At 41.1% G+C, this 243,195-nt stretch overlaps 2 protein-coding genes and 1 long non-coding RNA gene across 5 annotated transcripts; 2 read left to right on the top strand and 1 right to left on the bottom strand.

Annotated features, from left to right (window-relative positions):
* Positions 1-35,523: 35,523 nt before the first annotated feature.
* On the top strand, positions 35,524-164,061 carry APBB1IP (amyloid beta precursor protein binding family B member 1 interacting protein). 3 transcript variants are annotated; one of them, XM_055274928.2, is made up of 15 exons: positions 35,524-35,822; positions 36,020-36,221; positions 90,091-90,162; positions 94,199-94,286; positions 98,740-99,032; positions 101,109-101,186; positions 109,864-110,023; positions 111,658-111,779; positions 129,311-129,397; positions 132,224-132,367; positions 137,723-137,833; positions 156,363-156,461; positions 156,987-157,101; positions 158,567-158,670; positions 163,215-164,061. In XM_055274928.2, the coding sequence occupies exons 3-15, from the start codon at positions 90,091-90,093 to the stop codon at positions 163,740-163,742; spliced, it is 2,001 nt and encodes a 666-aa protein (XP_055130903.1). In that variant the 5' UTR covers positions 35,524-35,822; positions 36,020-36,221; the 3' UTR covers positions 163,743-164,061. The 3 variants fall into 3 exon arrangements, with proteins under 3 accessions (XP_055130903.1, XP_063493363.1, XP_063493362.1); XM_063637292.1 differs by lacking the exons at positions 35,524-35,822; positions 36,020-36,221 and adding an exon at positions 77,775-78,207; XM_063637293.1 differs by lacking the exons at positions 35,524-35,822; positions 101,109-101,186 and having other exon boundaries at positions 36,083-36,221.
* Positions 164,062-175,133: 11,072 nt separating this feature from the next.
* Positions 175,134-176,432, bottom strand: LOC129480747 (uncharacterized). The gene is made up of 2 exons (XR_008657114.2): positions 176,284-176,432; positions 175,134-175,291 (listed from the first exon to the last, which is right to left on the bottom strand). It is a non-coding gene; the product is annotated as an uncharacterized lncRNA (long non-coding RNA).
* Positions 176,433-176,961: 529 nt separating this feature from the next.
* LOC129480092 (amyloid beta A4 precursor protein-binding family B member 1-interacting protein-like) lies at positions 176,962-203,771 on the top strand. Its single transcript, XM_063637103.1, has 4 exons — positions 176,962-177,472; positions 199,211-199,413; positions 200,675-200,778; positions 203,299-203,771. Exons 3-4 carry the CDS (start codon positions 200,772-200,774, stop codon positions 203,769-203,771), a joined length of 480 nt encoding a protein of 159 aa, XP_063493173.1. The 5' UTR covers positions 176,962-177,472; positions 199,211-199,413; positions 200,675-200,771.
* Positions 203,772-243,195: the final 39,424 nt, after the last annotated feature.

Genomic DNA, 243,195 nt, shown 5'->3' on the forward strand with positions numbered 1-243,195 from the left:
ACTGGCTCACAGTAGCTTTACATCTCATTTCCTGCCATCATGTGATGTGACCTTAGTGTCCACAAGGACAGTCCAGACTAAATCCTGATCCCTCAGTTCCTTGATCTCCTTACCTCTAATGATCATTATCTCAACTCCTCCTCTCCTGCCCATCCCGTATGAGGTGTGCAATTCAGGCTGCACCCACCTGTGTGGCAAACTGAGTGTTCTGCGCCAATTGACCAGACATCATTCCAACTTCCGATGATCCAGACATCATTCTGATTGGTCAGCACCTATTTTCATGGTCATTAAATATTTTTAATATTACCCCTACCCATGAACATAACCTAAAACGTGTTCAACTTTTTCCACTATTCTTCAGTCTCACTGAAACCAATCCATTGACTGCTCTGGTTTCTCCAAATTGTTGGCCTCTTTCCTTCCTTTTTATACTAAATCAGTTTAGAGCTAATGGTCTTTCATTTCAGTAAGATGTTCAACAAAAAAAAAAAGCTTTAACTCTGTTGCCCCAGTGTCTTTGTGTAGTCCCATTTAGGGTTTGTAAGATGCTGCTTTCTCCACAGCTCAGGAAAGCCTTGCTAGAGAGAGTCCCATGCCGAGGTTTATTGATAGTCTCCATTAATTCATGATCCCCATCCTCAAATGGTCCCTCAGTGTGTCCTCAAAATTCCTCACGTTTCCTAGTCAAATTGCTCCCTGGCTCTTTGCAGTCTCCCAATGTGCTTCTCAAAATCTCAAATTCCTTCCTCCTGTCCTCCCTCAATGAGTAAATAAACTAGCCTTTTAATGAATCTTATGAAAAAATGAGTTAAAATAATACATGCGCGTTATAACAGGGGAACATCCGAGATATATAAAGAAAAGAAGACATAATGTCTCTGATATTATCCAGCTATAGGCCCATTGCTCTGAGGAAACCAATGTTAAGAAGCAGGTGGGAGTTTCTTGGCAAATTCCTTCAAACTCGTATGAACAAATGCAAATATATGGAGACATATATGGGGCCTGTATCTGTTCTGACAACAGTGGGATCATATTATAGATATTTCTCAGCAGTTTGCTTTTCTTAGTTAACCATAATAATGGACATTCCCCACCTTTGCCAATGCTTATCATATATATGTACATATATGATATATATCATGTCTATATCAAATATATTGTGATATATAGATGCATGTTAATATATCAATTATATCTTAATACATATAAATATATTATACAGATAAACCACCTCTGTTTAGCCTGTGCAAAACTCCAGGATAATTTAGCTCCATAGCTACTCAAAACTCCCTCTATCACAAAGAATTTCCAAACTGCATACCTAAGCAAGGCAGAACAGATCATGATTAACTCAAACACTTAAATATGTTGATGTCTAGAGAACTCAAAGAACTAGACCTTGTAGGATCTAGAACCAGAAATACCATTTGACCCAGAAATCCCATTATGGAGTATATTTCCAAAGGATTATAAATCATTCTGCTATAAAGACACATACACACGTATATTTATTGCAGCACTATTTACAATAGCAAAGACTTGGAACCAACCCAAATGCCCATAAATGATAGACTGGATAAAGAAAATGTGGCACATATACACCATGGAATACTATGCAGCCATAAAAAGAATGAATTCATGTCCTTTGCAGGGACATGGATAAAGCTGGAAGATATCATCCTCAGCAAACTAACACAGGAACAGAAAAACAAACACCGCATGTTCTTACTCATAAGTGGGAGTGGAACAATGAGAACACATGGACATAGGCAGGGGAACATCACACACCCACACACTGGGGCCTGTCGGGGGTTGAGGGGCAAGGGGAGAGAAAGCGTTAGGACAAATACCTAATGCATACAGTGCTTAAAACCTAGATGACGGATTGATCAGTGCAGCAAACCACCATGGCACATGTATACCTATGTAACAAACCTGCAAGTTCTGCACATGTATCCCAGAACTTTAAACAAAAAATTAAAAAATAAAAAATAAAATAAATAAATACATAAATAAAAACTAGATCTTGTAAAATATTGAAGTTAGAGTCAGGGCACTTCCACCCCGGAACAGTTTCTGCTGCACTAGCAAGTTCACATGACATGGATCCCTATTAGTATCTTTTTGTGAAGGGATTTGTCTTTGGCATGTTAACATTATTCTAATTCAGCCATTCACTAATTGATAGACAGCTTAATCATTTTCAGTTTTCTTGCCATGACAAGCAAAGCTGTAATAAATATCCTGGAACATATGGTTTTTCATAATGCTGCTGTTATTTTCACAGGAAAGATTTCCAAACTGAAATTCCTGTGCCAAAGACAATAGATTTTTTTTTTTTTTTTATTTCATAGAGATGTTTAGGTTACATTCAGCAAGGATGCAGCAATTCACTGCTGTCAGAAGCCGGGTAAGGGAACACCTGCTTCTCCACACTCCTGACAGCACAAAATGGGATCTCTCCCCACTTCCCTTTTTTTCATTTTTTCTTCTGTCAATTTGATGATTAAAAATGTATTTTCTAGAGAAATAGGAATGCTTTTATATTGTTGATGGGAACGTAAATTAGTTCAGCCATTGTGAAAGACAGTGTGGTGATTCCTCAAGGATCTAGAACCAAAAATACCATTTGACCCAGCAATCCTATTACTGGGTATATACCCAAAGGAATATAAATAATTTTATTGTAAAGACACATGCACACGTATGTTTATTGCAGCACTATTTACATTAGCAGAGACATGGAATCAACCCAAATACCCATCAATGATAGACTGAATAAAGAAAATGTGGCACATTTACACCATGGAATACTATGCAGCCATAAAAAGGAATGAGACCATGTCATTTGCAGGGACATGGATGAAGCTGGAAGCCATCATCCCCAGCTAACTAACACAGGAACAGAAAACCAAACACTGCATGTTCTCACTCATAAGTGGGAGTTGAAAAATTAGAACATATGGGCACAGGGAGGGGAACAACACACACCAGCGCCAGTCAGGGTGTGGGGGGTGAGGGGAGGGAGAGAAATAGGACAAATAGCTCATGTATGTGGGGCTTAACACTTAGATGAGGGATTGACAGGTGCAGCAAACCACCATGGAACACGTATATCTATGTAACAAACCTGCATGTTCTGCACTTCTATCCCAGAACTTAAAGTAAAAAAAAAAAAGAAAAAAAGTATTCTCCTGGTTTAATTTTACTTACTTGACTTCTTGACTTCTAGTAAGTTTGAGTATCTTTTTATGTGCTTATTGGATATTTAAATTTTATCTCCTATGAATCACTTTTGTCCTTTTTCTTATGTGTTTTCTCTTACTGATTTAGAGAAATTATTTCTATTGTGAATATTAATAGTTTTGTCTGTCATATCTGTTGAAAATATATTTCCCATTTCTTAGCATTTTTATTTACTTTTTGTTCATTTGTTTGCCATGAATTTTTAAAAGTACTTATGTAACAAGACAAATATATATTTCTCATTACTGAGTTTACTGATTTGTTTGGGAGCATTTCACCATTCAAAATTTGCTCTCCAAATTTTTATTCTAATCATTTGTTGTTTTCTGATATTAAATATCTGTTATTTTTGTATATGGTATAAGAAAGGGCTCTAGCTTTGAGTTTCTTATCATTTATCTCCGCAGATATATATATATATAATGTTATATTAATTTGATATATATTTAAATATATACATCTACCTATATTCATCTATCTGTCTATCTATCTATCTATCTATCTATCATCTATCTATCATCTATATATCTGTCTATCTATAGAGAGAGTGAAAATGCCATCTATCTGAGTCTGTTTTCTATTGCTGTAACAGAAGACCACAGACTGGTTTTCTAGGAACATTTATTTCATCATGTTTCTGGAGACTGGGAAGTTCAAGGGCATGGCTCAGGTACCTGGTGAGGACTTTCTTGCTGCATCATAGCAGAGCAGAGAGCATCACATGGCAAGAGGGCAGAAGCAAGAGAGTCAGAGAGTGCTCGCTTTTATACAAAAGCCACTCCTGCAATAACGAACCCACTCCTGTGACAGCAGCATTAATCTATACATGAGGGCAAGGGGATTGAGTTTCCAACACAGGAATCTTTGGGAGACACATTCAAACTATAACACCATTTTTGCCACGGGTTAAAGTATCATATATATTTGGATCTGTTTCTGGATTCTTCAGGCTGTTCCACTAACTACTTTATTTCTGTCACCAATTAAAATCTTAGGCAATCTTTAATAGCTGATAAGCCAGGTTTTTACTTACTAGTATTCTTTATTTTTTCATTATGTTCTTAGATAATTTTGGATATCTATGCTTCAATACTAATTTTTAAATTATTTTTATCCAGTTTATTACCAAAGAGTTAACATTCTAATTGGAATTTTAGTAATTTTGAAGTATTGACCTATTTATGATACCATGTCTTCCCATCTAGCCCCTGGTTCACTTGTTCCTTATTATTTATCAAGAAGATATTACAGTTTTTTTTAATAAAGGTCTTGTGCCTTTTTTGTTAACTTTTTGGATACAGCTATGAAAAAAAATGTATTCTATTTTCAAGTCTATTTGTAGCTGTTTATTACCAGAAGGAAAAAACTACTGGGCTTTGTGTAGTTATCTTACATCCAGCTGCCTCACCAAATAATGTTATTAATTCTAGATGTTTCTTAAGTTTACTACTTATACTATTTGTATGTATAATTTTGCCTCTTTCACGTTCATACTAACTGTTGAGTTATTGTTTTTATGTATTTTATATTTATTATTATATTAGCTATAATGATTACTGTGTTATAACTTCAAGAACAATATTGACTAGTTGCACTAGGAGTAGAGAGGGCATGTCTGTCTTATTCTTAAATTTAAAATGGCTTCAGCATTTCACAATTTAGTATCATTTGTCAATTGGATTTTGTGATTTTATTTTATTATGTTTAAACAATGTATTTCCATTCCTACATTACTAAAAATTTATAAAATTTATGCTAGGAATGACAGCTGTGTTTTATTAAATGAATGTATGAGATTTGGAGCTAAAAACATGTACTTGTCTTTTCCTGCATTGATATATGGAATTATGTTACTAGGTCTTCTAACAGTAAACCATCCTTGCATTGCTCGGACTATTTCTTCTGAGCATGAAACAGTCTTTTTTCAATATACAGCTAGATTTGATTTTCAATATTTTATTATTTTATATCTAGATTTAAAATAGAAATGCATTTGTAATTCTTGTATCTTTAATACTATCTTTTCAGAGTTTGATATTGAAGTTATTCTAAGATAAACTATATTAGAGACATCTCCATGATTTCTATGGATTAGAGTGGATTAACATAGGAATAGCCTATTTTTTAGAAGTTTGAGTTAATTCAATTATAACAGCATCTGAGTCTGAACCTTTTTGCTAAATATAGAAATCAGCATTTCCAGTATCATCTATGGCAAATAACCTCTTAAGGTTTTCTGCACCCTCATGGATTAATTTTAAGAGTTAATATATTGGTAATCCATTTTCTTTTGATTTCTGGAAGTGTTTTATGGAATTATTTATTAGATTCTTATGTGCTTACTTAATTTCTTCGAAATCTCATTTCAAATATTATTCATTTTTATCTCTTTTTTTTTCCTTAATCAGGATTGTCAAGGTTTTATTTTTATTTGTTTGAGGGTTCTGGTTGCTTTTTAAAAAAGTAAAAGCCTGTTGTCCCAGCTACTTAGGAGGCTGAGGCAGGAGGATCACTTGAGCCCAGAAGTTAGAGTCTGTAGTGTGTTATAATCACACCTGTGAGTAGCCAGCCTGTGCAACATAGCAAGACTCTGTCTCTAAAAAATAAATACTTCACTAAAAGTAAATTAAGAAAAAAGTATTTGTCATAATTTACATTTTCTAAAAAATATTTATTTTTATTAATTTCAACTATCCTTATCCATCATCCTACTTTCTTTTGGTTCATTTTCCTGATGTTTTAAAATTTCTTAATGTTGGGCTGTTGTGCCAGCTGAATATGTGGAAGGCAGAAGCCTGGAGGCCAAGCTTAGCTGCCCTCCATGCTCCCTTTACATCTTCCCTCTGTGTGCCTGTCCACAGTGAGTCATGCAAGAGAAGACAGACTGAAGAGAGCAGAGGACCCAGGCCTGTAGGAATAGAGTCTAGAAGGGATCCCAGGATCAGCTAGTCATCATCAAAGGTCCCTGCAAGTTAAACATTCTAATTGATGTTTATAGTAATGGCTCACTAGCAACCCCTTCCCCTGACAACTAGTAAAAAGTAAACAAAATATTTTTAAAGCCTCTTACAGACATAGAAGGCACAGAAAAGGTACAAAAGTAACAAGCATTTGAGAATGCAAGATTGCAGAAAGAAGGGAGGCATAGAATTCCATATTCAAGCAATTATTCCTCTTGAGGGATTTGCTGATTAACAAACTTCAATTAGGTCAGAAGCTGAGGAACTGACACTCTTACTGAGGTGGGAGACCAAATTAGAGTTGAGAACCCAGCAAACAAGAGAGATTTAAGGGGATATTTTGGATTTTTAAGTGGGACCCCCCAAGATTCCTAAAGGACTGCATCCAGGAGTGGGTTAGAAATAAATCAGAACTCAGAGGACTTTGACATCATCTAAAGGCTCAAATGATATCTACGGCTTTTTTTTTTTTTTTTGGCAGTGCCCATCATTGAATCAATTACCTCTCATACCATAAATAAGACCACATGCCCCCCAAAATTATGAGCATTAAACAGACCCACAGGAAATTGCAGATATTGGGGGCATCAGACACAGGTTTTAAAATAATTATGATTAATATGTTCAAGAAATGAGATGGCATGATGAAGAAACTCAGTAGAGACCTGGAAACTGATCTTTAAGAAAAACAAGAGAAAGGAAGGAAAAATATAAAAGTCAGTCTTAACAGTTTTTGCAGTACCTCTTATTTGCAGACCATGGGATTTATATTATTGCACTCTTGGTGTGACTTATCATATGTATCTAATAGTCTTTATGAATTGAGTTGTGAATTTCTATACCCTCTATTAAAATGGACCTAATTTTTTAAATGAACTATAGAACTGGAATTATGAACAAAATCAATTGGGTTTAACAGTAGATTACAGAGCTGAAAGGATGAATGAAGAGGTAGATCAGAAGATCAAAGCATAGGAAGGTAAAAAAGAATTTAAAACTACAGAAAAGAGCCAGAGACACATTTAGCACAGTAAAAACTTTTAATATACATGCAATCTGGAATCCAGAATGAGAGGAGTGAGGGAGAGGAACAAGATTAATTTCTGATGAACTAAAAGCTCAGAATTTGGCTGGGCATGGTGGCTCACAGCTATAATCCCAGCACTTTGGGAGGCTGAAGTGGGCAGATCACTTGAGGTCAGGAGTTTGAGACCAGCTTGGCCAAAATTGTGAAACCCTGTCTTTACTAAAAATACAGAAATTAGCTGGGTGTGGTGGTGTGTGCCTGTAATCCCAGCTACTTGGGAGGCTGAGGCAGGAGAATCACCTGAACCCAGGAGGTAGAGCCTGCAGTGAGCCAAGACCACATCACTGCCCTCCAGCCTGGGCGACAGAGTGAGACACCATTTAAAAAAAAAATTAAATTTTTTAAAAAATAATAAAAGCTCAGAATTCGTTCTGAAATTGACAAAAGACATGAAACCACAGATACACTTCCTCACTCATCTCTCACTGGGGGCATTAGCTCACCCAACATCCTCTTTCCCATTCTCAGGTGGGCTTGCCCTGAGGTCAGCTGTGTTCTGCCCTTTTGTCTCCACCCTGAGGAAACAGGTCTGCCTTTGTAATGATCAAGCTCCATGGTCCTCAGCCTCGGAGGTTCTCAATACTCTCTGAGAATCATTTGGGGCACTTTCCAAAAATACAGATCCCCAAACTCCTTCTCCAGCCCTGAGATTATGATTCAACTGGTCGGGAGGTGGGGCTCTGAGTATCTGGTATTTTTTAAAGATCCCAAGATCATTCTAACATGTAGCCAGCAGCTGCTCAGCCTGGTACCAGGTGAGTCCAACTCCATGGGAAACATTAGAAAGATGTTTTCTCCCCAAGTCAAGCTGAATTCTACAATTCAAATTTGCTAATTACAGAGCTGCTGTTTTTATCTCCATCTGTCTGATTCCTACTATTCTTCATTCAGCTTAGAATTCAAGAGAGAAAGAAAGGGGTGTTATTTATTAACAGTGAAAAACTCAACAATTCACTGGTTAAAGATCCTAATTATAATTCATTTAATATGAAGAATTAGTTCAATCTGACATTTTAGTCCTTAGTCTGTATCAGTGCACGTCTATTCTGGTTAAAATTGTAATTCGTGGCTAGGCACAGTGGTTCATGCCTGTAATCCCAGCACTTTGGGAGTCCAAGGCAGGCAGATCGCTTGAGGTCAGGTGTTCGAGACCAGCCTAGTCAACATGGTGAAACCTCGTCTGTACTAAAACAGATACCAAAATTAGCCAAGGGTGGTAGTGGGCACCTGTAATCCCAGCTATTCCAGAGGCTGAAGCAGGAGAATTGCTTGAACCCAGGAGATGGAAGTTGCAGTGAGCTGAGATCCCACCACTGCACTCCAGTCTGGGTGACAGAGTGAGACCCCATCCCCCCGCAAAAATACAATAAAATAAATATGAATAAAAAAATTGTAATTTGTATTTGTCAAGAATGTGTAAAAATTATGAGGTCTCTGTGAAAGTGGTACATAAAAAGACCAAGGGTGTCCCCATCGTGGTCCCTATGAACTTTGTGTTCCTCTCAAAAAGACCAAGTGTGTCCCCACCCATGGTGGTCCCTATGAATTTTGTGTTCCTCTCCATTAAGTTTTACCTGCTTTTCCTGCTTTTCCTGCGTTACCTGCTTTTCCTGTAGTCAACTACAGTAGATTAGTGGCTCTATCTGGCTGTAAAAGTATGTGAAAGATTTAGGGGGTGACCCTAGGAGACAGAAGCAAGAAGCACCACTGTATAACCACTCAACTAGGACCTGTTATCACCTCCACAAAATGATAAACGTGTAATGAGGATGAATGCCTCAGAATGCAGACAGATGAGCTAAACAGCAAACAAGGGCAATGAAGAATGAGTGATAACTGAAGTGGCCCCTGGGTAAAGAGACAGGGAGACTTACTTGGCCCTGGCCCAGGCATCACTAGAAAGACAAAGTAAAAGCGATAAAGAGGGTGAAAGGCTGGAGACATGCTGGTCAAAGGGCACAAAACGTCAGACGGGAGTGCTATTGTACAACATGATGACTATAGCTAACGACAATGTAAATTAGCCAGGTGTGGTGGCACACACCTGTGGTCCTGGCTACTAGGGAGGCTGAGGTGGGAGGATAGCTTGAGCCCAGGAGTCTGAGGCTGCAGTGAGCCATGAGTGTGCCACTGTACTCCAGCCTGGGTGGCAGAGCAAGATCCTGTCTCAAAAAAGAAAAACAAAATGTAGTGTATACTTGAAAATCACTAACAGTAAATTTTAAGTGATCTCACCACACATAAAAATAAGCATGTGAGGTAAGACGTATGATAATTAGCTCAATTTAGCCATTTAGTAATGTAAACATATTTCAAAACATCATGTTGTACATCATAAACATGTACAACTTTTATGAATTTAAAATTTATTATTATTATTATTATTATTATTATTATTATTATTATATTATTATTTGAGACTCACTCCATCACCCAGGCTGGAGTGCAGTGGCACAATCTCGGCTCACTGTAACCTCTATCTCCTGGGTTCAAGTGATTCCCACCTTCCGGGTTCAAATAATTCTCCTGCCTCCACCTCCTGAATAGCTGGGATTACAGGTGCCCGGCAGCACGCCCGGCTATTTTTGTATTTTTAGTAGAGACAGGGTTTCACCATGTTGGCCAGGCTGGTCTCAAATCCCTGAACTCAACTGATGTCTCTGCCTCAGCCTCCCAAAGTGCTGGGATTACAGGCATGAGCCACCACGGCCGGCCTGTTTAAATTTTTTTTTAAAAAGAAAGAAATAGATGGAAATTATGTATTGCCTCTACTAAAGTTTAAATTAAAACCCTACTACACATTTTTTAAACTATAAATTTCTTTCTTAGCAGTCAGTGAAAGTAAACTGGCTCAAAGTTATACCACAGGGGACTCTGTAGTGGCCATACATGCTTGTTATCACCAGGATGTCACTGCAGAAGGAGCTGCTGAAACTCCACTCTTTGTGGCTCCCCATTAGCTCTCATCTCTGGATTGTTGTGACCACTGAGCAAGAGCAACCAGGATTCCCAGGAGAAAGTGAAAGATTGGCGTAAAGGAAGTGTTAAAGAATTAAGGATAGAAAATATTGTTTTGTAAATAAACAGATGTTCCCTCTGCAAAGAGTAGACTGTATGTTGGGTTGTCATTATTTAGCAAGTATGTGGGTACCTACTAAGTGTTTTATATAGATGTGTTATCTCAGCTACTCTTTGTAGTTACCATATACTAAAAGTGTAAATAGGTCAGGTACGGTGGCTTACACCTATAATCCCAGCACTTTGGGAGACTGAGCAAGGAGGATCACTTGAGCCCAGGAGTTTGAGCAAGCCTGAGCAACAAGGTGAGACTCCATCTCTACAAAAAAATTTAAAGATTGGCTGGGCATGGTGGTGTATATCTGTGGTCCCAGCTACTTGGAAGGGGGAAGTGGGAAGATCGCTTGAGCCCAGGAGGTGGAGGCTGCAGTGAGCTATATTTGCACCACTACATTCCAGTGCAGTGCTCTGGGTGACAGAGCAAGACCTATTCTCAGAAAATAAAATAATGTGCAAATAACAATATAACACTCTAATGTAGGTTACACCTTGTTCTATTTAGTGACTTTCCTTTCAGTTTTCATGATAAATTACTTCAACTGAATGTTACAGTAACAAATGTTGTTGAGTTCTGCTTAGATGAAAAGCATCACATACCAAGAGGCTATAATATCACATTTATTTCATCATTTACCCACATTTAACAAGAATGGCTCTTTAAAGATAATGACTTTTTAGCTACAAACTAGAATCATTAAGTTCACTTGCCAAAGAAGAGAGAACATTTACTTTCAAGATGTCAATCAAGATACTTTAGCACAGATCTAAACATATAGATGCAATGAATAACAAGGCAAGTACGTGAGACTCGCAGCTTCACTGTGCAAAGACTCTGTTAACTTGCATGTGTAGGAGCTGCTTTTCCTTGCTTCATGGTTGCTTCCAGTACAATTCAAAAGAAACACACTCTGCCACCCAAACACCTTGGCAAGTGACATAGATCTTTCCTGAAGATTTCTTGTGGACATCCAGGGAAAGATAACACAGCAGGGCTGTCCCAGTAAATCTGGGGACCCAGTATCTTAGCTTGTAAGATTCAAAAGTCAAGATCCAGATGTCAGATACAAGTTATCTGCAAGTATATATAATCAAGATTAGAAAATAGAGAAGTCAAATTCTTGTCCCTTAAGCTTAAAAAATGAAGGTCCCTGGGTATATTAGATAGCAATCGTGTTGTGTGTAACAGAGATCTTAAAATTAGAGATTTAATCACATAAGGGTTGATTCCCTCACATAAAAACAATCTACAAGTAGCTAATCCAGGGCTAATGAGGCTATTCCACAGAGCCTTCAAATGCCCAGGCATCTTCCACTTTGCTGCTCTGATGTCCAAAGCTTCTAAACTCAAGGTCATCTCATGGTCCAAGAGGGCAATAATTGGGCTTGCATTCCAACCAGCGGGAAGGAGGATATGAAAAAAGGCACAATTCAAGGGCACTTCCTGAAAGTTCCAAATAGTACTTTCACTTATCTCTCTTTGCGCCAAAATTTATTCACGTGGTTGCAAGTAGCTACAAGGGAGGCTGGGATATAGACCTGCTAGCTGGACACATTATACAAGATTCTGTGTTAAAGAAGAAGACAGTGGATTTGAAATATATGCAGTTGAGCAGAATTCATTTTTCCCACCTATACTTTCAGCCTCCAATCAAAGCTTGGGATGGGAGGAGAGACTTTGAGAGAAGAGGAGCGGAAAGGGAAGTTGGCATGGATTTCCCAGCCTTTTGGCCAAATCTGCAGGGATCAGAATTCTGAGTCAGGTGGATTCATGCCCTGATGCTCATCTGGACGCACTTGGAGGATGCCAGTATCCCCCCCACCCTCACAGCTGGTAAATATAGTTGCATGGCAAACTGAAGCCAGTGGGCTGGAAAATGCCATTCACAGTCCCTGAGCCCCAATATAACGTGGAAAGCCCCAGCATGACGTGTTTCTCCTGTGTGTCCAGAATAATGAAGACACTAAGAGCTGAAATCAAGGCACTTAGAGGTGCTAAGACCAAGGAGGTTTGCTGGGATTAACTTCATAAGATTCAAATGAAAGAGAATTATATCACCATGAAAGATAGTCTGAAAAACTTTGATAAAGATTCCTTTTGAAAGAATAACAGAAATAACTTAGAATCAGTTGAGATTTTTAAAAAATGAAAGCTGAAATCATGAACTGTTGACAGAAACAAGGATTTTACTAAATATAATCTCATTGACTAATTGCATATGTGGCTCCAGGAGAGAACAACAATATGGTTTCACTGAGAACAAATTACAATTAAAAAGTGGAGAAATATTTTTATATGGGTCTAGCTAAAAAGTTAAATTTTTAGTAATGAATTATTTTATGCTTTTACCTGAAGTTGTAGGATATAAAACTGAATAAAGCAAACCAAATTAGAAGTAGCTGCCGAGGTAGGTTTTGTGGGATCTGCTTGGTCATTCAATTACACCAACACCTTCTAATATCATTCATGGTTAACATTGAAAATATCTACTACCACATATTTTTCTGTGCTTGAAATTCATTTACTCATATGGAGTTTTCCACTTTGACCAGATTCCTTCTTTAATCTTGGCAAAGATGGGAGGGTGGGAGGAAGGAGAGAAGGTAGGTAGAGAGGAGAGGAAAGCAGAGAAATAGACTAAAAGTTAGAGGGTAGAAGGGAATTCTAGACTAATGTAAACTAGAGAAAAGTTTCTGATTTAAAGTGTATTTCTGGGCCAGTTGTGGTGGCTCACACCTGTAATTCCAGCACTTTGAGAAGACGAGGTGGGTGGATCACCTGAGGTCAGGAGTTAGAGACCAGCCTAACACGGTAAAACCCCATCTCTACTGAAAATACAAAATTAGCTGGGCGTGGTGGCAGGCACTTTTAATCCCAGCTACCTGGGAGACTGAGGCGGGAGAATCTCTTGAACCCAGGAGATGGAGGTTGTAGTGAGCCAAGATCGCACCATTGCACTCCAGCCTGGGCAACGCAGCGAGACTCCATCTCTAAATAAATGAATAATGTGTATTTCTGGCTGGGCACAATGGCTGATGCCTGTAATCCAGCACTTTGGGAAGCTGAAACAGGAGGATTACTCGAGCTCAGGAGTTCAAAACCAGCCTGGGCAACATGGCAAGACCCCATCTCTGTAGCATAAATAAATAAAATGTGTTTCTACCTGGTGTGGTGGCTCATGCCTGTAATCTCAGTGCTCTGGGAGGCTGACGTGGGAGGATCATTTTAGGCCAAGGGTTGGAGACCAGCCTGGGCAACATAGCGAGATCCCAGCTCCACAAAACATTAGAATAATTAGCTGGGCATGGTAGCATATACCTGCAGTCCCAGCTACTAAAGAGGCTGAGGTGGGAGGATCGTTTGAATCTGGGAGTTCAAGGTTACAATGAGCTATAATGGGGCCACTGCACTCCAGCCTGGGCGACAGAGCAAGACTCTGTCTCAAAATAACAATAATAATAATAAAATAAAATGTATTTATTTGCTATGTTCATTGGAAGAATATTGCATAGTGTCTGAAGATTGCTGCATGAGCAGAAATAGACTGCAGAGCCTTTGAGGTCCCCAGAATGGGACAATGATGTGCTCATCGAGGCCTTCTCTAAGCATGTTGGCCTCACCGCCTGGTCATGGGAACAATTCACAAGTGAAGGCACCACTAGTGTGTGAAGATCACATTCGCCTAAAGTTACTCACATCTGTTCCTGTTTACAGCTGTCAAAGCAATCTTGAATATGCTGCCATCTGCACACCAACCTTGTGATGAGGGCAGGAAGGCATTATGATTGGTGTCATTTTACAGTCCAGGTGCTGGTAAGATCATAGAGTGATCTTCTGACCTCTTTCTCCTTATGTTTTACAGTCTGATCTGGGTGTTCAAATTGACTACTTCACACTACCTCTCTTAGAAAAGGAAGAACCAATTTAGAACAATGTGCTTGGAGAAATGAAGACTCCTTACGTTCCCTCAGCTCTCCACCTCCCACACAACCCCTAACCCCTACTACAGCTATGCCCCGGTTTCTTCAGGGAGCTCACCCAACAGGAGCAAGAGGACTTCTTTAAGCTGAGACCGCAAAGGTCAGAGACACCACTCAGCAAAGAGCCAGGAGGTGTGCCTTCTAAGCAGCAAAGAGGTTCTCAATATTCAAGAAAAGACCAGGTGTGGGGGCTCATGCCTGTAATCCAAGCACTCTGGGAGGCCAAGGTGGGAGGATTGCTTGAGGTCAGGAGTTGGAGGCTGCAGTGAGCTGTGATGGCACCCCTGCACTCCAGCCTGGGTGACAGAGCAAGACTCTGTCATTACATAAATAAATACTCAGGAACAGAGAAGAAAATGCCAACGGCTTGAATTTTGTTTGCTATGGGGAGAGACAGCTACGAGATGAGGTTGGAGAGGTGGGGTTGGCATCAGATCTTGTAAGTCTGGCAAGGAGTCCAAGTTTTATTCTAAGTGCAAGGGCAAGTTTAAATTTAATGTAAGCAAGGAATGACAAATCTGACTTGTTCAGGGAGGCAGGGCATACAGTGGTTAATAGTCCAAGCTCCAGAATCAGATGACCTAGATTTAAATATCATTTCTACCATTTATTACATGGGTGAGCATAGGAATATTATTTAAAATCCACATGTCAGTTTTCTCATTTATAAAAGAAAGATGGCAACAATAATAGCCCAGCATAAGGCTCTTTTAAAATGATTTATTTGCCAAGCATGGTGACTTACTCCTCTCATCGCAGCACTTTGGGAGGCTGAGGTGGGAAGATGGCTTGAGCCCAAGAGTTTGAGATCTGCCTGGGCAACATAGTGGGACCTTGTCTCTACAAAAGCATTGGTGAATGTTACTTGTCTATATTTTTAAAAACTAATGCATCCTACTGTGTGGAAAATGGATCGGGAGTGAGAGGGTAAGGAACAAGACCAGCTGAGAAGTTATTGAAGTGGCCCAAGGAATAGTTCATGGGGCTTGGTCTAAGTAAGTGAGGATAGAGACAAAAGGGTATGTAATAAAGACATGCTAATTAATTAGATGAGGAAGAATAAATAATCAATGATGGTTCATGGGTTTTGGACTGAAGAAATGCCTTTTACTGAGATGAGAAAAACTGGGAGTAGAATTGGCTTAAGAAAAAAATCAAAAGTTCTGTTTTATCCATGTCATACCTCTTAAATACTCAAGTGGAAAGGTCAAGAAGGCAATTAGACAAAGCCAAGTAAATGTAACTGTAGCTGGCTAGACTTCTTGTGGCAGAGAACAGGACTAGGCTCACCATGTGAAACTGGGTGAGGATAGAAACTGTCAGGAAAAATTACAAAAGACTTTGAAATGGATAAAAAAGATTAGTGGGTGTCCTGTCTAGCTTTACCATCCTGGTTATCTCCAGAGGCTTTGCAACTCTCAAAGACAGTAAATTCTGAAAAACTGGTAATAGTGCAAATGATTCTTGCTCACAAAAGTGCAATTGACTTGTGTCTGGTGAAATGTAACGGATTATGGTATTGGAGATAGACCAGTTTTTTCAATCTGTTTGTAAATTCATTTCAACATTTCTTTATGCATATAAACATGTGCTTCTTTGAAACAACTGTAACATCTTACCGATTCCCTCATTAGTTAATGAATTAAATAAAATATTTGACAAGCATGGATTTTATATTTGTATGAGAATTGTAGTTTATAATTTTAAAAACTTATCTGTTAAGGACATTTTCCAAAGAAAAGAAGATGAAGGGGAAAAAAGTGCTTCAACCAAACACTACTTAGAGCTGTGGCCTGTATGTAACTTAATAACTCAAGGAGGAAGAAGGCATCAGAAATATCATAGAGCCTGGACCTATAACTAGTTAGCCTCTGGCTTTGAACCTTAGACCTCTTCATGGAAGGGGTTGTAAGTAGCATCTCTCTTCCCCACCTGAATTCTGAATATATTGAACAAAAGACAAGTGAATGATTATTGGAAGCAAAAACATCACCTTCTTAATCATAAAAGCTAGACTAGAGGCAGGGTGTGTATCTTTGTATGAGAGCCAGCTGGGCTTTCTATCACTGAACTCTAGAATTAGACCAACTCACCCAAGACACAGCAGTGCTAAACCAGGAAAATCCTCTCAACAAATGATGCTTGGACAACAGAATAAATGCATGAAAATAGATTGAATCTCAACCCCTACCTCACACCACTCATAAAAATGAATTCAGGATTGATCTTAGGCATAAATTTAAACTATAGCTAAAACTATAAAACTTCTAGAAGAAAGCAAAAGAAAATCTTTGTGATCCTGGAGCCAGCAAAGATTTTATAGGTAGGACACACACACAAAACAATCATAAAAGAAAAAAATGGATAAATTGAACTTCATCAGAATTAAAAACATGATCAAAGGGGAAAAACCTTCAGTAAATTGCACACTTAAAAAAGATGCATTTCTCAGTATGTAAATTAAGAAACTAAAAATTTTCTATTAAGAAAAAGATATATTGTAAAAATAAAAAAAATCATAATTCACAAAGTTAATGTTCATAGAAGGAAAATAAATAATAATCAACAATATTTACTGTTATATGCACAGCCAAACTATTATATCATAAATTTACAATAGAAATCTGCTAATATCTTCTTCTACAAGCCTCTCATTAAAATAGAAATTTATTTCATTTTATTTGTTTATTTATTTATTTATTTATTTATTCAGATGGAGCCTCGTTCTGTTATCCAGGCTGGAGTGCAGTGGTGAAATCTCAGCTCACTGCAACCTCCACCTTCTGAGGTAATTCTCCTGCCTCAGCCTCCCCAGTAGCTGGGATTACAAGCATGTGCCACTAAGTCCAGCTAATTTTTGTATTTTCAGTAGAGATGGGGTTTTGCCCTGTTGGCCAAGTGGGTCTCGAACTCCTGACCTCAGGTGATCCACCCACCTCAGCCTCCCAAAGTACTGGGATTATAGGCGTGAGCCACCACGTCTGGCTGAAATAGAGATTTATTTTAAAATGCAGGAATTTTCTCAAACTAGTTTTCTTTCATTTCTAAGAAAGATAAGTAAAATAGTTTAAGGTAATGAAAAATCATAATTTTTTTATTATACTTTAAGTTTTAGGGTACATGTGCACAACACGCAGGTTTGTTACATATGTATACATGTGCCATGTTGGTGTGCTGCACCCATTAACTCATTATTTACATTAGGTATGCCTCCTAATGTTATCCCTCCCCCTTTCACAGTTTTATTGAGGTCCAATTGACATTTAATAAAATGCATATATGAAAAGTGTCCAGTTTGGTCAGTTTTGACATATGTACACACCCCTGGAAACCATCACAAAAAACAAGATAATGAACATGTTCATTACTTCTAAGCCCTCTTGTGACCCTCTGTCATCCTTTCTTTTTCCTTCATCCCTCCCCTTCCCAGTGCTTTCTGTTACTATAGATTAGTTTAAATTTTCAAGAATTTTATATAAATGTGATCACACATTTATGTCACACATGTGTGATTTATATAAAATCACACTTGATCCTCTTACTAACTGGCTTTTTTCATGCAACCTAATTATTTTGAGATTCATCCATGTTGTATCAGAAGTTTACTTCTTATTATTGCAGAGTAGCATTTCACCATATGAATATCACACACTCTGTTCATCCATTTACCTATTGATGTGCACTTGGGTTGATTCCAATTCAGGGCTATTACAAATGCTGCCATGAACATTCATGTACAAGTCTTTGTGTGAACGTGTGTTTTTCTTTCTCTTGGATAGATACCTGGAAGTGGAATGGCCAGGTTGTATACTGGGTGCATGTTTAACTTTTTAATAAACTACTAAAATGTGTTCTGAAGTTGCACCATTTCCATTCCCACCAGCCTGGATGAGAGTTCCAGTTCCTCCATACCCTTTTCCAACACTTGGTGTGATCAATCTTTTTTTAATTAGACAGGGTCTCGCTGTGTTTGCTATGTTGCCCAGGCTGGTCTCAAACTCCTGGGCTCAAGGAATCCTCCCACCTCAGCCTCCTGAGCAGGTGGGACCACAGGTACACATCACCACACCTGACTTGATCAATGTTTTTTATTGTAGCCATTCAAGTGGATATGTAGTATTGTCTAATATGGTTTTAGTTGATGTTGAAGTCTTGATATCAATAATTATTTTAAGATATTGGGCTGGGTGAAATGGCTTGCACCTGTAATCCCAGCACTTTGGGAGGTTGAAGTAGCAAGATCACTTGAGGCCAGGAGTTTGAGACCAGCCTGGGCAACATAGGGAAAATTCCATCTCTACAAAAAATAAAATAATAAAATAAAACAAAATAAAATAAGCCAGACCTGGTGGTCAGGAGGCTGAGGCAGGAATATTGCTTGAACCCAGGAGTTTGAGGCTGCTGTGAGCTATGATGGTGCCACCACACTCTACCCTGGGTAACAGAGCAAGACTCTATCTCTAAAAAAGAAAAAATTATAAATAATTTTTTTTAAGATATTGGCTAGGACATCAGTATTTTTAATAGTTACCCTGGTGGTCCTAATGTGCACCCAGAGTTAAGAACCACACTGGATGAAACGAATGGGCCATTTTAATAGAGGAGGCATTTTAAGTAAAGATGTTATAGCCTGCCTTTTCACACATTTTACAACCCTAAACCACCTTTTACCAAATTTGGTCTTTCATACAAAAGCTGACTGGTGGTAGCTGCCATTTGCCACCACTGTGTGAAAGGAAATGAGAGTGAGAGAAGAAGTTCTTCAGGCCTTGCTAGGATTAATTCTAAGCAAGCAGGAATCGAATAGTAAAAATCCAGTTATCTCAAAATATCCAAAGAACTCTTACAAACTCATCAATAACACAATAAAGCCAAGTAAAATTGGGCAAAAGATCTGCAGATAGTAATTAAGCATATGAAGAGATGCTCAACATCATTTGTCATTAGGAAAATGCAGATTAAAGCAACAACGAGATACAACTACACACCCATTAGAATGGCTTAAATCTGAAAAAGCCACAGCAGCAATTGCTGGTGAGAGTGCAGAGAAACTCTGTTGGTGGGGATGCAAAATGGTACAGCCACTTGGGAAGACAGTTTGGCAGTTTTTTACAAAACTAACCATAGTCTTCTTACGTGATCCATGTAGAAAGTAAAATTTCCTCTTCAAAGTTTCCCTTCTTGTTAAAGAATAAATCATAAGTCTTAAAAATACTAGTTTCGGCGGGGTGCGGTGGCTCACGCCTGTAATCCCAGCACTTTGGGAGGCCAAGGCGGGTGGATCAGGAGGTCAGGAGATCGAGACCATGGTGAAACCCCGTCTCTACTAAAAATACAAAAAAAATTAGCCTGGCGTGATGGTGGTAGTGGTAAAATAAAAAAATACAAAAAAAATTAGCCTGGTGTGGTGGTCCCAGCTACTCGGGAGGCTGAGGCAGGAGAATGGCATGAACACGGGAGGTGGAGCTTGTAGTGAGCCGAGATTGTGCCACTGCACTCCAGCCTGGGCTACAGAGCAAGACTCCACCTCAAAAAATAAAAATAAAATAAAATACTAGTTTCTTTTAAAAACTAACTTCCTTCAATCCTCCTTGCTCTGTGCTAATAATTCCTTGTTAAGCCCTAGCCTGTGTAGCTGTTAAATATTCTGACAGGCATGTAGTACATTCTATGTCCTTGTACCTTAACCAAGATATTTGTGCTGGACATGCTCACAGGCATGTTCCAGCTTGCAGCCTATGCCCCTTCCTTTTTTGGCATAAGCAACGTCCTCTTTTCCTTTGTCTTTCCATTACTTTCACCTATTTAGAAAAGTTTTAAACTGTTAGCCAATTGGGTTTTAGTTTAGATTGTGAGGTCTGGCTCCAGCCAATGGAGACAGGACACAGTAGCAGGGACAAACTGCATAAGGGATAGAAACTGCTTCCTTCCTTTGTTCAGGTGTGCTCTAGCCATTGTTACGTCTGCAATGAGCACCCTTTCTGCAGAAAGTAAAATTGGCCTTGCTGAGAGAATTAAATTTATGTTAGAGTGCTATATATTTGCAGCACCAGGGAACAAGCATTCTGTTTTTAAATAAACATTTTACATAGAACAATCCAGCAATTGCACTCCTAGGAATTTACCCAGCTGATTTGAAAACTTATGTCCACACAAAATCCTGCGTGTGAATGCTTATAGCAGTTTTATTCATAATGACCAAAAACTGGGAGTAACCAAGATGTATTTCTGTTAGGGAAGCAGGAGCCTAGGATGACGCCTTTTCTTTTCTTTTTTTTCTTTCTTTTTTTTTTTTAGAAAGAGTCGCCCAGGCTGGAGTGCAATGGTGCACGATCTTGGCTTACTGCAACCTCCACCTCCTGGGTTCAAGTGAGTCTCCTGCCTCAGCCTCCTGAGTAGCTGGGATTATAGGCGCACACCACCACACCAGGCTAATTTTTGTATTTTTAGTAGAGATGAGGTTTCACCATGTTGTTCAGGCTGGTCTCGAACTCCTGACCTCGTGATCCACCCGCCTCAGCCTCCCAAAGGGCTGGGATTACAGGTGTGAGCCACAGTGCCCGGCCGACACCATTTTTAAATCACCTCCATCTTAAAACTAGCAGGGTGACACCATTTTAAAATCTCCTTCATCTTAAAACTAGCAAGGCACATGGCTTACCAGTCACTTACAAAGTTAAGGAGGTAGCTTGGTAATGCCTGCAAGAACAAACTCCTACAGCAACAGAAAGTCCAGAAGTTTCAATAGCCATAACAAGATATGCCTTCAAGATAACTATAGTTATGCTTTGATGTACTTACACACTAAACTGTCAAGATAGTTTTCTTTAAATCAATCAAATAATAAATTCTATCATGCCATCAGCCCACCCACACACAGGCACAGCTTAGTTTAGTCTTGTCATAGACAAGACCTCTACATAAGAAAAATCTCAAATAAAGATTGTGCATTCCTCTGTTTGCTTTTTGAGGACATCCTACTCTGTATCTGAGCAGCTTTCAATAAAACAACTTTTTTCACTACATTCTGCAACTTGCCTTGAATTCCTTTTTGTGCGAGATCCAAGAACTCTCTCTTGGAGTCTAGCTCAAGACCCCTTTTCTGGCTTCCTATAGATGAATGGATAAACAAACTGCAATATATTTATATAATCAAATATTATTCAGTAGTAAAAAGGAATGAGCTATCAATCGACACAAAGACATGAATAAATCCTCAATGCACGTTGCTAAGTGAATTAAGCCGGTCTGAAATGGTTACATGCTGTATGATTCCAACTCCATGACATTCTGGAAAAGGCAAAACTAAAGATGTGGTAAACAAAAGGGTAAAATATGCTATTAAAAGATAAATGTTGGCCAGGCACGGTGACTCACGCCACTTTGGGATCCCGGCACTTTGTAATCCCAGCATTTTGGGAGGCAGAGGCAGGCAGATGACTTGAGGTCAGCAGTTCAAGACCAGCCTGGCCAACATGGCAAAGCCTCATCTCTACTGAAAATACACAAATTAGCCAGGTGTGGTGACGTGCTTGTAATCCCAGCTACGCGGGAGGTTAAGGCATGAGAATAGCTTGAACTTGAGAGGTGGAGGTTGCTGTGAACCGAGATCATGCTACTGAACTCCAGCCTGGGTGACTGAGCAAGACTCTTTCTCAAAAAATAAATAAATAAATAAATAAATAAATAAATAAATAAATAAAATAATAATAATAATAAAGATAAGTATTCACCTGTCTTCTGGATAAATGTGGGCTTGCTTGTTTTTACATGACTTACCACCCCACCCATCTGACTTTTTGAAATCATATTTTTCTGAATGTTTGCCATTATTTCAATGTTTGCCACTATTTCAATAAAGTCATAGCTGTTCTTGAACGAAAAATGTTAATAAAGTAATATCTGCCCTAAAAACTGATTATCCAACCTTTGCTGACTTGCATTTATTATTAAAAGACAAATCTGCATTTATCATCAAAGACAAATTGTTTTTGCTAATTGATTATTAGCAAATGTGTTAGTTAATACCCAGTGGGTAATATATCTCGTGACCTGACTTCCAGGGCCAGAGCTGATCAGAACAGGAAAAAGATACCTAATCCAGTCAGATGCTTACTCTTAGGAATTTGGAAGTGGAACACAGGGACTTGCTTCAGTCCCAGTTGGTGTTTGAGGTGAGACATGAGGTCAAGCTGGACTGGGTGGCTGAATGGGTGCCCAGTGCTCATCATCCCCCTTGCAAGGGTGCTAGCTACTGACTATTCATAGCTGAGATCCTCCCCAGAAATTACCCTTGACCAAAGGGATTCACTTTGTCTAAAGATATGTCCCTCTCCCCAGGGACAGCCAGCATCCAATGGCTGGTCAACGCGAGCAGTTCAAAGGTCTGGCCTAGAACTCCCTGTAGAATTGACTGGGGCCCTCCGTTGCTGCTGCACTGTAGTTTAATTTCTCCCAGTATCCAATCCTTCCTCCTGCCCTACTTTACATATATTGTTCCTGAAAGCTCTCCTAGGGAACTTTCTGCACCATCTCCATCTCCACAAGTCTGGAGTCCAGGAAACCTGATCCAGGGCAGTGGCTGTGGTAGACCAGAGAAAGCTGATCTGCAGAAAGAGGATAAAAAGGTTGGGCAGAGAATATTAGAGAATATTAGATATCAATCATGTGAGCACACAAAGAAAGAGAGATGGAGAGGCTCCCTGGGGGTCCTGGAGTTCTTGGTCTCATCCTTCGAGACCTGGCTATCCTTCCTGCTGTTCCATGAGCTATCAGAGCTTCTCTCCAATAACTTCCTTTTTTGCTTGAGCCCGTTTGAATGGATTTTGATCCTGGCAAATCAAACAATCCCCATGTGTTTTGTACTTTTAATCAATTATACTAGGTAGTCATGATAACTGGTTTACAGACACATGCTCTGGGAAGAGGCAGTGTATGCATATACAGTTGACCCTTGAACAACATGGCTTTGAACTGCATGGGTCCATTTATACATGAATTTTCTTTTCTTTTCTTTTCCTTTTTTTTTGAGACAGAGTCTCGCTCTGTCACCCAGGCTGGAGTGCAGTGGCACGATCTCGGCTCACTGCAAGCTCCGCCTCCCGGGTTCACGCCATTCTTCTGCCTCAGCCTCCCGAGGAGCTGGGACTACAGGCGCCCGCCACCACACCCGGCTACTTTTTGTATTTTTAGTAGAGACAGGGTTTCACTATGTTGGCCAGAATGGTCTCCATCTCTTGACCTCATGATCCGCTGGTCTCAGCCTCCCAAAGTGTTGGGATTACAGGCGTGAGCCACCACGCCTGGCCTTATACATGAATTTTCTTCTGCCTCTGCCACCTCTGAAACAGCAAGACCTCTTCCTCCTCCTCCTCAGCCTGTTCAATGTGAAGATGATGAGGATGAAGACCTTTATGATGGTCCACTTCCACTTAATGAACCTAATAAAGGTTGGATAATCAGCTTCTAGGGCAGATATTATTTTATTAACAACTTTTTCAAGAGCAGCTATGACTTTATTGAAATGGTGGCAAACATTCAGAAAAATATAATTTCAAAAAGTCAGAATATTTATGCATATAGGGATGGGTGGAGTGGGTAAGTCACATAAACATATTTTCTCTTCCTTCTGATTTTCTTAACATTTTCCTTCTCCTAGCTTACTTTATTGTAAGAATACAGTATATCATACATATAACATACAAAATATGTGTTAATTAACTCTTTATGTTATTGGTAAGGCTTCTGATCAACAGTAGGCTATTAGCAGTGGAGATTTTGGGGAGTCAAGAGTTATACGTGGAATTTTCAACTGCACAGAGATCGGTTCACCTAACCCCTGCCTTGTTCAAGCATCAAATGTATATCTCAGAGTTTCACAAATTTCATGCTTATTTAGTACCCTGACTAACACTGGGCCCCCTCCCATGGGCATAGCCTCTGTGCAGTGTCAATGCAAAGAAACCAGCAGCCAATTTAATTTTAGACCAAGTCCATATTTCTTAAAACCCCCTTCCTCCCTTTCTTCTCAACTCCACCCTTCTCATATCCTGCAGTTTCCCTCAAACCCTTTTCTCCTTGCCTTGTTCTTAGCTTCCCACCAAAGATTCTCTCCTAAGCCTTCTTGAACTCTCTCATGTCTTCTTCCCTCCTCTCCTTCTGGTGCTGGTCTTCATCCTTTCCTTTCTGGTTCTCCTCCCGCTGAGTACCACTGGAGTGTGGGAGAGAAAGGCGTTGGCTTCAAACAAAGGCCAGGGACCAGTAGCAGGTAAAGAGGCAGGTAGAGGGAGGATCTTGTTAACAGGCAAGAGAAAATATATTCACTACATGTAAAACATATAATTAGTAAAAATATACTAATTATATATACCTGTTATGGTTAAAATAGAAATCATGAGCAGAGTTATTTTTCATTGCCAGTTTATAATATTTAAAAAGTTAAAGCATTGAAACTTGACTGTGACAGAAAAAATGAGAAGCACAGATACCCAAGATGGTGTCTTGGGTGTTTGCTGTTGTGAAGAAACCAACACTTAGAGCAGGGGTCCCCAAGCCCCAGGGCACGGACTGGTACCTCTCCGTGGCCTCTTAAGAACTAGTCCGCACAGGAAGAGCTGAGTAGTGGATAAGCCAGTGAAGCTTCATTTGTATTTACAGCTGCCCCCCATCACTCACTGTATTAGTCCATTTTCATACTGCCATTAAGAAATACCCGAGACCGGGTAATTTATAAAGAAAAAGAGGTTTAATGGACTCACAGTTCCACATGGCTGGGGAAGCCTCGTAATCATGGCAGAAGGTGAAGGAAGAGCAAAGGCACATCTCACATGGTGGCAGGAAAGAGAGCGTCTGCAGGGGAACTGCCCTTTATAAAACCATCAGATCTTGGAACCAACCCAAATGTCCAACAACGATAGACTGGATTAAGAAAATGTGGCACATATACACCATGGAATACTATGCAGCCATAAAAACTGATGAGTTCATGTCCTTTGTAGGGACATGGATGAAACTGGAAATCATCATTCTCAGTAAACTATCACAAGGACAAAAATCCAAACACCACATGTTCTCACTCATAGGTGGGAATTGAACAATGAGAACACATGGACACAGGAAGGGGAACATCACACTCCGGGGACTGTTGTGGGGTGGGGGCAGAGGGGAGAGATAGCATGAGGGGATATACCTAATGCTAAATGATGAGTTAATGGGTGCGGCACACCAACATGGCACATGGATACATATGTAACACACCTGCACATTGTGCACATGTACCCTAAAACTTAAAGTATAATAATAAAATAAAATAAAAAAGAATGACTTTGAAGGCCAAAGGGAAGTTATTTGCTGCTTAGAAACAAATTCTATTATTAAAGTCTGTATTCTATCAATAGTCATTTGTGTGGCTGTGTGGGAGTGTTTGTGTGAAACAGACAATATGTCCATCTGAGAAACAGTAAGCTGACTGAACAGTCATGAGATTATTTGCTCATATACTGCCTGGCAAATTTTAACTGTCCTTTAAGGATACAGTTTTTAATTTTGTTCTTTTTGTGTCTAATGATAGCTATATTACACTTTGGAGAGCCTAAAGTCTAGAATATTCAAAGAAATAAATTAGGGTTATTATCTCAATCATTAATTCATAAACGTGTTTCTCTTATAAGCACATCACTGGCCTTATTCTTCTTTAAGGAAAAGAACTAGTCAGTTAAATCCCAAATAATTTTTAGAATATATTAAATTTGGATGAGAACTACAATAGAAAATAGGGGTATTTAATGTATAGTTGTTAGTGTTATTCATCACTTTTAAGAATATATTTTTCTTGAAAAAGCAATAAAATTATCTAAGAATGAATGTAACTAGCTGTATTTTATTCACTTTATGTTTTCAGTGTCCAAAATGGATTTGACCAACTACAATTACGTTAGACTGTTCTCCACTTCTAAATAAAGTTCTGATGTTGGAAAAGAAAAAAAAAAAAACCATCAGATCTCATGAGACTTATTCACTATCATGAGAACAGCACAGGAAAGATCCACCTGCATGATTCAATTACCTTCTACCAGGTCCCTCCCACAACATGTGGGGATTATGGGAGCTACAATTCAAGATGAGATTTGGATGGGGACACAGCCAAGCCATATCACTTGCATTATTGCCTGAGTTCCACCTCCTGTCAGATCAGCAGCAGCATTAGATTCTCATACAAGCGCGAACCCTGTTGTGAACTGTGCATGCGAGGGATCTAGGTTGTGAGCTCCTTATGAGAATCTAATGTCTGATGATCTGTCACTGTCTCCCATCACCCCCAGATGGGACTGTCTAGTTGCAGGAAAACAAGCCCAGAGCTCCCACTGATTCTACATTATGCTGAGTTGTATAATTATTTCATTATATATTACAATGTAATAATAATAAAAATAAAATGCGCAATCAATGTAATGCATTTGAATCATCCTGAAACCATCCCCCCCACCAATCTGTGGAAAAATTGTCTTCCACGAACCCAGTCCCTGGCGCCATGAACTTAGTCCCTGGGGGACCATTGACTTAGAGGCTTAAGACAGCCATTTATCATCATCTTTCAGGGATATGAGGCTCAGTAGGGTGGTTCTCCCTTGGTCTCTCATGCAGTTGTATTTAGAGAAGAGCTGCCACTGGAATCATCTGAAGTTTTCCTGGGTCTGGGTGGTGAAAATGGTGTCTTCACTTCACATCTGATGCCTCCATGCCCCACCATGTGGCTTCATTGCCAACATAGTAGCCAGGACTTCATGACTGCTCAAGGCCAGAAGAGGCAGGATTTAAGTGCTATGTTCACCATCACTTCTACTCTATTCTATGTGTTGAAGTACATTCAAGGGAGAGGGAGAGAAATGGATCCTACCTCTTAATGGGGAAGGAAGATGTGGCCATGGCTCTCTTTGGAAAATACAGTCTACTACAGATGGCATAAAAGTTAGATTTTTAAAAATAAGCTAGATATTTAAATATCCCCTACAATTGAGGGCAAGTGAAATAAAATAAATGGACAAAGCTTTATAAAATGCTAAACTAAAGAAAAAGTATCTGTAAAAAAAAAAAGAAAGAAAGGAAAAGGAAAAGGTAGCAGGATTCTGACTTCAAGTCAACCCAGGTCCCCTTACAGAAGGTGAAAATACTTCGGCCAGGAAGAGATTGGCCACAATGTTGGATTTGATGGTCTTGTCAATAGAGTGAGGTAGTGAGACACAGTCAAAATCCAACTCAATGTAAACTGAGTTTCTTTACAGTTCCATAACACACATCTTTCAGCCACTAACCATCTTCTTCCGAGATACCTGAGGAATTCTGCTCTTATTTTCTTGAGACAGAGTCTTGTTCTGTCACCCAGGCTGGAGTGCAGTGGCACGATCTCAGCTCACTGCAGTCTCCGCCTCCCCAGCTCAAGGGATTCTCCTGCCTCAGCCTCTTGAGTAGCTGGGATTACAGGCATGTGCCACCACGCCTGGCTAATTTTTGTATTTTTAGTAGAGACGTGGTTTCACCATGTTGGCAAGGCTGGTCTCAAACTCCTGACCTCAAGTGATCTGGCTGTCTCAGCCTCCCAAAGTGCTGGGATTACAGACGTGAGCCACTGCTTCTGACTGAAGTCTGTTTTCATTGGTCACTCTCCAAAGAGAAAGCCACCTGGGGGTTGTCCCCCCACACCATCGTCTTCACGATGGGCTGTTCTTCTGCGTTCATGGCCCCATGGGTCATTCTCTTCCCCACCTCCCAAACTCTTTCTTGCCACTCCTGTATCTTGAAGCTATTTCTGGAGTGTTCCGCTAACCTCAGGCTTTAACTGTGCCCTGAGGACACCATTTCCACTGCAGCTTTCTCAAAAGAAAGTGGTTTATTCTCTTAAATTCCAGCCACCTTAAGTTCCAAAGGTGAGTTTTTTGTTCTCCATGCTCCTCACTGCTACTTACAAATCATAAATGACTAATCTTTTTATTAAAAACAAAACTAAAAGCAAACAAAAAAAGCTTTCTCTTTTGAGGTTCATGCCACTTGACTAAACAATCCAGTCCTGCTTTCTCATTTCAAAACCCTGACACGTGACTCCCTGCCACCCTTTAAGTTGACCTTAAGTCCTGTCATCATTCTGTTTGCTTGGGACAGTCATGAATTATAACTGTTTCTTTTTTTTTTTCTTTAGATTATTGTCTCTGTCTTTTTTTATTATTTATTATTTATTTATTTATATATATTTTTATTATACTTTAAGTTTTTTTTTTTTTAGAAAGGGTCTTGCTCTGTCACCTCGGATGACTGCAGTGGCGTGATCACAGCTCACTGTAGACTCAAACTTCCAGGCTCAAGCCATCCTCCCACCTCAGCCTCCTGAGTAGCTGGGACTGCAGGCACACACACCACACCCAGCTAATTTCTTATTTTTTGTAGCTGTGTTGTCCAGGCTGGTCTCAAACTCCTGGACTCAAGCGATCCTCCTGCCTTGAACTCCCAAAGTGCTGGGATTATAGGTGTGAGCCACTGCACGTGGCCTACAACTGTTTCTTAGCTTCCTATCCAGTTGGCAATTTGGTACTCTCAAAAGTGTCCCAGTCTTGAGACAATAATTGATGTGGCCACCCCAATCCTGAGTGATTTAAACAATTAGCTGGGATGATGCACATAGCCCCTTAGCCTCTCATTTCCTTGGCCATCTCAGCTACACAGGCCCATGGTCACCCCTGGACTATGTCAGCACCCATTATTTCACTACCTCCAGAAGCAAGTTCACCCTGCCTACCTTCTGACCACAGTAACCCATCCTTCCATCTGGTTTGTTTGGCCACTCCCATGGCGGCCACACTTTCTCCAAACCTAGCCCTGCAGGAGAGAGGCACAACCGAGCAGATGGCTTCCACCATAATTCATGATCGCCAGTTTCAAATGGACCGTCAGTCTGCCTGGAAATCCCATTACATGTTTCTGATCACCTCTCTCTCCCATTCTCTTCAATGACCTTATCAAACTTTCTCCAGCTCCCCAAATCCATGCCTGGCCTAACTCATAGTTCACTCTCAGCAGATGACCCTGCTTCTTGCAAGGAAAACAGAGGTTTTAGATTAGAATTTCCTTATCTTATAGCCATATGAAAGAAGATCCTTATCTACTCTAAACTCACCCTTCTGCCTTTCCAGTAAAATGGAGGAGGTCTCTTTTCTCTTATCTGGGGGCCCATTCATTTACCTACATTTGGACTCAACCCACTTCCTCCATCTTGAAAACTTTTCACCATCAATTATTTCAACTCTCTTGTTAATGTCAACTCCTCACTATCATCTCAATTCTTCCTATTTGAAAATCATTAAAAAAAATACATAAAAGACTGGGTACAGTGCGGCTCAGCCCTATAATCCCAGCACTTTGGGATGCTGAGGTGGGAGGATTGCTTGAGCCCAGGAATTAGAGGCTGCAGTGAGCTATGATCACACCACTGCACTCCAGCCTGGGCAACAGAGCAAGATCCTCTCTCTAAAAATAAAGTAAAATAAAATAAAATAAGTAAATAAATAAAATCTTCCTCAGTTTCGTATCCCCCAACCACTGCCTCCCTGTCCCCTTCCCCCTTTTTATAGGTGATATGGTTTGGCTGTGTCCCCACCCAAATCTCACTTGAATTGTAATAATCCGCACATGTCAAGGTCAGGGCCAGGTGGAGATAACTAAATAATGGCAACCATTTCTTCCATACTGTTCTCGTGATAGTGAATAAGTGTCATGAGATCTGATGGTTTGATAAATGGGAGTTCCTCTGCACGTGCTCTCTTGCTTGCTGCCATGTAAGACGTGACTTTGTTCCTCATTCCCCTTCCACCATGATTGTGAGGCCTCCCCTGCCATGCTGAACTGTGAGTCAATTAAACTTCTTTTCTTTATAAATTACCCAGTCTCAGGTATGTCTTTATTAGCAGTGTGAGAACAGATCAATACAATAGGCAAACTATTTACAAGTGTTGCTTTGCTCACCATCTTCATTTCTTCACACTCTATTCACTCCTCAACCCACTTTGGCCTCCAGCCCCAACATGCTATTACAATCGGTTTCTGAGGTCACTAACACTGCTAAAGCCAATTGCCATGTTGCAGTCTTGTCTGACTTGTCCTTGCAACATCTCTGGATATCACTGACCACATCCTCCCACACTGTGGCTTCCACAGCACTTTCCCCTGGTTTTCCATCCACCCCTTTAAAGCTCTTCCTCTGTGTTCTTTGTGGGCTCTGTGTCCTTTGCTTTGGATGGTGGAGTTCCTTAAGGCATAACCTGAGGCCTCTGTTTCATCCCACACCATAGTCTCTCTACGCAATCTCATAAATCACCACCTCTATGATGATTACTCAAAATATATATCTCTAACTCTGAACCACACTTCTCTGGGCAAAGGATTCTTATATACAATTCTCTACTTGAAGTCTCCCCTTGGATGTCCTAAAGATTTGTCAAATTCAACTTGCAAACAATAAAACTCACTATCTTCCCCTGCCCAAATACTCCTCTTCCAGAGTTCGCCATCTTGATGATGGGACTGTCAGCCACCATCATACAAACCTGATTCTTAGGAGTCATCCTTGCCTCCCCTACTCTTCTCCCTCTGCCTATATCCAGTCCTCAAAATCTCTGGCCAACTACCTTCTAAATGTCTCTCAGTTTCATCCATTTCTTCGCATTTCCTCTGCTGCCGATCTAGTCAAAACCATTATACAGCTGACCCTTGAACAACATGGGTTTGAACTGCACGGGTCCATTTATACTTGGATTTCCTTCTGCTTCTGCCACTCCTGAAACAACAAGATCAACCCCTCCTCTTCCTCCTCCTACTCAAGTTGAGTAACGCGAAGAAGATGAGGATGAAGACCTTTATGATGACCCACTTCCACTTAATAAATAGTAAATATGAGTTCAGTCACAGTGGTTCATGCCTGTAATCCCAGCACTTTGGGAGGCTGAGGCAGGAAGATCGCTTGAGGCCAGGAATTTGAGACAAGCCTGGGAAACATAGCAAGACCCCATCTTACAAAAAAATACTTAAAACAAAATTAGCTGGACATGATGGTGCATGCCTGTAGCCCCAGCTGCTCAGGAGGCTGAAGCAGCAGGATCCCTTGAGCCCTGGAGTTTGAGGTTACAAGGAGCTATGATCTCACCACTGCACTCTAGTCCAGGAACAGAGTGAGACTGACTCTGAAAATAAATAAAAAATAAATACATAGAAAATGTATTTTCTCTTATGATTTTGTTAAGAACAGTCTCTCTAGCTTACTTTATTGTAAAAATACAGTATTTAATACATATAACATAATATGTGTTGATCGACTGTGTTATCAGTACGTCTTCTGGTCAACAGTAGGCAATTAGTAGTTAAGCTTTGTGGGAGTCAAAAGTTATACATGGATTTTCAACTGTGCAGAACTTTGGTACGCCTAAAACCTGGCATTGCTCTATTACGGTAGGTAGCTAGTCAGGCATGAGCAGGGCAGGAGAGGGCTCCCCTCACTCCCTACCAGGAATGTAAGTGACTATCAGGTGATGGTCAGGCGACTGTTAATGGTGTCTCTAAAATAATAATTGATCACAGCCAGCACCAAGGAAAGGCAGTCTCCCAATAGATAGAAACACCTGAAACTGGTGATCAACAGCTTCTGGATAGGATCTCAGGAGTTGGGCGAGTGGGCTCAAGCATGTGCACTAAGAGGTAAAATGGTGGAGTTTAACTGGCAAATGACCTTCCAGGGACATTTGGTAAGGGAAGAATGCCTAAAGTGAGCATGCGTACAACTCCAGTAAACACACTGCACATGCTCACCTCCCAAGTGCTGGCAGGCCACTGCTCATGTGGACAGCCCACTCCATGGGAAGAATCAGGAGGAGGAAGACAAGATCCCGAAGTATGTCAATGTGTAAAGCCCCAAGTCAAAAGTCAAACAGCGCACTTCTCTCAAGTCACCCGCTTGGCCCTCTTCCAAGTGGACTTTACTTTTTTTTGTCACTGCCCTAAAGTTTTCTAATAAACTTTCGCTCCTGCTCTAAAGCTTGCCTCAGTCTCTTCTTCTGCCTTATGCCCCTCAGTTGAATTCTTTCTTCTGAAGAGGCAAGAATTTAGTTCGCTACAGACCCACACGGTTTCGCCAAAGCTAACATAATTTGGTGCCGTGTCTCGGATATATTCTGCTGCTGGCAGTTCAAAGGCCAATTGTATTTTCTTTCCCAACTTAGCTCAGAAGTCTTCCTGCATCCATTCTTTTCTTCATCTGATCAGTTCCCCAAATTATAGCCAGGGTGATTTTCCTAAAGCATAAATCCCATCATTTGCCACCTTAAAATATTATTTAATATATTCTCATTGCTCTTAGGATGAGAAAATAATTCTTGACATAGTCCACATGACCCTACATGGTTTGCCCCTACCGACCTTACCTCTAACCAGACCTTCCATAACTCCAATCATACCAGTTTCCATTCAGTTTCTAATCCCTCTGCCACTCCCTTACTCCCACCCCATTTCCCAGCCCACCCATCAGCAAATGCTATTGGTTCTACTTTGCTAGGTGGTTGTTTGTTTGTTTGTTTAAATAGTCTTGCTCTGTTGCCCAGGCTGGAGTACAGTGGCATCTTCATAGCTCACTGCAGATTTGAACTCCTGGACTCAAGCAATCCTCCTGCCTCAGTCTCCCAAGCAACTGGAACCACAGGCATAAGCCACCATGCCCAGCTAATTTTTCCCCCCATTTTTGTAGACATAAGGTCTTGCTACATTGCCCAGGCTAGTCTTGAACTCATGGCCTCAAGTGATCCTCCCACCTTGGCCTCCTAAAGCACTGATATTACAGGCATGAGCAACTGTGCCAAGCTTTGGTTTTATTTTGAAAACTATATCTTGATTCCAAACTCTTCTCACCATCTCTACTGTTAGAATACTAATAAAGCTATTATCATTTTTCATCTGGACTATGACCACAGCCTGCTGAGCAATCTCTCTTCTCCTGCTTCAATCAATTGATTTTCCAAACAATCACCAACTGGCAGGATGGCTTATCGCTTAAGTCAAATCATGCACTCAGTTGCTAAATACATTCCAATAGTCCCCCATTGCAATTAGAATAAAACCTGAAGTCCTCAACGCTGGCTACAAGGTCCTGCTTGTTCTGGTTCCTGCTTACCTCTCTGTCGCCATCCACCATCACTGCCCTACCCTTTCAGAACATTCCAGGCACACTGGCCTGCCTTCTTTTGAACTTCCTATGTTCCTATCTCAACCCCTCTTCTTGTTCCTTCTCTTGGAATCCTTTCCCAAGTTTCTGAATGGCTGCCCCTTTTCATTACTTTGTAAAGAGGTAATCCTTGACCACTTTCCCTGCCCCAAGAAAATCACTCTCATTGTTTGATTTTACATTCTATGTAGCACTTACAACTCTACTCAGAACCTTCCACTGGCTTTCCATCTCACTCACATAAAATTCTCTTCCACAGCTCCCAAATAACACACAATCTGGGCACCATTTCCTTTTGATCCCATCTCCCATCTGTCCCTCCCATCTCACTCTGCTCAGCCATACGAACTTCCTTGGTGTTTTTCCAATATCTTAAGTGCTGTCTTAACTCAGCGTCTTTGAATGTGCTGTTCCTTTTGCCTGGAATATTCCCATCTAAAAACCCAATGTGGATTAATCTCTCATGCATTTAGATCCAGCTCAAGTGTCACTTATCAGACAGAAATACCAGTTTCAGGTGTTTCTGTCTATTGGGAAACTACCTTTCCCTGGTGCTATATTAATTAGGATAAATAAATAAATGAAAAATATATTTTCTCTTCCTTATGATTTTATTAATAACAGTTTCTTTTCTCTGGCTTACTTTATTATAAAAATACAGTATTTAATACATATAATATGTGTTAATCGACTATGTTATCAATAAGGCTAATAATTGGCTATGGCCAATTATTATTTTAGACAGACAGATAACAACTGCTTGATCATCACCTGATGGTCACCTGACATTCCTGGTCGGAGGTGGCGGGAGCCCTCTCCTGCCCTGCTCATGCCTGACTAGCTACCTACTGTAACAGAACAATGCCAGGTTTCAGGAGTACCAAACTGCTGCACATTTGAAAATCCATGTATATCTTTTGACTCCCCCAAAACTTAACCATGAATAGCCTACTGTTGACCAGAAGACTTACTGATAATATAAACAGTCAATTAACACATATTATGCTATAGGTGTTTAGATAAATACTGTATTTTTACAAATAAAGAAAGCTAGAGAACAGAAACTGTTAAGAAAATCATAAGGAGGAGAAAATATATTTTCTATTTATTTATTTATCATTTATTTACCCTAATTAATATAGCAACCCCATCCCCATGCCCATCACTCTCTATCCCTCACCTTTTAACTTCCCTCAAAAATACTTAACATACCTTAACATGCTAAATATTAATTTGTTTATTGTCTGCTTTCTACCAACCAGAATGCACCATGCATGAGAGCAGAAATTGTTTCCTCTATTTTCGTTGTTCTTAGAAGTGTAGGTGCTTAGGAATAGTTTCTCATTAAATAAATGACAGAACTATTTGAAATTTCCTAATTAACACATGCATATAATTTCTGTCTTTATGTTTCCACCACCTTCCCCGACATATAAGCCTTTGAAGACACAGCTGTAGAGGAGAAGGGGAGGGTTCTTCAACCGCATTTACAAATCATAACTGATTTTAACTTCCGTATTTTCAGACCTCCCCAGCGACTTTCTCTCAGGAAACTCCACTACCAACTGACAGGTGCTATTTCCAGCCAGTCCTTTGCTATTGCAAATAGTGAGTCCATGAATGCCCTGTGCCGTGTGCATTACTTATTTTCATCAGCAGATCTTCGTAATACACTCCTGGAGTGGGATGACGGGGTCAAAAGGCGAATCCATACATAAGTTAAATAGATGTCGCTCAATTCTCTTCCACGGGGTTCAGACCATTTTGGATTTCTACGAGCAATGCATGACAGTGCCATTCCTCTACACCCCGGCCAGCCAACTGAGCGTGGTTAAACGTGGGGAGGGAGGAGGATGAGGTTACCAACCTAATGGTTGAGAAAGGGCCTCCGCCCAGCGCGCCCTTCCTCCAACCCCACCGGAGAGACAGCTGAACTCCGGGACAGGACGCGCGTGTTGCCAGTCCAGCCCTGCACCGCGTTCCCTGAGGGCGGGCTGCAGGCGGCCGGGAAGCCTTGCACAACTGGCCCAAAAGAGGAAGCCCACCCAGAAAGTGCTGAAGTAAACGCTTAGGCAGACCGTTGCAACATAAATCGGCCTCTCAGTCTTTGGCGGAACCATCACTTGGCCCCAAGTCCCTTAGTCCCTCTTGCGTCGAGGCTGCAAAATGGTTCCATTCGCCAGGAGACGCTCCTGAAAGAAGGGCGCGCACGGCACAGGTAGGGGAGGGATAACAGAGGAAGGCGCAAAGTTTTCCCAGAATTAAAAAAAAAAAAAAAATCCCTTCAAGGTGGTTGTGTAGTAGGGGTGGGATGGGGGAGAGAAAATCAGGCGCAGACTCGATGAGCTGGAGAAAGCAGCCCCTAACTCGGAGTCCTTTACGCATATGTTTGTCTGTCCCACTGTCTCTAACCAGGGGCCCTCCTTGCACCTCGGAGCAAAGCAGCTCGGATAGCGCCACACGTCTGCGCGCTGCGTGGGAAGGGCAGGGCTGACAGCACTTCCTCCCCGGGGCAGCGACCCGGAGCCCGGGTGCGGCCCTCTGCAACTCGCGTCGCTTTCCCGGCCGGAGCCTCGCCGCCTTGCCGCGCCGCGCCGCGCCCCGCAGAGCAGTCGAGGTAAGTGGCGCTCCCAGTCCCGGGAGCCCTGGGAGCGCCAACGCGGGCCCCTCGGGGCTGTCAGGAACCCGTTTGTCAAGCCCATCGGGTCCGACGCCGGGCGCAGCTCCGGGCTCTGGCCTCGTGAACGCGCGGCCCCCAGCGTGGCCCTCGAGCGCAGCAGGTCCCCAGGGTGCGCTCCGCTGATCTCCACTCTGGACCCGGCTCGCGAGGGTGGGGGTGTGAGGGTTTGGGGTTCGGGTTTGCCTTTTCCCGAGCTATTGCATCAGATTTGACAGATTTCCTGCCCAGGAAATTGCTGCAAGGTCAAACGGGGAACTGCTATGAACCCTTGCACGTCCAGCAGGTCAGCAGGTCAGCAGGTCAGCAGGTCCGGGAGCCCCAGTCTACCCGAATCTGGAGGGATTCTTGAGGGGCCAAGATTAGATGTAGATTAAATGCCAGCCGTGTGAGAATTTGAGTGTGGCTCGCAGTCTGATGCATCTTAGAGTGTTTCCTTCCTCTAAAACTTTTGGATAACTCTTTCTTCTTTTTAAAAATAACTTTTTCCCCCGAATTATTCTCATTTTCATTTTAAAATACCATAGATTTGGACACCAGGCACAAGTTTCGTAATTTGGCTTGAAATGAATGTCCAGAGGGCCTTTTATAGAATGGAGGAAACTAACTGGGGTGTCCTAATGTCTTCCAGAACCTCTGCGCAAGTGTTCTACCAAAGACCTAGCCCGGTGTACCTCTTACTTTCCTTCTAGGTATTTCTTAGCATTCATACCCTTGTGGAACGTGAAATATGTTTCCTAGAGCCACTCAGGGCATAGCGGTTCAAAAGAACTTTTAATGTGATCCTTGACGAGACGGAGTACTAGAGGAAAGTAACAAAAGAAAAGAGCCCGTGAGTTTATTATGCCCCCAGATGTTTTTTTCTGGTGGCGTAACGTGGTTTAAACAAAGGTGCCGGTACTAGCTACTATTCATTTTAAAATCTGGGTCTCCAGGTAGAAATTTCAGAAAGGAAAACTTTGCCCTTTTTCATAAACCTAGAGCAGCGATTTTCCCTCTGACCTCACTGGAATAATGGATGGCACATGGGCCAGGACGATGATGCTGGCTGGCGAAATTAGCAAGGATCTGCTGAGAAATACTTTACAACGTCTTCTAGTGGTATTTCCTGTCTGCTCAACGTGTGTTGTGAAAGGTCTAAGAAATTTAACTTCATCCTTAAACTATTAATAATGTGTGACCTTAAACTATTAATAATTACTTAAACTATTAATCCTTAAACTATTAATAATTACTAATATTTGGGGTTTTTCTCAGCACTTGGGAGACCTGGGTTCTGGCTCTTATATCTGCCCCATCTAGATAAGGATGATATTAACTTGCACAACTTCTCCCTGGACTTCAGATAACATCAGTAAAGTGAGATGGTTGGGCTACATTATGTCTGTTCTTAAAATAGGAATTGAGGAGTTGCTGTAATTCTTTGAATTGGTCCCAACTGGAAGACTGGCAACATTAGAATTGCTGATCACGAATTTTTTTAAAATGGAGAAAATAATCATAATCATGATAACAGATTTTCTTACATTCTGAAATGTCAATATCTTTGAGGTTTTTTGTTTCTGAGAAGTTCCTGTAAAAGCGCAGTCAATATCTGGCATATATGTAAAAAGGCAAATTTCCATCTTATTTGAAAACTGAGATAAGAAAGAGCCCAAACTTGAACAGGTCAATATTATATTTTGAAATCCTTTAATTGCTATTTCTCAAGTAATATAACTTTGTAATATGAATTACTTTATGGCGTTGCTTTAAATCTTAAACACAATACTTACTAGGTTTTATAGTATTTATTACATTTTTTGTAGTTTTATATCCTAAGAATGTTCACCAGTTATCCATTATTGATTTGCCTTTTTTCACTTATCGATGAAAGTTTTAAATAGTTCCATATTATTATTAGAATGAGCTACTTATAAAGTTCATTGCCATAGATGTCTGTTTGATATGTCACTTTGAACTTCCTTTAAGCCATCTTACTTCCAAAGAGCATTACTATTTTCATTTTCTTCTAATTCTCTTCAGTTTTATTTTAATTATTTTTATGCCTAAAACATTTTAGTGAGTCCACAAATCTTACAATAAATTGTCTGCTTTCCATAGCCTATTGGACCACAATCTTTACGATTTTATAAGACCCCATGAGTTTATTTTATGGAGACTCAAGTGATCTTAGGAATTCTTACCTCAAAATAGAACAATTTTTATTAACACAACTGGTATTTTCTCAGTATGAAAATGTATGCGTGTGTTTTATGTCACTTTTGTCATCCAAGAGGCAAGTCACTTAAAGCTTAAGCATTTATTATAAATTCATATACATAATAAATGCCAGATTTTAAGGTGTAAAATTTCTACACTGGTTTCCTGGGGATTTTAAAATACATATTACACTTTTAATTATCGTGAGAAACATGACTTTTAGAGAAAACTGCTAGATATCTGGAACAGTAATCATTAGATTTCTCTTGAAAAGAGAGAACTAGCCGCATGAAGGAATGCCATTACACCTATACCCAGTTAAAGAGACTAGATTGTACCTGCAGCTTGGAAGGGCAGACCCTGAGGACAGCTTTTGGGGGACTAGAGGATGTGACCTGCCACCACTGCATCATCATTTCCTATCCAATTTGTGATCCCAAAATGAGGACTCCAAAGATGTTGGCTAAATGTGCGGAATATATTAATCTCACTGCGTGGTACCATGGAAATGTCACAAGCCCCTGAGATCCCATTGGCTCCACTGGTCCCGAACCTCAGGCATGAACAAGCAGAGAGGTAACACCACTCCAAGGCATCACACGTTCTCATTATTCCACATATTCTGGAGCTTGATTCCATGACTCAGTTTTAAAACATTTCCTGAGCGTTGACCATGAACTTGAATAATTAAGAATCATAAGAGCTATTTTCCTTCTTCTCTGTCAACTCAGTTTTCTCTTTGATCAACATATAGTAATAGTAAATGAAAATTATTATAATGTTTACTTCTAAATACTACCAGGCCCTGTACTAACTAATTTAGATGTGTCATCTTGTTAATCGTCACATCAAGATGAAAGCACAGAGAGGGTAAGAAACTTACGCAGGAAGTAAGAAACAGAGCTGTTGTTTGAACTGGGCCATCTGATAGTAGCACCCATGAAAAAACCTGGGGCCTTTCACAATGAGTTTATAGTCTAGAAGAGATGTAACTAGATGTAAGAGGAGATGTAGAATTTCGTGTGGAACCAGAGTTAAGTGCTGTGGGACTACGTATCAGGGTCCCTGGTCTCCCCCAACCAGGGGCAGGGGAGAAGGATGAATAGAAGGAAACCAAGCAAAGAACTTGTCGTGTTATCATGGGAAGACAAGTTAATATAATCAACTTTGAAGTTATTATCTTTACGTGTGCCTTGAAAAAAGAATCTGCTCTGTTAGCAATCGTGTGTTTTCATTTTTGTGTGTATTTTATTCTAATCCCACATGACAGCCAGCTAGGTTGATTAAATCAACAAGCAGTGAGTTTAATATTTTTTCTAATTCTGTTGGGGATCTTTTTGATTTAGTCTCACGTCACAGACTCATCAGTGAGACGGTTGTGGGCTGGGATGGGGGATAAACGCTAAATCACACAGCAATTGTGTTTCTGCAAACCGACTGGAAGGTTTGCATCCGGAGAGCTACATCACATCAAACTGGAGAGAAACAAAAAATGATATTAGAGCAAGTGAATCATGACTAGATTCATTTCTTCCTTCACGTTTTATTATGAAATGTTTCGTATCTACAAAAGATGATGTATATATATGTAAATCACAACAAATAATAATAAAGCCAACATCTGGGTACCTATCACCCAGCTTAAGAAGTAGAATATTTACCAAAGCATTTCCTGGTCTCCTTCCGATAACATTTCCCCATTTCCCAGCTAGAGGTAATCGTTATTCTGAATGTGTTAATTTTTAAAAAGCTTTTAGGAAGCATGTACATACATTTGTAAAGGATCGTGTCAAACTGGGGATTAGAGAACACTGGCATGGCAGACTGGAGTCAGGTTCTCCACCGACTCTGAGTGGTCACAAGTAGCATGTGCTGTTCAGTAAAGACAGCTTACTTTAATTGAATAGCATAAAAACAACATGTATTAGAAATAGTTAATAGTAAGTACCACAGAAATTGTGCTATCTTAGACATTGATAAAGTGACCAAGAATCATCAGTAAAGAACTATGAGTTTTAAGTGGAATAAAGAATATGTGACCGGGCACGGTGGCTCACACCGGTAACCCCAGCACTTTGGGAGGCTGAGGCAGGAGGATCACTTGAAGTCAGGAGTTCAAGACCAGCCTGACCAACATGGTGAAACCCTGTCTCTACTAAAAATACAAAAAGATTAGCCTGGCATGGTGGTGCATGCCTGTAATCCCAGCCACTCAGGAGGCTGAGGCAGGAGAATCGCTTGAACCTGGGAGGTGGAGGTTGCAGTGAGCTGAGATCATGCCATTGCACTCCAGCTTGGGCAACAAGAACGAAACTCCATTTAAAAAAAAAAAAAAAAGTAACTTACATGAGGAAAATAAATAATGGAGGCAAAAGAAAAAAAGAATATGTAACTTAGGAAGTGATCTCCACTTTATTTATTTATTTATTTATTTATTTATTCATTCATTCATTTTTGAGACGGTGCAGGCTGGAGTGCAGCAGCACGATTAAGGCTCACTGCAGCCTCAATCTCCTGGGCTCAGGCAATCCTCCTGCCTCAGCCTCTCGTGTAGCTGGGATTGCAGGTGTGCGTCACCATACCCAGCTAATTAAAAAAAAAATTTTTGTAGAGACAGGGTCTCATTTTGTTGCCCAGGCTGGTCTCGACCTCCTGGGCTCAAATGACCCTTCCACCTCAGGCTCTCAAAGTCTTGGGATCACAGACATGAGCCACTGTGCCCGGCCAGATCTCCAGTTTAAATACAATTCAATCATTTTCAGTCAAAAATGTTTGCTAAGCACTATTATAGATGCAAGGAATGTCAGTGAACAAAAGAGACAAAGATCTCTGCATTCGTGGAGTTTATTCTGGTGGGCAGATACAGATGCTAATCAATAAGCATAATAAATAAGTAAATAATATAGGTATTAGTAAGTGAAAATCAAGGTGAAGTTGCAATATGCGATAAGGTGGTCAGGCTGGGCCCTTTCGTTTGCAGGAGACAATGGAGTTAACCAAGTGGCTATCTGGGGGATCAGTGTTCCAAGCACAGGGAACAGTAGAGACTGTAGGGCAGGGGCATGTCTGTGGATTTGAGAAGCAACAAGAAGGCCCATGTAGTTAGCGGTAAATGAGCAAGGGAGAGAGAAATAGATGTGGCTGGAGAAGTATGAGAAGGGCGGGGAGATAGCAGATCACGTGGGGTTCCAGAGGCCATTATAAAACTTTGACTTTCACACCGAGCAAAATGCAGGGGCCATTGCAGGATTCTGAGAAGGCGAATAACATGATCTGACTTAAGGCTCACTCTGACTGCTTGAGAATAAACCTGGGGGAGCAGAGGTGAAAGCAAGGAACCCATGACAAAGCGTTGGATTCTGCGTAGATTTTGAAGGTAGAGCCAAGAAGATTCCCGACAGAAGGAATGTGGGGTGTTTGAGAAGGAGGAGTCAAGGATGACTTCAAAGTCTGTGGCCTAAACAACTGGAAGGATGAAATTGTCATCAACTAAAGTGGGCAAGTTGGAGGGCAGATGATTAGAAGTTCAATTTTGGATGTAGATATGAAGTATCATTTGGGAATACTGATGTGCTTATTATACGTAAGGCTAAAAGCAGGGTAACCATTTGGGAAGATCCTGTTATGCTCCTATTTTGCAAATTAGAAATGACAGTTAAGGGAGTTTAGGAAATTTGCCCAAGGCTACACAGTTTAAGAAATGGGACATAGGCTGCATGGTGGCTCACGCCTGTAATCCCAACACTTTGGGAGGCCGAGGTGGGTGGATCATGAGGTCAAGAGATCGAGACCTTCCTGGCCAACATGGTGAAACCCTGAACCCTGTCTCTACTAAAAATACAAAAATTAGCTGGGTGTGGTAATGCACGCCTGTAGTACCAGCTATAAGGGAGGCTGAGGCAGGAAAATCGCTTGAATCCAGGAGGCGGAGATTTCAGTGAGCGGAGATCATGCCACTGCACTCCAGCCTGGTAACAGAGTGAGATTCTGTCAAAAAGAAAGAAAAAGAAAGAAGGAAAGGAAGGAAGGAAGGAAGGAAGGAAGGAAGGAAGGAAGGAAGGAAGGAAGGAGAAAGAAAGAGAGAGAAAAGGGGACCTAAAACAAAGTCTTTGCAATCCTAAAACCTTTAATTAAACTTTCAAAACTTTGAGAAGAAGTTGATCTGAAATCTTTATTAGGTAGCTAAAATAAGAATATAGTTAGCTAATCAGCAATGTTCTACCTCCATAATAATCAAAACAATGGAAATTATTTTTGAGAAGTGGAAAGCAAGAAATGAATACTTAAAAGCCCTATCCATAAATTCTTTTTTTAATTGTTTTTAATAGAGATAGGGTCTTGCTATGTTGCCCAGGCTGGTCTCAAACTCCTGGGCTCAAGTGATCCTCCCGCTTCGGCCTCCCAAAGGGATGGGATTACAGGCATAGGCCACCATGCCTGGCCATATAAATTCTTAACCCATGATGTAGACTTTATGCAATACAAAGCTTCCATGACTGTGCAGTTTAAAAACAAGATTCTGCAGAAGGGAGGACACAGACCTTTCCCACAAAGAAGTTTTTTGTGCCCGGAGGTTTAAAATGTTTAGAATTTCAAAATCCAAACCAGATTTGGAAGATAGGAATGTTTGCCCCTTCCACAACTGGATTTCAAATGGATTCAAGTGTTAGAGCAGGGCTAAAAATTCTCTAGAAGCTGTTGAAGAATGTTGGACAACACTGTTAAGATACTTGGAAAGCTGAAAGTGGTTAGGAAGTAACTACTAACAGTGATCGAGATAACTGACATTTCATTTGTCTTAGTTATTAACTGCTATCAAGCCAGTGTAATAACGAAATAGTAATATTCAGTAGAATGCTGCTAAAAGGTATTCATTACCACCTAGTAGAACTGTGTTTTCCACGGGGCAGAAGTTCAGTCTTTCAAGTGTGTTTTTAGGATTTCACCTCAAAAAGAAAAGAACAAATTAGTTATGTGGGGGCAGAAGCGGGGAATCCCACAAAATCTTTTTCAGGTGATTTCACATCATATTATAGTGTATTATCACAATTAGGTTACTGATTAAGTAAATTTACCTAAGGCCACTGTTTTTATAGCATTAACAAATTCATGCATCTCTGCTGATCACGTAACATTCACAAGTGACAGGGCAATGAACTCATTAGGTTTTGGATGCAGTATTGTTTTCGTTTTAAGATAATGGCTTCCTTCTGATTAAATTTCATAAACGGTATGGCTTAGCAAACCAAGACTATTTCTTCATGTGTTTACTCATTCTGTGGCATTATATTTCCCCTGTTGTAAGCAACACACAGAAATGAAGCTGCTTGGGCCATGAATGTGGGTAAGTGCTATGCAGTATGGTGAAAAGATGGCCGTGAGACCGCTGCAGAATGCCCAAGCTAAAATGAAAAGTACTCACTGTTCGTCAAGGCTGGGTTTATAGAGTGGGCTACAGTACTGAAACATACACTTCAGCTGAATCAGACTCTGCTCAATGTAATATAATTGGAACTTTTTTCCAGTTTCACCACACATCTATTGATGGCCAACCCCATGCCAGTGCAGGAGGCATGTGTAGCTAAAATAGGATAAGATATGGCCCCCTGCCCAGCGTGGTGGGTCACACCTATAGTCCCAGCTACTTGGGAGGCTGAGGTAGGAGGACTGCTTGAGGCTGCAGTGAACTATGATCACGCCACTGCACTCCAGCTTGGGTGACAGAGCAAAACCTGTAGATAATAGATAGATAGATAGATAGATAGATAGATAGATAGATAGATAGAAATAGATAGATATGGTCCCTACCCTCAGGAAGCTTCCAGTCTAGTGGGAAAGACAGGCATGTAAAAAAAATACATTACAGTGCAGAATATGCAATGTTCGATACAGAAATAATATGGTGCAGATAGTGATTATAGGGCAGATATTATGTGGGGATGATCAAGAGGTGCTTTGAAGGAAAAAGGTATAGAAATGCCTTTCTAGGAGGGGTGCGGTGGCTCACGCCTATAATCCCGGCACTTTGGGAGGCTGAGGAGGGCAGATCACGAGGTCAGGAGATCGAGACCACCCTGGCTAATACAGTGAAACCCTATCTCTACTAAAAAGATCCAAAAAAATTAGCCGGGTGTGGTGGCGGGCGCCTGTGGTCCCAGCTACTCGGAGGCTGAGGCAGGACAGTGGCATGAACCCAAGAAGTGGAGCTTGCAGTGAGCCGAGATCGCGCCACTGCACTCCAGCCAGGGTGACAGAGTGAGACTCTGTCTCAAAAAAAAAAGAAAGAAAGAAAGAAATGACTTTCTGTACCTGTGGCCAAATGGAAGAAAGATACGCCAGGCACCAGATGTGTAAAACACTTTAGCAGGGCTGAAGCATAAAATGCAGTGGGAAAGGAAATGGGGAGAATCTAATGTAACACAGAATGAGTAATATTCAGATTACATTAATATGATGTGGTCCCTGCAACCCGACATATTTGAGTCAAATACTGAGGCACTTGCAATAACAGAACTGTAGCACTCTGGAGCAGAGCTGTCCAGTAGAAATACAATGCAAATTACATGTTAAACTTTAAATTTCCTTGGTACCACATTAGAAACAGTAAAAAGAACCATGACTTTTCTTTTTTTTGAGGGAGGGCCTCACTCTGTCACCCAAGCAAGAGCGCAGTGGCGTGATCACAGCCACTCCCATCTCATTTTTTGACTTTTTTGAGAAACGAGGCACTATGTTGCCCTGGTTGGTCTTGAACTCTTGGGCTCAAGCAATCCTTCCACCTCGGCCTCCCAAAGTGCTGGGATTATAGGTGTAAGCCACTGCACCCAACTGTGATGTTAATTTTAATCACTTATTTTATTAAGTGATATATCCAAAAATGGTAATAGCACTCTGGATCAAATGATTATTTTTGGATATTTCATTTAATAAAATAAATTATTAAAATGTGAATTGTTTGAAGTTATATTAAATTTAATGTTTGAAATTATATTTAACAGTAAAAAATCAAGTGACATAAATTTTTACTAAAAATTTTAAAAATAATATACTACTTAATTTTGATATAATTGAAATTATATTACATTTAAGTAATAGTAAGATTATTTCTTTTTTTAAATTTTTGTAGAGATGAGGGTCTCACCATGTTGCCCAGGCTGGTCTCAAATTTCTGGCCTCAAGTGATTCTCCCACTTCAGCCTCCCAAAGCACTGGGATTACAGGCATCCTGCCAGTAATAGTAAAATCATTAATGAGCTATTTTATTCCATTTTTTAATACTAAGTCTTGCAAATCCAGTGTGTTTTCACACTTACTGCACATCTCATTTCAGACTAGCCACAGTTAAAGTGCTAAATGGCCTCATGTGGCTAGTGGCTGAATTGGGCAGTGCTGATTGAGATAAATTCACAAATATTACATCCTGTACTATGTGTTGACTATGCAACTGAAAGGAGGATATTAGGTGAATTCTAAAGTATTCAGAATTTTTTTAGGGTAAAGGAAGTAAACAGCCTTTGCAATTACTTTGGGGCCTGTCCCTACAATCTGATTTTAATTCATCTTTAAACCTACACCCAGAATGCATTATTTGCCCTCTAGTAACAAAACAACCTCAAATAGTCATTTGCTTGCTTTCCTTTTTATCCTCTTTCTCCCCCAACTCTCCACCACCTTATATATTATGGATTCTGCCTAAAAGTAAGAAGGACTGAAAAAGAACTGGAAACAAATGGTGAAGCAGCATGCCCTAAACCCACATCCGGCAAAATGTGATCTGTTGCCCTCGGCAACCATGGTGGTCAACTCTTCTGTTTTCCTTTTTTTGCTTCCACCTGCTAGTTCACAAGCATAACACACTCTCGTCGACAGCCACTCTCTTTGTGGCGGTTCACAGCTCCAAAAATACGCCTGTCTTTCAGGGGAGGGCGGTAGTGCTAAGATTTGGAAAATGGGTTGGAGATGCGTAGGATATGACTCAAAAAAGACTCAAGGAGATTCCAGTGCAGTTCTTTCCTTGTTAAGAATGGTTACGGATCTCTGTTCTAGAAACTATACTTACAGATGTCCTTCCAGTGGCTTAGTCTTTTAAAAGTGGGCCTGACCTACAAAGAAAAGTGGCAGTTTAACTCAGTCTCCAGGTGCATGAAAATGCAACAGACAGAAGTAACCATCCCCTTGTGGACTTGGGTGTGTGTTTATGTTTGTGTGTGTGTATCTGTGTGTGTGTGAAAGAGAGAGAGAATAAATGACTGACACTTTTTTTTTCCACTGCTAGTTTTAGAGGGAAAACTCAATAATAAAAATGATGATGATGAGCAGAATGATAGAAATAATAGCTGATACTAAGCACTTCATATGCACCAGACATTATAATGAGTACATTACAGGCACTAACTACCTCATCTCTATGAAGCAGGAACTGTTGTTTTGTTTTGTGTGTGTGTCTGTGTGAACCTTTAGTTTCTTTCTAAATTCCAGTTGAATAGAAATATTGGCATTTGTTTCAAGGGGATATCATCTTGATTGACTAAAAGTGTTCCAGGTATCAAATCATTACTGCCAATGTGATTCCATATTCTCCAATATAGTTGTCAATTTTTCTCATCAGAACTCACTCAAAGGTGCTTGAAGGCCAGGCACTGTGGTTTATGCCTGTAAATGCAACCCTTTGGGAGGCTGAGGCAGGAGGATCCCTTGATCCCATGAGTTGGAGACCAGCTTGGGCAATATAATGAGACCCTGTCTCTACAAAAAAAATAAAAAAGCCAGACATGGTGGCATTCTCCTGTGGTCTCAGCTACTTGGGAGGCTGAAGCAGGAGGATTAATTGAGCCCAGGAAGTCGAGCTGCAGTGAGCCATGATCATGCCACTGTACTCCAACCTGGGTGACAGAGCAAGACCCTGTCTTAAAAAAAAAAGTGCTTGAGTATCAGCAACATCCTGTCAGAAACGGTATTATGGAAAGTAAAATTATGGAGAATGGTTTACACCATCTCAGAGAAAGGTATAAGAGGGCAAAGGGGGTTTGTTAAACTCTGGGCAGTTTTGCAGTGGATCAAATACGGGCATTGGAATTGGCATTATATTTATTGGAAGCCTTAAAAATACTCAGCCATTAAATGAGTCTGTACATGCAAAGCACTTAGAATAATGCCTGGCATGTAGTATGCACTCAAAAATCAAATATCTTGTTTCAAACATTTAGAACAAAACAAAATTAAATCCCCCCTAGAAGTTACCCTTGAAAACAACTCAAGTATTATCTCCTTGTATTTTGACATTTGAAATAGGCCTTTGTTATTCACATGCATGAAACATTGTAGATTAAACACAATTTCACAGCCATCATATTTTAGTCAAATAGTTCATAGGTAGACTATTTCTATTCTTTTCTTTATTCTTCTCCTTGTCTTTGTTAAGCTGTTTTGGACAATACTCTTTGTGGAACACTCCACCATGGCTGTGGGAAACTAGTAAATGTAAAGTTGTTCCCTGACCCCTGCCCTCCTAGAACTCAGATTCTTTTTTTTTTTTTTTTTTGAGACCGAGTCTCACTTTCTCCCAAGCTGGAATACAATGGCTCAATCTAAGCTCACTGCAACCTCTGCCTCCTGGGTTCAAGCAATTCTCCTGCCTCAGCCTCCCGAGCAGCTTGGACTACAGGTGTGCGCCACCACAGCTGGTTAATTTTTGTATTTTTAGTAGAGACAAGGTATCACTATATTGGTCAGGCTGGTCTCGAACTCCTGACCTCAGGTGATCCACCTGCCTCGTCCTTCCAAAGTGTTGGGATTATAGGCGTGAGCCACTGTGCCCGGCCTAGAACTCAGATTCTGTTTCAAGCAATGAGATGCAGGTGTGTGAAAAGTGTTAACTATTATAGATTGGCAAAATATACAGGAAGATGAGAGATAGTAATTATTTCAAAGGAAAGAGAAATTGTAAGAAATGAAAGGAGTGTTTTATTTTAAATAATCTTTATCATATGCAATTAAGGTGACATGGAAAGCATGAAGGAAAGAAACCAGGTTGGGAGCCATATTAGAGTTGCCTTCGTTTTACTTTAGTTTTTGATAGAGATGGGTTCTCACTATGTTTCCCAGGCTGGTCTCAAATTCCTGGGCTCAAGTAATCCTCTCGCCTCAGTTTCCCAAAGTACTGAGATTACAGACCTGAACCACTGTGCCCAGCCTAGAGTTGCTTCCTAATTAAGAATGTATTAATAGTGGATTGAAGCATTTCTCTCAATCCTCAGGAGGAGCTCTGTGCTTTACTTAAGATCTGATGTAACTCAGAGGCACCTTGGATTTTGTAAAGTTGATGCATTCTGTTTTTGCCATTTGGACATCCAGAATCACATCTGTGGCCAAATTCAGCCACTATTGAGATCCTATTCTATTTTTCTTCTCTTATCTTGTATCTGTAAATTACCTTAAACTCTTTTTCAGGAGATGTGGAATAAATAACTAATAAACACTGTAAGAAAGTCATTTATCTATCCTGCCTCTAAGTTTTCTCAATTATAAAGTGAAATGCTTGGATTAAGTTAAACTGAGCTTGCTTTCCTAGTTTTAATGTTTTAAGGTTATATGCATGAAGACAGGATTGTCCAGGAATGAAGGCAATCTTTAGTCAATCCTCAAAATCAGTAGACATGGAGACTTCCTATGTAAGAGTATAAATAACAATCACTTGGCTTAAAACCATTGAATGAAGTCAGGATATTAGATATAAATTATCAACACTTCCTCTCAAAACAAGGCATTTATCTGGTTTTAAGGATGGTTAGAACATGTAAATGTACAAATAAATAAAAGCCCTTTTGTGCTGCATATGGTGGCATAGATGAAGACTTATGGGACATCAAATTTACCAATGATTCATTTCAATGACAGACATTTTTTAAATAATCAGCAATTTTTAAGGTTTTGTTGATTATATCAAACATATTCTTAGACAAAAAAAGTATGTTTATTCCTTCCATAAAAACAAATAAAACCTTTAAAAAGGTGTTCCAGTCTTGTACGATTATCTAAGGTAGGAATTGTTTCCGTTGTACAGACAAGGAAACTAAGCCGAGAGAAAGGTTAAATGACTTGCCCAAGGTCATCCAGCACTAAGTATATTTACAAGTACATGGTGTGTGTCACACACTTGAATGAAAATGCAAGATGCCATGCCTGAACTCACTGTGTGATGTGAAAGACGGGCATGCAAATTATATTAGATGTGGACATGTAGACACCATCACAAACATATTACCAAGGAAGCCACCAATTTCCACCTCTTAATAATCACAATTCATGTTTTCAGAAGACAATGTAGTTATCTAACTAATTTCTCTAGGCCTGATTTTCATAACCTATAAAATTAGAATCGTGTCACTATCTCATAGAATTGTTTTTTTTTTTGTTTTTTTTTTTTTTTTTTTTGAGACGGAGTCTCGCTCTGTCGCCCAGGCTAGAGTGCAGTGGCGCGATCTCGGCTCACTGCAAGCTCTGCCTCCCGGGTTCACGCCATTCTCCTGCCTCAGCCTCTCTGAGTAGCTGGGACTACAGGCGCCCGCCACCGCGCCCGGCTAATTTTTTGTATTTTTAGTAGAGACGGGGTTTCACCGTGGTCTCGATCTCCTGACCTCGTGATCCGCCCGCCTCGGCCTCCCAAAGTGCTGGGATTACAAGCGTGAGCCACCGCGCCCGGCCTCATAGAATTGTTTTGAGAATTAAATGAGATACTATAGATGTCTGACCTGTAGTAGTTGTTCCATATTTATAGCTCCTACTATTCTTCTTTTAATTTTTATATATTTACGAGGTACAAGTGTAGATTTCTTACATGCATGTGTTTCATACTGGTGCAGTCTGGACTTTTAGTGAACACGTCACCTAAATAGTGAACATTGTACCCAATCAGTAATTTTTCAACCCTCCATATTTTGTAGCCTCCAATGTCTATTTTTCCACTCTGTATGGCCATGTATACTCATTGTTTAGCTTCCACTTATAAGTGAGAACATGCAGTATTTGATTTTCTGTTTCTGAGTATAACTCCTACTATTCTTATTTAATTAAGATATACAATCTTAATTTAAATATTTTACATTATTCTTATTATGCATTAATACAAGCTAGCATATATTTCATTGTAGGTGCCAGTGGTGGTGCTGTGCCAGTACTAAGAGAGTTGAGGTATAAATATTGCTCCTGTAATGTGGCTGAAGAGATTAAAAAATGTCTATAAAGAGATAAACAAGTCATAAAGCAGGTCATGAACTGTCAAAGTCATGATTCTGACGCTGCCAGAATGGAGCTATAGGTCTTGAGTTGGCTTTGTATAGTGGGTAGGACTTGTCTGAGTGGAGAAATGGCACAGAGGTAATGGCAATGGTGTGTTTAGAGGAGGAGAAAAACTCCTTTCATTGTAAGCCAAGGTTTAATGAGAAGATGGAGATGAACTTGGAGTGGTGCGCTGGGCATGGATTGTGGATGAGCCCATCCTATGAGATATTTGCTCTGAGCTGGGAGACATGAGGACAACCTGCATACACAGTGACAGTGAGGGTGGGACAGGGCTTTCCTGCCAGGTCCCTGCTCCTCGACTAGAAGCACTGGCCTTCCTCCTCCATCCACTCCTTCATCTCCTGCTTGCCTTTCTCTGATGACGTGGACTTGCCAGATTTGGTGTTTGTCCCCTCTGGACCTAGAATGCTCATATATCCTACTGACCTGGCCATGGAGACCACTAGTGTTCCTCTGGGCTATAGCACAGACTCTAGCCCTCCTGAAAAAGGCCTCAAGGGACAGTTGCCCCTGGCAGATACTGGCCAATAAGCACAGGAAAAAAATGCTCAACATCACTAGTCATAAAGGAAATGCCAATCAATACCACAATGAGTACAACCACTATGGAGAACAATTTGAAGTTTCCTTGAAAAACTGCAAATAGATCTACCATATGATCCAGCAATCCCACTGCTGGGTATATACCCAAAAGGAAGGAAATCAGTATATCAAAGAGATATCTGCACTTCTGTGTTTGTTGCAGCACTGTTCACAAGATTTGGAAACAACCCAAATTCCATCAACAGGTGAATGGGTAAAGAAAATATGGTACCTATCCACAATGGAGTACTATTCAGCCATGAAAAAGAATGTTATCTTGTCATTTGCCACATGGATGGAACTGGAGGTCATTATAAGTAAAAAATCCAGGCACAGAATGACAAACATGGCATGTTCTCACTTATTTATGGGATCTAAAAATAGAAACAGGCCCAGTGCAGTAGCTCACGCCTATAATATCAGCACTTTGGGAGGCCGAGGCAGGTGAATCACTTGAGGTCATGAATTCAAGACCAGCCTGGCCAACATGGCAAAAGCCCACCTCTACTAAAAATACGAAAATTAGCTGGGCATGATGGTGGGTGCCTGTAATCCCAGCTACTTGGGAGACTGAGGCAGGAGAATTGCTTGAACCCAGGAGGCAGAGGTTGCAGGATTGCAGGACTTTATTCTGGCTGCTCAGGAACCTGATGGGACAAGGAGCTGAGATCGTGCCACTGCACTCCAGCCTGGATGACAGAGTGAGACTCTGTCTCAAAAAAAGTAAATAAAAATAAAAACAATTGAACTCATGGAGATAGAGAGTAGAAGGATGGTTACCAGAGGCTGGGAAGGGTAGTTGGGGTGGGGGAGATGCGGGGTAGTTAATGGGTCCAAAAAAACCAGAAAGAATGAATAAGACCTAGTATTTGCTAGCACAACAGCGTGACTATAGTCAATACTAATTTAATTGTACATTTAAAAATAACTCAGAGAATATAATTAGATTGTTTGTAACACAAAGGATAAATGCTGGAGGGGATGGATACCTCATTCTCCATGATGCAATTATTATGCATTGCACGCCTGTATCCCATACGTATATACACCTATGTACCCACCAAAATTAAAAATTAAAAACAGAGTGAGATACCACCTCACATCCATTAGCATGGCTATAATCCAAAAGAGAGACAATAACAGGTATTGATGAGGATGTGGAGAAATCGGGAGGGCTTTGAATGGCTCTCCACAGTTTGGCAACACATGATGAAGCAACGAGAGAACGATTTCATTTTTGATGGCTGTCTCTGCTCAGAGGCTGTCTCTGCTGCAGGACTTTATTCTGGCTGTTCAGGAAATGGGTGGGACAGGATGCTGAATGGAGTTTGGTAGTTCCGATTTTTTGCCAAGAAGCAAATGAGAGGGATGCCAGGAAAAACAGTATATGATATTGCTTGGCTAATTTAAATATAAATATGGGCCACGGAGTTAAGTACTGTGAGTGTATCATTAAGAAGGAAAAAGTCGGGGCTGAGCGCAGTGGCTCACGCCTGTAATCCCAGCACTTTGGGAGGCTGAGGCGGGCAGATCACGAGGTCAGGAGTTTGAGACCAGTCTGGCCAACATGGTGAAGCCCTGTCTCTACTAAAATACAAAAAAATTAGCCAGGTGTGGTGGCGGGCACTTGTAATCTGAGCTACTCGGAAGGCTGAGGCAGGAGAATTGCTTGAACCCGGGAGGCGGAGGTAGCAGTGAGTTGAGATTGCATCACTGCACTCCAGCCTGGGTGACAGAGAAAAAAAAAAAAGGAGAAAAACGTCTTTGGGGATGCTCACGTTAACTTAGTAAAATGACATGGTTACTGTTATGTGAAACACATATAAAATACATACACTTCCTGAAGCTGAATTTTACACTATGTCTGCTGATTTAGCTGTTTAGAGTTTTGGGGGATTTTTTTTTTTTTGTGGATTTTTAAGGCAAAGATTCCATGCCAGATTAATCAATAATCTTTCTATGGATGGACTCAATCCAAACCGGGTTTACTGGAGTCTGGTTCTTTGAAGGAGCAATCATAAAATGGCTCTAAATTCATTTGGATTGGTCTTGGGTTGTAGTACTATCATACTTACTATAATTTCTTTTTATTTTATCATGGAGACATACAAACATTTGCACAAATGACTCAGTAAATATTGTTTATCAAATGGCAGAGGCGGCAGAGACTGTTCGTTATCAAACCACAGAAAGAGAAAGAGCTTTTTTTCCCTCCCTTTAGGTATTAAAAACAAAAGCCCTCTGCTCTCGATAGCATCTATTAAAAAATAATAACTCATATCATACACAAAAACCTAACTCAAAATGGATCATAGATCTGAATGTAACAGCTAAAATTATTAACATTATAAAACCCTTAGGAGAAAACATATGAATAGATCTTCGTGAACTTGGGTGAAGCAATGTTTTCTTAGATAGAATACCAAATGCAAAACAAATTGGACTGCGTTCAAACTTAAAACTTTTGTGCTACACACAGTGCCATCAAGAAAGTATAAAGACAATACACAAAATGGGAAAAAAGCATATGAAATCATATATCTGACAAGAACGGGCATCCAGAATATTTAAAGAACTCTTACAATATAATAATAAAAAAAGACATATAATCTATTTATAAGTGGGAAAAAAATCTGAGCCGATATTTCTCCAAAGAAGATACAGACATGACCAATGAGCCCACGAAGAGATGCTCAACATCATTAGTCATAAAGGAAATGCCAGTCACAACCACAGTGAGATACAACTTCACACCCATTAGCATGGTTGTAATGAAAAAGAGAGGCAATAACAGGTATTGATGAGGATGTGGAGAAACTGGAACCTTCATATACTGCTGGTGGAATGTAAAATAGGCCACAGCTTTGGAAAACAATGTGTCAGTTCTTCAAAAGTTAAATACAGAGTTACCATATGCCCCAGCAGTTGCAGTCTTAGGAGTGCCAAGAGAAATTGAAACATACATCCACACAAAAATGTGCATGCAAGTGTTCATACCAGCATAATTTGTATTAGCTGAAAAAATGGAAACAACCCAAATGTCAATCAACTAATAAAAAGAAATGAAGTGTCAGCACATATTACATTTTGGATTGAACTTTGAACACATTATGTTAAGTGAAAGAAGCCAGACACAAAAGACCACATTAATGTATCATCCCATTGATAGGAAATGTCCAGAATAGGCAGCTTTATATAGAGAGAAAGTAGAATAATGGTTGCTTAGGGATGGGGAGAGGAGGAGTGAATGGATATGGGGTTTCTTTTGTAGGAGAAGAAAATGTTCTAAAATTAGATTGTGGTGACGGTTGCACAACCCGGTGAATATACCAAAACCATTGAATTATACGCTTTAAATAGGTGGAATGTTTCATTTCACCTGCGTGCAAGGAGCTGCTCTATCCACGGGAAAATGAGAGAATGCATTAGGTGCAATTTGTGCTCTGGGTTCAGTACATTAATTGAAAGCCTTTGGTATGCCTAGGAATTATAGGGAAAATAGCAGTGATAGCAGCAGAGTAGGTTTTAGGAGAGAACAAGATGGATGTCTGAAAGATGAGGTTGGAGGGGTTGATGCGGGTTGGAGTATGGAAAAATTTAAAAGCTGCCTTATGGAGTTTATATTAAATCCTATGGACAGTAGAGAGCCACTGAAAAGTTTTGCTACTTGAAAGAATATGACAGAACTGGGTTTTAAGAAGAAAACTCTGGTGGCATTATAGAAGCTGATTTAAGAAAGAGAGACTGTGGCGAGCATCTGTAGTCCCAGCTACTCAGGAGGCTGAGGTGGGAGAATGGCTTGTGTCCAGGAGGTTGAGACTGCGGTGAGCCGTGATCATGCCACTGCACTCCAGCCTAGGTGACAGAGCAAAACCCTGTCTAAAAAAAAAAAAAAAAAAAAAAAAAAAGAGAGAGACTGTTTGAGCCTGTGTAGGCATATGAAAAATAATTACAAAAGAAAAGAAAAGAAGGAGAGATTGGAGATAGGAAGATGAAAAGTAAGCTGGGGGCAGAATCCTGGTAAGATGTGGAAGACCTGTACTAGGGTGGTAGCTGGGGAAAGAGTGGGACAAGTTCAAGGGCATTAGAAAGGCTAAACTGACCAGACAAACTGATCATATTTGGGACTTCCAGAATAGGTGATGCTTCTGAGAAGATTGGCTTAGTGAAGGTCATCGGGCCATAGGTCAAGATAAATGTAGGCTCGTTTTTTGGGTGTTTGTTTTTTTAGCAAGAGAGGGATACTATCTGAAAAGAGGAGTCCTTGTGTCCAAGTGGATCCTTTTAGACACTTGCAGCACAGGAGCTAGGCTGTGCTTGGTCATTGCAGGTGTTCGTAGCCATCGAGTCAGCCCACCTGTGTTTCTTCTCCGAGCTTTGTCTTCCCTTTCTCTGGTCTGCTTTTTCAAATTCTAATGTACGCTTCTTTTTCAGTTCCCCAATTTCTGGTAACTATCGCATTTGAATTTTTCTTTTTTAAGAGACAGGGTCTAACTCTGCTGCTAGGCTGGTCTTGAACTCTTGGCCTCAAGCAATCCTCCTGCCTCCGCCATCCAAAGTGCTAGGATTACAGGTATCAGCCACTGTGCCTGGCCTCACATTTGATTTTGGTATCCTTTGCCCAGACATCCAGTCACAGCCTCACTTCACTGCACTGTTCAACTCCTAACCCAGTATCTGATTTTCATCCAGGGCTTCTCTGTGCTGACTTTGTCCCCAGTTCCCAAGATAACAACTGGCTTAGATCTCCCTATACCAAAACCTATACTGGCAAGCCAGGGGACCTGGGAACAGGCTGAAGAGGAGGCTGGAAGGGGGCCATGTTGCATTTAAACCACTGGTAGGGCTGCCTGGTGGAAATGCTCTGTATGCAATGCAAAGTATAATTGCAGGGCTTAAAAATGAGGAAAGAGAGGCAGACACAGATAAGTATGAGTTTTCTGCTTCCCTCTGAAGCAGTATCTATAGAGATTAGATAACAGGAATAAGTATAATACCAAACAAAGATCAGGGAAGATTTATCCCAAAGATACTCTGGATCATCGCTACAATGACTAAATTATTTGCTCTGAAAGGGTAAACTTGTTGCCACCATTCCTTCAGAAATCACTTAAAGCTGGGTCTTTATTGGTATTTATGAAGTCTGGATATTTTTATGGCCTGACTAATACCTTTGTCAAGCCCTTGGACAGCAGAGAAGATGTATGGAGCCGAAAGTGCAAGGACTTAATGAATGATTTCTTGAAAGTATTACTGAAACTGTCTGGGTGTGGTGTCTCATGCCTGTAATCCCAGCACTTTGGGAGGCCAAGGCCGGCGGATCACTTGAGGTCAGGAGTCTGAGACTAGCTGGACCAACACGGTGAAACCCCATCTCTATTGAAAATACAAAAATTAGCCGGGCATGGTGGCATGCACCCTTAGTCCCAGCTACTTGGAAGGCTGAGACGGGAAAGTCGCTTGAACCTAGGAGGCGGAGGTTGCAGTGAGCCGAGATCTTGCTGTTGCACTCCAGCCTGGGTGACCGAGCAAGACTCTGTCGAAAGGAAGGAAGGAAGGTAGGAAGGAAGGAAGGGAGGGAGGGAGGGAGGGAGGGAGGGAGGGAGGGAGGGATTACTGAAACCTTTTCTGGAAAGATCCATGAACACCTGACCAAAAAATTAACAAAGCTCATTTTCCAGTGTCACTTTTTTCTCTCAGTGTCTACATCATAACAAACCTAAGTTGTATCTTAATACATTATTTGCCTTTTATATCAGAGCATCATTGGACCATTGTAAGGCAGTAGTAATAACTTATTAATGATAAAATACGTACCAAACAAAGACTATAATATGCTATCGTCAAAAAATTAAGGCCATATTTCACTTCATGTTTTAGATTCTGGTAGGATTTTAAAGCACCAAATTCTTTGATATTTTTGAATATATTTTCACTAATTCTATTATTATCTACTTTATTCTTATTTACTATTCTAATTATTGTCTGCTTTCATTACTTTTTTCTCCAAAATTTCCTCTGAATTTGACTTTAGTTAAATTGTGTATAAGTGTGTATTTTCTTTACTGTGGTTATTTTCTAGATAGTTTGATATTGTCCTTTTGAAATTTTCTTCTTTGTTTCCTCAGCTGTTAAGGAAAATGTTTTCTACTTAACGAGTTTTTTTAAAAAATTGTTTTAGCCCTTATTTTTCATTTTCATTACTATTGTATCTTGGTCAAAGAATGTGGCTATTTCTCCTTTGAGAAATTTATTTAGATTTTCTGGCACATAACTAGTTTTCAATAAATAATTTATAAGCTAAGCCTAATTTTTACTCAAATTCCCTATAATATATTTATATCTTTCCCCTATTAATCAGTCAAATATAGAAATTAAATTTATTACCATTGCTAAGGTCATAATTTTGTAAGCCAAATTTTTACTATTATTTTCTATTGATTTAGTCTTAAAAATAATTTGTATAAACAAAATAATGTATTTTTGCTTGGAAAATTTAACGATGACTCAGTTCTGAACCAAGACAAATAATGCTAAATTCTTAATTACAGTTGTTGCCTCCAGAGAAATAAAGAAAATAATTAGCTGATGACAAGAAAAACACTCTCTGTAAAGTTAACTGAGCATAGTAACAAATAAATAAACAAGACACCCTTCTTAGAAATAATTATCATAAAATTTGCTAGTCAGAAACAATACATGAAGGATACACTGTAGTTTGCATCTTCTTTTCCCTAAGAATTTTTAGAGTCATTTAGAATTTTAGAATGTAGTTGAGAAAGACAAAGAATTTGTTGCAATGCACTTTTCCATCTCAAATTGTCCTCCTCACATTGACTCCCCAGCAATGTTTAGGAGAATAAAGCCACAATAGGATGGAGTGGAGAAATCTTTCCCCTTTTTTATGAGCTGCCCTCACAGTAGGATGTTATATTTTTGCATGCATATGTTCATTGTTCACAATAGCACTATTCACAATAGCCCAAATGCCCATCAATGATAGACTGACAAAAGAAAATATGGTACATATATACCATGGAATACTATGCAGCCATAAAAAGGAATGAGATCATGTCCTTTGCAGGGACATGGATGGAGCTGGAAGACATTATCCTCAGCAAACTAATGCAGGAACAGAAAACTACACACTGCATGTTCTCACTTATAAGTGGGAGCTGAATGATGAGAACACATGGACACATTGGGGGAACAACACACGCCTGTCAGAGGGTTGGATGGGGAGCGGTGAGAGCATCAGGCAGAATAGCTAATGGATGCTGGGGTAAAAGCTCACTGCTGCCAGTACTCACTCCTCAGTCTAAGATGGTAGGGACAGAACTGCCCCCAGAAGATTGTGATTTTCCACATTGGTTTTCACTTCATGTTGCTCATTTCCACCTCCTAGGTCTCATGTCAATGTGTCTGCTTGACTAATCACAGGTAGAACCCTAACTGCAAGGGAGCCTGGGAAACATCATTTCTAGATTTCCAGCTTCTATATTATAGGAACACATCATAAAAGGCACTTGGAGAGGGTGTTCAGAGGGCCAGTCAAAAGTATCTACCACAAAAGTATTATAAAATGAAGGAAGGGAGGGAAAGAAAGAAGGAAAGAAGGAAGGAAGGGAAGGAGGGAGGGAAGGAAGGAAGGAAAGAAAAACTTTTTTTCTTATATGACTTATAATTTTGCTTTTATTCATAGATTCATAATTCAACAAGAATTTCTTTTGCATATGGCAATGAGGATAGGGATCTGACTTTGTTTCTTCTAAATATATAGCTGATTATTTCAATACCACTCATTAAATACTCTGTTAATTTTCTAGGGATTACTAACTGCCAGCTTTTTCATACATCAAATTTAAATTCTGAAATCTTTGTTTTTCCATTGGTTTATTTGTGTAAATGCTGAAGTGCCAAATATGTTTATTTTTCTTTAAAATACATTTTTATTACTTAGGAATAATCTTTTTTTTTAGGAATAAGCTTTTATTCTCAGATAAAATTGAGAGTCAACTTCTTGACTTTCTTTTCTTTTTTATAAATTCATTTGGGGATCTAATTGAAGTTGCAAAAAGTTTCATATTCATTTAGGAAGAGTTACCATTTAATATGGTAAAGATGTCTCTCCCTACATTAATTCCCGTAACATGGTAGTTCCCTTCATTTTTCGTCTTCTTTTATCCATATAGTTTTATTATTTTTTCTATCTTGAACTGACAAATTGTTTATTATTTATTTCTATGTTTTTCATAGTTTTTGTTGCTGTTGTAAATCTGATCTTTTGCCATATCATTTTCTAATATTTATTGGTGTATATATAGGAACACTACTGATGTGTATATATTTACTTCACATCAGCCACCTTATTAATTCTACTTTTCACTACATAAAAAATTATCTTGAATTGTTTATGTAGACAATTGTATCACCTCCATATTTTGTTAACTTTGTCTTTTCTCCAGGGTCTGCAGGCCAAATCCACGTGGCTGCTTCTGTAGATAAAGTTTTATTGGCACTAGCCATCCTTGTTTGTTTACGTAGTGTCTACAACAGCAGACTTGTGTGGTTCTGACAAAGACCATCTGACTTGCAAAACCTGAAATATTTACTATCTTGTCCCTCATAAAAAAAAGTTTCCCAAGTCCTGCCATTGACTGTTTATAAATTTTCTGGACCTCTTATTGTTTAGAACAACCAAAACAGAACTAAATGGTAGCAATAATGGCGGGACCCCTTTGACTTGTGTTTTACATAGGAATATTTTTGGTGTTTTACAGTTAGAATGATGGTTGCTATTGGTTTCTGGTAGATAACCTCTATCAAGTTAAGGAAAATACTAACCATTTCAACCTTACTAAGAGATTTTTATCAGGAATGGGTACTGGATTTTAGGAACTTCCTACTCGCCATGCATTGAGATGATCATATAGTATGTCATTTAATATTTTAACTTAGTGAATTATTCTGATACATTTCCTACTGGCGAATTGTTCTTGTATTCTTGGTTATTATGTACTATCCTTTTAATGTATTTATGGGATCAATTTTTGAAAACTTTGTTTGGGATTTTTTCATCTATATTTGTAAGTAATAGTGATTTGTTGTTTTCCTATTTTAGGAATGCTTTTTTTAGTGGCAACTCATTCTTGTTGCTGTCATCTTAAATCTCTCTGAAGACAGCAATTGGAATTTCTTAAAAGCCTCTCTTCTATTTCTTTCATCCACTCAGTTTCCTCTGGGGTCAATAGCTTCGTTTTTAATCTTGATGCTTCATGCTCTTGTTACTCCTCAAATATTTGATGACCCCGATTGTCGATTCACAATTTTAATGAAAGGGTTAGAATGACATAGAAGGTGGTATGGATTTACTTGGAAACTAGAGCAAGCCTCCTTCTGGACTGAGAGGCTGACTGTAGCATTCTGTAGATGAGCATGGGCGTTTATAGACAGATCTACCCTTTGGGTTGGATGAAGATCAGACAGTAAACTTCAGCCATCGTTGAGCATTGTTTGCTGAAGCCAGCAAAAATATGTACTGAAAACGGAGCACCCAAGAGTGCTTAGTAAAATTCACTGGAAGGCCAGGCATGGTGGCTCATGCCTGAAATCTCAGCCCTTTGAGAGGCAGAGGTGGGAGGATCATTTGATGCCAGGAGTTCAAGACTAGCCTGGGCAAGATAGTGAGATCTCATCTCTACCAAAAAATTCAAAAAATTAGCTGGGGATAGTGGCACACACCTGTAGTCCTAGCTGCTCGGGAGGCTAAGGTGAGAGAATTACTTGAACCCAGGAGTTTGAAGCTGTAGTGAGCTATGACTGTGCCACTGCACTCCAGCCTGAGTGACAGAGTGAGACCCCATGTCTAAAATTAAACAAAAAATGTAAAAATTCACTGGAATGTGGAAATTTCTTTTCCCATTCCCTTCTGATTGATTGATTGGATGCTTGGCTGGTTGGATGGGAATCTGCCTGACTGTTATGGTGTCCCAAGCTTTCTGGGCACTGCTCTACTTGTTTTCTGGCTCAAGACCCACCTTTGGAACCAATGAGGTATTTTTTCCACATTATTTAGGGCAAGGGTTCTTGCTGATTGTAGACTGGGGGCTATTATGGCAGCCCATTGTTGACAGATAAGTCAAATGGGCCCATAGCATTTTAAAAAAATTTTTACTTTAAGTTCTGGGATACATGTACAGAACATGCAGGTTTGTTACATGTGTATGCATGTGCCATGGTGGTTTGCTGCACCTATCAACCCGTCATCTAGGTTTTAAGCCCCGCATGCATTATGTATTTGTCCTAATGTTCCCCGCCACTTGCCCCCAACCCCTGACAGGCCCTGGTGTGTGATATTCCCTTCTCTGTGTCCATGTGTTCTCGTTGTTCAACTCCCACTTATGAGTGAGAACAGGACCATAACATTTCAAATAGTGACTCCTCTGGTTGGTTGTCCCTGGATTCCCATCCTTGCTGACCTGGAGCTTGGGCGTCCATCTTGGCTCTGTCTTCAGCAGCCCTCCTCTAGACCCATACTGGACTCCACATTTTTTGCTTTAGTTACTCAGTATCTACTGTCCCTTCTCTGTAGCATCTTCCAGAAGTTTCTCAACATTTTGATCTACTGGTACCATCCTTCCATGCTTTCCAGACTTTTATAAAGTCATTTCATTGGAATTTTAGGAGAGAGTATATAGTCACCCCCACTATTTGGAACTAGAAGTTTTCAGTACATTTTAAATGTTATTAATACCCACCTATATGCAAACACCGCTATGTACCAGTTGCTGTGCCCAGGCCTAACTGTGCTCATTTAGTCCTCATGACAAATTTATTTTATTTTTTGAGACAAGGTCTCACTCGGTTCCCCAGGCTCGAGTGCAGTGGCACAGTCATGGTCCATTGTAGCCTCAGATTCCCAGGCTCAAGTGATCCTCCCACCTCAACCTGCTAAGTAGCTGGGACCACAGGAACACCATACCATGCCCAACTAATTATTATCACTTGTATGTGTGTGTGGAGACAGGTTCTCGCCATGTTGCCCAGGCTGGTCTCAAACTCCTGGCCTCAAGAGATCCTCCCACCTTAGGTTCCCAAAGTTCTGGGATTACAGGCGTAAGCCACCATGCCCAGCCCACAACAATTTTATGAATTTTCCCAGCCCTGTTTTACAGGTGAAGAAACTGAGGCTCAACCAAATTAAGTAAGTTACTCAATATCATGCAGTAGTTAGCATTGAACCTGAGTTTGACTCATTCAGTTACCACATTCACAGCTAATAAGTTTTCTGATGACAGAGCAGGGCTCCAACAGGTACCATCTGAAGGACAAACAGGGATAAATCCAAATTCCTTATTCTCTGTTTTTATTTTATTGATATACGAATTAAATAGAGAATTCACTTTTGTGGTCTAAGCAAAACCAACAGAGAACTCTGGGGCATTCTGTGTTTGCAAAGACATTATTTCCATTTTAGACATGTGCTTTCTCACACAGCTGTAAGAGAGAAATGAAAAATACAGTAGCTGCAGACCAGGCGTGATTCCCATGTAGACTGTGCAGAGAAAACTATGATTAAATTAAAAGGCTCTCATTTTCCCTATATGAAAAAAATACACATAGGAAAGTGTGTGTCAGTATCCATCACAAAGAAATTGAAGAAATTCATGTAGAGCATAAAATGTGATCAGATGTCCACTGAATTGACAGGCACCCTTCATTGCTTCATAAATGTGCTCAGACCTTAACTAGTTTGCTGTTTGTGACCCTCTGTAGACAGGTAAATGTCTAGCTAGTTGACATATTCAAGGACACAAATTTCTATTTTTTTCATGACAAACATCTCATCATTATGGCAAAAGAAAATAAATTAGTAATAATGCTGACATTTTATATATTATGTGTCATAATGATACAATAATTACTAATTATAATTAATAATAAATTAATGATATTTCACCTTCTGATGGGTAGATACAATGCTCAAATTATCCATAGAAAAGACATTCACATTTTTAAAGAAAAAATTATAATTATGTCATTATTAATTTTTAATGTTCATCACTTAGTAATTATCATTTTTAGGTGACTAAAGACTGACATTTTGGGCATGTTTAAGCACTGAAGATTGACATAAACATGTCATTCACCAGATATGTGTCCTTTTGTCATATATATCTTCTCAGAGCCTTCATTTCTTCACTTGCACAATGAGGATAATATATTTTGCAGAGAAGTGGAAAGGATGAGAGGCATAACCTATAAAGCATAACATAGTGCCAGATGCAGGTGCCCTGGAAATGGTAGGTATTAGGACAATTTGTTACACTTATCAATTTCTGCTCAACAAACCACCCCAAACTAGAGGTGTAAAGCAGACCATTTTATTATGGCTGCAGGTTCTGTGGGTCAGGAGTTCTGACAGTCCACAGCAGGGCTAGCTTGTCTTAGCTCCATGATGTCTGTGACCTCAGCTGGGAAGACTTGAGCAGCTGGGGGTGACCCAAAAAGTAGGAAACTGGGCTCATCTGGAGGGTTTTTCACTCTCTTGCCTGGCCCCTGGGCTGAGCTAGGACTGGCAGTGATGAGATCCCCTTCTACAGCCCCTCTGGGTATCCTGGGCTTCTACTATTGAGGTAGCTGGGCTTCCAGAAGGAATGTCTGGCGAGTGAATATTCTGAGAGCCCCAGATAGATGGCTTTTGTTGGGGACACTTCCAGCGTCACGTGGTGGCATCCACCACAGCCATCACAAGGCTGGTCAAGTTCAAGGGGATGGGACACAGACCCCACTTCTTAATGGGAGAAGTGTCAAAGAATAGGAGGCCATCACCATCATTATCATTACACTGTGAATATGTTGCTTGAATATGAGTAAAGAAAGAAAGTTTTTCGTCATCCAACAGGAATTAAGTGAATATTTGCTTCAAGAAGTTATCCAGTTGGCTGGATGCAGTGGCTCACACCTATAATCCCAGCACTTTGGGTGGCCGAGGTGGGAAGATCACTTGAGGCCAAGAGGTCAAGACCAGCCTATGCAACATAGCAAGAACTCGGCCCCACAAAAAATTTAAAGATTAGCCAGGCATGGTGGTACATACCTGTAGTCCCAGCTACTCAGGAGGCTGAAATGGGAGGATTGCTTGAGGCCAGGGGTTGGAACCCAGCTTGGGCAACATAGTGAGACCTCGTCCCTACAAAAAATTTAAAAATTAGCCAGGCATGGTGGCGCATACCTGTAGCCCCAGCTACTCAGGATACTGAAGTGGGAAGATTGCTTGAGCCCAGGAGTTTGAGGCTGCATTGAGTTATGATCACACCACTGCATTCCAGCCTGGATGACAGAGCAAGACCCTGTGGAAAAAAACAAACACATTTATGTAGTTGCCCAGGGCAGGAACATTAATAGTGAGAATGAGTTTGATTCCCCAATACATAGCTTAACACCAGATTTTTTCTCATTCTGTACCTCTGAGCAATAAAAAGATGTGATCATTTATAATGCTTTTTTTAATATGGAGATGGGGTTTCACCATGTTGGCCAGGCTGGTCTCGAACTCCTGGCCTCAAGCGACCCACCTGCCTCGGCCTCCCAAAGTGCTGGGATTACAGGCGTGAGCCACCGTGCCCAGCCTTCTAATGCATTTTTAACTTTGAGAATAGAAGTATGAGGGATGTCTTTTTTTCCTCATGCTTGACATGAAGCAAAAGCAAGTTTTGCCTTCACTAAAGTATTTGGTTCTCATAGTCCCTTTACATTCTTACTTGCCTTTGTCTTTAAATTAAAAAAAAAAAAAGTTGTCACCTACCTGTAGAGCAGTGGTTCTCAAACTTTAATATGCAATAGAATCACATGGAAAGATTGCTAAACACAGATTATCGGGCCCCACCCCAAGAGTTCTGATTCCATAATTGTGTTCAAGACCAGCCTGGGCACCATAGTGAGACTTTGTCTTTACAAAACATTTTTAAAACTATCCCAACATGATGGTGCACGCCTATAGTCCAGTTACTGGGGAGGCTGAAGTGAGTGGATCACTGGAGCCCGGGAGCTCAAGACTGCTGTGAGCTGTGATCATGCCACTGCACTCCAGCCTGGACAACACAGCAAGACTCTGTCTCTAATAATAATACTTTTGAGGTGGGGCCCAAGAATTTTTATTTCCAGTAAGAAGTGTCTGGGTGATGCTGGTCTGAAGATTCACATTTTGAGAACCACTGTTTTGGAGAAAATGTAGAACCAGACCCAAAGCTTAGCTTTGATCTCACCAAATTACTCAACTATGCAAACCTGCAAGAGCTTTTAAGTGTCTGGTAATCGCGTATGAGATTTATGTACTAACTATAAGAACAACAGCAACAATGATAGAAACTACAACCGCTATCACCACTTACTGAGTGTTTAACACACATCAGACATTTGGCAAGCACTTTGCACCCATTATTTTATGGAATCCTTACAAAGCCCACTGAAATATTCCCATTTTACAGATGAAGAAACTAAGGCCATATTATGGCTAAGTTTCCCATCATCCACAGTAAATGAAAAGCTGAACCCATGTCTTTCAGAATCCAAAATCCTTGCTCATGCTCTTAATAGCTAATTTCTCCCCATCCTCTCAGGTGGTCAAGAGCAGCTCCTCATCCCAAGAGAAATAATAGTCTCTCTTCTTTGGCTCCTTATTATTTTATTTGTTCCTTTTATAAAATTATTGTTACATAGTACAGTGCTAAGTTATTTTTATGTCTGTCACCCTCTTTAGACTTTGAACTTTATTCATTCATTTAACAAATATTCAAGGTATGAATTCTAGCAATGACCTAACAGAGAGTTTGCATTCCATAAATGCTTCTTGAGCTAATGAATGAATGAAATCAGAAGGGAAAAATCATGGCAGAAAACCTTGACCCATCACTGGGTAGATGAGTTTCTATGAAAATGAACAAGTGATTGTTACGTGTATATGTTTGTGGGTTCCCTGTTTCTCTAGGTCACACCAGTGTAAGGTACAATTGGGAAACATTATTATTAGGTTGGTGCAAAAGTAATTGCGGTTTACATATTTAAGAGTAATGGCCAAAACCACAATTACTTTTGCACCAACCTAATATAACAGTAACTAAGTAATAGCCACTGGTCCAGCCATCCTTGGTGGAGTCTCTGCAACCCCAGCTCATCGGCTTTTTCTGGCTTGTTCCTGCTCCTGTTCACAGAGTTCTGGATGTGTCTCACAGGAACCCTCCGATGTCACTGCCCTGTGCAAAGGATTTCATCATTCCTGTTGCACCTTCTGTGGCTCCCAGTGGCAGGACAGTCGTGTCCCCACAGGCTTATGCACTGCTCCTGGGGTTACCTGGATTTGACCCCTCCTGAGGTGGCAGTGTCTGCCTTCCTGTGATCTCTGTGCAACTGCTGCGGGCTGAGATGTTACTCTAGGCACTTCCAACATAAACCACAAAACAGAGACCTATGCTTTTGACTTCCGTTAGGGTCTCAAAAGATAGTCCTTTTCTTCTTTTTTTTTTTTTCACTTTATAAACTTTTTAAATTTTTAACTTTTTGACTCTTGAAATAAGACTTAGCTGAAAAACACATACATTGTACAGCTGTACAAAAATATTTTTTATATCCTTATTCTATTTATATAAGTGTTTTCTTCTTTTCTTTTTTTTTTTTTTTTTTTTTTTTTGAGACAGAGTCTTGCTCTGTTGCTCAGGCTGGAGTGCAGTGGAGCGATCTTGGCTCACTGCAACCTCCGCCTCCCAGCTCAAGCCATTCTCCCAAACTCAACCTCCTGAATAGTTGAGATGACAGGCGTGCACCACCACACCTGGCTATTTTTAGTAGAGACTGGGTTTCACCATGTTGGCCAGGCTGGTCTCAAACTCCCAACCTCATGTGATCTGTCTGCCTGGCCTCCCAAAGTGCTGGGATTACAGGTGTGAACTACCGCGCCCAGCCAATATAAGCGTTTTCTATTTTTTAATTCTTTTTTTAACTTCTTGTTTTTATTTTTCAACTTTTATTTTAGATTCATTGGGTACATGTGCAAGTTTGTTACCTGGGTATATTGTGTGATGCCAAGGTTTGTGGTACAGATGATCCCATCACCCAGGTACTGAGTATAGTCCTGAGCATTAAACCCAACAGTCAGTTTTTCAACCTTTCCTCTCCTCCCTCCTTCCCCACTCTAGTGGTCCCCAGAGTCTATTGTTCCCATCTTTATATCCATGAGTACCTGATGTTCAGCTCCTACTTATAGGTGAGAACATGCAGTATTTGATTTTCTGTTCCTGTATTAATCCACCTAGGACTTTTCTTTTTTTAAATCCTTATCCCTTTTATTTCAACTCATGATCTCCCCTTCCTCACTAACTACAACCAACAACAACCTCAACCAACTACAACACAGGAGCCAGGTGGTTTCTCTGGTGGGGAAAGGATGGGGCAAGTTGCGAGGACCCTGGTCAGAAGACTGTTGGATCTAATAGTCCCTGACTCACAATGTTCCACTTAATGATTTTCCACTATATAATGGTGCAAAAGCAACACACATTTAGTAGAAACTGTATTTCAAAGACCCATATAACCATTCTGTTTTACACTTTCAATAAAGTATCCAGTGAATTACATAAGATGTTCGACACTTCATTATAAAATAGGCTTGGACTGGGCACAGTGGCTCACGCCTGTAATCCCAGCACTTTGGGAGGCCAAGGCAGGTGGATCACCTGAGGTCAGGAGTTTGAGACCACCCTGACCAATATGGTGAAACCCCATCTCTACCAAAAATACAAAAAAATTAGCCGGGTGTGGAGGCAGGTGCCTGTAATCCCAGCTACTTGGGAGGCTGAGGCAGGAGAATCTCTTGAACCCAGGAAGCAGAGGTTGCAGTGAGCCGAGATCGTGCCACTGCACTCCAGCCTAGGTGACAGAGCGAGACTCTGTCTCAAAATAAGTAAATAAATAAATATGTTCGTTAGATGATTTTGCCCAACTACAGGCTAGTGTAAGTTCTGAATACATTTAAGGTAGGCTATACTAAGCTACAGTGTGCGGTAGGTTAGGTGTATTGAATGCATTTTCGACTTAGGGATATTTTCAATTTACGATGGGTTTTTCCAGACATAGTCCCATTGTAAGTTGAGGAGTGTCCATAATATGCCACGCAATAGTCACCGTCCTGCTTCTCTCCAAAGCCACGGTCAGAGTCACCAACCTCAGCCTGTGTCCTTGCCCATCATCTCTCACCAACCTCAGCCTGCGTCCTTGTCCATCATCTGTCCAGGCATCTGGGGTAGCTCTATGATTACTGCAGTTCTAATGGCTTCATGATAGCAAGAGCAACACTTACTGAACTTTCAGTTCTAAGCCAGAGCCTCCTCTAAGCACTTCACATGCATTAACTTATCGAATTCTCACCTTGACCTCATGAAATAGCTTATCATCACACCTTTTCTAAAGATAAAAAAAAAAAAACTAAAGCACTGAGAGGTTAAATAATTTGCCCAAGATTACACAGCCAATAAGTGTCAGGGCTGGGTTTTGAACTCTGTCCTTGCCTCTGGACAGGGGTTTTGTCTGCACCATGTGGCTCAGTGATCCTCTAGACCGAAGCCCACCTAGATGGCCCCACATATCACAAGAGATAAGTGCACAAAATGGAGACCCCCACACTGCACACGGGGCTAATTCTGCAAGATAACTGTGGAGAGAAATCTTAACTATTACTTTTTGTTTTATGTTAACGAATGAATCATTCTGAATATGAGAGGTAAAGACTCAGTTCCTTTCTTGCTTCCAGATAAGAGAGTGAAAAATATTGTCAGTAGCATCTTTTAGGAGGAAGGGAGAATATTTACTAAGAAATGCAGGGAAAGAATTAAAACTGGATTGTCACTGAAAAATCATATATGGTAGCTCAGATTCTTCTGATATAAAGTTTTTTCTATGGTATGGATCACCCAATGTATTGTAGACATACAGAGTCACAGAAATGACCATAAATCCTTCCTTCCAAACAGAGAGAAATAAACGGCACCTTGGGACCTGCACTGTTTGAGCTTTTTTTTTGAGACGGAGTCTTGCTCTGTCACAAGGCTGGAGTGCAGTGGCGCCATCTCGGCTCACTGCAACCTCCGCCTCCCGGGTTCAAGCGATTCCCCTGCCTCAGCCTCCCAAGTAGCTGGGATGACAGGCATGTGCCACCATGCCTGGCTTATTTTTTATATTTTAGTAGAGACGGGGTTTCACCATGTTGGCCAAGACAGTCTCCATCTCCTGACCTCATGATCCGCCCTTCTCGGCCTCCCAAAGTGTTGGGATTACAGGTGTGAGCCACCGCGCCCGGCCTGTTTGAGCTTATTCATGCAAACTTTAGCAGACTTGACTGGGATCTTTACTAACAGCTCCAATCCTCTGGGTTTTTCAGTGACAGGTGCAGAACATTGACCGAGATAGGCAGGGGCTGTGGGCGGGGGAGGGGGGAAGAAAAACAGAAAATCCCCCACCCCACAGAAAAGCAAGAGTTGGTTGATAGTTCCGGTTTTATCCTTGAGCCACAATGCATATAATTTTTCTGCACATGAAAACATCTGGCTCAGATCATCATATCTTGAAAAGAAGAGCAAGCTGCACATTTTCAACAATAGAACTGATTAAATTATAGTGCAGTGCATCCACAGGAAAGAGGCTTGGAGCCATGAAAGTGGTTTTGGAATAATGCCCAATAATAGAAAGGAACGCATTTTACAATTGCTATGGTCTGTATGGACCCACCTTCTCCTCATGTCTTTATCTCTATTTCCCACCCACTTCTGAAGGAGTTCCGTTTGACTTCTACCCTCAACACTCCTGCACTGATAACCAGGGAGGTTATCTGTGCAGTTAAAGCCAAAGGTCATTTTTTCATTTTCATCTTGAGAACATTCAGTATCTTCATCTTGTTTGTTTCATTCATTCATTCACATTTTCTTTTGGACGTGGGGGATGATGCATTAAATGTTGAAAAATATCTTGGCCAGGCACAGGCAAGATCACACCTATAATCTCAGCACTCCGGGAGGCCAAGGCCGGCAGATCACCTGAGGTCAGGAGTTCGAGACCAGCCTGGCCAATATAGTGAAACCTCGTCTCTACTAAAAATATGAAAATTAGCCAGGCATGGTGCCACGCGTCTGTAGTCCCAGCTACTCAGGAGGGTGAGGCAGGAGAATCACTTGAACCCTGGAGGCAGAGGTTGCAGTGAGCTGATATCGCGCCACTGCACTCCAGCCTGGGCGACAGAGGGAGACTCCATCTCAAAAAAAAAAAAAAAAAGAAAGAAAGAAAAAGAAAGATCTGAAGAGATAACAGCATACAGTTATTCATAGAGGTACATATCATTTCTTCTTAGGATTACAAATGAAGTGTGTCTTCACTTCTTTACATTGACAATACAAAGATTCTAAGGCATATGGAACATGCTAGGACCCTCAACTCTTTGTTACGCAAGCCCTTAGTCTTGTTCCTTACAACTTTTAGAGCTCACAACACGATTTTTAGGTTTATCAAAGAATGTCATGAATGTTTCTATATTTTTTGTTGGTTTATTTCTCATTATTGAATTATATATTGCTGGAAGTTTAACAACTTCTCTTGAATTCCAACAGGAAGCATTTGCTAGGTAGGCATTTGGTACCTGATGGATAATCTTTCATGATGGATAAATCTGCCACATCAATCTCTCTTGACTTTGAAAATTACAATCTGGGGCCGGGCACGGTGGCTCACGCCTGTAATCCCAGCACTTTGGGAGGCCGAGGCAGGCGGATCACGAGGTCAGGAGATCGAGACCACCCTGGCCAACACAGTGAAACCCCGTCTCTACTAAAAATACAAAAAATTAGCCGGGCGTGGTGGCGGGCGCCTGTAGTCCCAGGTACTCGGGAGGCTGAGGCAGGAGAATGGCTTGAACCCGGGAGGCGGAGCTTGCAGTGAGCCGAGATTGTGCCACTGCACTCCAGCCTGGGCGACAGAGCGAGACTCTGTCTCAAAAAAAAAAACAAAAAAACAAAAACAAAAAAAATTACAATCTGGGTGCTTTGGGAATTTCTGCTGTCTTAATTGGCTGGCCTGGCCTGTGAACAGCCGTCTTCTCTAAATGGTATAATAACTTTGCATTTCAGCACTGTCTCATTGTGAGTCTTTTTGAAAGCTTTTAAAATGATGTTGTGTGATCCAAATTTAAATTAATAGTTAAGCAGTGTGTTCTACCACCAATGCAAATAACTCAACTGAATGACAATTGGATTCTGCTTCACTCAGTTTGCACATAAATGGTTGAGGAAAACTACATCATAGGTGACCCCCGTTGGTGGTAGCCAAATTTCATAGTCTACTCTGTGAACCATCATGATTTCAGAAGCACTAAAATATAGAAACATACGTTCTTGGCTGGGCACAGCGGCCCATGCCTGTAATTCCAACACTTGGGAGGCCGAGGTGGGCGGATCACTTGAGGCCAGGAGTTTGAGACTAGCCTGGCCAACATGGTGAAACCCCATCTCTACTAAAAATACAAAAATTACCCGGTGTGGGGGTGCATGTCTGTAATCCGAGCTACTTGGGAGGCTGAGGCATGAGAATTGCTTGAACGCCGGAGGCAGAGGTTACAGTGAGCTGAGATTGCACCACTGCACTCCAGCCTGGGAGACAGAGCCACCCTCTCTCAAAAAAAAAAAATAAATAAATAAAATAAAATAAAATAAAAAGTATGTTCTTGAATAGAAGAAATACATTGTCACTATTTCTCCTTTTGGTTTCAGTGATTTTTTTAATGTTCTGCAGCAATTTATGGATTTATTTTGCAATTAGAAATAACTCACAAAACGACTACCAGTTCTAGTGTAGGCTGTGGTAGATTGAGCCTTTCAGAGAGTGTATAAAGTGGTAGTTTCAGCTCTCCAGTGGCTGTATCCTGCCTTCTAAGCAAAGCCTGGAATTTGTGTTCTGCCTAGGGCTGATGCCCAAACCTTAGTGGACATGCCTGGTTGTCATTACTCCAGTAATAAGCAAGTTCATTACTTCATTGCTTGGAATCTTCTGCGCTCCTGGAAGTTAAAAAGCCATTTGACACCGATATTCTCATGCTAAGTAAAGGAATTTTACTAATCGCCCAGGAAAATCTTCCTTGCACTAGAAAACGTTCATCTTCCAGTTGATGTTAAATGTTCTTTCCAAAAAAAAATAACTGAGGTAAAGCATTTGTTAATTAGCCAGAACTAAGCATTCAACAACGTATACATACTTCAAAACATCCTGTATCACATGATAAATACATATAACTGTATCTGTTGGTTTAAAGAAATAAGTTTTTTAAAGAGTAAAAAATAAATTGTCTTCCTTGCTGAAGCAAAATGAAAAATTGAGTCTAAAATATTTTAAGTTCCCCCACTTCCTGCTTCTCCATTTTCAGCTTGGAGTTGGAAGGAGAGAAAAGATTAATTTTTCTAAATCATTGCTCAAAATCTTGTGATTACCAGAAAAATTCCACTTCAGCCTGTTTATTAAGCAAGACATCTAGACCCAGGCATCTGTTTGCATCTCCTTTTTAACCAAGCTAAAGGCAGGTCTCAAGGCCATGGCCAGATCTGGACCTTGGCTTAACATTATCTGTTCTAGAGGGGGAAATGCCATCATGTCTATGAAGACATAACCCAGTTTTAGAAGTTTCTAGAAGCAGTGATGTGACAGACATCCCCCTCCTTTGAGATGAGAACGTGGCTCTGTGAAAGCAGGTTTCTGTTTGACTCTTGCTGATGTGTCCGTGTCTTCCCTTGTTTTTTCTTTTTCTTTTTCTTTTTGAGATAGAGTCTCACTCTGTCGTCCAGGCTGGAGTGCAGTGGTACAATCTCGGTTCACCGCAATCTTTGCCTCCTGGGTTCAAGCGATTCTCCTGCTTCAGCCTCCCGAGCTGAAGGCAACTGCCACCACACCCAGCTGATTTTATAGGCACCTGCCACCACACCCAGCTGATTTTTATATTGTTAGTAGAGACGGAGTTTTGCCATGTTGGCCAGGCTGGTCTTGAACTCCTGACCTCATGTGATCTGCCTACCTGGGCCTCCCAAAGTGCTGAGATTATAGGCCCGAGCCACTGTGCCTGGCCTTCCCTTGCTTTTTCTTTGTGTGGATTTGAGTACATGTCAGATGTGCTGTGTGTGCCTAAGTGTATGTTCTACCTGTGTTTTTCCTTCACACAATCCCAGGCCCTGATATGTTGTCTATATGGCTTATTTTCTGGAGCAGACAGGAACAGTGTAATGAAAGAGATCAGTCTTGGGTTTAAATCCCATCCGGCCACAGATGTCCTGTGTGATCTTGAGCGTGTCATTCGAACTCCTGACCAGGAGCTCCTCATCTGAGAAAATAGTGATATTATCTACCCCTTCATGGTTTCTATGAGATTTAGACCAGATAATATATCAGCAGTACACAGGAGAAATAATATTTTTTTTCCTTTGCATAGTCTTTCCCTGCCCCTGCTTTTCATTCTGCTCTTCTCCCTTCTTCCCCTTCCCTGTTTTTTGTTCATTTGTTTTGTTTTGTTTTTTAACCCAGGTCGAGTCAATTTCAAAGGCTGGTTCTGCTTCTTTTATTCTCCAGCTTTTCGTTTTGAAAAGTTTCAAACCTTACACCAGTGCAGTGGTTCATGCCTATAATCCCAGCACTTTGGAAGGCAAAGGCCAGAGGATCGCTTGAGGCCAAGAGTTCAAGACCATCTTGGGCAAGATCCTGTCTTTATATTTTTTTTTTTTTTTGAGAGAGTCTCCCTCTGTGGCCCAGGTTAGGGTGCAATGCCACGATCGCAGCTCAGTGCAAACTCTGCCTCCCGGGTTCAAGCTACTCTCCTGCCTCAGCCTCCCGAGAAGCTGGGATTACAGATGCCTGCCACCACACTTGGCTAATTTTTGTATTTTTAGTAGAGACAGCATTTCACAATGTTGGCCAGGCTGGTCTCAAACTAAAAATTTTTTTAACTAGCTGGGCATGGTGGTGTGCACCTGTAGTCCCAGCTACTTGGGAGGCTGAAGCAGGAGGATCGCTTCAGCTCAGGAGTTCAAGGCTGCAGTGAGCTATGATTGCACCACTGCACTCCAGTCTGTGTGACAGAGCAAGACTCTGTCACTACAAAAAAAAAAAAAAAAAAAAAAAAAGAAAAGAAAGGAAAAGAGAAAGTTTTTAAAAGTTTTAAAACTTAAAGAAATCGTGTAATGGACATGCATGTACACTTCACCGAGATTCACTCATTGTTTACATTCTGCTACATTCCTGCTTTATTTTTTTTCACCATTTATCTCTTAAGAACAAAGACGTTCTGTCTCTGTTACACAACGCATGTATCACAGTACAGTAAATGTACGGTAAATGTGATCACGCTCAGTAAATGTATATGACTTAATACTATATTCTGATATATAGTCCATATTCAACTTTTCCAATTACCCAAAAATGTCCACTTTTCTGTTTTTATTTTTATTTATTTATTCTTTCTGAGATGGAGTCTTGCTCTGTCACCCAGGCTGGAGTGCAATGGCACGATCTCAGCTCACTGCAACATCTGCCTCCCAGGTTCAAGCGATTCTCCTGCCTCAGCCTCCCGAGTAGCTGGGATTACAGGCATGTGCCACCATGCCCGGCTAATTTTTGTATTTTTAGTAGAGGCGGGGTTTCACCATATTGGCCAGGCTGGTCTCGAACTCCTGACCTCAGCTGATCCACCCACCTCGGCCTCCCAAAGTTCTGGGATTACAGGTGTGAGCCACTGCACCCAGCCCTACTTTTCTTAAGAGTCCAGACCAGTTACTTTGTTCATTTTGCAGAATATTCCTCAGTTTGGATTTAGCTGATCAATTCCTCTTGATTTTGGTAGCAGTATTACAGAGGTGAGGCTGTGTCCTCAGGGGATCACATCAGTGGGGCACACGATGTCCCACGGTCCCATTATTGATAATTCTAAGTTTGATCATTTGGTTAAAGCCAAGTCCACCAGATTTTCTCAATTAAAAGTATTTCTTTGATAAGTGTTAAGCAATAGTTTTCATATAGTTTTACTTCTGAGTCTTGTTGTGCATTTTGGGGTCACATTCTCATTTTTTCACCTACCCTGGAGTTTGACTTTGCAGAGTGGAATGATACTTCAAGTGAATACCATGTTCTCCAACCATCTTTCACCTAATGGTTTATTGATTCATTGTTTATTCTTGCCACCCACCACGGTGGTTGTAGAATTGTGTCTTTTTAAAAAATTCTATCATTGTCTCTTCTACTGCTCTCCCTTAAGCTGTTAACCTACTCGGCAATACTTTTGAAGATTTTTCATGACGAGGGTAGGCACTATGCTTAGCAACAAAACACAAAGGCGAATAAGACGGCCTCAACGCCTGCCCCTGTGGAGCTTGAGTGAATATATTAGAAACACGCTATAGTATGTTTCTAGTTTTTTTGAGTCAAGGTCTCACTCTGTCACCTGAGCTTGAATGCAGTGTTAGATCACAGTTCACTGCAACCTCAAACTCCTGGTCTCAAGTGATCCTTCTGCCTCAGCCTCCCAAGTAGCTAGGTGCATGCCACCACATCCAGCTAACTTTTTAAAATTTTCTGCAGAGACTGGATCATGCTGTGTCGCCCAGGCTGGTAGTTTTTTAAATTTATTCATTTATTTAACAAATATTCACTCACAGTCTATCATGTATTTACATTATTCTATTTACTGAGAATCCAACAGTGAACAAAAACAGTCAAATCCCTGCCCTCAGGGGGCTTACACTCTAGTTGATGAGCGGGAAGAGAGTATAATTAGAGAAAGCAGAGGTAGTACAGAGAGTTGATTTTGAAACAGGTCAGGGCTCAGTAATGAGGAGACATTAAAGCAAAGACCTAAAGGCAGTGAGAGAGCCGCTGTTTGGGTGAGTGGGGAACAGGTGTTCCAGACAGAGAGAAAAGCATGAGCGAATGCACGCTCACAGGGTTCGAGTTACAGCTGGGAGGCTCGTGTGAGCAGAGCACAAACAGAGATAAAATCCAAGGGGTCAGTGAGTGGGACGGGAGGGTGGAGGCGATTCAGAAGGTAGCTGAATGTGTGAATTAGAAAGAGGCGTTTGGGGCCAGGCATGGTGTCTCATGCCTGTAATCCCAGCACTTTTGAGGTCAGGAGTTCAAGACCAGCCTAGCCAACATGGTGAAACTCCGTCACTACTAAAGATACAAAAATTAGCTGGGCATGGTGGCACATGCCTGTAATCCAGCTACTCAGGAGGCTGAGGCAGGAGAATCACTTGAACCTGGGAGGTGGAGGTTGCAGTGAGCCAAGATCACTTCACTGCACTCCAGCTTGGGCAACAGAGCGAGACTCCGTCTCAAAAAAAAAAAGGAAAAGAAAAAGGCGCTTGGGCTGGAGATGTGCTTTGGGGGTTGGCAGCATATGTATGGTATTTAAAGCCCTAAGAGCACCTAGGGAGTGAGTGTAGACCAAGGCCAAAGAGAAATGAGGTCAGGAAGGATGAGGAGGAACCCACAGAAAAAGCTGGAAGGAGAAGCTGGTAAGGTAGATAGGGATAGAGCCAGAATCTCCGGGGCCTGAATCTTACACAATTTGGAGAGGTTCCCTTTTAAAAAGAAGGGATATTTTTCTACTTGGGATGGGAGATGAAGTCTCCCTTTAAAAAATACAAAATTGTCAATGAAAAATTAAGGGCAAGAGGGAATATTTATTTAGAGCCAAAAAGGAAATCACAATGAATTGCCAATTTTTAAAAATTGACATATATAACAAACCTGCACATGTACCCCTGAACCTAAAATAATTTTTTAAATAAAATAAAGAAAAAAATTTAAAATCATGGCTGGGGTAGGAGACAGCAACAATTTAAAAAATGTGTTTGTTATTAATCACTAGAGATCACTGAACCCAGAAGGACTTAACTGTGATACTTTACTGTGAAACTTTACTGGAAAAAATAGTTTTCACTGCCTAAAATGAAACTCTTTATTTTACAGCATTATTAAAATATGCAGACATTTGAAAAAAAACAATAAAAATAAAAATTGACACATAACTATATATATCTAAAAAGCAATATTGCAATCTTTATGATGATTAAATAACTTGCTGATGTATTTTTTCCTACACTTTTGGTTGCGTATTCTTTTACCTTCTCCTCCTATAGGGAATAAATTTAAAATACAATTTTCTGTATAGATGATTTAGTGTTTCCTCCAGCATGGCTGATCAAAATTAATTTTTAGGTTTGAGAGTTGAGAAGAAGTTGACTTTCGCTTGACAGCTCTAGATGGTAATGCCTCCTCTGTAACTTCCTCTGTGGTTTCTAGCTCTGGTGGTACTTCTTGCAGGGAACAAGGCCTCAGAGAAGTGCAGCCTTTGTTCTTACTAACATGGCACCCCGTGGCATCCAATGGCCCAGGCGACAACTGGACTGCTTGGCCAGGACCATCAGTTCCCACTAGCCTCCCAAATCCTGGCCTGGGGCTGGGGGTGACATAAGGTAGCCAGGAAGCTTGGATCAAGGTGACCCTGGGCAAGGAGCAGAGCAGAGCGTTTCCTTCAGACCTTGGATTGGGACATGAGATCTAATGTCCATGAAATGCATCATGGGAGGGCTTTTGTTGGACTCCAGGTAAAGTGGAGATAGTGCTGGCAGTCGCCTGGCCCCACTCGAAGACCTAGGAACCCCTACCCAGGTGACTCCCAGCAACAGAACAGTGTTGTGTTGTGTGCTGCTGCTGGGGTGCCAGAGGAGACATGCGGCATCAGAAGCGTCCTGCATGTGAGAAGCCCTGAAATGTAAGCTTCTTTATTGGCTTCAAGGTACATTGGCCTCTGTGAGGAGGAAAACCAAGAAAGAAAACTGTCAGGGCAGCCAAGTAAAGAAAATATTTCCAGGAGGGGGTGATCAATAATATTAAAGGCTGTATAAGATGCTGACTGGGCACTAACCACTGGATTTCACAACAGAGAGATCATTGGTAATCTCTTTTTTCAAAATAACTTTAATACTGGAATGCTTCAGCTGCTTCTTTTTTTTTTTTTTTTTTTGGTAAACATGGGATTTTGCCATGTTGCCCAGGCTGGTCTCGAACTCCTGGGCTCAGGTGATCTGCATACCTCGACCTCCCAAAGTGCTGGGATTACAGGCATGAGCCACCGCACCCCACAGATTGTTGGTAATCTTGACACACAGTTTGGTGACATAGTGCAAACAAAAGTCTAGTTGAGGTAGATTCATGAGAAAATAGAGACATGTAGGGGACAGTGAATAGACCCAACTATTCACAGGACTTTTGTTTCTAAAAAGAAATGTTCATGATTTTTATTTATTAATACAACATGATAAATAGAATATTTTCTATTTGTGTCTCTTCAAAAAATTCTAAATTGCGTTGTCCCTCTGGTTTTAGGTCACAGTGGGTCCTAAATACAAAAGCAGTTCCCCATTCCTTATATAGACACTCAAAGCAGAAAAAAAAAAAAAGGAACTTAAAATAATCTAGAGACTTGGCACTCTCTTTCCAACCCATGGGCATCCAAGTGAAACTAGTCTACAACTTGTCTCCCAGAGCTGGAGGCCAGACAAACAGATGGAAGTGGGGATGTTGGGTTCATATGTGCTGACCTCTGTTGCCCTGTGTCAAGTGTTCTTGCACTTGAGTCCTGGGGAACATTTTTGGGTCTTATTCAGTTCTCTCACTTTTTTGTGACTGAAGCTTGACTTAGCAGAGTGCCCCCACCTTGTCCCACCCACTTATTTCCAAATTGCTCTGATTTTATGCAAAACATAAATTTTTCATTGACTTTATGCTTTGCATAAAATCACAGCAACTTGGAAATAAGCACATTTAAAAATCGTGTCTTTTATTTTTTGTTTTTGTTTTTTAATTTTAGAGACAGGGTCACACTTTGTCACTCAGGCTAGAGTACAGTGGTGCTGTCATAGCTCACTGTAGCCATGAGCTCTTGGGCTTAAGGGATTCTCCCGCTTCAGCCTCCTGAGTAGCTGAGACCACAGGTGCACACCACTGTGCCCGGCTAATTTTTTTGGCAGAGGGGATAGAGATGGGGTCTTGCTATGCTGCCCAGGCTGGTCTTGAACTCCTGGCCTCAAGTGATCCTCCCACCTCTGCCTCCCAAAGTGCTGGAATTTCAGGTGTGACCCACCGTACCTGGCCTAAATCATATTTTTTAAAATGTGGTAGCCCATCTCATTACGTGTTTGTGTGTGTGTGTGTGTGTCTTTACTGCAAAATTCTAAGACTTTTCAAAGCACTCTCTTAGTATTTTTTTAAATTACTGAAATAAATCATTTCATTTAATGATGATTTTTTATTTAAAATGTTATTTACAGGTAACATTTGCCATGACAATATTGCTTACGAAAGGACCCTGTTGTCTTGGTTGTTCCTTGTATGTGACCCTACATGTGTATATACACATGTCCTTATGAATTTTGTTTGTGACTCACTGCATGTTAGTCTGAATTGATCATATGACCACAGTCATTGTCCTTTTGATTCAATAACTACTTGCTAGCCTATAAAGATTTTCACCGATCTCAGGGGTACAGTGCAAAGTTGGTTAAGTTGGCCCAAGAGGTTTCTTCACCTTAGTTCTCTGTTGAGTGAATTATTTGATATAATCTGTAACTTTAGAGATGCTTCTGTTTCCTGTTTTATGCTACACAGAAGCCTCGGCTTCCCCTTTCTCCTCCCCCAAACATTGCAAGAACCTTTAACCATATGCTGTGTTATTCTGTGAACCACTTCCTCTTGACAAAACGCTTTCATTGCATTTTGAAAAAATACAACCCTGAAGGAATCAGGTAAAATTCAATATTCTAAGTTATTTTCAATCACACTGTACACAGGTGACTTCACAGTTTCCACCAGCATTTGCGAGCATCTGAATTCTGCAGTGCGTATTTCATCCTAAGTGCAATCCCATTCATAAGCTTTTTAAAATTTTTTTCTCCTCTTTTGTATCTGTAGTTGTAATATGTCTACTGATTTATTTCCTAGAAAAAAAATGTTGCCAGATGGTTTCTAATTAAAAAATAATAAAAATATCAAAGTAAATTGATACTTGGAGAGCCTCAGATTTTTGAAACTTATTTCTCATCAATTCCAGTTCTATTTTAGTTTTGGCCATCTAGTAATAAACTCAAAACACTCTAGAGTAAAAAAACAACAGTCCCTGTAACTCCAGCACTTTGGGAGGCTGAGGAGGGCTGATTGTTTGAGACCAGGCTGGCCAACATGGTGAAACCCTTTCTCAAGTGAAAAAAAAAAAAAATTAGCTGGTCGTAGTGGCGGGTGCCTGTAATCCCAGCTACTCGGGAGGCTGAGGCAGGAGAAACTCTTGAACTGGGAGGCGGAGGTTGCAGTGAGCCGAGATCACACCATTGCACTCCAGCCTGGGCAACAAGAGCAAAACTCCATCTCAAAAAAAAAAAAAAGAAAAGAAAAGAAAAAAAAAGCAGTCAATACTGGGATACAAACATTTTTCTTTAACTGTCTTTAACATAGAAAGATGTACAGTATGCAAATAAATTCATTGAAGAGAAGAAATACAGCTGAGGAAAACCCACATAGAAAAATCTTCCGGAAATTTGTTTAAGCCTCCAGCCATGTCTGGGATCAATAAATATTTGGTGACTAACTTACGTTGTGTAAACTCGATCGAGTTACTTATCTCTGGATGCCTCAGTTTTCTCATCTAAGACGAACATAAAAGTGTTTTCATTTCACCTAAGGTGTGAGGATGGATTTAATCAGTCAATGCACATAACGCACCAGGACAATCCCTGGCACGGAGTGAGAATAACTAATAGTTATTCGCTATTATTTTTATTATTATCAGGCAGGTAGAGAGCAAGGGGAGATTTCCCTCTCTCTCAACCCCAGCCATGCACAGAAGCAATTGAGTGAGGAGTTTTCTTCTTGGTAGACAGGTAGCAACTTCTCTGGTTAATACTGAAGGCTAATTCTAACCTTCCTGAACTTCATTGACTGTGACTCATTTTAATAATCGGAAAGTCATTTTTATACCTCCTCTGTTGTTTCTTTATTTATTATTATTTATTTTGAGCCAGGGTCTTGCTCTGTTGCTCAGGCTGGAGTGCAATAGTGCAATCATGAGTCACTGCAGCCTTGAACTCCTGGGCTCAAAGAATCTTCCTGCCTCTGCCTCCTGAATAGCAGGGACTACAGGCACATGCCACTATGACTGGCTAATTTTTTTATTTTTTGTAGAGACAGGGTCTTGCTCACAAATATTCTGTTTTGTCTTTTCTTTTCATTCTCAGTGCTCTGAAATTTTCATTCTGTTATTGGTATTAGTATCTTAATCCAAGTAAAGACTAAGCATAACTAAAAGTACAACTGAAAAGGTGAAATTTGCAACCATTCAAATTGGCTTAGACAACCCGTGAGTTTGTAATATCTCAATACGGTGCTATAAGAAAGCAGGGTTTTGACAGATAAGCTCCTTATAAAAATGTAAATAATATGAGTTTCTTCATCGTATTGACACTTGCTGCCACCGAAAACATCAACTCTGTAAACCCAAAACTTGATAATCACAAGAAGAGAAAAACCTTAACAACTTTTTTATTTCATGCAGAAGTTGTTAGGACCACTTGTTTGTTTTGTTTTGTTTTCTTTTGAGTTAGAGTCTTGCTCTGTCACCCAGGCTGGAGTGCAGCACAACCTCAGCTCACTGCAAGCTCCGCCTCCCGGGTTCAAGCAATTCTTGTGCCTCAGACTCCCAAGTAGCTGGGATTATAGATGCGCACCACCATGCCCAGCTTATTTTTTGGTATTTTTAGTAGAAACAGGGTTTCACCATGCTGGCCAGGCTGGTCTCAAACTCCCGACCTCAAGTGATCCACCTGCCTCGGCCTCACAAAGTGCTGGCATTACAGGTGTGAGACACTGCACCAGGCCTTTTTTCAACTTATATGGAAAATAGTGTATCCTTTTATTTGTTTTCTGTTTTATTAAAAAATTCCTGTTATAAACAATTGTATTATTACATATTTCACTTAATATATAAAATAGTATACTTTTATGACTTAATCTTTTAGTTTTAAGTGCATCAAATAATCCCTTAATTTAATACCATTATGCTCAAAATTCAGTTTCTAGCACGAAATTGTAACATATTATTGTTATAACAAAGGGGTACACATGAAATTATATGATGTGAATTAAGAAATAATTAAGATAGAAAACATAACGTGTTTTTATTTACTAAATAATGATTAACCTATTACTTGAAATGTTAACTGGCTTTCGATTGAATTAGAAAAGAAGAAAAGTCATTAATACTGTCACTCAAGTTGCCTCAAGTTGCATGTAGTTATCAGAATTTTTCTCAAAGCAACTAAAATTTTTGGTTTGAAAACTGATTCAGGCCTAAATAGATGTGAACCCCAGTGAAACTTTTGTTTACCAACAAAACACATCTGTGTAAGTATCAGTATTTACTCACCTGGAAATAGCATTGGAAAAAGAGAAACAGTGTTATAGTGAATGAGGTTCCACAAACCTGTACCTATAGCAGCAGCTTAGAAACAGGCTGTTTAATTGCTCTGATAGTTCTCAGAAACATGTTATTTGGCAACCTCTAAGGACTGCCCGGCCCTGGAATGTGACATTTTTGAGTGTGTCACACCAGGAGCCATGTAGAACGTATAGCCAGTCAAGTGAGAGAGAACTTTCTATGAGGCTTGAGATCTGGACTCTAGCCCAGTTCTTCTCATTAGTCTGGGAAGTTATTTAATCTCTCTGGGTTTCCAGCGAAGCATTTCTGAACACAAACATCAACAAGATCTGATTCTTTCTTAATAACAACTCCCAGTTTTCTAAGACATTCTAACACGATAACAAAAAGAATGTGATTCAATGTGGCAAATGCTGATTGCAAATTCATGCCAAGTATTGTCGGCTATTTTGTTTAGATGTCGCAACAAGCCTATGAATTAGGCATTATTGTTTTCCTTATTTTATAGACAAGGAAACTGAAGTCCAGGGAGATTAAATACCATGTCAAGTTGGTTGCTAAGGCCAGGATTTACTGACATGTTTACCAAGTGCAATAGACAGCAAATCTCTGCTGGGAATGAAGACACCATTGAAGTGTTAGCCTGACAGCCGGATTTTGAATGATCAGTAGGATTTTATAAAGGAGATATGCACAGAGGAGGATATTATTTAAAGGGAATAGCATATACAAAGACAAAAAGAGTTCTAAAAAGCCTGTTCAGAAAACATCAATGGTCCTGAGGCCAGGCCTGGTGGCTCAAGCCTGTAATCCAGCATTTTGGGAGGCGGAGGTGCGAGGATCACTTGAGCCCAGGAGTCTGAGACCTGCCTGGGCAACCTAGCGAGACCCTGTCTCTGCTAAAAATAAAATAAAATAATGTAAAAAAAGCATAAATAAATAAAAAAATAAAAGGCCCCGAATGGGGCAAATTAGGAAGGACTTTGAAAGACATGCTGAGTGCCTGAACATTCTCCACTTCATCATAATCAGCCAGGGAAGGCTTTTAAACAGGAGAGTGACATGTTCACATTTGTATTTGCAATTTGCAGCAGTGGTGGTGGTGAATATTGTTGGGGAGTCCGGAAGGCTGGAGGCCAGGTGAGCTGGTGAGGTGTCAACTGTGGCTTGACAGAGAGAATGAAGGCAAGGAGAATCCTTCTACAGAAAAGAGCCAACAGATTCCCCGACCGACTAGATGGAAAAATGGGAGGAGTAAGGGACTATGCCAAGGGTTCTAAGTCAGACTGATATGTGACTAATGGCCTTTTATCAAGTTAAGGCGCATGGGAAGAGAATGCATGAGGGGTAGTAGTGAGTCGGAGCTGCTTAGAGGGAAATGCCTGGGGGATGTTGAGCTGGCTGTTTTTAGGCAAGCTACTCTTACCCATGCAATAAAGGCCGCCCTCATCCAGGTCCAAAATTCCAGATTCCATGGCTGGAATTGCTGATCTTCACAGCATCCCAAACTGCATGCAAACTGAGTTAAATGTGTGAGATTAACTCTGCCGCCAATACAAACATATGTCCCGTAAACCATATGCATCACAGTACCTAGGATAAATGTTTAAAAGACATATTTTTGAAATGTATCCAGGTGGAAAAGAGAAACAATTTAAGGATAAAAAAACTGAAGCCTAGAAGTATTAAGCATCAGGGAAAATTTCCTTGTCGTTCAAGGAATCTAAGGGAAAGTGTTAGCCTGGACAAGCGGCTGCAACCACCTCACCCCTCATTTATCCAATAATAACAATAATGATCACAGAATCTAGCTGATTTTGTAGTATTTCCATTTCTTTTTCATCAACAACTTGTGGTTCTTCCCAAGACATAAAATGAACTTATAAGTGACATACTCACAAAAAGATTCTAACTCCACCCAGTCACGATGTGAGCATGGCTTGTTTGCAATGCATTGCTTCACTATAACTCCACCCCAGCTCTTTCTGGCTGCTAACCCAAATAACACTTTTAGCTGTCAGGGCTGGGTGTTTCTCTCTCTCTCTCTCTCTCTCTTTTAATCTTTATTTTGACCTTCAGAAAATACCACATGTACATATAGGCACAGCCCTATTTTCTTACGCTTGTGTGTGTGTACACTGTTTACATGTGTATAACTCTTGTCTGTCCATTCCAAAAATAAGGTTTTCTTGCAGGGAGGTCAATTATGTAATATGACTGCATTTACAGATTAATAATTTTTGTTAACAAACCACCCTTAAGTCAAATGTCTTTTTATTTTCACCATGGGTGCAACTATGATCCATTCACTAGCAAGTTTACTTATGACTGTAGGTTTCAGCACAATTTTGATGTTGGCTCCACTTAATAAGTCACTAACAGACTCTGGGGGAAAGGAATGAAAGGGCAGGGGAAAGGGCAGGGGGAAAGATTTCCACCAGATGAATGCAGGGAGAGGTCACGAGAACGCGCTGTTGTGTTGAGTTATTTCCATCTTAGGTGGATGATTCACTGTGGCACGTCATTAACCTGTTATATAGCAGTGGTGTGCACAGCCTGAGAAATGAAAGCCTTTGGGTTCAGTGGGTTTTTCTGACTCACTGATGTCACATTTCAAGACTTTATTTTAGTGCTTTTCCAAATTTAAGGGTTCAGGAGAATGAATCAATGGCAAGATTCTTGTTACTCAAATCATCTTTGGTTCCTATAAGCTTATTGTAATGCTAGTTGGCAGTTTTGAGGTCAGCAAACAAATCCATATTTATTCTTATAAAATGGATTACTCTCATAAAAAAACCTGAAATGTGTTAACACCAATAATTACTCTTAACTTTTTCTGTTAATAATAATTCATCTGAAGGATTCCTTTATTTTCTCACATTATTGTACTCAGATAGAAAGAAATTCACATGAGCAGTTCTGGAATTTTATTGTTTATTCCATTAATTTCCCCTTATTAAAATAATAACTTAAAAACCCATGACAAGATTTTTAATACCATATTAGTTGTTTTGGGAGACAGTTTATGAAACCATGGAGATAATGTCTACTTAAATACTTTCTGCCGTTTTGCAGGAATTTTTTTTTTTTTTTTTTTTTTTTGGAGAGAGTCTCGCTGTGTCACCCAGGCTGGACTTTGGTGGCACCATCATAGCTCACTGCAGCCTCGACCTCCTGGGCTCAAGCCATCATCCCGTCTCAGCCTCCCGAGTAGCTGGGACTACAGGCACGTGCCCCCACACCTGGCTAATTCTTTAATTTTTTGTGCAGAAATCTCTCTGTGTTGCTCAGGCTGGTTTCAAACTCCTAGCCTCAAGCAATCCCCTCCCCTCGGCCTCCCAAAGTGCTGGGATAACAGGTGTGAGTCACCATGCCCAGCCCTGTAGGACATTTAAAGCAAGGAGGATATGATTCAGATACTTTGTAAGCAACTGTGTGGAGATAAAACCCCATGGAAATGATTCCTCATGCTGACTTCCCTCCTGAACCAGGGGCGGGGCCCACCTGCAGCCATCTTCCTCTCTTCCAGCTGCCATAAACACTTTTTTAATCCCAACAATACACACAAAATAGGACAAGTATCTTCCATCATCCTTCACTGATGCTGTGTTTGATTCCTCTCTGACTTTCCCTGCACACATAGACCTAGACCTTCGGTGTCTTTCTCACCTGTTGCTTCTATACCTGGGTGCTCACCTGCCTGCTTTGCGTAGTCTGACCCTCAGCATTCACTGAGTGGCTTCCTTGGATTCAAACACACACCTTCTTGTCCCATGTGTATGTACACCTGATTCTTTGGGATGTGTCTGCCACTAAGAAATGTGCTAGTTCGATGGAATCTAGACCTCTGTTAACTAAAGACCCCTTCTTGTCCCCTCCCAACACCTCCTGGCCAACACAGTTTTACAACTTCCCGTGCTCCTGCAAGACACCTCCTATGCTGGATGCCAGATAGGGCACTAGAGAAAATTAATACATCACATAGCAATTCAAGCATCTGTCCTCCAAAATAAAACATGCAAAACTTAAACCTTGAAATGATGGTGGAATATGCTCAGTGATCTGTAGCTCAGGGTAGCTTTTGTGTTTCTCAAGAGGGAGAGACTAGAAGGAGGGCAAAAGAAAAGTCACTGCAGGGAGCAGAACATTCAGATGGAAAATGTTCTCAGTCCTGTTCGGCGAGGGTGATAAGGTTATGTAGGAGAAGAAAATAATTTTTTTCTTCTTAAAATAGGGAGAAGGGGAAATATATGATGGAAAAATTAAGCAAGAAGATTTCATTATGTCAGATTTCCTAAATGATAAACCCAAGATAATTGTTGAAGATAATTTGGGAAGATTAAGTGCTAGCTTTGCAGGGTGGATATTTGGAGGATATGCACTGATTCACCCAAAATGATTTTACAGCCTCATCTGTTCTGATTGCTCAGCGTCAATGCTATCCTGGGTGCCAAATGTTGCTAATATCAACTCTGGCTTATAGAATAGCTCTTGCAACAGAGTTAGTGCCAGATAAGTATTACTGTTATCATCATCATCATTTACATCACTTCACTTTTAAGAATTGTGATATTTTAAAAATCATTTGGCTGGGCATGGTGGCTCACGCCTGTAATACCAACACTTTGGGAGGCCCAGGTGGGTGGATCACTTGAAGTCAGGAGTTCAAGAACAGCCTGGCCAACATCATGAAGCCCCATCTCTACTAAAAATACAAAAATTAGCCAGGCATGGTGGCAGGCGCCCATAATACCAGCCACTCAGGAGGCTGAGGCAGGAGAATTGCTTGAACCCAGGAGGCAGAGTTTGCAGTGAGCTGAGATCAGGCCATTGCACTCCAGCCTGGGAGACAGAGTGAGACTCCGTCTCAAAAGAATAAGAAGAGGAAGAAGAAGAAGATCACTGGAGTCATTTTTAAGAAAGCAAAGTTAGTGTGACAAAGTTTGTTTCATAGACATTTAATAAAGAGACTAAGACACCCTGATTAGCTAAAGCTATTAAAAATAAAAATATGTGACTGCTAAAGTATTAAAGTCACTTAAAGGGTGAACTACAAGTTTTCAAGATAATTTATTCAAGGAAAGATAGATTTGCCTCAACTTGGCCTATTTCAGCCAGTAGTTTATTTTAAATACACACACATGAAGAGATAATAGTATTATGGTTATGATTTAGAAAGTATCTTTATGGGCCAGGCGTGGTGGCTCACACCTGTAATCCCAGCATTTTGGGAGGCCGAGGTGGGCGGATCACCTGAAGTCAGGAGTTTCAGACCACCCTGGCCAACATGGCGAAACCCCATCTCTACTAAAAATATAAAAATTATCCAGGTGTGGTGGGGCATGCCTGTAATTCCAGCTACTCAGGAGGCTGAGGCACGAGAGTTGCTTTAACCCGGGAGGCGGAAGTTGCAGTGATGTGAGATCGCACCACTGCACTCCAGCCTGGGTGACAAGAGCAAAACTCCATCTCAAAAAATAAAGAAAAGAAAAAAAGAAATAAAGTATCTTTATCTTTTAGCACTGCATTCTGAAATATTTATGGAAAAATAATATTTGCTTTAAAATATCTATTGTAGGAAGATATAAATGGGAAAAGATCAGTCCAGTTGAAAATTATTAAAGCTGGACAATGCGTACATGAAAATCATTATTCTCTCTGCTTTTGTATATATTTTTAATTTCCATATAAAAAGAGTGAGATACAAATGCATGCATGTACAAATTCAAGTAAATATTGTGATTTGGCTTAAATAATACATACTGATTCCCTAACACCCACTAGACTTCTTAGTATAAGCTATAATTGGCATTAATCTTACAGTGTTTTAGAGCATTTTAAAATATCCTTAGAGGCTGAGCAAGGTGGCTCAATCTTGTAATCCCAGCACTTTGGGAAGTCGAGGTGAGTGAATCACCTGAGGTCAGGAGTTTGAGACCAGCCTGGCCAACATGATGAAACCTCGTCTCTACTAAAAATACAAAAATTAGCCGGGTGTGGTGAGGGGTGCCTGTCATCCCAGCTACTCCGGAGGCTGAGGAAGGAGAATTGCTTTAACCTGAGAGACGGAGGCTGCAGTGAGCTGAGATCGTGCCACTGCACTCCAGCCTGGGGGACAGAGCAACACTCCATCTAAAAAAAGAAAAAAAGAAGAAAAGAAAAGAAAGAGAGAAATGCCCTTAGAAATGGTCTGCAGCAAATTCCTCATGTTACAGATGAAACAATTGATTACCTTTGCCAAACTACATAATGCTTGTTAAGTGGCCAAAGGCCTAGTAATGTCTCCTAACTTCCCAATTTAGCCTTGCCAAAAATGTCAGGAAACAGAGCAGCCAGTTGCAACTCACAGTGCATCCCACCCTATTTTGTTGCAAACTTTTCCTCTTCTTGGGCAATTACTTCACTTGGTTTCGGCAAAGAAAGGTTAAAATGTAAAAAAATGTTTTCTTTCTATCTCTTTTTGCTTGACAGGGAGGCCATTTAAGTTCTAAAGGTTTGTCCACCAGTACTTCTAAATAAATGTACTAAAAACTATTATTTCAGAAATATCTTTTGAAAGCAGGGAATTATTGGGTAAATATGCTTAATCACTCCTCACATCATTTTTGTGTAAGGTTTATTTTTTTTTTTTGAGATGGAGTCTCACTCTGTCACCCAGGCTGGAATGCAGTGGCGCAATCTCGGCTCACTGCAACCTTCGCCTCCTGGGTTCAAGCAATTCTCCTGCCTCAGCCTCCCGAGTAGCTGGGACTACAGGCACGTGCCACCACACCCAGGTAATTTTTGTATTTTTAGTAGAGACCATATTGGCCAGGCTGGTCTTAAACTCCTGACCTCAGGTGATCCACCTGTCTCAGCCTCCCCTAGTGCTGGGATTACAGGCGTGATCCAGCCTGTTTCTTTGGCCCCAAGAAGACTAGTTCAGCCTGGAAAAATTCAACTGTGGCTCTGAGGCATTTCCCAAGGTTTGGCACAATCTTGGATCAAGCAGATTTTGGACAGAAGCCAGGCATGAAATTTCAGGCTAACATGAGCCTTCCTCTCAATATGGTCCTCTCCCAACTTAGCTGCCCATGGATGGGGCTCCTGGGGGAAAGGGAGGGATGCAAAGAGTATCCTAGGATCAGGCTTTTATGAGACTGCTAATATGTCAATTTCTTCCTTTTTCAGATGGGTGAGTCAAGTGAAGACATAGACCAAATGTTCAGCACTTTGCTGGGAGAGATGGATCTTCTGACTCAGGTAAACTTCCCTTTTTAACTGGCAAATTAGAAAACAAACATACAGTTGCAGAATTTCATTATAATATGACAAGGGAGCTGTCTTTTATAAAACCCTGATACTGGGGGAACCAGCCCACGATATTTCAATGTAGGTTCTTTTCTATTTTCCTTAAGTGTCGGCGGGTCTGAGAAATAAAGGGAAGAGTACAAAAGAGAGAAATTTTAAAGATGGGTGTCCAGGGGAGACATCACATGTTGGCAGGTTCTGTGATGCCCCCTGAGCCATAAAACCAGCAAGTTTTTATTAGCAATTTTCAAAGAGGAGGGAGTATACAAATAGGGTGTGGGTCACAGAGATCACATGCTTTAAGGACAAAAGATCACAAGGCAAATGGGCAGGGCAAGGTCACAAGGTCAGGGAGAAACTAGAATTATTAATGAAGTTCCAAGCCCTGCTGTGCATGCATTGTCATTGATAAACATCTTAACAGGGTTCAAGAGCAGTGAACCAGTCTGACCAGAATTCGCCAAGCTGTAATTTCCTAATCCTAGCAAGCCTGGGGGCGCTGCAGGAGACTAGGGCATGTTTCATCCCTATCTACGTCTGCATAAGGCAGACACTCCCAGGGCAGCCATTTGAGAGGCCCACCCTGGGAATGCATTCTTTTCCCAGGGCTATTAATTATTAATATTCCTTACTGGGGAAAGAATTCAGCAATATTTCTCTTACCCGTTTTCAGTAATAAGAGAAATATGGCTCTGTCCTGCCAGGCTCCCAGGCAGTCAGACCTAATGGTTATCTCCCTTGTTCCCTGAACATCACTGTTATCCTGTTCTTTTTTCAAGGTGCCCAGATTTCATATTGTTTAAACACACATGATTTACGAATAATTTGTGCAGTTAACACAATCATCACAGGGTCCTAAGGCGACATACATCCTTAGCTTATGAAGATGATGGGATTAAGAGATTAAAGACAGGCATAGGAAATCACAAGAGTATTGATTGGGGAAGTGATAAATGTCCATGAAATCTTCACAATTTATATTCAGAGATTGCAGTAAAGACAAGCATAAGAAATTATGAAAGTATTAATTTGGGGAACTAATAAATGTCCATGAAATCTTCACGATTTATGTTCTTCTGCCATGGCTTCAGCCGGTCCCTTCATTCGGGGTCCCTGACTTCCCGCAACACCCTGAAGATTGGCAACATTATATAGTTCTGATGTAATTATGACAATGACGGGTTAAAAAAAAGCTTGTTCCTGACTATATTCTTTTGAATTCATTTAATTTAATACATTGATCAGACATACATCAAGCTCGTAGTATCCAAATATTTACCAATAGAGAAATTTACCCCCAAGTTTACTATCCTACAACCACCAGCACTGAGCCATTTCCCTGTGGTTACCCTTATAAAGACTTACTAAGAAAATATTATCTTTGTTTGATTTTGGGGTTTTCTTGAGAGACACAGTCTCACTCTGTTGCTTAGGCTGGAGTGCAGTGGCACAATCACGGTTCACTGCAGCCTCAACCTCTTGGGCTCAAGTGATCCTCTGGCCTCAGCTCCCAAGTAGCAGGGACAACAGGTGCACGCCACCACACCCAGCTAATTTTTTTTCTTTTGTAGAGACGAGATCTCACTATGTTGCCCAGGCTGGATATCATCTTTAGTAAAGACTTTTTACTAACCCTTGAGGAAATGCTACATTTTAAAGAACTAAGTGGGAGTTATGGTGACCTCGTGATTAAACTGTAAGAACTCAGTACCCTCAAAGGAATGTGAAAACTACTCAACCATAGACTGAGAAAAAAGCCCCTGGCATCAAGATTAGATTGACTCAGAGGTCACTGAGCCCCACTGTCAGCACCACTACAGCCTGGTAGCTGTAGGGCCAGGGGCCCTAAGTGGCAGGGGCCACTAAGCCAGGTTACAGTCAGGTGGGCTTTAGAATGTCTTACAGTGTGCTCATAAATGAGCCTTTGACTAATAAGGTAATAAGCTCATCACTTTTCTGCATAAAATACCAAAAGAAGAATAAGCCAATATTCCTAAATAAGATAGAGATCTTCAAAAGCTTTCTAAAAAAATAAATGAATAGTCTGTGTTTTGAAAGACTATTTATTTTAGGAAAAATAAACCAATTCTAGACCGGGCACAGTGGCTCACACCTGTAATGCCAGCACTTTGGGAGGCTGGGGTGGGTGGATCACAGGTCAGGAGTTCGAGACCAGGCTGGCCAATATGGTGAAACCCCATCTTTACTAAAAATACTAAAATTAGCCAAGCGTGGTGGTGGGTGCTTGTAATCCCAGCTACTCAGGAGGCTGAGGCAGGAGAATCATTTGAACCCAGGAGGCAGAGATTACGGTGAGCTGAGATTGTGCCATTGCACTCCAGCCTGGGCAACAGAGTGAGACTCCGTCTCAATAAAAACAAAAATAAAAAATAAACCAATTCTAGTTAGCATCTACTTTATATTCCCAATAAGATTCAGAAAAGTTTAGATTTTATGAAAGAAGGGATAAGATACAAGATAGTTGGCTTAGAGGAAGGGGTGCTGGTTAAAAGGTGTTAGGATGGCAACCATATTTCTTTCTTTCTTTTTTTTTTTTTTTGGTTTTTTTTTTGAGATTCAGTCTCACTCTGTCACCAGGCTGGAGTGCAGTGGCAAGATCTCGGCTCACTGCAAGCTCCGCCTCCCAGGTTCAAGCGATTCTCCTGCCTCAGCCTCCCGTGTAGTGGGGATTACAGGTGTGCGCCACCACACCCAGCTAATTTTTGTATTTATTTATTTATTTTTTTTTTTTTTTTGAGATGGAGTCTCGCTCTGTCGCCCAGGCTGGAGTGCAGTGGCGCAATCTCGGCTCACTGCAAGCTCCACCTCCCGGGTTCAAGCCATTCTCCTGCCTCAGCCTCCTGAGTAGCCGGGACTACAGGCGCCCGCCACCACGCCCGGCTAATTTTTTGCGTTTTTAGTAGAGATGGGGTTTCTCTGTGTTAGCCAGAATGGTCTCGATCTCCTGACCTTGTGATCCGCCTGCCTCGGCCTCCCAAAGTGCTGGGATTACAGGCGTGAGCCAATGGCAACCACATTTCTTAAGATGAGGACTGTGTTTTCTCTTCCCATGGTGGAGGAGAGTTTAAGTGAACGTGTGTAGTCTCTCTGTACCCATTCCCTCATTCCTGCAGCCAGTGGGGGAAGTGTTCTAATGGGTCAGAGTCTGGGAGTTTTGCAGGACCACGTTTAAGTATTGTTACTGTAAGGCAAGAACAGGAAAGAGGCTGGGCACGATGGCTCACACCTGTAATTCCAGCACTTTAGGAGGCTGAGACAGGAGGCTCACTTGAGCCCAGGAGTTCAAGACCAGCCTAGGCAACATAGTAAGACCCCCGTCTCATTTTTATTAAAAAAAAAAAAAAAAAGGAATAGGAAAGAGGCCCCTTTTAGTCTCTTGGACCTGCCTTCACCCAAAGCCCGTTTGGTTTTTGCTATTTCTTTGTTGTGGCCAAGTGAATATAGTCATAGGTTTTAGGTTTGCTTGGCCAAACAGCCCTGCCAACAGGTAGGCTCTCAAGATTTTAGGCTAAGGAAAACTTTTACTACGACAGACTGCATCCTCAGACAGCTTTTCTCCTCCAAGTAACTGGATATTTCTTTCTTTGATGTCATGACTTAAGTCATTACAGAATTTTATGTATATTTTTTATATATTTATATTTTTATATGTATATATATATAGTGTGTGTGTGTGTTCAGCATTACAAGAAATTATTTCTTCTTTATAAAAATTAACTACCTCATTCTCATTGCTCTCAATTGACATATTCTGTTTCAAGATCTTCCTTCTAGAATAATTTTTAAGCTGTAATTGTCTATAGGGGAAAAATTACATAAAACATTTTCAAGTTACAATATGGTTTTCAGAGAACATACTAAGGGAGAAAATGTGTAAATAATACATGGTTTTTGACTTGCTGAGTAAAGTGTGCTACAGAAATGTTTGTATCATGAATAACTTTGATGGGGGGATCTTTTTTCACAGAGTTTAGGAGTTGACACTCTCCCTCCTCCTGACCCTAATCCACCCAGAGCTGAATTTAACTACAGTGTGGGGTTTAAAGATTTAAATGGTAAGCATAACAATTTCTTTTCTTAAGTAATTCAAAATCATAATGATGATTCAAATCAGTATGAAACTATAATTTGAAAACTAAATTAAAGGAACCTAAACATCATGATGAAATATCATTGTTAAAATCATGGATTTCAGACTGGGTTTTACTGTGTCTGGATTGAATTGAGAGAGTCAAGAAGATATTTTTGCCAATAATGAAAGGGAACACCATTCTGCATTTGTGAGAAGTCTCAAAATGATCTTGTTTTTTAAAGTAAGGGGAGTTTCTTCTTATTACTAAGCCCATAGAGTAACAAGGAGTAGCATATAAAAATATTAATAAGGAAATGTCCCTTCAGTGGTAGAAATCAACTATTTCATAATGATTAATAAATATGAATCGATACTTCATAATATTTTATTTAAAATATTTTTTAATTTATATATAATATATACTTATGTGTAATTTAGTCTACTTGACATTTTTTCATTTTTCCTGAACTTGTCACTTTATTTTATTACCAAAAATCTCTCAGCCATGCATGGTGGCTCACACCTGTGACCCCAGCACTTTAGGAGGCCAAGGCAAGAGGATTGCTTGAGCTCAGGAGTTTGAAACCAGCCTGGACAACATGGCAAGACCCCATCTCTACAAAAAATAAAAAAAAAAATTAGGCAAGCATAGTGGCATGTGCCTGTGGTCTCAGCTACTTGGGAGGCTGAGGCAGGAGGATCAAGGCTGCAGTGAGCTGTGTTTCTGCCACTGTACTCCACCCTGGGCAACAGAGTGAGATTCTATCTCAAGAAAATAAAAAACAAAACAAAACAAAAACTCTCTATTTAAGTGGAGACATCTTTAGGCCACATGCTGTTCATATTATAATAAGTCTTGAGGCCAGGTGCGGTGGCTCATGCCTGTAATTCCAACACTTTGGGAGGCCAAGGCGGGCGGATCACAAGGTCAGGAGACTGAGACCATCCTGGCTAGCACGGTGAAACCCCGTTTCTACTAAAAATACAAGAAATTAGCCAGGCGTGGTGGTGGGTACCTGTAGTCCCAGCTACTTGGGAGGCTGAGGCAGGAGAATGGCGTGAACCCGGCAGGCAGAACTTGCAGTGAGCTGAGATCGCGCCACTGCACTCCAGCCTGGGTGGCAGAGCGAGATGCCATCTCAAAAAAAATAAAAATAAAAATAAAAAATAAATCTTGAAGTAATCACTTTCAAATTAGTGAGAACTCCCTGCAACTCTGGAAAAAGATTTCCCAAAGACTTGCAGTGACTACCAAAAATGTGAAAAGCAAAATAGGAGAGAAGTTCAATTACAGAAATCCAGAATTCCAAGTTTATTTCTGTCCTTCTCTGGATGTTTTTCTTTTTTTTTTTTTCAGGCAAAGTCTCTCCCTGTCACCCAGGCTGGAGTGCGGTGGTGGGATCTCCGCTCACTGCAACCTCTGCCCCCTGGGTTCAAGCGATTCTCCTGCCTCAGCCTCCCGAGTAGCTGGGACTACAGGCATGTGCCACCATGACCAGCTAATTTTTATATTTTTAGTAGAGACAGGGTTTCACCATGTTGGCTAGGCTGGTCTCGAACTCCAGACCTCAGGTGATCCAACTGTTTCAGCCTCCCAAAGTGCTGGAATTACAGGTGTGAGCCGTGGCGCCCAATCAGGATTTCTTTGTTTCTATCATTTCCAGTAGTTTTGTAGTAAACCATTAGGTGCCAGTGACTGTTTCTTGATAAATTATAATATACCTCTTTTGATTTTCTTTTTCCTACACTCTTTTTATTTGCCGCATAAATTTATTATTCCTGCCAGTCATTTCCATCAAGATGGTAACATTCATGAAGCTTTTTACAAAAGCAGGCCAGGCATGGTGGCTCTTGCCTATAATCCCAGCACTTTGGGAGGCCGACGCTGGTGGATCGCTTGAGGTCAGGATTTCAAGACCAGCCTGGCCAACTTGATGAAACCCCATCTCTACTAAAAATACAAGAATTAGCCGGTCAAGGTGGCGGGCACCTGTAATCTCAGCTACTCGGGAGGCTGAGGGACGAAAATTGCTGGAACCCAGAAGGCAGAGGTTGCAGTGAGCCAAGATCGTGCCACTGCACTTCAGCCTGGACAACAGAGCAAGACTCTGTCAAAAAAAATAAAATAAAATAAGATAAATAAATAAATAAATGCTATACACTTTTGTAAAATTATGATTGCAATAGATAACATACACTTGCACATATGAACAATGCAAATTTAGCCTCACCAATTCATAGCAGCCGCATGCTTTATAATCAGTTCAATTAAAATTAAAATTTAATCAATATTTCAATTTAATTGTAGTCATCTCAACTAACACTTTCTAAGCACTAACTCAGTGCCTGGTATCACAGTACTGACAATGATAGGAGCAATGATACCCAGCAAGATATAAACATAGTGATGTTACACTACAGTAATAAGACACTCTTCTCATTAAGGAAACAAGATGTACATATGTGGCCTAATTTGGATACAGGACAAGACAATTAAAAACTACTGCTATGTATGGAAAATTAAATTTGTATGGAATTAGATTAAGAATAGATTTGTTCTGTCTTCACTTTAAAACACTGCTAAAACGAGTTCAAAATATTTTGCCGAGGCTGGGTGCGAGCATGTAATCATGCTTTTAATTCCATCACTTTGGGAGGCCAAGGCAGGGGAATCACTTAATCCCAGGAGCTTGAGACAAATCTGGGCAACATAATGAGACCACTGTCTCTACAAAAATTAAAAAATTAGCCAGGCATGCTTGTATGTGCCTGTAGTCCCAGCTACTCGGGAGGCTGAGGTGGGAGGATTGCTTGAACTCGTGAGGTCAAGGCTACAGTGAGCTATGATCCTACCACGGCACTCCAGCCTGGGCAACAGAGGTTGCAATGAGCCGAGATCGTGCTGCTGCACTCCAGCCTGGGTGACAAAGCGAGACTCTGTCTCAAAAAAAAAAAAGAAAAATTATATATAAAAATGGCTTACAGTAAAATAAACCCTTTTTACACATTTAGGAAACCCAAACTTTAGTCCAAGTACTGTAAACTAGCACTATTAGCATTACTGTGATATGCTGTGCGACATTTATGATGATGATGTCTAACAAACAAAGCTTTGTTGTTACTGAGTAGGCTTTATTCCAGCTGCTCCCATTTCCTCAGTCTGGTTCATCCTATCTATAGCAGCTAGAATTCTCCTCATGGATCACTTCCTTCCTGTCCATCCTTTGTTCATTATATTCACTATATAATGTATGCCTGATCATCAAAGTACTCCACCAAGACTACTCACCAACACCACCCCAACTACACCACATGATCTAATCAACGTTCAGGATCACACATCTGCTCTACCGTAGTAATCTCACAACTGGAAGAAATCCTAAGGCCATCTCTCCTCCCTCCCTCTCACTCTGAAAATGTATCTCTTTCCTTTCTTTTAAAAGTTAACTCCCAGCTTACTGTCTTCATTAAGTTTCTACCATTTAATCCTATAATTTTTTAACTCCCTGCCACCTATGGTGCTTTAATTTCTGCTATTTATCATTAATTGCTCTTGGCTGGGCACAGTGGCTCATGCCTGTAATCCCAGCACTTTGGTAGGCTGAGATAGAAAGATTGCTTGCATCCAGGAATTTGAGACCAGTCTGGGCAACATGACAAAACCCTGTCTCTACACAAAATACAAAAATTAGCTGGACCTGGTGGCATGCCCCTGTAGTCCCAGCTGCTTGGGAGGCTGAGTTGGGAGGATTGCTTGAGCCTGGGAGGCAGAGATTGCAGTGAGCCAAGATCACACTACGGCACTCCAGCCTGGGCAATAGAGTGAGACTCTGTCTCAAAAAAAAGAAAGAAAAAAGAAAAGAAAAAATTGCTCTGTCTCTGAATATGAAGTTTTCTACAGTTAGGTGGTGAGCCTATAGAAGCTCCATCTTCACCCCAAGGTCACAGGCACATTAAACCCCCGTTGGTTGAAATCCAGTTTCTTCTAAATAGCAGCAGTACTCTCTTTGCCCTCCAAATGCTTAGGGAAAACTCCCCTTCCATCCATTTCCAATGCTACCCTCTCTGATACTTTTTTAAAACTCTAAGATGTTACACTATAGGATTTCCTACTTAGGCATCTATTCATGTGCTTGGATTTGACTTTATAGCTGGTATGTCAGATGCCCCAGTGTAGAAAACACATTTCCCCCAATTTTTTTTCTTGGTGTTAGAAACTCACTCGGATTAACCATGTGACAAATGCAGCAGCAGTTCTTTTAGGAATTCCTATGCTTGTGCTGTTGAATTAAAATATTCTCAATCTTCTCATTGTATCATAACCAATCAAAATAATGACTCCTTTCTACTCAAATATCATGCTTAAAAATTATCTTCTTTCAGTTTTTCCAGATGCAAACAGTTTTTCATACCATTAATGTAATTTTCCCTACTAGAGTCCTTAAATGCACTGGAAGACCAAGATTTAGATGCTCTCATGGCAGATCTGGTAGCAGACATAAGTGAGGCTGAGCAGAGGACAATCCAGGCACAGAAAGAGTCCTCGCAGAATCAACATCATTCAGCATCTCTACAGGCATCAAATTTCAGCGGTGCAGCCTCTCTTGGTTATGGAACAAATGTTGCTGCCACTGGTATCAGCCAATATAAGGATGACTTACCACCTCCACCAGCGGATCCTGTGTTAGACCTTCCACTGCCACCACCACCTCCTGAACCTCTCTCTCAGGTAAGTGTGTGGGACCAGAGATGGCAGGGCCATCAACCTGTGCTACCTATCACTGATGTTCTTTGAAGTGATCATTACATTCCTAAGTTTGTACATCCAAAGATCTGAGGTACTAAAAAACAAAGATACAGAGCATGCTCATTGCAAAGCTAGACCTCTCCGTAAGCAAGCCACATGGGTGTGTATCAAGAATGTATTAGGGCCATGTTTAGGATTTACTATAATTTGCTTAAAAAATATTTGTATGCAAACACTCTTTGATAAAACTCAATCTTTTGGGGAAATGTTTTATTAACATCATATTGAAATGTGGAACTGATTATATATTTCCATGTCCCTGTTCTTAGCTCAGTACATAGAGAATAGAAGGCATTCATTATGTATTTTCTGAGTAGATTGAAACTGAATTTTGTTGAACTTGGCAGCCCTGTTCAGTAGGACAGGTACATCCACGCATCTCTTGTAATGTCATAGTTGGGGAGGGTGTTACATAGCAGGCAGGTGATGGGTGCTTGATACTGATAAATTTCTGAATATTGAAAAACAGACAACTGGAAAGTTTAAATGATCATTATTTGGGATATTAACTCATAGTATGTCTCTCATAAAAGTAGAAAGAGCACTTTTAAGGATTTTCTTTTTAGAGTAAGCCAAATATTTTAGAGGAGAGTCCAGTTCAATTTCCTGTGGCTTCCACGGTTGTCACACTGTGTCATGATGTTTGGTACTCACAAATAAGACCCTAGGGACCCTGAAAGGTCATACAACAAAATATTGAATATAAATCAAATATTAAATTATACTCTATCACACACAGTGCTCTATTGTGTATTTATTTTAGAAAATTTATGTGAAAATGGAGATCAATATAGAACAGAGACTCTTAATGTAGGGTCCATGAAGATTTCAAGGGGGCTATGCACCCCCGAAAGTAAACAAAGTAGAAAGTTGAATGGACTTGTGAAGCTTTATGGGCTTTCTTAAAGGGGCTTGTGGCTCAAAAAACAATTTGAGAACCACTGCTATAAAAAGATACATGCCTATAATTCAAGTAATTAGAATGTAACCAGAACAGCTCATTTCCTCATCATTATAAATAGAAGAGAGACTTAACTTGCAAAAATCAAAGAGCTTTGGGCTCATAAAATACTTCACTCACTTTTCAGCCTGTTCATATGAGCTTGTCAGTGCTTTTGTTTTTTGGTGAATTGTAAATTTAAATTTCAGTCTCTCTGGCCGGGCGTGGTGGCTCACGCCTGTAATCCCAGTACTTTGGGAGTCCGAGGCGGACAGATCATGAGGTCAGGAGATGGAGACCATCCAGGCTAACACGGTGAAACCCCATTTCTACTAAAAATACAAAAAAATTAGCCGGGCATGGTGGCGGGCACCTGTAGTCCCAGCTACTTGGGAGGCTGAGGCAGGAGAATGGTGTGAACCCGGGAGGCTGAGCTTGCAGTGAGCCGAGATCGCGCCGCTGCACTCCAGCCTGGGCGACAGAGCGAGACTCCATCTCAAAAAAAAAAAAAAAAAAAAATTCAGTCTCTCTTAACCTTTGGGGGCATTAAGAATCTCTTTAAGAATCTAATAAAAAATTAGAAATCCCCATAAAGACATCCTGATCCAAAAGTATGCATATAATTTCAGGGAGCGTTCAAATCCCGGAGATGTGTCAGTCTATAGATTCCTTGGGTCGGATCCCAGTTTGTGAGCCAAGCAGATTTTTGTGGTCTAAATATACGAGCCACTGTTAAAGTCATCATTTCATCTTTTAAGTTACCATCCCCAAGCTATAAGGAGTGACTGCCTTCTATATCTTTGAGTTGAAGAATTTTGTTACAGTCATTTAAATTCTGAAAATTGAATGTTTCAGGTGATGGATACCCCATTTATCCAGATGTAATTATTACACTTTGTATGTCTTTAAAAAGTAATTAATAAATTCTGAAAATCAAGCATGTGAAATTTCGTATCTTTTGTTAATATAAAGTAGCTGAGACACTAGCAATGACAGAAGTGATTACTCACTGGTATTACTTAATGGACTGTATTGAAGAATATCTTGCCCTTTTCCAGGAAGAGGAAGAAGCCCAAGCCAAGGCTGATAAAATTAAGCTGGCGCTGGAAAAACTGAAGGAGGCCAAGGTTAAGAAGGTGAATCTTGAATCCCTTTTGCATGGGGGTAGTTAAATTAAGGACCTGTGATTATGCTTAATGATAAAAAACAAAATGAAGCCAGGCACTGTGGCTCACACCTGTAATCCCAGCACTTTGGGAGGCCAAGGTGGGTGGATCATGAGGTCAGGAGATCGAGACCATCCTGGCTAACATGGCAAAACCCCGTCTCTATTAAAAATACAAAAAATTAGCTGGGAGTGGTGGCGGGCGCCTGTAGTCCCAGCTACTCGGGAGGCTGAGGAAGGAGAATTGCTTGAACCCAGGAGGCGGAAGTTGCAGTGAGCTGAGATTGAGCCACTGCACTCCAGCCTGGGAGACAGAGTGAGATTCCATCTCAAAAAAAAAAAAAAAAGAAAAGAAAAAATAAAATGTTGAGTGATACTTTCCAAATAGTTGTAATTTTCAAAAACTTTTAAGGACAAAGATAAGAGTATACAATTGTTCTTTCTATAACATCAGTTAGCTCACTTGTGATTGATAAATAAGGGACTTGTGTTAATATAAATGTAGAGGTTTCCTTGGCTTGTACATGATTTTTTTTGCTGGCTTATACATGAATTTTCCTGGGAGCTGGAATGGTGGGAGTAGAATTATACCTTCAACAAGAAAGGAAAGGGCCTTTGGCTTAGCTGCTGTACAGGCAGGGGCCCTTTCAGCTCTATCTTAAGAAATTTTTAAACAAGTTTGCACATCCAGGGCTCCCTTCCTTTGAGCTGCCCTCTCCAGGACTTTGCAAAGTTCTTCATTGATAGCAGGTGGTGCCACCTTTGGGGACTGCCTAACTGGGTCAGAGCTCAGCTTCTGTCAGCCTGGCCTCCGCTTTTCCTCAATTGCTCTTGTGCACTTTTCCTATGCCCTGGGGCAGCCGTCAGCCCTGCTGCTGACCTAGATGTCCAAGTTATCTCCCAGGGCACCAAATGCTGTTTTTACTGGTGGTCTGGTTTCAAAATAGTTTTTGAGTAATCTGCCCTTAACCCTACTTTCCTAATAAGCCTGTAACTTGATCATGCAATTTTTCACAGAGTATAGGTTTTTGAAGAATACATGTATTGTAACAACAGATACAGCTGTATTTAACCTCACTATATATCTAATATATCTAACGATAATAAAGTGTTAATAATAGTTAGGCTGGGCGCGGTGGCTCACGCCTGTAATCCCAACACTTTGGGAGGCCGAGGCGCGCAGATCACCCGAGGTCAGGAGTTCGAGACCAACCTAGCCAACATGGCGAAACCCCGTCTCTACTAAAAGTACAAAAATTAGCTGGACGCAGTGGTGTGCACCTGTAATCCCAGCTACTCGGGAAGCTGAGGCAGGATAATCATTTGAGCCCAGAAGGCAAAGGTTGCCGTGAGCCAAGATTGCACCACTGCACTCCAGCCTAGACTCCAGAGCGAGACTCTATCTCAAAAAAACAAAAAATTAAAAAAAAAATAGTTAATTTGGTAAAGTAAGGGAAAAATGAAACAGTCTTCATCGTGTTTTGTTTTGAGACAGGGTCTTGCTCTATCACCCAGGCTGATCATGGCTCACTGCAGCCTTAAACTCCTGGGGTCAAGCAATCCTCTTCCCTCAGCTTCCTGAGTAGCTGGAACCACAGGCATGTACCACCATGCCCAGCTAATTTATTTTTATTTTTTGTAGAGTTGAGGCCTCCCTATGTTGCCTAGGCTGGTCTCGGACTTCCAGGCTCAAGCGAGCCACCCATCTCAGCCTCACAAAGTGCTGAGATTACAGGTGTGAGCCACGATGCCTGGCTCTTCATCTGATTTCAACTACTGAAGCAAATAACATCTCTGAGACTCATTCAGAATTTTCTGCTGAGAGTTGTGTGAATCGTCCTTTTCACATAGGGCTTTACGCTTTCTATTCCCATGACACCTATCACAGTTCTCTGAATGAAGGTGTTCAATACCTGCCGATGGATGGATATTCAGGAAGTAGTTCTTGGCTACCCCTGGAGCCAGACTTTCAAGGTTCATCTAGGGGAGTCTTCCCAGATTAGTCTGGTTCCACTCATTCCAAACGTGCCCAAATTTTCTTACCATTCTTCTCCCCCATTTTCTGCAACTGATTAATTCCACAGTCAATCACTGGAACTCCACATCCTCATCTGCCTTGCCCTTTTCTCAAACCTTGGTTAAATCCAACTTTCCTCCTGCTCAGTCCTGGGCGCTCAGTGAGCTACCCTGGTGCAATCACTCTCTCACCTACAAAACCATTTTTTTAAGAGACGAGGGTCTCACTATGTTGCCCAGGTTGGTCTCAAACTCCTGGCATCAAGTGATCCTCCCACCTGGGCCTCCCAAAGTGCTGGGAGTATAAGCATGAACCACCACACCTAGCCTCAGCTAATGATTTTGTTGCCCATTTTGCATGGAAAATAGATGCAGTCAAAATAAAAGTTGTGCAAGCTCCCACCAAGACATCTACCTATCTACCTGCGTGCATCTCTACCCATATATCCCATATTCTTTCCTTAACAATGGATAAATCATTATGTTTCTGCCGAGGGCCAGCCTCTTCTCTTGGGCTGCAGTCTCTCTTTCTGTCCTCCTCTGCTCAAAAGTCTCTGATGTCTGACCATCTCACACATGAAGCCAGAATGAATCCTCCCAGTGGCCTCCAGTCCCTACATGACATGGCAACCAGTCACCTCCCTGGCCTCATCTCCCAGCATTCACTCCTTCATTCACCCCATTCTAGCTGCCTGGTCTCCTGGCTGCCCCTTAAGCACTCCAGGCCTGCCCTTGCCTTGGGACCTTGCCACTTTGCAAGTCCTCTGCCTCTTCCCTGGATTCTGTGTAGGTTCGCTGTGTGCCTCCTTTAAGTCTTTTTTTTTTTTTTTTTTTTTTGAGACGGAGTCTCGCTCTGTTGCCCAGGCTGGAGTGCAGTGGCGCAATCTCGGCTCACTGCAAGCTCCGCCTCCCGGGTTCACACCATTCTCCTACCTCAGCCTCCTGAGTAGCTGGGACTACAGGTATGTGCCACCATGGCCCACTATTTTTTTAAATTATTTGTAGAGAAAGGATCTGGCTATGTTGCCCAGGTTGGTCTCAAACTCCTGGCTTCAAGCAATCCTCCCACTTCAGCCTGTCAAAGTGCTGGGAATACAGGCATGTAATAATAGTTAAAATAGTTAATTTGGTAAATTAAGGGAAAGATGAAATAGGCGTGTAATTCCAGCACTTTGGGAGGCTGAGGTGGGAGGATTGCTTGGCCTGGCCTACTTTACTTATTTGTCCTATGTATTGCCCGTATCCCCTCCCCACCACCCACAGGATCTCCCCCAGGGATCTTTGTCTCTTTTCCCCACCAATGCATCCCCATCTCTTAGAATAGGTGCCAGGATCACACAGAGGTGAAAAAGTCAAGTGCGGTCCCTGCTTGTGGAGAGCTAGAGTCTAATTAGACTCTAGCTCTGAAGAAAATAAACCAGGAAGAAGTGATAGAGAGTACCCAGGCAACCCTACCAGATGGATTTGGTGCTGAGGAGGCCTCTTTGAGCAGGCAGCCCTGGAGGGAAGGCTGCTGGCCAGAAGCAGTTGGATGCACGTGGGTGTGGTGCTAGGGGGCATTCCAGGCAGAGGGAACAGAGAGTGAAATATGCTGCAGCAAGAATGAGCTCAAGGAGGTGGGGAAAAAAGGAAGGAACTGAGGACAGAGAGGCAGCCAGGGGACACAGGGTCTCATAGGCCCAAGGAGAAGTTTGGGTTGTATTATAAGTGCAATGGGAAATCATTTGAGTGTTTTAAACAGGGGAGTGTAAGATGAATATATGGTTTTTAAAGGTCATAACGGGCCAGGCACAGAGGCTCATACCTCTAATCTCAGCACTTTGGGAGGCTGAGGCAGGAGGATTGCTTGAGGTCAGGAGTTGCCCAGCCTGGGCAACATAGCAAGACCCAATCTCCACAAAAATAAAAATTGTTTTTAATTAGCCGGGCATGGCAGTTCACACATGTAGTCCCAGCTACAGGAGGCTGAGGCGGGAAGATCCGTTGAGCCCAGGAGTTCAACGCTGCAGTGAGCTGTGATCATACCACTGCACTCCAGCCTGGGTGGCAGAGCAAGATCTTGTCTCTAAAATAAATAAATGTGGGTCATACTGGCTACTTTGTAAAAAATGGATTGTAGGGGCAAGGTATGAGAGCAGGATTGTAGCACAAAATCTCACACATGGATAAACGTGTAGAATTGATCACACATGGGTGGCAGCTGCGGATGAGCTGTGCGGAGTCATTGATTTTACCTCTCACGATAAAAAGACAAAAGAAAATGGTAAAAGTAAACTTCCTAATTAGACTATTTCAAACCCCTGGATTATGTATAAAATATATTATTTATATATTTTCAGAAGGGGAAATGAAAAGTAAGTTGTTTCTTAGATTAAAAGAACAACCAGCAGATTCCATTCATTCGCTTCAGCTGGAGACTAAGAGAACAGGAGGAGAGGGCAGGTATTTCCTGCCATATATCAGAAAGTGAGAAAGTGTTGCCATGATTTAGTTTCGATGAATTATAATGGTACACACAAAGCACAAGCTGCCTTGATTCAACAAAGAAGATGGAAAACAGAAGCCCCTCTGATCAGTGAGGAAGGAAAGAAAATTACGAAGACAAGTTACGTATTTGCTCTGATTTCAGACACTCCAAATATATTTGTTCTGTGGTGCAGAATATTAAGAAAATAACAGACACACTCATGCATTAAAAGAATAACTGCGGCCAGGCACGGTGGCTCACGCCTGTAATCCCAGCACTTTGGGAGGCCAAGGCGGGTGGATCACGAGGTCAGGAGATCGAGACCATCCTGGCTAACACAGTGAAACCCCGTCTCTACTAAAAATACAAAAAAATTAGCCGGGCGAGATGGCGGGCGCCTGTAGTCCCAGCTACTCGGGAGGCTAAGGCAGGAGAATGGCGTGAACCCCGGGGGGCGGAGCCTGCAGTGAGCCGAGATCGCGCCACTGCACTCCAGCCTGGGCGACAGCGAGACTCGGTCTCAAAAAAAAAAAAAAAAAAAACAAAACAAAAAAAACAAACAAACAAACAAAAAAAAGAATAACTGCAATGTACTCATGCATAATCTACAACATGTTTTTAAAGGATGGAAATCAAATCTATCTGTCATACTTTGCCCTCAAGTATTCTGTGGGCTGTTGACATCATTTTGAATTACAAATGATTTATACAGCTTGTGCTACAAAGATTTTGGAACTAGAAACAGAATCAGACTCATGCCTTACTTTTATTGTTTTTTTAAAAATGCCCTGTGACACCAGAGAACAATTCCATTTGTAAATTTTATTATAGAACCAAAAAAAAAAAAAAAACAAAACTGTAAATGATTTAGGTCTAAGATATTTTTGTATTTAGCATCTTGCAAAAGAAGAAATTATAAAAGCTATAAAATCTTTAATGGATTATTTAAGTTTTTTCACCCTTGAATCACTTTGCCCCATAGTGTAAATATGAAAGTATTTAGCTTGCTAAATCACATAACTCTAATTTAGCTTACTAAATCACATAACTGTAATTTAATGTTATATGTTGGTATAGAGCTACTCTTTAGCTTGCAAACGTGAGGGAAGCTGTGAAGAATAGTAAATATAATTTCTTCTTGCTAAACATCACAAGGCTTCTCTTGGTTATGTGTGTGTGTGTGTGTGTGTGTGTTTTCTAAATTCTATAATTGTGGACATTCATAAGTACATGTGGATTAACTCTAGTTCCCAATTTCTGCAAAAAAACACCTTTAATTGTTGCCAAATTATGTGATTTAGTATTTTTTCCCTCTATATATGTTTTTATAGAACATAAAAAACAGCAACATATGTTTTATTTTCTTAAGAATTCCTAAGCAGGATTGAGATGTAGTCAAACCTCATTAATCTTTCCATCAGGGACATTAAATTTTCTAAGTCTTAACATTGGTAGTATGTCTTAGCACATGTAGCTACTTTACAGCAGTAATTCTCAGCAGAGAGCAGCAAGCACATCTTCCACAGAAAATAAATCCTAGTAAAGACTGCTATTTGAAGAATTTCTGTATTTCCATGCAACCCTCCGTGACTCATTTCTAAGGTCAGATGAATGGATCTTTGACACCGTGTTAGTTGGGGCTACCATTTTATAATCAAAAGACAAATACAGGGAAAAAGCAACTATCCAACTGCAGATGTCTGGGCTAGAGATTTTCAAGGGAAAAAAAAAAAAGTGTTCTTTAGGAAACCCTGGGATAAGGCTCTGATTTAAATGGTCCCTGGAGGAAGAAAGCATTTTGACTGCCCCATGTCTACATTTTGATCTTGGGGGTGTATGTGAATGTTAGAAATAGAAGGTATTACATGAGTGCTTCAACTTGTGGTTGCTGCCTGCAACTCACCCAAATGTTTACCACCACACACACCCTTCCGTTGCTATCAGTAACTCTGCAGAACCATCTACAGGAACTACACTCTTCAACCTGTTAACTATAGAGTGTTAGGAAGGAATGAAGCTACAGCCATACAACCCTGGTCGTGCTCTGTCTCATCTGATCTCAGAAGCTAAACAGGGTCAGGTCTGGTTAGTACTTGGATGGGAGGCAGGAATGGGACAGAACCTGGCTGCTCAGAACCTAATCCAAACTTGTGCAGAGAAAGAAATGTTACCAAATTTATGGTTTCTCTCTCCTTTTTCAGTCCATCTAATCACTTTTTTAATAACGATGAGTCTTATTGGTGAATAACCAGGACCAACCGTTAAGCTCATATGCTACAAATACACAGGTATCAAAGAAAATCCAAAGCCTAGCTGCGTAACTTCAATAATTAATTCTGTTACATTACATGAAAATTACGGTCTCTCTAACGAATAAGATCTTTTTTGTTGTTGTTGTTTTCTTTTCTTTTTTTTTTTTTTGAGGCAGAGTCTCACTCCACCCCCCACACTGGAGTGCAGTACTGCAATCTCGGCTCACTGCAACCTCTGCCTCCCAGTTTCAAGTGGTTCTCCTGCCTCAGCCTCCTGAGCAGCTGGGATTACAGGCACATGCCACCACGCCTGGCTAACTTCGGTATTTTTAGTAGAGACGGGGTTTCATCATGTTGGTCAGGCTGGTCTTGAACTCCTGACCTCGTGATCTGTCCACCTCGGCCTCCCAAAATGCTGGGATAACAGGCGTGAGCCACCATGCCGGCTGAATCAGATGCTTTAATAACTTTGACAAGTTGCCTAGAAAAAGTCAAGGATATTCTGTGTTTTTACTGAAGATAAGTAAATGCAGCTTCCTCCAAACCTACAGGTTTGGAATGAGATTACTACCAATTTTATTGTGAATTTAATTCAATAGAATATTTTGAAAATGGAATAAGAAGTAAATTAGGGGCTGGATACAGTGGCTTATGCCTGTAATCCTCGCACTTTAGGAGGGTGAGGCAGGAGAATTGCTTGAGGCCAGGAGTTTGAAACCAACATGGGCAACATAGTGAGACTTTGCCTCTACAAAAAAATGAACAAAAATTAGCTGGGTGTGGTGGTGCACACCTGTGATCCCAACCACTCAGGAGGCTGAGGTGGGAGGATCAGTTGAGCCCAGGAGGTCGAGGCTACAGTAATCCAAGATGAGACCACTGCACTCCAGCCTAGGCAACAGAGCAAGATCCTGTCACACACACACACACACAAAAACGAAAATTAGATTCATCATGTGCCTGCAAAACAGCTTATTTCTCAGTCTACATTCATTTCACTTAATCCAACTCTGATCTCAAATGTGCCCTGCTGTAACTATCTGTCTTTCAGTGGGGCCCCCTCAGTGATACCATGTTGACATACGCTCTGTGGACATTTAGAGAACTGTAGATTAACCAGCTTGGTCTTATTTGGTGTCTTCAGACTCTTGGGTTGCATGAAATGGGACTCAACTCCAGCTAAGCAAAAGAGAAGAGTTTATTATAAAGAAACAGGTGGCCAGGTGTGGTGGCTCACACCTGTAATCCCCACACTTTGGGAGGACGAGGTGGGTGGATCACTTGAAGTCAGGAGTTCAAGACCAGCCTGGCTAACATGATGAAATTCCATCTCCACTGAAAAAAAAAAGAAAAAAATTAGCTGGGCATGGTAGCAGGCACCTGTAATCCCAACCTCTAGGAAGGCTGAGACAAGAGAATCACTCAAACCCAGGAAGCAAAGGTTGCAGTGAGCTGAGATCACACCACTGCACTCCAGCCTGGCCGACAGAGCAAGAATCCATCTCAAAATAATAATAATAACAATAAAGATACAGGCATAGCTTTTAATCTAGAAAAGTTTCTGGGCTCCAGGATGGAATGAGAACAAGGGAAAGATTATTGGGAAAGAAAGAAGCTAACACTTTTTTGGTTCTGTTTGTTTTCTGTCTCTCCCACCAGACTGCCCTGTCTCTGAAGGCTAGACAAGGACTTTGTTTATTATCTGTTTTCTCTTTTTGTGAATTGGTTTCTCCACCTCTGTAATCCTAGCACCTAAAACAAGTGCTTGGCATGCAAGTGAGTTTAGATGGAGCGAGTTCACCAAACACATTCTTACAGAAATTTGCAGAAACAATAGCAACTTTGAAACCCTCATCTTAGTAGCCTTCTCCAGTTGCTGAAATTTACTGGCTGCCCAATGGTTCTATCCTCAGCTCGTCGTCAAGGTGCACATGAACGATAACAGCACAAAGTCACTGATGGTGGATGAGCGGCAGCTGGCCCGAGATGTTCTGGACAACCTTTTCGAGAAAACTCATTGTGACTGCAATGTAGACTGGTGTCTTTATGAAATCTACCCGGAACTACAAATTGGTAAGTCCCATCCCCAGCAATGGACTGTACTCCAAAAACCTTGTGGGTTTGCTGTATAACGGTCTTGGGTTTATTCTTTTTTTCTCTTTAATTTTATATAAAAAATAGACACAGGGTCTCACTATGCTGCCCAGGCTGATCTCAAAATCCTGTGCTCAAGCGATCCTCCCACCTGGGCCTCCCAAAGTGCTGGGATTACAGGGGAGAGCCACTGCGCCTGGCCTGGTTCATCCTTGAGAAGACTTTGGTTCAAGGCTTTCACTTCCCTTATATGAGATTTAGTGCTTGACTCTTCTTTTCATTGTATTGAAGAACTTGGATTCTAGCAGGTGGTGGCCAGACCTTGGGGTATATAAGCATTATTACTGCTGCTTCTCTAGTGGTTCCATAAGGGAAAGAAAGTCACTGGATGATACTTACTAAGATGCTGCATGCTTAATAAGCTGAGCAGGTGGCAGGAGGGCCTGGGTATCTGTTGGCTAATGCCCCTTTAGTGGTTGCTTCCTTAACCGACCATAACCCTGCTACAGCCTCCCACCAGTGCTCATTTCCCCTTCCTCCCTCCCCACTTGCTTAGTCTGTGATGCTTTGTCTAGTGGAAGAGGCTCGGCCTCAGTGCAAAGAACAGTTGGTAGAAATTGATGGAGTTTTTCAAAAGTGAATAAAAAGGTTAACTGAAGATATACTGTTACTTCTTATTCTTGGTGGTCATGGTGGTGTTGAGACAGGGTCTTGCTCTATCACCGAGGCTACAGTGCAATGGCGCAATCATGGGTCACTGCAGCCTCGAGCTCATGGGCTCAAGCACTCCTGCTGCCTCCGCATCCCGAGTAGCTGGGACTATAGGCACACATCATCATATTTCTCATTTTTAGTAACGGGATAGTTGTCCCTCAGGAGAGCTGGGTGGAACAGAGAATTGCCTGTGCTGGAAGCTTTGGGAGCAATATTTTTTCTGGATAAGATGGTTTACACTAAAGCAGTCCCTTGAAGTTCTCTTCAATTCTATGAGTCAAGGGAAGAAATGAAAGCCTTTCTTTATGTTTCAATTCAAGCATTCACACGTTGCTTTTAGAGTGTTAAGGAGTGATGTTTTAGATACACACTGGCTCTCACAATTTCATTCAAAGTGTTTCACCAGTCATTGACTGATTGTCCACCTCACGAAGAATGTTTGCCACCATCTGGGACTATTTAAAGTAAAAAATGTTGATATGAAAAAAGTATGTCTCTGGGTACACTGGCATATGCTTGTAGGCTGAGCTACTTGGGAGGGTGAGGCAGGAGGGTTGCTTGAGCCTTGAGCCTGTGAATAGCCACTGCACTGCAGCCTGGACAACGCAGTGAGACCCCATCTCTTAAACAAAATGAAAGAAAAAAAGAAATAAGTGTGACAGCTGACCATTGTCACTGTGTTATGGTTTTTTTCATCTTGTTTTTAATGGAAGATAACTTGAAGACAATGAAAGAGAAACATAATAGAAATGCTACAGTGTGACATCATGTAAGAATTATTAATAAGAATCCTAGGCACCTGATGAAAGTCATGCAGCATTAACTCAATAATAGCTTGTTTCTCACTTGGAAACCCTGATGTCTTGGGTCTGAAAGAATACCTTTTCTTATTTCATCAGAGAGGTTTTTTGAAGACCATGAAAATGTTGTTGAAGTCTTATCAGACTGGACAAGAGACACGGAAAATAAAATACTATTTTTGGAGAAAGAGGAGAAATATGCTGTATTTAAAAACCCCCAGGTAAGATGACCTGCATATTGCTAAACCCTATAAAATATGAAGGATTTTTTTTTTTTTTTTTTTGAGACGGAGTCTCACTTTGTCACCCAGGCTGGAGTGCAGTGGCATGATCTTGGCTCACTACAACCTCCACCTCCCGGGTTCAAGCAATTCTCCTGCCTCAGCCTCCCCAGTAGCTGGGACTACAGGCATGCACCACCAGGCCCAGCTAGCATTTTTGTATTTTTTAATAGAGACAGGGTTTCACCATGTTGGCCAGGATGGTATCGATCTCCTGACCTCATGATATGCCCGCCTCAGCCTCCCAAAGTGCTATGATTACAGGCGTGAGCCACTGCGCCCAGCCAAGGATTTTTAAAATGTCACCTGAATACTAACCACACCATTCATAGCCTCACAAAATATCACAAATATATTATTTTCAAATAAACACAAACTCCACTCTTAAGCTATATGTAAGCTAACAGCCTTTGAAGGATTCAGAAAGAAAAGAATCCATTTTGCTTTTTTTCATTCCAAATCCAAAACCTATCTCTCTGTGGTTGTCTGATCCTCTTCTGTCCCTGTTTCTGTGTGGCTGTATTAATCCAATATATCTTCATGCACTCACTGTTGGTTCTTTCTGCTTCTTGCTTGAAAGATTCTCTTTTCTTTGTTGTTTGTATTTGGTGTTTATATTTGCCAGGAAAACTAAAAGGACCACCTGGAAAATGTGCAATTTATTGTGATTTTGTTGCAAACAATTTGTGCAAGTAAAAAGCATAAATTTATATTTGTTCGTTTTTTATATTTGTTCGTATTTGTTCTTCGTATTTGAAAATGCTTCCTTCAAGTCATGTGTACAAGGATGTCCAGGCTTTTTTCCAACTGTGGCCTCAAGCAGCTATAATTGTGTGAGGGTCATTACTTTCTTTTTGAAAATCAAAGAATGTTAAAGATGAAGAAGTTCCTCTCCATTTTCCAGACACCTTTCCCTTTTACAGGTTAAAAAAAAAAAGTGTCATATCACTAGAGGGAGAATTAGGGCAGCTTCCTTGTGGGAAAATTTCTCCTATAAGTGCTATTTTCTGGGGTCTTCCCTAGGTTGTATGGGGGCTGACTGACAACAAAACAATTAAATAGTATTAAAAGGACAAAGTTTTCCACCCATAACTACCTTCAATGCCATCCTTTTTTTCTTTTTTCTTTCTTTTTGTTAGACAAAGTCTTGCTCTGTTGCCAAGCTGGAGTGCAGTGGTGCAATCTCGGCTCACTCAAACCTCCGCCTCCCAGGTTCAAGCGATTTCCCTGCCTCAGCCTCCTGAGTAGCTGAGACTACAGGCACATGACAGTACCCCCGGCTAATTTCTTTCTTTCTTTTTCTTTTTCTTTTTTTTTTTTTTTTTGTATTTTAGTAGAGATAGGGTTTCACCATGTTGGCCAGGATGGTCTCGATCTCCTGACCTCATGATCCGCCCGCCTTGGCCTCCCAAAGTGCCGGGATTACAGGCGTGAGCCACTGCACTCGGCCCAATGGCATGCTTTAACAACTGCATTAGTGAGGGTACTATCTAAGTTGCTGTAGCAAAGAGACTCTTAAATCAGTGGTTCAAACAAGCTACAAGCTTATTTCTCTCTCACACACTGGTCCAGCCACAGGTAGACAGACCTAGTAGAATGGCTCTGCCATTTTCAATATGTGGTTTCCATCTTTGGTTCCATGTTAGCTTTTCCACCTCACCATTTTCCAGTCCATATGAAGTGAGTGAAGAGCCGGGGAAATGCACATTCAGATTTATGCTTCCATCCCATTGGCCAGAAATTAGTTCCATAATGACACTGAGCTACAAGAAAAGCTGAGAAATGTAGTGTCTATCTGAACAACCATATGCACAGCTAAAACTAAGGAGTTACATTCAGGGCCACCACTTTGCGTAACTCCTCCATGAGGCACCTTTCCCCTTGAATCTATAAAAGTAATGCCCAGGAGTCATGCAACATGGCTATACTATTGTATAACTAAGAGAAGGAATAGCTATTGTGTAACTAAGATTAGTCATGGTGGGAGAGCCGGAGATTACCTCCATACCCCTTTAGCCTGGATCAGAGATTACCTCCATACCCCTTTACATACCCCTTTAGCCTGGATCAGAGATTACCTCCATACCCCTTTACATACCCCTTTAGGCTGGATCAGAGATTACCTCCATACCCCTTTAGCCTGGATCAGAGATTACCTCCATACCTCTTCAGGCTGGATCAGAGATTACCTCCATACCCCTTTAGACTGGATCAGAGATTACCTCCATACCCCTTTAGACTGGGTCAGAGATTACCTCCATATCCCTTTAGCCTGGATCAGAGATTACCTCCATACCCCTTTAGCCTGGATCAGAGATTACCTCCATACCTCTTCAGGCTGGATCAGAGATTACCTCCATACCCCTTTAGGCTGGATCAGAGATTACCTCCATACCCCTTTAGCCTGGATCAGAGATTACCTTCATACCCCTTTAGGCTGGATCAGAGATTACTTCCAAACCCCTTTAGGCTGGATCAGAGATTACCTCCATACTCCTTTAGGCTGCATCAGAGATTACCTCCAGACCACTTCAGGCTGGATCAGAGATTACCTCCATACCCCTTTAGGCTGGATCTAGAAACCAAGTTGACACCAGGGAGATTAACAAGAGAAAAGCATACACATTTTTTTCAGTTTTACATCTACATGGGGATCTTCACAAGAGTCAAGTCTAAAGAAGTGGCTGAGGCAAGATGCTTCTATACTTTTTAAACAAAGAACAATAAATTTGAAAAAAAAATGACAGAAAAAAGGGAATCTGGCTAGGGGCAGTAAAGTTTCCAGGGGAGTGTAAACCGGAAAGTCTCTGTGACTTTCCATAATCCCAGCTATTAGGGAGGCTGAGGCAGGATAATCACTTGAACCCAGGAGACAGAGGTTGCAGTGAGCCAAGATTGTGCCACTGCACTCCAGCCTGGGCAACAAGAGCAAAACTCCATCTCAAAAAGAAAAAAAGAAAAGAGGTTTAATGGGCTCATGGTTCTGCAAGCTGTACAGGAAGCATGGTGGCATCTGCTCCTGGCGAGGCCTCAGGAAACTTTCAATCAGGCAGAGGGTGAAGGGGAAGGAGGGTGAGCACCTTACATGGCTGGGGCAGGAGGAAGAGAGAGAGGGGGCATGCAACATGCTTTTAAACAACCAGATCTTCTGAGAGCTCTGTCATGAGACAGCACTAAGGACATGGTGCTAAACTGTTAGAAATTGCCCCGTGATCCAATCACCTCTCACCAGGCCCCACTTCCAACACTGGGGATTACAATTCGAGATGAAATTTGGGCCAGGCTATGAATCCAAACTATTATTACTCTACCATAGCAGGAAGCAGAAATTCTCCTCATGAATTATTTTGCATAAGAATATGTTCTTAAAAGCCAACTTTTATACATTCTCCTAATCTACAGTCAAATTTAAAGACCAAAATTGAAGTGGAGGCATTTTCGAAGCGGCCAATTTTAAGTAAATGTATTTCCATTTTCTCAGTGTTTGTTTGAATCTATCTTCAGCCAGTGCTCTGCATACATAGTGGCTTCTGCCTGCTGACCTTAGAGTGAGAGAAGTAGGCTGTGACCATTCTCATCGATGTCATGGCTCCTAAAAGGGAGGCTTTGTAATTTTGAAATACCCAAAGTCTTCTTGTCAAAGCCCTATGCTAGTACCCTTTGATAGTTTGTTCAAGGCTGGGCACAGTGGCTCATGCCTGTAATTCCAGATGCTTAATTAGGAAGGAATTCCAAAAGGACTTTGAGAGGACAAGGCAAGGGAATTGCTTGAGCACGAGATGTCAAGACCAGCCTGGGCAACATGGTTGTTATAAAAGTGAGCTCAGCTTGCTCTTGCCGCCTTTTTCATGCCTGCTTACTTGCTTTCTGCTTTTCCACCATGTTATGACACAGTATGAAAGCCCTCCCCAGAAGCTTCCACCATGTTCTTGGACATTCCAACCTCCAGAACCATGAACCAAATAAACTTATTTTCCTTATAAATTACCCACTGTCTGATATTCTGCTATAGCAACAGAAAACAGACTCAGACAGATTAATACTTATTTGCAGCTAAATTAAGAAAGAGCTTACCTGGCCCAGAATACCAGTTTTTCTGGAAAATTATCAAACTGTACAAAACTCATTAAAATTTCATTCTTAAAGTCCCAATACTGAAGTCTTCAATACTTAACAGAGGTCTTTTACAAATTATTTGTCTTGGGGGATAGTGCCTGGGAGAGGCAAGAAAGTCAATGCAGAGGGAGGCTTTAAACTCCATTTTCAGAAGCAATAATAAGTAAGAATTTGGAGACATTAGTGATATGCTTGTGCAGGCATAATTACTAGGCATCCATTTCCACTGGTGACTGGAAAAGTGGCTTCACGCACCTGGGTTTCAAATGTCACCTGCTGTGTGATCTTGGTGTGCTCTTTGACAGCACTTAAATTCACTTCTCAGTTTGCAAAATGGTTGATGCTGCTGTACTTCCTACCTCACAAAATCAAATCCAGCATGAAAACCACTTGCCACACTGTGAAGTTATGCATAAAAGTAAAGTGGTTTGATCTCAACTGAAATTCAGCAGTCATCTACCGTAAAGTTCTATGTAATAGATTATCTGTAATAAATGAATATAGAGAAACCAAACTCTGCAAATTTGTGAACAGAAAGATGCTTAATTAGGAAGGAATTCCAAAAGGATAACTTGTCTACATTTGAGGAGGCAATAGCAGATCACCCCACTTTTGAATGAGAGAAAACAGAGTAACTGCTAATGAATTCTCCTGATGGTTGCTGTTATGCACTCTTCCATTTGAAAGTAACTTACCCGCTTTTTGGAACAGTCAGTGTTTTAGCTTCACTCCCAAGAGGTAGGAGCCAAGTATGAGTCTAATTATTGAGATTTGGTGAGTGATACAAGACCATCACGGGTTCTCCAGAGCCACTGCTGAAATCTGAGTGCACAGACACTGTTAGCTCCTGCCATCAACTGTCAGTGGTGATCCTTGGGTATAAGAACAGCTGTTGCTCTAATTAGAATTTTTTTCAGATTACTGAAAGGACCCAGAGGCATCTCATTGGAATGAAAGACAGGAAGTACAGTCAGGCCTCCCGGGGACTGGTGCAGGGGTTGGAGTGTTGCTGGGATCATGATGGCAAGCATCTTGGCCCCAGCCCTCCTTTGGGTCTCCATGTCTCTCTGTCACTCTCTGTCCCTGTGCACAGCTGTGTCATTCTTCTTCCCTTTGGTGGACTCCCTTCCTCAGCTTACTCATCTGTTCCCAGATAGCCCCTGTAGCCAACCTCAGACGATGGCTGCCTCTATAAATGGATCTCAAACTTTGTGCTTGCATAACCCTAGAAGAAGTTTGAAAAACCGTGTGCCACCTCACATATTTGTTTGTTGACATCAAAATTTTTTCATCACAAGTTTATTTATTAATTATTATTATTATTATTTGAGATGGAGTCTTGCTCTGTCTCCCAGGCTAGAGTGCAGTGGCGTGATCACGACTCACTGCAACCTCTGCCTCCCAGGTTCAAGCAATTCTCCTGCCTCAGCCTCCCGAGTAGCTGGGATTACAGGCATGAACCACCATGCCCAGCTAATTTTTGTATTTTTAGTAGAGATGGGGTTTCACCATGTTGGCCAGGCTGGTCTTGAACTCCTGACCTCAAGTAATCTGCCCACCTTGGCCTCCCAAAGTTCTGAGATTAGAGATTACAGGCATGAGCCACTGCACCTGGCCTACAAGTTTAAATAGATACAAAAAGTGCCATGTCCAACATATTTTAAGTGTTGGCAGTTTAAAAAAACTATTCAATGGAATCTAAATACAGTTCCATGGCAATTTGATTCCCACCATCATCTTTTTAAGAAGCACATGAATAAGCTTTTATTTTTTTATAGACTTTATTTTTAGAACTGTTAGATTTACAGTCAAATTGGACAGAAATAGAAAGAGTGCCTGTATATCCCCTGCCTTCCTACACACACAGCTTCCTCCACTATCAACACCCCCCACCAGCATGGCACATTTGTCACAGTTGATGAATCTACATTGACACATTATTATCACCCAAAGTCCACAATTGACATTAATTTTCACTTTTGGTGATGTACGGTAAGCTTTTTTCAACATTTGGGACATTTTATATTGTTCCTTTTTTTTCCCCTTTGAACTGTTTCCATTTCATTTTATCCACAAAGATTTATCCTATTGTAATATATTGATATGCTTAAAAGTCTTTTATTATTCTCTGTCCCATGCTCCACTTCAACTAATTATGTTTATAAATTGATGGCTGAGCTTTTCTTTTCTGTCACCATAGGACACTTAAGGGTTAAAAAATCACAGTTGACCAAAACAACATAAAAACCTTTTTTTTATTATAAATGTTGATATTAATTAAACATAAAAAGCAAAAATGGGAGGCCAGGCACAGTGGCTCACGCCTGTAATCCCAGCACTTTGGGCGGCCAAGGCAGGTGGATCACTTGAGGTCAGGAGTTTAAGACCAGCCTGGCCAACATGGTGAAACCCAGTCTCTACTACTAATACAAAAAAATTAGCTGGGCATGGTGGCGCACACCTGTAAAATCAACTACTCGGGAGGCTGAGGCAGGAAAATTGCTTGAACCTGGGAGGTGGAGGTTGCAGTGAGCCAACATCGCGCCATTGCACAGAAGCCTGGGTGACAAGAGTGAAACTCCATCTCCAAAAAAAAAAGAAAAACAAGAAGAAAAAAGATAGAAAAAATGGGGAGGGGACATCTCTTAATGTTAGAAATAGATGGAGCCATTTTCCCCCTGGTTAATTCCAGGATCAAAGGATGAAGTTCCATATCAATTACATTCCAGTTTTTCATTTTTACAGATGTTAAGTACTTTCTATATTGAGAAACCTTGTTCATATAAATAAGTATATGGGAACAGAAGAATGCCATTCAATTCTTTGAACTCCTTCCAAGGTACTAGCCAAAAGCCACGGGAGGATCAATGATGGTTCTTTTCATCCATCAGCTGACCAGACAATTAGGTACCTTCCATTATGCTTAAAGCAAAGAATTAGAATCTGCACGACTTCCAAAAGGATTTATGATGAGTCTTCTTCTTTCTCTGCACTGGTGTTTCAAGCTGTCCTTTTGTTTAGGGCCTTTGAGCCTTACTCTGGGGCAGTAAGGTTCTGTGTGGGCGCAGGTGCAATTTTCCTTTCTAACATGTGAAAAGGCAATTGTGAAAGGGGCCGTCCATTCTCAGGCAGGTCCACTTTAGGAAATGGTACACTTCAAGACTGTGGATGTGACAATTTACACGGCATGCTCTTGGAGGGGCTTCATGTAATTATAGGACATGGAGGGATGGGAGACACAGTTGAAAGACCCTTGGCCAAGGCCAGCCACGGTGGCTCACATCTGTAATCTCGGCATTTTGGGAGGCCAAAGTGGGAGGATCACTTGAGGCTAGGAGTTCAAGACCAGCCTGGAAACACAGGAGATCCCATCTCTATAAAAAAAAATTAAATATAAATAAATTTATTAAAAAAGGAAGACCCTGGCCTGGCGTGGTGGCTCACGCTTGTAATCCCAGCACTTTGGGAGGCCGAGGCGGCGGATCACGAGGTCAGGAGATCGAGACCACGGTGAAACCCCGTCTCTACTAAAAATACAAAAAATTAGCCGGAAGTGGTGGCGGGCGCCTGTAGTCCCAGCTACTTGGAGAGGCTGAGGCAGGAGAATGGCGTGAACCCGGGAGGCGGAGCTTGCAGTGAGCCGAGATCGCGCCACTGCACTCCAGCCTGGGTGACAGAGGGAGACTCCATCTCAAAAAAAATAAAAATAAAAATAAAAATAAAAAAGGAAGACCCTGGCCTTGAATGGTGGCTCACTGTGAGTGGCTCAGGCTCCCCCATGGTTAACTGTCCTCTGCTTCACAAAGCCATTGTGCCCATTATGAAATAATAATTTATGTCATCATTTCTTATCTTCAACAGTCAGTAGGCCCTAGCTGGATGCCAGCACTCAGAACACAGTGCCCCCAAAATATGGAACGGTGGCATGCTGAGTACTTTAAACCGAAGGAGATTAGAAGGACCTTCTAAGAAGCCAGACGATCTCTGTGACCTTTTCCCACCCTCCTTTCTCCTTCAGCCATTTATTTCCTGAAGCAGGTTACAGAAACTCAACTTCTCGCCAAAGCAAGCCACGAAACCTAGAAAGATCACTCTCTGACCTCTTCCCTTCAGCCCTGGAAGTTCCTCCTGTGGCAAGCATCCTGCCCCATACCTGGGGGCAAGGAAAGTCACACAGAGACACAGAAACAAATCAAAATAAACAGGCCTCGCTGAGCTCCCCCAGTTTATTGCCATTAGATCATGTTTCTCCACAGTTACCCACTTCTTTCATCAAATTGATGATAAAAAAAAATTATGCCAAAATATTTAAAGAGGGTTATTCTGAGCCAGTATGAGTGACGGAGCCCAGATTACACAGTCTCAGGAGGTCCTGAAAAAGTATGCCCGTGGCAGTTGGCTTGCCGTTTGGTTTTATACATTTCAGGGAGACAGGAATTGCAGATAAAATCATAAATCAATATGTGGAAGGTACGCATTGGTTCCCAAAGAGGCAGGGCATCTCAAAGCAGAGGCTTACATGTCATAGGTGGATTTTAGGGATTCTTGAGTTAGCAATTGGTTGAAAGAACTGAGCTTTGTCTAAAGACTTGAAGTCAATAGAAAGGAATGCCTAAGTGAAGATAAGGAGGTCTGCTGTCTATCATGTGTTACTATACTAGAATCAGGTTGGAAAGTAAGCTACACTCTACAGGGTTAATTAAAAACCTGTTTCACGAGATTTTGTGGTTTATAGGGTATGACTCCCCTGGCCCCTTAGAAAGGAATTTGGGCAAGATTGCATATAATATATGCCTTTCTTTCTTTCTTTCTTTCTTTCTTTCTTTCTTTCTTTCTTTCTTTCTTTCTTTCTTTCTTTCTTCTTTCTTTCCTTTCTTTCTTCTTTCTTTTTTTTTTTTAAAAAGGAATCCTGGTAAGAGAAAAAAAAGTCAGGCACAGTGGCTCACACCTGTAATCCCAGCACTTTGAGAGGTAAGAGGATCACTTGAGCCCAGGAGTTTGAGACCAGACTGGGCAACATGTGAGACCTCATCTCTATAAAAAAATTAACAATTAGCTGGGCATGGTGACGCATCCCTGTAGTCCCAGCCACTCAAGGTGCTAAGGTGGAAGGATCACTTGAGCCTGGAAGGTTGAGGCTGCAGTGGGCCGTGATCATGCCACTGCACTCCAGCCTGGGTGACAGAGTGAGACCTGTCTCAAAAAAAAAAAAAAAAAAAAAGGTCAGAGTTCAGTCTTCAACTTAGCCTAAAAATACACAGTTTGCTTCTTTGGGTCTTGATTTCTGAAGGCTCCTATGTCATGTAAAACTTTGATTAAATGAATTTGTGTTGCTTTTCTCTTGTTACTCTCTCTCTTGTTCTATGGGTGTCAGCCATGACCTCTGCAATGGGTGAGGAAAAGGTAAGACTTCTTCTCCCCTACAGAGGCTCTCTTGCGAAGAGGATGTGGTCTCTTTTGGGAAAGTGGGCTGGGGCAGTAGAACAGTATTATCCTCATAAAGGCGGCTTTAGTTTAAAAGCCTACTGTGCAAAAATCAGTGATGTTGCCTGTGCAGGGGAGAAAGAGCTGTTTTCTAATCCATTGCTAGGTTTATGGCTGAGGTCACTATTGCAAAAGATAGATTAACAACAACAAAAAAAAAGTACACAAATTTATTTAATGTAAGTAACATAGGAGCTTTCAGAAATGAAGATCTGAAGAAACAGGAAGAAGTGGGTATTTTTGTGGACAGTAGTGCAGAAGTGTGGTTGCAGGACAAAAGTGTATGATCTAATGGAAATAAACTGGGGGGAACTTGGCAAGGCCTGTTCCAATTCTTCTCTGGGTCCCTGTGTCTTCAGAGATAGGGATATTCCTTTCCTCTGGGTATAGGGTGGGCACCTGTCTCACGAGGATCCTATGACTTACTTTACAGAAAGGTCACAGGGTTCTTTTAAGACCTGCTTCTGAGGAGAAGGACAGGAAAAGGTGAGAAGGATCTTCCTGCTTCTGCTGTTTTCTCAACAGCATAGAGGTGCCATAGTTTGGGATCACATGTCCTAAACCCTGTCACCTGAAACCAAAATAGAGGTCTGAGAATTGAGGACTGAGTAGGAATATGGAAAATCATTCCAGTATTAACATAAGCCATTCTTGTCGCTAGAAGCCTTAAGAATCTCTTTTTCAGAAAAGGAATTGGTAAAGTCAGTTCATGTAAGGCACAACCTTACATGAGGTAAAGTCAGTTCATGTAAGGTTGTGCCTCAAGTAAGTTCTTCAAATAAGTTCCTTACTATGCTACTTTTTATTTCTTCTAAGAACTTTCTTTTCCTAACTTAAAAATAATATATGGCCGGGTGTGGGGGCTCACGCCTGTAATCCCAGCATTTTGGGAGGCTGAGGCAGGCAGATCACGAAGTCAGGAGATCAAGACCATCCTGGCCAACATGGTGAAACCCCATCTCTACTAAAAATACAAAAACTAGTCATGCATGGTGGCATGTGCCTGTGGTCCCAACTACTCGGGAGGCTGAGGCAGGAGAATCGCTTGAATCCGGGAGGCAGAAGTTGCAGTGAGCCAAGATCTCATCATTGCACTCCAGCCTGGGCAACAGAGTGAGACTCCGTCTCAAAATAATAATAATAATAATAATAATAATAATATCAATTTATCATAAAAGGAAAAGTTGGAAAATTCAGAAAAATATAAGGAAGGAAATCTAAATCACCCATAATCTCACTCTTTAACAATAATCACTGTTGATATTTTAAGCAACTTTTATTCCACAGATTATTCTGTTTCTTAACTGAAATGTGATGGTGATTATACTCTACTGGTGGCTGCATGAGTGAGGAGCAGAGACAGAAACACAACTTCTTTGCTCAGGTTTAGAAGGGTCTCAGCCACAGCCTGGCAGCTATTGTGGGAGAAAAGTATTAATACCTTGTGGCATCATTCTTCCATTCCCTTCCAGCCTCCCTCAGCCCACCAAGGGTAGTCTCTGACCATCCAGGACCAGCTGTGGTTAGAAGGAAAGTTATATAGTAATCACCTTTATGGTCCCCAGCATAGGCTAATGTGTTAAAGGAAGGTCTACCCATGACTTTGGTGCCCTGCATCCTCTCACCAGCCAGTGTGGGCATGTGTGATTAGTCAGTGTATTGATGCATGAAAGGCAAACTTAGAGGCCAGGCATGGTGGCTCACACCTGTAATCCCAACACTTTGGGAGGCAGAGCAGGAGGATCACTTGAAAACTGGAATTCAAGACTAGCCTGGACAACATAGTGAGATCCCAGTTTCTGCAAAAATCAAACAATCAGCTGGGTGTGATGGCATGCACTTGTGGTCCCAGCTACTCAAGAGGCTGAGGTGGGAGGATCATTTGAGCCCAGGAGTTCAAGGCTGCAGTGAGCTATGATCCACTGCACTCTAGCCTGGGCAACAGAGCAATACCTTGTCTCAAAACAAACAAACAAACAAACAAAACTATCTCAGAATCCCACTGGTTTGCAGAAACAGACATTTCCTCTCTCCCGGGTCTGCAGGTCACCTGTCCTTAGCTCCAGAGTACAACTTAGACTTAGATTTAGGTAGTTCCATGTCTTTTTTTTTTTTTTTTTGAGATGGAGTTTTGCTCCTGTGGCCCAGGCTGGAGTGCAATGGCACGATCTCAGCTCACTGCAACCTCTGCCTCCCGGGTTCAAGTGATTCTCCTGCCTCAGCCTCCCAAGTAGCTGAGATTACAGGCATGTGCCACCAGGCCCGGCTAATTTTGTATTTTTAGTAGAGACGGGGTTTCACCATCTTGGTCAGGCTGGTCTCGAACGCCTGACCTCAGGTGATCCACCAGTCTTGGCCTCTCAAAATGCTGGGATTACAGGCATGAGCTACTGCTCCTGGCCCCACGTCTCTCTTATTGTCCCTGGATAGCACAGAACTGTGACATATTCTTCCCACGGTCAATGGCAAGAGTACAGACAAATGACAGAAACACATTCTGCACCTCAAGCTCTCTGCTTAGAATCCACACATCGTCCCATCTGCCACATTCTATTGGTCAAAGCAAGTCACATGGCCAAACCCAACATGAATGAAGCAAGGAAATAAACTTCACCCATTCTGGGGGAAGTTAACTGCCCAGTCACCTGACAGCGAGCAGAGAATTGGGAGCGATGGTCTGATCTTCACTCAGTGAACTGCATTAACCCCGTAGCTCTAGCCTGACTGGCTGCTCACTAGTGCTCCAAAGACACCTCTGCCTTTGTGCATGCTTGTTCTCCTCCCTGGAAATCTATTCTCATTCTTTTTTCCCCTAGCTGAATGTTGAACAGCTTTCAAGGCCTCGTTCAAACTTTGACCCACTCTGTAAAGTTTTTCTTGACCATCTCAGTCCATAGTAATTTCTTCCTTCCTGAAAATCTCTAGACTGCGGCTCATTTTGAATTTTTGTAGTCTTTTATATCTTCCCCATCGATAGATGTAGTCATCTGTCCATCTCGCTGTGTTCTATCTGTATTTTTCTTCTCCATGTGATAGCAACCTTCTTAAGAACAGGGATTTGAGGCCGGGCATGGTGGCTCATGCCTGTAATCCCAGCACTTTGGGAGGCCAAGGCAGGTGAATCACTTGAACTCAGGAGTTTGAAACCAGCCTGGGCAACATAGCAAGACCCCATCTCTACAAAATATTTAAAAATTAGCTGACCATGGTGGCATGTGCCTGTAGCCCCAGCTACTTGCAGGGCTGAGGTGGGAGAATTGCTTGAACCTGGAAGGCAGAGGTTGCAGTGAGCCATGATCACACCACTGCACTCCAGCCTGGGTGACAGGTGAGATCATGTCCCTCCCCAAAGAAAGAACAGGGATGTTTTACATGTATAAAGGGTACTCACAAATATTTCTTCACAAACTGACAACTGTTTGCTTGATTTACTCTTTATTCCAAGAAGGTGTTTAAAAAGTATTTGCTGTTTCTTTCCTATCCAGCTGTCCCCAAATGTTACGCTCCCAGAAGCTGTGAGAAAAGAGCAAGCTATGACCAAGAGTCTCATTTCCCATTTTAAACTTCCTTTATTATTCGACTCAGGTTTACCCAGTTTCCATTTGCAGGATATACTGACTAAACATTGAGTTCTGCTCACTACTTCTACAGAACAGCCCACATTGAGTGGGTGCCCACACTGCAGGTGGAAGTTCTGATCTGAAAGCAATCAGTCTTATTATTCTAAGAATTATTCCTATTCTAAGGACTGCCCTCCTCTGGCACAGATTTACTTTATGTTTTTTTGCTATTTCATTAAAATAAAAAACAAAAACAGTGTAGCATGGTCACTTAGAAGGATATTCTAAAGCTGAAAAAGTCAGAAGTATGTCATAGAAAATTCTTAGAGAAAGGTACAGCTATACATCCTGCCTCTTTAGGGTACCCTGGGGAAATGTGGCCCTTCACAGTTTAGACAGGTTCTTTCCTGCAGAGAGTGACAGATGCTCTGTCTTTCCCAGATGAGGATGATGACAAACACTTGCTCTGGAGTCTTTTTTTTTCTTTTAATTTTTTTTTTTTTTTTTTTTTTTTCTGAGATGGAGTCTTGCTTTATCACCCAAGCTGGAGTGCAGTGGGACGATTTCAGCTCACTGCAACCTCCACCTTCCAGTCTCAAGTGATTCTCCTGCCTCAGCCTCCCTAGTAGATGGGATTACAGGCGCCCACCACCAAACCCAACTAATTTTTGTATTTTTAGTAGAGACAGGGTTTTGCCATGTTAGCCAGGCTGGTCTTGAACTCCTGACCTCAGGTGATCCACCCACCTTGGCCACCCAAAGTACTGGGATTACAGGCGTGAGCCACCGCGCCCAGGCTTGGAGCCTTCATTATGCTCTCTGTTCATGCTTCCAATTCATCATACATGATTCAAATATCTGGCCTTCCTAAGCCAAGGTTTGCTTTCTAGCAGCACCCTGAAATCACTCTTGTATGAATGGGTGAACTCATGTTGGGTCACATCTTTTGTTATTGTGGAAAAAGATATGTAACATAGGACTTATCATCTTAACCATTTTTAAGTATACCCTTCTGTGGTATTAAGTACATTCACATTGTTGTGCTAGATTCTCCCCTATGGTACTTAAATCTTTTTTTTCTTTTCCTTTTTTTTTTTTTTTTTTTTGAGACGAGGCCCTACTGTGTGGCCCAGGCTGGACTCAAACACCTGGGCTCAAGTGATCTTCCTGCCTCAGCCTCTGGAGTAGCTGGGACTACAGGTGCATGCCGTTATGCCTGGCTCTGTACTTAAGAGTATTTTAATGCTGAGAAAAATTATTTAATAACTTGGCCAGGCGTGGTGGCACACGCATGTAATCCCAGCACTTTGGGAGGCTGAGGCAGGCAGATCACAAGGTCAGGAGATCGAGATCATCCTGGCCAACATGGTGAAACCCCGTCTCTACTAAAAATACAAAAATTAGCTGGGCGTGGTGGTGGGTGCCTATAATCCCAGCTACTCGGGAGGCTGAGGCAGGAGAATTGCTTGAACCTGGGATTTGGAGGTTGCAGTGAGCTGAGATCGCACCACTGCACTCCACCCTGGCGACAGAGCAAGACTCTGTCTCAAAAAATAAAAATAAAAATTATATAATAACTCAATGTTCTGCCACTAATCGGCCTTGGGAAAATCACTTAATCCTCTGTGTCCTCATCTATAAAGTAGCAATAGCAATGGTACCTGTGTTATGGAGTTCTTGTGAGGATGAAATGAAATCGTATCTGTAAAGTCTTAGCATAGGTTTCTGGCAGGTAGAATATGTTACCTAATACGGCTATTTGTGGTCTTCAAGCAAAACATTTAAAATTTAAATAGTTTTCTGAATTCTATGTCATAATCGCACTAATTCACAATATAACATCCTTTCAAACAACAAATAAAAGTTTAAAAGCCTTGGTAAAACATATTAAAATAAACTTTTCAATAAGAATTACCAAAAGAATTGTACTTGGCTAGGCGTGGTGGTTTATGCCTGTAATCCCAGCACTTTGGGAGGCTGAGGGAGGCAGTTTGAGACCAGCCTGGCCAACATAGCAAAACCCCATCTCTACTAAAAATACAAAAAGTTAGCTGGGCATGGTGATGCACACCTGTAATCCCAGCTACTCGTGAGGATGAGGAAGGAGAATCCCTTGAACCCAGGAGGCAGAGGTTTCAGTGAGCCAAGATTGCACCACAGCACTCCAGTCTGGGTGACACAGCAAGATGCTGTCTCAAAAAAAAAAAAAAAATTGTACTTGACTTATTTCCTCTATTTAAGTTAGCAGCCAGGCGCAGTGGCTCTCACCTGTAATCCCAGCACTTTGGGAGTCCGAGGCAGGTGGATCACGAGGTCAGGAGATCGAGATCATCCTGGCTAACATGGTGAAACCCCGTCTCTACTAAAAATACAAAAAATTAGCCGGGGGTGGTGGCGGGCGTCTGTAGTCCCAGCTACTCGGGAGGCTGAGGCAGGAGAATGGCGTGAACCCGGGAGTCGGAGCTTGCAGTGAGCCGAGATGGCGCCACTGGACTCCAGCCTGGGTGACAGAGCAAGACCCCTTCTCAAAAAAAAAAAAAAGTTAGCAAATCACCTTTTTTATGCGTTGTATTTCAAGGAGATATTTTAAACTTCTACATTTTATTTGTCTGCAGTTTTTTTCCTTTCTGTCCAGTAGACTTGATTCTCAAACTTCAGCATGACCAGGCATGGTGCACATGCCTATAGTCCCACCTACTTAGGAGGCTGAGCAGGGGAGATTGCTTGAGCCCAGGAGTTCAAGGCTGCAGTGAGCTATGATCATGTGACTGCACTCCAGCTTGGGTAACAGAACAAGACCTTGTCTCTAAAAAAAAAATGCAAACGAAAAGAAAAACCCAAACTTCAGTGTGCATAAAAATCATCTGGAAAGCATATTGGAATGCAGATTTCCAGGCCTCATCCCAGAGATTCCAGTGTAGCCCAGGAACATGCATTGTATCAAGTTTCAAGGTGGTCTGGGGATTATACTTGGAGAAACACTCCTGTGGTGTAAATAAACACTTGTGCCTCGATTTGGGAGGATCCTTAATTTAGTCACAGTGCTTCTGAGATACATTTTCTGCCTTTAATACATTTGTTGTGTATTATTTTGTAAAACTCCATGTTTTTACATAAAATCCTCAGCACTCTGACAGTGGTCACTCATTATATTCATGGTGCATATGGATACCTCAGCTGCACTTATTGTGTAAAAATTAGTCCTTGAGTGCTCGTGACTTTTTGGAAACTCACACACTTTATTTTTACCCATCCCATTGATATTCAGTATTAACAAAGTATGATCCAGAAATTAATACAAACCATGCTCAGAGACCATGAATCCACTTGTGAGTTCCTTTATTTCTTTATTTTTATTTTATTTTATTTTTTTGAGACAAGGTCTCACTCTGTTGCCCCGGCTGGAGTGCAGTGGAGTGATCATAGCTTACTGTAGCCTCGAATTCCTGGGCTCAAGCAGTCCTCTAGCCTCAGCCTCTCAAGTAGATGAGACTACAAGCATGCATGCCGCCATGCACAGCTAATTTTTTTATTAATATTTTTAGTAGAGACAGGGTCCTACTATGTTGCTCAAGCTGGTCTCAGACTCCAGGGTTCAAGCAATCCTCCCGCCTCAGCCTCCCAAAGTGGTGGGATTACAGGCATGAGCCACATCCAGCCTGTGAGTGCTTTTAGATCATAGTCCTCCCTGTCTTTGTTTAGGCTGGTTTTCTTTCCAGAAATGCCCTTTCTGCTTCTTTCTGTCCTTAGAAGTTGCTAAATAGTAAACCTTGTGTTGTGATTGACCCAGGCAGTTCTTTTAAAAAATAAAAGAGGTCGCTAACATTTACAAACATCTACATTTCTGGATTCTCTTGATAAGCCAGAATCCCGCCAGCCTACAAGGCCTTGAGCTCCCATGTGGCATCTGCCTGCCAGGGCAGTTCTCCTCTTGAGCATAGGACATGAGTTTGACCTTCACTCCAGCCTCTAGCTCTTGCCAGTGCCTTGGGGACTTCCAGTTTCCAGCATTTAACATGCATGGTCCACGCATGGACTTCAACAATTAAATGATGTATTTTTCTCTACTGTTTTCTATCTTCTGTTTTCTCATTGATTGTGTACACTATGGGAGGGTGAAGAGGTTTCACTCCTGCCTTGGCAATGTGGTATCAGCATTTGGGAAGGCCCTGATGATTGATTGATACTGTATGCTCTGGTTCCCCGTTTATTTCACACACTTAACATCTTTCCAGCAAGACTGTGAGTTCCTTGCAGAGTCTAGCATGGTAATGAACACTTACTGATCTGATCTTTTAACATTTTATTTAGAATTTCTACTTGGATAACAGAGGAAAAAAAGAAAGCAAGGAAACTAATGAGAAAATGAATGCTAAGAACAAGGAATCCTTACTTGAGGTAAGGTTAATTTTGCAGAGTGGAAGAAAAGAGAAGGATGTTTGCTCTATTTTTTTTTTTTTTTTTTTTTTTTTGAGACGGAGTCTCTCTCTGTCGCCGAGGCTGGAGTGTAGTGGCGCAATCTCGGCTCACTGCAAGGTCTGCCTCCCGGGTTCACACCATTCTCCTGCCTCAGCCTCCTGAGTAGCTGGGACTACAGGCGCCCGCCACTGCACCCAGCTAATTTTTTGTGTTTTTAGTAGAGACGGGGTTTCACCGTGGTCTTGATCTCCTGACCTCGTGATCCGCCCGCCTCGGCCTCCCAAAGTGCTGGGATTACAAGCGTGAGCCACCACGCCCGGCCGTTTGCTCTATTTTTAAGTCATTTGCTTCCGAGAACAATGGAAAAATCTAAAGACATACACTGAAATTTTAAGTTGGGGTGTTAAAATCAAATTATTACTAAATTATAACTATTTAGATAATTCATCTGTTTTTCTTTTTTGAGTCATTTGTTACAACATGTGGCTTTAGATACACTAAGTTGGATTAGTAATTCTTGACTTTTAAAAAGACTTGACGAATCCTCATAAAACTCATCTTCTAGCATTCCATGTTTCATTACTTAAGTGCTCCATGGAAGTCAGACATAAAGATTTCCAAATCTTCTTTAAAAGGGACCTCTAAGATGCTCTCTCAATATTTTAGATGTGGTAGGAAGTGTGAGATTTGGAGTCAGGGACCGTTACAGGAGGCGGCTCTGCCCAACACTGTTCCTGTGCTTATGGGACAGTCCCCGCCCCCCTGAGAACCTGTTTCCGAATTGTATTGAATCATCACAGAGATTCAGGGAGATGGGGAAAGCACTGTGTTGATTACCATACAGATGTCTGTGATGACCACTATTGGGGCGTGTTCCAGAAGTTCATTTGGCAATTGATTTTTTGGAAACCTCTAATGAGTTTTCACACAGTATCTATGCTAAAAATCAAGGCTCTGAGCCTTGCGTGGGGGCACACACCTGTAATCCCAGCTACTCAGGAAGCTGAGGTGGGAGGATCACTTGAGTCCAGGAGCTCAAGGCCAGCCTGGGCAACAAAGCAAGATCCAGTCTCAAAAAAAAAAAAAAAAAGAGGCTCTGTTCGCAGTGCATAACGCAGTTGAAATGAGTGCCAGATCTCAAGTCACAATTGGTCATGCTAGAACTGCCCAGGTTGTATTTCCCTGAGACAATCCATGGACCTTTTCCTGAGTTAATAAATTTTGGACCTCCCTTGAAAAATCAGAAGACCCTGGTGATGCCCTCGGCCCAGTTCCCACCTGGAGCCAATTGGCTCATGCTGAAGAGCGCCCTCTCGCGTTCACTAAGGTTCCGCCCAGGCCTTGCGCATGTCTATTCCCTGCCTGCTTTCACAGCCCAGTGCCAGATAAAGTAGCTACCGGAACCAGCTGCCACTCCCAAGATGCTGAGCTCAGGTGTTGCAGGTTCTGGTTCCTGGGAGCATGAGCACAGTGGGCATTTCCCAGGGAGGACCAACAGGATAGTCCTTGTTCCAGGACTTCAGCAATGTTTTACAGCTGGATGTAAAAGAAAATACAAAGCATGCTATGCTATGCTATGAACAATCATTATCCTGCTGTCTAATTGGGGTCAAAACTCTGAATTTAAGAGATTATTAACAGGATGACTAATACTAGCCAAATTTGGGGAGAAATTGGGGAGTGTAAACAGAAATGTTTTCTAGCTCTACTACATAAAAATGTGCTTGGAGGATGCAAAATCCAGTTATTTTGCATTTATGGAACTAAATGAGAGGATGTTGAGAGTTATAAAAAGAAAGCAAAAAGTAAGTTTGACTATTTGAATTGCAAAATAGAATAATATATAATTTTATTCTATTGATTTTTAAAACAAAATTTATTAAGAATTCTATATTTCTATGCAAGTTTTGAGATTTAAAAATCTACGTCTAGAAGATGTACGTTGTTATTCTTTTCTGATACTGATGTATTAATAACTGCCTTCTTCCTTCTTTGAAAAGAAAATTATCCCAAGAATAAAATATTAACTTATTTATTTTTATTCTTTTTATTTTTAATTTTTGTGGGTGCATAGTATGTATATATTTATGGGGTACCTGATATATTTTGATATAGGCATGCAATGTGACATAATCACATCAGGGAGAATTGGGTATCCATCCTCTCAAGCATTTATCCTTTGTATTACAAAGAATCCAATTACACTTTTAGTTATTTTACATGTACAATTAAGTTATTATTGATTATAGTCACCCTGCTTTGTTTTCAAATAGTAGGTCTTATTCATTCTTCCTATTTTTTTGTACCCATTAACTATCCTCTCCAATTTTATGTGTAGAATTAGAGATAATAATTGTTCTATTTACCAGCAAAGAAATAGTAACTTTTTTACTTATCAGGAAAGTAATAATTATTCTGTCTTCCATTTTATAATAACATTAATTGCTTTTATTAAATGCTTGCTTTTACAATATGCCAAGATTACTCACAACCTACCTTATGAAGTTGGGCTATTATTATTCCATTTTGACAAGTAAGTGGACTGAGGTTGAATGGCCCATAGTCACAGAGCTAAGTGGTGAAGAGGCCTTGAGGCCTAACTCAGGAGCCAGGATTCTTGATCAATGTGTTATTCTTCCTCTCTTCTGGCAAATAGCATATAATATAAACATATGCATTCGATCAGAGTTGTACACAAAATTGACTTTTAGTTTAAAAGCTAATTTGCAAGTTTGTTTAAATGTGAATAAAAATGCATGCTTTGTCTTTCGTGTGTGTCTTATGTCGTTGGAATCTCAATTTCAGGAAAGTTTCTGTGGAACATCTATCATTGTACCAGAACTGGAAGGAGCTCTTTATTTGAAAGAAGATGGAAAGAAATCCTGGAAAAGGCGCTATTTTCTTTTACGGGCTTCTGGAATTTATTATGTACCCAAAGGAAAGACTAAGGTCAGAAAAAACAAAAAAAAAGCACTTAGCAATAAAGCATTTCATGAGAATGAAACTAAAGAAATCCTTAAGTGGCAAGTTAAATACATTCTCTGTTGCTGTAGATTCCATAATCCTGCAACATGTATGCAAATAGGACAGTATTACTGAAATCTTTTTGAGTTTTTCCATAGCTCTCTTGAAGGTAAAAGTATTTTATCTATTTTAAAGTCAGGTTTCAAAAACGATGGCAAAAGCACTTTTCTAGAGATTATTTTGTTACTTTACCTGTCTATTTCCAAGGACTTTTTACCCCTGTTGTTCTACAGTCATTATAGTTAAATTTCTTTTATCTGGAATCATACAGGTATTGGAAGCCTTGATAAGATTTTCTTTTTTTTTTTTCTTTTGAGATAGAGTCTCACTCTAATCCACAGGCTGGGGTATAGTGGCATGATCTTGACTAACTGCAATCTCCACCTCCCAGGCTCAAGCCATCCTCCCACCTCAGCCCCCCCAAGTAGCTGGGACTATAGGCGCATGCCACCATGCCCAGCTAATGTTTCATATTTTTTGTAGAGACGGGGCTTCACCATGTTGCTTAGGCTGGTCTTGAACTCCTGAGCTCAAACAATCCGCCCGCCTTACTCAGCCTTTCAAAGTGCTGGGATTACAGGCATGAGTCACCGCACCCAGCTCTTGACTAGATTTTCCTTGAGATTTTAGCCCTTAGACTCTGAATATTTTAAAATCGTTCTCTGAGGTGTACTCTGAATTTCCCTGCCTAATTTAACAGGGTATTTTAGACACTATTTAACTTTTACTTGGTGATTTAGGATTATTGCCTCAAATTTATTAGTATGTAATAAATTATTCCTTGAAATGTAATTTTAACTCTTATTCTGACCATCAGCTCTCTCTAAGACCTTTCTTAGAGGATTAGGACATTTCCGTCTTTTGTTCACCATTAATACATGTCTAATCTGTATCTTGGGTATGCGGAAGCATTTTGCCTTCCCTTCCAAATGCAGGGCACCACCAATGGTATATTCATGCATTGCAATGCAGGAATTGCCCTCTGAAAAAGCTTAACCCACACTTCCAAGCCAATGAAGTTATGGTGAACATCCAGGTCTGCTACCTCCAGTAAGAAGACTCCTGTCTCTGTTGGAAGGCAGGAGGGGCATTATGGCTAACTCTTGGTCCAGGACAGCTAATGTTCTCCTTAGCCTCTTCCACTCTTTTCCTGCCCTTAGATCTGATGCTTTCCCATCTCTGCCATCTCATTCCAGTCCCACACTGGGCACCTCACAACTGACCCACAAATAATTTGTTTTCGAAATGTTTATGTCTTAGGCATTTGAATATAAACGGTGCATATAAATAAACATACAACAAGCAATATACTCTGTGATGAGAATTAAGTGTTTACATTTGGCCGGGTGTGGTGGTTCATGCCTGTAGTCCCAGCACTTTGGGAGGCTGAGGCAAGGTGAATCACTTGAGACCAGGAGTTCTAGACCAGCCTGGCCAACATGGTGAAACCGTATCTCTACTAAAAATACAAAAATTAGCTGGGTGTGGTGGTACACATTTGTAATCCCAGATACCGGGGAGGGTGAGGCACGAGAATCACTTGAACTTGGGAAGTGGAGGCTGCAGTAGCCTGAAATCACGCCGCTGCACTCCAGCCTGGGTGAAAGAGCAAGACTATGTCTCAAAAAAAAAAAAAAAAAAGTGTTTACAGCAGAGTTGGACAAGAATACCTTCTCTCACTGTTACCGTTAACACTGGGTTGAGGAACTAACTAGTATATTAAAGAAAAGAATAATAAGTATAACCAATATAAAAGAAGAGGCAAAGACTGATTTTTCACAGTGTTGTCTATCCAGCAATATGAGACCCTCAACTGAAAAACTGTTAGAACCAAATAAATGTATTAACTAAGAAAGTTTTTCTTTACACAAACAATATATATAATGCAAACCATAGTGCAAAAGAATCCATGCAGACTAGAAACAGAAAATGCAAAATACCTAACAATAAACTTAACAAGAAATGTTCCAGATCCATATGGCATAAAATATAAAATTTATTAAGAGAAATGAAGTAGAACTGAATCAATAGAAAGGTATCATGTTGCAGGCCAGGTGTGGTGGCTCACGCCTGTAATCCCAGCACTTTAGGAGGCCGAGGCAGGCGAATCACAAGGTCAGGAGTTTGAGACCAGCCTGGCCAATACGATGAAACCCCATCTCTACTAAAAATGCAAAGATTAGCCAGGCGTGGTGGTGGGCGCCTGTAATCCCAGCTACTCAGGAGGCTGAGGCAGAACAATTGCTTGAACCTGGCAGGCGGAGGTTGCAGTGAGCCAAGATCATGCCACTGCACTGCAGCCTGGGCGACAGAGTGAGATTCCATCTGAAAAAAAAAAAAAAAAAAAAAAAAGAAAAGAAAAAGAAAAGAAAGGCACCATGTTGCTAAAAGAAAAGTTATTAATTCTTCCCAGTTTTCTATAAATTTAATGTAATTTTAAGAAAAATATCAGTAGGATTTTATTTACTTGAAATTCACAGACTGATTCTAAAGTTCATGGAAAAAAGACATTTTTCCAAAATAGACCTTCCCAGAATTGTGAAGAACATCAAGGTAGACCTCCTGCCGTGCCAAAACATTAGATAAAAACAACACAGCTAGAGACAAACAGGTCGACAGACAGCCATCTAATATAAGAGAAGTTAAAGTTAGAATTTATATCACAGCAGTGGGGAAAGAATGTGGTATTCAACAAATAGCACTGAAATAACTGTATATCCATTTAGAAATATAATTTCCTACCTCATTCCATGTACCAAACTAAATTCTTGATTGATTAAAATATCTTTAGAGAAAAATATTGTAAAATCCTAGAAGAAAATAGAGGCTGGCTGGGTGCAGTGGCTCATGCCTGTAATCCCAGCACTCTGGGAGGCCCAAGTGGGAGGATAGCTTGAGCCCAAGAGTTCAAGACCAGTCTAAGTAACATAGGGAGACCCTGTCTGTACAAAAATAATAAAAAAATTAGTGGGGATGGTGGCACACGCCTGTAGTCCCAGCTACTTGGGAGGCTGATAGGCGGGGATCACTTGAGCCTGGGAGGTCAAGACTTCAGTGAGCCGTGTTCATGCCACTGCACTCCAGCTGAAGTGGCAGAATGAGATCCTGAAAAAAAAAAAGAAAGAAAGAAAGAGAGAGAGAAGGAAGGAAGGGAGGGAGGGAAGGAAGGAAGGAAGGAAGGAAGGAAGGAAGGAAGGAAGGAAGGAAGGAAGGAAGGAAGGAAAAAAGAAAATATAGGTTAATGTTTTTATAATTTTGAGCTGCAGAAAGCTTTCCTAAGCAAGAATAAAAACTCAAAATTATAACGGAAAAAATGGACAGATTTGACCTTATAAAGTTATTTTTAATACCTTATGGCCAAAGATAACAAACAAGAAGTGAAAGACTGACTACAGTGAGAGAGTACATTTGCAACATGTATAAACAAGTATGAATATCCATAAAATATAAAGATTTCAACAAATCAATAAGAAAAAGATAAACATACAGAAAAATGGCAAAGCTTTTAAAGGGAAAATTTACAGAAAAAGAAGTACCGGTAACCACCGCATAACTAAAAGTTGCTCCATCTCACTAGTAATCAGGGAAATGAAAATTAAACATGAGATTGATAAAATAAACAATAAAGACAATATCCAAATTTTGGTGGAAGTGGGTAAGAAAAAGGGACACTCATGCCTGGGAGCTTGGAATAGAAACTCATATGGCCAAACTGGGGGACAATTTAGCAAAATCTATGTACATGTAAAAGGGAGTAAAAATCCTTTCAAATGGCAACTCCATGCTTGACAAATCTATCTCACAGAAATACAAGCTCATATGCACAGTATTTTTTGTAATAGCTAAATATTGAAACAACTTCTAATCATCTGTAGTAGAATAGTTAAATAAATCGTTACACCTGTACAGTAGAATTCTCTGCAGTCATAAAATGAATGTCATATATTAATTCATGTCTTGATATAGAAAGACTCCCAGATGCAATGTTAAGAAAAAGAAGTCAGGGGACGGTGGCTCACACCTCTAATCCCAACACTTTGGAAGGCCAAGGAAGGTGGATTGCTTGAGCTCAGGAATTCAAGACCAGCCTGGGCAACGTCATGAAATAGAACAGAATAGAATACTACCAAACTATTAACTATGGTACCTTTGGAGAAAAGAACAAAATAAGAAAAAGGGGTGGTGAAGGAAGATGTGCATTTTATTATTTATATTTTTTAATTGTGACTAATATGCATTCGTTTGTAACTTAAAAATGTGAACTTTGAACATCCAGAAGGAAATATCTTATAAGAAAAGAATACAAGCATATGTAAAGAAATAATTGTGCACTAAGGTGTAAATAGTTCTGCCATCTACTCTTTATTCATTAACTAGTAAAGAAATATAGAAGGCGAAAGAAAAAAATAATGGAACACATTTGTAATTGAAGTGTAACCAAATATGTAGATTACAGGCTGCAGTCTTCACAGTGCCTGTTATCCATGGAGGAGAGGTCTCTGTTTCCATGGCAACACTGCCTGCAGTAAAGAGAACTTGTGAAAGAAATCCTTTTTCTCAGGAGGAAGTGCATGAAGTGTGTGCTAATTTACTAAGCATAAGTTTATCTCTCATTGTTTGTCCTGAGAGGGACTTTTTTTTTTTTAACGCTCAATCACAAAATCCATCACGGACTTAGAATGGCAAAAGTCAAAATGAGATTTCTGGCTAAGCGGTCACCTTGTCTCAACTGCATCGATAATGACATCTCAAGGACAGTCCATCCTGACTCTGGGAGTCCCCAGACAGGCATTAGAACAGGAGTATAATCTTTCACTCGGTTTCTGGGTCAGTGGCACCGATTTTCCTGGGTTGCACTCTTTTTAAAATTTAATTTTATTTTTGATTGACAAATAATAATAATTGTACAAATGCATAACGTACATAGTGATGTTTTGATACATATAATGTATGGTGATCAGATCAAGGTAATTAGCACATCCATCATCTCAAACATTTATCATTTCTTTGTGTTGGGAACATTCAATATCTTTCATATTGGGAAAGATTTATGCATAGATCTTACTAAATTGTCCCCCAATTTGGCCATATCAGTTTCCATCCCAACCTTCCAGACTTGCCTTTGAGAAAAACTATACATGGCAGATGTTTATATAAATTACCTAAAAGTCAATATTTTCTATACTAAAATACAATCCTTAGTTGTGCTATGAAGGACAACTCTGGAGAATTGTTAACTGTCATCTCAGTTGAAGTTTTGTTTTTTTTCATGTCTTTCAGACATCTCGAGATCTGGCGTGTTTTATACAGTTTGAAAATGTCAACATTTACTATGGGACTCAGCATAAAATGAAATATAAAGCGCCCACTGACTATTGCTTTGTTTTAAAGGTATGTTATAAGAAGTCATTCGTTTAGATTTATAAGCAATTTGAGTTAACTTTTTTTTCAAGGAAGAAAATGTTAAATGTTATATAGTTAGCCACATGTGTAACAATAAGGAATTGTTTAACCAAAATAGGAATGAGGGAAACATTTCTATCAATTTGGGGCATTTTCCCCAAACCCTCCTAACTGAACCTAAAACTTGAAGGTAACTCTGTCTGTGGATTTCTTCACTTCTGAAAATGAAAGTTCCACATTTTTTTTTTTTTTTTTTTTTTTTGAGACAGAGTCTCGCACTGTCGCCCAGGCTGGAGTGCAGTGGTGCAATCTCGGCTCACTGCAACCTCTGCCTCCTGGGTTCAAGCAATTCTCCTGCCTCAGCCTCCTGAGTAGCTGGGACTACAGGCGCATGCCACCACACCCAGCTAATTTTTGTATTTTTAGTAGAGACGGGGTTTCACAGTGTTGGCCAGGCTGGTCTCCATCTTTTGACCTCATGATCCGCCCACCTCGGCCTCCCAAAGTGCTGGGATTACAGGCGTGAGCCACCGGCACCCTGCCGAAAGTTCCACATTTGAAACAAATTAATTTATAATGTTATCAATAAGACTAAAAAAAGTTTTCAGTTCTTTATTTATTGGGCTCATTCCACCATAAGAAGATTTTAGACATTAGAAATTTGCAAGATTTCTTAGACAACTTATAGAAAACAGCAAAAAAAAAGTTGTTTTAATTACTGGGTCATGAAACTTAAGGTGTATATTGTCAAAAGGCAATATGTATTATCGAATGTTAGTTATGGTTTACATTTTTTGAGGCAGAGTCTCACTATGTCCCCAAGGGTGGAGTGCAGTGGCGCAGTCATGGCCCACTGCAGCCTCAGCCTCCCGGGCTCAAGCAATCCTCCTGCCTTAGCCTCTCAAGTATCTGGGACTAGAGGTGCACACCACCACACCAGCTAATTTTTGTACTTTATTTTTGTATTTTTAGTTGAGACAAGGCTTTACTGTATTATCCAGGCCAGTCTCAAACTCCTGGGCTCAGGCAATTCACCTACCTTGGCATCCCAAAGTGCTGGGGTTGCAGGCATGAGCCACCACTCCTGGCCGATTTACATTTTTTAAAATTAGAATCTCAGATCAGTCTGATCAGGACATGAGTTATTACAACCACACATGTGATGTGCTACGGGTCTTTCTGTACGCCTAGAGAACTCTGGATTGAGGACTTTGGTAAGTTTTTGTCTGGGTTTCTTTTTAGTCAAATACAATAACCAGGTGAATTCAATCATATTTAGCAATTTTGACTCCCTGAACAATTACAATCACTTATTGTAATCATCAAATAATAATTGGCTGAAATTCTTGGCTTTATCAAGGGCTCAGGATATTCAGTGGCTTTCATTCAGATGTCCTAGCCTTTTTTTTAATTCCTAAGCATCCACTTTTAATTATTTACAGATAATATTAATAATAAAAACTACTATACTAGCTCAGTCAGCCTGATACTCCCTCAGTGGTTCTCAACCAGGCATTTTGCCTCCAAGGGTCATTTGGCCAACCCTAAAGACATTTTTGATTGCCATAGCTTGGGGCATGGAGCAGGGACTACTGACATCTAGTAGGCCAGGTATGCTGCTAAATACCTTGCAGTACACAAGAAAACCCCCACACCAAAGACTTCTCTGGCCCCCAGTGTCAACAATGCTGCTGTCAAGAAACCTGCCCTAGACAGAAGAGCCCCAGAATAATGACTGTGAAAGCACTGAAGGCAAGGAGAAGGCTGGATCCATTCATTCACTCATTCATTTATTCATTTAATATTTGTTGAATGACAGCCAGGCACGGTGGCTCACACCTGTAATCCCAGCACTGTGGGAGGCTGAGGCAGATGGATCACTTGAGGCCAAAGATTCTAGACCAGCCTGGCCAACACGGTGAAACCCTGTCTCTACTAAAAATACAAAAAGTAGCTGGGCTTGGTGGTGTGCGCCTGTAGTCCCAGCTACTTGGGAGGCTTGAGGCAGGAGAATCACTTGAACCCGGGAGGTGGAGGTTGCAGTGAGCCGAGATCGCACCACTGCACTCCAGCCTGGGTGACAGAGAGAGACTCTGTCTCAAAAAAAAAAGGAAAGAAAAGAAAAGAAAAAGAAAAAAATGTGTTAAATGACAACTGTTGTTGAATGACAAGGATTATTATTATCATTATTATGTTTACTGCCACATTCCCATCACCTGGAATAGTGGAGTTTATCCCATCCCTGTCCTCATGGAGTTTACATTCAACGTGAGGAAAATGGCAAAGAACAAAAAATATGCAATGTGATGTCAAGTAGTAACAAGGAGCAATATGAAGTAGGATTGGGGCTAGGGCTGCTTTGGATGGGGTGTTCACAGAAAGGCTCTCTAGGAAGTGACATTTGACAAAACATGTGAATGAAGTGAGGGAGCAAGAATTACCTGCAGTACGAGCCCTCCAGGAATAAGAATGGGAAGTGGAAAGCCCTGAGGTGAGGGAGGTCTGTTTGGTCAGAAGGAAGAGAGATGAGGAGCACGCCCTGCCTGCTTCTGGTCCTCGCCCCTCCTTGTCTGTTCCTGATATAGGAAAAATAAGAATAATGGCAAGCACTTATATCGCATTTTCTTTATAGATGTGGTATGTGTGCAGAGAGACTCCCCAGCCAGGAAGTGGCCAAGTCAGAATGAGAACTCAGGCAGTGCGGCTCACAGGCCGTTGTCTCAGACAGTTTCTCAGGCCCCCAGAGAACTGGACATGAAGCATCACCCACTACCCTGCCCCTCCCACCTGCCCTTGAGCCACATCTTCCCATGTTTGGAATCCTAAGACCCTGATAAATTACCAAAATGGAGCATTCCAACACACTTCATCGCCAAAGCCTTGTCCACACTTCTTAAATCAGGAGAAGGTTTTGGAGAAAGTTTCTGAAACACCGGTCGGTAAACTGGCTGAATCAGAGTCACTGGAGACTCATTACAAATGCAGGTTCCCAGGCCCTAGGCCCACTAAATCAAAATAATGATGGAACCTAGGGTTAGGGTTAGGTAACGATGGAGCCTAGGAATCTTCATTTTTCCTAAGCATGGTCAAGTTTTCTACTGAGTGTTGGAATGTATCCTCACTCTAACCATCAGTGGTCATGGCTTAGCTGGTGATGAAATGGCCTTCAGAGTGGGCAGACAGGATGAAAGTCTAGCAGAAGGAAGCAGGAGCCAAAATCCCAGGGCTGGGGTCCAGAAGCCAAAGCAGGGATGTCTGTCAAGAAAAAGACAAGGTCTCTGACAAGAGTTTCCCAGCATGGGGATTTAGACACAGTGAACAGGGGAGGGACTCAGTTTCTCAAACTGACACACCAGTTTGGGACTAGGACCTACAATTGGCAGGACTTGAACTGTCTGACCTAGAACATGAGGTTATCCTGAGATTACACCAAGAATAGAAATCTTAAGTCCCAGAGTATTGAACTAGAATTTCTAAAAATTCCTACTATCCAAGGTCTGGGTCTATAAGAGAGAGTTGAGTATCTCCCCAAAGGAGAGAGGGGGCTCAGAGGTGGAGAAACCAGCAGGACTGATGGATCTGGGAGCAAGAGTCATGAGCAACCCTTGCAGAATGTGTATTTCCTTTTTTCTCAGGATGATGATCAGTTCTGTTCTAAAGCCAATTTCCTCATGTGCAATCACCCTGCTCATTTTGTTCTTAAGCATACTTCTCAGTTCCCTCCCAAAATATTGAGAATTCTTATTAATTTGCTGAGTAAAAGGGTAACTGTTGAGGTTTGGAGAACCTAATTTGTTTATGAACGTTGTGGTCACTTATTTCCCTTTTTGTCTGCTGTTTTAAAAAAATAAAAACTCTTGCTATTCTTTATTAGGGTGAGCCAATTTCCAAAATGCAAAGAATGTGTGTGTAGATTGCAAGAGGGATTAAGGATACAGGGAGGCATGTTAAGAGATTTAGGCCAGGTGCGGTGGCTCACGCCTGTAATCCCAGCACTTCGGGAGGCCAAGGCGGATGGATCACCTGAGGTCAGGAGTTTGAGACCAGCCTGGCCAAAATAGTGAAACTCCATCTGTACTAAAAATACAAAAATTAGCTGGGCGTGGTGGCACGTGCCTGTAATCCTAGTTACTCAGGAGGCTGAGGTACAAGAATCACTTGAACCCGGGAGGTGGAGGTTGCAGTGAGCCGAGATCACGCCACTGCACTCCAGCCTGGGCGACGGAGTGAGACTTTGTCTCAAAGAAAAAAAAAAAAGATTACTTGATTTCATGGCCTGATAAGTCCAGGCTGAAGTTTATTCTTCAGTATGAGCTTGATGACTATGGTCGTTCATGAGAGGTGCTGTCAGAAAGACTGACGTCTGAGTCCTGGCCCTGTCACCTAGTAACTGGGTCACTATTAAGATGCTAATCCTCACTGCACATCTTCAAGAGATGAGAGCGTCCAGCCCTTCTTTTGAGAATTAAATATGATATGCCTACAAAATCATTAGCGCAATGTCCAGAAACATATCAGCACTTAGTAAGTGATAGTTATTATTGCCTTCTAGTATTAAATAAATCTCTTTATTAACCAGCGGTTCTCAAACTTTGGTATGCATCAGAACCATTTAGATTGTTAAGACACAGATTGCTAGGCCCCCAGGGTTTTTTATTTAGTAAGTCTGGGACTGGGCCCAGAAATTTGCTTTTCTTTTTTTTCCTTTATATTCATTCATTTATTTTTTAATTGACACATAGTAATTGTACATTATGATACACAATGTGATGTTTTGATATATGTAAACATTGGGTAATGATCAAATCATGGTAATTAGCACAAACATTTATCATAAAATCCTCTCTTCTAGCTATTTGAAATATACAAAGCATTATTGTTAGCTATAGTCACCCTGCCTTGCAGTAGAGTACCAGAACTTATTCCTCCTAACTATAACACTGTACTCGTTGACAAACCTCTCTCCCCATTCTCTCTGGTCTCTAGTAACCACTATTCTACTCTCAACTCCTATGAGGTCATTTTTTTTTTAGTTACACATATGAGTGGAATCTAAATAGTTTTGTATTTTCTTTATTCATCCACTGATGGGCATTTAGGTTGATTCTGTATCTTAGCTATTGTGAACAGTGCTGCAATAAACATAAGAGGGCAGGTGTCTCTTTGACATATTGATTTCATTTCCTTTGTATATATACCCAACAGTGGAAATACTGGATCATATGGTAGATGTATTTTCAGTTTTTTGAGGCACCTCCAAACTGTTTTCCGTAATGGCTAGACTAATTTACGTTTCTGCCAAAGGTGCATAAGAGTTCTTGTTTTTCCGCATCCTCCTTGTCAGCATTTGCTGACAGCATTTTGTCCTTTTATCTTAGCCATTCTAACTGGGATGATGCAAAATCTCATTGTAGTTTTGATTTGCATTTCCTTGATGGTTAGTGATGTTAAGCATTTTTTAAATTCCTATTGGCCATGTGTATGTCTTCTTTGGTGAAATATCTATTCACATCTTTTATCCATTTTTTAAAAATTGGATTATTTGGGTTTTTTGCTAGTGAGTTATCTGAGTTCGTTATACGTTCTGCTTATTAACCCTTAGTCAAATGTATAATTTGCAAATATTTTTTCTCATTCTGTAGATTGTCTCTTTACTTTGTTGATTGTTTTCCTTGCTATGCAGATTCACAGTTTTGGGTCTTTCTTTTTGTCAGTTTGTTTGTTTTGCTTTGTTTTGTTTTGTTTTGTTTTTTTGAGACACAGTTTCACTCTTGTTGCCCAAGCTGGAGTGCAATGGCATGATCTCAGCTCATTGCAACCTCCGCCTCTCGGGTTCAAGCAATTCTCCTGCCTCAGCCTCCTGAGTAGCTGGGATTACAGGAGCGTGCCACCACTCCCAGCTAATTTTTTGTATTTTAATAGTGATGGGGTTTCACCATGTTAGCCAGGCTGGTTTTGTGAAACCAGCCTGGCTAACATGGTCAGGTTGAACTCCTGACTTCAGGTGATCCACCTGCCTCGGCCTCTCAAAGTGCTGGGATTACAGGCATGAGCCACCTCGCCCGGCCAGTTTTGGGTCATATATTAACTATTTAATCTATTTTGGGTTGATTTTTGTTTATGGTGAGAAATAGGGGTCAAGTTACATGCTTTGCATGTAGTTATCCAATTAACCCAACACCGTTTATTGAAGAGACTATCTTTCCCTCAATGTGACTTTTTTGGTTTGTTTTTCTTCTTCTTTTTCTTTTTTTGGGGGGGCACCTTTATTGGAAATCAGTTGGCTCTAAATGCATTGATTTATTTCTGGACTCTCTATTTTGTTCCATTGGTCTATGTATCTGTTTTTATGCCAATAGCACACAGCTATAGATTTGTAGTATATTTCGAAATCAGTTTGTGTGACTCCTCCAGCTTTGTTCTTTTTGCTGAAGATTGCTTTGGCTATTTGGAGTCTGTGCTTCCATATAAATTTTAGGATTTCTTTTTCTATTTCTGTGTGAGGTATGACATTATAATTTTGATACGGATTTCTTTGAATCTGTAAATTACTTTTGGTAGCGTGGACATTATAACAATATTAATTCTTCCAATTTATGAACATGGGATATATTTCCATTTATATCCTCCTCACCTTCTTTTATCAATGTTTTATAGTTTTCATCATAGAGCTCTTTCTCCTCCTTGGTTAAATTTATTTCTAGGTATTTTGTTTTTGTGTAGGTATTGTAAATGGGATTGCTTTCTTTTTTTTTTTTTTTTTTGAGACGGAGTCTTGCTCTGTCGCCCAGGCTGGAGTGCAGTGGCGCAATCTCGGCTCACTGCAAGCTCCGCCTCCCGGGTTCACGCCATTCTCCTGCCTCAGCCTCTCCGAGTAGCTGGGACTACAGGCGCCCGCCACCACGCCCGGCTAATTTTTTGTCTTTTTTAGTAGAGACGGGGTTTCACCATGGTCTCGATCTCCTGACCTCGTGATCCACCCGCCTCGGCCTCCCAAAGTGCTGGGATTACAAGCGTGAGCCACCGCGCCCGGCTAAATGGGATTGCTTTCTTGATTTTCAGATAGTTGTCTACTGTTGTATAGAAATGCTACTAATTTTTGTATGCCGATTTTCCATCCTGAAACATTACTGCATTTGTTTATTAGTTCTAACAGTTTTTTTGGTGGAGTCTTTAAAATTTTATACATATGAGATCATGTTGTCTGCAAACAGGGACAGTTTGACTTCCTCTTTTCCAATTTGGATGCCTTTTCTTTCTTTCTCTTGCCTAGTTGGTCTCGCTAAGAGTTCCAGTACTATGCTGAATAGCAGCAGTGAAAGTGGGCATCCTTATCTTGTTTGAGATCTTAGGGAAAAAGCTTCTAATTTTTTCCCATTCAGTGTGATGTTGGCTGTGGGTTTAACATATATAAACTTTATTACGTTGAGGTATGTTTCTTCTATACCTGATTTGTTGAGATGCTGAATTTTTGTCAAATGCTTTTTCTGCATCTATTGAAATAAGCATTTGGTTTTTAATCTTTATTCTGCTAATGTGATGAGTCACATTTATTGATTTGTATATGCTAAACTATCCTTGTATTGCTGGGATGAATCCCACTTGATCATGATGAATGGTCTTTTAAATATGCTATTTAATTCGGATTGCTAGTATTTTGTTGAGGACTTTTGTATCTATGTTCATCAGGGATGTTGGCCTGAAGCTTTTCTTTTTTGTTGTGTCCATGTTTGGTTTTGGAATCGGGATAATGTAGGCCTCATAGAATGAGTTTGGAAGAATTTCCTCCTTTTCAATTTTTTGAAATAGTTTGTGAAGAATTAGCTTTATATGTTTGTAGAACTCAGCAGTGAAGCCATCAGGTCCTGGGCTTTTCTTTGATAAGAGACGTTTTATTACAGCTTCAATTTCATTACTCATTGTTGGTCTTTTTAGGTTTTCTGTTTCTTCCTGTTTCAATCATGGTAGGTTATATGCATCTAGGATTTTAGTCATGTTTTCCTAGGTTCTCCATTTTGTTAGTGTGTAATTATTTATCGTAGTTTTTATGATCTTTTGTATTTCTGTAGTATCAGTTGTAATGTCTTTCTTTTCATCTTTCATTTTATGTCTTTCAGTCATCTTTCTTTTATTCTTAGACTAGCTAAAGGTTTCTCAATTTTATTTTTTCAAAAAACTTACTCTTTGTTTTATTAATATTTGTATTTTAGCCTCTTTTAGCCTTAATATTTCTTTTACAAATGAATGAAATTAATCTCTGTTTCATTTATTTGTGCTCTGATCTTTATTATTTCTTTTCTCCTACTAATTTGGGGTTTAGTTTGTTCTTATTTTTTCTAGTTCCTTGAGATGCATCATTAGATTGTTTATTTGAGATCTTTCTTTGGCTGAAAAAGTCTTTATCTCCTTCATTTCTGAAGAATAGCTTTTCTGGGTACAGTATTCTTGGTGTTTTTTTTTAATCTTTTTTTTTTAATCTTTCACCACTCTGAATATATCGTGCCACTCTCTCTTGGCCTGCAAGGTTTCTGCTAAGTCTGCTGCCAGGCATATTAGAATTTTTTGTTTGTTATTGTTATTGTAATTTTGTTATTTGCTTTTTTTTTTTCTTGCTACTTTCAGGTGCATCTCTTTGTCTTTGACCTTTTGGAATTTGATTATGATATATATTGGAGTATTCTGATTTGAGTTGAATCTGATTGATGACCTTTGACCTTCCCATGCCTGGATATTTGTATCTTTCTTCTGATTTGGAAACTTTTCTATTATTATTTATTTGAATAAACTTTCTATCCCTTTTCATTCTTTACTCTCTCATTAATGTTAATGACATGTAGATTTGCTCTTTTGATGATGTCCCATGGGTCTTGTAATTTTTTCTTTATTCCTTTTCATTTTTTTCCTTTTTTCTCCTTTAACTATGTATTTTCAAATAGCCTGCCTTCAAGCTGACTGATTCTTCTGCTTGATCAATTCTGCAGTTGATGTCCTCTGTTTCATTTTTCATTTTGTTATACTTTTCAGCTCCAGGATTTGTTTGTTTTTTAAATTATTTCTATTTATCTGATGAATATTTCTGATAAATTTCTGAATTGCTTCTCTGTGTTTTCTTGAAGTTTGCTGAGTTTTGTTATAACAGCTATTTTTGAATTCTTTGTCTGCCGGATAGCTGGCACCTCTTTTTGTCCATTTAGTGAGACCATATTTTCTAGGCTATTCTTCCTCCTTGTAGACATTGGGCTCTGTCTTCGCATTGTTGAGTTAGGTATTTATTTCAGTCTTCCCTGTCTGGATTTGTTTGTGACCGTTCTTTTTTAGTGGGCGTATGCAGAAATTGTGAGCAGATTGACTTTCGTATGTCATTTCAGCACTAGAGGGCCTCCTAAGTCCAGGTTAGACCCAAATCCTACACTATGCCGAGGACACACTGTCCAAACTGCATGGGCCCTGGGAGACCCACAGAGGGCCCACTGGATGGTGTGGGAAAGCCGGTCAGGCTCTCAAGTCCAGAGGTTCTGTGGACCATGCCTCCCACAGCACAGCATGAACAGCCCATCTGGTGCATCATCACATCTGGCAGGGATGGTGAGCCACTGCCAAATTTGTCCACCTGGCTGCTGCTAGCCCCACTCCCTCTCTTTGTCCTTTGCTGGCCTCACGTGTTTCAGCCCCGTTGGTACTTGGTACTCACAGTGCTCTCCGTAGGCCCACGCAGAAGCAAGCCTCCCACAGAAGGACGTACTGTGGTAAGAAACCTGCGTGTGAGTCCGGGGGGACTTTCCATGTGTGGGTACCACAGTGGCTTGGGGGAGGGGCAGCGTAGTCAGGGGAAACCATCCCGTTACTGTCCAACTGCGGTTTCACTCATTTTTGCAGTCCACCAGGGCTTCCCAGTCTCACTCATGTTCAGTTTCCTTAGCCCTCATAAAGGCACTTTTGTGCATGGATAGAAGCCATTCCTTCGTGCATTCTTTCTCATTCCATTCTGGGGCTAGATGCAATGTGGCAGAAGTAAATATCTTCCAGAAGAAATTATGTATCTATGGAGACCTGTTAGGAAGTAGTGGAATATCATGGAAGGAACACTGGAATCCTGCCCCGTCGTTCACCTGCTTCCTACCCCTTACTCAGCTATACTTTACAGTATTTTTCACAATGAAAAATTATATTACTTTAGTGTTTTGTATTTTTATTGGCTTTCTCCCATAGTAGAATATAAATGTCATGAGAGCGAAGACTTTTTCTATTGTGTTCACTATTGTGTTCCAGAGCTTGGAGTGATATTTGACACATTGTAAATGCTCAATACATATCAGATGAATGGATAGATTAATGGATGGGTGGATGGACAGATGGGTGGGTGGATGGATGGATGGATGGATGAATGGATGGAATGCAGATCAAAGCCGCCTGTACCATTGTGTCCTTCAAAACATGATTCAGGCCAGGCACAGTGGCTCATGTCTGTAATCCCAGCACTTTGGGAAGCCAAGGCAGAAGGATCGCTTGAGCCCAGGAGCTCGAGACCAGCCTGAGCAACATATCAAGACCCCATCTCTACAGAAAAACTTTTTAAATCAGCAGGGTGTGGTAGCAATGCACCTACAGTCCCCACTACTCAGAAGGCTGAGGCAGGAGGATCCCTTGAGCCCACATGCAGATTGCAGTGAGTTATGATCACACTACTGCACTCCAGCCAGGGCAATAGAGTGAGATTCTGTCTCTAAAGAAATGCTTAATTAGCTGGGCACTGTGGCTCATGCGTGTAATCCCAGCATTTTGGGAGGTCAAGGCAGGAGGACCACTTGATCCCAGGAGTTCAAGACCAGCCTGGGCAACATAGGGAGACCCCCATCTCTACAAAATATTTAAAAATCAGCCTGGTGTGGTGATGCACACCTGTAGTCCCAGCTACTCAGGAGGCTGAGGTGGAAGGATTGCTTGAGGCCAGGAGTTTGAGGGTGCTGTGAGCCACAGTCACACCATTGCACTGTGGCCTGGGCAACAGAGCAAGACCTACCTCTAAAAAAGAAGGGAAAGAAAGAAAGAAAGAGAGAAAAAAAGGAAGGATAAGAAAGAAAATAGAGAACAGGATTGAATTGTCCCAGTTTACTTCCTCTTTACTGCTAAATTTATCCCACGCAGTAACTCTCTTACCTCCTGACTCTCCATCTCAGAGGAAGAAGGCTCCCATCTCCAACGTGGCCTCTGGAACCATGTCGTCAGCCACTCCCTTTGGCTTCAGCATCTTCAAACCCCTCTCCAGACAATTCTTCTCTTTTCCTTGGGCCACAAACATTTTCAAATATTCCTTGGTTTGGGGGCTGTAACTCACTCCCCTCAGTTGTATCTGCCCCACCTCTTCAAGCAGCACCTTTGGCCTCTGTCTTCTCTTTAACTCAGACTTCCTGAGAAAGTGATAATGACCTCCATGTCCTCAACTTTTTTTTTTTTTTTTTTTTTTGAGACCGAGTCTCACTCTGTCACCCAGGCTGGAGTGCAGTGGCGCTATCTTGGCTCACTGCAACCTCCACCTCCGAGGTTCAAGCAATTCTCCTGCCTCAGCCTCATGAGTAGCTGGGATTACAGGCGCCCACCACCACACCTAGCTAATGTTTATATTTTTAGTAGAGACGGGGTTTCACCATGTTGGTCAGGCTGGTCTCGAACCCCTGACCTCGTGATCCACCTGCCTCGGCCTCCCAAAGTGCTGGGATTGCAGGCGTGAGCCACTGCGCCCGGCCTCTACTTTTATTCTCATAGTGTAATTCATTCATTCAAGAACATTCCTTTCATCCAGGTGCAGTGGCCTACACCTGTAATTCCAGCACTTTGGGAGGCTGAGGCAGGGGGATTATTTGAAAGCAGGAGTTCAAGACCAACCTGGGCAACATTGTGAAACCTCGTCTCTACAAAAAATTTAAAAACATTAGCCGGGCATCATGGCACGCACCTGTGGTCCCAGCTCCTCAGGAGGCTGAGGTGGGAGAATCACTTGCGCCCAGGCGTTGGAAGTTGCAGGGAGCCATGATTGCACCACTGCATTCCAGCTTGGGCAACAGAGGCAGACCCTTTCTCTACAAATATATACATATATCTTTTGAATTTTCTTTATTCAGACTTTGGGGTACATCAGTAAACAAAACAAAGGCCTCTGGCTTTGTGGAGTTTGCATGCTAGCAGGCTTCTCCCTGCACCTTTGTGGAAACTGCTATTATTAAGATTTCCAAAGAATAGTGGCTTTCTCCAGTCCTCGTGGCATCTTTTGCATTGATGACAGCATCCTCATTTTCTAATCTTCAGCCTGGACCCCTGCTCTGCCTCTGCTGGTGCCTCCTCCTTCCCTACACACTGTAATGCTCTCCAGGGTCCTAAATTCAGTTCTCACAAGACTCCCTGTGCTCTCGCTGAGATCATATTCACAGCCACAGCTCCAACCATTGTCTGTGTTGGAGACAAATAATTCCCAATCCATAGTGGACAGTCTCACCTTCTTCCCTAGCCCCACACATGCAGTAACCACATGTCTGAGGAGTACCTCTATCACGCACATTGATTTCATCCTTTCCTCCACCCCCTGCTTTCCGCAGTCCCTCAAGGATGAATGGCACCATGACCTACTCTATTCGTTTTCTGGAGCTGCCATAACAAACTGCTGGTAACTAGATAACTTCACAGAAATTTATTTCTTGAACAGTTCAGGAGACCAGAAGTCCCAAATCAAGGTGATATTGGAATCAGAAGTCCAAAATCAAAACCAGAGTTGTGTTCCTTCTGAGGGCTCAGAGGCAAAATCTGTCCCATGCCTCCACGCCTCTCCTAGCTTCCGGCAGCTCCCGGCAGTGCTGGCATTCCTTGGCTTGCAGCTGCATGTGCCAATCTCTGCCTCCCTCAACACATGACCATCTTCTTTCTTTGTCTGTGTCTGTTTCTTCTCTTCTTATAAGAACGTGTCATTTTGGTGGTTGTATTTGTTTGCTTGTTTTTTGTCAGTTTTGGTGTTTTTTGTTTTTTTGAGACAGGGTCTCACTCTGTTGCTCAGGTTGAGTGTGGTGGTGTGATCACAGCTCATTGCAGCCTCAACTTCCTGGGCTCAAGTGATCCTCCTGCCTCACCCTCCCAAGTAGCTGGGACTACAGTTGCACACCACCACACCTGGCTAATTTTTTGTATTTTTTGCAGAGATAAGGTTTAGCTATGTTGCCCAGGCTGATCTTGAGCTCTTGGGCTCAAGCAATCCACCCACCTTGGCCTCCCAAAGTGCTATGATTACAGGTGTGAGCCACCGCACCCAGCTTATACCAGTCTCTTTGGATTTAGAGCCCACTTTCATCAGGATGACTTCATCTTAACTTTATTACATCTGCAATGACCCTATTTCCAAATAAGGTTACATTCATAGGTACCAGGAGTGAGTACTTCAACATAGCTTTTAGGAGGGGGGAGATAATTAAACCCATAACGTCCACCTACTCTATCAAGCTAGAAACAGAGAAAGCATGCTTGATTTTCTTCCTCTCCCCATTTCTCATTAATCTATGAGCAAGTTCTTTTATTTCCCATCAAGGTCTCCCACTGAGCCCTCCTTCAGTTCGATCTTATTCTTCACTCCGGATCCATCTTCCTCATAGCCCCCAGTGACTTCCTGTGTCACTGTGCTGTTTTAAAATGTCCAGTGCCCCCCACTGCCCAGGGGATCATGTCTAGATTCTAGTTTGACTCAAGGGTCTTTACTCAGATTCCTCCCCAGCTTAATTTCTGCTTCTTCATTCTATGGTTTCCAGACCTTAGCCATACAGAATTTCTCCATGTTCTCCAAATATATTACAGCATTCTGTCACTTCTTCCAAAGACCCTTTCTTGGCCCATTTTCAGACTTTTAGTATGGAACATACTATTTCATAATCACATTACATATGTGATTTGATTACACATTTGATTACATCACGTGTTTACATACCTCTCTCCCTAAAACACCTCCAGCGAGCATTGCCCAATTATCACGTAAGCTCTCTTGTTCCTCTTTTTGTTGTTGTTTGTTTGTTTGTTTGTTTGAGACAGGTTTCCTCCAGCCCAGTCTGGAGCACAGTGGCACAATCATGGCTCACCGCAGCCTCGAACACCTGGTTGCATCTATCCTCCCACTTCAGCCTCTCCAGTAGCTGGAACTACAGGTGTGCGCCACCATGCCTGGTTAATTTTAATACTTTTTGTAGAGACAAGGTTTCACCGAGTTGCCCAGGCTGATCTCAAATTCCTGGCCTCAAGTGATCTGCCTGCCTTGGCCTCTCAAAGTGCTGGGATTACAGGTGTGGGCCACTGGACCCTGTCTCTCTTAGTCCTCTTAATGTACCTAGGAATTAGCATATTTCTTAGCACCCAGAGATATTTGTTGAACAAACAGGACCTTGGTTCTTTCACTACCTTTGGCCTTGGATAAATTGCTTAGCCTCTCTCACTCATTTCGTAAGCTCAGAGGGTCTATAAGAGCCCTTTAAGCAGTGACATTCTACAATCACCCTGACCTCTGTGTACTGTTCTCATGTCCTAAGAGAGCTTCTCTCTCTTCGTGGTCGGGAACAATCAAATCAATTGCGAAAGAGCCTGGCCAGTGACACTGCACCAGCATTTTCCTGAAACCTCTTTGCAAATGATTATTCAGCAAAAGGCTCTGTTAGGCAATAAGCTCCTTGGCAAAGTCTCAAGACACGGTGGAGAACAAGCCTGGTGACTTGCTCTATGATGTCTGCAAGCCTAAACGATTTCTGCATCACCAAGGGAGCCAGAAAAGAGCTTGTTCCCATTAGGTAGCTCATCTTAGAACCATAAAATCTGAGGATTGCTGGAGACCTTAGAGGTCATACAATCCTCCTGCATACATCCATAGCACACATATAGTGTAAGGAAGGAACTTGGTGAGACCTGACCTATAGCAAGGTCTATCACCCCATCATCAAGGGGCTGTTTTATGTTCAAAAGTCATTTTCTTTAAGGGAATGACTACATTTTACTCTATTTCAATGAATAACATTCTTAAGAAATTGTTTATGGTGCTTCTTAAATGGATAACTCTGTATAAGCAATTGCTTTGTGCGTTTTGTTGCAAACACGATGAGATTTAGTCTGCTCTGGAAACTTGGCTCTCACATGACATCTACAAAAAAAATAATAGATTAACTTGAAGGTAACAATGTCAGCTTTTTAAATGTCTGAGTGAGGGGTGGGTGGAATAGCTGCTTTCTTTCTTAGAAACATTTAATTGCTGAAGAGACCAATGCTTGCCTCTCTTACATGACAATCAGAACACAAATGCTGTTTGTAGGTCAGAGAGCCGTGTTTCTGGTGCTGAAAGACAAGGGCACTGGTTTGGCTTTGCACATGTTATTGTTGAAGGGAATGCTGGAGGCATTTGTGAGCTGTTACATTCCAGCCAATAAGTGCTGGCCTTAGTATATTTTTAATCAATATGACCTTCAGGTTAATTAAGACAACAAATCCTCTTTGCTATTGGGCCATATTACCTGAGTTGATAGATATTTCCAATTTTAAGGGCCTCCAAAGAGGATCATTATTGGAGTAACATTTGCAAAAATAAAATCTAACATTCAGAATGAGGGAGTAAGCATTGAACCGCAAAAAAACAATAAAATACCCAGCAGCCATTCAAAAGTGTTTGCTGTCATCTGCTGACCAGACTGGAAAACTACAGCAACATTCAGGAGCCTGATGGGAAGTTGTCACCGTCGGTAGAGAGAATGTCTGTGTTCCTGTTTGCTATGCCCAAGCAAATAGGAACTGACTGTTCTTCGAGCAATGGCGATGCAATTTCTGAGGACTGAGTGATCTACATAAAGAATACATATTTAAAGACAAAAATATGAGTAGACTTTCCTCAATTGCCTGAAAAGACCAAAAAGAGGAATTTTTTAAAAGTCATTTCTGAATTTTTCTGTAGTCTCTTCCAAGTCTGGGATTTGGGTTTAATAGCTTAATACAAACACAGAAATTCTAGGTGGTTAGTCAGGAGACCCCCAGGTTCTAGTGGGGTCACAGTGTGGAATGTATAGTAACCTCTCTGAGCCTCAGTTTTCTCATTTGTGAAACCAAAAATTACTAAACTCTCATCATGCTCTTGGAGTCTATAAAGGTCTTGTTATCCTTTCTGGACAAAGATAACAATCCCACATGCTCTTGCTGGCTGAGTCATTAGAAAGTCTAGCAGAGTGACTAGACGCTGCCAGTCAGATTCCAATTGAAGTTTAAAGACACGAGACCCTTTGCTTAGATCAACTTTGAGAATAGCCATTTCCTTGGAGGTCAATGATTTAAGATGGGAAGCGAAAGAGAAGTGGAGAGGTCCGTGCAATACCCTAAGAGAGGAATTGGACAGCTTCCCTCCTTTCCTGCCAACTGAAGAGCAGATAGATGCTTCCAGCTCTCTTGGCTTTCCATTGCACTTTCAGCACCACCAGCAAATGAGGATTATCCTAGCAGGATTAATGAATCCTCTGAGGACAGGAGGAAGAAGAAAGATGTGGTACCATACCACACACACACACACACACACACACGATGCTTGTGGTTGTTAATTATTTTTCTACATAATAAAATGTATTATAATAAACCCTATAATGACCCATGAAAATTTACATGGCACATATTAATATCTTAGAACCTATGTTTGGTTGCCAGCCCCTTGCCTGATGATGGCAAGATTTCTAACTGAACAGGAAATATTGTGCTTGTTTCTTGATTCTTCAAGTATTCTGACATCTGGACTGGAATACCTGCCATGCGCTGGCCATGTGCTAAGCACTGAGGGTCTTTGGCAGTGAATAAGACAGATGTAGTTCCCACATTCATGGAAGACACAGTCTATCAGAGACAGACACATAAAACAGAAATTAACTGGGCTTGTTGGTTCACGCCTGTAATCCCAGCACTTTGGGAGGCTAAGGTGGGAGGATTACTTGAGCCCGGGTTTCAGCACCAGCCTGGGAAACATAGCAAGAGTGTTTCTTAAACAAACAAACAAAAAGCCAAGCATGGATGCATGTCTGTGGTCCCAGCTACAGAGAAGGCTGAGGTGGAAGGATTGCGTGAGCCCAGGAGTTAGAGGCTGCAGTGAGCCGTGATGGCACCACTGCACTCCAGCCTGGGCAACAGAGTGAGACCCTGTCTTTAAAAAATAATAAAAATTAAACCAGAAACAACAAAAGCAATGAGGACTAAGAGGAGTGCAAGGAGTTTCTCTTTCACACCTGCCCATTTCCTTGTTCTCTTTGTGAGCTCCTGGAAGGCCTGTTCATAACCAGAACCATTGCTTAGTGCTACTTGCAATAAGTGTAATAGACAGAAATATTCCTTCTCCAGGGTGTCCATCTGGAAGCCATTGGCCCAGTTGGGCAGCAGATAGCAGTTAAGAAGAAAAGGTCATCACGAAACTCTCAATTTTTGGAGGGAGAAATAACCCTAGAACCAGGTTTTGGGAGTTATAAACCCACAATTCTCGTAGGCATTAATTCTATGACATAAGAATTATCTCAGTTAAGTTCCCTTATCTAACAAATGGAAAAGCAGCCCAGATTTCTCATGGGGATAGAGACGTGATAGATGTGAAAACCTTCCAAAAGTTAAAAAGGCATAAATGAAAATTATTATTGATAATATAGTAAGAATTGCTTACAGACAAGGCATGGTGGCTCATGCCTGTAATCCTAGCACTTTGGGAGGCTAAGGCAGGAGGATTGCTTGAGGCCAGGAGTTTGAAACCAGCTTGGGTAATATAGTGAAACTCCAATTCTACGAAAAAAGAAATTTTTTTTTTCAATTAGCTGGACATGGTGGTGTGCACCTGTAGTCCTAGCTACTCAGGAGGCTGAGGAGGGAAGATCTCTTGAGCTCAGGAGTTCAAGGTTTGCAGTGAACTGTGATTGTGCCACTCCAGCCAGGACAACATAGTAACACCCTGTCTCTAAAAAAATTTTTTAAAAAGATGTTCTTATGATAAATCATAAAACAAATTTCTTTTTTCTTTTCTTTTCTTTTCTTTTTTTTTTTTCTTGAGACAGAGTTTTGGTCTGTCACCCTGGCTGGAATGCAGTGGTGCAGTCTCAGCTCACTGCAACCTCCACCTCCCAGGTTCAAGCAATTCTCCTGCCTCAGCCTCCCAAGTAGCTGGGACTATAGCCACCACATCCAGCTAATTTCCTTTGTGTGTGTGTGTGTGTTTTCAGTAGAAACGGGGTTTCACCGTGTTGGCCAGGCTGTTCTTGAACTCCTGACCTCAAGTGATCCACTCGCCTCGGCCTCCCAACATATAACAAATTTCTTAAATCCTTTCAAAATTTAGTTATTTTTAAAAGTTGTTTTCCTAATCCTAACATTACAACCAGTAATTTTTGCCACATAAATCACATATATTGTTAGAGATTTTTTTTTTAAATTTCCTGACAGGTGCTTTGACCTCCTAATACATGACAAGTGAATACATTATCTCCAAACTGCTTCTTTCTAGCACCCCCAAATTCAGAAGGAGTCCCAGTATATCAAGTATCTCTGCTGTGATGACGCAAGAACCCTTAATCAGTGGGTCATGGGAATACGGATAGCCAAGGTGAGAGAGCGTTCGGACTTCACCCTGTCTTGAATTTGCCAGCCAACTTCCTGATCCGGGCACAGCTTTCCTGGTACTCTGAAGCAGTTGGCCCACCTTTGGGTTCAGCCACAGACTTACCAAGTTTATTCGCCCAGTGGGTTTTCTAAATGGGGGGAGCGATAGAAACACAAACCTTTCCAGCAGCCGGATATTTACTCATGGCGAGTATTGCAAGCTTAGTGTGCAATTAAAAAATGCAAGATGGAACCTGTGATCGAGTTACATAAAGACATACTTAATCAGAACTGAGCAAAGCTATTCTCTAATATGTAGGCAAAAAAATTAACTGACTCTGTTAATCTGGAAAATGATTGAATGTGTATTTGTTAAATTTTAATGGAAATCTCCAACAAACCAACTCAGACAAGTGGTGAAGAGAGTAGCCGTGGAGTATTTATTTCTTCCCTATATGTATATTGCAATTGAGTGCAGAATTTAGGATACATGGATTCCTTTCCTTCTTCCTTTGTGTTCTCTCCCCAGTATGGGAAGACTCTCTATGATAACTACCAGCGGGCCGTGGCAAAGGCTGGACTTGCCTCTCGGTGGACAAACTTGGGGACAGGCAATGCAGCTGCACCAGCTCAGCCATCTACAGGTACTAAGTGGAGGAGAAATTCCAACGCATATTCAAAGCTCGGTGCTCTTGTTCAAAATGTATCCAATACATCTATACAGACAGAACTTTATAGACAGCATTCGGAATATGTTTCTCACCTGATGATCAGGCTCAAACTCCCCGACTCAGCCCAGCCCTCACACACACACCCTTATAACATCTGTTTTCTTTTTCTTTTCTTTCTTTCTTTTTTGATTTTTTTTTTTTTTTTTTTTGAGACTCTCTCGCACTGTCACCCAGGCTGGAGTGCAGTGGCGCGATCTCAGCTCACTGCAAGCTCTGCCTCCTGGGTTCACGCCATTCTCCTGCCTCAGCCTCCCGAGTATCTGGGAATACAGGCGCCCACCACCACGCCTGGCTAATTTTTTTGTATTTTTAGTAGAGACAGGGTTTCACCGTGTTAGCCAAGGTGGTCTTGATCTCCTGACCTCGTGATGCACCCGCCTCAGCCTCCCAAAGTGCTGGGATTACAGGCGTGAACGACTGCACCCGGCCTGTTTTCTTTTTCTTCTTTGTTTTTTTTTTTTGGAGGTAAGGTCTTGCTCTGTCACCCAGGCTGGAACCCTGTATCTATTTTAAATGACTTCTAACAAAGCTTTGACCACTTCTTTCACGATATTCTGCGGATAAGGTGCTGATCTCCTGTTTACAGTGAGCTAGTAGGTAGATGTTTCTTATCAGAGTACAAATATTATATTAGTCCAAGGCTCCATTAGTGCCCAGAAAACTGTCCACACCAAGAATGAGATTATGCCCTGGTGTTTTGACGTCTTGCACCCAATCCTGGACAGCACATTTTAAGGTAACATGAGTCAAAGTTCTATGTCAAAAGGACAAATTAAAAGGCAGGAAAATAAAATAGCATACCAGGACTTTTGGGGGAAAAAAAACACATCTAATTCCAGATTATTTCAAGGACCCCCACATTTTGCCCGAATTTCTGTTTATTTTTTCTGTGTCCAATGTACTTTTTGTTGAGGACAATGTTGAAGAGTTGTTCCTGTACTCAGTGTGGTATGAAACTGGATAAATACATTTTTAAAAAATCAAGAAGAATTTTTAAAAATATGTTTTCAAGGTTTATTCTTCAATTACTGAAAATTTTTTAAAAGTAAAACATATTGTTACTCTCCAGGATCCCAGTTAGTCCAGACCCTCCTCGGTGGGCTTTATCAAATACCATACTCACCTTCCTGATCCTTTTGCTGAATCTCATATAAAGTTTTGTCACAGAACTTCAGATTTTTCTTAAGGTTTTGTGTACCATGCCATGCCTGTGAATTGTTCTATTTGCTTTGTTTTTATTTTTGTATTTTTGTAAGAACTAGCCAACAAGTATCTTTCTTTGCTTTAGAGATGCAAACTGCTTTGTATTTTCAGATCAACTTTCAAGAATGTTGGAAATGCTTTGCTCACTCTTCTTTTCTCTCTTCTTCCCTCTCAGGACCTAAAACAGGCACCACCCAGCCCAATGGACAGATTCCCCAGGCTATACATTCTGTCAGTGCTGTTCTTCAGGAGGCCCAGAGACATGCTGAAACATCCAAGGTAAAACCAGCAAGCAACTGACCCCTATAAGCCATGTTCTAAACCATTCACATTATTCCAGTAACTGCTCTTTTAAAAAGAGAAAATAAGCTGAGTGCAGTAGCTCACACCTGTAATCCCAGAACTTTGGGAGGCTGAGCAAGAGGATCACTTGAGCTTCAGTTTGAGACCAGACTGGGCAATATAGCAAGAGCTTGTCTCTACCAGAAAAGAAAAAAAATTAGCCAGGCGTGGTGGCATGCACCTGTAGTCCCAGCTACTGGGGAGGCTGAGGTGTTTGACTTGCTTGAGCCCAGGAGGTCAAGGCAGCAGTGATCTGTGATTAGGCCACTGCATTCCAGCCTGGGTGACAGAGTAAGATCCAGTCTTACAAATAAATAAATAAATAGAAAATGTAGTTCCAACAACTGAGAAGTTACTACAATTTAATTTGGTTGATTGCTTGATATTTGTAATCTTAAAGTTACATATGCTAGAATCAAAAGTTAAAACCAGCTATCATCACACTGCTTAGGAAAAATGTAAGCATTTCCTTTAAACTCTGGAGTTAATTAGCTATGTTTACTTTGACCAAAGTGGTTTCCTTTGTTTAGTCAAGTGATTTTAGCCCTCTCTGATAGTAGCACATCCAAGTTTTAAACCCTTGGAATTTTACTTGCCTTTTTTGAATAAAATAGGGCAACTAGTAGTCTGAAGCCCTATATGAAGTGCTAACTGGCCCCCAAAATCAGATTAGAAGACTGCTAAAAGAGTTACACTATAAATAGGGCTGGGCACAGTGGTGTGCACCTGTAGTCCCAACTACCTGGGATGCTGAGGCAGGAGGATCATTTGAGCCCAAGAGTTCAAGGCTGCAGTGAGCTCTGGTTGCACCACTACACTCCAGCCTGGGTGACAGATAAAGACCCTGTCTTAAAAAAAAAGAAAAAAGATAAAAAAAGGTTACACTAAAAATGTATATTTTCTATTTTCCCCATTAATATCCTTCCTACATACATCCCCAGGTGATGGAGGAGAAAATACATTGTAAAATAATAGCCAAATTGGTATAACATTCTCCATAAAATTTTTTCAACCGAATAGATCAATGAGGATTCCTTTAAATCTATCTTAAAATCATAGCTAATAATTATTATTTAGTTACTAATTTAGTTCAAAACTTCTCAGCTGACTGTATAAATTCTGTTGAATATTTCTCTTGTGTGATTCAAAACAACCTTAAATAACTGTGACAATAGCATATCACCCAGCTAAGACAGGCAGGGTGTTTCACTTTAGCAATTTTTCACTTCTTTCACCCCTTCATTTTGTCCATCAGCCAGTGGTGAAAACAATTAAATATTGGTATTTATTGAACTTCTTATAATTTTGACAACCACTGCAGGCCTTTAAAAGGTGTATTTCTTTAATGTTCTCATTATCTTCTCAAGCCTGACAATCTCCTCATGCAATGTGCTTTCAGCTACTATTATTTTCATTATTTCTATAATGCCAGTTGAAGGAAAGCATTTAAAAATGCTGAAAGAAATAAAAGAATCTCAGAATAGAAATCACGTAACTATATGTGAACACCAATTCCCAAGCTGCCAGTTCAGAAATTTAAATAAAAAGAAAAAATACATCACCAGTTAAAGAGCTTATCATGTGAAGTAAATAAACTAAATACAATAGAAACTAAATCAGGAGGCGCTTTATTAGAAAAAAATTCCAAATTTAATCTTCAGTGGTAAGAGGCTACTAAGCACAGAATGAAATAAACTGGAACCCTGATAAACTGTGAATTGAAGTGATAATTATCACGAAAACAGAGGGATTCAATCCAGCTGCTTGGGGACGTTTCATTATATAAATTATTATTATCTATTCCAATATTGGCAGAGGAAGGGCTATGCGTCTATTAGACTTAGGCCAAATTTGGCGTGCTGGTTTCTACCAATAGCACATGCTGGTGATTTTACTTTTCAGAACTCACATATTTATCCCATTTGATCTCATCACAACCTGAGACACGAGTCATAACAAGGACTATGGGGCTAATTTTATATCCAGTGAACCAGCCAAGTTTCATGCAGTTGAGAAATGGTAAACTATCCAGACATGGTAGCTCACCCCTGTAATTCCAACACTTTGGGGGGCCGACGCAGGCAGATCACCTTAGTCCAGAGTTGGAGACCAGATTGGCCAATATGGTGAAACCCTGTCTCTACAAAAAATACAAAAATTAGCTGAGGGTGTTGGCAGACACTTGTAATTCCAGCTAATTGGGAGGCTGAGGCATGAGGATTGCTTGAGCTCCGGAGGTGGAGGTTGCAGTAAGGGGAGATCCTGCCACTGCACTCCAGCCTTGGTGAGAGAACGAGACTCTGTCTCAAAAAAAAAAATAAAAATAGAAATAAAAATAAAATAAAGAAAAGAAAAAGTAAACTTATTAGAGACCAGATGTCTTGTCCTGATTCCTGGCCCACCACACTGCCTTCCCTGAAGCTTTAAGGCCAGCTGGAGCCAAGCTTGTAATTGGCTCCTCCCTAGAAGCCCATAGTCCTGGCAAAACGGACCTGTGTTCTCAGCTCACCAACACAAGGAGACGTTGTCCCCAGGATCAGGCAGAAAGGTCTTTGCCAGGCAACATATCCTTTGTGCCTACATTTGCACAAAGCTTACCTGTAGCCAAGAGAGAACTATTTCCATTCACTTTTCCCCTTCCATCTCCTTCATCCTAATCAAAGTAGGATATTTAAGCCAGGAGACTGTGTGAAGGTTTTGGGAAGTCCTCAACCCCCAGGAGTTGCTGTGTGTTTCTACTGTGTGTTGTGTGGAATAGGAGCAAGATAATTTTACAGATGCTTACTCCTGACACGAGCTTCACAACCAGCTCAACTCAGATCAAGAAAAAATGTATCCCTTCCTATATGCCGAGGACTCTGGTGGCTTGGCTTGGGAACCAAGGAGTGAAGTCATTTGGCTTCCATTTTGAAGGAATGAATGAGCCGAGGGTGGTTTATAGACTGAGGCAACCCCACAAGAGATACACCACAAAAGCCCCTTTGGAGACACACAGCAACTCCTGGATAAGGCAGGTTCCAAGGAAGTGATAGTCGTATGATATAAATACGATAATACGATCTAAACACCTCATGGAACATAGCCAGATCTTCCATTTATAGGAGACTTGGTAGATGAGTGCCACAGGGTAACTGAACCTAGGTTTGGCTGCTCACCACTTAAAGGCCAGACTCAAGAGATTAGGGATGATGGGAGGAAAAGGTGGTTTATTTGGAAAGCCAGAAACACCATGAAGATGGTGCACTAGTGTTCTAAAGTGCAATCTTAAATTTTTCAGGCTAACTGGAGGATTTTAATGGGTGTGGGATATGGAGAAGAGGAGAGAGTTGGGGAGAGAGTTGAGATCAAAAGATGACCAGAGACTGCAGACATCTGGGTGCCAACAAGGGTCCAAAGAGGTTGGGAACTTCTCTGTCCTCAGTCAGGTCACAATGGTCATATAAATCTTTAACAAAACATAATTAGTTGTTTACTTCTTTAATCCTAGAGTTAGTTTTTAAAACTACACAATTGCTGGGTTTGCATATTTATCTCAGTGCTCTAAAATTATCCTATGTGCAGGAATGGGTAAAGGCCACTTTAAACAAAAATGAAGTTAGTTACATTCGTTTTTTTGCTGTTCCACTGTGACAACAGGAAATACTGTTAAAGTCCATTTGGGCCAGGTGGGGTGGCCATAATTCCAGCTACTCAGGAGACTGAGGCAGGAGGATCACTTGAGGCTAGGAGTTTGAGACTAACCTGGGCAACACAGCAAGACTCTGTCTCTAAAAAATATATATATAAAGAGAGAGACCTAGTCTCGCTGAGTTGCCTAGACTGGAGTGCAGTGGCATGATCTCAGCTCATTGTATCCTCCACCTTCCAAGTTAAAACAATTCTTATGCCTTAGCCACCCCAGTAGCAGGGACTACAGGCGTGTGCCACCATACCAGGCTAATTTTTGTATTTTTAAAAGAGAAAAGGTTTCACCATATTGTTCAGGTTGCTCTTGAACTCCTAGACTTAAGTGATCCACCTGCCTGGGCTCCCAAAGTGCTGAGATTATAGGCATGAGCCACCATGCCCAGCCAAAACATTAAAAAAATAGAAAAATGATTATTTTTAATTTTAAAGACCATTTGGAATAATTGCCATCTTCCAGAACAAAGATGAGCTCATGAACGACCAGGAGTCTCAGTGACTGAGGGACAGAGGCTCCCCAGGGGGCGGACAGAGACTCACATATCTATGGCATGGGTCCTGTCCACTAGGGCTGTTTTGTCCACTAGGGCTGTTTTGAGAATAAAGAATGCTACTCTGGAGGTTGAGGCAGGAGGATTGCTTGAGCTCGGGAGGTCGAGGCTGCAGTAAGTCCAGATCGCGCCACTGCACTCAGCCTGGGCCACAGAGTGAGACCCCGTCTCCACTAATTAATAACAATAAATTTAAAATTTCAAAAATTAAAAAAGAAAATGAATGCTACTGTCACTCGGTTGCAGGATAAGAAGCTAGCCCTCGGGAACCACCACGACCTGGCAGTGCCCCGGGCCCCGCACGCCCCCAAGTCCAGCCTGCCACCGCCCCCTCCGGCGCGGAAGTCCTCGGACACCAGCGGCAGCCCCGTCACGCCCCCCAAGGCCAAGGGCATAGGCGGCGGGGGCTTCCCCGCCCCACCCGACGACTTCCTGCCGCCGCCGCCACCGCCGCCGCCCCTGGACGACCCTGAGCTCCCGCCGCCGCCCCCGGACTTCATGGAGCCGCCCCCAGACTTCGTGCCCCCGCCCCCGCCGTCGTATACAGGGACCGCGGGCTCGGAGCTGCCCCCGCCGCCGCCACCGCCGCCCGCACCCGCCCCCGCCCCCTCCCCCGACTCCGCCAGGTCGCCCCCAGCGGTGGCCAAGAGGCCTCCTGTGCCCCCCAAGAGGCAAGAGAACCCAGGGCACCCCGGCGGGGCAGGGGGCGGGGAGCAAGATTTCATGTCAGACCTCATGAAAGCTTTGCAAAAGAAGAGAGGCAACGTGTCCTAGGGACGGGCATGATGAGTGTGCCAGAGGGGGAAGCATCGCTGACCCCCAGCGCAGGTTTTGCTAGCAGGTTGCCCTGACATCTTGTTCATTTCAGATAAAATGTGATGGGAAACTTCTCACTGTTGTACTCAAGTACAGCCATAACCATTAACCCAATACAGTTCAGAATAGCTGCCCAAATGTACATATCGCTCCTATGTATTTTAACCTAAATGGAATGTATCTTCCCTTCCAAGTTACCTAAAATGCTGTTTTAGGTTCATTTATTTTATTATGTTCAGAAGCATCAAATGAATAAAAGTTAAACGTTTTTCCGGAAGACGGGATTTCTAGAAAGATTATTGGGTCAATCTATCTTGAGATCAACACTACAATTAAAAATAGCTTTCAACATCCCATGCCTTCTTAAGTCTTGGTGACCTCAGATTTTCATATCTACCTCTATAACCTTCAGAATTTGCAGGATTCCGAGAGGAAAACGAGAAAACATGACAAGCAGAGCCTGTTTCCTTTCTCTGAGATTCCTTTGCTTGATTGATTGGCGTCCTGGACACTGGCTGTTTTGGTTTTGCTTTTAAAATGCTTGAATAACAGTAATTGAAAAAAATAATTATTTAGATAGTTTTTGAATTCTCTATTATTACAATGCTGTAAGTATCCTGTAAATAAAAATGTAGGGGCAGGAAAAGGCAATCATATATATATTCTTCAACTTGTAATGTTTTCCCTCAGAGATAAGGTTAATGCCCAATTTATCCTGGGTTCTTGGTGCCTATATCTCTTCTCTTTCAAATTGGCTTCTGATAGGCCTTTTACATTTTCTTAATTTTATTTACATGGCTCTATTTTTGTTTTTGTATTTTTGTGGGTTTTTTAAAAAAAAACTGTAAAACTCAAAATCTTCTTAAAGTGAGTGGAAAATAGTAATGCATTTTTTTAAATAAAGGAAGATAATTAATGCTATGTTTTAATATTTGGAGAAAAGTAAGCTCTAAATCATGCTGTCTCAACTTATGGGCTGCAGGTGGCCCAGGACCCCTTTGAATGCTGCCCAGTACAAATTAAAATATTATGAGCTCTTGGCAGGGCGTGGTGGCTCACACCTGTAATCCTAGCATTTTGGGGAGGCAGATTCAGATAGATGACTTGAAGTCAGGAGTTTGAGGTCAGCTTGGCCAACATGGCAAAACTTTGTCTGTACTAAAAATAGAAAAATTAGCCAGGTGTGGTGGCGCACGCATGTAATCCCAGCAACTCCAGAGGCTGAGATGGAAGAGTCCCTTGAATCCAGGAGGCAGACACTGCAGTGAGCTGAGATCATGCTACTGTACTCTGTCCTGGGAGATGGAGCAAGACACTGTCTCAAAAACATTATGAGATTTTTCTCAATTTTGTTGTGTTGTTGTTCATCACCTATCATCGCTAGTGTTAGTGCATTTTATATGTAGCCCAAGACAATTCTTCCAGTGTGGCCCAGGGAAGCCCCAAGATTGGACACCTCTGTAGTCTAAATGAACCTTTAAAATGAAAAAAAAAAAAAAAGTTTTAAAACCAAAATATTTAGTAATTAAAACTGGCAGGGTGCTCTTAATTTTTTCTGGAGCATACGCTTGAAATAGGATAGAAGGTAAATTTGCTTTACATTCAATTTAATCTCATGAACAGTAACTCTCTCCAATTCTCATTTTATTATGTTCCTTTGATATTAGATGCGGTAAAAACGCCGCTTTTCTGATACTTAACTAAATCGTGGTTATTATGCAGATCTCTGGGACAATACAGGAAAGATGTCAGCAAAGAGAGGTGTGAAAATTGTCAGAATCAAAATGGAGTCACTTACGTTAAGAAAATGCTGACAAATAGAGCCAGCCAAGTCCATGAAAAGAGAGTTTTCATGAGGATAATATTCTGTGATTTTCACTCAAGTGTAACGTAATCTTTGGTGTCTGGCTGAAAGGTCTTTACAAGTATTACCTATACCTGAGTAGGATTATTTAGATCCTGAAAATGCAGCAAAATTTGTTTCTTTATGAAAAGTTCAGTGAGATATTTGTATGTGGTGCAGGGGGTGGAAAAACTGGAGTGAAATTGGGAACTAGAGAAGGAGTACGTGGATAATAATATACGTTATGAATAATAATATATAAGCAATAATATAGGACAGTAATCCTGTATCACAGCTTATAAAAGCTCCATAATTTCTTGTATAATGCTGCTAATGGGGCAAAGACCCATGTAACAGGCCAACTGCAACAAAAACTGCAGCATTTTGTAGAGTTTACAGAAAACATGATTTAAACTTAGTTCATGATAGAATGTGAAGTAAGATTTTACAGTAGGTCCTCAAGGAGGAGAATGAACATTTAAGCCTCATATTTTGTTTGATCATAAGAATCTTGGCTGGTATGATACTGAAATGACCCAATTCCATGATAATTGAGGCTTTGATGTGTGTTTGAGACTTATGGCTTGATGTGTGATCCATTTTTACAGATGGTTTATGTGTGCTTGGGTACAATGTACATGTTCTTTAGAACAAGCTTGTTAAGCATGTTGCACAAATTTTCTGCCTGCAGCCTGTTATCTGGTCTGTCGCATCCATCCATTACTAAGAAGAATGTTTTAAAATCTTCTGAGGGCAAATTTGTCAATATCTTTTCATTGTTCTGGCAAATTGTGCTTTATATATTCTGACACTGTTTATTATTAAGTGTAAACAAAAATTACATATGTGACTTCCTGGTGAATTGAACCGTCCATCACCAAGCAGTGTTTTCTGCATTTTGTCTTGTACTCACACAGCTGTACTGTCTTTTTTCAGGTATTTGCCTGACAAATCTATTCATGCACTTTCAAACTCTCTATGCCTTTATGTTCTACATTTGCCACTTGTGAATGACATATAAGCAGATTTTGTTGTGTTTATATCTAGTTGGTAATTATTATCTTTTAACTGCAAGTTTATTCTTTTTAAATTTTTTAATTTTCTTTTTTTTAATTTTTATTTTTAGAGACAGGGTCTCGTTCTGTCACCCAGGCTGGAGGGCAGTGGTGCGATCATGGCTCACTGCAGCCTCAACCTTCTGGGCTCAAGCCATCCTCTTGCCTCAGCCTTCCAAGTAGCTAGGACTACAGGCTCATACCACCATGCCCCGCTAATTTTTTTTTTTTAGTAGATATGGGGGTCTCACTATGTTGCCTAGGCTGGTCTCTAACTCCTGGCCTCAAGCAATTCTTTTGTCTTAACCTCCCAAAGCGCTGGAATTACAGACATGAGCCAAAACGCCCAGCCTATTATTTTTACTCTGAATGTGATTATATATTTTGTTTTTAACATCTTATTTTGTACTTACTATTACCCTGGATTCTTCTGGGTTTTTTTTCTTCCTTTCTTGTCTATTTCATATGATTAGGATTCTCCTCTTATTCTCTTTTTGAAGCTTCTTGTTGAAAACTCATATACTGTATGTATTCTTTTAATAGCTACCTATAATGATAATATCCAAACTCAAGGTTTCAAGTTAAACAACTTTAAACTAGAAAATACATGGACTTTGGACCACTTTGATTTCAAACACACACACACACACACACACACACACACAGTATTTGAGGTATAGCTGAGTATTTTTTTCCTAGAATATCTTTATTTCACCCTCATTCTTCAAAGATGGTTTCAGTGGATGTAAAATTTCAACTGATGGTAAAAACTCTTCGTTTTTTGAGGGGATTGTCCCCACTGTCTTCTCCCTTTCACTGTTGCTGTTGAGAAGTCACCTGTCAAATTATTATTTCCATTAGGTTATCTCTTTGTTTCCCCCTGCATGATTTTAAGAACTTTTCTTTGTCTTTGGTGCATATAGTGGGTCTAACTCTGAATTTATTTTACTTAAGTTGCCTGATAATTCATTGAGGTTTCTGAATCTACAAATATCTGCCTTTCACTATTCTGGAAAATTGTAATTTATTTTGTTTTCAAACATTGCTTCTCCTTTTTCGCTTCTTCTGAAACTCTAATGAAATGTGTTAAATCTTCTAACACTAGTTTCCTTATCTCTAAATTGTGTGTATTTTCTATTTCTTTATCTATTCTGGATATATTCATCAGATCTTAATTTCTATTCACCAATTCTTTCTTCAGCATAATCTAATCTATGTTAAAGCCATCCATTTTTGGTTTTTGTTTTTTGAAATAGACTTTATTTTTTAGACCAGTATTAGATTCACAGCAAAACTGAGCAAAAAGTACAGGGAGTTCTCATTTGCCACTTGCCTCACACATGCACAGTCTTCTCCACTACCACAATTCTACAAAAATAGCACTGTAACAATCGATGAACCTACACTGACACTTCATTAGCATCCAAAGTCCATAGTTTACTTAGGGTTTACTCTTGAGGTTGCACAGTCTGTGGGTTTTCAGAAATGTACAATGACATGTATCCACCATTATAGAATCGTATAGACTAGTTTCATTGTCCTAAAAATCCTGTGTTCTGTCTGTTAATCTCTCCCTCCCCTTTAAACCCTGGCAACCACTGATCTTTTTCATTGTCTCCATAATTACACCTTTTGCAAAATATCATATAGTGGGAATCACACAGTATGTAGCCATTTCAAATTGATTTATTTTCCTTAGTAATATGCATTTATGGTTCCTCCATGTTTTAGTCTATTTTCTGTCACTATAACAGAATACCTGAGATTGGGTGGGTATTCTTAAAGAAAAGAGAATTATTTTGGATCATGGTTCTGGACGCTGGGAAGTCCAAAGAGCATGGTGCTAGTGTCTGTGGAAGGCCCACTGACTGCATCATAACATGGCGGATAAGCAGAATGAGAAGTGGGTGCATGCAAAAAAGGGACCAACCAGGAGAGGCAAGCTTGATTACGACAGTCCACTCTCATGGTAACTAATCCATTCCCATGAGAACTAACACTGAAAGAGATTAATCCATTTTAATGATCTAATCACCTCTTAAACCACCTCCTAGCACAGCCACATTGGGAATCAAGACTAAACATGAATTTTGGAAGGGCCATTCCATATTCAAAGCATAGTACTTCATATCTCTATCTTTTCACAGCTTGATAGCTCATTTCTTTTTTGCTTGTTTGTTTCTTTCCTTTTTTCTTTTTTTTTGAGACAGAGTCTTGATCTGTTGCCCAGGCCTGGAATACACCCAGGTCTCACCTCACGACAACCTTCACCTCTTGGATTCAAGTGATTCTCTGGCCTCATCCTTTCCAGTAGATGGGATTACAGGTGCACCACCATGCCAAGCTAATTTATGTGTTTTTAGTAGAGATGGGGTTTCATCATGTTGCCCAGGCTGGTCTTGAACCCTAGGCACAAGCAGTCCACCTGTTCCAGCCTCCCAAAGTGCTGAGATTATAGGCATGAGCCATTGTACCCAGCCCATTTTTTCTTATCACTGAATAATATTCCCCTGTCTGAATGAACCACAGTTCATTTATTCATTCACCTATTGAAGAACATCTTGGTTGCCACCAAACGGCTGTTACGGAAAAAGCAGCTGGAAATGTGTGTGCAGACATTTGTGTAAATATCAGTTTTCAACTCAGGCAAACAAGAGTGCAATTGCAGGATCATATGGCAAAAGTGTGTTTAATTTTGCAAGAAACTGCCAAACTGTCTTCTTAAGTGGCTGCTCCATTTTGCTCTCCCTCCAACAATAAATGAGTGTTCTTATTGTTCCACATCCTTGTCAGCATTTGGTATTGCCAGTGTTTTGAATTTTAACCATTCTAATAGATATGTAGTGGTATAATTTTTAATTTGCAATTCCCTAATGACATACGGTGTTGAGCATTTTTTTCATATGCTTATTAGCCACCTGTATCTTTTTTGGTGAGGTGTCATTCAGACCTTTTGTCAATTTGTTAATTGGACTGTTCATTTTCTTACTGTTGAGTTTTAATGGTTTGTGTGTTTTGGATAACAGTATTTTATCAGATATGTCTTTTGTAAATGTTTTTCCCCATCTGTGGCTTGTCGTTTCATTCTCTTGATTTTGCACTTCACAAGGGTTTTTAATTTGAATGAAGTCTAGCTTATCAATTATTTATTTCATGGATGATGTCATTGGCATCTAAAAAGTCACTGCCATACCCAAGGTCATCTAGATTGTCTTCTATATTATCTACTAGAAGTTTTATGGTTTACTTAGTTCTCTGATCCATTTTAAGTTAAATTTTTTGAATGACACAAGATCTGTGTCTAGGTTCTTTGTTTTTGTTTTTCCATTTGGATATCCACTTGTGCCAGCAGTATCTGTTGAAAAGACTATTTTTTTCATTATTACCTTTGCCCTTTTGTTAAACGTCTGTATAAGCCCATTTTGGGGCTTTCTATTCTGTTCCACTGATATATTTGTCTATTCTTTGCCAATACCACACTGTCCTGATTGCTGTAGATTTCCTGTAAATCTTGAAATTGGGTAGTATTAGTCCCCTGATTTTCTTCTTTTCTAATATTGTGTTGGCTGTTCTTGTTTCCTTTTTTTTTTTTTTTTTTGCCTCTCCATATAAACCTTGGATTCAATTTGTCAATATCCACAAGATAAATTGTCGAAATTTCAATGGGGATTGCATGGAATCTATAGAGCAATTTGGGGAGAACTGACATTTCACAAATGCTAGGTCTTCCTATCTATGAAGGTGGAATATCTCTCTATTTATTTAGTTCTTCTTTGATTTCTTTAATCAAAATTTTGTAGGTTTCCTACTTATATATTTTGTTAGATTTATACCTAAGTATTCCATTTGCAGGGAGGAATGTGAACACAATGGTATATTTTTAACTTCAACTTCCAATTGCTCATCGCTAGTGTTAAAAGAGCAATTGCAATTGACTTTTCTATATTAACCCTGTATGCTGCATGCTTGCTATAACTGCTTGTTAGTTCCAGGAGTTTTTTGGTCAGTTGTCCTGGTGGCCCTCTAAGGATTCCTCCTCTAAACCCAGGGTTAAGAGTTTGCATTATTTTCCTCTCCATACATATGACTATCAAAGGCAAGTGCAAGGCAAGAGCTCCCTGCAGTCTTCTCCACTCTACACCCTTTCATACTGTTAAAGTAAATGGGGGAAATTAACAGCTCTGGAGCAGGTTCTCAGATATTTGCTATGAAAACCTACGTATGGTGATTTGGACTTTCAGAGCTATTATATTCTGGCGGTCTTCGATGAAACTTTAATTTTAACCTATTTTTCAATCAGTATCATTTTTTATTGGAAAAACTCATAGGAGAAAAAACAAATAATTATTTCAATAAATGTCAAAAAGGCTCTTGATGAAATTCAACACCACTCCTCGTTAAGAAAATTTAAAACTTCATAAGAAGCTAGCATCTGAGGAAAATGTTTTTATACTGATAAAAGGTGTCTGAAACCTACAGCAAAGGGCATATTTAATAATAAAGCACAAACAGAAATGTCATTTACATTCATACTACCCAGGATTTGTTTTAATTAGTAACTGTAGGACACACAAACACAGAAATGACTGTCATGAGGGAAGTAGTTTATTTTACTACTCACAGTTCCTTAGAAGCTGTAGGCATAGCACACCACAAGGGGCAGGACAGGGAAACATCAAGGTCAGTCAGGAGGCAGAGGGACCGGGGAAAACACAGGAAAGAATGTTTATTGCAGTTCCATGGGAAGGAACAAGCAAGTCAGGGCAATCAGGCTTAGCATTGGCTAGTTTGAATAATTTCATTGTCTTCTGGAAAGAAGAGGCTGCTATCTGGCCCTGAGGAAATTAGAGAGGCAGAATAGTGGACAGAAATGTGAGAGTGATGAGAAACATTAAAGACTGTGAAAGAGATAAACAGAGATAAAGAATAAAGAGTGAGGAGGAGATGAGAAAGAAAGGGGTATAAACTCTGGGTTGGTTGGATTATGTAGGAAAGGCATACGTGCAGGCAAGTTGTTTATTACATCCAGCAATTAGCTTATCTTGAGAGGGGCAGTCCCTCCAGGATCAACAAGGCCCAGATTTCAAAGCATCAAATTCAGAAAATAAGAGGCATGACTAATACACCGTTAAAGTCAGTATTATAATTAATATTATTCAACATTATCCTGGAGTCTCTAGCCAATGCACACAACAGCAAAACCAATAAGGTAACAAATATCTGAATGGAAAAGACAGACTTTTAAATTCTCAGATGATGTATCTACTTAAAATTTAAAAACAAAGTCAAGCAATCCATTAAAAGCTATTAAGTATAGAAAATAAAAACTGTCCTGTGTACTATATATCAGTGAAGCTCATTTATAAAATGTAGTATAAAGGGTGATTCAGAAGAGCAACAAGTACTAAAATATTTTTAGAATTGATACACAATTTCAAAGTCTATAAGGAAAACTGTAAATGTTTATTGCAGATATAGAAGAAAATACCAGAAAAAAAAGAGGTACAGGTTATCACTGCTCCACCTAGTTCCAATAACCATGATTTAATTAAATAACGTGAGTTCCCCAGCATGGTTCCAACTTCAGTTGCCATGGTATTTTAACTGTGAGTAATTTTGTAAAGTACAAACTTCGTGTGAGCTCTTCAGTCCACAAATCACAACATAAATAACAGATGCAGTCATGATCAGTGACCCATCATTTCTTTCAAAGTATGAGGTTGCCAGTCACTGCATATTTGTTACTGAGTTTATAAAGAGAACAAAGCATGTCGTTGTCTTGCCTCTTTGTCTCCCAGAGAGAAGCCCACGTGACATTTTACAAAAATGAATAATCAAAATAGGGAAGTGGTCAACAAACATGAAACTGCAAAAAAAAAAAAAAAAAAAAAAAGAAAGAAAAAAAGGGATAACACAAAGTGAAATTCAAATGGAACATAAATGTAGTTATAGAAGAAATAGTGGCCATTCACTGAGGCAGATGTTTGCTCAGTATTTCAATTATTTTTGACAAATTAATCAATTCTGAATCTAACTGAAGCTCTATATTTACAGAAATACGGGGGGCACAGACACGTGTTGTGTTGGGTTGTTTTTCTGTTGCTATAAAGAAATACCTGAGGCTGGGTAATTTATAAAGAAAAAAGGTTTAATTGGCTCACAGATCTGCAGGCTTTACAGGAAGCATCGTGCTTGCTCACCTTTTGGGGAGGCCTCAGGAGGTTTCCATTCATGGCAGAAGGCAAAGTGGGAGCAGGCTTCTCACATGGAGAGACTGGGAGCAAGAGAGCAAGCTAGGGAGTTGCCACACACTTTTAAACAACAGATCTTCTGAGAACTCACTCACCATCAGTGGGACAGCACCAAGTTATGAGGGATCTGTCCCCATGACCCAAACACCTCCCACAAGGCCCCACCTCCAACATTGGGGATTATATCTCAACATGAGTATATTAGTACGTTTTCACACTGCTATCAAGAAACTACCTGAGACTGGGTAATTTATAAAGGAAATTTTAATTGACTCACAGTTATGCATGGCTGGGGAGTCCTCAGGAAACTTACAATCATCACAGAGGGTGAAGAAGCAAGGCACATCTTACACGGCAGCAGGAGAGAGAGAGAGAGCGAAGAGGAAATGCCAGACACTTATTAAACTATCATATGTCATGAGAACTCTCTCACTATCACAAGAACAGCATGGGGGAACTGCTCCCATGATCCAATCACCTCCCCCAAAGTCCCTCCGTCCACACATGGGGGTCATAATTCAAGATGAGATATAGGTGGGGACATAGAGACAAACTGTATCAATGAGATTTGGAGGGAACATCCAAACTATATCACAGGTTCAATAAATAATACCACAGAATGCAATCAGAAAAATGCAGAATGTTGAAATACTACAGGATAAATAATCTGGTTTCTTCAATCAAAACTAAAGGAACCAATAGAGTGCAAGTGAAAAAAGATGAAGGGACACATGGAGGTGATATCAAAGGTATCAAAGGAAACTTCAGATGTCTTACCATCGAATTTTAATGTATACTCCTTATTCGGATCCCAATTAAAATAACTATAAGAGGCTGGGCATAGTGGCTCATGCCTGTAATCCCAGGACTTTGGGAGGTCGAGGCAGGTGGATCACGAGGTCAGGAGTTCAAAACCAGCCTGGCCAAGATGATGAAACCCCGTCTGTACTAAAAATACAAAAATTAGCCAGGTGTGGTGGCGGGTGTCTGTGATCCTAGCTACTTGGGAGGCTGAGACAGAGAATTGCTGGAACCCAGAAGGCAGAAATTGCAGTAAGCTGAAATTGCGCCACTGCACTCCAGCCTGGACAACAGAGTGAGACTCCATCTCAAAAATAAATAAATAAATAAATAAAATAACTATAAGATAATGAGGATGATAATAATTTACAAGACAAGACAATAGGAAAACGTTGAAAACTGACTGAATACTTCATTTGATACATTAAGAGTTATTGCTAATTTGCTTCAAGTTCGTATGATGTCAATGACTGTGTTTTAAGTCATTAATATTTAGAGATGCATACGGAAATATTTGTAGAGGAAATGATACCATGTTTGAATTTCCAAAAAAATGAGGATATGTATATTATATCTCAATTAAGGCAATAATGAGGAATATGTTAAAAGTGTGTGGAGGTGTAGATGAAGCAAAATTGGCAACGTATTAATTGTTAATAAGCTGATTAAACGGTAAATTAGGTTCAATAAACTATTAAAAATTTCTCTACCTTAGTAAATGTTTGAAAATTCTATAATAGAAAAAAAACTCTAGGAGCATAATAAAACTAAATACAGCACTGATATACCCCAAAGTGCTGAGTTTACAGTAAATACTAGATCAATATTTAATAATCCATTTTTTTAGACAGAGTTTCAATCCTGTTGCCCAGGCTGGAGTGTAATGGTGCGATCACAGCTCACTGCAACCTCTGCCTCTGGGGTTCAAGCAATTTTCCTGCCTCAGCCTCCTGAGTAGCTGGGATTACAGGTGCCCACCACCACACCCAGCTAATTTTTTTTTTTTTTTTTTTGTATTTTTAGTAGAGACGGGATTTCACCACGTTGGCCAGGCTGGTCTTGAACTCCTGACCTCAGGTGATCCACCTGCCTCAACCTCCCAAAGTACTGGGATTACAGGTATGAGCCACCACGCCAGGCTCTAATGATCCATTTTGATTACAATGTCATAAGATCTTGTAATTTTTGAGAATAACTCATGTGCTTTATCAAAAACACCTTATTATTCCATTAAACTTACTGAGTAGAACAAAAATCATCATGAAGTTGTTTCAAATAATATGTTCCAATTTAATTGGCTAAAAATATTTGCATATATAATCATTATTACCAAATGTGGGATTGGCATCAAAATGTGGATGATCAAAAATAATTTCTTAAACAGATTATTCTATGTTGTGTATAATGATAGAAGAATTCTTTAATTTATTTTTCCCAAATTAAGCAACTAAGTCTGAGATCTTTAGCCCAGGAAGGAGTAGGTGAGGTGTAGCCTGCTTCCTTGGCTGTTGAATGCTTCTGGAAAAGATGCTGAAGAACTTGCTGGAGAACATGTACCTGGTAAACAATGTGGGCAGATAAATGTGGATTAGAATTCCTCAGGACCCTGGTGAATTTCTACATTTCTAAATGGCAAGGACAATTTTAAATGTTTAAAAATGTTTCTACTTTGGGGAGCAGAGGCAGACAGATCACTGGAGGTCAGCAGTTGGAGACCAGCCTGACCAACATTGCAAAACCTTGTCTCTACTAAAAACACAAAAATTAACCAGGCATGGCGGCGTCTGCCTGTACTCCCAGCTACTTGGGAGGCTGATGCAGGAGACTGGCTTGAAACTGAATGTGGAGGATGCAGTGAGCCGAGATCACCACACTACACTCCAGCCTGGGCGACAGAGCTAGATTGTCTCAAATCGAACAAACAATAATAAGAGTTTATACATTTTGTTTTATGAAAGATCTCAACTCTAGTTGTTACTTAGAATTCCTATTATTCCACAGAAGTTCCTTAAGTACTATTTTTGTACTAAACTAAGAGAAGGAATATGTACACTGTCATGGAGAGTACAAATATATCCTCGTCATTTTAAGATCCCTTTATAGCATTAAGAGAATTCTAATTTTCTAAAACATTTAGCAAAAAAAAAAAAGAATGTCAATGATTTGCAATATTTCCAAATGAAGGGCATGAATTCCACCTCATGCTGCTTCTTCACTGGGAATTTGGCTCTATAAAAATAAACTGAGGCATCAGTGACACACTTCTTTCAACAATAAATCAAAGATTGACGTGTTTATTTTCCGTGGTTTTGCTATTTCTTGGGGCTTATGAAGGAAATGCTTAGTTAGAATACAGAGGGTGGATGATAATACCACGAAACTAAAGGTGAGAGGTCAAGTAGAACATTTTATTGTGTCACTAGTATTTTAAATATAAAGATTGCACCGTCATAAATATGGGGCTTTTGGACCCCGTCTTAGCACTTCATCCCAGGTACGTTCAATGCCTATCATTTTATTGAAGTTGCTTGTGTACCTATCAGTCTCACCTACTAGTTAAATGGCTACTCTAGTTGATTCTTACATTTCTCTACTGCATCTTGCCTTGAGTCGATTCTAAAGACATGTTTGATGAAAGAAGGTAAATACCAGTCACATGTGAACAGCGCTGCATCTAGAAAGCTGCTCTATCAACGAAATCATTAGAAAAATATGGTGTACTCAGTGTACGAATTTTAGGAAATTTCCCTATTACACATGCTAGTTTGAATATGTGTGTTATTTTCAAAAATATATAAATTGAATATATAATTATTGAATGCATGTGTGTGTATCTATCTATCTATCTATATATATACATATATGTTAACATTACACAGTAGATTTAACTCATGGCAAATATTTTTTCTGAAGCATCTGCAGAAATCAGTCTTCTTTCCAGTTTCCAAAACCCCAACATGGGTGAAAGAGGATCCTTTGGATGCCAGATAGTGTATGAAGCACACTGGGTTACAGTAATTTCCACATAATTCATATTCATAATTCACAGTGAGGAAACCTGAAAATTGCTACCAGCTACTAATAAATGAAAGGTGGGGCAGGGCTGCTGTGGGGGCGGGGCCGCTGTGGGGGCGGGGCCTTGTGAGCCAGTGCCTGGACTCCCACATCACAAATGGAAGGGCTGCGTGTGGGGGGAACTCAAGGCCTGATTGGTTCCTCCTAAGCAGGACGGAATCTGGTTGGCAGGGTAACCGGCCTTCAGTTAGTGCCTTCAGTGGGTGCCTTCAGTTGGTGGCAGTTGGTTGCCTTTCCTGGAGAGAGGTGGCAGGTGCTCAGCTCTGCAGGCGTGGGGGCAAGCGAAGGCCCAAGCTGCCCGAGAAGAGCAGAGGTGCCCCGCGGGGACCACGCTGACTTGTTGCCTGTGCACCAAAGCCAGCCCCAGGCAGGGCCCACGCAGGGCTTCTGCGGAGCCGTCTTGCGACTCTGACATCTATGAGTGGGCAGCCAGGAAAGGCTCAGGCGCCAGCACAGAGGAGCAGAGGCACCCGGAACAAGCTGTCCCTTAATGCCAGCCCCAAGCGGGGCCAGCTGAGGGTGCGGTGTTTGGAGCCGTCCTGCAGCTCGGAGATCCATGAGGTGGCAGTGGGAGTAGCGCCACACTCCACTGATTTGGAGCCTGCCCAGTCTGATTGAGGAGCCTTGGCTAGCAACACGTAGGCGACCCGAAGACGCCAAAAGGTAGGGAGACTACAGATACCGCCTGGCCTTAGGAGCTCCTTTGGCAGTTGCTCACCCATGTTTATAGATGCTGCCCAGTCCAATTTGGGAGCCAGCAAGGGTCCTGATTGCAACACGTTGGCAACCAGAAGATGCCCAAAGGTAAGGAGGCGGAGGATGCCCCAGAGGCATCCACAGCCTAGGGCTCCTCCCTCCTGCCCCTAGTTCACTTTCCTAGGCCCAGGCCCCAAGCAAGACTTGCTCTGACTCGACTCCCCACCCCTTCTTCTTTCGCCGTTGCATCCAGCCGTTTACTTTTCACTGCTCTGCCCAAATGCTCACTTCTGGGCCCTCTTCTTCTTTTCCTAGGCTGGCCGAAAACTGAGTTTTCAAAATACAAAATGGATGCTGAGATTTCATTACAGTAGAGGAAATGTCTGACAGCTCTTGTATTTAAACTTAAGCAGCCACATTGGGACTCCCAATTTCATATCTTGAGTTCTAGAGCAGAGCTCTCTCTCCTAAAGTAATGTCTGAGGGTTAGAGGTACTTTTCTTGATTCTAATAACAAAAAAAGGATTTATTGTAGAGACAGGGACTCACTGTGTTGCCCAGGCTGGTCTCAAACCCCTGGCCTCAAGTGATTCACCCACGTTGGCCTCCCACTTTGTTGGGATGACAGGCAAGAACCACCACACCTGGCCTTTGGAGGTGTTCCTGCTTTGTATATTTTGGCTGGTCTTCCTACACAACTGTCAGTAAGATGCTGCTGCAACAGTTCCAAAGCTTTCTGCACAAATTCAGTGGATATTATGATTTTTTTACATGGAATAGCCCCTTTGTTTATTGCAGAGAAGCTGGACAATTCACCCTTAGTAACATACGGCCTAGCAAATTTCGTTTCTTGATCAACACACCTGTTAAAAGGTGATGCTGGTGGTCTAAGTATGCAGATTCTTAATCATCCTCAAAGGAAAGGGAACCACTGCAAGGCAACCTAGGAGGGAGTTTAGGATTGTTCTGAGGCAGTGCAAGCCATTGAAATTCACACATGAGGGGGTAGAAAAGAGAATCCACATGTTCTGATCCCTCCATGTTTTGGGTATAACTTGGTCCTCCTTAATTTGCATCATTTTTGGCGTCAGAGAAAACTGGATTTCAATCTCATTTCCATCACTTTATGATGTGATGGTGAATGCATTTTTAACTTGTCTGGGCCTCGGTTTGCTCATCTATAGAAGATGTGATTGTTATAAGGCTTCCATAAGGTAAGTGTGTAAAAACCATGGCAAAATCCTTGTAATTTAAAAGGCAGGGTTGCTATGAGGCTTCTATAAGGTAAGTGTGTAAAAGACTGGACACAATGTCTACCATTTTGTAAATGTTCAACATGTGGAGGAGGATTATGTTTCTCTCTCTCTTTTCTTTTTTTTTTTTTTTTTGAGATGGCGTCTCGCTGTGTCACCCAGGCTGTCGTGCAATGGCATGATCTCAGCTCACTGCAACCTCCACCTCCTGGGTTGAAGCGATTCTCCTGCCTCAGCCTCCCAAGTAGCTGGGACTACAGGCGCCTGCCACCACGCCCAGCTAATTTTTATATTTTTAATAGAGACGGTGTTTCACCATGTTGGCCAGAATGGTCTCAATCTCCTCACCTCATCATCCGCCTGCCTCAGCCTCCAAAAGTGCTGGGATTACAGGCGTGAGCCACCGCGCCCAGCCGCTCTCATTTTTTAGACCATTAGTTTTTAGACCAAGTTTATAAAATTGGGGATACTCGTATTTCTTAGACAATCAAACCAATGATCAGAAAGAGTAAATAAATCACTATAGTCACAAAGCAGTTCACAGTACATTCACTGGGTAATTTCTAGTTGAAAGGAGCAATGAGGATCACATTGAAAATTTTCTATTATGTGGTGGTTTTCACTTACATAATCCTCTTGGTCTTTTGAAACCATAGATTCTAACTTACTCCATCAAAGTGATCATTAGAAAAATGTGATGTACTGCATGGGTAAATTTTAGAAAATTTCTTCTGGTAGTCTTGTTAATTTGATTGAACATGTGTGTTATTTTCAAAAATGTAAATGGAATATATATTGATTGGATTTGTATGTGTATATATGAAATATGACATGACATTATAGAGTAGGCTTAGCTCATGGCAATGCTTTTCTCTGAAAGCACCTGCAGAAATCACTCTTATTTCTAGTTTGTTAATGTTTCAGAGATTATGGGGGAAAGAGGGTTCTATGAATTCCAGACACTGCTGGAGGCAGATTTGGTTTCAGTAATTTTAGCATCATTCATCGTAAGGCAATGATCCCTAGGAACTTCTTCACAGTGAGAAACCTGAAATGTCCTAGCAGCCAGCAATGAATGAAGGGTGGGGCGGGGCCACTGGCAGCGAGGGGCCTTGTGAGCCATCTGCCTGCGCTCTCAAGTTCCAAGTTTGTGGGGATGCATGCAGGGGATTCTGGACCTGACTGTTTCCTCTGAACCAGGATACGGTCTGGTTGGCAGGGCAACTGGCCTTCACTTGGTGGCCTTCAGTGGGTGCCCTCATTGGTTGCCTTCTGTTAGTGCCCTTGGTTGGTACCCTCAGTTGTTTCTCTTCACTTGGTGGTCTTTAGTTGTTGGGCAGTGTTGGAAGGAGGATGAATCCATTTATGCTCTCTCCTCCCCCAGTCAGAGCTCTCAGGCTTGTTGCCTCCAGGCCCTTCTAAAATAAACCAGACAGGTTGGCAGGTTTTTCTTAGCCGACAAGTCAGCTCAGGGTATGGGGGTTATGTGGGGTGTGGGCTACTAGCTTAGTGCTGCCCCATGGCCCAGGGCTGCCCGTGCCAGCCATGCTTTTGCCAGGAAGAGGCGATAGGTGTTGAGCTCTGCAGACTTGGGGGCAAGCGAAGGCCCAAGCTGCCCAAGAAGAGCAGGGGTGCCCCATGGGGACCACACTGAACTGTTACATGTGCACCAAAGCCAGCCCCAGTCAGGGCCGGCACAAGCGTTCTGCAGAGCCAACCTGTGGCTCTGACGTCTACAAGTGTACAGACAGGGAAGGCACAGGCTGCGATATACAGTAGCAGAGGCTCCCTGAATACGCTGTCCCCGAATGCCAGCTGCAAGTGGGGCCAGCTCAGGGTGCCGTGGGTGAAGCCATCCTGAAGCTCTGAGATCCACGAGGTGGTGATGGCAGTAGCGCCGGAATCCACTGCTATGGAGCCTGCCCAGTTGAATTTTCAAGCCTGCGAGGGACCTGACAGCAGCACATTGGCCACCAGAAGACACCCAAAGGTAGGGAGGTGACAGATACTGCTTAAATTCAGGACCTCCTCTGTCTGTTGCCGGCCCAAGTTTCCCCCAAAGGCATCCAAAGCCTCAGTTTTCTCATCTATAAAAGATGTGATTGTTTTGAGATTTCCATAAGGTGAGTGTGTAAAAACCATGGCAAAATGCTTGTAATTTGAAAGAGAATATTTCTATCAGTCTTCTATATGGTAAGTGTATAAAAATCTGGATGCAATACCTACAGTTTTTTTAAATGTTCAGTATATGGAGAAGGAGGATTATTTTTTCTCATCTAATTTTCAGAGCAAGTTTATAAAATTGGTGATACTCATATTTCTTAGACAATCCAACCAATGTTCAGAAAGAATAAATAGATAACCAAGGTCACAAAGCAATTCACAATGCATTCACTGGGTAATTTCTAGTTAAAGGTAGCAATGATTTTCACATTGAAAATGTTGTATTATGTTGTGGTTTTCTCTTTCATAATTCTCTTGGTGTTTTGAAACCATAGATTCTCAGTTGCTCTATCAAAGCGATCATCACAGAAATGTGATGTACTTAGTGTGTAAATGTTAGAAAATTTCCTGTGTTACTCTTGTTAATTTGATTGAACATATGTGTTATTCTCCAAAATGTAAATCAAATATATGTGGATTGGATATATATATGCATATATGAAATATGACTTGTCATTATAGAGTAGGCCTAGCTCATGGCAATGTTTTTTTCTGAAAGTACCTGCAGAAATCTCTCTTATTTTTAGTTTGTTAATGTTTCAGAGATTATGAGGGAAAAAGGATTCAATGAATCACTGACACTGAGTGAGGCAGATTTGGTTTCAGTAATTTTAGCATCATTCATTGTAAGGTGATGATCCCTAGGCACTTCTTCTCAGTGGGAAACCTGAAAGGTCCTAGCAGCCAGCAATGAATGAAAGGTGGGGTGGGGCCCCTTCAGGGCAGGGCCTTCTTAACAATGTGCTTGTGCTCTCAAGCTCCAAGTTTGTGGGGATGCATGCAGGGATTCTGGACCTGATTGTTTCCTCTGAAACAGGATGTGATCTGGGTGGCAGGGCAACTGGCCTTCACTTGGTGGCCTTCAGTGGGCGCCCTCCTTGGTTGCCTTCAGTTAGTGCCCTCACTTGGTACCCTCAGTTGATTCTCTTCAGTTGGTGGTCCTCAGTTGGTGGTCCTCAGTTGTTGGGCAGTGGTGGAAGGAGGATGAATCCATTTGTGCTCTCTCCTCCCCCAGTCACAGCTCTCAGGCTTGTTGTATCCAGGACCTTCTAAAATAAAACAGACAGGTTGCCAGGTTTTTTTTAGCAGACAAGTCAGCTCAGGGTACAGGGGTGACGTGGGGTGAGGGATGCTAGTGCAATGCCGCCCCATGGCCCAGTGCTGCATGTGCCAGCCATGCTTTTGGAAGGAAGAGGCTATAGGTCTTCAGATCTGCAGGCTTAGGGGCAAGCAAAGGCCTATGCTGCCCGAGAAGAGCAGGGGTGCCCCATGTGGACCACACTGAACTGTCGCATGTGCACTAAAACCTGCCCCAGTCAGGGCCAGCACAAGGGTTCTCCAGAGCCAGCCTGTGGCTCAGACATCTACCAGTGTGCAGACAGCAAAGGCACAGACTGTAATATATAGGGGCAGAGGTGCCCTGAACACACTGTCCCCCAATGCCAGCCGCAAGTGGGGCTATCTCAGGTTGTGGTGGCTGAAGCCAGCCTGCACCTCTGGGATCCAAGAGGTGGAGGTGGCAGTAGCATTGGACTCCACTGCTTTGGAGCGTGCCCAATCGAATTTGGGAGCCAGCGAGGGACCTGACAGCAGCACGTTGGCTGCCAGAAGACACCGAAAGGTAGGGAGGAAACATATACTCCTGAAGTTCAGAAGATCCTCTGGGTATTCCCGGTCCAAGGTTCCCCCAGAGGCATCCAAAGCCTCAGTTTTCTCATCTATAAAAGATGTGATTGTTATGAAGCTTCCATAAGGTGTCTAAAAACCATGGCAAAATGCTTGTAACTTAAAAGAGAGGGTTCCTATGAGGCTTCTATAAGGTAAGTGTGTAAACATCTGGACACAATGCCTATATTTTTTAAGTGTTCAGTATACGGTGAAGGAGGGTTGCTTTTTCTCATCTAATCTTCAGAGTAAGTTTATAAAGTTGGTGATACTCATATTTCTTATACAATCTAACCAATGATCAGAAAGAATAAATAGATAACCAAGGTCACAAAGCAATTCACAATGCATCCACTGGGTAATTTCTGGTTAAAAGTAGCAATGATTTTCACATTGAAAATTTTGTGTTATGTTGTGGTTTTCTCTTCCATAATCCTCTTGGTGTTTTGAAACCAGAGATTCTAAGTTGCTCTATTAAAGCGATCATTAGAAAAATGTGATGTACTTAGTATTTAAATGTTAGAAAATGTCTTGTGTTACTCTTGTAAGTTTGAACAAATGTGTTATTTGGAAAAATGTAAATAGAATATATGTGGTTTGTATATATATATATGCATATATGAAATATGACTTGACATTATAGAGTAGGCTTAGCTCTTGGGAATGATTTTTTCTGAAAGCACCTGCAGAAATCTCTCTTATTTTTAGTTTGTTAATGTTTCAGAGATTATGGGGGAAAAGTGATTCTATGAATCCCAGACACTGCGTGAGGCAGATTTGGTTTCACTAATTCTAGCATCATTCATTGCAAGGTGATGATCCCTAGGAACTTCTTCACAGTGAGAAATCTGAAAGGTCCTAGCAGGCAGCAATGAATGAAAGGTGTGGTGGGGCCGCTGAAAGGGTGGGGCCTTGTGAGCCATGTACCTGTGCTCTCAAGTTCCAAGTTTGGGGGATGCATGCAGGAGATTCTGGACCTGACTGTTTCCTCTGAACCAGCATACGGTCTGGTTGGCAGGGCAACTGGCCTTCACTTGGTGGCCTTCAGTGGGTGCCCTCATTGGTTGCCTTCAGTTGGTACCTTCGGTTGGTGCCCTTCAGTTGGTACCCTCAGTTGGTGCTCTTCAGTTGGTGGTCCTCAGTTGGTGCTGTTCAGTTGTTGGGCAGTGGTAGAAGGAGGATGAATCTGTTTGTGCTTTCTGCTACCCAAGTCACAGCTCTCAGGCTTGTTGTATCTAGGCCCTTCTAAAATGAGCCAGACAGATTGGCAGGTTTTTTTTTAGCAGACATGTCAGTTCAGGGTATGGGGGTGATGCGGGGTGTCAGCTACTACCGCATTGTCACCCCATGGCTCAGGGCTGCCTGTGGCAGCCATGCCTTTGCTAGGAAGAGGTGATAGGTGGCAAGTGAAGGCCCAGCTGCCCGAGAAGTGCAGGAGCACCCCACGTGGGCCACACTAAGCTGTTGCATGTGCACCAAAGGCAGCCCCAATCAGGGCCAGTTCAAGGATTCTGCAGAGCCAGCCTGTGGCTCTCAAATCTACGAGTGTGCAGACAGCGAAGGCACAGGCTGCGATATACAAGAGAAGAGGCACCCTGAACACGCTGTCCCCCAATGCCAGCCACAAGCGGGGCTAGCTCAGGGTGCGGTGGCTGAAGCCGTCCTGCAGCTCTGGGATCCAAGAGGTGGAGGTGGCAGTACCGCTGGACTCCACTGCTTTGGAGCCTGCCCAATCGAATTTTGGAGCCAGCGAGGGACCTGACCGCAGTACACTGGCAACCAGAAGATGCCCAAAGGTAGGGAGGCAATGGATACTGCTTAAGTTCAGAAGATTTTCTGGCTGTTTCTGGTCCAAGTTTCCCCCAGAGACATCCAAAGCCTCAGTTTTCTCATCTACAAAAGATGTGATTGTTATGAAGCTTCCATAAGGTAAGTGAGTAAAAACCATGGCAAGATGCTTGTAACTTAAAAGAGAGGGTTCCTATGAGGCTTCTATAAGGTAAGTGTGTAAAAATCTGGACACAATACCAATAAATTTTTAGTGTTCATTATATGCAGAAGGAGGATTTTTTCATCTAATTTTTAGAATGAGTTTATAAGATTGATGATACTCATGTATCTTTGAAAATCAAACCAATGATCAGAAAAAATAAATAACTCACCAAAGTCACAAAGCAGTTCAAAATACACTGACCGGGTAATTTCTAGTTAAGAGTAGCAAAGATGATCACATTGAGAATTGTGTATTATGTGGTGGCTTTCTCTTACATAATCCTCTTGGTGTTATGAAACCACAGATTCTAAGTTGCTCTATCAAAGTGATCATTAAAAAAATGTGATGTACATCATGTGTAAATTTTAGAAAATTTCTTCTGTTATTCTTGTTAATTTGATTGAACATGCGTGTTATTTTCAAAAATGTAAATGGAATATATGTGGATTGGAGATATATGTGTATATATGAAATATGACTTGACATTATAGAGTAGGTTTAGCTCATGGCAATGTTTTTTTCTGAAAGCACCTGCAGAAATCACTCTTATTTCTAGTTTGTTAATGTTTCAGAGGTTATGGGGGAAAGAGGATTCTATGAATCCCAGACGACACTGCGTGAGGCAGATTTGCTTTCAGTAATTTTAGCGTCCTTCATTGTAAGGTGATGATCCCTAGGAACTTCTTCACAGTGAGAAACCTCAAAGGTCCCAGCAGCCAGCAATGAATGAAAGGTGTGGTGGGGCCCCTTCAGGGCAGGTTCTTCTGAGCCATATGCCTTTGCTCTCAAGTGCCAAGTTTATGGGGATGCATGCAGGGGATTCTGGACCTGATTGTTTCCTCTGAACCAGGATGCGGTCTGCTTGGCAGGGCAACTGGCCTTCACTTGGTGGCCTTCATGGGTGCCCTCATTGGTTGCCTTCAGTTGGTACCCTCACTTGGTGCTCTTTAGTTGGTACCTCAGTTGGTGCTCTTCAGTTGGTGGTCCTCAGTTGATGGTCTTCAGCTGTTGGGCAGTGGTGGAAGGAGGATGAATCCGTTTGTGCTCGCTCCTCCCCGAGTCACAGCTCGCAGGCTTGTTGCATCAAGGCCCTTCTAAACTAAACAGCACACATAGGCAGGTTTTTTTTAGCAGACAAGTCAGCTCATGGTACATGGGTCACACAGGGTGGGGGCTGGTATCGCAATGCCACCCCATGGCCCGGGGCTGCCTGTGCCAGCAATGCTTTTGCCAGGAAGAGGCGAAAGGTGTTTAGCTCTGCAGACTTGGGGGCAAGCGAAGACCCATGCTGCCCAAGAAGAGCAGGGGTGCCCCATGGGGATCACACTGAACTGTCGCATGTGCACCAAAGCCAGCCCCAGTCAGGGCCAGCACAAGCATTCTCCAGAACCAGCCTGTGGCTCAGACATCTACCAGTGTGCAGACAGCGAAGGCGCAGACTGCGATACACAGGAGCAGAAGCGCCCTGAACATACTGTCCCCAAATGCCAGCCGCAAGTGGGGCTATCTCAGGATGCAGTGGGTGAAGCCGTCCTGCACCTCTGGGATCCAAGAGGTGGAGGTGGCAGTAGCATTGGACTCCCCTGCTTTGGAACCTGTCCAATCAAATTTGGGAGCCATCAAGGGACCTGACAGCAGCACGTTGGCCGCCAGAAGACGCCCAAAGATAGAGAGGAAACATATACTCCTGAAGTTCAGAAGATCCTCTCGCTGTTGCTGGCCCAAGGTTCCCCCAGAGGCATCCAAAGCCTCAGTTTTCTCATCTATAAATGATGTGACTGTTATGAAACTTCCATAAGGTTAGTGTGTAAAAACCATGGCAAAATGCTTGTAACTTAAAAGAGAGGTTTCCTATGAGGCTTCTATAAGGTAAGTGTGTAAAAATCTGGACACAATGCCTATAATTTTTTAAGTGTTCAGTATATGGTGAAGGAGGATTATTTTTCCTCATCTAATCTTCAGAGCAAGTTTATAAATTGGTGATACTCATATTTCTTAGACAATCTAACCAATGATCAGAAAGAATAAATAGATAACCAAGGTCACAAAGCAATTAACAATGCATTCACTGGGTAATTTCTAGTTAAAAGTAGCAATGATATTCACATTGAAAATGTTGTATTATGTTGTGGTTTTCTCTTCCATAATCCTCTTGGTGTTTTGAAACCAGAGATTCTAAGTTGCTCTATTAAAGCGATCGTTAGAAAAATGTGATGTACTTAGTGTGTAAATGTTAGAAAATTTCTTGTGTTACTCTTGTTAGTTTGAACATATGTGTTATTTTGAAAAATGTAAATAGAATATATGTGGATTGGATATATATGTGCGCATATGAAATATGACTTGACATTATAGAGTAGGCTTAGCTCATGGGAATGATTTTTTCTGAAACCACCTGCAGAAATCTCTCTTATTTCTAGTTTGTTAATGTTTCAGAGATTATGGGGGAAAGGTGATTCTATGAATCCCAGACACTGCGTGAGGCAGATTTGGTTTCAGTAATTTTAGCATCATTCATTGTAAGGTGATGATCCCTAGGAACTTCTTCACAGTGAGAAATCTGAAAGGTCATAGCAGGCAGCAATGAATGAAACATGGGGTGGGGCCTCTGAAATGTCGGGGCCTTGTGAGCCACGTGCTTGTGCTGTCAAGTTCCAAGTTTGTGGGGATGCATGCAGGGGATTCTGGACCTGATTGTTTCCTCTGAACCAGGATGTGGTGGGTGGCAGGGCAACTGGTCTTCACTTGGTGGCCATCAGTGGATGCCCTCATTGGTTGCCTTCAGTTGGTACCCTCAGTTGGTGCCCTTCAGTTGGTGGTCCTCAGTTGTTGGGCAGTGGTGGAAGGAGGATGAATCCGTTTGTGCTTTTTGCTCCCCGAGTCACAGCTCTCAGGCTTGTTGTATCCAGGCCCTTCCAAAATAAACCAGACAGATTGGCAGGGTTTTTTTAGCAGACATGTCAGTTCAGGGTATGGGGGTGATGCGGGGTGTCAGCTACTACCACATTGTCACCCCATGGCTCAGGGCTGTCTGTGGCAGCCATGCCTTTGCTAGGAAGAGGTGATAGGGGGCAAGTGAAGGCCCAGCTGCCTGAGAAGAGCAGGAGTGCCCCACACTAAACTGTTGCATGTGCACCAAAGGCAGCCCCAATCAGGGCCAGCACAAGGGTTCTGCAGAGCCAGCTTTTGGCTCTCAAATCTATGAGTGTGCAGACAGCGAAGGCACAGGCTGCAATATACAGGAGAAGAGGCACCCTGAACACGCTGTACCCCAATGCCAGCCACAAGCAGGGCTAGCTCAGGGTGCGGTGGGTGAAGCTGTCCTGCAGCTCTGGGATCCACGAGGTAGAGGTAGCAGTAGCGCCGGACTCCACAGCTTTGGAGCCTGCCCAGTCGAATTTTGGAGCCAGCGAGGGACCTGACCACAGTACACTGGCAACCAAAAGATGCCCAAAGGTAGGGAGGCAATGGATACTGCTTAAGTTCAGAGGATCCTCTGGCCGTTGCTGGCCCAAGTTTTCCCCAGAGACATCCAAAGCCTCAGTTTTCTCATCTACAATAGATGTGATTGTTATGAAGCTTCCATAAGGTAAGTGAGTAAAAACCATGGCAAAATGATTGTAACTTAAAAGAGAGGGTTCCTATGAGGCTTCTATAATGTAAGTGTGTAAACATCTGGACATAATACCTATAATTTTTTAAGTGTTCAGTATATGAAGAAGGGGATTATTTTTTCTCATCTAATTTTCAGAGCAAGTTTATAAAATGGTTGATACTCATATTTCTTAGACAATCAAACCAATGATCAGAAAGAATAAATAGCTCACCAAAGTCATAAAGCAGTTCACAATGCATTTACTGGGTAATTTCTAGTTAAAAGGAGCAATGAGGATCACATTGAAAACTTTGTATTAGGTGGTGGTTTTCTCTTATGTAATCTCCTTGGTCTTTTGAAACCATAGATTCTAAGTTGCTCTGTCAAAGTGATCATTAGAGAAATGTGATGCACTTACTGTGTAAATTTTAGAAAATTTCTTCTTTTAGTCTTGCTAATTTGACTGAACATGTGTGTTATTTTCAAAAATGTAAATGAAATATATATATATTGGATTTATATGTGTGTACATGAAGTATTACATGTCGTTATAGAGTAGGCTTAACTCATGGCAATGTATTTTTCTGAAAGCACCTGGAGAAATCTCTCTTATTTTTAGTTTGTTAATGTTTCAGAGATTATGGGGGAAAGGGAATTCTATGAATCTCAGACACTGTGTGAGGTAGATTTGGTTTCAGTAATTTTAGCATCATTCATTTTAAGGTGATGATCCCTAGGCACTTATTCTCAGTGAGAAACCTGAAAGGTCCTAGCTGCCAGCAATGAATGAAAGGTGGGGTGGAGCCCCTTCAGGGCGGGGCCTTGTGAACAATGTGCCTGTGCTCTCAAGTTCCAAGTTTGTGGGGATGCATGCAGGGATTCTGGACCTGATTGTTTCCTCTGAACCAGGATGTGATCTGGGTGGCAGGGCAACTGGCCTTCACTTGGTGGCCTTCATTGGGTGTCCTCATTGGTTGCCTTTGGTTAGTGCCCTCAGTTGCTACCCTCAGTTGATTCTCTTCGGTTGGTGGTCCTCAGTTGGTGGTCTTCAGTTGTTGGGCGGTGGTAGAAGGAGGATGAATCCATTTGTGCTCTCTCCTCCCCCAGTCACAGCTCTCAGGCTTGTTGTATCCAGGCCCTTCTAAAATAAACCAGACAGGTTGCCAGGGTTTTTTTAGAAGACAAGTCACCTCAGGGTACAGGGGTGACATGGGGTGAGGGATGCTGGTGCAATGCCGCCCCGTGGCCCAGCACTGCATCTGCCAGCCATGCTTTTGGAAGGAACAGGCCATAGGTCTTCAGATCCGCAGACTTAGGGGCAAGCAAAGGCCCAAGCTGCCCGAGAAAAGCAGGGGTTCCCCATATGGACTGCACTGAACTGTCGCATGTGCACTAAAGCCAGCCCAGTCAGGGCCAGCACAAGGGTTCTCCAGAGCCAGCCTGTGGCTCAGACATCTACCAGTGTGCAGACAGCAAAGGCACAGACTGCGGTATATAGGAGCAGAGGTGCCCTGAACACACTGTCCCCCAATGCCAGCCGCAAGTGGGGCTATCTCAGGGTGTGGTGGCTGAAGCCATCCTGCACCTCTGGGATCCAAGAGGTGGAGGTGGTAGTAGCATTGGACTCCACTGCTTTGGAGCCTGCCCAATCAAATTTGGGAGCCAGCGAGGGACCTGACAGCAGCACGTTGGCTGCCAGAAGACACCCAAAGGTAGGGAGGAAACATATAATCCTGAAGTTCAGAATATCTACTGGCTGTTCTTGGCCCAAGGTTCCCCCAGAGGCATCCAAAGCCTCAGTTTTCTCATCTATAAATGATGTGATTGTTATGAAGCTTCCATAAGGTGTCTAAAAACCATGACAAAATGCTTGTAACTTAAAAGAGAGGGCTCCTATGAGGCTTCTATAAGGTAAGTGTGTAAACATCTGGACACAATGCCTATAATTTTTTAAGTATTCAGTATATGGTGAAGGAGGATTATTTTTTCTCATCTAATCTTCAGAGCAAGTTTATAAAGTTGGTGATACTCATATTTCTTAGACAATCTAACCAATGATCAGAAAGAATGAATAGATAACCAAGGTCACAAAGCAATTCACAATGCATCCACTGGGTAATTTCTAGTTAGAAGGAGCAATGAAGATCACATTGAAAACTTTGTACTACGTTGTGGTTTTCTCTTCCGTAATCCTCTTGGTGTTTTGAAACCACAGATTGTAAGTTGCTCTATTAAAGCGATCATTAGAAAAATGTGACATACATAGTGTGTAAATGTTAGAAAATTTCTTGTATTACTCTTGTAAGTTTGAACACGTGTTATTTTGAAAAATGTAAATAGAATATATGTGGTTTGGATATATATATATGCATATATGAAATATGACTTGACATTATAGAGTAGGCTTACCTCATGGCAATGTCTTTTTCTGAAAGCACTTGCAGAAGTCTCTCTTATTTTTAGTTTGTTAATGTTTCAGAGATTATGGGGGAAAGAGAGTTCTATGAATCCCAGACACTGCGTGAGGCAGATTTGGTTTCAGTAATTTTTTCATCATTCATTGTAAGGTGATGATCCCTAGGAACTTCTTCACAGTGAGAAATCTGAAAGGTCCTAGCAGGCAGCAATGAATAAAAGGTGGGACGGGGCCTCTGAAAGGGTGGGGCCTTGTGAGCCATGTACCTGTGCTCTCAAGTTCCAAGTTTGTGGGGATGCATGCAGGAGATTCTGAACCTGATTGTTTCCTCTGAACCAGGACGCGGTCTGGCTCGCAGGGCAACTGGCCTTCACTTGGTGGCCTTCGGTGGGTGCCCTCACTGGTTGCCTTCAGTTGGTACCCTCAGTTGGTGCCCTTCAGTTGGTACCTTCAGTTGGTACCCTCAGTTGGTACCCTCAGTTGGTGCTCTTCAGTTGGTGGTCCTCAGTTGGTGGTCCTCAGTTGTTGGGGAGTGGTGGAAGGAGGATGAATCCGTTTGTGCTCTCTCTACCTCCACTCACAGCTGTCAGGCTTGTTGTATCCAGGCCCTTCTAAAATAAACCAGACAGATTGGCAGGGTTTTTTTAGCAGACATTTCAGCTCAGGGTACGGGGGTGATGCGAGGTGTCAGCTACTAGCGCATTGTCGCCCCATGGCTCAGGGCTGCCTGTGGCAGCCATGCCTTTGCTAGGAAGAGGTAATAGGTGGCAAGTGAAGGCCCAGCTGCCCGAGAAGAGCAGGAGTGCCCCTCGTGAGCCACACTAAACTGTCGCATGTGCACCAAAGGCAGCCCCAATCAGGGCCAGCACTAGGGTTCTGCAGAGCCAGCCTGTGGCTCTCACATCTGCGAGTGTGCAGACAGCGAAGGCACAGGTTGCGATATACAGGAGAAGAGGCACCCTGAACACGCTGTACCCCAATGCCAGCCACAAGCGGGGCTAGCTCAGGGTGAGGTGGGTGAAGCCGTCCTGTAGCTCTGGGATCCAAGAGGTGGAGGTGGCAGTAGTGCTGGACTCCACTGCTTTGGAGCCTGCCCAGTCGAATTTTGGAGCCAGCGAGGGACCTGACCGCAGTACACTGGCAACCATAAGATCCCCAAAGGTAGAGAGTCAATGGATACTGCCTAAGTTCAGAAGATCCTCTGGCCATTGCTGGTCCAAGGTTCCCCCAGAGACATCCAAAGCCTCAGTTTTCTCATCTATAAAAGATGTGATTGTTATGAAGCTTCCATAAGGTAAGTGAGTAAATACCATGGCAAGATGCTTGTAACTTAAAAGAGAGGGTTCCTATGAGGCTTCTATAAGGTAAGTGTGTAAAAATCTGGACACAATACCTTTAATTTTTTAATGTTCTGTATATGGAGAAGGAGGATTTTTTTTCATCTAATTTTTAGAATGAGTTTATAAGATTGGTGATACTCATGTATCTTTGACAATCAAACCAATGATCAGAAAAGATAAATAACTCACCAAAGTCACAAAGCAGTTCAAAATGCATTCACTGGGTACTTTCTAGTTAAGAGTAGCAAAGATGATCACATTGAGAGTTGTGTATTATGTGGTGGCTTTCTCTTACATAATCCTCTTGGTGTTATGAAACCACAGATTCTAAGTTGCTCTATCAAAGTGATCATTAGAAAAATGTGATGTACATCATGTGTAAATTTTAGAAAATTTCTTCTGTTATTCTTGTTAATTTGATTGAATATATGTATTATTTTCAAAAATGTAAATGGAACATATGTGGATTGGAGATATATGTGTATACATGAAATATGACTTGACATTATAGAGTAGGCTTAGCTCATGGGAATGATTTTTTCTGAAAGCACCTGCAGAAATCACTCTTATTTCTAGTTTGTTAATGTTTCAGAGGTTATGAGAGAAAGAGGATTCTATGAATCCCAGACGACACTGCGTGAGGCAGATTTGGTTTCAGTAATTTTTGCATCATTCATTGTAAGGTGATGATCCCTAGGAACTTCTTCACAGTGAGAAATCTGAAAGGTCCTAGCAGGCAGCAATGAATGAAACAAGGGGCGGGGCCTCTGAAAGGGTGGGGCCTTGTGAGCCACGTGCTTGTGCTCTCAAGTTCTAAGTTTGTGGGGATGCATGCAGGGGATTCTGAAACTGATTGTTTCCTCTGAACCAGGATGCCGTCTGGTTGGCAGGGCAACTGGCCTTCTCTTGGTGGCCTTCAGTGGGTGCCCTCATTGGTTGCCTTCAGTTGGTACCCTCTCTTGGTGCTCTTCAGTTGGTACCCTCAGTTCTTTCTCTTCACTTGGTGGTCTTCAGTTGTTGGACAGTGGTGGAAGGAGGATGAATGCATTTGTGCTCTCTCCTCCCCAAGTGACAGCTCTCAGGCTTGTTGTATCCAGGTGCTTCTAAAATAAACCAGACAGATTGGCAGGGTTTTTTTAGCAGACATGTCAGCTCAGGGTATGGGGGTGATGCGGGGTGTTAGCTACTAGCGCATTGCCACCCCATGGCTCAGGGCTGCCTGTGGCAGCCATGCCTCTGCTAGCAAGAGGTGATAGGTGGCAAGTGAAGGCCCAGCTGCCCGAGAAGAGCAGGGGTGCCCCACGTGGACCACACTAAACTGTTGCCTGTGCACCAAAGTCAGCCCCAATCAGGGCCAGCAGAAGGGTTCTGCAGAGCCAGCCTGTGGCTCTCACATCTACGAGTGTGCAGACAGCGAAGGCACAGGCTGCGATATACAGGAGAAGAGGCACCCTGAACACGCTGTACCCCAATGCCAGCCACAAGCAGGGCTAGCTCAGGGTGCGGTGGGTAAAGCCGTCCTGCAGCTCTGGGATCCACGAGGTAGAGGTGGCAGTAGCGCCGGACTCCACAGCTTTGGTGCCTGCCCAGTCGAATTTTGTAGCCACGGAGGGACCTGACCGCAGTACACTGGCAACCAGAAGATGCCCAAAGGTAGGGAGGCAATGGATACTGCTCAAGTTCAGAAGATCCTCTGGCCATTGCTGGCCCAAGTTTCGCCCAGAGACATCCAAAGCCTCAGTTTTCTCATCTATAAAAGATGCGATTGTTATGAAGCTTCCATAAGGTAAGTGAGTAAAACCCATGGCAAGATGCTTGTAACTTAAAAGAGAGGGTTCCTATGAGGCCTCTATAAGGTAAGTGTGTAAAAATCTGGACACATTTGCTATAATTTTTTAGTGTTCAATGTATGCAGAAGGAGGATTTTTTTCATCTAATTTTTAGAATGAGTTTATAAGATTGGTGATACTCATGTATCTTTGACAATCAAACCAATGATCAGAAAAAATAAATAACTCACCAAAGTCACAAAGCAGTTCACAATGCATTCACTGGGTACTTTCTAGTTAAAAGTAGCAAAGATGATCACATTGAGAATTGTGTATTTTGTGGTGGTTTTCTCTTACATAATCTTCTTGGTGTTAGGAAACCACAGATTCTAAATTGCTCTATCAAAGTGATCATTAGAAGAATGTGATGTACTTCATCTGTAAATTTTAGAAAATTTCTTCTGTTAGTCTTGTTAATTTGATTGAACATATGTGTTATTTTCAAAAATGTAAATGGAACATATGTGGATTGGAGATATATGTGTATATATGAAATATGACTTGACATTATAGAGTAGGCTTAGCTCATGGCAATGTTATTTTCTGAAAGGACCTGCAGAAATCACTCTTATTTCTAATTTCTTAATGTTCCAGAGATTATGGGGGAAAGGGGGGTTCTATGAATCTCAGACACTGCGTGAGGTAGATTTGGTTTCAGTAAGTTTAGCATCATTCATTCTAAGGTGATGATCCCTGGGAACTTCTTCACAGTGAGAAACTTGAAAGGTCCCAGCAGTGAGCAAGGAATGAAAGGTGGGGTGGGGCTGCCAGCAGGGAGGGGCTTTGTGAGCCATATGCCTGTGCTCTCAAGTTCCAAGTTTGTGGGGATGCATGCAGGGCATTCTGGACCTAATTGTTTCCCCTGAACCAGGATGTGGTATGGTTGGCATGGTAACTGGCCTTTACTTGGTGGCCTTCAGTGGGTGCCCTCATTGGTTGCCTTCAGTTAGTGCCCTCAGTTGGTACCCTCAGTTGGTGCTCTTCCATTGGTGGTCCTCAGTTGGTGGTCTTCAGTTGTTGGGCAGTGTTGGAAGGAGGATGAATCCATTTGTGCTCTCTCTGCCCCAGTCACAGCTCTCAGGCTTGTTGCCTCCAGGCCCTTCTAAAATAAACCATACAGGTTGGCAGGGATTTTTTAGCAGACAAGTCAGCTCATGGTACAGGGGTGACACAGGGTGAGGGCTGTTAGCCCAGTGCCACCCCATGGCCCAGGGCTGCCTGTGCCAGCAATGCTTTTGGCAGGAAGAGGCGAGAGGTGTTCAGCTCTGCAGACTTGGGTGCAAGTGAAGGCCCAGCTGCCCAAGAACAACAGGGGTGCCCCATGGGGACCACACTGAACTGTCACATATGCACCAAAGCCAGCCCCAATCAGGGCCAACACAAGTGTTCTGCAGAGCCAGCCTGTGGCTCTGATGTCTACCAGTGTACAGACAGCAAAGACGCAGGACGTGATAGACAGGAGCAGAGGCGCTTGGAACACGCTGTCCCCCAGTGCCAGCCACAAGCAGGGCTAGCTCAGGGTGCAGTGGGTGAAGCTGTCCTGCAGCTCTGAGATCCACGAGGTGGAGGTGGCTGTAGCACAGGACTCCACTGCTTTGGAGCCTGCCCAATTGAATTTGGGAGCCAGCGAGTGTCCTGACAACAGCACATTGGACACCCGAAGACGCCAAAAGGTAGGGAGGCGACAGATACTGCTTAAGTTCAGGATCTCCTCTGGCCGCTGATGGCCTAAGGTTCCCCTAGAGGCATCCAAGGCCTCAGTTTTCTCATCTATAAAAGATGTGATTGTTATGCGGCTTCCATGAGGTAAGTGTGCGAAAACCATGGCAAAATGTTTGCAATGTAAAAGAAAGGGTTTCTATGAGGCTTCTATATGGTAAGTGTGTAAAAATCTGGACACAATACCTGTAATTTAGGTCCCTGTAATCTCTGCCTTCTGGGTTCAAGCGATTCTCCTGCCTTAGCCTCCCGAGTAGCTGGGATTAGAGGCTTGTGCCATCAGGCCTGACTAATTTTATCATTTTTAAGACAGATGAGGCTTCACCATGTTGGTCAAGCTGATCTCGAAGTCCTGACCTCAGGTAATCCACTCACCTTGGCTTCCCTAAGTACTGGGATTACAGGCATGAGCCACCATCCCCGGCCCAAAATTCCATTTATTGATCAACAACCCTTTTTCTAAGGAGATGCTTGTGGTCTAAATATGCAGATTCCCAATCATTTCCAAGAAGAAAGGGATGACTGCAAGGCAACCTGGGAGGGAGTTTTGGATTGTTCTGAGGCTGTGAACGCCATTGAAATTCACACATAATAGGACAGAGAAAGGGAATCCACATGTTTTGATCCCCCCATGTACTGGGTATAACTTGGTCTTCATTAAGTTGCACCACCTTTGGCATCAGAGAGAACTGGATTTGAATCCAAGTTCCAACACTCATTAGGACATGATGGTGAATGTGTTTATAATTCCTCAGAGCCTCACTTTGCTTATGTATAAAAGAGGAGATTCTTGTGGGGCTTCCTTAAGGTAAATGAGTAAAAATGTGTGTGGGCCAAATGCCTGTAATTTAAAAGATAGGGTTGTTATGAGGCTTCGATAAGGTAAGTGTGTAAAAATCTGGACACAATGCCTATAATTTTGCTAGTGTTCAATATATAGAGAAGGATTATTTTTCTCTCATTTAATTTTTAGAGCAAGTTTATAAAATGGTGTTACTCACATATTTTTGAGATAATCAAACCAAGGATCACAAAGATTAAATGAGTCACCATAGTCACAAAGCAGTTCACAATACATTTAGTGGGTAATTGCCAGTTAAAAGTAGCAATGATGATCACATTTAAAATCTTGTATTTGTGGTGCTTTTCTCTTACGTAAGCGTCTTTGTTTGTTGAAGCCATAGATTCTCAGTTGCTGTATCAAAGTGATCACTAGAAAAATGTGATATACTTAGTGTATAAATTTTAGAAAATGTCCTCTATTACTCATTAATTTGATTGAATACATGTGTCATTTTCAAAAATGTAAATGAAATATATGTGGATTGAATATATATGCGTATGTATATATATGAAATATGATTTGACATTATAGTGTAGGCTTAGCTCATGGCAATGTGATTTTCTGAAAGCAGCTGCAGAAATCTGTCATTTTTCTAGTTTGTAAAAATCTCAGAGGTTATGGGGGAAAGGGAGTTTTATCAGTTTCAGACACTGTGTGAGGCAGATTTCGTTTCAGTAATTTTAGCATCATTCATTGTAAGGTGATGATCCCTAGGAACTTCATTACAGTGAGCAACATGAAAGCTCCCAGCAGCCAGCAATGAATGAAAGGTGGGGCAGCTCTGCTGGCAGGGCGGGGCTTTGTGAGCCATGTGCCCGTGCTCTCAAGTTCCAAGTTTGTGGGGATGCATGCAGGGACTCTGGACCTGATTGTTTCCTCTGAACTAGGATGTGGTCTGGTTGCTAGGATGTGGTCTGGTTGCGGGACAACTGGCCTTCACTTGGTGGCCTTCAGTGGGTGTCCTCATTGGTTGCCTTCAGTTAGTGCCCTCAGTTCATACCCTCAGTTGGTGCTCTTCAATTGGTGGTCCTCAGTTGGTGGTCTTCAATTGTTGGGCAGTGTTGGAAGGAGGATGAATCCGTTTGTGCTCTCTTCTCCCCAAGTCACAGCTCTCAGGCTTTTGCATCCAGGCTCTTCTAAAAGAAACTCGGCAGGTTGGCAGTTTTTTTTTAGCAGACAAGTCTGCTCAGAGTACGGGGGTGATATGGGGTGCATGCTGCTAGTGCAGTGCCGCCCCATGGCCCTGGACTGCTCATGCCAGCAATGCTTTTGCCAGCAAGAGGCAATAGGTGTTGAGCTCTGCACACTTGGGGCAAGCAAAGGCCCAAGCTGCCCGAGAAGAGCGGGAGTGCCCCATGTGGACCACACTGAACTGTCGCATGTGCACCAAAGCCAGCCCCAATCAGGGCAGGCACAAGCATTCTGCAGAGCCAGCCTGTGGCTCTGACATCTACCAGTGTGCAGACAGCAAAGATGCAGCCCGCAATATACAGGAGCAGAGGTGCCCGGAACACGCTGTCCCATAATGCCAACGACAAATGGGGCCAGCTAAGGGTGCGGTGGGAGAAGCCGTCCTGCAGCTCTGAGATCCACAAAGTGGAGGTAGCAGTAGCACCAACTCCACTGCTTTGGAGGCTGCCCAGTCGAATTTGGGAGCCAGCGAGGGTCCTGACAGCAGCACATTGGACACCAGAAGACACCCAAAGGTAGGGAGGTGGCATATACTGCTTAAGTTCAGGAGCTCCTCTGGCCGTTGCTGACCCAAGATTCCCCCAGAGGCATCCACAGCCTGGGGCTCCTTCCTCCTGCCTGGAGTTTGCTTTCCTATGCCCAGGCCCCAAGCAGGAGGACTGGCCCTGCCTCGAGTCTTCACCCCTTCTTCTTTCCCTGCTGTTTCCAGCCAGTCTCTTACTTTCCTCCTACCTACCCCAATGCCCAGTTCTGTTTCCTCCTCTTCCTCCCCCAGGCTGGCTGAAAACTAAGTTGCAAAATACAAAATGCATACTACAGATTTCATTGCTGTAGATGAAATGTCTGACAGCTTTTCTATTTAAACTCTGGTTGTTCTCTTCATTTCTTTAAACATTAGAATAATTAAGCCCAATAATAGATGTTCCTTTGTAACTTGAAAGTACGACACTCAATTTTCACAATTAAAAAAAATTTAATTTTTCTTTTCATAAATTTTTGGCACAGGTAGTATTTAGTTATTGAGTAATTCCTTTAGTGGAGATTTGTGAGATTTTGGTGCACCCATCACCCAAGCAGTACACACAGAATCCAATTTGTAGTCTCTTATCTTTCTCCCCCTTCCCATGGTTTTCCCCTGAGTATCATTCTTTTTTTTGAGACTGAGTCTCATTCTGTCACCCAGGCTGGAATGTTGTGTTGCAATGTCAGCTCGCTGCAACCCTTGCTTCCTGAGTTCATGTGATCCTCCTGCTTCAGCCTCCTGAGTAGCTGGGATTAGAGGCGCGGGTCACGACACCCGACTAAATTTTTTGTATTTTTAGTAGTGACTGGCTTTCACCAAATTGGCCAGTCTGTTCTCGAACTCCTGATCTCAAGAGATCTGCCTGTCTTGGCCTCCCCTCAGGCAGGGATTACAGGAATCAGCCACCGGAACCCAGCCAAACTTTCCCCTTTTTTGTTATTTTTTTTTTCTAATTTCCTGAAGTTGTCATGTAGATTAATGGGTTTCTTTGAGTTGTCATGTAGATTAGTGGGTTTCTCAAACTACTAGAAAACTAGTTGAAGAAATAAACAGGCAGTTTGTGAATATTAGAACAGCGGTGCTGAGCATGGCTAAAGCATCTCTGCATTCACAGGGAGAGGAGCAGAAGACCTTCTGGTGTGGGCTGGACAGCAATTCACTTGCAGGAGAAACAGCCCGGGTGTGGAGAGGTGGCCATCCTTGACGGGATCCTTTCTAAGGAGCCGAGAAATCAAAGCAGAGCTTCCTCTATCTGATTCTCTAACAACTGCAAACCTTCCATGAGTCAAGCTTTTTGTCAAAAGGACAAATTAAAAGGCAAGAAAATAAAATCATATTACCAGGACTTTGGGGGAAAACAAAACAAAACCACATCTAACTCCAGATTATTTCAGGGACCCACACATTTTGCCCAAATCTCTGTCTATTGTTTCTGTGTCCAGTGTACTCTTTGTTGTTGTTGTTGTTGTTTATCTGTTTTTTGTTGTTTGTTGTTGTTGTTTTTGTTGAGACTAAATCTCATCCTGTCGCCAGGCTGGAGAGCAGTGGCATGATCTCGGCTTACTGCAACCACCACCTCCCGGGTTCAAGCGATATTCCTGCCTCAGCCTCCCAAGTAGCTGGGACTACAGGCATGTGCCACCACGCCCAGCTAATTTTTGTATTTTTAGTAAAGACAGGGTTTCACCATGTTGGCCAGGATGGTCTCAATCTCTTGACGTCATAATCTGCCCACCTTGGCCTCCCAAAGTGCAGGGATTACAGGCGTGAGCCACGGCGCCCAGCCCAATATACACTTTTTTTTTTTTTTTTTTTGAGACGGAGTCTCGCTCTGTCGCCCAGGCTGGAGTGCAGTGGCGCAATCTCGGCTCACTATAAGCTCTGCCTCCCGGGTTCACGCCTTTCTCCTGCCTCAGCCTCTCCGAGTAGCTGGGACTACGGGCGCCCGCCACCACGCCCGGCTAATTTTTTGTGTTTTTAGTAGAGACAGGGTTTCGCCATGGTCTCGATCTCCTGACCTCGTGATTAGCCCACCTCGGCCTCCCAAAGTGCTGGGATTACAAGCATGAGCCACCGCGCCCAGCCACAATATACTCTTTGTTGAGGGCAATGTTCAAAAGTTGTTCCTATACTCAGCACGGTATGAAACTAGATAAATACATTTTAGAGAAATCAACAATAGAATTTTTTTGAAAGAAAATTGGTTTTCAAGGTTTATTCTTCAATTATCAAAAGGTTTTCAAAAGTAAAACATACTATTCCTCTCCACAATCCCAGTTAATCCAGACCCTCCTTGGTGGGCTTTATCAAATACCATACTCACCTTCCTGAATCTTTTGCTGAATCTCATATAAAGTTTTGTCACAGAACCTCAGATTTTTCATACAGTTTTGTGTACCATGTCATGCCTGTGAATTGCTCTCTTTGCTTTGTTTTTATTGTTTTTTTTTTGTAAGAAGTAGCCAGGAAGTATCTTTCTTTGCTTTATAGATGTAAACTGCTTTGTATTTTCAGATTAACTTTCAAGAATGTTGAAAATTCTTTGCTCACTCATCTTTTCTCACTTCCTCCCTCTCAGGACCTATAAATGGCACCACCCAGCCCAATGCACAGATGCCCCAGGCTGCACATTCTGCCAGTACTGTTCTCGAAGAGGCCCAGGCACATGCTGAAACATGGAAGGTAAAATCAGCAAGCAGCTGACATACATTCCATCCAGCCGTCCCCCAAAGCCCATGTTCTCAACCATTTGCATTGTTCCAATAACTGCTCTTTTAAAAAGAGAAAACAGGCTGGGTACGGTGGCTCACGCCTGTAATCCCAGCACTTTGGGAGGCAGGAGAATTGCTTGAGCTCCGGAGTTCCAGACCTGCCTGGGCAACAGAACAAGGGCTCATCTCTACTAGAAACCAAAAAATTAGCTAGGCATGGTGGCATGCACCTGTGGTCCTAGCTACTTGGATGGCTGAGGTGTTTGAATTGCTTGAGCCCAGAATTTCAAGGCTGCAGTGAGCTGTGATCACACCACTGCACTCCAGACTACGTGATAGATAAATATGTTGTCACAAAAAAAGAAAAAGATAAAAATGGGTTGCATTTTCTATTTTCCCCATTAATGTCCTACATACATCCCCAGGGTGATGGAGGAGAAAATACATTGTAAAATAATAGCCAATAGGTATGACATCCTCCATAACATTTTTTCAACCACAAAGGTCAATGAGGATTCACTTAAATCTATCTTAAAATCATAGCTAATAATCATGATTTAGTTACTAATCTAGTTCAAAACCTCTCAGTTGACTGTATAAATTCTGTTAAATATTTCTCATATGTGATTCAAAACAACCTTAAATAACTGTGACAATAGCATATCACCCAGCTAGGACAGGCAGGATGCTTCACTTTAGCAATTTTTCACTTCTTTCACCCCTTCATGTTGTCCATCAGTTAGTCATGAAAACAACTAAATCTTGGTATTTATTGAACTTCATATAATTTTGACAACCACTGCAGGCCTGTAAAAGTTGTATTTCTTTAATGTTCTCGTTATCTTCTCAAGCCTGCACTTCTCATGCAATGCACTTTCAGCTGTTATTATTTTCATTATTTCTATAATGCCAGTCGAAGGAAAGCATTTAAAAATGCTGAAAGAAATAAAAGAATCCCAGAATAGAAATCACTGAACTATATGTGAACATCAATACCCAAGCTGCCTGTTCAGAAATTTTTTAAAAAGGAAAAAGTACATTGCCAGTTAATTAGCTTATCATGCTAAGTAAATAAACTAAATAAAATAGAAACTAAATCAGAAAGCACTTTGTTAGAAAAAAAACTTCCAAATTTGATCTTCAGTGGTAACAGGCTATTAAGCAGAGGAAGAAATAAACTGGAACCCTGATGAAATGTAAATTGGAATGATAATTATCACTAAAACAGAGAGATTCAATCCAGCTGCCTTGGGACGTTTCGTTATATAAATACAAATTATTATTATCTATGCCAGTATTGGCAGAGGAAGGGCTATGCCTCTAATAGACTTTAGCCAAATTTGGCGTTCTGGTTTCTACCAATAGCACGCTGGTGATTTTTCTTTTCAGAACTCATATATGTATCTCATTTGATCTCATCACCATCTGAGACACAGGTCATAATAGGGACTACAGGGCTCATTTTATACCCGATGAACCAGCCAACTTTCATGCAGTTGAGAAAAGGTAAACTGTCCAGATGAGGTGGCTCACACCTGTAATTCCAGCATTTTGGGAGGCCAAGGTGGGCAGATCACTTGAGCCCAGGAGTTGTAGACCAGCCTGGGCAACATGGCAAAAAACCATCTCTACAAAAAATACAAAAATTAGCTGGGCATGGTGGCACATGCTTGTCATCCCAGCCACTTGGGAGGCTGAGGCATGAGGATCGCTGAGCCCTAGAGGCAGAGGTTGCAGTGAGTCGAGCTTGTGCCAACTGCACTCCAGCCTGGGTGACACAGCGAGATCCTGTCGCAAAAAAAAAAAAAAAAAAAAAAAAAAAAAAAACAAACCAGGTGCAGTGGCTCATGCCTGTAATCCCAGCACTTTGGGAGGCAGAGGCAGGGCAGATTATGAGGTCAGGAGTTCAAGACCAGCCTGACCAACATGGTGAAATCCCACTTCCACTAAAAATACAAAACGTAGCTGGACGTGGTAGCCAGCGCCTGTAGTCCCAGCTACTCGGGAGGCTGAGGCAGGAGAATCACTTAAACCCAGGAGGCAGAGGTTGCAGTGAGCCAAGATGGCACCACTGCACTCCAGCCTGGGCGACAGAGCAAAACTCTCTCTCAATAATGATAATAGTAATAATAATAATAATAAAGGCCAATTAGAATCATTTCCCTATTCCAGAGCAATGATGAGCTCATGAACAGCCAGGGGTCTTCAGTGACTGAGGGACGGGGGCCCCCCAGGGGGCAGACAGAGACCTCACATATCTATGGCATGGTCCTGTCCACTGGGGCTGTTTTGTCAAGAATAAAGAATGCTGCTCAGGAGACTGAGGCGGGAGGATCGCTTGAGCTCAGGAGGTCGAGGTTGTGGTGAGCCCAGATCACGCCATGCACTCAGCCTGGGTGATAGAGTGAGACCCTGTCCCCATTAATTAATAACAATAAATTAAAATTTCAAAAATTTTAAAATAATAAATGCTGCTGTCGCTTGGTTGCAGGAAAAGAAGCTAGCCCTCGGGAACCACCAGGAGCCAGGAGCACCCCGGGCCCCGCACAGCCCCAAGTCCAGCCTGCCCCGCCCCCTCCGGTGCAGAGGTCCTGGGACACCAGTGGCAGCCCCGCCACACCCCCCAAGGCCAAGGGCACAGGCAGCGGGGACTTGCCCGCCCCGCCCGACTACTTCCTGCCGCCACAGCCACCAATGCCGCCCCTGAAGTACCCAGAGCTCCCGCCGCCGCCCCCGGACTTCATGGAGACACCCCTGGACTTTGTGCTCCCTCCCCTCGCTGACGCCAAGAGGCCTCCTATGCCCCACACCCCCAACAGGCACGAAGCATCAATGTTCACAAGCAGCAAACGAATAAAAGTTAAACGTTCTTCCTACTGCATTTCTATAAGGATTATTGGGTCAGTCGATCTTGAGGTCAACACTATAATTAAAACTAGCTTTCACTATCCCATGCCTTCTTAAGTCTTGGTGACCTTAGATTTTCATCTCTACCTCTGCAACCTTCATAATTTTCAGGCAAATAGAGGAAAACGAGAAAACATGACAATCTCTTTCTCTGAGATTCCCGTTGCTTGATTGCCTGGAGCCCTGGACACAGGCTGTTTAGGTTTTGCCCTTTTTTTTTTTTTTTTTTTTTTTTTTTTTTTTTTTTTTTGAGAGGGAGTCTTGCTCTGTTGCCCAAGCTGGAGTGCAGTGGCGCGATCTCAGCTCACTGCAAGCTCCGCCTCCCGGGTTCACGCCATTCTCCTGCCTCAGCCTCCCGAGTAGCTGGGACTACAGGAGCCCACCACAGCGCCCGGCTAATTTTTTGTATTTTTAGTAGAGACGGGGTTTCACCGTGTTAGCTAGGATGTGGTCTCGATCTCCTGACCTCGTGATCCGCCCGCCTCGGCCTCCCACAGTGCTGGGATTACAGGCATGAGCCACTGCGCCCGGCCTGGTTTTGCTTTTTTAATGCTTGAATAACAGTAATTTAAAAAATAGTTATTCAGATAGTTTTTGAATTCTCTATTATTACAATACTGTTAAGTATCCTGTAAAAAAGAATGTAGAGGCAGGTAAAAGCAATCTTACTGATGTATATTTCAATCTGGAAGGTTTTCCCTCAGGGATACATTTAATGCCCAATTTATCCTAGGCTCTTGTTACCTATATCTCTTCTCTTTCAAATTGGCTTCTGATAGGCTAAAAGTCTATTTTCTTAAAATTAAGGAAGGTAGTTAATGGTATGTTTTACTATTTGGAGAAGAGTAAGCTGTAGATCATGCTGTCTCAACCCATGGGCTTCCGTGGCCCAGGACAACTTTGAATGCTGCCCAACAAATATTAAAACATTATAAGCTCTTTGCAGGGCGCGGTGACTCATACCTGTAATCCCAGCACTATTGGGAGGCCAAGGCTGGTGGATCACTTGAGGTCAGGAGTTCGAGACCAGCTTGGCCAACATGGCAAAACCCTATCTGTACTAAAAATACAAAAATTAGCCAGGTGCAGTGACGCATGCCTATAATCCCAGCAACTCCAGAGTCTGAGGTGGGAGAACCCTTTGAACCCCGGAGGTGGAGGCTGCAGTGAGCTGAGATCTTGCTACCGCACTCAATCCTGGATGACAGGGCAAGACTCTCTCTTTAAAAAATTATGAGATCTTTTTGCAATTTTTTTTTTTAGCTGATCAGCTATTGCTAGTGTTAGTGCATCATATGTGTGTCCCAGGGAAGCTAAAAGATTGGACATCCCTGCAGGCTAAATGGAAATTTAAAATGAAGCAAATTTAGTTTTAAAACCAAAATATTTAGTAATTAAAACTGGCAAGGTGTTCTTAATTTTTTTGAGTATATGCTTGAAATAGGATAGAAGGTAAATTTGCTTTACATTAAATTTTATCTCAGGAACAGTAACTCTCCCGTTTTAGTATATTATGTTCTTTTGATGTCAGATACAGTAATAATACGGCTTTTCTTTTTAAAAAGTTTTTTTTAAGTTTTGTTTTACTTTAAGTTCCAGGATACATGTGCAGAATGTGCAGATTTGTTACACAGGTAAACGTGTGCCATGGTGGTTTGCTGCATCTATCAACCCATCACCTAAATATTAAGCCCAGCATGCATTAGCTATTTGTCCTGATGCTCTCCCTCCCCTCAACCTCCCACAACAGATCTCAGTGTATGTTGTTCCCCTCTTTGTGTCCATGTGAAAAACACAGCTTTTCTGATACCTGACTACATAATGGTCATTATGCGGATCTCTGGGACAATACACGAAAGGTCCAACGAAGAGAGCTGTGAAAGTTGTCAGAATCAAAATGGAGTCACTCATGTTAAGAAAACGCTGACAAATAGAACCAGCAAGTCCATGAATAGAGGATTCTCATGAGGATCGTCAACTCTGTGATTTTCACTCAAGTGGAACACAATCTTTGGTGTCTGGCTGAGAGGTCTTTACAAGAACTACATATACCTGAGTGGGGTTATTTAGATTGACCCTGAAAATGCAGCAAACTTCGTTCCTTTATGAAAATTTTAGTGAGATACTGGAGGCGGCGGGGAGTGCAAAAGCTGGGGTGAAATTGGACATTAGAGAGGGAGTACAAGGATAATAATATATTATGAACAGTGTATAATTAATAGTATAGGGCAGTAATGCTATATCACAGCTTATGAAAACTCCATAATTTCTTTTATAATGCTGCCACTGGGGCAAAGACCCATGTAATAGGCCAACTGCAACAAAAGCCACAGGATTTGGAAGAGTTTACAGAAAATATGATTTAACCTGTCACATGATAGAATATGAACTAAGATTTTACAGTGGGTCCTCAAAGAGGAGAATGAATATTTAAGCCACATTTTTTTTTGATCATAGGAATCTTGGCTGGTATGATACTGAAATGACCCAAGTCCATGATAATTGAGCCTTCGAAGTGTGCTTGAGACTTATGGCTTGATGTCTGATCCATTTTTACAGACGGGTTATGTGTGCTTCGGTACAATGTACTATACATGTTCCTTAGAACAAGCTTGTTTAGCATGTTCCACAAATCTGCCTGTAGCCTGTTATCTGGTCTGTTGCATCCATCAGTTACTAAGAAGGATGTTTTAAAATCTTCTGAGGGCAGATTTGTCAATATCTTTTCATTGTTCTGGCGAATGGTGCCTTATATATTCTGACACTGTTTATTATTAAGTGTAAACAAAAATTATGTATTCACATATGTACTGAACCATCTATCATCATGCAATGTTTTCTGCTTTTTATCTTGTACTCATGCAGCTGTATCGTCTTTTTTCAGGTATTTGCCTGACAAATCTATTCATGCACTTTTAAACTCTCTATGCCTTTATGTTCTATGCTTGCCACTTTTAATGACATGGCAGATTTTGTTGTGTTTATATCTAGTTCAGGAATTATTATCTTTTAATTGCAATTTTATATTTTATTCTTTTTACTTTTTAAATTTTCTTTCTTTCTTTTTTTTTTTTTTAGAGTCAGGGTCTCATTCTGTCATCCAGGCTGGAGTGCAGTGGTGCGATCACAGCTCACTGCAGCCTCAACATTCTGGGCTCAAGCCATCCTTTTGCCTCAGGCTCCTGAGTAGCTGGTACTACAGGCTTATGCCATCATGTCTAGCTAATTCTTATTTTTTATAGAGATACTATGAGTCTCACCACGTCATCTAGGACGGTCCCTGACTCCTGGCCTCAAGCAATCCTTCTGCCCTGGCCTCCCAAAGTGTTGGAATTACAGGTATGAGCCACTACGAATGGCCTCTTCTTATGACTCTTACTGTGATTATATATTTGTGTTTGTTTTTAACATCTTATTTTGTACTTCCTATTACCCTGGATTTTTCTGGGGTTTTTATCTTCCTTTCTTGTCTACTTCATGTGATTAGGATTTTTCTCTTACTCCCCTTTTTAAGCTTCTTGTTGAAAAGTTATACACTGTGTCTATTCTTTTATGGCTAGTTATAATGATAATATCCATACTCAATAATGTCCCAAGTTGAACAACTTTAACCTAGGAAACACATGGAGTTTGGAACACTTTGGTTTCAAACACACACACACATTATTGCCTAGTAGTTGAGTTATGGCTGACTTCTTTTTTTCCTAAAGTATCTTTATTTCTTTTAATGGCTAGTTATAATGATAATATCCATACTCAATAAAGTCCCAAGTTAAACAACTTTAACCTAGGAAATACATGGACTTTGGAACACTTTGATTTCAAACACACACACACACACTCACACACACACATTATTGCCTAGTAGTTGAGTTATAGCTGACTTCTTTTTTTCCTAGAGTATCTTTATTTTACCGCATTCTTCGAAGATGGTTTCAGTGGATGTAAAATTTCAATTGACAGTAAAAACTCTCAGCTTTTTGAGGGAATTGTCCCCACTGTCTTCTCCCTTTCACTGTTGCTGTTGAGAAGTCAGCTGTCAAATTATTATTTCTGTTAGGTCATCTCTTTGTTTCCCCTCTGCATGATTTTAAGACCTTTTCTTCATCTTTGGTGCACACAGTAGGTATAACTGTGGGTTTCTTTTTACTTAAGTTGCCTGATATTTTACTGAGGTTTCTGAATCTAGAAATATCTGTCTTTCACTATTCCAGAAAAATGTAATTTATATTGTTTTCAAAGGTTGCCTCTCCTTATTTGCTTCTTCTAAAACTCTAATGAAATGTATGTTATATCTTCTAGCACTAGCCTCCCTATCTCTTAATTGTGTATATTTTCCATTTCTTTATCTATTCTCGGTATATTAATCAGACATTAATTTCTATTCACTAATTCTTTTCTTCAGCACAATCTAATCTATGTTAAAGCCATCCATTTTTGGTTTCTGTTTTTTGAAATAGACTTTATGTTTTAGAGCAGTATTAGATTCACAGCAAAATTGAGCAAAATGTATTAGGAGTTCCCATTTGTGCCCTGTCCCCACACATGCACAGCCTCCTCCACTATTAAAATGCTACAAAAATCGTACTGTAACAATTGAGGAACCTACATTGACACATCATTAGTACCCAAAGTCCACAGTTTACTCTTGATGTTGCACAATCTATGGGTTTTCAGAAATGTACAACGGCATGTATCCACCATTATAGAATCATATAGATTAGTTTCCCAGTCCTAAAAATCCTGTGTTCTGCCTATTAACCTCTCCCTCCCCTTTAAACCCTAGAAACCACTGGTCTTTTTTACTGTCTCCATAATTATACCATTTCCAAAATATATAGTTAGAATCACAGTATGTAGCCATTTCTAATTGATTTCTTTTCCTTAATAATATGCATTCATGGTTCCTCCATGTCTTAGTCTATTTTCTGTTCCTATAGCAGAATACATGAGTAGTTTATTTTAAAAAGAGATGTATTTTGGATCATACTTCTGGAACCTGGGAAGTCCAAAGAGCATGGTGCCAGTGTCTGGGGAAGGCCCACTGACTGCATCATATCATGGCAGATAAGCAGAAGGAGAAGTGGCTGCATGCAAAAGGGGGACAAACCAGGAGAGGCAACCTTGCTTATAACAACCCAATCTCGTGGGAACTAATCCATTCCCATGAGAACTAACCCCATAGCACCTGAAAGAGATTGTTCCATCTAATGACTCTTAAAGCACTGCTACCTTGGGGACCAAGCCTAAACATGAGTTTTGGAAGGGCCAATCCATAGTCAAACCGTAGCACTCCATTATCTTTTCATGGCTTGATAATTCATGTCTTCTTTATTTAACTTTTTTTTTTTTTTGAGATGGGGTCTCACTCTATCATCCAGGTTGGAATGCAGTGGCATGATCTTGGCTTCTTCTTATCACTGAATAATATGCCATTGTCTGGATGGACCATAGTTCATTTATTCATTCCCCTATTGCAGGACATCTTGGTTGCCGCCACATTTTAGCAATTATGGATAAAGCTTCTAGAAACTTGTGTGCGGACACTTGTGTGAATATCAGTTTTCAACTCACTTAAGCAAATAGGAGTGCAATTGCAGGATCATATGGAAAAAGTGTGTTTAGTTGTGTAAGAAACTGCCTACCTGTCTTCTAAAGTGGCTGTTTCATTTTGCTTTCCCTCCAAGAATAAATGAGAATGCTTATTGCTCCCCATCCTTGTCACTGTTTGGTATTGTCAGTGTTCTGTATTTAAGCATTTCAATGGGTAGGTAGTGGTATCAATTTTAATTTGCTATTTCCTAATGACATATGATGTTGAGCAATTTTTTCATATGCTTATTAGCCATCTGTACATCTTCTTTGGGGAGGTGTGTGTTCAGATCTTTTGTCAGTTTTTTAACTGGGTTATTCCTTTTCTTATTGTTGTTTTAAGAGTTCTTCGCATATTTTGTTAACAGTACTTTATCAGATATGTCTTTCACAAATGTTTTTTCCCAGTCTGTGGCTTGCCTTCTAATTCTCTTGACTGTGCATTACACAGAAGTTTCTAATTTGAATGAGGTCAAGTTTATCAATTACTTTTTTCATGGATCATGCCATTGGTGATGTTGTATTTAAAAAGTCATTGCCATGCCCAAGGTCATCTAGGTTTTCTCCTATATTCCAGAAATTTTATAATTTTGTGTATTACATTTAGGTATATGATCCATTTCCAGCTAAATTTGGGGGAAGATGTAAGATCTGTGTCTAGATTTTTGATTTTGCATGTAGATATTAAGTTGTTCTAGTGCCATCTGTTGAAAAGACTATCTTTTCCTCATTGTATTGCCTTTGCCCCTTTGTCAAATATTTGTATAGGTCTATTTTGGGACTTTCTATTCTGTTCCATTGATCTATTCATCTATTCTTTTGCCACTACCACACTGTCTTGATTGCTGTAGCTTTGTTGTAAATCTTGAAATTGGGTGGTATTAGTCCTCTGTTTTTCTTCTTTTCTAATACTGTGTTGTCTATTCTTATTTTTTTTTTTTTTTGGTTTTTGTTTTTGTTTTAGCCTCTCCATATAAACTTTGGAATCAATTTGTCAATATCCAAGCGATATATTTCCGGGATTTTGATGGGGATTGCATTGAATCTAGAGAGCAAGTTGGGAAGAACTGACATTTTGTTAATGCTAGGCCTTCCTATCCGTGGACATGGAATACCTCTCTATTTATTTAGTCCTTCTTTGATTTCTTTAATCAAAATTTTGTAGTTTTCCTCATAGATCTTTTATATATTTTGTTAGATTTATACCTAATTATTTCGTTGGTGGTGGGAATGTTAACATAAATGGCATTGTGTTTTTAATTTCAAATTCCAGTTGCTTATTGTCGGTGTGCAGGAGAGCAACTGCAATGGATTTTTCTATACTAATCCTATATGCTGCATCCTTGCTATAACTGCTTCTTAGTTCCAGGAGTTTTTTGGTCAGTTATCCTGGTGGCCTCCTGAAGAGTCCTCCTCTAGACCCAGGGTTAAGAGTGTGCATTATTTTCCTCTCCATACATAAGACTATCGAAGGTAAGGTAGGGGAAAGTGCAAGGCAACAGCTCCCTGCAGTCTTCTCCACTCCACATCCTTTCATATTGTTAAAGCAGGTGAGGGGAATTAATACTTGTGGAGCAGGTTCTCAGAGATTTGCTATGAAAGCCTACATATGGTGATTTAGACTTTCACAGCTATTGTATCTTGAGAGTCTTTGATGAAACTTTAATTTTAACCTATTGTTGTTCAATCAGTATAGTTTCTATTAGAAAAATTCATAGAAGAAAAAACAACTATTTCAATAAACATCAAAAAGGCTCTTGATAAAATTCAACACGACTCCTTGTTAAAAAAAATTTAAAACTTCATAAGAAGCTAGCAATTGAGGAAGATGTTTCTATATTGATAAAAGTTATTAGAAACCTACAGCAAAATGCATATTTAATAACAAAGCATGAATAGAAATGTCATTTATTTTTATGGTACCCAGGATTTGTTTTAATCAGTATGGTAAGACACATGAACACAGAAATGAGTGTCATGAGGGAAGTAGTTTATTTTGCTACTCAGGATTCCCTAGAAGCTGTAGGCACTTCACACCACAAGAGGCAAAATATCAAGGTCAGTCAGGAGGCAGAGGGGACGGGGGAAAGCACGAGCAAGAATCTTTACTGCACTTTCCACAGGAAGGAACAAGCAAGGCAGGGCAACCAGTCTTAGGATTGGCTAGTTTGAATAATTTCATGGCGTCCTGGGGAGGAGAGGCTGTCCCTAGTTGTCTGCTACCTAGCCCTGAGGCAATTAGGGGAGGCGGATAGTGGTCAGGGACATGACAGTGATAAAGAAGGATCAAGGCCGGGCGCGGTGGCTCACGCTTGTAATCCCAGCAATTTGGGAGGCCGAGGCGGGCAGATCACGAGGTCAGGAGATCGAGACTATGGTGAAACCCCGTCTCTACTAAAAATACAAAAAAAATTAGCCGAGCGTGGTGGCGGGCGCCTGTAGTCCCAGCTGCTCAGAGAGGCTGAGGCAGGAGAATGGCGTGAACCTGGGAGGCAGAGCTTGCAGTGAGCCTAGATCGCGCCACTGCACTCCAGCCTGGGCGACAGAGCGAGACTCCGTCTCAAAAAAAAAAAAAAAAAAAAAAAGAAGGATCAAGATGGATAAAGAGCTATAAAGAAGAATAGAGAGTGATAAAGAAAGGATAAAGAAGGGGGTATGAGCTCTGGATTGGTTGGTTTATATATGAAGACATACATGCAGGCAAGTTGCTTACGTCTAGGAATTAGCTTATCCTGAGAGGGGCAGTCCCTCTAGGGACAACAAAGCCCTGGATGTCAAAGCATCGAATTCAGAAAATAAGAGACATGACTAATACAACATTAAAGTCAATATTATAATTAGTGTTATTTGACATTATCCTGAAGTCTCTAGCCAATGCATACAACAACAAAAAAACAATAGGATGAATAACTATTTGAATGAAAAAGACAGACTTTTAAATTATCAGATGATGTATCTACTTAATACTTTAATAAAGTCAACCTTTAATAACAGAAACCAAAAACTGTCCTATATACTATATACCAGTGATGCTCAATTATAAAATGTAGTATAAAAAGTGATTCACAATAGCAACAAGAACTACATGTCTAGAATTGATAGACAATTTCAAAGTCTATATAAGGAAAGATGTAAATGTTGATTGCAGATAAAAAAGAAAACATCAGGAAGGTAAGGGGTATAGGCCATCACCACTCTACCTAGTTCCAATAATCATGATTTAATTAAATGACATGAGTTCCCCAGCATGGTTCTAATTTCAGTTATCATGGTATTTTACCTGTAATTACATAAAGTATAAACTTCTTGTTAGTTCTTCAGTCCACAAATCACAGCCTAAGTAACAGATGCAGTCATGATCAGTGACCCATCACTTCTTTCAAAGTATGTTGTTGCCAATCAGTGCATATTTGTTACTGAGTTCATACAGAGAGCAAAGCATGTCATTGTCTTGCCTCCTTGTCTCCCAGCGAGAAGCCTACATGACATTCTACAAAAAGGAATAATCAAAAGTGGAAATTAATCAACAGGGCTAAAACTGCAACAGAAATAAAAGTGATAACAAAGTGAAATTCAAATAGAACATAAATATAGTTATGGAAGAAATAGTGGCAATTCACCAAGGCAGATGTTTGCTCTGTATTTCATGTATTTTTGCCAAATAAATCCCTTCTGAAACTGACTGAAGCTCTATATTTACAGAAATACAGGGGGCAGAGAAACGTGTTGTGCTAGGCTGTTTTTCTGTTCCTATAAAGAAATATGGGAGGCTGGGTAATTCATAAAGAAGAGAGGTTTAATTGGCTGAGTTCTGCAGGCTTTACAGGGAACATGGTGCTGGCATCTGCTCAGCTTTTGAGGAGGCCTCAGGAGGCTTCCAGACATGGCCGAAGGCATAGCAGGAGCAGGCTTCTCACATGGAGAGGGTGGGAGCAAGAGAGCAAGCGAGGGGAGGTGCCACACACTTTCAAACAACAGATCTCCTAAGAACCCACTCTATCTGGAGGACAGCATCAAGTTACGAGGAATCTGTCCCCATGACCCAAACACCTCCCACCAGGCCCCACCTCCAACATTGGGGATTACATCTCAACATGAGTACATTAGTCCAATTTCACATTGCTGTAAAGAAACTCCAGCCTGGGTGACAGAGCAAGACTCCGTCTCCAAAAAAAAAAAAAAAAAAAAAAAAAAAAAAAAAAAAAAAAAAAAAAAAAAAGAAACTACCTGAGACTGGGTAATTTAGAAAGGAAGGTTTAATTGACTCACAGTTATGCATGTCTGGAGAGGCTTCAGGAACTTTCAACCATGGTAGAAGGCGAAGGAGAAGCAAGGCACCTCTTACATGGCAGGAGGAGAGACAGAGAGCAAACGGGAAATGCCAGGCCCTTATCAAACAACCAGATCTCTTGAGAACTCTCTCACTATCACAAGAACAGCATGGGGGAATGGCCCCCATGATCCAATCACCTCCCACCAAGTCCCTCCGTCCACACATGGGGGTCAAAATACAAGATGAGATTTGGGTGGGGACATAGAGCCAAACCATATCAATGAGATTTGGAGCGTACATTCAAATTATATCACAGGTTCAATAAATACCACAAAATGCAGTCCAAAAAATGCAGAGTGTCAAAATACTACAGGATAAATAATCTGGTTTCTTCAATGAAAACAAAATAAACCAAAAGAGTGCAAGTGAAAGAAGATGTAGGTGACACATGTAGGTGATATGCTCAAAGATATCAAAGGAAACTTAAGACATATTTTCATCTAATTTTAATGCATAGTCCTCATTTGGATCTCAATTAAAATAACTATAAAATAAAGATGATGATAATAATTTACAAGACAATAGGGAAACCTTGAAAACTGACTGGATATTTAATTTTATACATTAGGAAGTTATTGCTAATTCGTCCTAAGGTCATATGGTATCAGGGTCTGTTTGTGTTTTAAGTCATTAACATTTAGAGAGGCATACAGAAATATTTGTAGAGGAAATGAAACAACGTCTCCATTTTCCAAAACATAATTGAGGACATGTAAATTATATCTCAATTAAGGCAATAACAAGGAATATGAGGGAAGTGTGTGGAGGTGTAAATGAAGCAAAATCGGCCGTGTATTGATTATTAATAAGCTGATTAAATGGTAAACCAGGTTCATTAAACTATTACAATTTTATCTACCTTAGTAAATGTTTGAAAATTCTATAATAGGGAAAAGGACTCTAGTAGCATAATAAAACTAAATACTGATGTATTCCAAACTGCTGAGTTTACAGCAAATACTAGATTAATACGTAATAATCCATTTTGATAACAACTGTCATAAGATAATCAATGAGAATAACTCATGTGGTTTATCAAAAACACCTTATTATTGCATTAAAGTTACTGATTAGAACAAAAATGATCATGAAGATGTTTCAAAGTTCCAATTTAATTGGCTAAAAATATTTGCATATATAATCATTATTTTCAAATGTCGGATTGCCATCAAAATGTGGATGATCAGAAGGAATTTATTAAATAGATTATATTATGTTGTGCTTCATGATAGAAGAATTCCTTAATTTATTTTTCTCAAATTAAGATGAGCAACTAAGTCTGAGATTTTTAGCCCAGGAAGGAGTAGATGAGGTGTAGCCTGCTTTCTCGGCTGCCGAATGCTTCTGGAAAGGATGCTGAAGAACTTGCTGGAGAAGAGGCACCTGGTAAACAATGTGAGCAGGTAAATGTAGATTAGAATTACTCAGGACCTGATGAATTTCTCCATTTCTAAATGGCAAGGTCAATTTAAAATGTTTACAAATGTTTATACTTTGGGAGGCCGAGGCAGGCAGATCACTGGAGGTCAGGAGTTGGAGACCAGCCTGGCCAACATGGTGAAACCCTGTCTCAACAAAAATTACACAGATTTGCCAGGCGTTGTGGCACACATCTGTACTCCCAGCTACTCGGGAAGCTGAAGCAGGAGAAACGCTTGAACCTGGGAGGCAGAGGTTTCAGTGAGCCGGGATTGTGTCACTGCACTCCAGCCTGGGTGACAGAGCTAGACCACTTCTCAAAGAAAACAACAACAACATCAACAACAACAAAGGTTTATACATTTTATGCTTTATGGAAAACCTCAACTCCAGTTGTTACTTGGAGTTTCTATTATTCCACAGAAAGTTCCTTAAGAGTACTTTCTAACTTTTTGTACTAAACTAAGTGAATGAAAATGTATATTTTAATCTTAATATCCCTTTACAGCATTTAGGCAATTGTAATTTTCTAAAATATTTACAGAAATAAAAGGATGTCAATGATTTACAATCTTTCCAAATGAAGGCCATGAATTCCAGCTCATGCTGCTTCTTACTGGGAATTTGGCCCCATGGTAATAAACTGAGGCACCGAAGAACACACCTCTTTCCACAATCAATCTGAGATCAAAATGTATATTTTCAGTGCTTTTGCTATTTCTTGGGTATTACGAAGGAAATGCTTAGCTATGACAGAAAAGGTGGATGATTATCTATACTAAGAAATTAAAGGTGGGAGTTCAAGTAGAACATATTATCGTGTCACTAGTATTTTAAATATGAAGATTGCATCACCATAAATACAGGGCTTTGGAGCCCGTCTTAGCACTTCTGCCTGGCTACTTTCTATACACGTCTTTTTTTTAAAGTTGGCTGTATACCTATTGGTCTCACCTACTTACCAGTTTAAGAGCCCCTCTAATTAATTTTTACATTTCTCCACAGCATCTTGCATTGAATGGATTCTCAAGAAATGTTGGAGGACAGAAGGTAAATACCAGTTCCATGTGTAAAGGATTGCATGTAGAAAGGTTTGACAAAATGTTCTCCTGCGTGAGAAGTTGACATTTAGTTACCTTTCTGCTTCTGTTTTCCTGGTATCCTGATAAGGTTGTAGGTCAACTCTATCACCATACAGCATTGCCTACAAAGGACAAGTAGCTTCTGGACTAGGAGAACTGCAAATACCTGATAGGATGTGTTGGGCTTTCCTAAGCATGGTGACTCCTACTATGAGGCAGGTCTCTTGTGAGGATCTGGAAATTATGCCTATGGAGTTCTTACAAGAGACACTGCTTTCTGCAGAGCCCGAAGCTTCTAAGACAGGGCTGCCCTGCACGGTCACTGTGGGACTCTCAGATCCTTGCGCCTGAGTGAAGCTGCTGTGCCTTACTGCTGGTGTGGACTGCTCCAAGTTCCCCTGCACACAGAGAACCTGGTGGTGCCCTATCGGGAAGCTTTGTTCCTGTGCTCCGTCTCTCTCAGCTGGCTGGGGCCAGGTGTGTGGCCTGTGATAGTCATTTGAATCTGAATGTTTACTTGATCCTAAGAAAACACCTCCTCCCACCCCGCCCCAGGGGTGCTGCCTCATTGCTCATATATAATTTTGAGGAAGGGATGGAAAGAAGAGGGGAATAAAAGATATGGAAGAAAGGAGACACAGGCCAACAAAACAGCTTACTGAACACTGTGTAGTTTCCCCTGTGGAGACAAATTTATCTAATGATAAATGTTGAGGGATCTCCCTTCTCTTTGTTTCTCATTCATATCATAAAAAGATTCTATTTAAAAATATTATATTTTCTGAAGTGAAAACCTAGAATTGTTAGGCTAATTAAACTACTGAGATAAAAAGCTAATACAAGTTCCAAATTAGAAAGAGCAAAATGGTTTCTCTCTCATGCCAACTCTGATCAGTGGCTGATGATGTCAGGGCATGCTGTGATGAGAATGGTTCTGAGCCTACGACCGGTTTGAGAGAGAAAGAGCGTCATGACTATCAATAACATACCCTCCGGGCATGGGACAGGAGAGTGGCAGCATGAGAGCCAGGGCCATTCCTGTTGTAAAAAATACATAACGTGCAATGCATTTTTAAACAGCTAATGATGAAATATTTGAGGCAGAAAACATATACAGAATAACATCATGGACACCTGTGTATCCTCCATTCAACTTCAGCAATAAAATACTTTCAATACGGTTGAAGCCATATTGTATGATATTGATAGGATTCTGCTTATTTTTATACTATATTCAAGTAGTAACACATTGTGTGAATTCCTTTGTCATTTGCTTGTTTTGCTTAACATTATAAGTGAGATTTGGCTGGGCACAGTAGCTTCGCCTGTAATCCCAGCACCTTGGGAGGCCAAGGCAGGAGGATTGCTTGAGCCCGAGAGTTCTAGACAAACCTGGGCAACATAGTGAGACTCTGTCTCTGCAATAAGTAAAAACATTAGCCAGGTATGGTGGTGCCCGCCTGTAGTCTCTGAGAGGCTGATGGGGGAGGATCGCTTGAGCCTGGGAGGTGGAGGCTGCAGTGAGCTATGATCATGCCACTGCACTCCACCCTGGGTGACAAAGTGAGACCCCATGTCTAAAAATTTTTATTTTAATTGTGAGAGTCATTGATGCTAATACATGTAGCTCTAGTTTATTCGTCTTCATTGCTGTCAGGATTAAAGTGGACCCAGGTTGGTAGTACCATGGATCCATGCCTGAAAGGAGCAAATGCTACTGCCCTCTGGAGACATATACCCTCAAATTCCATTTCACTAGATTTCAAACAGAGACTAAAATCCAGAATTCCAAAACACAATCAACAGCAGAATCAGACCCTTGAAGGGTTAAATAATGTATATGTGTGTGTTTTAAAATAAATATCTAAAAATTTTTATAAAGCATAAATAGAAAATATGAGAAAATAATTCAACTGATAAACCAAAGAGAGACCAAGCAGGGAGAAATCTAGGAAGCTGGTGTTGGCAATGGTATAATTTAGCATGTCTGCAAACAAGTGTCTTCAAAATATAATAGATTTTTAATTAATAAAAATGAACTGAGAGAAGTCAACCATCTTAGCTCTGAGAAATGATTCCTTTCTGCTTTCTGCACCGCAAATTCTGCCATCCAGTTCCTCAGAACATACCTAGGGTTAACAGCTTAAACAAGGGGTGGGAGAAGCACATCTGGAAACAGCAAATTAATGAATTACAAACAACAACTATAAATGAAGTCAACACAGGCCATATGAAATCACCACTATATTTGAAAACCTTTAAGAAGTTTGTTGGAAGGGTCAAAAGAGAAGACATTATCACTATCAGTCCATTTTAATTATTTATAAACAATGTACAGCATTTATTAACTTTTGGTGCAGAAAAAACCTTTTGTGAGCATTTTCATGAATGTTATGTTTTATTTTTCTTTTCAGTGTTTCATCACTAATTTATTTTTTCTTCCATCATTTTCAGTTCAGTAAGCATTTTATAAAGCCAATGAAGTAGTTAATTCTCTGAATTAGGCCCTGCAGCCTAAGCGGAGAGGAGGAAAAAAAAAAAAAAGTTGCTGCTTTTAAGGCACAGAATTATGGTCTGACGCGGTAGAACTGCTTGATGCTGATGCTACCTGAGAGCAAACAGGAAAGGTCTCATGCAATTAAAAACCTTTACAAATTTGTATTTTTGAAAATAACCATGTATTGTTTTCCCATTAAAAAGTCTTACAAAAAGGACACATTTTTAAAAATTCCAGGAACTACGTCTTCATTTGAGATGAGCCTTTTGCAAGACTATTTATCAACTGGTCAGGGAGGGGAGATGCTGTCCTCAACGGTACAACGAAAATTCTGAGAAGACTGCAGACCCCATTTACGTGACTCTCAATTGAAGTTCCCAAGTTACTTGAATGAACCACATATTCCATTTCACCTTGGTATTGAAGGTCTGCCACCATGATACATAATCTAAAAGTGAAGTGCCCTTGATCCAGTAATTCTACTTCTTCTGGAACATAGTCTAAGGAAACAAATGTAAACATTAAAAAGCATTATTTAAATTAAGGTAAAACTAGAAACAACTGGATACTTAATAAGTAAAACATATACTTTCAAATAAATATTATGCAGCCATTAAAAATATTACATTATAAAGAATGAAGAGGCCTGGGGTGCGGTGGCTCAGGCCTGTAATCCCAGCACTTTGGGAGGCTGAGGCGGGCGCTGACCGCCTGAGGTCAGGAGTTCGAGACCAGCCTGGACGGCATGGTGAAACCCTGTCTCTAATAAAAATACAAAAATTAGCCCGGCGTGGTGGCAGGCTCCTGTAATTCCAGCTACTCAGGAAGCTGAGGCAGGAGAATCACTTGAACCCGAGAGGCAGAGGTTGCGGTGAGCCGAGATTACGCCATTGCACTCCAGCCTGGGCAACAGAGTGAGACTCTGTCTCAAAAAAAAAAAAAAAAAAATGAAGTAACAAGAAAAAAATGCTTTTTTTTTGACATGGCATCTCACTCTGTGACTCAGGCTGGAGTGCACTGGCACAATCTTGGCTCACTGCAACCTCCTCCTCCCAGGTTCAAGCGATTCTGGTCCCTTAGCCTCCTGAGTAGCTAGGATTACAGATATGCACCACCACGCCTGGCTAATTTTTGTATTTTTAGCAGAGATGGGGTTTCACCATGTTGGCCAGGCTGGTCTCGAACTCCTGACCTCCAGTGAGCCACAGCACCTGGCTTATTTTTAGTGAAAAATTAATCTGGCCAGAACTGGTGGCTTATGCCTGTAATCTCAGCACTTTGGGAAACCAAGACAGGAGGACTGCTTGAGCCCAGGAGTTCAAGACCAGACTGGGCAACATAGTGAGACCCCATCTCTACAAAAAAAAATTTTTAAGTAACCGGGCATGGTGATGCCTGTCTATAGTCTCAGCTACTTGGGAGGCTAAGGTGGAAGGATTGCTTGAGACCAGGAGGTCAAGGCTGCAGTGAGCCATGATCATGCCACTGCATTCCAGCCCAGGCAACAGAGAGTCCCTGTCAAAAAAAAAGAAAAGAAAAGGGAAAGGGAAAGGAAAAGAAAAAGAATCTAAAAGTATACCATAGTATAATTATTATCCTACTACATTTTCCCTTAATCAATAGACACAGAAAATAGAGGTTTAAGTCTACTCAAAAGTGAATCAAAAAGTGAATAGTCATTGTGTTTGGGTGATGGGAATAAGAGGGGTCTTTTAAAATTCTTTCTATGTTTGCATATTTCAAGTTAAAAAAATTCATACAGGCCAGGGGCAGGGGCTCATGCCTGCAATCCCAGCACTTTGGGAGGCCGAGGCAGGTGGATAACCTGAGGTCAGGAGTTCAAGAACAGCCTGGCCAACATGGAGAAACCCTGTCTCTACTAAAAATACAAAAATTAGCTGGGCTTGGTGGCACACGTCTGTAATCCCAGCTCTTCAGGAGGAGACAGGAGAATTGCTTGAGCCCAGGAGGCAGTGGTTGCAGTAAGCCAAGATCGCGCCACTGCACTCCAGCCTGGGCAAAAATGCTCCTCTGTCTCAAAAAAAAAAAAAGAAAAAAAAACTCATACAAAACGCCTTTAAAACAAAAATGTATACACAAAAAATATATATAAAGGGTCTTCATACAAAAGGGTGACAAACATGCAAAGGAAACTGCGGACGGACTCAACTTAGGCAGAGAAGGAGAACAGAGTCATCCAGTTAAAAATTGTGGCAAATTTGACAAACACTATATAAAAACTTGGCAATAAAATACTGTTGAAACACATTAGGAATTGCAGGTGTAAGTCTAAGTACTTTGAATCAGATTGTAAAAATATAAACTACTTGGAAATCAGCACATTCTAGGTCTATATATAAGATTCTTTGAGGCATTATCTAATTCTGTACATTTTTATCCAGTTCGAAATTTTCTGTTTGTATGTCTTTTGGCAATAAAATTTTAAGCAGTGGTTAAGGAAGATTATGTCCAAACAAAAGTTCAACCAAAGTTCCACATAATATGTTAATCACTGATGCACTAGGTCATAGGCTTTATTAATTAAAAAAAATTTTTTTTGAGACAGAGTCTCACTCCCTCAGTCAGATTGAATTGCAATGGCATGACCTCGGCTCAGTGCAACCTCCACCTCCCAGGTTCAAGTGATTCTCGTGCCTCAGCCTCCCTAGTAGCTGGGATTACAGGTGTGTGCCACCATGCCCAGCTAATTTTTTTGTATTTTTAGTAGAGATGGAATTTCGTCATGTTGGCCAGGCTGGTCTCAAACTCCTGGCCTCACGTGATCCACCTGCCTCGGCCTCCCAAAGTGCTGAAATTACAGGCGTGAGCCACCTTGCCCAGCTGATCACAGGCTTTTTTTTTTTTTTTTTTGAGACAAAGTCTCTCTCTCTTGCCCAGGCTGGAGTGCAGTGGTGTAATCTTGGCTCACTGCAACCTCTGCCTTCCAGGTCCAAGTGATTCTTCTGCCTCAGCCTCCTAAGTAGCTGGGACTACAGGTGTGTGCTACCATGCTCAACTAATTTTTGTATTTTCAGTAGATGCGGGCTTTTGCCATGTTGGTAAGGCTGGCCTCCAACTCTTAACCTCAGGTGATCCTCCCGCCTTGGCCTCCCAAAGTGCTGGAATTACAGGCATGAGCCACTGCACCTGGCCTGATCAAAGGCTTTTTAATGGTGGGAATCAAATTCATCTTTGTGCCTTTAGCTTTAACAATTTGACTATGCAAAGATACACATAATAGGGACTTGGTATGTGTTTGCTAAATAACTCAATTTAGTGCTGGGAAAAGAATTACAGCCAACCTAATTTTATCACAGATACAGATATTTCAGGGCTTAAAAAATCTCCTTTGCAATATGAACCCAATCACACAATGCTAGAGCTATCTAGGGTAACATACTTAAATACATGGAAAGATTTCATTTTGGGATATCAGCTGTTTTCTCATAGGAGCCTGATGATCTTATTCTTCCCAAAGAAACTATAGAAATGCAGGCCAGGAACAGTGGCTCACGCCTGTAATCCCAGCACTTTGGGAGGCCAAGGCGGGCAGGTCACGAGATCAGGAGTTCCAGACCAGCCTGGCCAACACAGAGAAACCCCGTATCTACTAAAAATACAAAAAATAGCTGGGCGTGGTGGTGGGTGCCTGTAATCCCAGCTACTTGGGAGGCTGAGGCAGGAGAATCATTTGAATCCACCTGGTGGAGGTTGCAGTGAACCAAGATTGTACTATTGCACTCCAACCTGGGTGACAGGACGAGACTCCATCTCAAAAAAAAAAAGGAAAGGAAACAATAGAAATGACTACTTCCCTATTAATCTTTATAGTTACAGAGCTAAATACCATACAAAACATCATCTTCTTGAAACATAAAATCAACAATGCCTGTCCCGAGTATCATAGTAAATCAAATGCGTTTCTTCTTCTTTTTTTTTTTTTTCTTTGAGATGGAGTTTCACTCTTGTGACCCAGGCTGGAACGCAATGATGTGATCTCGGCTCACTGAAACCTCCGCCTCCTGGGTTCAAACAATTCTCCTGCCTGAGCCTCCCAAGTAGCCGGGATTACAGGCACCCGCCACCAAGCCCAGCTAATTTTTTTATTTTTAGTAGAGACGGAGTTTCACATGTTGGCCAGGCTGTTCTCAAACTCCTGACCTCAGTTGATCCACCCACCTCAGCCTCCCAAAGTGCTGGGATTACAGGCATGAGCCACCACACCCGGCCATGATGCATTTCTTTTTTTTTTTTTTTTTTTTTTTTTTTGAGACGGAGTCTCGCTCTGTCACCCAGGCTGTGATGCATTTCTTAAACGTAGTTTTAACTATTCTGGGATGCGCACTGTGTAGCATGAAAAAGAAATGACCAATGCCTGCTGGTGGTTTATGATCTTCCTTAGAGTTATTTGGAGGTGTAAGAATAATAAATGTTGAGCACTTAAAAAATATTTCTAAGACCTGTAAAACTCTCATCTTTGATGTTCCCATTGCTTGCAACTAGAACATTTCTAAAAATTTTTAATAGCAAGTCTTCCCCAATCTACTCCTGAGTTTTTAAAACATGTTTTGGAACTATGTAAAACATATATATAGTTTTATGTAAATAAATATAAATATGTTATATATATGTATGTTGTATGTATATAAATATATATATTTGTTAATCTTCTGGTTTCTAAAAAACATTATATTCATCCCAGTGTTTGTGATATGACAAGGATATTTAATGCACTCCATAATAATACAATAGCTGGTATTTACAGAGTACTTATTATGTGCCAACCACTATCTTTTTTTATTTTTTTATTTTTTTGAGATGGAGTCTCGCTCTGTTGCCCAGGCTGGAGTGCAGTGGCACAGTCTCAGCTCACTGCAACCTCCACCTCCCGGGTTCAAGCAATTCTCCTGCCTCAACCTCCTGAGTAGCTGGGATTACAGGTGTGCACCACCACACCCAGCTAATTTTTGTATTTTTAGTAGAGACAGGGTTTCACCACATTGGTCAGGCTGGTCTCAAACTCCTGACCTGGTGATCCACTCGCCTCGGCCTCCCAAAGTGCTGGGATTACAGGCGCGAGCCAGCCAACCATTATCTTATTGAGTCTGTGCAACAACACATTATACATATGCACTGTATAGTATTAATGAGGGCACAAAAGTTAGGACAGGTTAAGTGGATAAAAATGTTTTAAAATTGGACTGCTGTGATTGCACAATTTCTTAAGTTTAGTAAAAAAAAAAAAATCTATACTTGAATGAACTTTATGGTATGTAAATTACATGTCAATAAAGCTGTTAAAAACTACACACCAGAGAGAAAGAAAGAAGTGGGGCATCAAGCGACAGGCTTACTGTCATCTAGGAAATGTTCGGTCACCAGAACTCAAGCATAGCTGGTCTAACTCGGGACCCACGCATAGCTGTTGCTCCAGAGAAAGCAGCTACATGGAAATAAAAAGATTCCATGAGGGAAACGAGGATCAGACTTTACTCAGCTGTCTCCTGCTTAGATGTTTATTTCTTCATGTCTGTATAATTCTTTAACTCCACATCCCAGCTATACATTGTTACATAAACATGTGCAACCAATATTTTATATATTTCCATTTACAGATCAATTAAATATATAAAAATATATGGAAGTATACGTTTAAAAAATAAATGAACTATCATTATAAACCCTTGTTATGTTCTTCATGGAAATTGATTTCTTCCCTTCTTTGAGAGCACATAGTTTATCATTTACTATTTCTCTAAAATCACAGAAGCAAAGCTACAGCCGTGAACCCACTGCATTTCTTTCATTTTGCCATTTCATCCAATCTATCCTAACCAAGTAAATCCAAATACTAAGGACGGCCACCACATGGCATTTAAAAATATTTTAGACTTCTTCCTCTCAACTGCTGGGACTGCACACATTCTGAGCTGGCCTGCAAGTTCTGTATAATTGCCCAAACGGGCATAAATGGGTGGCAAGGAAATGAACCCCAAAGAGGTCACCCACTTCACTGCAAGAACTGAACTTGCTTTTATGTCTACAATAGTGTCCTGAGTTCAAGAAGCAATTTCATTCCCTAACCTAACATGGAATGCTAGTGTCATCCTTCTTTCACGGACAGGAACCAGCCACCCTGATGACACACACATGCTCCCTATACAAGTCCTAAGGCAGAAGCACTCAAAGGCTCAGATCCTTCTGCCTTAACTTCCTTGATCTTGCTAGAATCTGCACTGCAAAAAGAATTATCTTCCTTTTTTGTTGTTTTTTGTTTGTTTCTTTCTTTCTTTGGAGACAGGGTCTCACTCTGTCGCCCACACTGGAGTGAGCTGGCACAATCATGGCTCGCTGCAGCCTCGACCTCCCAGGCCCAAGGGATCTTCCCACCCAGCCTCCTGAGTAGCTGGAACTACAGGCACGTGACACCACTCGCAACTAATTTTTAAATTTTTCGTAGAGAGGGGCATCCGCCTATGTTGCCCGGGCTAGTCTTAAACCCCTGCACTCAAGCAATCCTCCCGCCTCTGGCTCCAAATTGCTGGGATTATAGGCATGAGCCACCAGGCCCAGCCCTGTTTTCTCCCTTCTCCAAGCCAAGTGTGAAGTCAACACAGTAAACTGAAAATTAAAAAAACATTTTGGAGTTGGAAGTAGAAGAATGGCTTGAGCTTAGGAATTTGAGGCCAGCCTGGGCAACATAGTGAGACCTCATCTCTACTAAAACTACAAAAACATTAGCCAGGCATAGTGGCACATGCCTCTAGTCCCAGCTACTCAAGAGGCTGAGATGGGAGGATCACTTGGGCCTGGGAGGTCGAGGCTGTAGTGAGCAGTGATTGCACCACTGCACTCCAGCCTGGAAGACAGAGTGAAACTCTGTCTCAAAAAAAAAAAAAGGAAAAGAAAATCAATACATAGAAGTGATTGATTTTTACAGCTTTAATTTACTGTATGAGTATTATGGCCCAGTGATTGATTTCTACAGCTCTAATTTACTGTATATTATGGCCCAGGCTATAACAAGATGCTTTATACATATATTGCTCACATTATAAGATCCTTGCAAGGCCGGGTGTAGCGGCTCATGTCTGTAATCCCAGCACTTTGGGAGGCCGAGGCAGGCAGATCACCTGAGGTCAGGAGTTTGAGACCAGCCTAGCCAACATGATGAAATCCCATCTCTAATAATAATATAAAAATTAGACAGGCTTGGTGGCAGGCACCTGTAATCCCAGCTACTCAGGAAGCTGAGGCAGGAGAATCGATTGAACCCGGCAGATGGAGTTTGCAGTGAGCCAACATCCCACCATTGCACTCCAGGCTGGGTGACAAGAGCGAAACTCTGTCTCAAAAAAATGTATAAATAAATAAGATTCTTGCAAAACATCCCCATTTTACTACAGCTAAGCACTTGAAGATTCAGAGAGCTAAATATCTTTCAGATCATACAGCTAAAAACTGGCAGAGGTGAGATTTTTCTGCCAGATTCCAAAACCCATGTTATTTCCACCATATGCCACACCACCTTCCTTCTCGCTCCATCTTTTAAGATAATAGTATTTTAACATTACTATGCAAACTTACTGAAAGCAGAGTGATCATACTCCAAGCTAAAAGCCATTGGCTAAAATTAGAAATTTTAACTCAACTGAAATATAACCACCTAGAAAATCCTAGTTAAGGCCAGGCATGGTGGAGGGCACCTGTAGTCACAGCTACTCCGGAGGCTGAAGCAGGAGACTGGTGTGAACCCGGGAGGCGGAGCTTGCAGTGAGCCGAGATCGTGCCACTGCACTCCAGGCTAGGTGACAGACAGAGACTCCATCTCAAAAAAGAAAGAGAGAGAGAAAAAGAAAGAAGAAAGAAAGAGAGAGAAAGGACGGAAGGAAGGAAGGAAGGAAGGAAGGAAGGAAGGAAGGAAGGAAGGAAAGAAAGAGAGAAAGAAGGGAGGAAGGGAGGGAAGGAAGGAAGAAAGGAAGGAAGGAAGGAAGGAAGGAAGGAAGGAAGGAAGGAAGGAAGGAAGGAAGGAAGGAAGGAAGGAAAATCCTAGTTAAAAACAAAGCAACTCAGCCTCAAAGCCATAAGTCATCATTTTGGTTTTCAAAAACCATTGCTTTTATGTGATAATCCTTAAAGCTGAGAAAATCAAAAGGATTACTTACTTATCATTCTTTTTCTTCCTTCAGAATCTGAGTCATTCGTGTTACTAACAATGAATAAAACAAAAGACAAAATTAACTACTTGTCTCCTCCAACTATATCTTTTCTTCAAATAGGAGGGAATTCTTTCACAAGACAAATAATGAGAAAAACCTGTTAAAACATCACATTGGTTTGAAAGGAAGACAGAAAATACTCAGTTTGACTAAACAATGTATAAAATACCACTTTGTTTAGTTATTTTAGGCAATACCAAACCTTCTTTTTTATTAACCAATTAAAAAATATCTTGGCCCAGTGTGGTGGCTCTCGCCTGTAATCCCAGCACGTTAGGAGGGCAATGTGGCTGAATCTCTTGAGCCCAGGCTTTGAGACCAGCCTGGGTAATCTGGCAAAACCCTGTTTCTACAAAAAAGTTCAAAACTAAGCCAGGTGTGGTGGCATGCACCTGTAGTGTCAGCTACTCAGGAGGCTGAAGTGGGAGGATCCCTTGAGCCTCGGAGGCAGAGGTTGCAGTGAGCTGCTGCACTCCAGTCTGGGCGACAGAGCCAGACCTTGTCTCAAAAGAAAAAAAAAAAATCTTGGCTGGGGACATGGCTCACGCCTGTAATCTCAGTACTTTGGAGGCAAAGCGGGGAGGATCGCTGGATCACAGGAGTTTGACGCTAGGCTGGGCAGCATAGCAAGACCTCATCTCTACAAAAAATTAAAAAAAAAAAATTAGCCATGCATGGAGGTGCACACTTGTTTTCTTTCCCTCTGTAGCACTTATCTCCTAATACTCGCTATAACTTATTTGTTTTGTTAATTTGTCTCTCCTACCAGAAGTAAGCATCATGCGGGCACAGTTATTTTTCTTGTTTTTTTTTTTCATCACTGTGCCCTTAGCACTTAGAAGAGCGTCTGGCACACACTGAGCACCTAAGTACTCAATAAATATTTGTTGAATGAATTAACTCTCAGGGAAAAGCAGATAAAAAACTGATGGAGACAAGGGTGGGAGCAAGATGGCTTAATGAATATCATTTTATATCACTTTGATTTTGAACTATATGACTGTGGTACCAATATATTTTTAAATTAAGAAAATCACTGATGGAATGTAAAGTTTTTATCTTTATTGAAACAATATTTTTGCTACCAGGGTTAATAAAATCACTCTATGCCTTGACTTCCATCTGGAATCTTGTTGTACTGTTGTACTGAAAACAGGCTCACTTTTAGATTGGAGGAGTTGGGGAAGAGGAAGGGTAGGAAGAGAAATATATTTTGTCTTCTAGCAAATATGTTAGAGACACAAAAATGATTAAAATGTGGTCCCTGGCCTCCAGGAGCTCAAAGACTAGTAGTTAGATCAATCAATATTTAACATTCAATATAATACTAATGTACTCAGAATATCATTCATGCTTATTCATATACATACATATGATATTTCGATTTGAGCAATTATAAACATTGCAAATTTTTCTATTTATTATTTATTGCTGCATAATAAAGGCAACCATGTTCCTTTTTCTCTTCAGTCTAAATTCAGAATAAGAGACCACACAGTAGATAGACAGAGATTAAAATATCAGCTTACTACTGATAAAAGCTGGCCTGGAGAGTATGGCTCAGGTGGAAGATAAAGAGGCACGATGATATGTTACATGCAAATGAATATCAATCATCTGTTGGAGTTGAATAAAAACTGCACTAACAGTTATGCAAAGATTCAGAGAATATATCAGAATATATCACCTATCCACCCTGTTTGGGCAAAACACTTAAGAAAGTAATCAAGACAGAGACTTGAAGATGGAACCATGAGAAAAGGATGGTGGTAAGCAGAGAAATGACTCCAAGTGGGGGATGGGGAGTGTCAAATGCAAAGACACTTTAAACAGAACAGATACACTTCAAGGGAAAACCAAATAATCTAAAATTCAAAATATTAAACTATCTTAGCAAAATCTAGCAGCTACGTAACTAGATACAAAACAAAAACATTCTAAAGGTCTCATCTTATTGGGATGAAGGGGAAAGCAATGGACAGATAGAATCTTAGTGAGGAAAAATATCTAAAAACTTGCTTTCCCATAAAAGTGACAAAAAAAGATAACGAGGGGTGGAGCCAAGATGGCCGAATAGGAACAGCTCCCGTCTCCAGCTCCCAGCCCCAGCGACACAGAAGACGGGTGATTTCTGCATTTCTGCTTGAGGTACCGGTTTCATCTCACTAGGGAGTGCCTAACAGTGGGTGCAGGACAGTCGGTGAAGCGCACTGTGCGCGAGCCGAAGCAGGGCGAGGCATTGCCTCACTCGGGAAGCGCAAGGGGTCAGGGAGTTCCCTTTCCTAGTCAAAGAAAGGGGAAACAGACGGCACCTGGAATATCGGGTCAGTCCCATCCTAATACTGCGCTTTTCCAACGGGCCTGGAAAACGGCACACTAGGAGATTGTGTCCCGCACCTGGCTCGGAGGGTCCTATGCCCACGGAGTCTCACTGATTGCTAGCACAGCAGTCTGAGATCAAGCTGCAAGGCCACAGCGAGGCTGGGGGAGGGGCGCCCGCCATTGCGCAGGCTTGCTTAGGTAAACAAAGCAGCCAGAAAGCTCGAACTGGGTGGAGCCCACCACAGCTCAAGGAGGCCTGCCTGCCTCTGTAGGCTCCACCTCTGGGGGCAGGGCACAGACAAACAAAAACTCAGCAAGAAACTCCACAGACTTAAATGTCCCTGTCTGACTGACAGCTTTGAAGAGAGTAGTGGTTCCCCCAGCATGCAGCTGGAGATCTGAGAATGGACAGACTGCCTCCTAAAGTGGGTCCCTCACCCCTGAGCAGCCTAACTGGGAGGCACCCCCCCAGTAGGGACAGACTGACACCTCATTCAAACGGGTACTCCTCTGAGACAAAACTTTCAGAGGAACTATCAGACAGCTGAATTTGTGGTCTCACGAAAATCCGCTGCTCTGCAGCCACCGCTGCTGACACCCAGCCAAACAGGGTCTGGAGTGGACCTCTAGTAAACTCCAACAGACCTGCAGCTGAGGGTCCTGTCTGGTAGAAGGAAAACTAACAAACAGAAAGGACATCCACACCAAAAACCCATCTGTACATCACCATCATCAAAGACAAAAAGTAGATAAAACCACAAAGATGGGGAAAAAACAGAGCACAAAAACTGGAAACTCTAAAAAACAGAGCACCTCTCGTCCTCCAAAAGAACGCAGTTCCTCACCAGCAACGGAACAAAGCTGGATGGAGGATGACTTTGATGAGTTGAGAGAAGAAGGCTTCAGACGATCAAACTACTCTGAGCTACGAGAGGAAATTCAAAACAATAGCAAAGAAGTTAAAAACTTTGAAAAAAAATTAGAAGAATGGATAACTAGAATAACCAATGGAGAGAAGGGCTTCAAGGAGCTGATGGAGCTGAAAGCCAAGTTTCGAGAACTACGCGAAGATTGCAGAAGCCTCAGTAGCAGATGCGATCAACTGGAAGAAAGGGTATCGCTGATGGAAGATGAAATGAATGAAATGAAGAGAGAAGGGAAGTTTAGAGAAAAAAGAATAAAAAGAAATGAACAAAGCCTCCAAGAAATTTGGGACTATGTGAAAAGACCAAACCTACGTCTGATTGGTGTACGTGAAAATGATGGGGAGAATGGAACAAAGTTGGAAAACACTCTGCAAGATATTATCCAGGAGAACTTCCCCAATCTAGCAAGGCAGGCCAGCATTCAGATTCAGGAAATACAGAGAACGCCACAAAGATATTCCTCGAGAAGGGCAACTCCAAGACACATAATTGTCAGATTCACCAAAGTTGAAATGAAGGAAAAAATGTCAAGGGCAGCCAGAGAGAAAGGTCGGGTTACCCACAAAGGGAAGCCCATCAGACTAACAGCTGATCTCTCAGCAGAAACTCTACAAGCCAGAAGAGAGTGGGGGCCGATATTCAACATTCTTAAAGAAAAGAATTTTCAACCCAGAATCTCCTATCCCGCCAAACTAAGCTTCATAAGTGAAGGAGAAATAAAATACTTTACAGACAAGCAAACGCTGAGTGATTTTGTTACCACCAGGCCTGCCCTAAAAGAGCTCCTGAAGGAAGCACTAAACATGGAAAGGAACAACCGGTACCAGCCACTGCAAAAACATGCCAAATTGTAAAGACCATCGAGGCTAGGAAGAAACTATAGCAACTAACGAGCAAAATAACCAACTAACATCATAATGACAGGATCAGATTCACACATAACAATATTAACGTTAAATGTAAATGGGCTAAATGCTCCAATCAAAAGACACAGACTGGCAAACTGGATAAGGAGTCAGGACCCATCAGTGTGCTGTATTCAGGAAACCCATCTCACGTGCAGAGACACACATAGACTCAAAATAAAGGGATGGAGGAAGATCTATCAAGCAACTGGGAATCAAAAAAAGGCAGGGGTTGCAATCCTAGTCTCTGATAAAATAGACTTTAAACCAACAAAGATCAAAAGAGACAAAGAAGGCCATTACATAATGGTAAAGGGATCAATTCAACAAGAAGAGCTAACTATCCTAAATATATATGCACCCAACACAGGAGCACCCAGATTCATAAAGCAAATCCTCAGTGACCTACAAAGGGACTTAAACTCCCACACAATAATAATGGGAGACTTTAACACCCCACTGTCAGCATTAGACAGATCAACAAGACAGAAAGTTAACAAGGATATCCAGGAATTGAACTCAGCTCTACATAAAGTGGACCTAATAGACATCTACAGAACTCTCCACCCCAAGTCAACAGAATATACATTTTTTTCAGCACCACACCACACCTATTCCAAAATTGACCACATAGTTGGAAGTAAAGCTCTCCTCAGCAAATGTAAAAGAACAGAAATTAGAACAAACTGTCTCTCAGACCACAGTGCAATCAAACTAGAACTCGGGATTAAGAAACTCACTCAAAACCGCTCATCTACATGGAAACTGAACAACCTGCTCCTGAATGACTATTGGGTACATAATGAAATGAAGGCAGAAATAAAGATGTTCTTTGAAACCAACGAGAACAAAGACACAACATACCAGAATCTCTGGGACACGTTCAAAGCAGTGTGTAGAGGGAAATTTATAGCACTGAATGCCCACAAGAGAAAGCAGGAAAGATCCAAAATTGACACCCTAACATCACAATTAAAAGAACTAGAAAAGCAAGAGCAAACACATTCAAAAGCTAGCAGAAGGCTAGAAATAACTAAAATCAGAGCAGAATTGAAGGAAATAGAGACACAAAAAACCCTTCAAAAAATTAATGAATCCAGGAGCTGGTTTTTTGAAAAGATCAACAAAATTGATGGACCGCTAGCAAGTCTAATAAAGAAGAAAAGAGAGAAGAATCAAATAGATGCAATAAAAAACGAAAAAGGGGATATCACCACCGATCCCACAGAAATACAATCTACCATCAGAGAATACTACAAACACCTCTATGCAAATAAACTAGAAAATCTAGAAGAAATGGATAAATTCCTCGACAAATACACCCTCCCAAGACTAAACCAGGAAGAAGTTGAATCTCTGAATAGACCAATAACAGGTTCTGAAATTGTGGCAATAATCAATAGCTTACCAACCAAAAAGAGTCCAGGACCTGATGGATTCACAGCTGAATTCTACCAGAGGTACAAGGAGGAACTGGTACCATTCCTTCTGAAACTATTCCAATCGATAGAAAAAGAGGGAATCCTCCCTAACACATTTTACGAAGCCAGCATCGTCCTGATACCAAAACCTGGCAGAGACTTAACCAAAAAAGAGAATTTCAGACCAATATCCTTGATGAACATTGATGCAAAAATCCTCAATAAAATACTGGCAAACCGAATCCAGCAGCACATCAAAGAGCTTATCCACCATGATCAAGTGGGCTTCATCCCTGGGATGCAAGGCTGGTTCAACATACGCAAATCAATAAATGTAATCCAGCATATAAACAGAACCAAAGACAAAAACCACATGATTATCTCAATAGATGCAGAAAAGGCCTTTGACAAAATTCAACAACCCTTCATGCTAAAAACTCTCAATAAATTAGGTATTGATGGGACGTATCTCAAAATAATAACAGCTATCTATGACAAACCCACAGCCAATATCATACTGAATGGGCAAAAACTGGAAGCATTCCCTCTGAAAACTGGCACAAGACAGGGATGCCCTCTCTCACCGCTCCTATTCAACATAGTGCTGGAAGTTCTGGCCAGAGCAATCAAGCAGGAGAAGGAAATAAAGGGTATTCAATTAGGAAAAGAGGAAGTCAAATTATCCCTGTTTGCAGATGACATGATTGTATATCTAGAAAACCCCACTGTCTCAGCCTAAAATCTCCTTAAGCTGATTAGCAACTTCAGCAAAGTCTCAGGATACAAAATTAATGTACAAAAATCACAAGTATTCTTGTACACCAATAACAGACAAACAGAGAGCCAAATCATGAGTGAACTCCCATTCACAATTGCTTCAAAGAGAATAAAATACCTAGGAATCCAACTTACAAGGGATGTGAAAGACCTCTTCAAGGAGAACTACAAACCACTGCTCAATGAAATAAAAGAGGATACAAACAAATGGAAGAACATTCCATGCTCATGGGTTGGAAGAATCAATATCGTGAAAATGGCCATACTGCCCAAGGTAATTTATAGATTCAATGCCATCCCCATCAAGCTACCAATGACTTTCTTCACAGAATTGGAAAAAACTACTTTAAAGTTCATATGGAACCAAAAAAGAGCCCGCATCGCCAAGTCAATCCTAAGCCAAAAGAACAAAGCTGGAGGCATCACGCTACCTGACTTTAAACTCTACTACAAGGCTACAGTAACCAAAACAGCATGGTACTGGTACCACAACAGAGACATAGATCAATGGAACAGAACAGAGCCCTCAGAAATGATGCCACATAGCTACAACTATCTGATCTTTGACAAACCTGACAAAAACAAGAAATGGGGAAAGGATTCCCTATTTAATAAATGGTGCTGGGAAAACTGGCTAGCCATATGTAGAAAGCTGCAACTGGATCCCTTCCTTACACCTTATACAAAAATTAATTCAAGATGGATTAAAGACTTATATGTTAGACCTAAAACCATTAAAATCCTACAAGAAAACCTAGGCAATACCATTCAGGACATAGGCGTGGGCAAGGACTTCATGTCTAAAACACCAAAAGCAATGGCAACAAAAGCCAAAATCGACAAATGGGATCTCATTAAACTAAAGAGCTTCTGCACAGCAAAAGAAACTATCATCAGAGTGAACAGGCAACCTACACAATGGGAGAAAATTTTTGCAACCTACTCATCTGACAAAGGGCTAATATCCAGAATCTACAATGAACTCAAACAAATTTACAAGAAAAAAACAAACAACCCCATCAAAAAGTGGGCAGAGGACATGAACAGACACTTCTCAAAAGAAGACATTTATGCAGCCAAAAAACACATGAAGAAATGCTCATCATCACTGGCCATCAGAGAAATGCAAATCAAAACCACAGTGAGATACCATCTCACACCAGTTAGAATGGCCATCATTAAAAAATCAGGAAACAACAGGTGCTGGAGAGGATGTGGAGAAATAGGAACACTTTTACACTGTTGGTGGGACTGTAAACTAGTTCAACCATTGTGGAAGTCAGTGTGGCGATTCCTCAGGGATCTTGAACTAGAAATACCATTTGACCCAGCCATCCCATTACTGGGTATATACCCAAAGGACTATAAATCATGCTGCTATAAAGACACATGCACACGTATGTTTATTGTGGCACTATTCACAATAGCAAAGAGTTGGAACCAACCCAAATGTCCAACAACGATAGACTGGATTAAGAAAATGTGGCACATATACACCATGGAATACTATGCAGCCATAAAAAATGATGAGTTCGTGTCCTTTGTAGGGACATGGATGAAACTGGAAAACATCATTCTCAGTAAACTATCGCAAGGACAAAAAACCAAACACCGCATGTTCTCACTCATAGGTGGGAATTGAACAATGAGAACTCATGGACACAGGAAGGGGAACATCACACTCCGGGGACTGTTGTGGGGTGGGGGGAGGGGGGAGGGACAGCACTAGGAGATACACCTAATGCTAAATGACGAGTTAATGGGTACAGGAAATCAACATGGCACATGGATACATATGTAACAAGCCTGCACATTGTGCACATGTACCCTAAAACCTTAAAGTATAATAAAAAAAAAAAAAAAGAGTATTAGAAAAAAAAAAAAAAAAGAAGATAACTATGAATGGAATTGTAGAAGTGTTTTTCAGTCAAGTTTCCAAATCAACAGGGGTTGGGGTGTCAGGGAAAAGAGTGGATTTGAAATTAGAAAAAGGTAAAAAAGTCTGGGGGAGGCCAACAGTAAAATAAAGATGAAGCACAATGTCAGATAGAAGGAATAAATCACATATATCAATTGTTATAATAAATGTGATCAGCCTACGTACTTCTATTAAGACAGAAACTGTCACATTGAATCAAAATCTGGCTATACATTGTTTTTACAAGAAGAACACTTTAAAACAAATAAAGATAGGTAGATAAAGGTAAAAGATAACATGAGATTCAAGGTAAACTCAACCAAAAGAAAGCATGACTGGCAATATCAATGTCAGGTGAATTGAAATCAACAGTTATAAGTATATATCAAAATAAATGGAATCATTGTTAAGATAAAAGCTATTTTTTGAAGAAAATATAAGTAGAAAATCTGTGTATACCAATAATACATAGCAAAATATGTAAGTTTCAAACAATTAGAAAAAAACTTGGATACAAATATAATTGAAGTAGGAGCTTTCAATATACATCTCTTAAGACTCTAAATTATCTGTGTAATCCCAGCATTTTGTGAGGCCGAGACAGGTGGATCACCTGAGGTCAGGAGTTTGAGACCCACCTGGCGAACATGGTGAAACCTTGTCTCTACCAAAAGTACAAAAAAATTAGTCAAGGATGGTGGTGGGCGCCTGTAATCCCAGCGACTCGGGAGGCTGAGGCAGGAGAATAGCTTCAACCTAGGAGGCGGAGGTTGCAGTGAGCCAAGATTGCGCCATTGCACTCCAGCCTGGGCGACAGAGTGAGACTCTGTCTCAAAAAAAAAAAAAAAAGGTTCTAACTTATCTAACAGAAAATTGAGAGGCTCATAAAGGACTTAAATAATGTAATCAGTACACTCAATTTGATATATTAAAACTTCTCACTATAGAATACATGTTTTTACATATAATCACCAAACACATCCAAAAATGTTTTATGTTGGGCCACAAAGAAACTTTAACACATTTTGAATAGTAGAGTTTTATCAAACATATTCTTTAGTCATAAAAATACAGACAAAATAATTCCAACTACTTATAAATTAAGAAATACAGTGATTAAAAAAGGAAATACAGTGATAAATAACTCTTGGATTAAACAGGAAATAAACAGATTTCACAGCATCTAAAAAGCAGTAAGCAAGAAAAAAACTATACCCCAGTAGCCATGGACAAAAAAAGCCCAAATTGAACTAGAAAAAATATACAGCACTAAATAATAAGATAGTTTTTTAGGTGTTAGTTTCTCAGTTTTCAAGAAAAATAATCATTATACAAATATGTTTTCACACAGATTTTATCAGTAGATTGGGGATTTACTCACAGCTGCTTTTGCCTAGGGTCCAGCAAGGGGTTTAGAGCTTGTAACAACTTGTTAAAATTAAACATCCTAATATTGGCCTGATTTCCTATTTTATATCTTCTTTCATCCTCAGATGTGTTTTGTACCAAATCTCTATTTAAAATAAGACACTACAGCTTTATGTTGGAAATTATTACTTTTATTTATTTATTTATTTATTTATTTTGAGACAAAGTTTTGCTCTGTCACCCAGGCTGGAATGCAGTGGCATGATCCCAGCTCACTGTAACCTCCACCTCCCAGGCTCTAGTAATCCTCCTGCCTCAGCCTCCCAAGTAGCTGGGAGACCACAGGCAGGTACCACCATACCCAGGTAATTTTTTTAATTAACTGTAGAGAAAGGGTCTCCCTATGTTGCCCAGGCTGGTCTTGAACTCCTGACCTCAAGGGATCCTCCTGCCTCAGCCTCCAAAAGTGTGAAATTATAGGTGTGAGCCACTGCCCCCAGCCACAGTGGGGATAATTATAATAAATAGCTTCTTTCTTTGTTTTTAAGCTTCTATTTGAATATATGAATCTGTATTTATTATATAAAAATCTTTCTGACATTAAGTTGAAGGTAATAGAATACACTAAAAGCTTTTAAAACATGAACGTTTGTCTAATAGAGAAATCTTTTTCTATCCTATAAGAATTTCCAGTCTATCACATACAACTTCAATCTCCTACTCAAGTAGCATGTCCTCCGCAACACCTCTGATCTCTCCAGTGCCAATACTGGATTTCTGTTACCTCCATTTCATATATTAGTGGAGTGAGAGGTTAAGTAACTTTTCCAAAGGCACAGAGCTATTAAGGGTCAGATGCTGAACTCAAAATCTCACCTGTCTGACAACACGTCTCCTGGTATACCTCATGCCATCTTCTCTAGTATGTATTGGATTTTAATTTGGATTTTTTTTAACAGACAGGATCTCACTTGGTCACCTAGGCTGGAGCGCAATGGCACCACTGTAACTTACTGCAGCCTTGAACTCCTAATCTAAACAGGTCCTCCTGCCTTGGCCTCCCAAAATGCTGGGATTACAGGTGCTCGCCAGCATGCCCGGCTCTTATAATATGTATTCTCTGAGGGCAGAAACCATAAAGGGTTCTTCGTTGTATCACTTATGGAATCCAGAAGATCTGGTGGGCACATAAAAATGACCATTTTATAAATGAACCCAATTCTTTCTACTACCCCGTCACTGTGTTATCTATAACAGTTTACCTGAGATAACTTTTGATGATATTTTAGTGAAATAAGTTGTGTATGTATGCACACATATGCAAATTGTACATACCGGGATTACAGGCTTCCGTAAAGCCAAACGGACCGTAGTCAATTATAACGGATAACAAACTGAGGTTATCAGTATTACAAACACCTAAAACAACAACAAAAATTCCAAAACATGATTATAAAATATTTTTCTTTTACCTTCATTAAATTATCCAGAATAGAAAAGGTTATGGAAATGCCATGTGTTTCAGAGATGAAACAAAATGAGGTTATCAATTGAAAGTTTAACTGGTTAACATCAAATAACTTAAAATGTTCCAACTATATTTTAAAATTACATTTAGCCTTTTGTTTCATAATCCCTTCCCCCAAGTTTCAAATACTATAGTAATAAAAGGCCAAGAAACAGAACTTCCTCTTTTATTTCTCCTCAATTCCTAGCAGTTGTTTAAAAATATATATTACTTAAAATGGACTTGAGACTAGTTGAGGAATAAGATTAATTTTAGGAGGTTGTGAAAAGAGGAAAAAATAAAAATATGAGTCATTTTTAGGACAGTAGGAGAATGGGTAGCCATATTTTTATTGCTGGAGACATTCGTACATCATAGAAAAAAGTCCAGAAAAATTAATAATAAAATGGTCAACAGTGATTACCTTGGAGAATGAAACTCTACTCACTTCTGCATATTGTAAATTATTTATCATAAGCATGTAGTAATTTATTAAAAATTTTTAAATTGCTTTAAAGAGATACATACTCATATGCATAATGTTACAGGTAACATCATCCTGATCTGTTCAAAACCATTTTAAACATGAAAAACATCTTTCTCTATCATTAAAAACCAATTTGCAGACAGTAGCCCCCCCTTATCTGCAGAGGATGTGTTCCAACACCCCCAGGGGAATGCCTGAAACCACAGATAGTACCAAACTCTGTATATACTATGATTTTTCCTATACATACATACCTATGATAAAGTTTAATTTATAAATTAGGTACAGTAACAGATTAACAACAGTAACTAATAAAAAAATAGAACAATTATAAAAACATGCCAGCATCACTACTCTTGCACTTTGGGACCATTACTAAGTAAAATCAAGGTGACTTGAACACAAGGACTGAGTCTTGCAATGGTCCATAGAACTACTCAGCTACTAAGTGACTCATGGGATGAAGTGACTCATGGCCAGGGAGTGTCTCCAGCATGGAAAAACTAGACAAAGAGAGAATTCACATCCCAGATGAGACGGAGCAAGACTTCATCATGCTACTCAGAATAGTGAGCACTTTAAACTTACGAATTGCTTATTTCTGGAATTTTGCATTTAATATTTTTAGACCATGGTTGACCAAGGGTAACTGAAATTGTGGAAAGTGAGAATGCGGATAAGGGGGAAACTTCTGTATTACAAATGCTAAGAAGCTCATCAATAGGAATTTTTTAAATTCACAAAAAACGAAGCCTTCTACTTCAACAAATTCTACTTTCTCATCAGAAGAATGTAATATCAGTAGATAACTTACCACAAGCAAAAACTAACAGACTTCCACAAGACAACAAGTTGTGCTGTCTCAGATACCAGGATAGAAAAAAAAAATGCTAAAATGAAATTTAGAGATTTCTCAGGTTTTTAGCAATGTATGCTCTTTTAGGATCCTCTGATAAGTCACAAGAAGCATATAGGAAAACTTCAAAGATGGGTCAAAAGATGACTAAAGGAGTGGAAATTAGTACTTGTAAAAAAAATAGCGAAAAGTAAAATTATTCATCCAGAAATAATACATAAAAGGCTTAGACACAGTATCATGATCAAGCTTCTCCATGGCAAATAACCAACGTAAAATCAACAGAATGCAGTACAAGGGAGTTAAGTTTCAGCAATGTGAGTTATTAAACTTCGAATGTGTCACCAGGAAAAATAATGGAATTCCCTTCTCGGTGACTGTTAAAATAATGGAAAAGCTTTAGGAAGAGCAAAAAATTTCCACAAGAATAGAAAAACACATTTGGCTATTATGTATTTTATTTACTTTAGAGCTACTACAATAGAAATATTGATATATCTAATGTGTGACGAAAGAATGTATGTGATCAAGTTATAAATGTTGCTCAAAAAATAACGTATACTGTCAGGATGTAAGAACACCTGCTCTTTTTTTCTAGGAATCTTTTAAACAAAATAACTGTCTTGTCTATGCCTTGTTTAAGAAGTGGTGCATCTTAACTTCCTGTAACAAAATGTTCAAACGGCTCTGCACTTCCTTTGCTAGCTTTGGTTTTAAATTCTAAGCTGCAATCTCTAGTGTTGGCAGGCCAACGAGAGAAAACAGAGAATTGTCTTTTCTCTTTAAATGCTTACCACGTGGGATTGTAAATTAGGTCAGCCATGTGGAAAGCAATTTGGAGATTTCTCAAAGAACTTAAAACATAACTACTGTTCAACCCAGCAATCTCACTACTAGGTATATATCCAAATGAAAACAAATCATTCTATCAAAAATACACCTGCCCTCATATGTTCATCACAGCACTATTCACAATAGCAAAGACATGGAATCAAGTTAGTGCCCATCAACCATGGATTGGATAAACAAAATATGGTACGTATAAATCATGGAATACTATACAGCCATAAAAAAGAATGAAACCCTGTCCTTTGCAGCAACATAGATGTAGCTGTAGGCCATTATCCTAAACGAATTAACACAGGAACAGAAAACCAAATACTGCATATTCTCACTTATAAGAGTGAGCTAAACTTTGGGTACTCCTGGGCATAAAGATGGCAATAATAGACACTAGTGACCTCTGGGGAGGGGAAAGCTTGAAAAACGATTGGGTACTATACTCACTATCTCGGTGAGGGGATCAGTCGTACCCCAAAGCTCAGCATTATGCAATATACCCATGTAATAAACCTGCATATTTCCCCTGAATCTAAAATAAAAGCTGTAATTATAAAAAAAAATTAACAAACAAATAAATACTTACCATGTATCTATTAGGTTCTTTGACATCCATCGAGGGATAATGCTCCTGTATGATGAAGTCTAATAATCCACTGGAAATAAAAAGGACGTAGCATCAGTGTCCCTCAGAACACAGTATCAAATATCCAAGTACCTAAATCCCTCTACATCTATGAATTCATTAGATCAGGCTCAACATGTTAAAACTTGAAGATAAGGTTTTACTACCAAAACATCCAAAAAGTAACATTTCTTCAATATCAATCAAAAATGAAAATATATTTCTAAGATCATATGAGGTTCTACACTGTTATGTTTCCAATTTGATTAGTTCAATAAACATCCATTGAGTACCTGCTATACCTACTATATGCTAAGCCCTGGGCAAGTGCTAGGAAAAAGAATGGTAAGACCCAGAACCCAGACCTCAAAGAGTACATGCTCTACTAGGGAAGAAGAACATACGAAAAAATCATGATGTTACATTATAATAAATGTAATACCAGAATTATATAAAATGAATAATGATAACAGAGCAGAGAATGATTATTTGTGGTAGGTCATTTAAGGCTTCATATACGAGGTGACAAAAAATTGGCAAATGCCTGAGGTTAAAATATTTAAAGTTGTACCAGGAGTCAGCCAACATGTAATAAATAAAACATATAAACTGCATATGTATCGTATTTTCTATTCCCATTTTAACCAACTATTCTAGTTACCTGCCTAACCACTAGTATGGACTGCACTGAATAAGAGGAAATCCGGAAACAAATTTCAGCTGTAGATACGATTTGGACATTACTAAAACCCAGTTAAAATAGTAAGTGTAGATTAGCATTTGTCTAATATCTATCTATGTCTCATATGTATACACACACCATACACTGTATATGAGAGTATGTCATGTTAGCCAGTGGAGGCATGTCAATGATGAAGTGCTTAATGATATGCATTAAATGCTGGAGATCCGTGAAATATAACTGAAACATGACCACTAGATGGAGCAATTTCAGTGACATGGTGTGAATCCAGGCAGAGCTGACCCAGAAAGCAAATGGGCAGTGAGAAATAACGCCTCGTGAAAGTAGACAACTCTCCACCGGCCAGGATGACCAGAAGCTCAGTAAATGTTGCTGAGGTAAGAGACAGAGCAGCTGTGACAAGTGCGATGACTTCTTTGCTCTTATACATTTCCTTCATTTTTTTGCATATTCTTCCTGGTCCAAATCCGTATTTACCAAGCTGAAAACTATAATATAGGATCCATATTCTAAATGATCCTAGTTTGTGTAAGGTATTTTTTCTTAAGTATTTCCAATAACTTTTAAAACCTGTATTAACTTAACAAATGGAAACAGAACTCCTCCTAAAGAAAGTTTTTTGTTTGAAGGAACATCTTGCTAAGTCAGCTTGAGGAAGACGGGATTTTGTAAGCACAGATGCCAGCAGGTACCAAGATCTTGGGGAATGATGGAAGCCACACTGCATGACCCAAGGGGAAAAATTTATTGACTTCGCTCTTTTGAAAAAAAAAATCCCTCCTCCATCTTCCCCACAAAAATCTTCAGCAAGACACTCTCTGTTCTCAAAGACTTGTGTACATTTGGTTTGCTGTTTGTGTTCATCCTTTCGATGGGGCTGAGTTTCACATCTGGGTCATCCCAGTGTGAAATAGGTACTATCACACATATCAAAGCTGGAGTCCAGGTAGAGAGGAGACACAAGACGGAGGATACACCTGGGGAATCCCAGGAATTGGGAAGAGAGCTTTGGATTTCCAGAAGCTGCAGAATTGGGAAATTTGAGTCACTTCCCTGACCTCCCTAGTGTGTGAGTGGTATGGAGGCCCTCATCGGTAACTGGGGTGCATCCTACATTGTAAGTTTTTTGAGAAACGGGACTGTTGGGTCTTATACTTCTTTTTTTAATGTCCTAAAAAACCTACATAGTATTTAGCACAATAGCAAATTTTACAAATATTTATTTGAAATATTGCATTTTATTTATAAGAAAACAGAAAATACTCAACTTCACAAACAGCACACAAATAAGCAATTTTTCCAACTGTCTTGTACCATTTTTTAAAATGTAATTTCTTATTCAGACTTAAAAAAAGAAGAAAATCTTGCCATTTGCAGCAACATGGATGAAACTCAAGGACATTATGTTAAAGTGAAATAAGCCAGACATAGAAAGACAAATATTGCATAATCTCACTTATACGGGGAATCTAAAAAAGTCAAACTCATAGAAATAGAGAGTGGAATGGTGGTGATCAGGGTCGATGAGGTAGGGGAAATGGGGAGATGCTGTTCAAAGGACACGAAGTTGCACTTACAAGATGAATAAGTCCTAAAGACTGAATGGATAGACTATAGTGGATAATAACACCTTGTACCTTTGAAATTTGCTAAGAGAGCAGATCTTAGGTATTCTCGCCAAAAA

The sequence above is a fragment of the Symphalangus syndactylus genome, chromosome 4, assembly GCF_028878055.3.
Source record: "Symphalangus syndactylus isolate Jambi chromosome 4, NHGRI_mSymSyn1-v2.1_pri, whole genome shotgun sequence".
NCBI classification, from domain to species: Eukaryota; Metazoa; Chordata; class Mammalia; order Primates; family Hylobatidae; genus Symphalangus; species Symphalangus syndactylus.

Coding starts and splice junctions, on each gene's coding strand:
- APBB1IP (XM_055274928.2), top strand. CDS start 90,091: ATGGGTGAGTCAAGTGAAGACATAGACCAAATGTTCAGCACTTTGCTG. Junction 99,033..101,108: donor CTCCTGAACCTCTCTCTCAG/GTAAGTGTGTGG, acceptor GCCCTTTTCCAG/GAAGAGGAAGAAGCCCAAGC. Junction 110,024..111,657: donor CTACCCGGAACTACAAATTG/GTAAGTCCCATC, acceptor TTATTTCATCAG/AGAGGTTTTTTGAAGACCAT.